Here is a 264,769-nt window from a genome sequence, read left to right as displayed (position 1 = left end):
AAGTTTCATAAAGTGTGCTTACCAATCTCATTTTGGCATTAAAGTTGGTGACCAAGATAAAGTTTGGGCGCAGAATTTTGAGAAGATCAGATTTTTCAAAATCAGATTAGCAAAAAAAACCCTGACCTGATTGAGAAAAACACATGTCATTTTTGGATTTAGCGGTGCAAAATGGTCCTAATTCAGTTGAAAAAACCTAGACAACTTGGAAAAAAAAAATTTTTTGTAACCCAGTGTAATTCTATAAAAAGAGGATAATCCAACATACAGTACTGTGCAAGAGTTGAAGCCAATATTATGTAAAGTTATGTCTCTGTATTAAGATCCAGTCTGGATATATGTGAAGTATGTACAGCAGTAAAAACCCAAAAAGTATTAGGGGGAAAAAAAAAGAAAGAAAGTTAAACAATTAGCATATTTTTAACTTTTCTGGTCAAGAGATTCATTCATTCATTCATTCATTCATTCATTTATTTTCTGATGTTTTATAAAACAAATCTCAGATGTTCCTAATAGTTTGCGCTGCTTCTTGTGATGGGTCAGGGCTCACACTGAAGTGACCAACTTTTACAACACATTTAGTTCAGTTTGTGTATTTTAACCCATAAAGATCCAGTTTTACATTTCCAGCAGTCCCCAAATTAATTTTTCTCTCCATTGAAGCTCTCTCAAGTAATTTATCACCATTTATTAAAATATTATCCTCTGTATTTTGTGTTTCTTCAATAAAAATCAGGTATTTTCCCCATGTTTAATTCATTGATCATGTAGATGTTCATAAAAGCTCAGATTAAAGTTAATTGTCAAAATATCAGAAACAGAGAAAAAATGAAGAAACTGTGACTTTCAATAAAAATTCTTCATTAACTGAACATAAACCCAGTGTGTCCGTCCACTGTCACTGATCCAATTCCATGGATTTTACTAGTGAATCAATGTTGTAGAAGATGACAGTGTTTCCATGGTAACTACGGAGCCTCTGAACGTCCAAATGGGTCATGTCTGATGACCATGAAAAGATGACAAACTGTATTTTACACCAGTTATTTACATGGATTGATAGGATTAGTGGATCAGAAGTTATTTACATTTTATATTGGTAGATTACTCTGATCGCCACTGATTGTTTGGGTCTTTATGGGTTAAAGCTGGGCACATATTTCTTGTGTTTTGTTTTGTATGAAAGAATGAGAATGCTTATTTCAATCCTACACACAAAAAAAAGTAGCCTGAGACTTTTGCACAGCATTGTACATTCAAAACTTTTGTCTAGGTAATAGTAATTCTCGTCATGCGGTCATCTAAAGCAGTGTTTCCCAACCATTGTGCCATGGCACATTTGCGTGCCGTGAGAAATCATCAGGTGTGCCGTGGAAAATTATACTGGTCTACAATTTTTTAGAAATGATTTGCTTCAGGCATTAAATGTGCTAAATGTTACATATTTTAATAAGATCAATTGGAAAATAAATGACAAAAGTGCCTTTTTGCTGATGTTTTCAAGGTATATGATTAAGTGTTATTACACATATATATTGGTTTGTGTACATTTATATAATAGTTTTATAAATCTTCCACTAAATAGAACCTGTAAAGTGAATGTATTCTAATGTGCAGACAGTGTTTTGAAGTAGATCTTGTAGCTCTGAGACAAATATTCCTTTTGAGTCAAACCCATTCTCTCGTTAATTCTTGAGTTTCACATTTTGACCCAAGGCTGTATCTTGGAAAGTTCAGCCAACCAACATTTTTGACTTGATTTGTCTTTATCAGTGACTCTCATGTGGTAAAATTTCATTACTTTTATTCTGGAAGCATTTTCCTTGTAGACCAGTGTTATCCAATTCCACCTGATTGGTACTGTAAGCGAGCAGCGTCATATAGACACATACGACTGCACGCACCAATGATCCACTCTACAACAACAGTCTCCTGTTTCCCTTTGCAAAATAAAAGTGAAAATGAACCGGCCCCAATGCGGTGTGGTCTGTTGATAAAGCCCCCCCCCCTCACTCGTGATGTGCAAATCAGTGAGTTACCTGTGAACCCCGGGTATCGGGTTGGGGCTGGGGGATATGCCTCCTATACTACTATACAACGGACCTCAATCCGGGGGTCCATCAAAGGAGTCACTGATGCACCCCTCTCAGCTTTCTTGTTCCAATGTTGTGTACAATGTTTCCCATGCTCCCCCCCCCCCCCCCCCCCCCCCCCCCCCCCCCCCCCCCCCCCCCCCCCTTTTCTGTCTTTCTTCAATTCCTGCAAGAATATCAGCTTTGTGTTCAACTAAACAGACCCAGGTTTCACACTGAGTAAGTAAACTGAGACTAGATTTACATTATATTCAATAAATATACTTTTTGTGACCATTTGTTTGGTGTGCCTTGTGATTTTTCTAATGTAAAATATGTGCCGTGGCTCAAAAAGGTTGGGAAACACTGATCTAAAGGCCAATCACAGCTTTGGTCTCACACCAGACAGTTACCATTTTAGTTACAAAGCAGGCTTCATTCAACCTCAGAGTTTTTAGTTACAAAGCGTAGAACATGAATTTGTAATGGAAAATGCCAACCATTAGGTTTCATTAGGTTTCCCATACACAAAGTGAAGGTTTGGGGTAGAACTACGTGAAACAAAAACACTATATAACAAGTGGTGCCAGGGACAACAAACCCCACCCCTCAAAATTATTGTAGCTTATTACCTCCGCCAAGGAGGTTATGTTTTTGCCAGGGTTTGTTTGTTTGTCTGTCTGTTTGTTTGTTTGTCTGTCCGTTAGTGTGCAACATAACTCGAAAAGTTATGGACAGATTTGGATGAAATTTTCAGGGTTTGTTGGAAATGGGATAAGGAAGAAATGATTAAATTTTGGTGGTGATCGGGGGTGGGGGGGCCCACGGGGGGGGCGCAGACCAGAAAATTTCATCAAAATCTGTCCATAACTTTTTGAGTTATGTTGCACACTAACGGACAGACAAACAGACAGACAGACAGACAAACAAACCCTGGCAAAAACATAACCTCCTTGGCGTGGGGGGGCCCACGGGGGGGGCCACTGATCAGCCTTGGCGGAGGTCTGCGCTCTCCGAGTGCTTCTAGTTTTGGTATCAATCCAGCTGATGTCATGTCTACGCATGTGCTGATGTCGGCATAGATTTTTCAGCCATTATAAGTGAATGGGGGGGGGGGAATTAAAACTCATAAAATTTGCACTTTGACCTACTTTTCCCAAAATGTACTTACACTGGCATATAAACCCAATTTGGTATGAATTCAACCAATAGTTTTGCTACTACCGTGTTAAACCAAACCAAAAACAATACCCCTTGCCTCACCTTTGGGGGGGCAGGGTAAAAATGGGCCAAAGGGGGTTCTAAAAGGTGGTTTGGTAGAAACTCTCACCACCCACTAAGTCCTTAAGATCCATATAACCAAAGACTAAGTGGAACTCAAATGCACTGCTGGTCTTTTCTTTTAATAAGTACAGGAGGATCAAACTGGGGCTGTTGACTCCTCAGAGGTCACAGCCAACTTGAGCAGTGAGTGTCAGCCTCTTTATGTCCACACCAAGCCTGGATTAACCATATGGGCAACTGGGCAATTGCCCAGGGGCCCGCGACCTCTGAAGGGCCCTGGGTAGCTCGGGCATAACGAAAATATCTGGTTATCTTTTGCTTATAAATGAAACTGTCCGCTGCCCGGAGCCATTGCACTGCACAGAAACCCTGCTGCTGCTGTCTGTGACCATGAGCTGAGACCCTCTCCTCATTGGTCAGTCCAAAAAGCGAATCAGTGGTGACGCAAATCAATGTGCGTGCACCGAGCAGGACGTGAGACGTCAAGAACTACGTGACATACGCGAATCAAAACATTGCAAACATGGAGAAGCAGCTAAAGTGGGAGCAGAAGAAAGCAGATTTCAAGATGTTTACGTTGCACTTACTTTAACTCTCTTGTTGAATTCTGAGGCGACAAGGGGATTTCTGTTTAAAATTCATATCTGATTCTATCAGATTATGTTTGTGTTTTGTCTGTGGGCTTTTTCTGACGATTCAATACATTTGTGTTGGCAAAAAGTGTTCTTAAATAAATACTGGATACTTTGGAAATGGTTTCTAATTTATTTTTTGTGAAAATGGAGGACACTTCCCTCTCTTTCTAATGTAGTGGATCAATTTTAGATTATACTGATGGTAATGTGACAGAGTTAAGGTATATAGTGTAGGATTCCACTTGCCATTGCTGACTTTTGTTGTGCTAATTCCAATTTTATTTTGGGGACATGAACCCCACACCCCTTCAGACTGGGGTTGTGCACCCCAGGAGATAGCAGCAGTTTTGTCGTTCTTTCCTGGTGAGTGCACGCATGTTGGTCCTGTCTTTATTTTACATTTTTTTGTTTTCTTTATGTCATATTTGGGTGGGTGTTGTCTGCCGTTGTGTTGGTGTCATGATTGGCTTTCGGTTGAGTATGTTTTTTTTTTTAATTGCAGTGTTCTTTGTGTGTGTTCGTGGAGTTAGCTAACTGTGATTTTTATTTTTATTTTTTTTTATTTTTAGCCCAAGACGGACTGCGGGTTTTTCATTTGACGTATGGTTTTTTTTCTATGTGTGCCAGGTATGTATTTTGTTTGCTTTGTATTTACAATGTTGGTTAAAAAAAATAGCAGCAGTTTGGTCGTTCTTTCCTGCCCTAGACGGACTGCGGGTTTTTCATTTGACATATGTTTTTTTTTTTGTATGTGTGCCAGAATAAACTGGTGAACAAGGGAAAAAAAAGGATTGTGTGGAAAGAACTCTTTGGCAACGCATGTGTACAGCTGCTACACTAATGTGTTTTGTTTTCATATCATCATATGCAAGTGAGTGGCCTTGACAAGAGGCTATAGTGGTGCACTTGTAGTTCTACGAGCATTTACACATTTGTACATCAAAATGCATTTGATGATAGTTAGATATTGAAGTATGGGGTATATTTACATATATTCCTGGAACTTATTCTGTATGTTGCCAGATTATAGGGATCCTGGGGTTGTGATGATGGGGCCCTTGAATATTGTTGCACAGGGTACAATGAAGTGTTAATCTGGCCCTGGTCCACACCCACTCAGGACAATCACCCTCAGCTGTGGTGGAACCACAGGTGCATCCACTCACCTCATAATCAGCAGAACGTGAAGGAAGAATCTGCTTGGAACGCAACAAAAAGCAGTTACAAAAAAAAAAAAGAGTTTTTAAACATAGCCTCAGAGAGAGTTACTGCATTCTGTTAACTTTATGAACAAAGTGTTTAATGTACAATGAACATGAGAAATAAATATGTATCCTCATTTCAACCCTGCAAAAACAACAAAGATAAAGGTGGACTAAGACTTTTGTACATTATGCTGCGTTCCAGGAAACCCATAACTTGTGTTTTTCCAACCATCTACTGGTGAAAATGCACTGGAATGGTAGTCAAACCCGTGTCTTCCCACCAATGAACTCGTACAAGATCCAAGTTCTCCCAGCTCTGAGCTCATGCCCATGGATGCGCTGTTTGCAGATTGGTTTTTAAAACAAGGTATTGCTGTAACGTTATTTATCTGCAAATGTTCTGCATAATCAGCAGCTGCTCTAGTGTTAGCTAGTTTTCAGTCCACTGAGTGCAAGAATAAATTAATACCAAATACGTATCCAAACACAGAAATAATATAATATGAAAGTTAAAACAACTTCTCTTGCCTTATGCACCATTTTTCCTCCTCTGTTTCCCTCAAATAAGCAAAGAGCAAACACCTCTGGGATAGAAATGACTGTAAATGAGCATAAGCTCTGTACGGTCCGCCATGCTGGTTTGTTTAAATCTAGCTACCACAATTCCTTGCGCTCAGGCAGTTTGGCGTGGCTTGCATGGAACATTACAAAGTCGTAGGTCGTGGTTTGAAGTTGTGACTTAAAGGCTCAAAAACCGGCCTGGAATGCAGCATTACTGTAGGTTTTTTCACTGTAAGTACTTTCTGATGCAAAACATGCCTTGAATCCACGCATTAATACTCTCCAGCAGTCATCAATTGTTGCATTCAGTGACTTTATGTTGGCTCGTAAAAACAACCAAGCTAAAAATGGACTAAGATTATTGCATAACTAGCACATTCTAGATCCTCTGATCCAGTTCATTCCTTTACTTTCTTAACTTTCTTGGTAAATTCCATCGGTATTTTCAGTTGAATAACCTCTCAGCTGATGTCTGTTTCTGCACATGAAGTTTGATATCACGGCAACGTGGCCCTATTGTTTATCTATTGCTTACATAACCCACTTCAATGATGATTCTTTTCTATATAGCAACGTGATTGTAAGGGTGTTGTTTTCCAGAATTACTAATATCTCCCAAAATATTGGTCCTATCAACTTGCCGTTTTCGCTAGTCTGTTCCACAACTAAAAATATATAAGTTTGTCAAACTGCAGCAGTCAGCTCTATATGAATTTTGTGTGATGCCCAAGACACACAAAATCAAAAAACTAAATCTGGAGTTCGTAGACATTTGCTGAGGGAGCATGTCTGCGAACTCCAGGTTTTGTACGGACTGGAAGATTCTTACAAACTCATCATCCATAAGAATCTCTGTGACCTAGCCATTAGTGCTCTTTCCTTGAAAATGACAACATCCAGTCTCAGGAAATGAAAAAAACTGCTTTTTTTTGGTCCGTTTTTCCATTTCTGTCAGGTAGTAACTTTGTTTTGTTATTAGAAAGAGAAAACAAAAATCAAACTGTTTTTTTTTTTTTTAAATTAGGTTTATCTGTTTTGACACCAGTCGCTTTTCCATCGGACATCTCCACAAAACTTTACAGATATTTACTAAATGTCGAAAAAACAGAAGTGTGTAATGTCGTTTTTTTCCATTAAATCACAAATGCAATGATTTGTTTATTTATTATCGTGAGATGACACAAGAAGTCATTCCATGAACATGGCGACGAATGTAAATATGGTGTTGATTTACAGATATATTCATTATTATTATATATTACCCCTCTATCTTGTACTAAATTAAAAAATGATCCGGTCTCCTGGTGTGTCCACACATACTGCGACATGTTTCTTCTTCTTCTTTGCTTGTTGTAACGTCTGTCAACATCCGTTTTTTTAATTCACCTGACTCTAGTTGCGAAAAAAGGTCTTTTCATTGCAGTTTTGCGTGATATACCATTTGCGCTATGCCCAAAAAAACACACCTCTTGCCAGCGCAAAAACTTTTAACGAGACTTTTGGTGAAATTGTCGTTTTTCCATTAGATAAATTTGTAGGCGCAAGTTATATTTGCACAATTTGAGGGTCAATGGAAAAGCAACTAGCGAAAAAGAAAAACGCCTTGAAATTCAATTTTAATTCGTCTATTTTAAAACGGAAATCAATTAACCACTAGTTTTTCTTTTGTTTCCGAAAAGAAAATCCAATTATCCAAAGATACACTGACCTATATTATTTTTATTATTATTATTTTTTTTTATCATTTTACTGGTCTGATCCACTTCAGATCATATTGGGCTGAATGTGGCCTCTGAGCTAAAATGAGTTTGACACCTTTGCCCAGGAGCATCATCATTCTCTAAAACTATAAACCTGAAAATAAAACTTTCCTACAGTCCAACAAACATCATGTATTTTCGACTGTCAAACAGGCTCTGACTACAACACTACGTCCAGACGAAGTAGATAAGGAACATAAGGAATAAAAACAAACACAAATTGGTTGAAAATCCAGTTACAGGTTGACAAATGTGACTTTCTGCAGCAGGTCGTATTTGTTTTATATGTGATGAAATGGATTTTAGATAAACCAGTGAGGATTGAATAGAGGAAAATAGTGATGCATGGTCATCTGTGGATATTTTTTATGCAGTGACAGTCCTCATGTAGGACCTTAACACTGACCTGAGAAATTAATTTCAGCTTCTGCTTTGTATGCAAAACTATATTTCCCAGCTAAATGTATCACAATTCTGGTGGGAATTATTTTTTCCGCTCCTTGATGTCACGCAGACAGAGTGATTTTTCACATTAATGCAGGTAGGGTTGCAGGGTTTTCTTGAAAAGCAGTAGAATTACATTTTTGCGATCTCCAAGTCTAGGTGAACAGACAAAGAAATATTGTAAGGAAATAGTTTCCAGATTATTGCTCTTATTCTGTCTTCTTACAGAATTTCTAAAAACAAATTGATCACGTGTATAATGAGACTCTTGTTTATAGAAGCACAAGAGCGCAAAGGCCAATCTAAGTTTACTCATTTTTTGTTTTACTTTATTTCTTCGCCCTGTTTTGCTGTTGTTAATTTAGTTTTATTTAACCCTTTCATGCATGAATAATGAGAACCTTAATCAAGATTTTTTTTCCTGAGTGTTTTTATTCCTCTTTAGGCATGAAAAAAAAAACCAATGTGATTGAATTTTTTTATTTTAATCAACCTGTTTTTCATGGAGTTACAAAAATGTCCACTCAGCTACACCATGGATTTTATTCTTGAAGCAAAGAAACATGTATTTAAAACCCAATATCATAAAGTGATATAAAAACAGTGAAATGAAACCATGTTTAATGCTGCTAATCTGATGTTTTCTCACATTTTAACATATTCTAATACTAGTTATTACTCACTTCATGGATATAATATGCAAAAAATAAATATTAACAATTGATTTCCACTCAAGAACCAATCAAGAACAGCAAAGTTACAATAATGGTATGAATTGCAGTTTATGAGATGATGTATAAGTGTCCACTGTGTTGGTTGATATGGAACTAAAACAACAAAACCCATGAATATATAAGAGAACAGCTGTAGAGTAACTGTCCACTGTAGTGACCACTATGCATGAAAGGGTTAAGCACATAGAATCATCAGATAATAAAGAAACATACAACATGGTCAAACAACATTTTTTGGAGCTCGAAAAGTAGTGGGAAGAAGTATAACTTAGAGACTCCCATCCCCTTTCTACAAACTAATAATTAAATTATTTGGAATAAAAAAAATCTGCATTAGTGACTATTTATAGAGGTAGAAAATAGACTAAAGCTACACTACTCTACTGTTTGATCTTCAAGTTCTGTGATAAAACCATGTCTCTTGTCTATTTTTTGACACATGTGATGATTTACATAAGTTTTGATCCAGATAATGTTCTCCTGCTCTTAACTCTTATCTCGGTCATATGGGACTACACCACCTGTCTGCTTCTGACATCAGTTGTGTAACCGTTTATCATATATGTTCCTATAATAGTGCAGTTAAACTGAGATGCAGGGTGAGATGCTGTGGGTGTTGTTTAAATGTTTTTGTGTAGCACAAGACAAAATGGAAATACTAAGATTGCGTCATCCTCAAAAACATTTTCAAGACACAAATTGTTCTGTTGGTACGAGTTTTATCTTTGTTTTATGGGACAAATATTATAAAGATTGTAGGCATGTCTTCAGTCACAGTTTATTAACCCATAAAGACCCAGAGCTACTTTTGTGACAGTTCCTAAATGAATTTTTCCTCTCTATTTAAAAGATTTATCACCATTTATTGTAATATCATCCTTTTTATTTTGTGTTTTTTTTTCAGTTAAAATAAGGTATTTTTCAATGTTTAATTCACTGATCATGTAGATGTTCATAAAAGCTCAGGTTAAAGTTGAGGGTTATTATATCAAAAACAGAGAAAGTTGAAGAAAAAGTGACTTTTTCTGTAAAATCTATCATTAACTGAACATAAAAACAACAAAAAAAACGTGACGTCGCCCGGTACGGCGCAGCCGGGGCCCCACCCTGGAGCCAGGCCTGGGGTTGGGGCTCGTATGCGAGCGCCTGGTGGTCGGGCCTATGCCCACGGGGTCCGGCCGGGCCCAGCCCGAAAGAGCGACGTGGGCCCACCCTCCGAAGGACTCACCACCCATCGAGGGAATCATAGGGGCCGGGTGCAGTGTGGATTGGGTGACAGTCGAAGGCAGGGAGCCCGACAACCCGATCCCCGGACACGGAGTCTAGCTCTTGGGACATGGAATGTCACTTCGCTGGGGGGGAAGGAGCCAGAGCTTGTGAGGGAGGTTGAGAGATACCGTCTAGATATAGTCGGGCTCACCTCCACACATAGCTTGGGCTCTGGAACCCAACCCCTCGAAAGGGGCTGGACTCTCCACTTCTCTGGCGTTGCCCGTGGTGAGAGGCGGCGGGCTGGTGTGGGCTTACTCATAGCCCCTCAGCTCAGCCGCCATGTGTTGGAGTTCACCCCGGTGAACGAGAGGGTCGCGTCCCTACGCCTTCGGGTTGGGGACAGGTGCCTCACTGTTGTTTCGGCCTACGGGCCGAACAGCAGTGCAGAGTACCCGGCCTTCTTGGAGTCTCTGGGAGGGGTGCTGGATGGTGCTCCGACTGGGGACTCCATTGTTCTCCTGGGCGACTTCAATGCCCACGTGGGCAACGACAGTGAGACCTGGAGGGGGGTGATGGGGAGGAACGGCCTCCCTGATCTGAACCCGAGTGGTGTTCTGTTACTGGACTTCTGTGCTAGTCACAGTTTGTCCATAACAAACACCATGTTCCAACACAGGGATGTCCATAAGTGCACTTGGCACCAGGACACCCTAGGCCGGAGGTCGATGATCGACTTCATTGTCGTATCATCAGACCTCCGGCCGCGTGTTTTGGACACTCGGGTGAAGAGAGGGGCAGAGCTGTCAACCGATCACCACCTGGTGGTGAGTTGGATCCGCTGGCGAAGGAGGAAACCGGACCGACTCGGCAGGCCCAAACGTGTTGTGAGGGTCTGTTGGGAACGTCTGGCGGAACCCGATGTCAGTGTGGTCTTCAACTCCCACCTCCGGGAGAGCTTCTCCCAGATCCCGGGGGAGGCTGGGGACATTGAGTCCGAGTGGACCATGTTCTCCACCTCCATTGTCGAAGCGGCTGCTCGGAGCTGTGGTCGCAAGGTCTCCGGTGCCTGTCGTGGCGGCAATCCCCGAACCCGGTGGTGGACCCCGGAAGTAAGGGATGCCGTCAAGCTGAAGAAGGAGTCTTATCGGGCCTTGTTGGCCCGTGGGACTCCCGAGGCAGCTGATGGGTACCGGAAGGCCAAGCGTGCTGCAGCCCAGGCGGTTGTGGAGGCAAAAACTCGGGTCTGGGTGGAGTTTGGGGAGGCCATGGAGGAGGACTATCGGTCGGCCTCGAGGAAATTCTGGCAAACCATCCGGCGCCTCAGGAGGGGAAAGCAGTGCGCCACCAACACTGTTTACAGTGGAAGTGGGGAGCTGCTGACCTCGACTGGGGATGTTGTCGGGCGGTGGAAGGAATACTTCGAGGATCTCCTCAATCCCACTGCCACGTCTTCCATAGAAGAAGCAGAGGCTGAGGTCTCAGAGGTGGACTCGTCCATCACCCAAGCTGAAGTCACCGAGGTGGTTGGCAAGCTCCTCGGTGGCAGGGCACCGGGGGTGGATGAGATTCGCCCTGAGTACCTTAAGTCTCTGGATGTGCAGGGACTGTCTTGGTTGACACGTCTCTGTAACATCGCATGGCGGTCGGGGACAGTACCTCTGGATTGGCAGACCGGGGTGGTGGTTCCCCTTTTTAAGAAAGGGGACCGGAGGATGTGCTCCAACTATAGGGGGATCACACTCCTCAGCCTCCCGGGGAAAGTCTATTCCAGGGTACTGGAGAGGAGGATCCGACCGATAGTCGAACCTCGGATCCAGGAGGAACAATGCGGTTTTTCGTCCTGGTCGTGGAACGCTGGACCAGCTCTATACTCTCCATCGGGTGCTCGAGGGTTCATGGGAGTTCGCCCAACCAGTCCACATGTGTTTTGTGGATCTGGAGAAGGCGTTCGACCGTGTCCCTCGTGGTATCTTGTGGGGGGTGCTTCGGGAGTATGGGGTCCGGGGCCCTTTGCTAAGGGCAGTCCGGTCCTTGTATGACCGAAGCAGGAGCCTGGTTCGCATTGCCGGCAGTAAGTCAGACCTGTTCCAGGTGCATGTTGGACTCCGGCAGGGCTGCCCTTTGTCACCGGTTCTGTTCATAATTTTTATGGACAGAATTTCTAGGCGCAGCCAAGGGCCGGAGGGGGTCCGGTTTGGGGACCACAGGATTTCATCTCTGCTTTTTGCAGATGATGTTGTCCTGTTGGCCTCATCGAACCTGGACCTTCAGCGTGCACTGGGGCGGTTTGCAGCCGAGTGTGAAGCGAGCGGGATGAGGATCAGCACCTCCAAATCCGAGGCCATGGTTCTCGACCGGAAAAAGGTGGTTTGCCCTCTCCGGGTCGGTGGGGAGTCTTTGCCCCAAGTGGAGGAGTTTAAGTATCTCGGGGTCTTGTTCACGAGTGAGGGAAGGATGGAGCGTGAGATTGACAGACGGATTGGTGCAGCGTCTGCAGTGATGCGGTCGCTGTACCGGTCGGTTGTGGTAAAGAAGGAGCTGAGCCGAGAGGCAAAGCTCTCGATTTACCGGTCAATCTACGTTCCTACCCTCACCTATGGTCATGAGCTTTGGGTCATGACCGAAAGGACAAGATCCCGGATACAAGCGGTCGAAATGAGTTTCCTCCGTCGGGTGGCTGGGCGCACCCTTAGGGATAGGGTGAGGAGCTCAGTCACCAGGGAGGAGCTCGGAGTAGAGCCGCTGCTCCTCCGCGTCGAGAGGGGCCAGCTGAGGTGGCTCGGGCATCTGTTTCGGATGCCTCCTGGACGCCTCCCTGGGGAGGTGTTCCGGGCATGTCCCACCGGGAGGAGACCTCGGGGAAGACCCAGGACACGTTGGAGAGACTATGTCTCTCGGCTGGCCTGGGAACGCCTCGGGATCCCCCCGGAAGAGCTGGAGGAGGTGTCTGGGGAGAGGGAAGTCTGGGCATCCCTGCTTAGACTGTTACCCCCGCGACCCGGCCCCGGATAAGCGGAAGAGAATGGATGGATGGATGGATGGATAAAAACAAGGGTCTCCATCTACTTTCATGTATGAAACTCCATGAGTTTTACTGGTGAATCAATGTTGTAGAAGATGACGGTGTTTCCATGGTAACTGCGGAGCCTCTGAATGTCCAAATGGGTCATATCTGATGACCATGAAAAGATGACAAACTGCATTTTACACCAATTATTTACAAGCATTGATAGGATTAATGGATCAACAGTTATTAAACATCTTATATCAGATGGTTTCGGTTGCCAGTGGCTGCTTGGGTCTTCATGGGTTAATGGCATCACGTGGTACATTCTCTATTTGGAACTTTATTTTCATCTCATGAATACAAAATAAAACTTCAAGTCTCCATGAAATGACATGTTTTGAATGTCTGGGTTTGCCACAAATTTGTGATGTTAAAATGGGGTCACAAGCCAAAAAAGGGTAGAAACCACTGCTTTTTTATTGATTGATTGATTGATTGACTGAAATCTTTATTTCAAACATGTAGACAGTGAAATCAAAACAAAACCAACCAATAAAGTATCAGTAATGATACATAAAAGGTTGATAAGTAAACAAAAGGAAAAAAAAAATAAATAAATAAAATAAAATAAATGAAATTAAACATGCTCGAAAAGGAGTAGGAAGAAGTAAAAACTTATATACTCCTACCCCCAATCTCTATTCCTTATGATCTCTATATAGCAATTATTATTGTATATGAATATCAATATAACAACAACAACAACAACAACAACATAACACATCCTTATTCCTATATACACTAATATCCAATCCAAGTTTATTTGTAAAGCACTTTAAAACAACCACAGTGGACCAAAGTGCTGTAAAAAAGAATAATTAAAACCAAAATAGAAGAATGAAATACAGAATAGATTAAAAACCACAGAGCTGTACAAAAAAGAAAGCAGTGCTGTACAGAAGAATAAATAAACCCAAATAAAAGAATGAAATACAAGAATAGATTAAAAAAAAAACATTAAAAAGCCATACAATTAAAATTAAAAAAAGAACAATAAACCACTAAACAAAAACAATAGAATAAAAATAATACCTTCAAACATCTCACATGGTTACAAAAGCCAAGGAGAAAAGATGGGTTTTAAGATAATAATAATAATAATAATAATAATAATAATAATAATAATAATAATAATAACACTGGGTTACAAAAAAATGTTTTTTGCAAGTTGTCTAGGTTTTTTCAACTGAATTAGGACCATTTTGCACCGCTAAATCCAAAAACGACATCTGTTTTTCTCAATCAGGTCAGGTTTTTTTGCTAATTTGATTTTGAAAACTTTGATCTTCTCACAAAATTGATGACATTTTTGTGACTTTATCAGTTGATTTTTTATATAGTTCTCACCCAAAATAGGTTTTAAGAGAAAAAAAAATCATTTTCTAACAGGATTCCTGTTAGGTACAATGGTGTATTCACCGCAGATGTAGCAGAATACGTCAGCCTTATTTTTGCAAGATCTTCTAGTCAAAGCCATTTCATTCACCTGTAATATTTAAAAAAATAATAATCATAAATTGGCAAAAGTAAAATCTTCAGAACTTGTTTATTGCAAGAAATATGAAAGAATTTTGTATCATATGATGTGAAAATGCCCATAAATGTAAGTAAAAATGTTAAAAAGCCAATATGTAGCATAGTTCAGAAAGTTGACCTGATTGAGCAAAATTAATGTGATTTTTGGATTCAGCACACCAAAATTATCCTAAATCAGCTCAAAAAACTTAAACAATAAATTTGTTGTTGACCAGTGTAGTAATAATAATAATAATAATAATAATAATAATAATAATAATAATAATAATAATAATAATAAAATTGTCATACCACTATCAGCACTCTCAGATATGAATAAAAACACAACAAAACATAACAAAAAAAAACAAAAAAACAAAAACACATATACATATGTAATACAGGGTGACACAAAAAAAACGGGAACTTTTTAACAATCCAATAAAACCAAGAGTGATGGAAGAAAAATATTTTATTCATAGTAATTGAAACCTTAAAACATGCCATTTAAGAAACAATGATGGAATTTTCATTTTTTAAAAATTACTTCCTGTAGATGGCGTCCTCCTGTACGAATGCATTCTTGAAATCTGCTGTTGACATTCCTCATTGACCGCTGCAACATCTCAGCTGGGACACTGGGAATTTCATCCTGAATTCTCTGTTTTAACTGGACAAATGGACAAATCTGGCGATCTAGGGGGCCAGGGAACGTTACCGAATCTTGAGATCACACGGTTACTGAACAATTCTCGCACAGCCGCCAGTGGTTACTAAAATGGGAGTGTGTTTACTTGCTCAAGGTCACTGTCTCGCAGTGCTGCCACTTGCTCATGTCTGCCAATATGCACTTCAAAAATTCCCGTTTTTTTGGGCCATAGTAACCATTGGCGGCTGTGCGAGAATTGTTCGGTAACTGTGTGATCTCCAGATTCGGTAACGTTCCCTGGCCCCCTAGATCGCCAGATTTGTCCGTTTGTGATTTTTTCTTGTGGGGCTATCTCAAGAGTAAAGTGTAGACGACTCGACCAAGAACTCTGGATGAGTTAAAACAGAGAATTCAGGATGAAATTCGCAGTATCCCAGCTGAGATGTTGCAGCGGTCAATGAGGAATGTCAACAGCAGATTTCAAGAATGCATTCGTACAGGAGGACGCCATCTACAGGAAGTCATTTTGAAAAGTGAAAATTCCATCATTGTTTCTTAAATGGCATGTTTTAAGGTTTCAGTTACTATGAATAAAATATTTTTCTTCCATCACTCTTGGTTTTATTGGATTGTTAAAAAATTCCCGTTTTTTTTGTCACCCTGTATAAATACATACAATATTCTATATTATCAAATTATCAACTGTTATAATGGCTGATGATAAATCACTTAAGAAAGGTTAAATAAAAAGAAAAAAATAATTTGGGAACTTTATGGGGTTAAATATGAATCTCATTGCACCTTTTTATTTTTGCACTTGTGACTCCTGTCACCTCCCCCCTGTCACCCCCCAGTCTCTGACCATCACCGCGCCTGGCTGTATGCGTGTCTCCACCTCCTCCTCCTCCTTCTCCTCCTCCTCCTCCTCCTCCTGCTCCTCCTCCTCTGTTTTCCCAACAGCCCTCCAACCAGACCTGATCGGTGCAAAAACAAGGTAAAGCCTGCATCTGCATGCCAAAAAAAAAAACCAAAACAAACAAACCCTCCAGAGCGCTATTCTCATCTGCCATCCGTCTTCCATTCACTGTTCTCTAATATGCGGACGCCCTGCTCTTTCCATCTATCACCGGTGGTATAACCATAGCCCAGGCTACCACACCTGTCTGGAGGATCGCATTGACTTGACTGGGTTGTTAGAGAATTCAACTTAACATGATACCAGTACAAACCCTCCCGAATCTGCGCGTCTGATGCAACCAAATCCGATGCTTATAAAAAAAAAAAAAAAAAAAAAAACAGATCCCAAAGATAAAACCATGAGGGTCTCTGTGAGGAATCGGTGCAGTATGATCTGTAACAAAAGAATGTGCAATCCAGGCATTCATTCATCCCTCCGCTGAACACGTGTGGCTGTAGAGGAGACGCTGAAATGCAGGCTTTTGTAATGGGATGTGATGTGATGATCCAGACAACCTGAACACTGCGGGTACGAACCGCACTGTCAGTTATCCATTTAATGTCCCCTATCATGTGCAAATGCCTTTTACAGGTTGTTTAAGGGGAAATCAATGTGCAATAAAATCAATATCTTCAAGATTTTAATAAATAATACAAAAAATGTGTACATTATGGAAGTATGTAGATGGATAAATTAATGCGTAATTGGTTTGGTTTTGGATAACTTAACGCCATAAGACGCAACAACCCTAACATTCTTTAGTACCAAGTGTTCTATTATGTGCAAATGCCATGTAAAGGTTGTTTAAGGGGGAATTACATACATGTTTAATATGCAATAAATGTTTAATATGCAGTGAAATCAGTATCTTCAAGAGTTAAAAAAAAACAATCTACATTATGGAAGTATGTAGATGGATAAATTAATGCGTAATTGGTTTGGTTTTGAGTGACGTAACGCCATAAGACACAACAACCCCAACATTCTTCAGTACCAAGTGTTCTATCATATGCAAATGCAATTTAAAAGTTGTTTAAGGGGAAATTACATACATGTTTAATATGCAATAAATGTTTAATATGCAGTGAAATCAGTATCTTTAAGAGTAAAAAAAAAATCTACATTATGTAGATGGATAAATTAATGCATAATTGGTTTGGTTTTGGGTGACGTAACGCCATAAGACGCAACAACCCCAACATTCTTCAGTACCAAGAGTTCTATTATGTGCAAATGCCATTTAAAGGTTGTTTAAGTGGAAATTGCATACATGTTTGATATGCAATAAATGTTTAATATGCAATTAAATCAATATCTTCAAGAGTTAAAAAAATCTACATTATGGAAGTATGTAGATGGATAAATTAATGCGTAATTGGTTTGGTTTTGGGTGACGTAACGCCATAAGACGCAACAACCCCAACATTTTTCAGTACCAAGTGTTCTATTATGTGCAAATGCCATTTAAAGGTTGTTTAAGTGGAAATTACGTACATATTTAATATGTAATTAAATCAATATCTTTAGGATTTTAATAAATAATTTAAAAAATCTACAGTATAGAAGTATGTAGATGGATAGATTAATGCGTAATTGGTTTGGTTTTGGGTAACTTAACGCCATAAGACGCAACAACCCTAACATTCTTCAGTACCAAGTGTTCTATCATATGCAAATGCAATTTAAAAGTTGTTTAAGGGGAAATTACATACATGTTTAATATGCAATAAATGTTTAATATGCAATAAAATCAATAACTTAAAGAGTTAAAAAAAAAAAAATCTACAGTATAGAAGTATGTAGATGGATAGATTAATGCGTAATTGGTTTGGTTTTGGGTAACGTAACGTTACAAGACGCAACAACCCTAACATTCTTCAGTACCAAGAGTTCTATCATATGCAAATTATGCAATTTAAAAGTTGTTTAAGGGGAAATTACATACATGTTTAATATGCAATAAATGTTTAATATGCAATAAAATCAATAACTTCAAGAGTTTTCTTTTTTAAAATCTACATTATGGAAGTATGTAGATGACAATAATAATAATAATAATAATAATAATAATAATAATAATAATAATAATAATAGATTAATGCGTAATTGGTTTGGTTTGGGGTAACTTAACGCCATAAGACGCAGCAACCCCAACATTCTTCAGCACCACATGTTCTATCATGTGCAAATGCCATTTAAAGGTTGTTTAAGTGGGAATTACATACAGGTTTAATATGCAGTTACATAAATATATTTAAGATTTTAATGAATAATTAAAAAAAAAAAAAAATCTATAGTATGAAGTATGTAGATGGACAGATTAATGCGTAATTGGTTTAGTTTTGGGTAACTTAAGACGCAACAGCCCCATCATCCTTCAGCACCAAATGTTCCTGACAGGTTTTGTCTGTCCATAGAATCCACCCCCCCCCCCCCCCCCCCCCCCTCCTCACCCCCTCCTCACACACATACACACACTGCAAACCCCCTCCTCCGCCTGTTTTGGAGTTGAAAAAAAGGAGGGGTTTAAGGAGGAGCTGCTGGCCCCGGCTGTGACCGAGGAGGGAAGAAAGACCTAGGTGATGCAACTTCCCATAAACCTATAGATTTGGCGGAGAAAAATATTAATGTAAAGCAGATCCATGCCATCAGGACTAAAACTCAGCTCCGGGGTAAGAGAATAACTCTTCAGGTAGAAGCTGTAGTTGTGATTCAAGTCATTATTTTGCTTTTTTTTTTTGTTTTTTTTTTTGCGCATAAATAAGCTCATAAGCGACGGACCATCTGATCATGAGCTGCTGTCATTGCATGTTCTTGAAGGAAGTTTGAGGGTTTGGAACGTGTCTGAAGATTAAATAGATAATTGGACGAAGAATAAGGGAAAAAAAAACCCAAAAAAACATTCAACAAGTGTTAAGCATTTTGCATGTGGCGGGTGTTTTACGCACAGTTGGGATGGTTTCAGAGGAATGAGCGCACATTGTGATAGGAGGGATTTGAAAGCAGGTTGTAAAGCTGTTATTTAATCTGAGCCGGGGGAAACACGTGGCACTGGTCATGCCCCCTCCCCTACGCCCCCCCCCCCCCCCCCCCCTGTTGTGAATGAGAGAGGAAACGCAGCGGGGAGGGGGTTGAAATGACAGGGGGTAATGTATTTTCTACAACTCCCTGTCATAGAAAGTGACGTATATGCTAAGTGGTTGGAGTTTGGGCAAAAGTAAAGTTCTTATTTATTAACAATAGATTCATATGATTTAAACGCTACTTTTCTGTCAGTGCCTTAATTGATTTTTCTTTCTATTTAACCTTTCTTAAGTGATTTATCACACTTTATTGTTATACAGGGTGGGGAAGCAAAATTTACAATGAACATTTAGTCGTTTTTTCTCAGCAGGCACTTCGTCAATTGTTTTGAAACCAAACATATATTGATGTCATAATCATACCTAACACTATTATCCATACCTTTTCAGAAACTTTTGCCCATATGAGTAATCAGGAAAACAAACGTCAAAGAGTGTGTGATTTGCTGAATGCACTCGTCACACCAAAGGAGATTTCAAAAATAGTTGGAGTGTCCATAAAGACTGTTTATAATGGAAAGAAGAGAATGACTATGAGCAAAACTATTACCAGAAAGTCTGGAAGCGGAGGAAGCAACAAAAAACGTACCAAAGCTTTTATTAAAGCTCTCAAATCCAAAATCCTAAAGGATCCAACCAAATCCATGAAAAAAAATGGCAATTAAACTTGAGGTAGACAACACTCAAAAAAATGATTCTTGGCTCTAATAAACATGAAGTAATATTTTAAAGTATAATGTAACTGAAATATATGAAATTTAAAGTTTATTTATCCGAAAAAGTCAAACATAATGTGAATATGCTTAGTATAAAGTGAATCTAAACAAGTAAAGTAAACTTTATTTACTAGATAACGTAAAAAGGCTGAGCGTCACAGTCAAACACAGTTTATGTAAAAGTTTGCATTAACTAAAGCAAATCTGACTGAAGGTATTTAATTTATTCATATTGACTCAATATGATAGAAAAAACATTGTATTAAATGCAACTCTTTACATTAAACTTATGTAATAAAATTACATGGAAAATTTACATGTAATTAGAATACATAAAGTCAACATTTTTGGCTTAATTATTTTTTTGAGTGAACAAGACCGTTAGAAATGCAGTAAAATATGATTTGAAGTTAAAATCTTACACAAGAACACCAAAACACTTGTTGACAACAGCAACAAATCCAACTTTAGCAATTTTTGGGAATCATGTTTATGGCCGCCTTCTAGCCCAGATCTAAACCCTCTGGATTCTGCTATTTGGGGCGTTTTAGAACATGCTACCAATAGAACATCACACAGCAATTTCGACTTTCTTAAATATACTATTAAAGAAGAATGGGAGAAGTCGTCACCCGAATATTTGAGGAACACTTGCACAAGTTTCAGGAAGTGTGTGAAGGCAGTTATTGAGAAAGAAGGAGGACACATAGAATAAAAACTTTTTCTATTATGTAAATTTTCTTGTGGCAAATAAATTCTCATGACGTTCAATAAACCAATTGGTCATACACTGTCTTTCAATCCCTGCCTCAAAATATTGTAAATTTTGCTTCCCCACCCTGTATTATCCTGTGTATTTTGCATTTTGTCAGTGAAAATAATGTATTTTCCTATATTTAATTTGTTGATCGTGTAGATGGTTCATAAAAGCTCACAGTAAAATTGAGGGTTATTGTATCCAAAACAGAGAAAACTGGAAAAAAAAATGACTTTTTCCAGTGAAATCTATCATAAACTGAACATAAAAGTGTGTCCATCCACTGTCATTGATCTAACTCCATGGGTTTTACTGGTGAATCAATGTTGTAGAGCAGGGGTGTCAAATTCATTTTCTTCTGGGGGCCACATTCAGCCCAATTTAATCTGAAGTGGGCCGGACCAGTAAAATAATAACACGATAGCCAATAAATAATGACAACTCCAAATTGTTTTACTGCAAAAAATAACTTTCAGTTATGCCAATATTTACATTTAAAAACTATCCAAACAAAAAGGATGTGAATAACCTGAAAAAATGGAATTTGTTAAGAAATGTAAGTATAATTTTATCAATATTAGGCCTCGACTTATCATTTATACATGCGCATTATAGGTCAGATCTACAAAGGCACAAAACATTTAGTAACAGGCAGATAATAGTTAAAATTGTGCTTAATTTTCTTCAGACATTTCAGGTTGTTCATATTTGTTCAGGATATTCACATTTTATTGTTAAAGGATAGTTTCTCAATGTAAATATTTTCATAATTTAATGCTTTTGCACTAAATCAAGAGAAAAAAATGGTGTTGTCATTATTTATAGGTTATTATATTTTTGAGTTTGATGCCCGAACTTGCACTTTGCAAATTCATCCTGCGGGCCGGATTGGAACCCTTTGCGGGCCGGTTTTGGTCCCCGGGCCGCATGTTTGACACCTGTGTTGTAGAGGATGACGGTGTTTCCATGGTAACTGCGGAGCCTCTGAACGTCATATCTGATGACCATGAAAAGATGACAAACTTTTTTTTCCCATAAATTTTTCAATATATTAATAGGTTTAATGGCTCAGTAGTTATTAAACATTTTAGATCAGTAGATGGTTTTGGTTGCCCGTCGCCGTTTGGGTCTTTTTGGGTTAACTGGGCTACATGTGTATGCTAGGATTTTGTGTGTAGAACTTGCAAACTCAATGACAACATTTTTTTCTTTTTATTTATTTATTTAAACAGGGACAATGCACAATATACATTCACCTTAAAAAGGAGCGATGTAGTGTTCCAGGTTGTAGCACTAGTGCTAATTACCTCCGCCAAGGAGGTTATGTTTTTGCCAGGGTTTGTTTGTTTGTTTGTCTGTTTGTCTGTCCGGTAGTGTGCAACATAACTCAAAAAGTTATGGACAGATTTTGATGAAATTTTCAGGGTTTGTTGGAAATGGGATAAGGAAGAAATGATTAAATTTTGGTGGTGATCGGGGGTGGGGGGGCCCACGGGGGGGGGGCGCAGACCAGAAAATTTCATCAAAATCTGTCCATAACTTTTTGAGTTGTGTTGCACACTAACGGACAGACAAACAGACAGACAAACAAACAAACAAACAAACCCTGGCAAAAACATAACCTCCTTGGCGTGGGGGGGGGGCCCACGGAGGGGGCCACTGATCAGCCTTGGCGGAGGTCTGCGCTCTCCGAGTGCTTCTAGTTTCCACCTGTAGTCCCTGGGCAGGCTGATGTTTTCATAAAAAAAACAGACATTAACTAGAAGCACTCGGAGAGCGCAGACCTCCGCCAAGGCTGATCAGTGGTTCCCCCGGTGGGCCCCCCCACCCCCGATCACCACCAAAATTTAATCATTTCTTCCTTATCCCATTTCTAACAAACCCAGAAAATTTCATCCAAATCTGTCCATAACTTTTTGAGTTATGTTGCACACTAACGGACAGACAAACAAACAAATAAACAAACCCTGGCAAAAACATAACCTCCTTGGCGGAGGTAATAAAAACATACAAAACATACAAAAAACAGTAAAAAAAAAAAAAAAAATGCATTTTTTATAACTATATAAACTAGAAGCACTCGGAGAGCGCAGACCTCCGCTAAGGCTGATCAGTGGGCCCCCCCATGGGCCCCCCCACCCCGATCACCCCCAAAAGTTAATCATTTCTTCCTTATCCCATTTCCAACAAACCCTGAAAATTTCATCAAAATCTGTCCATAACTCTTTGAGTTATGTTGCACACTAACGGACAGACAAACAGACAGACAAACAAACCCTGGCAAAAACATAACCTCCTTGGCGGAGGTAAATATTCATTCACATCCAACCGTTCACTCTTATGTTCCACTGCAGTCCATCACACACTCTAAGCATGTTTACATTACATTACATTATGGATACAGGTTTGGTTAGAGAGTAGCTGTTTTTTCACCATGTGGGAGAATGTGTGATAGTTTGTAATTGTTAGTAGTTCTGTTGTTAATGAAGTAACAATATGGATATTTATGCTAATGAACACCAACAAACTAACAAACAAAACATATCTTTACCATCATTGACATTTTAGATAGACAGATAGATAGATAGATAGATAGATAGATAGATAGATAGATAGATAGATAGATAGATAGATAGATAGATAGATAGATAGATAGATAGATAGATAGATAGATAGAAGTTTCTGTACATAAATATTCATGAATTGTAGATAGAATGTGCAGAAAAAAATACAAACAGCGGTCAATAGCGAGAGACAAATAAGCCTTTGATCTGGTTTGTATTATGTCACATATATGGTGTTTGTCAATTTAAAAGAGTCAATTTAAAAGTCAATTTAAAAATTTGTCAATTTTTTATATATTAAGAAAGTCACAGTTTATGGTAAAGATAGTAAAGTGGCATGCAGTGTGATGTGCAACAGCTCAGTAGACTACATCTGTCACTGAACATGAAACAGATCACCTGACTGGGCTACATATATATGATATGATTTTGTGTTTAGACTCCAATAGGCATAAATGGCAAATTCACTGACTGAACAACATACTAATAATATGGATAATTATGTTAATGAACACCAAACTAAAGTCTGATACAGTGGCATTGGTTGGCATCTTTTACTACAACAATGATAGTATCAAAATGCTGTTTTGCATTGACATTTTACAAGTGAAAATCAAACTGTAACATGGTTTTAAACATACTAACAAACTGAAACATATATCACTGATATTTGAGATAGATAGATAGATAGATAGATAGATAGATAGATAGATAGATAGATAGATAGATAGATAGATAGATAGATAGATAGATAGATAGATAGATAGATAGATAGATAGATAGATACTAATATAATATGATAATAATATAAAACTAGAAGCACTCGGAGAGCGCAGACCTCCGCCAAGGCTGATCAGTGGCCCCCTCCCGTGGGCCCCCCCACCCCCGATCACCACCAAAATTTAATCATTTCTTCCTTATCCCATTTCCAACAAACCCGAAAATTTCATCCAAATCTGTCCATAACTTTTTGAGTTATGTTGCACACTAACGGACAGACAAACAAACAGACAAACAAACAAACAAACAAACAAACAAACAAACAAACCCTGGCAAAAACATAACCTCCTTGGCGGAAGTAAATATAAACTGCGGTCATTGGTGAGAGACAAATAACACTGGTCAACAACAAATTTCTTGTTTAAGTTTTTGAGCTGATTTAGGATAATTTTGCTGTGCTGAATCCAAAAATCACATTAATTTTGCTCAATCAGGTCAACTTTCTGAACTATGCTACATACTGGCTTTTTAACAGTTTTGCTTACATTTATGGGCATTTTCACATCATATGATACAAAATTCTTTCATATTTCTTGCAATAAACAAGTTCTGAAGATTTTACTTTTGCCAATTTATGATTAATGGTTTTTTTAATATTACAGGTGAATGAAATGGCTTCGACTAGAAGATCTTGCAAAAATAAGTCTGACGTATTCTGCTACATCTACCTAACAGGAATCAAGTGATCAAATGATTTTTTTTTCTCTTAAAACCTATTTTGGGTGAGAACTATATAAAAAAAATCAACTGATAAAGTCACAAAAATGTAATCAATTTTGTGAGAAGATCAAGTTTTTCCAAATCAAATTAGCCAAAAAACCTGACCTGATTGAGAAAAACAGATGTCATTTTTTGATTTAGCGGTGCAAAATGGTCCTAATTCAGTTGAAAAAACCTAGACAACTTGCTAAAAAAATTTTTTTGTAACCCAGTGTAATCATTTGATCTGGTTTTTATCAGCACAGAACATTGTACAGCAATGCCTAGTTTTGAGGAGTTGCCAGGAGTTCTATGCACTCAAAAAAAATAATCTGTTGGTTGAACACAATTTAATAATGGCACACATTTCCACATAGTTTAATGAAGTACAATAACCCTTTGCTGATCATGTCAAATGAACAAATTTGGCATTTGTTGGGTGAATTTAGTGGATAGCACTGGTGCCTCACAGTAAGAAGGTCCTGGGTTCGATTCCAACACCGGTCGATGGGGGTGGGACCTTTCTGTGTGGAGTTTGCATGTTCTCCCCGTGTCTGCGTGGGTTCTCTCCGGGTACTCCGGCTTCCTCCCACCATCCAAACACATGCACTGATAGGTTAATTGGTTCATCTAAATTACTCATAGGTGTGAATGTGAGAGTGATTTTTTGTCTCTATACGTCAGCCCTGTGATGAACTGGTCGGACGTTGAAAGTATGTTAAGTTACAGTTTAGTTTCACGCTAGCGTAAGTGACGTCATGTATGGATTGTACCCCCACCTACACCCTCCCGGTCCAACAAATTGAGAAGATACCAAATTTATAAAAGGCCCACAATGTTTATGCCTTCATGGGACCCACAGTTGGTAGCGGTGCCTCTGGGACACTACATTATCCATGTCAGCAGAGGAGCTGGAGGAAGAGTTTGATGGGCTCCAGACTGCCTGTCTTTGAAGTCTTCTTGTGTCTTCTTCCTCTACATGGCTTTGCAAGAAGACCACCTTAAGGGTGGCTTTGTCCTTTACTTCTGAGATCTCTGACAGATTTATGAACTCGTTTCCAAAATCCTCATCTCGATACTGAAGCCCAATATCTTGCTGCAAACCAAAACTTGTCTTTACTGTCCTGTCTGGTACAATTCCTCTACTGAGACCAGTGTCTCAACCAGTATCATCTTCACCCAGGATTATCCTCAGTCTTAGAGGTGACATCATTTTGTAGATCTGAAAACATTAGAGACACTTTTTTAGGAACACATGAATATATTTGGCATATCAACCAGCAACAATTAGACATTCAAGCACACCTCTGTGCACCTTTAAAACACTTTGTTTTTTGTGAGAAAAAAAGTGGAAATGTATGTAATCGTTGGTGTCTAAATGTCTTTCTGCATATGCCTGTGTCTTGCCGCAGTGACAAATATCTATAACATCACATCCTGATTTTCTCCAAAGTTTACCAGTTATATGCATTTCTCAGCAGGAGGTTTTCACTTGGTACAACTGGAATACTCCAAAGTGTCATGTGAGTAAACACAGGAGGCAGAACATGATGTTTGTAGTTTACCAAAGTAATGGCAGTGTTTTTGTTTGCAACACATAAATAATGACTCTTGATTTTGAGTTGATTAGAAGTTACATCTTAGCAGTTGGTAGTTTAAAAAAATGAAGAAAATAAATATCGCTGTGTATCTTGAAAGCAAATATTTGGACACATAATATTACCAGTCTCCATGTCCGGGGCACCTTGCCATCGACTGCTGCCCAATCCACACTGCACCCACCCCCTATGGTTCCCTCAGCAAAGGTGAGTCCACTGGAGGTCGGGCCCATGTCATCCCTTTGGGCAGAGCCCGACTGGGCCCTGTGGGCAGAGGCCTGGCCACCAGGCGCTCACATACGAGCCCCAACATCGGGCCTGGGTCCAGGGTGTGGCCCTGGCTGCACCATACCCGGTGGTCCTTGGTTTTATATTCATCACAGGGGTTTTTGAACTGCTCTTGGTCTGGCCCGTCACCCAATGTGGTTTTCGTTCCGGTCACGGAACACTGGACCACCTCTACACTCTCCATCAGGTGCTCGAGAGTGCATGGGAGTTCGCCCAACCAGTCTACATGTGCTTTGTGGATTTGGAGAAGGCGTTCAATCTTGTCCCTCCTGGTATCTTGTGGGGGGTGTTTCGGGAGTATGGGGTCTAAGGGCACTCTGGCCCCTGTATGACCAAAGCAGGAGCTTGGTTTGCATTGCTGGCAGTAAGTCAGACCTGTTCTTGGTGCATGTTGGACTCTGGCAGGGCTGCCCTTTGTCACCGGTTCTCTTCAGAATTTTTATGGACAGAATTTCTAGGTGCAGGCAGGGGCCAGAGGGGGTCCGGTTTGGGGACCACAGGATTTCATCTCTGCTTTTTACAAATGATGTTGACCTGTTGGCCTCATCAAACCTGGACCTTCAGCGTGCACTGGGGTGGTTTGCAGCTGAGTGTGAAGTGGGTGGGATGAGGATTAGCACCTCCAAATCTGAGACCATGGTTCTCAACCGGAAAAAGGTGGTCTGCCCTCTCTGGGTCGGTGGGGAGTCCTTGCCCCAAGTGGAGGAGTTCAAGTATCTCAGAGTCTTGTTCAGGAGTGAGGGAAGGATGGAGCATGAGATTGACATCTGGATCGGTGCAGCAGCTGCAGCGATACATTCGTTGTATCGGTCTGTTTTAGTAAAGGAGCTGAGCTGAAAGGCGAAGCTCTCAATTTACCGGTGAATCTATGTTCCTACTCTCACCTATGGTCATGAGCTTTGGGTCAATCCCTGCATCCCTGCTTAGACTGTTGCCTCCATGACCCAGCCCTGGATAAGTGGAGTAAGATGGATGGATGGATGGATAATATTATCAACCCAAAGGAAAGCACAAAATAGAGAAAAAGATGCACGCCATGTGTACAAATTATGCACTTTCATAATACAGCTAATATGATTAATCAACTTATTGGCCAAGAATGAACGAGTCATTATCTCAAATCTGTGGCACCATGATGCTCTTTGTATGCCAAAGTAATGGCAGTGTTTTTGTTTGCAACACATAAATAATGGCTGATAAGGCACTCCTGCTCAAGTTGATTTAAAAACAGTTACTGGGTACATCTCAGCAATTAGTACTTTTAAAAAATAAATAAAATAAAAACCACTGTGTATTTTGGAAGCAAATATTTGGACACATAATATTATCAACCCACAGGAAAGCACAAAATAGAGATGTGTGATTCCTATTTTCTGCTCCTGATGATTATGTAACAACACACTGTTACACAGACAGAGATACTGCAAGAAGGTTCAATCAATCAATCAATCTAATTTTATTTATATAGCACCAAATCATAACAAAAGTTATCTCATGACACTTTACATATAGAGCTGGTCGAAACCAGACTCTAAAGCGCTATTGAACATGTACCGAGTAAAATGTTACTGAAAATTGATTAGTAATGCCTTACACTACTGTGTTACAACAAAAAGTAATCTGTTACTGTAATACATTACTTTTGTAATGCTTTACTCCTAACACTGATTAAATCTGATCATGTTGAAGCTGCACAGACGTCTTCATACAGGGTAGGGAAGCAAAATTTACAATATTTTGAGGCAGGGATTGAAAGACAGTGTATGACCAATTAGTTTATTGAAAGTCATGAGAATTTATTTGCCACAAGAAAACTGACATAATAGAAAATGTTTTTATTCTATGTGTCCTCCTTCTTTCTCAATAACTGCCTTCACACGCTTCCTGAAACTTGCGCAAGTGTTCCTCAAATATTCGGGTGACAACTTCTCCCATTCTTCTTTAATAGTATCTTGCAGACTTTCTCGTAATAGTTTTGCTCATAGTCATTCTCTTCTTTCCATTATAAACAGTCTTTATGGACACTCCAACTATTTTTGAAATCTCCTTTGGTGTGACGAGTGCATTCAGCAAATCACACACTCTTTGACGTTTGCTTTCCTGATTACTCATATGGGCAAAAGTTTCTGAAAAGGTATGGATAATAGTGTTAGGTATGATTATGACATCAATATATGTTTGGTTTCAAAACAATTGACGTAGTGCCTGCTGAGAAAAAACAACTAAATGTTCATTGTAAATTTTGCTTCCCCACCCTGTACTCTGAACAGATTATGGACAGAGACAGTTATGATGTTATTTGTATATTTTCAATCTGATATTTCAACAATTTTACAACAAACTCCAACTTTCTTGACTTGTAAAATTCTCTTTTGAGCTGACAATCATATGTGTAAATGATGCATTATTCAAACAGGGTCAAAAGTTATATATATCCATATATTATATCTGAACATCGACAGCAGTAACCGTGCTTTTTATTTTATTTTATTTTATTTTTTAATGGGGTTCAACTGGAAGAGGCAGGAATTAATTTCTATGTAAAAAGACTAAAAAAACTCTGTATGTTTAACCCTTTCATGCATAGTGGTCACTACAGTGGACAGCTGTTCAAAGGTGTTCTCTTATGGATTTTGTTGTTTTAGTTCCATATCAGCCAACACATTGGATACTTATGCATCATCCCATACTCTGTAATTCATACCATTACTGTAAATTTGCTGTTCTAGATAAACCTGATCTGCAGGTACAAGTTTGAGTGTAAAAAACTGGTAATTTTTATTAGATTATAAAGGTTTTTTTTTTTTTTTTTTAACATACTATCTCCATGCAGGTATGTTAAAATGTGAGAAAACATCAGATTAGCAGCGTTAAACATGTTTTTATTTCCTAGTTTAACACAGTACATCAGTAAATACATGTTTCTTTGCTTCTGAAATTAAACGCATTGTGTCCAGCTGAGAGAACATTTTTGGAACTCCATGAAAATTCGGTTCATAATTTTTTTTTTTTTTTTACATTTTTTTCATGACTAAAGAGGAATAGGAACATGCAGGAAAAAAAACAAAACAAAAACTCTTGATTAAGGTTCTCATAATTCATGCATGAAACGGTTAAAATACAGTATAAAAGATATATACTAACAACTCAGATATTGCACTAGTAAAATAAAAAAAAAATTTAAAAAAATGAAAAAAGATAAATAAATAAGTGGGCTGTTGACTGAAGCTCTAAGTGCAATATTCGATATTTTTGAGGCTATTTTTATATGATTATTAATTTATTTTTATTCATTATGGCTATTTTAAGTCAGTCATTAATTTTAGGATGTGTTTTTAAGACTTCTTAATATAATATTAGGATGCTTCTACATCTTAATTCATGGCTGAACTAAGATAACTAATGCTTTATTATTTATCAGTGCAGTGACAGTAAAAAAATCTATTTAATCCGCTATATACTTTGAGTGATTTTAGAAGAATAAAGCTTATAGTTTATTCCTTTAAACTCTATTAGAGAAGATTGTCTCTGTTGTTTAAGTTTAGATATTTAATAGCCTCACTTTTAAACTGACAGTATAGAGAAGGATCACATAGAAAAATGATTCATTCATTAATAACGAAAACAGACATGTTCTTCAGATTGTCTTCCAGAGGTCATAAATTTCACCTGTATTCCTGTGACACAACCAAAATGGCTGGATGGTAGAAATAGGGTATGCAAACAGAAGTTGTGCATGCATGGATAGCACTAACTCCAACCCCCAACATATGCACACACACCCCCTCCTCCCAACATATACTTACCCACACACAAGAGCGCTTTTCTTTCATTCAGCCCGAGAGTTTGCCTTTTGCTTACATTACAGAGTCCTCAGTAGCTAACACACATCCACATATAGGAACATACAGTATATAGGGACTCCCACATTTATAACAGCTTCTCCTACTTATGATCATCTCTAAACATTTACATGCAGATCGGAAAATTAAATGTTGGTATTTTGTGCTAACGACTAGTGAGTGAGTCGGTTTAAAATGTACTCAAATCTAAAGTTATCTAAAGATTGACACATTTTGCAGTCATATCTTCTCTGTTATTATTTATTAGCTCCTATAATATTGATATGTTTTTGGGTGGTCATTATATTTTAGCGTTGTTCCGTGGTTGGAATGAATACCTGCGTTTGGAAAATAATGGTTAACTGACATGAGGCAGCTATGGCTCAGGAGGTAGAGTGGGTTGTCCAATAACTGAAGGGTTGGCGGTTCTAATCCCACTCTTTCCTGGTCATGTTGTGTCCTTGGGCAAGACACTTCACCCACCTTGCCTTGTATGAATGTTCGGTGGTGGTCGGAGGGGCCATTTGGCGCCTAGCAGTTTACTAGCCTACAAGTTTACTAGTTGTAAACAAATTATTGCACCAGTGAGTGTATTATTTGTAAGCATGTAATATGAGCCAGAAGTTTGGAAAGTCCGACCATTCCTAAGAGAAAAAAAATAGGAGCAATTGCCCTGTAGTTCAACAGCATGTTCTATCAAGAACCAACAACAAGTTGAATTTGTGAAGTTGTCAGATTCTGTCTGTGTTAGAGTCCTGTGGTGTTGATGCAAGAGATCAGTCTCCCAAAAGAAGTGGGTGGAGCTTTCACTGGAGGAGAACTCAACTAATTCAGTCAAAGTCCATTTATGACTTCCTGTCAGTGAGCAATAAGAACTACATTGATATCTGTAAACATGTCCTTGTTATAAGCCAGGGGTGTCAAACTCATGTTAGTTCAGGGGCCACATTCAGCCTAATATGATCTAAACTGGGTCGCACCAATAAAATAATACAAATAATAGGATAAGAACTGATAAATAATGTCAACTCCAAGGTTTTCTGTATGTTTTTGAGGGAAAAAAGTACAATTCTGGAATGAAAATGTTTACATCTACGAACTGTACTTGAACATAACACGAACAAATATGAACCTGAAAATTCTTACGAAAAATAAGTGCAGTGTTAAAAATATTACGCCTTAATTTACCATGTATATGTGTGCGTCACAAGTTACAGATCACAGTGGATCTACAGCAGTGGCGATTTCTCATAGACTGCAAGGAAAGCCCGGCTTCCCCTAAAATTATGAAAATTAAATGGTTAAATATGTACGGCTGTGTTGACATTTTATTGACTACAAATGTGTTAGAACACATTCATCTCCAAGATGAGTTCGTTCAGAATCAGCTTTATCACAAATCAACAAACGCGATGTTGTTCACTTCTCATCCATTCCTGTTGCGCTGTTTTCTCCTCCATCTCTGCTCAGTGCATTTGTCCGTAGACTGCAGGCGTCTCTGGGCTTCAATGGGACTGAGTGGAACAGTTTTTTTCATTGCGTCAAAACTGGACGGTAATTGGATAAATGCCACGATGTTGTCCCGCCCCCGGACGCCAGGCGTCTCTGGGGGTGAATGGAGCTGTGGGCGGAGCTTGGCCTGGCTGGACGCCAGAATCTCACGTGCTGATTGGAGGATCAGTGAAAAGGCTGAATCCCGTTTGATTGACAGCTGTTTTCAGATCTGCTCCTTCACTGACACAGTTCAGTTTAATACCGTCGCACATTCTGCTGTGGAAGAGAGAGAGAAACCACTATGAAATTACTCGTTCATTTCTTGCACTGTAAATAAAACACACTAATTGGACTTCCTTATTTCAATTTAACATAATTTCAGCGTTTTCTTGTTTCGGTTACATAATTTAATCATTTCTTGTTCGAGTTTAATATCGTTTTGTAGATAGTTAAATCAATCAAACTGTCGGCTAGGTCGGAGTGAAAGGAGCATCTCTAGTTTAAAAAGGTTGAAGTCTTACACCCACAACACAATGGGCCAAGGCAATCTGAGCAGCCCAGCTCTGCTGGACATTCAGAGGACACTGGTCCAGTTCCTGGAAAAGACGCCTATTTGGTACGATAAGGTCACTGACCATTTTCTTAAAAAGGAACGGAGGGCCGAATTTATGTTTAAATAACTTGACAATTTTATTTATTTATTTATTTTTATGTAAGCCGACAATGAGCTTCCCCTGTCTGAAAGATGAGCAGCCGCCACTGATCTACAGATACACAAAACATTTAGTAACAGGCAGAATATTGTTAAAATTCCACATTTCAGACATTTTTGTAAAAGGCCAATCTGTAAATGTAACCATTTTTGTGTAATTTTACTTTTTTTTTTCTTTTTTACACTAAAATAAAGAGGAATATTTGCAGTTTTCATTAATTATAGGTTATTATGATGGCATTTTACTGGTCTGATCCACTTTAGATTGAACTGACCTAAAATGATTTTAACACCATTGATTACCTCCGCCAAGGAGGTTATGTTTTTGCCAGGGTTTGTTTGTTTGTTTGTCTGTCTGTTTGGTTGTTTGTTTGTTTGTTTGTCTGTCCGTTAGTGTGCAACATAACTCAAAAAGTTATGGACAGATTTGGATGAAATTTTCAGGGTTTGTTGGAAATGGGATAAGGAAGAAATGATTAAATTTTGGTGGTGATCGGGGGTGGGGGGGCCCACGGGGGGGGCCACTGATCAGCCTTGGCGGAGGTCTGCGCTCTCCGAGTGCTTCTAGTTGTTAATATTGTCAGTATATTTTTTGCATTTTACAAATTCATCCCATCCCATCCCAAATTCATCGGGCGACACGGTGGTGCAGTGGTTAGCACTCGTGCCTCACAGCAAGAAGGTCCTGGGTTTGATTCCAACACCAGTCGACGGGGGGTGGGACCTTTCTGTGTGGAGTTTGCATGTTCTCTCCGTGTCTGCGTGGGTTCTCTCCGGGTACTCCGGCTTCCTCCCACCATCCAAAGACATGCACTGATAGGTTAACTGGTTAATCTAAATTGCCCATAGGAGTGAATGTGAGAGTGATTGTTTGTCTCTATATGTTCAGGCCTGAGATGAACTGGCGACTTGTCCAGGGTGTACCCCGCCTTCGCCCCTATGTAGCTGGGATAGGCTCCAAGTGACCCCCGTGACCCTAGTGAGGATAAAGCGGGTTCAGAAAAAATGAAAAAAAAAACAAACAAATTCATCCCACAGGCCGGACTGGACCCTTTGGCGGGCCGGATTTAGCCCCCGGGCCTCAATGTTTGACACCAGTGTTATAAGCCGTGAAAATATGGCCCATTATAAGTAAAGGCAAATTTTAATAATTCAAACATTTGTGATAAATTCAAAAATCAAAATTTCTGAAAACTGTGAACAAGGTTTGTAGAGACTGTCCCAAGAAAGCTGCATAAAAAAATTGGAGATGAATCTGACTTGATTGTTTAAATCTAGACGTTGGTGACCTGGGTTTGACCCTTCAAGGTCACTTAAGGTCATGAACCCAAATGAAAGTCCATATATGACTTCCCATCAGTGCTCAGTAGTAACCATATGATACCTCTAACCATATACATGCTATAAGTCATCAAATTATGTCAAATTTGTTTACATGTCAAAAATTTGTAAAAAAAAAAAAAAAAAAAAAAAAAAAAGCCAAATCTAAATTTCTCAAAATTTGAAATGAATCTGACCTGTTGTTTTGTCAGAGAAGACAACACTGGATGCCAGATTCGTTATATACCATATACTGCTGGGTAAGGTTTTAGCAGACTAGCATCACTTATATTTTTATTTTATTTTTAATATATATTTTTATCTGCTATATGAGTTCTGTTGGTCATTTCTGTTTCTAAAAAAGCAAGATGGTGGCAAAACCTTCTGGCCAAAAATGCTAAACTCAAACCTTTGAAACATCAGATCAAAACACCAACAGGTTCCTTGAATCTTAGTTCAGTATTTATGTCCTGTCTATGGTGAAAAAAACAGCGTTGACAGGAAACGTGCTCAGCAACACTTATGTCATTACCTCTTCCTGTTGTGTTCCGTGCAACCTCATTTCAGAAAACAAATGCATTGTGGTTAAACACACAAAACAAACAAGTGATTTTCGGATCCTGTTTGCACTATGTGATTATTTACATGTATCGTCGCTGTCAGGTCGAAACCTCTTATGTCCAAAATGGTAATGTTTCAGGAACCTGGAAAAACTATGTATATTATAAATAAATGAATGGAGTTAAGAGATGTAGTCACAAGCTTTTTTATTATTTCTAAAACTGTCAGGACAATGTGAAGACTGACTAATAGAATCATTTTATGACAAAAAAAGAGGCCAAAAACAGACTTACGAGGTTTCTGCCCGACAGCAACAATATGATGTTTCTCACTTTAAAAGATAATTCAAGTTTGTTCTCGAAGTGTTTAAGGATCAGACTGTAAAGATGCATAAATAGAAACACTACGCACCTGAAAATCATGGAGGTGACGCCATGGTAACTGTCAGCCAGGGGTGTCAAATATATGGCCCGTGGCCCAAACCCGGTCCCCCAAAGGGTCCGATCTGGCCTGTGGGAGTAATTTGTGAAATACAAAAATTAGTTCAGGATATACAGACAAATATGATGTAAAGTGGGTCAGACTAGTAAATACTATCATAATAACCTATAAATAATGACAACTCCAATGTTTTCTTTGTTGTGTAAAAAAAAGGAAAGTGACATGATAATGTTTACATCTACGACCTGTCCTTTCATTAAAAATATGAATAACCTGAACAAATATGAAGAAGTTAAAATGTCTTCGGAGAATTAAGTGCAATTTTAACATCATTGTAAATGTTTCTCAGGTTTTTGTGCATGTTTTGTGCTTGTTATTGGTTAATTTGATCTTATTGGTTGGCTTTTTAAAATGCATTTGCTTATTTCGGTTCATGTTTCTCAGATGTTTGTTAATTTTTGTGCAACTTTTGTTCTTGTTATTCTTTATTTTGTTCATATTTGTTGTGTTTTTTTGTTGTTTTTTTCCCCTGTTAAATGTATTCATATTTTCAAATTTCTCAAAATAACAGTAACTTGTGTAAATGCTGACCTGAGACATAATATTGTTCTAAGATTTAAACATTTTCACAATGTAATTTTACTATTTTTCACCCTAAAACACAGAGAAAAGTTTAGAGTTGAGATCGATACAGTTGTTTGTCTGTTAGCAAGATAACTCAAAAAGTTATGGATGGATTTGGATGAAATTTTCAGGAAATGTTGATACTGGCACAAGAAACAAATTATTAAATTTTTTTGGGGGGGGCTGATCTGCTTTGGCGGAGGTCTACGCTCTCTGAGTGCTTTTCTAGTAATTATTACCTCTGCCAGGAGGTATTGTGATCACTTTGCTTTGTGTGTTTGTTTGTTTGCGTGTTTGATTGTAAGCCACTTCACGGGAAAACTATTCCAAACATCTTTCCCAAATCTTACCGACAGATAGGCCTAGGCCCTGGGACCAACCCATTAAATTTTGGGCCAAGTAGGCCAAAGTTCAAGGTCACAGCAAGGTCACAAAATCTCCAATTTTCCTGTCTCTTATCACTGAGCAATTTTTGAAAAATTCATAAAAAATTCCAAATGTCTCTGATTAGCCTCCAATTTGATCCACCCATAGCTTATAACAATATCTTGTATCTGGCACAAAATTGTCCACATCCACTGTGGAATGTGGACTCTGTGGACATTTCAATTTAAAATTGAAAATCCCATTTATGACACATTTTTCATTATAACTCAACAAATATTGATTGGAATTTAATATAATTTGACATACACATGACTGATACCAAGCGTCAACTTTTTCTGCTGTATGGAACAACCTTGAAACTGTTTAATTTAAAAAGAAATAGTCGATCCACACATGTACACCGTTCGGGGTGCTTGGCGGAGGTTTGCGTTCACTGAACACATTATCATCATCATTATTATTATTATTATTATTATTATTATTATTATTATTAATAATAATAATAATAATAATAATAATAATTATGAAATTGACTCTTAATGACATCAGTGTAATTTTTGCATTGAAGGGCCGGATTGGAACCCTTGACGGGGCGGTTCTGGACCACGGGCCGCGTGTTTGACACCCATACTTTATACTCATACATAGCCTCATTTTTTCCCGTTGTTTTATTTGTTGTAAAGCATCTGTAATGAAGACTGTCTCATATATTTACTTCTGTGTACGTAAGCTTCTGTCCACCGCTGCAGCATCTGTATCTTTAATTGTCTAATCTTCAAATGCCTGACAGTGCATCAGACGGCTTTTGCAGTAGGCTGTGAAATATTTCATTGTTATTTTGGTGGAGCCTTAGCGCAGACATGTCTGGACTTCTGGAATGCACAGATAATGTGAAAATAGAATGGAAGAAATAGAAGAAATTTGGAGGGAAAGACAATGAAAGGGTTGAGAATAGAAGAATAGCAGCTACAGATCCATGCAGTAGTAGTAGGTGTTTGATCAAATATGTGCAATGTGAAGCCTATTGTAGCTAATGGGGTCATTTTTATGTCTAAAGTATTTACTGCAGCCACTATAGAGCCCTATAGGTAAGTCGGTCATAGCCTTTTTGCTTTTGTTTCGTGCAGGAGATCTGTATCTGCATGTCAAGGATGTTTCTCTTAGTGGTAACCCTCATGTAAAACTTCCATTGCATCATATAGGATCATTTCACAGTCGCAGTCACAACCAGGTAAATGTTTTCTGTCTCTTGCTCTAAGTATGACTGAAAAAAATACATTATTAATCATCTTGAATATCGCAGTGTTGTTTATCATGAATGCTGAACATCCTTTAGTATGTTTAATTGACTTTTCAGTAATTAAACAGACAGGACTGGTTATTCCATGTACTGGAACAAAAGCGTCAAGTTGTTTCTCATCGGTGTCGCATGCGTTGTGATTTTTTAAAACTGTATGGGAGGGCTTTGTGTCACCACTTAAAACTTTTAAAAATAAATTATTTATTTAAGACAAAGGTAATGTATTCTTATCTAATGGCGCAGTTTGCTGCCAGACTTGGGTCCCAGTCGGATTCTCTTTGTGGTTCGGCTGAAATACCTCTGTTGTGACTAATTTATTTGAGTTTAGAGAAAACCAGGCAATTCATGTTGACTTAGACTTAGGCTACATTCAGACTGCAGCCAAATGTGGCCCAAATCTGATTTTTTGCCGCTATTTGACCTGTATCTGACCTGTTAAAGACATTTTGAATGGCACAAATCCCATTTTTTCAAATCCGACCCAGGCTTCTTTGATATGTGGCCCAAAATCTGATACATATCGGATATTTTGCAATGCGACGTCAGTCTGAATGGCCAGATCGCATTTATCCGACCTTTACGTCATTGAACTGCCAGTACAGCCCGACTGCAACACGCTTGCGAACAGATATAGATCCCGGAGATGAATGTTTTGTCGTGAGAGTGTTACGGAGAGGTGGCCACAGATATATTTAAATGTTCTTCTTGTCATTCGAAAATTATGAATGAAGTCTGTGTCAGTGAAGCCGCTAACATCACCATCCCACCACTCCTGACCCCGACTCCACATCCAAATACTCCGTTGTACAGACGTAGCACCCATTGCACCACAAAAGGCCATCACAAAAAACCTGGCTCTCCTCTTTTTTAATCTTCTACTTAAAATTATTTGACTGTAATGGTGCTGACTTAGGTTGTAGAGAAACTTTATCAGTGCCACACACGCCGATACGAGATGCCTCCATATTTACTTTCGTAAACAGTGCGTGCCTGCGTGGTCACGTATTACGTCAGGACCTCTTTTGCACGTGCGGGTCACTTCAGGGTCGCATTCAGTTCATACAGAGAAGTGATAGAAGTCGCATTTAATTTGTAAAATGAATGAGCACTAGGGCTGGGTAAAAAAATCGATTTAATTGATCTTAGATCGATTTCATTTTAATTTTTCGTAATCGATTTATAGTGGATGAGATCGATTTTTCAGAGCAGGACCGGGAGTACGCGGTACCGTGGGCAGCTCCGTCTTGCGAACCCCTGGGGAAGACTTGGTCTCGCTCACGAAAAAGATGCGGTGGGAAAACCCCCTCCACTGGAGGTCCTCCGGCCTCAAACTTGAACCCGCAGCGTGAAGGAAGTGCCCGTGTGGCGAGTCACAGAAGCCGGTTGTTCTTGGAATATTAACTTGGATCCATACCATCACCCATGGCTGAGTATGGAGTTAGAGGAAGAGGAAAGCGACAATGTCCGACCGCTATGCTACCCCCCGACCAACATTCACGGAGTGCGTGCACCCCCCAGACCCGCTCCGGCCAACAATAACGGAGCGCACCCCTCCCCCAGTGAGTAGTTGCCTCCAGCCATAAAACAGAATAAAGGTGACGAAGTCCGTTCTTAGCCACTGTACAAACATGGCAGTGTTTCTGTGCCGTTCATTATTTAAGAGCAGATTCAGCAATTTACTGCTGAAATGTCATATTTATTTCCTTTCTAATATCAATATTGATACCAGTATTGATGTGTTGCATGACTGCGGTGCTTAAATAATCAGGTTACAACTCAAAATTGTACTTTGGTATCACTAAATTACTCTGAATCAATCAATTAATAGTGACTTGAATCGATATCAAATTGAATCGTGATTAATCGATTTAGAACCTTACGATTCGAAATCGAATAGATTATGGAAATTGGCCATGATACCCAGCCCTAATGAGCACACAAAAAATCGGATTTCACAAAAAAATCTGAATTGTACATTAAGACTTGCTGTCTGAACGTTCATGTTTTTTCATGTTATTTACATTCACGTTCATGCCACGTCAAATTCCACGCACTGAGGGTTAGGGTTATGTGAACTGGAGATCTTGGTGTGAAATGACATGCGCTCAAATGGTGTTGAATAACACATGAAAGGTCAAAAATGCATATGTATACCAGGCCAAATAAGAACTGGTGTGACATACAACACGATTTTATGAGCTCAGTCTCTTGTAGATGTAAATGTACTTTTTTCACTGTTATTATTTTATTGGTCGGGCCCTTGAGATTACATCAGGCTGTATTTGGCCCCTGAACTAAACTGAGTTTGACATTATTGTATTTGTTTTAGGGCTGCATGACATTGGAAAAAACTGACATTGCAATTTTTTTAACCCTGCGATATGAAAAAATACTCAGGAGGATATAATAACTGTGTGGCGCCGATGTAAATGGTCAAACTAATAAGTTGCATTACCTCTCATTGTTACAACAGGTGCGAGACGCTATCGACACAGAATACGTGTTTCAGTTTCATCCTTCTTGTAGCCAAAATAATTCCAGATAACTGACATTGCTCTTCTTTTTGGCACCAAGTCTTTGTTCGCGGTGATTTTCGCTTGCTCGTTGCTCATTTTTCAATGTTGTTACCAGCAACTCACTCCAAACTGATTAAGAAAGATTGTAATTGGTGGATCGCTGCGTGCAGTGTGTGTCAGGTACCCTTGAAATTAGTTGAGAACACGTTGAGTTCATTTGCCTCCTACATTGCAGGACCTGTGATGTGACTCTTGCGCACACGTACATCGCAATGATGATGCTCAAATGATATATTGTGCGGCTCTAATCTGTTTGTTTGGAAACTAGACTGTTGACAGGTGCTCTTAGACCAAGGTTATAATAGTTTTGGATTTTTCATCATAGTTTAGTTTTATTTAGTTTTGACTGTTTTTTTCTCTAATTCAGTTTGTTTTAATTCGTTTTTAGAGCAGGTTTGCCAGTTTTTATTAGTTTTCTTTTTTTTTTCTAAATGCTTAGTTTTAGTTTAGTTTTAGTATTAATTTTAGTTTTGTCATATATTTTATCTTCTTCACCATCGTATTTAAATAAATCCCAGACAGGACTCTGCTGCTTTCTCCCAACTTTAGTCTCCATGTTTCCAGGTAGAGTGGAGACCAGAAGACGACTTTAAATGATAAGTGACGAGAAGTGACGGACCGTATGGTGCCGCTAGCTAAAACTGCTAGAGGGAAATAAATCACTTTTGTATCAATTCGACATTGACAAAGACGAAAACGAAGGGAATTTGATCCATAATTTTTATACGTTTTAGTTAGTTTTGTAAGCACACAATACAGCTTCAGTTAGTTATAATTTTTTTTCTTTTAATTATCGTTTTTATTTAGTTGAGTTAACAAAAATGTTTTTTCAATTCTAGTTTTGGTCATTTCATTAGTTTTCGTCAACGATAATAACCTTGGCCTAGACTAATGAAAAAGTGTCATAGTGAAGAACACAAATAATGGAATTTTTTTAGCCTTTGTCGTCTGGAAGGAGGAACGAGGAAACTAAACCAACTTAACACTTCGGTAACATCACTAATCACAACAACATGTCATTTCTTTCATAACTGCAAAAAAGTTTTATGACCACAGATAAGGTCATTGTTAAAGTCAGTTGTTTTTTTCTCACAGTCCTCATTATGGGTCAAGGTCTCGGTTTGCAGAGGTTGACCCCTGCATGTGTGTTTTTTTGTCAACAAAAATGCAGTGTTGTTATAATATTGTGGTGTTTTAGCTTTGTGATCTCATACGTTTATGTCTTGGAAGAGTAATTAGGAAATGCACTTGTAGATTTTGTGCTTTTGATTATGTTTTATACTGCATTTAACTGCTGTTGCATGGCAGTTACATCATGAAAATGACACTGTTACAACATAATTCATATAATTCATGCACTAATTCCCATATCTTCCCTGTCCTTGTGTCGTTGTCTCTTTGAAAGGATTTGTATTTTTTATTTTTTATTTTTTTTAGCTGTGCTAAATGATGCATAGTTTGTTTGCTATATTTACTGTGTGCTTAAGAAAAGCCAAAATAGTTGCTTGTGTTTTGGGTGCCTTCACAAGTTGTTTTTTTTTTGTTTTCTCTCCATATTTACCTATCTGTGCTGAGTGTAAAGGCTCTCTATCATGACAGAGCAGAGCCTGGAGAATCCCAATCATACTGTGGCGTATTGTCATTACTGAATAGACCCAGCTGCTTTTCAGGACTAGTAATGTAGTGCTTCCAAATAAGACAAATGACAAAACAACAGATGCTATTTTGTCTTGAATCTATTGCCCCAAATAGAAAGGAAGAGGAATCACTTAATGCTTTTTGCACATCTGTTAGCTAGACAGGGTCATTACCCTTTATCAGGCAAGTGACTATTTTTGGTTATTTCTGCATATATTACAAAACAGTGACAGCGACAGTGAGGGGTTAAATGTAGTCTACAGAGTCTGTAAGGTCCACCTCTGTAACTGCTTTGGTTACTGGCTCGACTCGACTCGGCTCGGCCTTTTTGCGTTTCCATTACGAAAAAGGACCTGGAATCTGGTGCCTGGTACTAGTTTTTTGGTATCACCTCCGCCGAGGTTCCAAGCGATACTAAACCGTGACGTATAACACTGCAGACCACTGATTGGTCAGACAGTTTTCTCTGTGACCTGCTGTTTTACAAAAAACAGATACGGAAGTTGACTGTAAATATAGTGGTAGGTTAATCCACATGATAACAGCCCAAAACTAGAAAAGCACTCTGAGAGCGCAGACCTCCGCCAAGGCAGATCAGTGCGCCCCCCCCGATCACCACCAAAATTTAATCATTTGTTCCTTGTGCCAGTATCAATATTTCCTGAAATTTTCATCCAAATCTGTCCATAACTTTTTGAAAGATCCGGATCAGTCTTTGCCATTTGATAGAACACCCCATTGTAAATCCCTGAGTCAAATTGCATGAGATTTGCACAATTCCCCCATATTGTGATTTCCACCATAAATATTAGTCCCATATTTATTTGACCTATATTTTAAGATTCCTTGACCATGAAAACATACCATTAGCAACTGGATTCATAATTATATCCTTATTAGTTCAGTAGTTATTCACGAAAATCACATTTCTCGTAATGGCGGTTTTCTTCTGGATCTAGCTCCTTAAGTATTAAAGCTACATGAAATCCGGTGGCATACTCCCGATGCGGAACTGACTGAGCTACATGATGGCGCTTGTCAGAAATTTCTACCTTTAATATTAAAGGCACAGTAGGCCAAAAAGTAAGGGCACCCCCATTTTTTATATAAATTGAGATAAAATCCGCCTTCTGGATCAGATCCGGATCAGCCTTTGAAATGTGATAGAGGACCCCATTGTCAATTCCTGAGTTAAATTTCATGAGTTTTGGTCAATAATTAAGCGAGATATTGGGAAATGAAAATTTTGGCCCCATTTACCACAATGTTAACGAAAATTTCAAAGTGATCCAGAATCCAGGATTTCTTCCGGATCACCCCCAAAAGTTAATCATTTCTTCCTTATCTCATTTCCAACAAACCCTGAAAATTTCATCCAAATCTGTCCATAACTTTTTGAGTTATGTTGCACACAACGGACAGACAAACAGACAAACAAACAAACCCTGGCAAAAACATAACCTCCTTGGCGGAGGTAACTACACCATGGTCGGTCGAGGAGATTCAGTCTTTGGTGGCCGACGTAAAAATTCAGATGAGACAACACGCAACGAGTGAGTTTTCAGCAACTCTCTGAGCAGACGACACGGAAATAATGTGCCGCATCGCTATGACGTTCAGGTACTAGAAAGTCAGTAGTATCCTGTCATGGAAATGGTCTCCAGGAATACCGAGTCAAGCCCAGCCGAGTCGAGCTGGTTCCACATAGTGGAAACACGGTGTTAGGTACCATGAAGTAATGGTACTAATCTAAGGAATGATGTTCAAAGGGATAATGTGGATGTTGACAGGTGTCTGGGTTAGCATTTATGTTGTCTTAATGTTCTAAAAGGGATGTTCTAATGTTTTAAAATACATGTCCCTTTCACCTTTAATGTGTTTCTCTTGTATTTTTTATATTTACTTGTTGTATTTATTACCCCCACCCCCTGAAGGGAAGGCAAGGGGTATTGTTTTTGGTTCGATTTGTTTGTTAACACTTCAGCAGCAAAACTATTGGTTGAATTCATACCAAATTGCGTTTATAGACTGCCAGTGACCCAGAATAGATGAGATTACATTTTGGGAAAAGTAGGTCAAAGTTCAAATTTTTCATGAATTTTTAAAATCTTTTGTATGCAGTTATTTATGAGTTATTCATCAAACAAGAAATAAGTTACTAGAATAATCTTTAAATTCAAAAACCATACAAGGAAAATTTCATATCACAGTTATTGTGACCAAAATTATCATGGTTATTGTTACGCCCCGGCCTAGGGGTTCACCAGGGCGAACATAATAGGCTCACTTTTGTCCCCTCCCAGCTCCCAAGCACACACGTCAGTCAAAAACTACAATTCACAATATTTATTTTCAATATTTTGCTCAACAATTAAGGAAGGGTTAGGGGAGGGAGCGGCTAAAACAACAAACAAAATATCTTCTGTGAAGTTTAAACTAAATTACCTACTCAAAATAAATGCACGAAATAAAATACAGCAAACTTGCCTAAACTTCCTAACCAAAAAAACAGGAGAAAACGAGAAAACAAAAGAGCCGACCTCCCCTACCAGAAAAAGGTTCAATTTAACAAAAACTATTTACAAATACAAACAATCGAATTTCTCAGGAGCACACGAAGACTGACGGTCACGCACATGAACACAGGGTTGAGAGCTGGCAGGAGGCAAGAGAGAGAGAGGACGGAAGCTCCAGGGCCATTTTTAAAGGGCCGGGCAATCATGCTCCACCAATCAGCAACCTGCAACAAACAGACACAAAAGGGCACAGCACACCTACAGGACGGGGGAGAATACACACACACACACACTAAACAGAAAACATATATACATATACAGATAAATAGACAAATTATGACCCAGGGTCATAACATTATCATTGTTATTGTGGTATTGTTGTAATGTGTTCAAAATGTTCAAAAACTACTTATACACACACTGAAATAATGTAATCAAGTTGTATTTTGAAAAAACAAAAACAAATAAATAACACACACAATGTACTTTCTGTGGCAGAAACATTAAAATATTAACATGTCAACATCAAACATACAAATGTGCAGTAAAGATAGCACCTTATGACCATAAGAGATATCTGCACCAGGGGCGGAAATTAATAGGATTTTATCAATATTAATGTTATTGTGGAGTCTGTTTACCAATCCAATTCCTTATCAAGTCTCCTATTGATTCCTGAATGTTTTTTTGAGTAGGAAAAAAAGGAGATGGACAGGTCTCTGCTGGATGAGGATCTGAAGCAGCGGGGGCCGGGAAGGGTTTTACAGTAGCGTGGAACCGGTCTGTGCATGCGCTCGAACGAACCAGGTCCGCGCACTCGCTCGCTTGGACAGACCCAGGTCCATGCACACGTAATCGGACGGACCAGGTCCGTGCGGGAGCCCATTATCCCCAAACTCTGGAGCTCTGTCCATGCAGGTGCCTTCCACCATGTTTTCAGAGGCCAAACATTACAAACTGCATACGCACGCCTGGAGTGCCGCTGTTTGACCAGGAAACAAAGAGCATCACTGTGATTTTCAAAGTGCGCTAATCGAACACGGTTATCATAATACAGTCTACTCTCGTTAAACCGCCCGCTGTTATACCGCCATTTTCGCTCACCGCCGACCAAAACCATTGCACAAAAATCCCCAATGCATTATTCCATTAGCTACCGCCATTTCCGCCTATCGCCATCCGCCAGCCCAGTTCCATGCACAAACAACACTTATACCATTGATTTCCCGACCGTTATACCGCCAGCGTGATTGCCATCGAGTACACATAAATTTTAACAATGCACTGAAACAAACGCGCCAGACGCTGATCGCGACAAGCTACGAGTAGGTCTACGGAACGGCCACCGTTCATTTATCGCAGAACACTCAGTAGGTCAGGATGTCGGGAAGAGGACGTGGGATTAAGCCAAAGCCTCAAGATGATGGGGTGTCATTTCCCGACACGGTATAATAATGCTTAAAATGTTTCCCCACTTTAAATGATCCCTTACAACATAACAGAATCAAGATTTATTTAGAAACGCAATTAGAACGGGTTAACGGAGGCAGCATAGACATCATATAGTAAAGACATGCACATTATGGACGCAACCCGTTGTAACGCCATTTTCGCTATACCGCCAATTTGGCCGTGAACAGAAGTTGGCGGTATAACGAGAGTAGACTGTAATTAGAATTTAAACGGTAATGCTAACCGTCGGAAATTTTACCGCGGTTTATCATTATACCGGTAATTGTTACATCCCTACTTTTGTGTTCGACCCTCTCTCTCAAGGCTTTCTCTCAGACAGAAACTGGTCCATGGTGATCTGTAAAGTTAAAAAAAACAAGTCAATGTAATCATAGGGTGGTTGTTAGCAGCTGCCAAAAAGTTCACCTTTTGACTGCTGACCCTTCATTAACTGTAAATACAAAACAGTTCTTATAGTTCCAGTTTATTTAATAGCCACATCTGCTTTTGAGTTGACGATTGTAACGCACTGTACTGTACCACTAAGCATAACGTAAATACAGCACATAGGACACAAAACACTATTAGGGAATAAATAAACATTTGATTAAACGTCACATAACACATCCTGCTAAATTAACATTAGCCTACAAAGGTCAGTGTAGAAAAGCCCGACTGGTGTCTGTCAGTTCGATAACGTCAACATAAAGTTAGGTTGCGATTCTGACAGTAAAATGTCCATGAGCGTTAATTTAGCAAGTTAGCAAGTAGCTAACAGCAACTGGATAGATGTTCGTTTGTTAACTTGGCCAAACTCTCATCTGTTCAGATTAACATACATCCCCTCGAACCTTAACCCATAAAGACCCAAACAGCCTCAGACGACCAAAAGCATCTACTGATCTAAAATGTTTAATACCTAATGATCCACTAATCCTATCAATCCATGTAAGTAACTGATGTAAAATGCAGTTTGTCATCTTTTCATGGTCATCAGATATGACCCATTTGGACGTTCAGAGGCATTTGGACGACATCTTCTACAACATTGATTCACCAGTAAAACACATGGAGTTGGATCAATGACAGTGGATGGAAACACTTGTTTTTGTGTTCAGTTATTGATATTTTTGTTTAAAAAGTCAATTTTTCTTCCGTTTTCTCTGTTTTTGATTTAATAACCCTCAACTTTAATATGAGCTTTTATGAACATCTACATGATCAGAGAATTAAACATAGGGAAATACCTGATTTTCACCTAAAAACACAAACAGACAGAGGATAATATTATAATAAATAGAGATAAATCACTTAAGAAAAATTAAATCTAGAGAAAAATTCATTTGGGACCTGCCACAAAAGTAGCACTGGGTCTTTATGGGTTAAACACGCAGTACAGAACTTGTAGTTACTGTAACTTACCGGTAACTTGTCGTGGAGTGTGTGTTCTGTTCTGTACAGCACATGACAGCGACAGCTCTTGAAGGCAGCGATGTGGAGGAAGTGGTATCTGCTCGCATCTGAGTTCTTTGTGGTTCTCTATTAGAAAATAATGAATTAATTCTGTATCTCAAGAAAACGATCTTTGTTATCTTGAGGTAACAAATTCATTCATTCATTATCTCGAGATAATGAATTAAAATAACACAGAAATCCACGGCTGTTCTCGGCTTCCATACTTCTTGGATTTTTTTTTTTTTTTTGCCACTTACGGGTAAGGAACCAAATATGGTAACTTCACTGACCTTGATTTTCTACATAACAGTAACAAATTTTGAAAAATTTCACAAACATAATAAAATCTTATGTCCTCCAATAACACACTAAGGTTGAATTTTTTTTTTAAATTTCAGAGCATTTCTATGAGTGCCCTATAAAGGTTTAATAGACCACTGAAAACATTTTGTTCTGTCAATGGATAAGGAAAACGGTTAAATAAACATTCTTTCAGTTCTTTGACATGAGACGTCATCCTGTCCTCAGAAAAATGGGGACAGAGATATACTCATGTTGATTCATGGTTAACTTTTCACAATCATGACCCTAATGAACTATTGAGGTATAGAGAGGACTTCCCTTAACCCAGAAAGACCCAAACATCCACCGATGACCAAAACCATTCATAGATATAAAATGTTTCATACCTGCTGATCCACTTATTCTATCAATCCATGTAAATAATTTGTGTAAAATGCAGTTTGTCATCTTTTCATGGTCATCACATATGACCTGTTTGGATGTTCAGAGGCTCCGTAGTTACCGTGGAAACACTGTCATCTTCTACAACATTGATTCACCAGTAAAACCCATGGAGTTGGATCAATGACAGTGGATGAAGACACTTATTTTACATTTAGCTGATGATATATTTTGCAGAAAAAAAGAATCTTTTTCTTTAGTTTTCTCTGTTTCGGATATAATAACCCTCAACTTTAAAGCTGCGTATGACTTTCATCAAATCTGTAAAACTCATGTCATAGCTTAAATATCACGAATGCATAAGTCTTTTCGTGATTTTGCACCTGAATCTCTTCCTTCAAGGTGAACAATTTCGAAGTCTACTCCACCATAAACAAACCATTTTTTTTTTACAAACAGAGGTGGTAGCAGCTCAGGCATTTTCGGAAATTTGGCGCGATATGCATTGTGGGAAGCAGACCTCCACGCAGCTGCAGTAGTGAAAGTCGACGAAAGTCATCTGCAGCTTTAAAGCAGCGTTTGACTTTCATCACTTATTTTTCTTCAGATTTGTAAAACCCCAGTAATAGCCTGGGGGTAAACATGATAAATTCATGGGGCACAGCATTTCCAGGGGGCCCAGTGGATATACAAGTTAGAAGTTGTGAAAATTTTGTGTAAGCTCCGCAGTAAAAGAGAGGCATAGAAGCCAGGAGTCAGATGTTCAAAGTTAAGTTTTACTTTGGTTTTCAGGCCTGTTACGGTTGTTATGGCACTTATGAAACGCACCCCTGTACCTCCAGTTGTTACAGTACATTCATACCCCCGACGACAGATTTACAGATAATGTCTTTTCTGAAGGGCCTACAACATTTACCTTCCATGGGGTCCACAATTGGTAGTGGCACCCCAGGGCTTATCATACACGTTCTGTACTGCGAGTAGGGATGTAACGATAGGAAAATTTCATATCACGGTTATTGTGACCAAAATGATCACGGTTATCATTATTATAGTGTAGTTATTCAGTCAGAAAGTACGTCTGAATATTGTAACACGTGTAGTTTATCAGACTGCTGTAGCTAATTCTGTCTTTCCGATACTACTGATGGTTTTATTAGGCACTAAATGGTTTATTACCCCTCAGCCAAGGGGTATTGTAATCGTTTTGTCATCTGTCCATTCGTCTGTCTGTCCATTCAATGACATAATCGCATTATCTGAAGAACACACTGACATATCTGCACCAAATTTATACTGTGGATGCATCTTGGCATGGAGCTGGGGCACCGATAAGGGGGGGTAAACATGACAAATTCATGGGGCCCAGCATTTTTGGGGGGCCCATAGAGCAGTGGAGGGGGTCCAGGGGATACAGGTTAGAAGTTGTGAAAATTTCATGCAAGATCCACTGTATAAGAGAGACACAGAAGTCAGGAGTTGGACATGGACATGTTAAGTTGCAGTTTCGTTTTCATGCTAGCTTAAGTGACGTTATGTATAGTGATGTCCCGATCTGGATTTTTTTTGCTTCTGATCCAATTTTTTTTTGGGATTAGTTTTGCCGATACTGATTTGTTTTTGATCCAATACAGACTTTTTACAATAAGATTTTGATTTAAATTTAGACTCATTATTTATAGGTTACACTATTATTTTACTTGAGACCACAATTGGGCTGAATGTGGAACCTGAACTAAAACAAGTATGACACCTTTGACCAGGGGTCTCAAACTCATTTACTTTCAGGGGCCATATTCAGCCCGATTTGACCTCAAGTGGGCCGAACCAGTAAAATAATAGTATCATAACCTATAAATAATGACAACTCCAAATTTGTATCTTTGTTTTCGTGCAAAAAAACCCAAAACAAAACATTAAATTATGAAAATATTTACTTTTATAAACTATCCAAACAAAAATAGATGTGAATAACCTGAAAAAACTGAAATTTCTTAAGAAAAATAAGTGCAATTTTAACAATACTATGCCTCAACTTTTCATTTATACATGTGCATTTTGGATCTGATTGACAAAGACACTAAACACTTAGTAACAGGCAGAAAATTGTTAAAATTACTGCTTAATTAGTGCTTTTCTTTATACATTTCAGGTTGTTCATATTTGCTCAGGTTATTCACATTTTATTGTTACAGGATATTTTGTAAATGTAAATATTTTCATAATTTGATGTTATTTTTTGCACTAAAACAAAGACAAAAATTTGAAGTTGTCATTATTTATAGGCATAGTTTAATATTTTTTTTCACATCAAACCGAGAAGAAAATATGTAGGTTATTATGCTATTATTTTAGTGTAGATCATATGAGTCTGTATGTGGAACCTGAACTAAAATGAGTTCCACAGCCTTCACTGTGGAATTTTTGGACTTTGCAATTTCATCCCACGGCCCAGATTGGAACCCGGGCCGCATGTTTGAGACCCCTGCCTTTGACTCTTAATAACTTTAGTGTAATTTTTACTCTTTCCAAATTCATACTCTGGGACAAACCTTCAAGCCTATTGAAAACCAGTGACCTTGACCTACTTTTTCAAGGTCAAATATCCTTGTGCAATTATAGTATCTGAGTACTTTCAAATATAAATATGTATGTAATACATTTTACACAAAGACACTCTAATTTAAATTATAGGGCAGTCACTTTCAACAGAATATTACACTATATTTGGCCGAGGGGGATTAAAAGTTCGCTGCACGTAATGTTTATCTCTTGTAATATTAACTGACTTGTCCCACTTATATCAACCTTAATTCTAATCCAAAAGCAATTTTTGAGAATAATTGGCATTAATAAGAGAAATGATTCATCCGTTCCTTGTTTCGCAAAATGTAATAATAAAAATAATAAAACAGATTGGATTTCTTTAGCTCTTTTCTAGGTACCCGAAGCACTTTACATTATTGACCCATTATTAATTCGGTCTCACATTCTCCCTCTGGTGATGTAAAACTTGTATGATTTATTTATTTATTTATTTTTTTTTATGTGAATGTTGACCAGACCTGTGTCTTCATGTATGAATAGTTTAATTTAATTCATGACCTTTCCAGAACTTCTTAAATGTCCTTCAGACATTCTCAATTATTCCACAAGACGATCTAAGGACTTTCGTCTTCTGTACCGCCAGATTTCTGTTGCTCAATATTTACTGAAATATCAAGGAGCTGTTTGGAACAATCTGTCCCCACTTTAGTCAACATCTTCATCATTCTTATCTAAAAAACATCTGAGAGTCAAGGTCAAGGTCAAGGTGTACTTTATTATCCCTGAAGGGTAATTCATTTTACAGCCAGCAGTAAGTCAAACATAAAAAACAACAACAATCCACACAAACACTAATAAAAAAATGAAAAATACACCGAGGGTGTTATGTAATACTATTAAAAACAGGTATGAATGAGTTCTTCAGTCTGTTTGTCCTGCACCTGGGCAGATTGTATCTGCGTCCTGATGGCAACATTTTGTATTCAGCAGACGGAGGGTGACTACGGTCTGCAGTGATCGATCGGGCTTTTTTTCACCACTTTCACTCTGTAGAGGGAGGAAAGCTCCTGGAGGTTTATGCCTGCGATCTTGCTGCACGCCCGTACAATGTATTCCGGGCATTTTTTTATTTTTAAAAGTAAGTGATTCAAGCCAGCAGATAAAGGAAAACGTTAAAACAGACTCAATAAAACATTTTCATAAAAACAGAGTCAACATTAAAACTTTGGCGCTTCTGATAAAAGTGCATCTGCTGGTGGGGCTTTGCACAAACAGCACCAATGTGGGCATCAAATGTTAGCTTGGTGTCAAGAATTGTACCAAAGTATTTGTAATTTTCCACAACTTCCACAGGCTGTCCATGGGTAAGGGCAGGGGGGAGAGGAGAAGGCTTACTAGTAAAATCAGTAACCATGTCTTCATTTCTTTTGTTTTTGAGACTGGGGTACCGATGGAGGGGAGGGTAAACATGACAAATTCTTGGGGCCCAGTATTTCTGGGGGGCCCATAGAGGAGTGGAGGGGGTCCAGTGGATCCAGTGAAAATTTCATGTAAGATCGGCTGGATAATAGATAGAGAAGAGGCATAGAAGTCGGGAGTCAGACGAAGTTTCAGTTTTGTTTTCATGCTAGCGTAAGTGACGTTATATATGACTACACTATATATGATCTACAGAATTGATTTTAAGATACTACTCCTCACGTATAAAGCTCTAAATGGAACCGGACCAAGTTACATTGCAAACTCACTGATCAATTATGTACAAACTAGAACACTGAGGTCATCAAACGCAGGGTTACTAGCGACTCCCAGAAATATTACAAAGAAAATGGGGGACGCAGCCTTTACTAACTATGCACCAAAGTTATGGAATACAATTCCAAAAGACATTAGAGAAGCCAGTTCACTGAATATATTTAAAACCAAATTAAAAACATTTTTATTCTCATCAGCCTTTGAAAGGAGATAAAAATGGGGTCACAATTCAGGAACCAGCAATGTGCGGTTTTTATTTTTATTTTATTTTATTGTATTTCTGTTTTTATTTTTTATTTTATTGTATTTCAAATTTCATCTTATTTCTTGCACTTCAAAAATTCGATGCATAATCAAATATTTTAATGTGCGCTGCTTTTATTTTTATTTTTATTTTATTGTATTTCTCTCAAATTTCATCTTATTTCTTGCACTTCAAAAATTCTATGCTTAATCAAATATTTTAATGTGCGCTGTTTTTATATTTATTTTTATTTCATTGTATTTCTCTCAAATTTCGTTTTATTTCTTGATGTATAATCAAATCTTAATGTATTTTAATATTGTATTTTTTCAATCAATGTGAAGCACTTTGGGCTACAATTTCTGTATGAAAGGTGCTATACAAATAAAGTTTATTATTATTATTATTATTATTATTATTATTATTATTATATGGACCACACCCCCACATACATAACCCCCCCCCCCCCCCCCCCCCCGGCTTCAACAGATTGACAAGGTACTGAATTTTATAAGAGGGTCCACAACGTTTACCTTTCATTCATGGGGTCCACAATTGGTAGCGGCACCCCTGTTTTGAGACATGGATGTCTAAGGAAGAACTAGAAAAGCGCAGACCTCCGTGAAGGTAGATCAGTTTCCCCCTCCCCCGATCACCACCAAAATTCCTTGTGCCAGTATCAACATTTCCTGAAAATTTCATCAAAATCCTTCCAGAACTTTTTGAGTTATCTTGCTAACCGACAGGCAAACAAACAAACACCCTGTCTCCAGGTCTTGCAATTGGGTTCAGTTTCCGTACTCAGATCATTACATTACATAGGCGTTTTCTCCGGAGAAGTGCAGTAATCAAACACGGTTATCATGAGAATTAGAATTTAAACGGTAATACTAACTTTTGGCAATTTTACCACGGTTTATCTTTATACCGGTAATCGTTACATCCCTACCTATGGGTTATTTAGATTAACCCATTAACCTATCAGTGCATGTCTTTGGATGATGGGAAAAGCCGGAGTCCCCGGAGAGAACCCACACAGACATGAGGAGAATATGCAAACTCCACACAGTCGCCTGTCTTACAATATTGTTTATTAATAAATAAACAAAGTCCGCCCCCCCAGTGATTTATTAGTCTCTGATGGGTCTCTGTCAAGTCACAGTGGTTCACCAAAGCCATCAATGTCCAGATCTGATTGTGGATCCCACTGTTTGAAACACGTCTCCGTCACGGCAATGAGACAGGCATTCTTATATTCCGAGAGGAAGTTGACATTTGTCTGTAGCTGATCGATCTTGTTCCGGATGGACTGTGCATTGGTAAGGATGATAGTTGGAAGGGGAATCCTCTGACGGCCTTGCCTTTTAATCCTCTGCCGCATGCCGCCACGTCCGACTCCAGTTGACTCCAATTAGTGAAAAAGTAAAATGCCTCGTATATGTACTTAAACAGTTAAGCATTTTCCTTTTCATTTTATACTGATGTTAGCATTTTGACAACTTCTAGGTCTTTTAAATTTTCTGTAGAGGAAAATGTTGCATAAGCCATGCTTGGCTTGTATTATTGTGTTGTGTATACAGGGTGGGGAAGCAAAATTTACAATATTTTGAGGCAGGGATTGAAAGACAGTGTATGACCAATTATTTTATTGAAAGTCATGAGAATTTATTTGCCACAAGAAAATTGACATAATAGAAAATGTTTTTATTCTATGTGTTCTCCTTCTTTCTCAATAACTGCCTTCACACGCTTCCTGAAAAATAGAAATAAGCATAGTCTGACTAAATCTGGTCAAATATTGTATGGTGACCCAGAGGGGCAATAGCCCAAAAAATTATCCACTGTAGGAAAAAAAAGGAGATTGTGATTTATTTAAAAAGAGGTATCTGAAAAATAAATTTCCCCCTTAAAAAGAGACCTTGAGGGTAAACAGTACCCCCCCCCCCCCCCCCGTTTGAAAAGGTGTATGATGTATTTTTTTTTCTTTTCTTTTTTTTTTTTTGATGAACCTTATTTAAAAAGTGAAGGATTTTCTTTTTTAGGCATATGAAGTTTTATATTTTCAATCTTTTTTTTTGATAAATGTAAAATTTTTGATGTTGCTCAATTTCGTTTTGAGACACTTTTTCTACAAGTCTATTTTATTTGAGGAAATTATTTTATTAAAACAATCATACAAGTTTATCTTATTTCTTTGTACAAATTAAAATAAGTTGTGCAAGCGGTTTCAGTCTTTATTGTTTCTTTTTTTCTCCTCTAAAAAAGTAAAACAAAAAAATATAATAATAATAATAATAATAATAAAGGAAAAAAAGGGGAAAAAAGTGGTTTCAGTCTTAAAATATGGAAAACAATCTGGATCCTTTGCTGGGATAATTTGCAAAATATTGCCATATTACTCATAAATGTACATGTTACTTGTAAAATCCATCTTGATATTAGCTGGAAAATCTTATTAAGAAAAAGTTAGATATATTTTGTAAAAATAAGAATATTTTTCTTACGTAAAAATGTCTTGGCAAGCTTTTTTTTTTTTTTTTTTTTTTTAATTTGGATTAAAAAAATAAGAAAATGTTCTAGATATAAGGCTTTTTTCACTTTCTTAGAAATCATTTTTTGCAGTGCAATATTTGCACTCAGAAATCTACTTCTGCTTATACTGACAGTGCTTCCATATCCTTATCAGTATATGTATATACAGGGTTGGGAAGCAAAATTTACAATATTTTGAGGCAGGGACTGAAAGACAGTGTATGACCAATTAGTTTATTGAAAGTCATGAGAATTTATTTGCCACAAGAAAATGTACATAATAGAAAATGTTTTTATTCTATGTGTCCTCCTTCTTTCTCAATAACTGCCTTCACATGCTTCCTGAAACTTGCGCAAGTGTTCCTCAAATATTCGGGTGACAACTTCTCCCATTCTTCTTTAATAGTATCTTCCAGACTGTCTCATAATAGTTTTGCTCATAGTCATTCTCTTCTTTCCATTATAAACAGTCTTTATGGACACTCCAACTATTTTTGAAATCTCCTTTGGTGTGACGAGTGCATTCAGCAAATCACACACTCTTTGATGTTTGCTTTCCTGATTACTCATATGGGCAAAAGTTTCTGAGAAGGTATGGATAATAGTGTTAGGTATGATTATGACATCAATATATGTTTGGTTTCAAAACAATTGACGTAGTGCCTGCTGAGAAAAAACAACTAAATGTTCATTGTAAATTTTGCTTCCCCACCCTGTGTAATGTGCAAATAACTAAAACTAAAGCTAAAAACTGGAGCCAAAAGACACTTCTGCGACGATCTACAGCTGCTCAGATCAAGATTATTATCATTAACAAAAATGAATGAAATGATGAAAACTAGAATTGTAAAAACATTTTCGTTAACTGAAATAAATAAGAACTATAATTAAAAATAAAAAATGACAACCAACTGAAACTGTTTTGTGGGTTTACAAAACTAACTAAAACAGATAAAAATTCTGGATAAAATTCCCTTCATTTTCGTCTTTGTCAATGTCGGATTGATATAAAATCAATTTATTTCCCTCAAGCAATTTTAGCTGCTGGCACCATATGATATTTACCGGTCTGTCACTTCTCGTCACTTGTCGTTTAGTCGTCTTCTGGTCCTCACTCTACCTGGAAACATGGAGACTAAAGTTGGGAGAAAGCAGCAGAGTCCTGTACGGGATTTATTTGAATACGACAGCGAAGAAGATAAAAGATATAAAGAAACTAAAATTAAACTAAAACTAAGCATTTAGAAAATAACAAAAACTAATAAAAACTAGCAAGCCTGCTCTAAAAACTCATTAAAACTAACTGAATTACAGAAAAAAAGTCAAAACTAGAAAAGCACTCAGACAGCACAGAACTCCGCCAAGGCAGATCACCCCCACCCTGATTACCACCCAAACTTGATCATTTATTCCTTGTGCAACATTTCCTGAAATTTTCATCCAAATCCATCCATAACATGTTGAGTTATCTTGCACAGGGACAGACAGACAAACCAACGCCGGCAAAAACATAACCTCCTTGGCAGATGTGATAAATAAAACTAAACTATAATGAACTAGAAAAGCACTCTGAGAGCGCAGACCTCCGCCAAGGCAGATCAGCCCCCCCCCCGATCACCACCAAAATTTAATCATTTGTTCCTTGTGCCAGTATCAATATTTCCTGAAATTTTCATCCAAATCTGTCCATAACTTTTTGAAAGATCCGGATCAGTCTTTGCCATTTGATAGAACACCCCATTGTAAATCCCTGAGTCAAATTGCATGAGATTTGCACAATTCCCCCATATTGTGATTTCCACCATAAATATTAGTCCCATATTTATTTGACCTATATTTTAAGATTCCTTGACCATGAAAACATACCATTAGCAACTGGATTCATAATTATATCCTTATTAGTTCAGTAGTTATTCACGAAAATCACATTTCTCGTAATGGCGGTTTTCTTCTGGATCTAGCTCCTTAAGTATTAAAGCTACATGAAATCCGGTGGCATACTCCCGATGCGGAACTGACTGAGCTACACGATGGCGCTTGTCAGAAATTTCTACCTTTAATATTAAAGGCACAGTAGGCCAAAAAGTAAGGGCACCCCCATTTTTTATATAAATTGAGATAAAATCCGCCTTCTGGATCAGATCCGGATCAGCCTTTGAAATGTGATAGAGGACCCCATTGTCAATTCCTGAGTTAAATTTCATGAGTTTTGGTCAATAATTAAGCGAGATATTGGGAAACGAAAATTTTGGCCCTATTTACCACAATGTTAACGAAAATTTCAAAGTGATCCAGAATCCAGGATTTCTTCCGGATCACCCCCAAAAGTTAATCATTTCTTCCTTATCCCATTTCCAACAAACCCTGAAAATTTCATCAAAATCTGTCCATAACTTTTTGAGTTATGTTGCACACTAACGGACAGACAAACAGACAAACAAACCCTGGCAAAAACACTAGAAGCACTCGGAGAGCGCAGACCTCCGCCAAGGCTGATCAGTGGCCCCCCCTGTGGGCCCCCCCCACGTCAAGGAGGTTATGTTTTTGCCAGGGTTTGTTTGTTTGTCTGTCTGTTTGTCTGTCCGTTAGTGTGCAACATAACTCAAAAAATTATGGACAGATTTGGATGAAATTTTCAGGGTTTGTTGGAAATGGGATAAGGAAGAAATGATTAAATTTTGGTGGTGATCGGGGGTGGGGGGGCCCACGGGAGAGAGGGGGGGGCGCAGACCAGAAAATTTCATCCAAATCTGTCCATAACTTTTTGAGTTATGTTGCACACTAACGGACAGACAAACAGACAGACAGACAGACAAACAAACATAACCTCCTTGGCGTGGGGGGGCCCACGGGGGGGGGCACTGATCAGCCTTGGTGGAGGTCTGCGCTCTCCGAGTGCTTCTAGTTTGTTTGTTTGTTTGTCTGTCTGTCTGTTTGTTTGTCTGTCTGTTAGTGTGCAACATAACTCAAAAAGTTATGGACAGATTTGGATGAAATTTTCAGGGTTTGTTGGAAATGGGATAAGGAAGAAATGATTAAATTTTGGTGGTGATCGGGGGTGGGGGGGCCCACGGGGGGGCCCATTTCCAACAAACCCTGAAAATTTCATCCAAATCTGTCCATAACTTTTTGAGTTATGTTGCACACTAACGGACAGACAAACAGACAGACAAACAAACAAACAAACAAACAAACCTTGGCAAAAACATAACCTCCTTGGCGGAGGTAATAACCTCCTTGGCGGAGGTAAAAATCCAAAACTATTAGAACCTTGCAAGTGACCCTTAGTCGGCGTCGAGGATAATCTACGGGACCAAACGCGTTGTTGTTGTTTCCTTCTTGATGAGATAGACAGATAACTGTTCATTTAGACATCACTAGTAAAACCTACCAGACCCGTCTGTTCTCAGGGTTAGTTTAACCTCTGCTACGCCTCCTGGGATTGCCCAATAGGCTTGGCTCCGCTCAAGCTTGTGTACATACATTAGTAGAGTGGACTAGTGGGATGAAACCAGAGCACACACTCGATCGTTGACTTCCCTCTACACACCGGTTAGTTTGTCAATGCTGAGCTGATCATTGGCTGACGCAGAGGTCGGGGGTCTTTCCCTTTTTTTGCTTTGTCCTTCAGACACTATAACACGGATGGTAAGGTTCAGTTTTTAACCTACATTTGTTTTTGTTTTTTTTGTCATAGTTTTTATCACTGTGCAGCGTGCTGTGTATGATGGATGCCCTGGGGTTTTTTTTACTTAGTCCCAGAAGACCCCTTGTGTGAGCGTGTATGTGTGCATGATGCTGAATGGTGGCTATATTTGGCCACCCCACCCCCCCGCCACCCGTTTGCCGGAGTGCTTTTAGAACACTATTTAGGGTTTTTATTCAACTGACTCAGGGATGGAATCAGATGATGGAAGCGCACACACTGCAGTCTCCACATGACAGCTCGCAGGATTCAGATTAGAGCTTAAAGTCTGATGAAAACCTTGTGAATATTTTTAATTAACCCTAGAACTACAAGCTTTATCAGCATTAAAAGAAGTTCTGTTATCCAAGAGCGGAGAAAGTTTATATGTTTGCACTACATGACGATGAGTCTAAAGGATAAAGATAAGGATAATGATGTGCAAAAATACTCGATTAGTCAATTAATCAAAAAGGTAAGGATAGTTGACTGTTTTTTTATTAGGGTTGGGGATTGGGAGGAGGTTTTGGTCTTACTACATAGGGACGCAGAACTAACATTTACGGCACTGTTTCTGCCTGAGGGCTGCATATGTTATGTCTGAAAAAGTGCTTTATGTCTAAAGTGCCACTCCTTGGTTGGCCTTTTAATTATTATCAGTATTTTTGTTTGGGTGGCGGCTATATGTTAATGATAACATTAAAATTTAACTGAGAAATGGACTTAAATTGGCTTGATTTTTGGACTTAAAAGTTATTTAAGTGTTAGTATTGAAATAAAATGCAATAGTGGAAGAAGAAGATTATTCAGATTAGTTGAAATTACTATACACATATACACAATTAAATAATAATAATAATAATAATAGTAATAATAGATTTTATTTGGTGGCACCTTTTAAGACAAAAACAGGTAGTGATAATTAAAATGTACTTGAAATGTCAAAAATAAAAAGTTGTTTATTTTTCGTACGCTAACATATGTGAAATGTTTCAGTGATATAATAACGCATCTATTTGCAAACTTTTCTGACTTTATTCGTAAAATATTAATCTAAAAAGTAGCGCTATATTGTAACTGTCACTCATGACTGAATAGAAAGTAAAAGTTAGATAAAACAATCATATTTACACGTCTTTTATTTGTCTACTTTGTTAGAAAGTTTAGCTCATTAGTTAAAATTGGCACATATTTCAGTTTGATTCATTGGATATATCGTTAAAAATAAGGAAAACAATTTGACATTATTCCGCTTCAAACTGACATATTTATGACTTTTGAATTTACACGCACACATACGCATTTCGGATGCATTTTCGGCCAAATGCTACTAAATTCAGCCTGTTTCTTAGTGTTCTTTTCCAGTTTTGCATGGTTTTCTTACTTTATTCATAAAATATTCATCGAAAAAGTAGCAGTATACTATTGTAACTGGCACTTATTACTGAATAGAAAATACATTTTAGATAAAACAATCTAAAATATTTCTTTTCTTTGTCTACTTTGTTAGAAAGTTTAGCTCATTAGTTAAAATCGGCACATATTTCAGTTTGATTCATTGGATATATCGTTAAAAATAAGGAAAACAATTTGACATTATTCCGCTTCAAATTGACATATTTATGACTTTTGAATTTACACGCACACATGAGCATTTCGGATGCATTTTCGGCCAACTGCTACTAAATTCAGCCTGTTTCTTAGTGTTCTTTTCCAGTTTTGCATGCTTTTCTTACTTTATTCATCAAATATTAATCGAAAAAGTAGCAGTATACTATTGTAACTGGCACTTATTATTGAATAGAAAATACATTTTAGATCAAACAATCTAAAATATTTCTTTTCTTTGTCTACTTTGTTAGAAAGTTTAGCTCATTAGTTAAAATCGGCACATATTTCAGTTTGGTTCATTGGGTATATCGTTAAAAATAAGGAAAGCCAATTTGACATTATTCCGCTTCAAATTGACATATTTATGACTTTTGAATTTACACGCACACATACGCATTTCGGATGCATTTTCGGCCAACTGCTACTAAATTCAGCCTGTTTTTGAGTGTTCTTTTCCAGTTTGGCTTTCACACAACTATAGTCAATGGGAAGTCTAAACGTTCCCCTAACAGTTAATCTCTTTACACAAAAGGCTACTTTGTTATTGCAGCTGCTTTGCTACAAAATGCAAATCTGTTACTAAATGTTTTCTAAATTCTTCCATTCAGCGCTTTCTTAGAGGTGGAACTTATTTAAACCTGTTGATAAGCGAAGTCGTTATTATTATTTCTTACCAGGAACTTGGTCATGTGCAAAAGACGGAATTGTTTTGAATGTGGCCAAAGGGGGACAAATAACTGAAAAGTGTTGCCTAACCCCTCAATCCCACTCCCCCCCACCCCCCCCCACCCCCCACCTCCCACCTCCACCCCCACCGCCCACCCTTGCCTCACCCCCCGACCCTTCTCCTCCCTCCACCCCTTTTTCTGCCTGTCACATGTTCTTTTCACAGCATAGAAAAGTTTCTGGATTAGGGCAGAATTAACACAAAGCAGCGACGCCACTCCAGCTACACTCCCAAACAACAGAGAAGAGGCAGAGGAGGACGGAGACAGAGAGAGCGACGCGACGGGGTGAAGACACTCGAACGAACGCCACCTCCAGAAAACTTCCACAGCCCTGATAACCAAGAGGCGGACGAGTCCATCCCAGAGAGAGAGAGGCAGAGGCAGGAACGGCAGCAGAGTGGCACAGGATCTTTGCTGACGAGGTCCTGAAGGATGGAAGAGAAGCAGTTTGCTGGTATCCTGGTGAGTTTTTTGTTTTTTTTTTTTTTTACTCTTACAGTGAACACATGCTCACACACACGATCTGCCGTTATCGCAGGTGGAAGTGTACAGTTTACACGCAGAGTTCACGGGTGGGATGCAGCTGCTGGACCACCAGTTGAGTTTAAGACTGTCCGCTGTCTCATCTTTGTCCTTTAAACTCCAGTTGGTTGAGTTTGACTGGATCGTTTCACTTCACACTTTTATTAGTTTATTCATTTTAACCCATAAAGACCCAGTGCTACTCCTGTGGCAGTCCCCAAATTAATTTTTCTGTCTTTTTAGCCTTTCCTAAGTGATTTATCATCATTTATCATAATATTATCTTCTGTATTTGGCATTTTTTCCAATGAAAATCAATATTTAATTTACTATCATGTACTTTCATCAGCAACACATCAGAAACAGAAAACTAAAAAACACAAAGTGACTTTTTTAGCGAAGAACATAAACCAAATGTCCAATCCAATCCAACTTTATTTGTAAAGCACTTTACAACAACCGCAGCGGACCAAAGTGCCATAGAGAATAATATATAAAAACCAAAATAAAAGAATAAAATACAAGAATAGATTCAAAAACATGACACGCTTTTCAATTTAAAAACAAACAAAAATAAGAACAATCTAGAATATAACAACAGTCCCCAAATCAACCTTTCTTAAGCGATTTATCACCATTTATCATAATATTTTCCACTGTATTTTGCATTTTTCATTAACAATCAGGTCTTTTCCTACATTTAATTTACTATCATGTACTTTACTCATCATGCTGAGGTTAAATTTGAGGGTTATTTGATCAAAAACAGAGAAAAAAAACTGAAGAAAAAGTGACTTTTTCAGCAAAATATATCATTAACTTAACATAAAACAAGTGTGTCCATCCGCTGTCATTTATCAAACTCCATGGGTTTTACCGGTGAATCAATATTGTAGAAGATGACGGTGTTTCCATGCTCACTATGGAGCTTCTGTACGTCCAAATTGATCATATCTGATCACTATGAAAAGATCAATTTCCAATTATTTACATGGATTGATAAGATTGACGAGATAAAATAGGTCTAAAGTTACTCAATGTTTTAGATCCGTAGATGATTTTGGTCACCGGGGGATGTTTGGGCCTTTATGGGTTAACTGTATCATCTTTTATTGCCTTAACACATCTCAATTTTATTTATTTTTTTTTTTTTTTACGTTGCCCCTTTGAATATTTTCTCTAATAACCCAAGATTATCCATCACTAAGCTGTCGTTGCTAGCACTGAAATACCCAAATAAACCACAAATCCTTTGCTTCGGCCTGTTGGTATTAGCAGAGCTGTATCACCCTTCGTTCACCGTGACAAGGCTAAACAAATGCCAAACAATGCCTCTAAAAAGTCCAAAAAGTTCGCCTTCACTCGCCATCGCGGCAACAACAAACTTCTCTCTCAACTTCTGCCTCACAGTGGATTTTGAGTCCTTTGTCGCTGAAGCGTGAGCAAACAAAAATCATGTTTTCAGTGCTTTCCGGCTGCTGATAAAAGATCAGGCCAAGAGGTAAATGTGTCAGTGCTCGGCCTGTGCTGTTGGTGAAGCTTTAAATAGAGGTTTGGCGTCATTGGCAGTCAGGTCACTTCTCACTCTCTCTCGCCCCTCGGTCCAAGTCCTCCAGTCAGTCTTGAGACGGCGATAAACACAAACTCAGAACTTCAACTCTCTCCGACAACTCTCTGACATTCTCGCTCGTTTGAAGCCTTGCTTTCCTCGTGGATGACATTTTTTTTTCCCCTTTGCCGTGTCCTTTCCAGATGCATATCCGTGTTAAAAAGCAGTGTCTGATCCTAAGGGGGGGGGTGTTATCACTCTCGCCCGCTCTCCTCTCTCAAAAAAAAAAAAAAAAAAAAGCAACATCTGAAGGTGGATGGAGATTTGATTTTTGGTCTTTTTTGTTTGTGTTTCCAGTTCTGTGCCAGTTTGCCAATCACTTTTAAACTTGTTCGTAACTGCAAATAGAGTTCAGTGCATTGAGATTTATCTATGAGAAAAATCAAAGATGAAATTTGTCTCCTGAAGGAAATGTTGCTTTTGTAATCCACTCATTTCAACTGATGAGTGCGATCTTTTCCCAACAGACAGGTAGAGAAAATATGGATCTTCACTTTGTACAGAATGTAATGACCACTCATGGCCACTAGGGGCATGCAGGCCAACAGTAAGTTACTGAATGCATCAGCGCTCTACTGCTGGAAGGTATTATTGAATGAACCCATGGCTTTTGTTTTTTGCACTTTTAGTGGAAAAACTTTCAGTTTACATCAGGGGTCTCAAACTCATTTTCTTTCAGGGGCCACATTCAGCCCGATTTGATCTCAAGGGGGCCGGACCAGTAAAATAATAGCATAATAACCAATAAATAATGACAACTCCAAATTTTTGTCTTTGTTTTAGTGTGGAAAAAACAAACAAACAAATATTAAATTATGAAAATACTTACTTTTAGAAACTATCCAAACAAAAAAAGATGTGAATAACCTGAAAAAAAACCACAATTTTTTAAGAAAAATAAGTGCAATTTTAACAATAAAATGCCTCAACTTATCATTTCTACATGTGCATTATGGATCAGATCTACAAAGACCGTAAACACTTAGTAACAGGCAGAAAATTGTTAAAATTGTGCTTAATTTTCTTTAGACATTTCAGGTTGTTCATATTTGTTCAGGTTATTCACATTTTAGTTTGTAAATGTAAATATTTTCACAATTTAATGTTATTTTTTGCATTAAAACACAAAAATTGAAGTTGTCATTATTTATAGGCATAATGTAATATTATTTTTTCACATCAAACTGAGAAGAAAATATGGAGTCATTATTTTTTGTAGGTTATTATGCTATTATTTTACTTATTGGTCTGTATGTGGAACCTGAACTAAAAGGAGTTCCACAGCCTTGACTGTGGAATTTTAGCACTTTGCATATTCATCCCACGGGCCGGATTGGAACCTTTGGCAGGCCGCATTTGGCCCCCGGGCCACATGTTTGAGGCCCCTGGTTTACATGTACAGAACTGTACAAAAGTCTTAGGTCATTTCTAGGTTTGTTGTTTTTTGCAGGGTTAAAATGAGCACACATACATTACAAACAAAAAGTTAAGAATATTTCATTTTTTTTTTGTCTTTTTTTTTTGTCATTTTTGCCATTTGTAAATAAAACTATGTCTGGTCATAAAAAAAAGTGTTTCAATTCAGTTCACACACAAAAAAGTTAAAAGTGCTGTGCAAGAATCCCAACTGAAAAAAATAGCCCAAAAATTTAAATGTCCTTAACTTTTTGTTTGTCGTGTATATCCACCTGAGACCCAGTAATGCATTTTTGTCCTCTGTTGTGGACAAGTGTTTTATAGCTTTACTTAAAAAAAAAAAGAAAAAAAAAAGTCCTCTGAAAAGGACATTATATTTTTTTTTAAAAAATTAAAAAATGTATCTGACAGAACTGTTGCATCATGCTGTTTCCAATTAAGGCAATTATTTAATGTAAAATTGTGAAAATGTTTACTTATTGGGTCTCAGGAGGATATAGTCTGTGTTTAATTCATTTCTTCAAATACAGGAAAAACACAGGAATGATGTGCACAGCTATAAAAACACATAAAAAAGGTTAAAGTCAGTATTTAGTGTGACCTCTGACCCCATGACAAGAAGCAGCACAAACAATTCAAAACATCCGGCATGTATTAAATGAAACCTGGTGTAAAATATCCCAATAAATTCGCAATTAATGCAATAAATCTCATATTGTCTGAACAAAAAGGTTAAAGACATGTTAAATGCACGCTAAATATGACCGCTTTGGTTTATAGAAGCTGTCTTTTCCTTTAAACTTTAGTTTTTCCTGCTGTACATACTTGACATTTATGCAGATTGGGTCTTAATACACAGACAAATGCATATGTGCGGTCATTAGAACTGTCATAAACCAACAAACTGAGGATGTTTGCACCGTACTGTATATATGATTCATTATTCTAAAAGCAGTCTGATACTTTCACACTTAAAATGTTATCGACTCAAATTGAAAGCTACATAAAAATCTACATTACACACCCTGTTACACTTCATAACGAGCTTTCCCTTTGGCATCAGGCGCCAATTTAGCTGCATTATTATTACTCTGAGTGGCTAATAACCACATATGAGCCCACATTGTGTTGGCCACAGTCTTTCCTTATCACTAATATAAATGATTGCTTATTTAATTTGGCCTCAAGCGGCACAGCAGTTAGTTAATAATCTGTTTTCTCCCTAAATCATAAAGTTTAGTTCCTGGCCAGCACTCACTGATTACAAGTTTATGGCAAAATTAACTTTAAATAATAAGGGAATGGGAAAAAAAGAGCCTACTAAATGTGTTTTTCTTTCAAAAGTAGGACATTGGTCAAAGAGTAACGCACACACATTTTATCTATAAAAGTAAACAGAGCTGATAGAGTATACTAACTGTATAGATCCCAGGTGTCAAACATGTGGCCCGGGGGCCAAATCCAGCCCGCCAAAGGGTCCAATCTGGCCTGTAGGATGAATTTGTGAAAGGCAAAAATTACACTGAAGATATTAACAATCAATAGTGTAAAAATAATGTTACATACACATATAAACCAATTAGATCTCAACTGGGTCAGACCAGAAAAATACTGTCATAAAAACCATAAATAATGACAACTGCAGATTTTCTCTTTGTTTTAGTGTAAAAAAAAAAAAAGTTAAATTACATGAAAATGTTTACATGAACAAACTATCCTTTTACAAAAAATGTGAATAACATGAAGAAATATGAACAACGTGAAATGTCTTGAGAAAAGTAAAAGCAATTTCATCAATATTCTACGTGTTACTAAATGTTTTGTGTATTTGTAATTGTAATGTAAGTTGTAACGCACATGTGTAAATGATAAACTGATAAACTGATGCAGAATATTGTTAAAACTGCACTTGTTTTTCTTAAGACATTTCAAGTTGTTAATGTTATTCAGATTTTTAAGGAAATGATGTAGATCACAGGTGTCAAACATGCGGCCCAGGGGCCAAATCCAGCCCGCCAAAGAGTCCAATCTGGTCCGTAGGATGAATTTGTGAAATGCAAAAATTACACTGAAGATATTAACAATCAGTAGTGTAAAAATAATGTTACATACACATATAAACCAATTAGATCTCAATTGGGTCAGACCAGAAAAATACTGTCATAAAAACCTATAAATAATGTCAACTGCAGATTTTCTCTTTGTTTTAGTGTTTAAAAAAAAGTAAAATTACATGAAAATGTTTACATGTGAATAACCTGAAGAAATATGAACAACGTGAAATGTCTTGAGAAAAGTAAAAGCAATTTCATCAATATTCTACGTGTTACTAAATGTTTTGTGTATTTGTAATTGTAATGTAAGTTGTAATGCACATGGGTAAATGATAAACTGATGCAGAATATCGTTAAAACTGCACTTGTTTTTCTTAACACATTTCAAGTTGTTCACATTATTCAGATTTTTAAAGAAATGATGTAGATCACAGGTGTCAAACATGCGGCCCGGGGGCCAAATCTGGCCCGCCAAAGAGTCCAGTCTAGCCCGTAGGATGAATTTGTGAAAGGCAAAAATTACACTGAAGATATTAACAATCAATAGTGTAAAAATAATGTTACATACACGTATAAACCAATTAGATCTTAATTGGGTCAGACCAGAAAAATACTGTCATAATAACCTATAAATAACACTGGTCTACAATTTTTTAGAAATGATTCGCTTCAGAGATTAAATGTGCTAAATGTTATGTATTTTAATAAGATTAATTGGAAAATAAATGACAAAAGTGCCGGTTTGCTGATATTTTCAAGGTATATGATTAAGTGTTATTACACATATATATTGGTTTATGTACATTTATATAATAGTTTTATAAATCTTCCACTAAATAGAACCTGTAAAGTGAATGTATTCTAATGTGCAGACAGTGTTTGGAAGTAGATCTTGTCGCTCTGAGACAAATATTCCTTTTGAGTCAAACCCATTCTCTCGTTAATTCTTGAATTTCACATTTTGACCCAAAGGCTGTATCTTGGAAAGTTCAGCCAACCAGCATTTTTTATTTGATTTTTCTTTATCAATGACTCTCATGTGGTAAAATTTCATTACTTTTATTCTGGAAGCATTTTCCTTGTAGACCAGAGTAATGACAACTGCAGATTTTATCTTTGTTTTAGTGTAAAAAAGTAAAATTACATGAAAATGTTTACATGAACAAACTATCCTTTTACAAAAAATGTGAATAACCTGAAGAAATATGAACAACGTGAAATGTCTTGAGAAAAGTAAATGCAGTTTAGTCAATATTATGTGTATTTGTAATTGTAATGTAAGTTGTAATGCATATGTGTAAATGATAAACTGATGCAGAATATCGTTAAAACTGCACTTGTTTTTCTTAAGACATTTTAAGTGGTTCACGTTATTCAGATTTTTAAGGAAACGATGTAGATATAAACATTATCATAATATAATTTTACTTTTTTCACTGGTATTATTTTACTTGTCCCACCCACTTGGGGTGAATGTGGCCTATGAACTAAAATGAGTTTGACACCCCCGGTATAGATTATACCAACTGCTGCAGTGACATGCACACTTAGACACAACTTGGCTCTTGAGATCATCCTCTTCTTATTGTTCTCATGGCTGGAGGCTTTGTCTGCAGCGGAGGCAGACACTGATGTCACTTGTGGCATCGCAAAGTCAACAACAATGAAAGAAAGTGTACGAGTGAGCGCGGAAGAAAGTTATAGCGAGGCCGAAAAGCAAAGCAGAAACAGATTTTCCTCGTAAATGCCTTGAACAAGCAGTTGAACCCATCAAGACTCAAACATCAACCACTGAACAAACAGTCAGTGACAGTTAAATTCACATTACACTTAACCCATAAAGACCCAGTGCTACTTTTGTAGTAGTTCCCAAATGATTTTTTTCTCCATTTTCAACCTTTCTTAACTGATTTATCACCATTTCTTTTAATAATATGCTCTGTACTTGGCATTCTTAATTATAAATCATGTATTTTCCTATATTTAATTCACTGATCATGTAGATGTTCATTAAAGCTCAGAGTAAAGTTGAGGGTTATTATATCAAACACAGAGAAACCTGAAGAAAATGTGACTTTTTTAGGAAAATATATCATTAACTGAACATAAACCCAGCGTCTTCATCCACTGTCATTGATCCAACTCCATGGGTTTTACTGGTGAATCAATGTTGTAGAAGATGACGGTGTTTCCATGGTAACTATGGAGCCTCTGAACGTCCAAATGGGTCATATCTGATGACCATGAAAAAATGACAAACTGTATTTTACACAAATTATTTACATGTATTGATAGGATTAGTGGATCAACATATATTAAAGGGGTCATATTTTGCTAAACCCACTTTTATTACTTTTTGCGTCATTTATTTGTATATTTTGTGACCATAATAGTTCAAAAAGTTTGAATTTGAACCCTCCAGGGGCTGCAAAGCTAACTTTATATTCATTTTTGGCAAAAATCGAGTGGATTTCTACAACCTGTTTTAATTCCTGCTTAATTTGTTACGTCTGTAACTAGTTACGTCACAACGTTTGCACATATAAGGTCAAGACTTCCAACGAACATTTCTCCGAGTACGACAGAATTGTTTATCGGCAGCAGCGGTTGTAGTAAAAGCTGAAAATATGTCCAAACTTTGATACAATTACCTAAAATGTTCAGTTGTTGGTTGAACGAGACAGAGCAGCACAGCCAACAACCTAGAGGGGGCGGAGCCTGAAGCGGCTCATTTGCAATTAAAGGGCCAATGCTCAAAATGACCTTTCTGGTGTCATTACTCAGAAATAGGGTTGAAGATGGACCTGTGGAGTTGAATTAATGAAGAATTCAGACCCAAGCAGAGCATTTACAGTTTATGTAGACCACAGGGAAATGTTTGAAAATGCGTAATTTCATTAAAAAAAGTAAAGTATCATTCCTTTAAGTGATTTATCACTATTTAAATACTAGTGTTTTGACCTGTGGGGATCCAGGGGATCCAGATCCCCTGATTCAGTTCAGTCCTTTACTTTCTTGGTTTTTGAACCCTTCCGGTGCTGCAAAGTTATCTTTATATTCATTTTGGCAAAAATCGAGTGGATTTCTACAACCTGTTTTAATTTCTTCTTAATTTGTTACATTTTATAACTAGTTATGTCACCACATTTGCACATATAAGGTCAAGACTTCCAACGAGCATTTCTTTGAGTACGACATAATTGTTGTTGTAGTCCATACTGAAAATATGTCCAAACTTCGAACCCATTACCTAAAATGTACAGTTGTTGGTTGAACGGGACAGAGCATCACAGTCAACAACCTGGAGGGGGCGGAGTCATGTGCATTTAAAGGGCCAGCGCTCAGAATGACCTTTCTGGTGTCATTACTCAGAAATAGGGTTAAAGATGGACCTGTGGAGTTGAATTAATGAAGAATTCAGACCCAAGCAGAGCATTTACAGTTTATGTAGACCACAGGGAAATGTTTGAAAATGCATAATTCCATTTAGAAACAGCAAAATATCACTCCTTTAATATGATACAGAAGCACTGGATAAAAAAATAATAAACAGTCTAATGCAAAATGAATCGTCCTTATCCTATCTTGATGTACTTAAATAAAGACAACTCACGCCTCATCATTTATTTACTTTGTCTTTTGATTTCCAGTTGAAGAACTTTAAAGTAAGTCCCAGCACTTCCTGACATATGGGGCAGGATGTACGGCCTTTATTGGGGCGGACATAATCCTAATTTACAATTCTCATCTACTGTATATCACACAGGCTGCATCCACCCATTTATTTTTATATTAATTCTCACTTTGTATATAGTGTATAAAATTGACCCTCTAAATCACAGGTGTCAAACATGTGGCCCGGGGGCCAAATCCGGCCTACCAAAGGGTCCAGTCTGGCCCTTTGGATGAATGTGTGAAATGCAAAAATAGATATTAAGAAATTAACAATTCTTTTAGTTCTGGTTCCACATTCAGACCAGTTCAATCTCCAGTGGGTCAGACCAGTAAAATACTATCCTAATAATCTATAAATATTCAAAACTCCACATTTTTCTCTTTGTAAATGTAAATATTTTCATGTATTTACACTAAAACAAAGTATAATTTCACAAAAAAATGTGAATAATCTGAACAAATGTGAAGAACCTGAAATGTCTTAAGAAAAATAAGTGCAATTTTAACAATATTCTGCCTGTTACTAAATGTTGTGTGTGTTTGTAGATCCACTGTGATCTGTACGTTATAACGAACATGTGGAAATGATAAACTGAGACAGAATATTGTTAAAATTACACTTATTCTTTCAGTATGTTCTAGTTATTCAAATTGTTTGAAAGGACAGTTTGTAGTTGTAAACATTTTCATTGTTTAATTTGACTTTTTTCGCTCTAAAACATAGAGAATATTATAAATGTTTCACCAGACATTAACAGTCCATTAAGAAAAATTCTAGAAGGGCAATATGGATATAAGCAATGAAACTTCCTGTATTCATCCTATTATGTATATATATGTATATATATATATATATATATATATATATATATATATATATATATATATATATATATACATATATATATATATATATATACACACACAGATATATATGTGTATATATATATTTTTTATTTTTTATTAATGATTAAGGCTGTAATTAATGTATGTAAAGGACATTTGCCTTTCCAATAAAAAGATAATTTAAAAAAAAAAAATAAATAAAACATAGAGAAAAGTTTGGAGTTGAAATTATTTATATATTATTATGTTATTATTTTACTGGTTCGGCCCACTGCAGATCAAATGAAGCTGAATGTGGCCCCTGAACTAAAATGAGTTTGACACCCCTGCTCTAAATGATGTTTAATGGAATATTTTGTTACTACTACCAAAACACCTCTATAGGGACCCAATCGCCAGTACATTTCGGCTACTTGTAGTCATCAGGGTGTAATACAAATGTGCTCGATTTTAAACCTCAATGCATCATGGGACATTAAGCATGTTGATCATGTGACAACAGCTGCCTTATGTACGGCTGAACAAGTGGAAAAGTAAATGGAAGAAACATATATAAATATAAAGAAAAGAACAAAGAAAATAAAAGGTTTCTACACTACAAAAATGAACTAAAATGATTAATATCTTCATTGTAATTTTTGTATTTCACAAATTCATCCCAGAGGCCAGACTGGACCCTTTTGGCAGGCCAGATTTGTGCCCTGGGCCTCATGTTTGAGACCTCTTCTTTAAATGATGTTTGATGGAACATTTCCCTTTGTGGTTACTGCTGACCAAACACCTCTATGTAATTAAAAAAAGGTCCACGTCCCTCACCCCCAAACATCCGCCACGTTTTGGACGGAGTAACAGGCTAAGGTTAAAAGGCTCTGATCAGGATCCAGACTTCGATGAGCTCTTCCTCCTTCTGGCCTTAATGGTGATGGAGGGGCAGCGGGACATGTGAATACAGCACTGAGTAGACAAATAAGCAAAAACCGACTCCTCCTCTTACCCCGCCTCCTCCGCCTCTTACTCACATCCTTATACATACATCCTAACTGCAGACGTTTTAAAGACGAGTGGGAAGAAGTAACTAACTAAAAAACAAAAAGACAGCCATCGGTCCAGTGAGGGCTTGTGCCAGGGCACCATCTGCTCATCTGTTCACTTCGAAGCCATTCATGACATCGCAGAAAGATTGAGGAGATGGGGGTCCCTTTGAAAACTGTAAAAACGAGCCGGGGAATTAAGTTTGGACAGAAAGAGTCCTGGCAGAAGGCTACCAGCCGAGCCAAGCGGAGGCAGGAAGCGAGCGCCTTGTATATCACCAGATTTAGGGTGACGGGTCCATCCACCTGGCCATCTGGGCCGGCATAAATAAATTTAAGCAGACCGTAAAAAAAACACTCAGGGCTAAAAAACAAAACAAAAAAAAAAAAGTGGAGCTTTGTTGAGAATATACAACTAGAACGTACAGGGTTTTCCTCTGACATGACCCTTCGGAAATCACACTCCATTGATAAAGACACGTTGACACTGTTGGAACCTTCAGTACCATTAACTCAGTGGTTTCCAACCTTTTTTGGCTCATGACCCTATTGTAACCCTTTCATGCATGAATTATTAGAACCTTAATCAAGATTTTTTTTTTTCCTGAGTGTTTTTATTCCTCTATAGGCATGAAAAAAAAAACAATGTGATTGAATTTTTTTTTTTTTTTTTTTTTTAATCAACCTGTTTTTCATGGAGTTACAAAAATGTCCACTCAGCTACACCATGAATTTTATTCTTGAAGCAAAGAAACATGTATTTAAAACCCAATATCATAAAGTGATCTGAAAACAGTGATATGAAACCATGTTTAATGCAGCTAATCTGATGTTTTCTCACATTTTAACATATTCTAATACTAGTTATTACTCACTTCATGGAGATAATATGCAAAAAATAAATATTAACAATTGATTTCCACTCAAGAACCAACCAAGAACGACAAAGTTACAATAATGGTATGAATTGCAGTTTATGAAATGATGCATAAGTGTCCACTGTGTTGGTTGATACGGAACTAAAACAACAAAACCCATGAATATACATGATTAAAGCTGTAGAATAACTGTCCACTGTAGTGACCACTATGCATGAAAGGGTTAATATCACAAATTTAATCTTTTTTGGTAACACTTTATAATAAGTAAACACTATGAAGTATTAGTTATGCATTAACAAATACTGAATTCATCATTTATAAAGCATATTTCTGACATGAATACTCATTAATATATGGTTTATCAGCACAGTTAGAATGGTTTCACTCATCATTAATAAGTTCATCTACAATGTGCTTAATGATTGTATTTTTATACTTTATAAATTATGGATTCAGCGTTTAAAAATTTAGTATTGCATCATTTCCAAACCAGTTATGATGTGCATTTATGCTCACACATACAGTATTCAGACATATACTAATGGTTAGTGAATATGTTAGTGTGTATTTGATACTAACTCACACATCTGTTTTCCAATAGATGTCCTGTAAACAGTTATTAATACAGGAATTCATTATTTCCAGGTAGTTATAAAGCTCTTACTACTCATTAATTAAGTATATGGTGTGAGCTCATCTAAAGTGTGCACTATCTATGCCATATAAAGCATTTACAAATGAGATTTAAAGGTTGGCAAGGCCTAAAGACTCACAAAAGTCTGAGTTATTCTAACAAAGGAAAGACATAGCACATGGGATTATCAAACAAACTGCATGATTGAATGATGAATGATTACGAACGATTAGTAAAACATTTATAACTGTGCTGATAAACCATATACTAATGAGTATTCATGTCAGAAATATGCTTCATAAGTAATGAATTCCATATTTGTTAATGCATAACTAATGCTTCATAGTGTGTACTTATTATTAAGCGTTCCCTTTTTTTTTTTTTTTTTTTTTTGCTAAAATTTATTTGTTTTTGATCATGTAGTAGTTTGCTATACTATGTTGCAAATAAACATTAATTTTAGACAACATTAAGGCTATATAATGTATATTATTATGGACGAAGGCAGAAAAGCCATGTTACAGTACCACGGTGCTTCAGTTTCAGCTTCAGAGTTTGTCATGTCGTTTATGTACTGGGATTGTCTCTCTGAATGCACCATATATTTTAATTTTTTATTTTTTTTTCAATCAATTACTAGAAATTTCAGGTGACACCACCGTTGAAAAACACTGAAGTAGGCACAGCCCCCCCCCCCCTTTTTTTTTTTTTTTTTTTTTTTTTAATTTTGCAATGTGTGTGTGTACATGTGAGTGCAGGTGTAGTGTTCTTGTTCTGACATCACATATATTGGATACTTTGTATGACTTTTATATATTGTCATCATTGTTCGAATTTCAATAAAAAGAGTTAAAAAAAAAAGTAGTTTTAATTACAGAGTAACTTTTTAACCATACCCTTTTAGTATAGTATCCTGACTAGGGATGCACCGATACCACTTTTTTCCAGACCGAGTGCAAGTACAAGTACTTACATTTGAGTACTTGCTGATACAGAGTACCAATATGAGTACTTAACCCTCCGGTATCAGGGTGCGCCTTTTAGGCACACTTTGCACTTTGTTTTAAAAAATTTCATATTATTTTTCACAATTTAAATAAGGTTAGAATTCAAAAGTTGTTCATTTTTGTATGATCTTTAAAATTCTGGCCACCAACTAAAATGTGCACATTGTAAACAAAAGAAAATTACCAGACTTGCATCTGTCTCCCAAGTGTGCCTAAAACGCACTGTTTCTTCCATTTGATATGTATGATTAGGGCTGACCTTGATTTACAAAAATAAAATCAAATTAGAGCAGAAAAATAAATCAATATATAATATTTAATAGTTTGATTTATAGGTGAGCATTTTATGGGCATTGGTGACAGTGGTAGCTAGTATTTTTGAACATTTGATCTAGCACCAAAAATAATAATGCAAATTAACCAGTGTTGGAGTTAATCATTGACATATGCCAGGATGAAAAAATCAAATATGTAATCCAATTTTTATGTAGTATTTTGGAAAAAAAAAATTTTTTGTTTTTGTTTTTTGCATCCCCCCAAAAAAAGGTTTGTTTACATTACAAACACAGCATTTAAAGGGTTAAAAAATGTGACAATTATTGAGTATTTGGTATTTTTATTTACGGCTCAAGTTGATGAAATAGAAAAAAGTGTAAAAGAATTAAAAACAAACTGTATGAAAAATTTTTTGACATTATTCCACAAGTGTGCCAAAAAGGCACACTTGGTGCTTAGTAAGGGCCTTGCTGGATGGGATACCAGAGGGTTAATAATACCATTCCAGTTCTTAGTTCCTTTTGTAAATGTGCTTTATTGTCAATTTTCAATAGTCTAACTGGAACAAAGTGCTGCTACTGACATTTAATTCGTTGGAATGAGTATTTCTCAATTAATCCACCAGGGGGTGCCGCTCTTAATTAACCATACTGGACAAATACCATGAAGAAGAGTAAAGAAGAAGAAGAAAGTCAGTAATAATAAACATGGAGAAGACAGAGGTATCACTATTGTGGATACTAATGTTGATATTGATATTGATGAGGGTAGTTGTCATAAATGTGTCCGTAGTTTTTCTCTAACTCACACAGTCGCTCTTTGAACAGATCCTCTACCTCCACAGTTCCCGGTGGTATTCTCCATCTGGGTACGCATCTGCGAGCACCTGGAAAACAGATAAAATGTACACAGAGGACAGACAGAATGCTCCGTCTGTGTTTTTAATGTTACTTTTGTCACCGTCATTTATTTTGAAAAATCTCTCCGGAATTTGTATTTACTAAAATGCTTTAATTACAATGCACTTAAATGATTTAAGTTTTATGATGTTACTATAAAATGTTCAGTATATTCTACTAATTTGTAGACATAGTTGAAAGTACGAAAAAGTTTAAGTTGAATGGAATTAAATCACTAAGTTTTAGTCATGACCACACCTTTTTATCTTCGCATTGCATTGTGGGTATTGGGCATGTTGTTGAAAATGTGTTATTTTTATGTGCAGGGGTTCAGCGGGGTTTTGGTGTTACTGTTAATTTGGATTTAATGTGTGTATGGCAGTGTTTATTGGCCTTTTTGTGTTTGTTTTTTGTTTTTGTATTTTTGTAGAGCTGCACCATGAGTCAGAGCCATGGGAAGAACAATGGCTTTCCTGTTCATCTAAAACTATAACAGTACAATGGAAATTTTAATGTCTTGTCAAATTAAAAGCACTTCCTGTACTTGCAAATGGTATTGAATTAATCTCCACTTATGCTGTAATACATTTAGTTGAACAATTTCAGAACTTTTTTTGATCAGGAATGGGATTTCAAGTTTGATTAACTAAATAAAAGTTGTTTAATCAATGATAAATTAATCTGGCTGCAATTGAGAAAATTAGTAAGTGTAAGCTAAAATGCTGAGTTGAATGGTTGAATAGTGGGGTTGATTTTATACCAGATTTAAAGTACAAATAACTTGTCTTTTAGTGTTTTCTGCTTAATAGTTTAAGTTCAATACTTTTAGCATTAAAGTTGAACCTACTTAAACCAACTGATTAGTTGATCATTACTCAAATCATTTCAAGCTATACCTACCGATGTGGCATTTCTCACAGCACTTAGTAAAAGTTTGAACATGAACAATCCGCCTCCCTCCAAAGCCCCGCCCCCTTCCGTCTGCCTGAGCACTGAGGCTCCTCCTCCTCTCTCCTCCTCTCACGTGATGCGCGATGGAAACAGAGGAGGAAGCAGAGGTGGAGGTCCGGTCCGTTTTGGCGTGTCCGCGGACCCCTCCCTCAGTAATCAGATGCATCACCCACCTGCCGCGGGCCCGCGGCTCCTGTTCCATCAGTAGACCTGGTCTGTGCAGTACTGGGTCAGTGTCTTCACTGCAGTGCCCAGGGGATGGGCGCGCGCACCGTGAACACGCGGCCTCCGCGAATTTTCCGTGGACATTTGAAGTTTCATAGTCCATACAATTATCATCCTACATCATCTTACATGTGTGACACCATGTACATGTACCTGTATGAGTCCCACCGTCATAAAAGCTGAGCTTTATGCAGACCTGTTCAGTCCAGTACAGCTGACTTCCGGACTTTTATCTCCATCCTTCATTCATCAGACTCCCGTTTGTGCCCCTCAGTTGTCGTTTCTGTTCATAAATCCATTTATTCCCTTCCACATGTGCATGTCAGTTCTATCCATACACATCCTAGACAGTAGACTGTGGTCAGTGACAAGAGGGGCAGCGCCAGTGAAGCGTCACATTCAGAGGAACACATATGGGATGTAAGACGGTGATAATGGATCGGATGCTGGACAGCCGTAATGGATGATTGACAGGAGGCTCAGCCAGGTTCGGCCAATTATTTCATTCGGACCGACTAAAATGATTGGTCAGACTTTTATTAGAAATATATGAGAATCAAACATTTTTGAGTTTCAATACCTGGTGGATTTCTTTTACATTTTAGTTTGACACACACTTATTAGGAGCATTTTAAGATGACAAAAGAAAAGTGTAGAAATGCCACATCATACGGTATAGCTTTAAGTGCAATCACCTGCCTCAAATTTTTTTGAGTAAACTCTACTTATCCAGGCTTACAGTGCATAAGTGGTATCGGTGCGGTTGTATCAGAGTACTTTTACAAGATACCTTCCCAAATTAAAAGCACTTCCTGTACTGGCAAATTACACTGAGCTAACTTCCCACCTACCTTCCATCCATGCTACAATATATTAAGTTGAAAAATGTTATAAAGCACTTTATATTTAAATCAACTTGGAATTGAGTCCAGTGAACTGATGATATTAAGTCTAATGATTATACAAAATAATTGACATTGCAAAAAATTTTAAGTTAAATTAACTTGGCATTTAGTGTGTTGTACTTCACCCTTTCATGCACGAATTATGAGAACCTTAATCAAAATTTTTTCCTGAGTGTTTTTATTCCTCTTTAAGCATGAAAAAAACAATACGCTTGAAAATTTTCTTCTGAAAAATAAAAAAATAAATAAAATTAAATTTAAAAAAATAATAAAAAAAAAATAAAAATAATAATAATAAAAAAAAATACTTCAAAAAAAATAATAATGAAAAAAAAAAAAAAAAAATCTTATGAACCTATTTTTCATGAAGCTGCAAAAATGTCCACTCAGCTGGACACCACACGCTTAATTTTTGACGCACAGAAACATGTATTTACTGATAAATTGTGTGAAAACTATGGGGAGGGCTTGTGATTCTGGGGGTTTATGCTCAGGAGAGCTCAACATAATGTTACCAATTCATGTCAGAAAAAATATGTAGTGTCTTAAAACTTTAATAAAGATATGTGTTTAAAAAAAAAAAAAAAAAAAAAAAAAGAACTAGAAAATCCATGAATATACAAGAGAACAGCTGTAGAATAGCTGTCCACTGTAGTGACCAGTATGCATGAAAGGGTTAAAATAGCAATTCCTTTCAAATCAAGCATTTGTGTTTAATTCACTCGAGTTTTCATTACTCATTACTTAAATTTTTTAAGGCAACTGGTTTACTCAAATTTTTTTTTTTTTTTTTTGAACTTTTTATTTAGATTTTTGCACAACACAAAACAAAACAAAACATCTGGGATAAGAAACACATAAAAAGAAAAAAAAAATTACACCACATAGTAGTATTATTGTTGCAGACAGTACACTACATCTATAGATACATTGCCAAATATCAAAACATTCATATATTTGTATTCATTTGCACACATCTATACAAATACAAAACACCTCATGTCAGGGCTTATAAGAGCAATTTTCGTTAACAACCCAAAAAGTTTAATTATACAAACAGTCTTCAATCATGTGCCATCTCCGCTTAAAAATACTCAAATTTTTTAAGTAAACTCAACTTATCTGGTCTTACAGTGCAGGCATCATAAAAATACTTAATGAATGCAACAAATCTACAACCAGGTCTTTCTACCGACATGAAACCTTTTACATACCCACTGAGACCAGCCCCTTATGTCTCAGATCATTTTGTGTATGATCATAAATGTAGGGAACAGTATATAAACGCCTTATTTCCCAGTTCACTCTTTACCTTTGGAGGAAATAAAGGTTTTCATAACTGACATCTTTTACGTACTTGATAAATAAGTCCAGTATTTGTAGTATCTGTTGGCGTGCGCTGTTTAATTTTTCACTATCTCGCACAGTACATGAAGGAAATAAAACAGATTTTGTGCGATTAAATGTGAGCGTTTCTTATAGGGATTAGTCAGGCTGTTCAGTCGTCGACTGATTACGCTTTGTAGCAAAAACTTGTTGATGTTCGTGAGACTTAGACGGGAACTCAGCAGGTCCCGTTCTGTCTGTCAGGAGCTGATAAGTGGATTTGAAAACCTTGGTCCTTGTCTGTTCAGTTGATGCGAATACATTTAACTCAGTGTCAAAAACATTTTTATCACTGCTACCTAACTACAGGTGATGTTATAGACGTGTGCGCTAATTTTGCAGATTGCTGTTCTGTAAATTACAGGTTTTTTGAAAGGTCCAACAAAGCAGCGGCAGTTTTAATGCATTATATCAAAAGAATGTGATTTCGTAACGCTGTTATTATCGCATAGTTCCGCGTACCCCCTAAGTGGTCAGCTTTTGTGTGTATGTGTGTGGGTGGGTCGAGGGAGGGGAAAAAAAAGTGTGCGTTTCTATGTGTGTGTGTGTGTCATTTCCCAGGGGTTGTGTTGCTAATGTGTGCTGTAGGCTGTGAAGTGGAAACTAAATGGAAAGGAATAGTGGAACCCACCGCCACAACCTCCCTGAGGTCAGGACACGCACAAACACACATGTGCGTAAGTACACACACATAGAGACACCGACGGCGTACTCACACACATTGTGTTTACACATTCCAGAGGATGCAGACGCTGAAATATAATTGATTTAGTCACAGATACAGATCCGTTAGAGCTCGCTCAGCCAAAAGTATGAATACAACCTGAGAACACATGCCTTTATTAGTGCAGTCTTGACCTGTATCTCTTTGACCTCTAACCTCTGTCCCTTATTATTATTTATCAGTTATTCATCCTCAAGCCATTTAGTGTTTTGACATCCACGCATGAACCACACATGTTTAACCCACACAGACCCAAACAGACCAATAACGTCTACTGATCTAAAATCGATAGATAGATAGATAGATAGATAGATAGATAGATAGATAGATAGATAGATAGATAGATAGATAGATAGATAGATAGATAGATAGATAGATAGATAGATAGATAGATAGATAGATAGATAGATAGATAGATACGAGGGCTGTTCAATAAGTTCATGGCCTCACCCAGAAATACTGGTTGTTATAATACAGGATGTTACATTCTTTTGTGATGGGATAGTGATGCTTGAACATCGATGGACCAAGTGCATTGCTGTAAATGGAGATTATGTTGAAAAATAAAATATAAATTATCAGTCTGTGTTGTTCTGTTCTGGGTGAGTAGATAGATAGATAGATAGATAGATAGATAGATAGATAGATAGATAGATAGATAGATAGATAGATAGATAGATAGATAGATAGATAGATAGATAGATAGATAGATAGATAGATAGATAGATAGACCAACGTCTATCGTAACGTAACCCAACGTCTGTAAACAATTCAGAAGACATGTAGACATAAACATGTGATATTAGCAAATGCATGTACACATACATGCGCGCACACACACACACACACACACACACACACACACACACACAATTAGAATTAGGTTTATATATTTAATGTAAGTACTTAGTTTTTGTTTGTTTGTTTATTTGTTTGAGTTGGTTTTAATTTGGTTTTGTAGTATTGTTATTATTGTTTATGTTGTTTTGTTTGACATATTGAGTTTTCTTAAGAAGGAAATATAAGGGTGAATCATATTGTTTTTGTGCTTGGAAATGAATACTGTATGTTTGTTTGGAATGGGAGGACCCCAGGAAGAGTAGTTGACGTATTGCATCAGCTAATGGGGATACTAATAGATAGATAGATAGATAGATAGCCATTCCAACATTTATTTCAATATAAAGCAGCTCCTTGTTTTGGATAATCCCTTATGGTCCAACTAAAGCAAAAATGAATTTAAAATTAAAAATGCGGGTCATTTAGCAACTCTAATCTCTCAAATTGTCTGTAAAATGTCCCGTCAGAGAGGTTTGTATCGGGATGTATATCCACCCGCAGCACCAAAGTTTGCATTATAATAATGTCGATCCTTTTACAGTGAAACCTCGCCATTTTAGTAATTTTTGTTTTTGTCTTTTTTTGGTCTTTTTTTTATAAATTACTAGAAATTTCAGGCGACCCCCTTTTGAATTCCAGGCGACCCCACGTAGGGTCCCGACCCCAAGGTTGAAAAACACTGCACTAGTGTGTTTTTACGTCTGCACCCTCTGGAACTGTATTGTCAACAAAGTGTAACACCCCCCCCACCCCACTGCGCTCCACATAATCATCGCTCTCATTACAGGTGAAACTACCCATTTTCTGTCTCTCTCTGTCCTTATGTAAGGAACATATTGAGTTGCCAGTCAGCCAGTTTAGTTAACAGCAGTGCTCAGCAACCGTGTTGACTGCCTCTGGGGCGAGAGGCCAACAAACAGATGTGAACGAAGAGATAGATAGAGAGAGAGAGAGAGAGAGAGAGAGAGAGAGAAAGAGCTTCAAGGGCAGGTGGGTGGGGGAGAAGAGTCAGACATTATTTCTGTTTCTGATTTCACCCCCTGATTGACCAGCTGAGTGAATACAAAGACAATAAATAAATAAATAAATAAACAAGCGGCCGTACGGGGCCCAGCGTCAGCTTAACGGCAGCCACTGTGGCGAATGTACAATTGAAGGACAAGGGCCACAAATGCCAAACACGTCCACTGCTGGGCACTCTTTAAAAGGTAACCCACCACCAACCAACCCCCTGTGTACATCCACACACACACACACACACACACACACACACACACACAGACACAGTAAAGAGGAAAAAAAAAGGGGGTTCCATTGTGTTTCGGACCTTTTAGATTTCATTTGGAAAAACCACTCAGGCTGAAAATTTCGTTTTTCTGAATTTCTTCCTCTCCCCTTCTTCTTCCCCTGGTTTAATGGCTCTCCCTCCCTCTGACTCCACAAAAAAGACATGCAACTTACAAAAAAAAAGGGAACTTCACACTTTTCCCTGCGTCGTCTTCTGAAGTGGGTGAAATTATGGACAGGGCCCTGACACTGTGTCGACACAACGCCGCACTTAAATCTCCTCCCGGTTTCTTTTGGTATTATCATCATTTTCAAACGGTTTCCAGTTGAACTCTTTTCAAAGGCCTTTTCAGAACTATATTTAGGTAATTTGTTGCGCTTGAACCCAACCTGATCCCTGGCTCTGTGTGTGTATGTGAGTGTTGAATGGCAGTTATAAGCCTGGGATGAAGGGGGGTCTGCTTTTCTCAGGGCCGGACAAGCCCCTCTCCTGCTTGGACACACACCTCCCCTGTGTTATTTATCACTTTTCCCTCTTTCTCGCTCATTTGTCCGGTCTCTTCCAACAAGAAATGTACAACACTGTGAGATTTGTCTGTCTGTTCAGCTTTTAAAAGTAAATTATGGGAAAAAAATTCAGTGTTTACCTTTGTCGAACATGGACGGACAGTACTTATCCAGGTGCAGCACTGCAGGAAAACAGCTGTTAGTTGGAAAATATTATCATCTAGGGCCAATCAAAAAGACTGGATGTAATATTAACCTTTTAGATTTTTTTTTTTTTTGTTTGTCCACACAGCATGAGGTCCAACCATCTGCTTGTGTCAGTTCACCCTTATTCCACTATCACTGTTTTTTTAGTTTTTCTGTTTTTCTTAAGGTCCTTGTACATTTCCTGCTGTTGTTGAATCATTTACCAGAAGTACTTGTAGTTAAGAATTTCCCCCCCCCCCAAACTTTATTTACATAATGCCATATACAAAATAGATTAACAGCAGTCAACAGTAATAAACATAACATGAAATGCATAACGCTCGAGGTAAGGCAGGAAGAAATTAAATAATATGAATACATAAATAAGTAAGTAACTTAAGTAAATAAATAAAAAAGTTAAAGAACTAGAAAAGCACTCAGAGAGCGCAGAAATAAAAATAAAAATAAATTTGGCTCTGTTTTTCCCAATTAACAAGATAATTATCTCGTAATTACGAGAAAAAATAAGTTTAAAAAAATTTGGCTCTGTTTTTCTGAATTAACAAGATACTATTTTCTGAAAAAAATATCTCATTAATTCAGAAAAATGGAGCCAAATTTAAATTTTTTCAGAAAACAGTATCTCATTAATTCAGAAAAACAGACATGAATTTTGTTTTTTGTGTGAATGCAATATGCTTCCGTAAGTATCAGCATTTCCTGAAAATTTCATCCAAATCCGTCCATAATTTTTTGAGTTATCTTGCTAACAGACAAACAGATAAACCCCGATGAAAACATAACCTCCGCCATTTCACTTGGCAGAGGTAATAAACAAAAAAAAAGAGGTAATCTAAGTAAAAAAAAAAAAAAAAAAAAAAAAAAATTGCAATTTAAAATTGTTACAAAAGACTTTAGTTTTCTCAGCTTTAGAATTAGTGCAAAACTTAAGAGTGTTCAAGTAGGATTTTAAGTAGGATTAAAAGTCCACAAAGTTAGGTTTCTGATGGGCAAGTTTGCTAGCATGTATCTGAAATTTTGCTAATAACAAAATGAGATTAACAATAAACAATTTCTTAACAGGCAGATTATTAATTAAGAAACCAAATAAAATTTAATCAGTTTTGAAGTCTAGAGTAGCATCCAGTTTTCTATTTAAAAGAAGACTGATATCCCACTAGAAAATTTGACTGAAAGCACATTCCCAAAACAGATGAGCTAATGTTTCATCTGTAGTTAAGGAGTTACACAGAAAAAAACCACCTGAGCTTTCTGTCATGACGTTTACTGGCATTTAACCCATTTAACCCTTGGGTCTGAGCCTACTTTGGCCATTTTGGACTACTTTAGATTTTGCCTTTATATGCTATATAAAGAAATGTTTATTATACCCATTTTTGGTGTCTTTTTTTTTCAGCACAACTTCATCTATCTGAACTGCCTTCTGTTTTTTCACTTGTCACGTACTATATCAACACAAAAGGACAAAAAACACACAAAATATAAAATCCGATTGGAAAAATGGATATAATTTATTGCATAAATAACATAAAGATGCTTAATGAACCTTTTCAAAGACTTTAACAGAGAACATTGGTTCCAAATATTATCCGATCCAATCCAACTTTATTTGTAAAGCACTTTAAAACAACAACAGTGGACCAATGTGCTGTACAGAAAAATAAATAAAAACCAAAATAACAGTGTAAAATACAAGAATTGATTAAAAATAAATAAATAAATAAATAAATAAAAATACAGAAGAATCGATAAAATCTGAATAAAAGAATAAAATACAAGAAAAGGTTAAAAACATAAAAAGCTGTACAATTTTAAAACAATGACAAATAAGAACAATAAACCAATACCAAATAAAACAATTTTTAGGTATATAAAATGAAAATTGTGATAAATTAAAACTATACTCAGATATTTAACATAAAAGCATATCTTTACATAGGAATTTTCTATGCCCGCCCCCAGGTCCTCCGGGTTCCACATCCAGTTCAGGTAGGGGTCATCCTCACCCTTACCTGTAATGCTAATGCAGTCTGTGGATTAGAAACTGCAGATTCTGCCAGTTTTTTCTGTTCTGAAAAAGGACAAAAAATGACGTAGATATGGTCAGAAATCTAATTTTTTTTTTTTTTTTAACTCTTTTCTGTCTGTTTTAGTCACATGATACACACAGGAGTTAGTACTTGATTGCATAACCATTGTTTTTGATGATTTTTGATGGTCTGTATGTTATAGATCGATGAGGATTTGAATGAATTTAGACTTTTTTGTTGGTAAATATCTGCTTGGAGGGACACAGGTAGACGGGGATGCTCATGTTTTTATGCTGCTCTATGTCTGGGGTAGGGATGCACTGATACCGATACCAGTATTGGGTATCGGGTCCGATACTCAGCGTGTGTATTTGTACTCTTACTCGTAAAAGTACTCCAATACAACTTTATGACAACTACCATCAACAATATCAATATCAACATTAGTATCCACATTAGTGTTACCTCTGTCGTCTCCATGTTTGTTATTACTGACTTTCTTCTTCTTCTTCTTCTCAAAAAACTTTACTTTTCTTCGTGGTATTTGTCCAGTATGGTTAATTAAGAGTGGCGCCCCCTGGTGGATTAATTGAGAAACACTCATTCCAACACATTAAATATCAGTAGCAGCACTTTGTTCCAGACTATTGACAATGACAATAAAGCACATTGTAAGGGTATTATTAAGTACTCATATCGGTACTCGGTATCGGCAAGTACTCAAATGTAAGTACTTGTACTTGTACTTGGTCTGGAAAAAAGTGGTAACGGTGCATCCCTAGTCAGGATACTGTAGTAAAAAGGTTATGGTTAAAAAATTACTTCATGGTTAGAACCACTTTTTTTTTAAACACTCTTTATTGAAATCGAATAATAATAACAATATTAAAAAAATCATAAAAAGTATCCAATATATGTGATGTCAGAACAAGAACACTACACCTGCGCTCACATGTACACACACATAAAAAAAAAACCCTCAAATGTAAGTACTTGTACTTGTACTCGGTCTGGAAAAAAAGTGCTATCGGTGCATCCCTAGTCAGGATACTCTAGTAAAAAGGTTATGGTTTAAAAAATTACTTTATGGTTAAAACCACTTTTTTTTTTTTTTTTAACACTCTTTATTGAAATTCGAATAATAATAACAATATTTAAAAAATCATAAAAAGTATCCAATATATGTGATGTCAGAATAAGAACACTACACCTGCACTCACATGTACACACACATAAAAAAAAAAAAAAAAAAACAACTCAAATGTACTCAAATGTAAGTACTTGTACTTGTACTCGGTCTGGAAAAAAGTGCTATCGGTGCATCCCTAGTCAGGATACTCTAGTAAAAAGGTTATGGTTAAAAAATTACTTCATGGTTAAAACCACTTTTTTTTTAAAACACTCTTTATTGAAATTGGAATAATAACAACATTATTAAAAAAATCATAAAAAGTATCCAATATATGTGATGTCAGAACAAGAACACTACACCTGCGCTCACATGTACACACACATAAAAAAAAAACCCTCAAATGTAAGTACTTGTACTTGTACTCGGTCTGGAAAAAAGTGCTATCGGTGCATCCCTAGTCAGGATACTCTAGTAAAAAGGTTATGGTTTAAAAAATTACTTTATGGTTAAAACCACTTTTTTTTTTTTTTAACACTCTTTATTGAAATTCGAATAATAATAACAATATTTAAAAAATCATAAAAAGTATCCAATATATGTGATGTCAGAATAAGAACACTACACCTGCGCTCACATGTACACACACATAAAAAAAAAAAAAAAAACTCAAATGTACTCAAATGTAAGTACTTGTACTTGTACTCGGTCTGGAAAAAAGTGCTATCGGTGCATCCCTAGTCAGGATACTCTGGTAAAAAGGTTATGGTTAAAAAATTACTTCATGGTTAAAACCACTTTTTTTTAAAAACACTCTTTATTGAAATTCGAATGATAATAACAATATTAAAAAAATCATAAAAAGTATCCAATATATGTGATGTCAGAACAAGAACACTACACCTGCGCTCACATGTACACACACATAAAAAAAAAACAAAAAAACAACTCAAATGTACTCAAATGTAAGTACTTGTACTTGTACTCGGTCTGGAAAAAAGTGCTATCGGTGCCTCCCTAGTCAGGATACTCTAGTAAAAAGGTTATGGTTAAAAAATTACTTTATGGTTAAAACCACTTTTTTTTTTTTTTTAACACTCTTTATTGAAATTCGAATAATAATAACAATATTAAAAAAATCATAAAAAGTATCCAATATATGTGATGTCAGAATAAGAACACTACACCTGCGCTCACATGTACACACACATAAAAAAAAAAACCCTCAAATGTAAGTACTTGTACTTGTACTCGGTCTGGAAAAAAGTGCTATCGGTGCATCCCTAGTCAGGATACTCTGGTAAAAAGGTTATGGTTAAAAAATTACTTCATGGTTAAAACCACTTTTTTTTAAAAACACTCTTTATTGAAATTCGAATAATAATAACAATATTAAAAAAATCATAAAAAGTATCCAATATATGTGATGTCAGAATAAGAACACTACACCTGCACTCACATGTACACACATAAAAAAAAAACAAAACTCAAATGTACTCAAATGTAAGTACTTGTACTTGTACTCGGTCTGGAAAAAAAGCACTATCGTGCATCCCTAGTCTGGGTATTTGACGTCGACAGAAAAAACACTTGTACAAGAAGCATCTGCATCTTTTCAACTCGAACGAATGACGAAAAGACATATTTCGTATATTTTTCCGGCTGCCTTTTTTCCACTTACTCCTACTCTTATCACATTTCCAGCTCGACAGTGACTTCTGCCACGTGAGGCTAACTTCAGTCACATGTTCCTCACTTTCATCCCCAGCAAAGGTCCCATATGTTTGTCAAAATGTGTATGTTGTGTGCTTTTTCCGGCCCGATTTGTTCCCATGCCTTCTCTCCAATGAGCCCCGCTCTCCCCGGGGGTCCGAGCCGAAGCCTCACGCTATTTATACAGACCGAACAGCTGGGGCCCTCCCAGCCAAAGCAGCCAGGGATGAGGGGGGTCGGGGGATGGGTAGGGGAAATTATCATGGAAACTTCAGGTTAAACCAAGCGTTGGAAATGCCTCTCTGTTCCCTGTTTTTTTTTTTTTTAGCCTCTTGTCTTCCTCTCTCCGTCATTTTTTTGGTCTTCCTCCCTTGGGTGTGCGCAGTGGCCAGGTCAGGTTGTGTTCAGCTCAGGTCAGCCGAAGCGCCGGACAAACATCAGTCGCCGATTTTTAATCTCGTTCATCGTCCCGTTCCCCGTCTCCGTCCAATCCTTTCCTCTATCTATCATCTTGTTTTTTTTTATCCATTTTTTTGCAACTGATGCCCCCCCACACCCCCCAACACTGCCACCTCTCTCTCTCTTAAACACACTTTCTCTCCTCGCCTACAATTAAAGAGCTTGGCTGTTCACGACTGAAAAAGAAAGGTTGATTTTCCCTCCAACTGCGCTTCAGCACATTTTGTCCTTTTGTTGCTCCGGACAAAGCCAACCTGCTGTTGCAAAACTGAGCTTTTTGTGCTTCTTTCCTTTTATTCTGCTCTATTGCTCTTGTGGTGACTGTCCTATTATGAACCTCAATCCTGTGAAGTTCCCTCCATCACTTCTCGTCCCTTCGGTTACTTTATTCTGCCTTTCCTTTCCCTTCACTTCTCAAACTACAGTGTCCCCAAAAAAAAAAGTATACACACTTATATCATTTTATTGTTTTGTCTTGTTCCTCCTGTTCTCAAACTGATCTGGTCCAGACACTGCTGACGACGCCAAGCAATGGAATCACACACATCATGAAACAATTCCCTTAGTATATGGGTGCATTCACGTTCAGGGGCTGCTCTCAATTCAGCCACTGTTGCAGGTAGGGATGGGAATCGATAAGAATTTAACGATTCCGATTCCATTATTGATTTTGCTTATCGATCCGATCCTCTTATCAGTTCTCATTGGGTGAGGGAATAAAAACTGTCTTTTATATTTCCATCTCTGCACAGAAAATATAACATATACAGTATGTACAAATAATAATAACAGATGACGCTGGGCCCGGAAACTACAGACTCTTTACTAATTCCTCTATTACCGTATTCCCACTACGTGGAACCGGTTCGACTCTGCTCGTCTTCCGTTGTTGTGCACCTCATTTCCTTTCCCCTACCTTTGGAAACTTGTATTTGAGGGGGTACAATGTTTGTTGCCCACACCGGAACTGGAACTGGGCCTGGATGACGGCCTGGTGTTCACTCTGCCGATAGACTCACAAGCGCCGCTAAGTTTCATATCAAATGACTCACATGCTGTGGACAAATGTTTGAGCAGATTGGAGGGATTCCACCCTTTTGAAGAAATGGAAGCTTTGACAGTGTTACAAGTGGACCTGGTGTCGCCTTTTTAGACCGTTTCTGGCTACGTTCTGACCAAAACAATGCAGCATACACATGACGTCATCACGAATGCACAACGAAGGCAGAATTGATGAGCAGAATTGTTAAGCAGGCAGGCAAATGATTTCAAGGAATTGAGCTACTGGGATCTGGTTCTCAAAAAGAACCGGTTCTACTACCACTGTGTTTGGGAGTGTCCCATGATAGCTAGATGTTGGAAAAACATCGCTAGGGAGCTCAGCTCAATCTTCCAAAAAACAGTTAAGCGGGAGCCAGTCTTGTTTCTCCTGGGAGTACTTGGGGGGCAGCCCTCGCTATCTGCTGCACAGCTTGTATTGATGGGCAAACTTTTACTTCTGGCAAGGAGATGTGTTTTGTTTCAATGGATTAAAGATAAACCTCCATCTGTAACACAGTGGTACAGGGAAATATTTAAGGTCTTTCCTATGGAGCACCTCAGTGCTACACTAAAGGGCAGTGACAACTTGTTTTATGTCTGGCGTCCCTTCCTGAATTACCTTCCCAACGATGCCACTGAGTTGTTGAAGAAAGGGCGGCCGTATTTTGTCTTCACTAATAAGCCATAGAATATTTTTACTGTCTTTATCTCCTCCTTTGTATAGCCCCAATGTAAATTTATATAAGCTATATGTGCAGTTTATGTATGTGAATCATTGTTTTCTTTTGTGGTTTGGCTGTATCTGTGCTGTGTTGTTCATTGTTTGTTGTTTGTGAAATCAATAAAATATATTGCACAAAAAAAAAAAAAAAGAACCGGTTTTCGATTCCCATCCCTAGCGGGGGGTATTCAACGAAACCCCTCTGTCCAATCCACCTGTTTGGCAAGTTCTATGCTATGAGACCTGCAACAGTCACAGCCATTGAACGTGAATGAACACAAATACCAAGGGAATAGTTTGCTGATATGTGCGATTCCATTGATTGGTGTCGTCAGCAGAGTGTGGACCAGAACAGACGTCAGTTTGAGAACAGGCAGTGACAAAACAATTAAAACTAGAAGCACTCGGGAGAGCGCAGACCTCCGCCAAGGCTGATCAGTGGCCCCCCCCGTGGGCCCCCCCATGCCAAGGAGGTTATTTTTTTTGCCAGGGTTTGTTTGTCTGTCTGTCTGTCTGTTTGTCTGTCCGTTAGTGTGCAACATAACACAAAAAGTTATGGACAGATTTTGATGAAATTTTCTGGTCTGCGCCCCCCCGTGGGCCCCCCCACCCCCGATCACCACCAAAATTTAATCATTTCTTCCTTATCCCATTTCCAACAAACCCTGAAAATTTCATCCAAATCTGTCCATAACTTTTTGAGTTATGTTGCACACTAACGGACAGACAAACAAACAAACAAACAAACCCTGGCAAAAACATAACCTCCTTGGCGGAGGTAATGATGTTTGTAAATTCTATTTCATTTTGAAAATTGGATGAATTTTAATAAACGCCTGCTTTACAATTATTTAAAGTGTGTATACATTATTTTTGGGACACCCTGTAGTTTGAGAAGTGAAGTGAAAGGAAAGAATATATACAAAACATACATACAACAGAATCTTCAGGTTGTTCGTATTTGTTCATGTTATGTTCAAGTACAGTTCGTAGATGTAAACATTTTCATTACGGAATTTGACTTTTTTTTTTTTTTAATTTTACTCAAAAACAGAGAAAACTTTGGAGTTGACATTATTTATCAGGTCTTATCCTATTATTTATATTCTTTTACTGGTCCAGGCCCACTTTAGATCATATTAGGGTGTATGTGGCCCCTGAACTAAAATGAGTTTGACACCCCTGCCTTATATGAACCGCTCAGGATAGAAGTGAAGCTCTCAGGCTTATCAATGCCTCCGTCAGTTCAGCGCCTTGTTCACAGTCAGACGCCCCATCACAGGCATGCTGAGCTAACCAGAGGTGAAGAGATATTAACCTAATTGCTCAAAGGGACAGATATATAGATCGAGGGGGATGTAATAAGCTCAGACATGATTGCTGGCTCCCTGTGAAATTAGCTTTTCAGTGTAAAAGCAGGTTGATTCATGGACATTAAAGGACAAGAAGTCGTGCTGTTAGGCAGGCGGCCGTATGTACTTTCTACATTTTATGTCTCTTAAGATGGTTGAAGCTCTTAATTACCTGAAGTTCAAAGACTCCTCATAGGAACTGAATGTGTTGGGGATGGAATGACTCATTAATAAAACATGACTGAATTGTTTTTGTGCGTGCGTGTGAAAAATTACTTTAACCCATAAAGACCCAGTGTTTTTTTTCTCTATATTTAACTTTTCGTATGTGATTGATCACCATTTATTACAATAGTAGCTTCTGCATTTTGCGCTTTTTCAGTGAAAATCATGTATTTTCCTATATTTAAAGGTGCAGTATGTCAGAATTATGTTCTAAGTAATTATAAAATGGCCTTTACTGTCACCAGACATTAAGGAATCATGTTCATTTCAAATACTCATGTCACTGACAGTAGTAGTCCAGCTAGAATATTTGCATTTGAAAAGCTAAGTGTCAGCCCCAGAATGGTGTTTATGTTGTCATTGTGTGTTTTGGTTTGATGCTCCGCCCCCTTCACCTGTCTGCCAATCACAGAGTCAGTAGCCTTTGTTCATCCAGGTTGCCAGTTCCCACTGAGCTGCAGCTGGAACATTTCTGATCATAAATGTCTGACTGTAATGAACCTAAAAGGCCTCTTATTATTCCCAAATACGTCATGACAAAGTGAGAAACAAAACAAGGAGATGTAAAGGAGATGATTTTGAAACATGGAGAAGGATGAAAGAGCAGACGGATGCCGGCTCTGCCTTAATCTGACCACCACTAAGAACCACTGAGAGCCGGGGCTGTGGTCTCTCTTCACCGGTCCAGGACTGGTGAAGAGACCGGGTACCGGTGTAGGACTTGTCTCTTGCCATGGTAGCTCCTTGCAGTATAGTGTTTTCTGTGGAAGTGACCTCTTCATGTAGTGGTATGTAATCCGAAAGTGTGTGTGTGTGTGTGTGTGTGTGTGTGTGTGTGTGTGTGTGTGTGTGTGTGTGTGTGTGTGTGTGGGGTTCGGTTGTCCGGCATCCGTGGTTCGGCCAGGGCCAGCGAGCCGTGCCGCTTGTACAGAAGTAAAAGTGAAACTTAAGGCTCATTTCCCTTTTCCCTATCTCCTGAATCTTCTCAAACTTTCATTTGAGTGAGCAGGTCGTTTGTCCTGGCCTAGTATGTACAGGGTGTCCCATAAGTCTCCATACATAGTAAAAATAAACGTTTCTTGACATAAACCATTTTTATTTATATAATATGCTCTATATGACTGCCATTTTGTCGGGAACACATTTCAATGCGTGTCCTCCACTGCTGAAGAACTATAAAGAAGAAATATAAAGAAATACATGTTAGAACTATATACAGGGTGAGGAAGCAATATTTACAATATTTTGAGGCAGGGATTGAAAGACAGTGTATGACCAATTAGTTTATTGAAAGTCATGAGAATATATTTGCCACAAGAAAATTTCCATAACAGAAAATGTTTTTATTCTATGTGTCCTCCTTCTTTCTCAATAACTGCCTTCACACTCTTCCTGAAACTTGCGCAAGTGTTCCTCAAATATTCGGGTGGCAACTTCTCCCATTCTTCTTTAATAGTATCTTCCAGACTTTCTCCTAATAGTTTTGCTCATAGTCATTCTCTTCTTTCCATTATAAACAGTCTTTATGGACACTCCAACTATTTTTGAAATCTCCTTTGGTGTGACGAGTGCATTCAGCAAATCACACACTCTTTGACGTTTGCTTTCCTGATTACTCATATGGGCAAAAGTTTCTGAAAAGGTATGGATAATAGTGTTAGGTATGATTATGACATCAATATATGTTTGGTTTCAAAACAATTGACGTAGTGCCTGCTGAGAAAAAACAACTAAATGTTCATTGTAAATTTTGCTTCCCCACCCTGTATGTATGGAATGTATTATGTCTCCTATGTATGGAGACTTATGGGACACTCTGTATTAGACTTATGTAGAATAAGTCTGGTGTTGATTTTTTTTGTATGAAATTTATGGTGTGGTGGTAAGGATTAGTGGAAACACTAGTAGCAGACGCTCATGCTGGATCTGGCAACCCCTAGTCTGGGGGGAGCCAGAGAGGATACCACACTCTACAGTATTTTGAATGTGATTGCAGTACCAGTTTTGGCCACAATCCTAGATACGGCACCTTTAATTCACTGATCATGTAAATAGTCATACAAACTCAGATTAAAGTTGATGGTTATTATATAAGAAACAGAGAAAACTCAACAAAAAGTGACTTTTTCAGCCAAGATATCATTCATTGAACATAAACCAAGTGTCTCCATCCACTGTCATTTATCAAACTCCATGGGTTTTACTTTTAGAAGATGATAGTGTTTCCACATTCACTACAAAGCTTCTGAACATTTATCATTGTCATTTATTACCGTTTATTATCAAACAACTGTGTTTGCTCTTTTTAGATCATACAGACAACAGAAACTATCCAAATGACCCTGATCTAAAGTTTACATACCCATATAAATTTACATATACAGGGGTTGGACAAAATAATGGAAACACCTTCACCTCAAGATGATAATGCCCCAATCCATACAGCTAGAATTGTTAAAGAATGGCATGAGGAACATTCTAATGAAGTTGAGCATCTCGTATGGCCAGCACAGTCCCCAGACCTCAACATTATTGAGCATTTATGGTCAGTTTTAGAGATTCAAGTAAGACGTCGATTTCCACCACCATCGTCTCTAAAAGAGTTGGAGGGTATTCTAACTGAAGAATGGCTTAAAATTCCTTTGGAAACAATTCACAAGTTGTATGAATCAATACCTCGGAGAATTGAGGCTGTAATTGCCGCAAAAGGCGGACCTACACCATATTAAATTATATTTTGTTTATTTTTTTTAAGGTGTTTTCATTATTTTGTCCAACCCCTGTAGTATTGTGGTCTGAATGATGTTGCGCAGAAGAAGTAAATATTGATTGCACAGTAGGTGGTTGAGAGGTAGTCGGGGGGGGCAGCAACTTTTAAAATCCCATTAGCAACTTTTCTTCAAAAGGTGGCAACACCTTCCTCTCCTCCAAATGCATGTCCTTTCACTGCGTGTTATTCGCCGTCCTCACTGTGTTCTGTGATTGGAGGAGAGCATTGCGGTCCAGATCGATCCAGCTCTATATATTCTATATAACGCCTGTTTTGAGTTGACATTTGTGTTTGCTTGACCTCAGCGATGGAGTTTGTTCGTCTTTTTCTTCACTGCACATGCACATGTATGCACTCACTTCAAAGCAGACTACAAGTTGCGTAAAATTCTTATTTGTTCAACTATTGTAGCTTTGTTTGAACTGGACTTGAGTAAACATCAGGAAACGTCTATTTTGTGAAAGCAGAGAGTATTTGCCGTGTTGTAGCGTTCAACTGGTTCATGTGACAAAAAACTATTCCAAAAGTTAACAGCGTCTTTGCCGTAGATTCAGAAAAAGTTTCATCAGATATAATGAAAAAGTAGAGATGATTTGCACTGCACGAATGGAAGGTTAAACTCATCCTCACTTCTTTTTTCGTACTTATGTTGTGGTTTGGACAGATGGATTGACAGTTTTCCATTCGAAACAACTTTGTGCACAAACGTCCAGTTTTTGCAAGTCTTAATGATTGCATTTCATTGGCCTTTCACATCAGAAAGCAGTTTCAACTCCTGAGAGAGTGGTGACAGAGAGATGACGCTTTCATGGACGTGATATTTAAGAGTCAAGTCGGTGCAGATAAGAGTGTTCTGAAAAGAGAAAAGCATGAGACAGAAGATGAAGTGGAAAGAACTGAAACTCAAGGAGATTCATTCTTCTGTCTTTGTTTCAGAGAGACGCAAAGTCCTCTTCCAACAGACACCAAAACACCTTTCCTCCTCTTACACAAGGAATATATTCATCTTTAAACTTCATGCTCTTAAATATACACAGTCTGAATTATAAGAAAAAGAAGCTACAGTGAGTAAAATGTTTCAGTTAGTAGTTTTATACTTGCCTTTAAACTGTTTGTTCCATTAACTGTCTTTGTGACTTTAGATTGAAAGCCAAGGCAGCTATACAGTCACCAAAAAAATGATTAGACCACCCCTTGTTTTCTTCAGTTTCTTGTTCATTTTAATGCCTGGTACAACTAAAGGTACATTTGTTTGGACAAATATAATGATAACTAGAAAAGCACTCTGAGAGCGCAGACCTCCGCCAAGGCAGATCAGTGCCCCCCCCCCCCCCCGATCACCACCAAAATTTAATAATTTGTTCCTTGTGCCAGTATCAATATTTTCTGAAATTTTCATCCATATCTGTCCATAACTTTTTGAAAGATCCGGATCAGTCTTTGCCATTTGATAGAACACCCCATTGTAAATCCCTGAGTCAAACTGCATGAGATTTGCACAATTCCCCCATATTGTGATTTCCACCATAAATATTAGTCCCATATTTATTTGACCTATATTTTAAGATTCCTTAACCATGAAAACATACCATTAGCAACTGGATTCATAATTATATCCTTATTAGTTCAGTAGTTATTCACGAAAATCACATTTCTCGTAATGGCGGTTTTCTTCTGGATCTAGTTCCTTAAGTATTAAAGCTACATGAAATCCAGTGGCATACTCCCGATGCGGAGCTGACTGAGCTACACGATGGCGCTTGTCAGAAATTTCTACCTTTAATATTAAAGGCACAGTAGGCCAAAAAGTAAGGGCACCCCCATTTTTTATATAAATTGAGATAAAATCCGCCTTCTGGATCAGATCCGGATCAGCCTTTGAAATGTGATAGAGGACCCCATTGTCAATTCCTGAGTTAAATTTCATGAGTTTTGGTCAATAATTAAGCGAGATATTGGGAAACGAAAATTTTGGCCCCATTTACCACAATGTTAACGAAAATTTCAAAGTGATCCAGAATCCAGGATTTCTTCCGGATCACCCCCAAAAGTTAATCATTTCTTCCTTATCCCATTTCCAACAAACCCTGAAAATTTCATCAAAATCTGTCCATAACTTTTTGAGTTTTGAGTTATGTTGGGAGTATGCCACCGGATTTCATGTAGCTTTAATACTTAAGGAGCTAGATCCAGAAGAAAACCGCCATTACGAGAAATGTGATTTTCGTGAATAACTACTGAACTAATAAGGATATAATTATGAATCCAGTTGCTAATGGTATGTTTTCATGGTCAAGGAATCTTAAAATATAGGTCAAATAAATATGGGACTAATATTTATGGTGGAAATCACAATATGGGGGAATTGTGCAAATCTCATGCAATTTGACTCAGGGATTTACAATGGGGTGTTCTATCAAATGGCAAAGACTGATCCGGATCTTTCAAAAAGTTATGGACAGATTTGGATGAAAATTTCAGGAAATATTGATACTGGCACAAGGAACAAATGATTAAATTTTGGTGGTGATCGGGGGGGGGGGGGGGGCACTGATCTGCCTTGGTGGAGGTCTGCGCTCTCAGAGTGCTTTTCTAGTTTTAATAATTTTCTACTGTGCATTTTCTGTAATGGAAATAATACACCAGTGTCTGTATTCCTGAGGTTAATTCTAAGGCTTACAGAGGTGTTAACAGATTTAACCTGTATAGATTCCCTACAGCGCTCTTCAATAGTGCTTACATTTTCTGATATTTTACTGTCATGTGCCTCAGTGTCTGGTTTTATGGCTAAAACTCCGAGCTGTCTCCCAATTGCAGCTTAAAACCACGCTTCGGTTGCATGTTATTACCTGATTTAAATGCCCGGTTAATACGCCTAGTGAGCATATGTGAAAGCCCAACTACACTAATCTTCACATTACTGCGTATTTGTTCTGGTCATCACTGAGGATATTGGTTTGGCAGAAGTGGAGCTTAAAATGGAAAGAGGAAAGGAGGCTTCTTTAGTCTTTACTCTAATGTTTTTTTCTCTTATTTCTCGCTCTCTTGTATGTTCAGTGATTTGGTTTAAGATCCTTAATTCCTGTGTTTGCCCTGAGGCTTACCTGTAATGGATGTTGGCATCTCTGTAAAGGAGAGAGAAGATCCATTCTGACCTTATCAGCGTCTGACTTTGTCCCAGACGTCTTTGTTGATTGTCTCTATCCGCGGTATTCTTGGTAATAAGAGATTTGTCTGCTGCACACATTAAAGCTTAGACATGTGTGGTACAGTCAGATGAGTGTTTTCCATGAAGTATGCACGGAAATTTAGTATTCAGATACTTTTATGTAATGTTAACAGACAAAAACATGGATTTAGTCACGGTATTGATTAAGCATTAATGAATTAAAGTTTTACTCCCAACAATTACATCATACATTGAGTTTATCATTGATACTTCCATTTTAACCCATAAATACCCAGTGCTACTTCTGTGTTAGTTTCCAAATGTTTTTTTTCTCTCTGTTTATCTTTTTTGAAGTGATTTCTCACCATTTACTTGTAATACAGTCTGAGAAAAAACAGATTTGATCATTAATTGTGATACAATATTATTATTGATTAACTTTATCCTCCTGAGACCCAGGAAAGGGAAATTTTTAGTTTGTTTACATTAAACAATTGTCTTGATTAGAAACTGCATAATGCAACATTTTTTTCAGATACATTTTTAAAAATGTATGTATTTATTTAATAGAATGTCCTTTGCAATGGACAGCATTTTTTAAGTAAGACTGTCAAACTTTTGTCCCCTACAGAGGACAAAAATGTATTGCTGGGTCTCAGGAGGTTAAGCAACCACTAGTATAAGTCAGGTAATAGTTTCCATTTACAGTCACGAAAAAAAATATTAGACCATCAAAAGTCAACAAAAACAATAGTTATGCAATGAAGTACTAACTCCTGTGTGTATCATGTGACTAAAACAGACAGAAAAGAAAACACGGAATGTCTAAAAGCACTGTTTTTGTCAGTACAATGCCATAGATATTGATGTAAGAACTGAAGAGATTTTAGTTATTATCAAGAAAACCATGGAAAATGGATAAATATCAGCTCTGAAATTAAACTACTATGAGCTATTTTTGTTGTTCTCATTATATTTGTCCAAACAAATGTACCTTTAGTTGTACCGAGCATTAAAATGAACAAGAAATTGAGGAAAACAAGGGTGGTGTAATAATTTTTTCCACGACTGTAAATCACTTAAAAAAGGTTAAATCGAGAGAAAAATTTATTTTGAAACTGCCACAACAGTAGCACTGGGTCTTCATGGGTTAAGGTGTATATGTATATGGAAACTATTACCTGAGACACTTGGTTTGTGTTCAGTTAATGATAGATTTTACTGAAAAAGTTACTTTTTCTTAAGTTTTCTCTGTTTTTGGTATAATAACCCCCAAATGTAATGCCAGCATGATGATTAAAGTACATGATTAGGAAATGAAATATTGGAAAATACCTGATTTTCGCAGAAAATATGCTAAATGGAGAGGATAATATTACGATTAATGGAGATACAGTCGTGGAAGAAATTATTAGAACATCAAAAGTCATCAAAAACAATGGTTACGAAAAAAATGAAGAAAAAGTGACTTTTTCTGCAAAATATCATTCACTGAGCATAAACTAAATGTCTCCATTCACTGTCATTGATCCAACTCCATGGGTTTTACTGGTGAATCAATGTTGTAGAAGATGACAGTGTTTCCACGGTAACTACAGAGCCTCTGAAAGTCCAAATGGGTCATATCTGATGGCCATGAAAGATGACAAACTGTATTATTTACGTGTATAGAATTAGTGGCTCAACAGGTATTAAACATTATAGATGAGTAGATGATTTTTGGGTTTTTATGGGTTAAGAAAAGGTACCACAACTTAAACCCATAGAACAGTTAAATACCCTATCGGAGCTAACTTTGGAACAGTTACGGCGAGACAAATAATTCTGTGATCCCATTTGACTTGTGCCATCATCTACATATTACACATTGTCACATTTGTCTACTTAAAAACAAGTCAAGATATTTGCAATGTGTGGCAAAGAAAGTAAAATATCTAGTTTTTGTGAAATAGCTCAGTGGACTGTATTTCTCATCTCACATCACACCTGTTACCAACAGCAAAATGGCACTTATCTTGACATATTTTACCTGTTTTTTCATGAGGTAGGTAAAGAAAGTATTAAAAGAGGCAAAAACCACCTTAAGTATAGTGATCTAGTCTTTCTATTTATGAAATTCACTGATACTTAAACAGAAAATACAGCTTTATGGACTTGTAAAATGACCTTTTAAACTGACAAACGTGTAAATGATGACGTAATTCACAGAAAAAAAAAAAAAAAATTACTTATCTCTTGACATGAACTGTTATATAATGTTTTCCGAAATGATGTCTCCTTGGAGAGGCAGGAATTTTCTTTACACTTCAACAAATTCCTCATGCTGGAAGTTTTTTTTTTTTTTTTTTTTGTAAGATACAAAGGTGTAAGAGGTTCATATCTGTTGTGATTTAGTGATTTAGAGTCTACATTCTTTTTTTTAGCTCATGCAAAATGAATGCACCTACTATATTGTCAGTACGATGGGATTTACAGGTTTCTTTTTATATTTTATTGGCCGTTACATTCATGTTTTTCTTCATTTATAGGGCTGAGAGGTAAAATGTGGATTATCCTGAGGATCCTATTCTAACTTAAAGGCTAATGAGGATCCTGTTTCTTTAGTCTTATTCATATTTGTCATAAAACACTTTTTTTTGTAGATGGTTTCCTTTATTTCTATCACATCACCTCGCTTGTCTGTTAACACGCCACTGACTACTGTAACATAATAGTAATTTTTTTTTATCATTTCAGGTTTCACTGTGAAATTCTTTCATTCTTTGGTAGAAGAACATATACGAGGAAGGATTCATAGCCTTATTTGTTATTACCGGGGTGTTATTATACTAATTTGCAATTCCCCCGAACACACGCTCCATTTCACGCATGCGGCATTCATTATTAAGTGGGTCATTTACACAGTTACCTTAAGGTAGGAGCATTCGCTGAATCTGACATGGCACATTTGTTCAAGCCCGCTATGAAAAAATAGTAAGAGAGGATTAACCTATAAACACCCAAACATCCACTGGTAACCAAAAGCATCTACTGATCTAAAATGTTTAATACCTGTCGATCCATTAATCCTATCAATACATGTAAATAACTGGTGTAAAACACAGTTTGTTGTTATTTCATGGTCATCAGATATGTCCCATTTGGACGTTCAGAGGCTCCGTAGTTACCATGGAAACACCACCATCATCTATAACATTGATTCACCAGTAAAACCCATGGAGTTTGATAAATGACAGTGGATGGAGACACTTGTTTTAAGTTCAATTATTAATATTGTCGCTGAAAAAGTCACTTTTTATTGAATTCTCTCTGTTTTTGATACAATAACCCTGTAGTGTTGGATTATGTAATAACGGTACAATATGTAATAATGTAATAATTGTTCACCTCATTATGTAATAACGCTGCATTTTGTAATAAAATTCTTGAACGCATTTTGTAGTAACTTATTACATATTGCAACAGTTATTACAAGATGCAGGTGTAGCACTTTATTTTTTTTTAAAGGAAATGTAATAATTTGGTGCATTATGTAACAAACCATCAAAATTGATGCCTTGATTGGAAAACCCATCATACCAGCAAAACAACATTTAGCATTTCCAGAATTCATTAAAAAAAAAACAAAAAAAAAACAAAAAAAACTAGTAGGATATTTCATTGGTCAAACCTAAATCAAATGTAACTCTATTCATTATAACTGAGAATGTGTTTGCAAGCTAGGGACAAAAGCTACACTATTTAAGTATTACTGGTACACTGAAATGTGGAAGACACAATATGTAATACGTTTTTACAAAAGTTTACGAATTTTATTACAAAATGTGTTCAAGAATTTCATTACAAAATGTGCGTTATTACAGAATGAGGTGAAAAATTGTTACATTATTACATATTGCACCATTGTTACATAACGTGGCACTACAAATCCTCAACTTTAATCTGAGCTTTTATTAACATCTACATGATAAGCACATTAAATCTAGGAAAAAAACATGATTTTCACTGAAAAAATGCAAAATACAAAGGATAATATTATCTATATTATAAAAGGGAAGTGGACTCTATGTGTGTGTCTCGGGCATCGCACAAAATCCGGAAAGAGCTGACTGCTGCAGTTTGGTATACTTATATATTTTTGGTCAAGGAACAGATTAGCAAAAATGGCAAGTTGATAGGACCAATATTTTAGGAGATATTAGTAATTTTGGAATACAGTGGCCTCCCAATGGCCAATCACGTTGCTATGCCCAGAATCATAGACTCATAGAATCAAGTGGCTTACCTGGCGACAGATAAACAATATGGCCACGTTGCCATGGTGTCAAAGTTCATGTACAGAAACAAATATGCCAGCTGAGAGGTTAATACAACCAACAACTGAACATTTTAGGTAATCGACTCAAAGTTTGGACATATTTTCAGATTTTACTATAACCGTTGCTGCTGATAAACAATTATGTCGTACTCGGAGAAATGTTCGTTGGAAGTCTTGATCTTATATGTGCAAATGTCGTGATGTAACTAGTTATAAAACGTAAAAAATTAAGCAGGAATTGAAACTGGTTGAAGAAATTCATTCGATTTTTGCCGGAATGAATATAAAGCTAGCTTTGCAGCACCTGGAGGGTTCAAATTCAAACTTTATGAACTATTAGGGTCCAAATACACAAATAAATGAATCAAAGACTAATAAAAGTGAGTTTAGCAAAATATGACCCCTTTGACCTTTTTATTATTATTTTTTTATTGGTCATCAAGTCATTTTCATTTATTATGAATACAGGATTCATCTTAATCCGTGTATCATTCGTTCATTCGTTTTTCAATTTAAAACCAAAAATAAAAAAACAAAAAAACAACTTGTTTTTTTGTTTTTCATTTTCAAAACCAGAATGAAAAACTGATGACAGGTCATTTTTCCATTTCCCGATTTTGTGTTCAAATGAAAAATGGAAAAAATGGATAATGCCCGTTTCATCCCGTTTTGCTATTTTTAATATAGTTCAGTTCGTCTGACCCGGAAGTAGTCATTACTAGGGAAAAAATAAACAAACGGAATCATGGCCGGACTGGAGGAATATTCTGCTATAATTAAGCAGCTATTTGATACGTACGGAAGCGTATTGCATTCACACAAAAAATTAAAAATTAGAATGATTTTTTTTCAGAAAACAGTATCTCATTAATTCGGAAAATTCCATTTGTTTATTTTTTCCCCTAGTCATGACTATTTCCGGGTCAGACAACTTAACTATATTGAAAATAGCAAAATGGGATGAAACGGGCGTTATCTGTTTTTTCCATTTTTTCATTTGAGCACAAAATCGGGAAATGGAAAAACGAACCATTATCTGTTTTTCATTGTGGTTTTGAAAATGAGAAACAAAAAAAACAAGTGTTTTTTGATTTTTGGTTTTAAATTGAAAAACGAATGAACGAATGATACACAGATTCATCTTGATCGCACACGTGGCAAAATGTACTCATCAGAAGCTCATGTATCCAGGTATTAAAATTACAGTAATGAACCAAAGACTAATAAAAGTGGGTTTAGCAAAATATGACCCCTTTAACCTTTTTTACTATTATTTTTTTATTGGTCAAGTCATTTTCATTTATTATGAATACAGGATTCATCTTAATCCGTGTATCATTCGTTCATTTGTTTTTCAATTTAAAACCAAAAATAAAAAAACAACTAGTTTTTTTGTTTTTCATTTTCAAAACCAGAATGAAAAACTGATGACAGGTCATTTTTCCATTTCCCGATTTTGTGCTCAAATGAAAAATGGAAAAAATGGATAATGCCCGTTTCATCCCGTTTTGCTATTTTTAATATAGTTCAGTTCGTCTGACCCGGAAGTAGTCATTACTAGGGAAAAAATAAACAAACGGAATCATGGCCGGACTGGAGGAATATTCTGCTATAATTAAGCAGCTATTTGATACGTACGGAAGCATATTGCATTCACACAAAAAATTAAAAATTAGAATGATTTTTTTTCAGAAAACAGTATCTCATTAATTCGGAAAATTCCATTTGTTTATTTTTTCCCCTAGTCATGACTATTTCCGGGTCAGACAACTTAACTATATTGAAAATAGCAAAATGGGATGAAACGGGCGTTATCTGTTTTTTCCATTTTTTCATTTGAGCACAAAATCGGGAAATGGAAAAACGAACCATTATCTGTTTTTCATTGTGGTTTTGAAAATGAGAAACAAAAAAAACAAGTGTTTTTTGATTTTTGGTTTTAAATTGAAAAACGAATGAACGAATGATACACAGATTCATCTTGATCGCACACGTGGCAAAATGTACTCATCAGAAGCTCATGTATCCAGGTATTAAAATTACAGTAATGAACCAAAGACTAATAAAAGTGGGTTTAGCAAAATATGACCCCTTTAAGAAAAGTTAAATATAGAGAAAAAAATATTTTAGAACTGCCACAAAAGTAACACTGGGTCTTTGTGGGTTAAGATGAGAACGTCTTACTGGTCCAGATCATCAGTGGTTGATGATTATTAAGGAAAGTCAGGGATAGACGACTTAAGGTGATCAAATCCAGCTCAAAAGAACTCATAAGAAAATGCTTTAAGTTTAATTTTAGCAGCTCAATCTGTAATAAACATGCCAGCAGAGCGACAGCACATGCCTGTCTGCAGTAGGAGGACAGGGAGGTGCATTTCAGGCTCTTCGGTGTCAGTAACATCAATTGGTTTCAGTGTCTTTGAAGCAGTAAACCTACGTGGTGTGATATATATATTTTTTTGTGTTTATCTCACAGGCCATTTGTATTTAAATTTAAATCACTCATAAAAAAAAAAAAAAAAAAAAGTGAGAATTTTAACAAGTCGCTGTTATTAGCAACAACAGCATCATCATCTGTGCTCCTTTAATTAGAGTGAAATGACCGAACATAATAGAGCAATTACTTAACGAAACATGCCCCCCCACACACACACTTTCTCCACAAACAGCCAGCTGCAGCCACAACAACAATTTATTTTAGGAATTGTTTGTCCCGGCCAAATTCATACCGAGTTTTCACTGATAGGCCTCTGCACTTAATGCCTGCATGATTCGATTGGACTTGTGTGTCTGTGTGGGTGTGTTAAGGCTTTCGTAAAGGTTTGACCTAAAATGAGGTCAGCAGACACTTTTAGGGCATAGAAGTGTTGTCTAGGAAGTAATAACTCCAACCTGCACCATGTAATGAATCTTATCTTAGACAGAAAAAACCCCAACACATCCCTCGGTCGTCTATGTGTAAAACCCGACAGCGTCACACAAAGGAAACCATGTGTGTAATTCACTGCTAACACACACATGCAGAGACTAGCAAATAGAAATACACTACAGGATTTTACCTAAAAAGAACATTTAACCAAATGATACATTTTTTTTTATTCCTGTTGGTTTTTGTGTTGCCGTTGAATGGAAAAGAACTGTCATACCAGGTCTGCTTCACCAGCATTTGCTATACGCTGCTCAAGGCTTCCTGGGAAATGACAGTAAAGCACTTTCGAAGAAAAAATGATGACTCTCAAGAAGCATTGTGCCCTACTTGGCTTGAGTCAAAATAATACTAAACTTCATATGCAGAGTGGGTTCACAGCAACAGCAGCAGCAGACGGAGACACACTGCACTCACACAATTTTATTTGTGACAGTTTCCAAATGAATTTTTCTCTACATTTAACGTTTTATAAGTGATTAATCGCTGTTTATTATAATATTACTTGGTGCATTTTTTTTTTATTTTTTTTATACTCTTTATTTTCATGTTTTGAATCACTTTTACAGTGCATTAACAATGCTAAATAACAAAGAAAAAAAAAAAAAAAAAAAAATTGGGGGTGGAAATCCGCACAATAAAACAAGGGGGATGTTGTTCCTTATACATTCGACAGTTTTTCCATACTCAATCTGGTATCATGAATTTCTGTCCTTGAATATGATCCATTTCTCCCATCTTCGCTTAAAAGTTCCCATCTTAATCCTCAGTTGAAATGTTACTTTTTCCATGGAGTATATTTCTTCTATAATGTCCAGCCATTGTTGTAGTCGTAGAGGGTCACTTTTTAACCAGTTCCTTGTGACTACCTTTTTACAGGCAAGAATTAAAATTTTAAGTAAATGTCTTCTCTTTTAATTATGTCATCAGGTATTAGACCAAGGTAGATAGTCTGGGGGTCCATTGGAATTTTATAATTTAAAATATTCTCCATTGTTACTTGGTGCCCCCACTCTGAGAGCGCAGACCTCCGCCAAGGCAGATCAGTGCCCCCCCCCCCCCCCGATCACCACCAAAATTTAATCATTTGTTCCTTGTGCCAGTATCAATATTTCCTGAAATTTTCATCCAAATCTGTCCATAACTTTTTGAAAGATCCGGATCAGTCTTTGCCATTTGATAGAACACCCCATTGTAAATCCCTGAGTCAAATTGCATGAGATTTGCACAATTCCCCCATATTGTGATTTCCACCATAAATATTAGTCCCATATTTATTTGACCTATATTTTAAGATTCCTTGACCATGAAAACATACCATTAGCAACTGGATTCATAATTATATCCTTATTAGTTCAGTAGTTATTCACGAAAATCACATTTCTCGCAATGGCGGTTTTCTTCTGGATCTAGCTCCTTAAGTATTAAAGCTACATGAAATCTGGTGGCATACTCCCGATGCAGAACTGACTGAGCTACATGATGGCGCTTGTCAGAAATTTCTACCTTTAATATTAAAGGCACAGTAGGCCAAAAAGTAAGGGCACCCCCATTTTTTATATAAATTGAGATAAAATCCGCCTTCTGGATCAGATCCGGATCAGCCTTTGAAATGTGATAGAGGACCCCATTGTCAATTCCTGAGTTAAATTTCATGAGTTTTGGTCAATAATTAAGTGAGATATTGGGAAACGAAAATTTTGGCCCCATTTACCACAATGTTAATGAAAATTTCAAAGTGATCCAGAATCCAGGATTTCTTCCGGATCACCCCCAAAAGTTAATCATTTCTTCCTTATCCCATTTCCAACAAACCCTGAAAATTTCATCCAAATCTGTCCATAACTTTTTGAGTTATGTTGCACACTAACGGACAGACAAACAAACAAACCCTGGCAAAAACACAACCTCCTTGGTGGAGGTAACAATTAAAACTATTAAAAAAGATGTACAAATTAGCTCTTATTCAAAAATATAGAGCTCAGGATTGGCTTAAAAAATACTTGTTTAAAAGACTAGGATCAATATTGGTAGTTGAGATAAGGACATGATTTACCTGAAGTAAATTAAATATGTATTCTCTTCTGTTGTATATTTAGCAATGATTACACTGAATTTTTTTTGTTTGTTTGTTTGTTTTCATATGGAAACATTGTGTCAATTGTAAGTAGGGTTAGGCAAAATAAGTCTGAACTTCAGCCTAAACCCTTTCAGTCGCATTGTATATGGAGCAATGGATTCCGAAATGCTCCCAAATCGGAAACCTTAGGGAAGGCGGAGGTTCTTCCAACTCTGGCTTTGTACCTGTGACGCTTCTCCGAGCTGCCATACTGTTTCACGTTCAGCATGTGTATGATGCGTAGAAATATACAAATATTGCACTTCGTCCACCCTGCTCCACTTTAAGGTTCGTGAGGAAACTTAAAGCAAGTATTTGCATTCTTCACATAGGCTACATTACCTGTTCTGCCTAATGTTCATAAAAGGTCATATTATTAGTTTATTTATTTGAGAAAATTGAAGAAAAAATTACTTTTCCAACACAATTTATTATTTACTGAACATAAAGACAAGTGTCTACAATCACTACATTGGTTTCTATGTTGAGTTAATGTTGCAGAATATGACAGTTCACTACAGATGTTCACTACAGAGCCTCTGTATGTCCAACGGAGTCATATGTGATGACGATGAAAAGCTGAGAAACTGCATTTTTGCTTAATTATTTCATTATGTTGATAACATTAGTGGTTCAAAAGTTCTAAAGTATTCCAGACCAGTAGATACTCTCGGTCTTTGGTGATCGTTTAGGTCTTTGAGGGTTAATCAGACCTATATTAACATGGGATATTACTGTTTTTCTATCCTGTAATAATGTGTAATGATTGTATTTGGTGGTTTGACAGCATTTGCTTTGCCATTCAAAAGGTTGGCAGCGTTAGATGGAACATTTCCAGGATAATGTCCAGCAGAGAAGTTACCAACATTTCGCTTTGTGATGGGATTAAAAACTGAATCATAAAAATGCCTGGATTTTTGGAGATTACAGAGTCTTTTAACAAGAGCGTTCGTTTCATGTTGTTTTAACTTGAACGCTCAAAAGCATCCGAAACTTGCCGTAAAAACTAAAAGTTTACCATCAAGCGAAGATTACCAGGTGGAATCTTTTAGACAACAAACAACTGACATTTTTTGTTCATCAGAGGGCGAACCCTAAACATGCAAATCTAGTTTTGATGTTTATCATTGCCTTCGTCAAACCATCACAACCTAAAACAACTTGCTAAACAAGCTTACGCTCCGATCACATCTCGAAAAATGCGAGCGGTCTGAGGGCTTTTAAACGCTAGACAGAAATAAGGCAAGAGTACCGCTAAGTAGTAACTCCTAAACAATACTGTGTCTGTTATAAATGAGTCAACATGTGTGACTATTTGTTAGGAGCACTTGTTTTCAGTGCCCTTAGTACTTCCTCTCAGCACACTGAATAGGGCGGGTATATGGTAATGATCCTTTTATGAGATCCCCTGTGAGATTCTAATCCTCTGAATTGATAGACAAATGAATAGCATCCTGTCTTGCGTTGCTCGTCTCGTGTTAAACATAACTGGAGGGCCTCCACTCAAGCGGCAGGGGGCATTGTACCCGGCTATCAAACACCCATTAGGCCGAGCGCCAGTTGCCTGTCAACTTTTGACATTAACTCGCCCCAACGTAAAGTCATAGACCTGGCGCTGAGTGACACATTGAAAGCCGTCGTCTCGTTCTGCTGCATGAGTGATGTTTTTGTTGATCTCTCAATCGCGCCCTTATTGTGATGCCCTTTTTTTTTATACCTTTCTTCTCTTGTACGCCGACTTCCTCGCTTTCTCCTCGCTCTTTTTGTTTGCGGGTAGCCATTAGCCATATGGTGGCAAACAGGCACAACAATGCGCGCAAAACAAAACAGAGGCTCAGGAGGGAAGCGCTTGAATTTGAAAAGGGTGTAACTCTGTGAACACGTTGCGGACGAGGCGAAGAAGAAGGAGGAGGAGGAGGAGGAGGAGGACCTTGGCTTTGCCCCGGCCTCTCTCTTCTCTCGGGTCCGACGTGGCGTGGGGTTGGGTGGGTTTGGGGTGGGGGGCATTATTGGCAGTGTCAGGGTGTAGAGACGGACGAGGATTTGGAAGAGTCAAGTGCTGCTGAAAGGGAAGTTGTTGGTGGTCTGCGGAGTTGCAGCAGCTGCCTCTGAAAACAAACGGAAGAAATAAGAGAGACAGACAGGGGAGTCCGGTGGAAGGCGTGCGGGCTCCTCACTTGTGGGCTCCTCACTTTTTTTGTGTCCCCCCGCTTTAATCTGTTAGTGGAAAAAGTGAGGGAGAGAGAAAGCTTGGCGGTAGCCCATGGGTGCCTCCCCCCACTTTACTCCGGCCAGCTAAACTAGGAGTTTAACACCCCCCTCGTACCCTCCATCACCACCACCACCACCACCACCACCTCTCCCGCTTACTTGTTCTGTATTCAGCCTAGGTGCTGAAGTGACAACGAGCTATTCATTGTGGAGGTAGAGAAAAAGAGAGGAAAAAGACTGTGGATCTCTCCTGTGTCTATTTTTTTTTTTTTTTTTTTTTTTTTTTCAGGAGGTGGGGGAATTCAGAAAAAGGGGGGGTGGGGTGGCGAGAAGGAGGCATATTACTGAAATGGTGATATACGATAGAAAAAGGGGGCTGAAAGAGAAAGTAAAAGAGTGAGGGGAGAAAAGAGAGGGAGGGGCGAGTAAAAAGTTAGCACCGAGGGGAGAGGGAGGGAGTGATGGAGGGAAGTCAGGGAGAGAGAGCTGGAATCACAGAAGGAAGGGAGGGGGGAGAGAGAGAGAGAGAGAGAGAGAGAGAGAGAGAGAGAGAGAGAGAGTGGGCTACCATGCCGAATGAGCAAGAGGCGGAGAGGAAGCAGAGCTCCATCAGATGAAATGAGGTGAAAGTAATTCAGGCATTAATCAAGCCAGGGCAAAAGGGAGGTATACTGTGTTTTCTCCCCCCTCTTTCGCTGCGGAACTGAAAGGCAAGGTGTGAATGAAGGAGCCTACAGTGGCCAGCAGAGAAGCACCACTGGGTCACAGCATCAAATCATGTCCGAGTCGAACACCACTGCTGCTTCCACTGCAGACCAGGTCAGTTCACGCAGTTCTGTTGTTTTTATGTTGTTGTTTTGTTTTTGTTTTTGTTTTGTTTTCCCACTCCTATCAGAGGCTTAAGGATGCTGATGTTTCCTCCTTCTTAGCGGCTCCTTACACATGCTTCACCGGGGGGTGGGGTGGGGGATGCTGTTAAGACTTAGAAAGAAGTCTTCTAAGGATAACAAATCTGAATATATCCCAAGTTCCGGTCTGATGTATATCATCTTTAGCTCCTAAATCGGAAGTAGTTTAGAGGGGAGTTTCTAAGAGCAACTGAGTGAGTGTGTGTTTCTTGGACTATCAAAGCAACGATTGTTTTGCCCGGAGCTGCCTGGACAACGGTACAGGGTCCTGAAAGAATTGAATTCATCAAGACGAGCTATTGTCTATGCCGCCTTATTTTTCGGTGATCATTCAGGGGGTCTGTGACGACTCAATACCCCCCGCACCACGTGAGGAGGGGGATGCAGCTCTTTAAAAACCCGACCACGTGTGGCGGCCCTGAAAAGTTTTTATAAGTAATTGCAGTGGGAAGCCCGGGCAGCGCTGTGAGAGATGGGGTTGGTAAGGAAGTGGGCTGGTCCGCCGTGTGTGTGAAAGAGAGTGACAGAGTAGAAAAGCTGAAGTGTCCAGAAAAGGCTGATATTTATGCCCCCCCCTACCCCCTACCCCTTACCCCTTTCTCCAACCCCACCAACTCGCTTTAATCGCACACTTTGGCACATACATCCTTGGTTTTAACTCCGGAATGACTTGGAAACACAATTAAATCCTCTGATCTGTTTAAGATAAGATATACAGTTACTTCCCATTATGGCAGGTAAAGACAAAAAAGTGTGCGTGCGCGTCTTTGTGAGTGTGTGCACATCCGACCTTGCTGCCGGATTATGTTGTTAGCCAAGTCCTTGTCTCTTGTTTCCGATTGCTACTGTCAAGGCTGAGTCAGCTCGCTCTACCTCTGTAGGCAAGTACATGCACAGAGACACATTTTCTCTGCCCTGACGTTCTCAACGCTTCTGTTAACACCTTTTGTCACCTTAGTCTGACCTAGAGGTTACCGACGTAGACTATTTACACCATGCAATTATCCTCTAGCTCACAGGTGTCAAACATGCGGCCCGGGGACCAAATCAGGCCCGCCAAAGGGTCCAATCTGGCCCATTGGATGAATTTGTGAAATGCAAAAATGACCCTAAATATATTAACAATCGATAGTCTAAAAATCATTTTACATACACATATAAACCAATTAGATCTCAATTGGGTCAGACCAGAAAAATACTGTCATAATAACTTATGAATAATAACAACTGCAGGTTTTATCTTTGTTTTAGTGTAAAAAAGTAAAATTACTGTAATTTTACAAAAAATGGGAATAACCTGAAGAAATATGAACAACGTGAAATGGCTTGAGACACTTTTGTCAGTATTATACCTGTTATTAAATGTTTTGTGTATTTGTAATTGTAATGTAAGTTGTAATGCACATGTGTAAATGATAAACTGATAAACTGATGCAGAATATTGTTAAAACTGCACTTATTTTTCCTAACACATTTCAAGCCCAAATGTAAAAATTACACTGAAGATAATAACAATCAATAATGTAAAAATCATTTTACATACACATATAAACCAATTAGATCTCATTTGGGTCAGACCAGAAAAATACTGTCGTAATAACCTATAAATAAAGACAACTGCAGATTTTATCTTTGTTTTAGTGTAAAAATAGTAAAATTACATGAAAATGTTTACATGAACAAACTATCCTTTTTACAAAAAATGTGAATAACCTGAAGAAATATGAACAACGTGAAATGTTTTGAGAAAAGTAAAAGCAATTTCATCAATATTCTACCTGTTACTAAATGTTTTGTGTATTTGTAATTGTAATGTAAATTGTAATGCACATGTATAAATGATAAACTGATAAACTGATGCAGAATATCGTTAAAACTGCACTTGTTTTTCTTAACATATTTCAAGCCAGTTGGATGAATTTATGAAATGCTACAATTACACTGAAGAAATTAACAATCAATAGTGTAAAAATCTTTTAATTTCAGGTTCCATACTTACACATATAAACCAATTTGATCTCAATAGGGTCAGACCAGAGAAATACTGTCATAATAACCTATAAATAATAACAACTGCAGATTTTATCTTTGTTTTAGTGTAAAAATAGTAAAATTACACGAAAATGTTTACATGAACAAACTATCCTTTTACAAAAAATGTGAATAACCTGAAGAAATATGAACAACGTGAAATGTCTTGAGAAAAGTAAATGCAATTTTGTCAATATTATGTGTATTTGTAATTGTAATGTAAGTTGTAATGCACATGTGTAAATGATAAACTGATAAACTGATGCAGAATATTGTTAAAACTGCATTTGTTTTTCTTAAGACGTTTCATGTTCACGTTATTCAGATTTTTAAGGAAACCATGTAGATCTAAACATTATCATAATGTAATTTAACTTTTTTCACTGGTCCCGCCCACTTGAGATCATATTGGGGTGAATGTGACCCCTGAACTAAAGTTTGACACCCCTGGTATAGCTATTAAAAAAAGCTAATGGAGACACATCCGCCGGCCGCTTTATTCAATACACAAAAATAACTGTGCCACCTTTTTTTTTTTTTTTTTTTTTTTTTTTTAATAAGGTGGTAGACACACAAATATGCACAAATGTTTTGAGCACACAAACTACACACTATCATAACAGCTGCTTAAACTGCTCACAACACAAAATCAGGAATGGAATAGAGTTGTGGGTGGAAGGTTGAGGATATTTTAGAGCTGCATATGGTGTTTGTGTACAGCATATGCAGGTAGTGTTTGTGTATTTGTGTACATGGAGATAGAAAGAAAACAATTATCCAAAGCAGCGTGCAGAACTGACAACTCTATACCAGTCCACGTGCTAATCCGCTGATTCTGGACAGTTTAGATTTGTTAACACATTGTATTTCTGCCAAAGCTTTGCAGACTGACTGATATGTGGTGTTGGGGAAAAAAAATCCTTACAGTGATTTGGATGGAGAGTTGACATACATGATTCTATTTCTACAGATACAATATCTTTATTTGTGCAAAAAATCTGCTTCATGGTGCATCGTGTTTACAGTACATTTACATACAGGACAATGTTATCTTTTAAAAAAATGTGGAACTGGAATAAAGAAAAGCGGACTTAATTATCCCCAAATGGAAATTCTATCTCTGCATTTCACCCATTCTTCATATTCTACACACACAGCACCTAGCCTGACCTGGTTTTTGTAACTGGGTCCCATATTTTGGTGTATTTAAGTCATGTCATATCTGTCATGTTCAATTATTATCATTAAAAAAAACTCAAATGCAAATGTAACTGATTTTATAGCTTCAAAATGATCATGCTTCTTCTTCTTCTTCTTCTTCTTCTTCTTCTTCTTATTATTATTATTATTATTATTATTATTATTATTACTATTATTATTCAGTTGACTTTTATGTGTTTAATCCTGACATTTTGACATAATCTGTGTGTAAATGTTAGCACAATTGAATATATAAGAACACAACAGGTTATTTGACTTATATTCATTCATTTTCCAAACTATTTAATCCTCATGAAAGTCCCTGGTGACTTATATGTAATTTTGCTAAAATGGAGATGAAATGATGTTACATAAGCAATCCACTGATGTGTTCTATACAGAGCATTTCAGCATAAATATAAATGTAATGATGTAAACAATTTTATCGGTTAACTTCTTCTTCTTCTTCAAGGCATCTGCTGATGTAAACTGTTTAATACCTGTTGATCCATTAATCCTATCAATACATGTAAATAATTGGTGTAAAATGCAGTTTGTCATCTTTTCATTGTGACATTCAGAGGCTCCACAGTGAACATGGAAACACCGTCATCTTGGATCGATGACATCTTGTTTTTACATTCAGTTAATTATATATTTGCAGAAAAAAGTCATTTTTTTCTTCATTTTTCTCTGGTTTTCATATGATAACCTTCAACTTTAATCTGAGCTTTTATGGATATTTACATGATCAGTAAATTAAATATAGGAAAATACCTCATTTTCACTGAAAAATGCAAAATACAGAGGATAATGTTATAATAAATTGTGATGAAAAGTTAAATAGAGAGAAAAACATCATTTGGGAACTGCCACAAGAGTAGCATTGGATCTTTATGGGTTAAGGTGTATGTACAGTCACAGAAAAAATTATTAGACCACCCCTTGTTTTCTTCAATTTCTTGTTCATTTTAATGCCTGGTACAACTAAAGGTACATTTGTTTTGACAATATAATGAGAACAACCAAAATAGCTCATAAGAGTTTAATTTCAGAGCTGGTATCTATCCATTTTCCATGGTTTTCTTGATAATAACCAAAATCACTTCAGTTCTTACATCAATATCTATGGCATTGTACTGACAAAAACAGTGCTTTTAGACATCCCATGTTTTCTTTTCTGTTTTAGTCACATGATACACACAGGAGTTAGTACTTGATTGTATAACTATTGTTTTTGATGACTTTTGATGGTCTAATAATTTTTTCCGAGACTGTACCTCCATTTATCATATTATCTTCTCCATTTAGCATTTTTTTCTGTAAAAATCAGGTATTTTCTAATATTCTATTTAAATTTTCAGCAACTGTATATGGAAACTATTACCTGACTTATACTAGTGGTTACTTAACCTCCTGAGGCCCAGCAATACATTTTTGTCCTCTGTAGGGGACAAAAGTTTGACAGTTTTACTTAAAAAAAAAAAAAAAAAAATGCTGTCCATTGTAAAGGATGTTCCATTAACAAATAAATAAATAAATAAAAATAATTTTAAAAATGTATCTGAAAAAAATGTTGCATTATGCAGTTTCCGGTCAAGACAATGGTTTAATGTAAAAAAGCTAAAATTTTCCCTTTCCTGCATCTCAGGAGGATAAAGTTAATAAATAATAATATTGTATCACAATTAATGATGAAATCTAATGTCAGTAACGTGACAGCCCTTTTTGTATTCTAAATTTTTACAGAGATAAACATACTCACATGCATCACAACAACTGTTTTTTTGTCTGGTTCCCTCAGACATGAATCCGCCAAACACAACCCACATGAACACTGAGTGACGAGGTGGTCTGCACTCCCACAACTGAAGCCCACTCATTGTCTTCATCAAAATGAGGTTGTGTTATGTATATAGTACCTCAGCTGGCCGAGCAGGAGCGCTTTTTTTTTTTTTTTCCATTTTTTCCTAAAGCATAAATTGCCTTAACAAGCTATCACTGCAGTAGTAATGGCAGTAATAGGAGCTCTACATGCAGCAATGCCACTGGGTTAACTATATTCCCCTTTTGTGGTTGAGTAGCTCATTTTCTAAGTGTCTAGTAGTGGTACCGAAAGAGCGTTCACAAAGTACAGACTGAATAAAACTTGGAGAAAAATCAGAATAGTTCCCTTAAGAGTCGTTGGTAGCTTCATGAGCTTCTATTTCAAGTATTTCACAACAGAATATTTGACAAATTAAGTCGAAAAATCTTGCAATACTGACCTGAAACGTTGTCAGAAAGGGAAATATTGTTGTGGTGTTTATTGTAAGGTGACACTGAAGTCAAAAATACATAAGCAGTGCAATTCTTTTTGACATTGTATTCTGGCAGGTTTTTCTCACAGAAGATTTTGATTGCTGAAAGATTGCCTCCGTGTTTTGTTATCTTCAGAATAAGATACGTCTATCTATTTTTTAGGCCATTGTCGACAGCAGCAAATATGTAGTTTAGGTACGGCGAAATAACTAAGAGTCTAGACCGCGTGTTGTCCAAATTGCTGTGTAATTTGGGTCTTTTTTCTTGTTGTTTTGGTGTGATTTTTCTGTTCTCTATCACTATTGTTTGCCACCCGGATCACCCAATATCCTGTCTCTCAAAAGTGGTTTGTCTGTCTGCAAATAAGTCAGATCAAAGCTCCTGTTCTTTCATTTCCTGTTTCATTACTTGGGTCACAGCCTTGGACTCAGCGGTAGTCTAACCTCACACTGTTGGGACAACAGACTGAGGTCATGTGTGAATTCAAGGCATGCTTCACTAATAATTGGAGTAATAAGGAGTTTAGTTAGATCTGGTAATTGCTAAGTGAGCGCTTGTGATTGGCCTTGACGTTCTTTTACAGAGGGATAGATCGGATCCGATAACGGTTGCATGTTCGGACATCAGCTGTGATGCTCTGTCACTGCTATGATTTCATGTAGATTTATTGGTAATGTCAGTGTTTTGAGCTAATATATTACTACTAGCATGTTTGAGCTTATTTAAGATTATTTTGTTATCTTTATTGCACTTTAAAGGAGTTATATTTTGCTTTTTTGAACAGAATTATGCATTTTTAAAACGTTTCCCTGTGGTCTACATGAACTGTAAATGATATCCTTGGGTCTGAATTCTTTATTAATTAAACTTTTCAGGTCTATCTTCAACCCTACACTGCAAAAATCCAAATCTTACCAAGTGTATTTTTCTCATTTCTAGTCAAAATATCTCATCATACTTAAAATAAGACATAATCACCTAAAGAGTAACTTTTCAGTGAGATATAAGAACTTATTTTTAGACAACAGATCTGGAAAATCTTACTTCAAAAACTCTTATCAAGATAATTTTCACTTGTTCCACTGGCAGATTTTTTTGCTTGAATTAAGAAAAAAAAAAAAAAAAAAAAAAAAAAAAATTGAATTAAGCAAAAAAATATTGAATTAAGCAAAACATATCTTGAATTAAGCAACACATATCTTGAATTATGTAAAAAAAAAAAAAAAAAAAAAATCGTGTATTAAGCAAAAATACCTTGAATTAAGCCAATAAAATCTTGAATTAAGCCAAAAGTCCTGAATTAAGACAAAAAAAAATCTTGAATTAAGCAAAAATATCTTGAATTAAGCAAAAAAAAAAAAAAAAAGTTGAATTAAGCAAAAAAAAAAATCTTTAATTGAGCAAAAAGAAATCTTGAATTAAGCAAAAAAATCTGCCAATGGAACAAGTGAAAATTATCTTGGGAAGATTTCTTGAAATAAGATTTTCAGGATCTATTGTCTAAAAAGAAGTTCTTATATCACACTGAAAAGTTACTCTTTAGGTGATTATGTCTTATTTTAAGTATGATGAGATATTTCGACTAGAAATGAGAAAAATACACTTGGTAAGATTTGGATTTTTTCCAGTGCTGTGGTCTACATAAACTGTAAATGCTCTGCTTGGGTCTGAATTCTTCATTAATTCAACTCCACAGGTCCATCTTCAACAATATTTCTGAGTAATGACACCAGAAAGGTCGTTTTGAGCGCTGGCCCTTTAAATGCACATGACCCCGCCCCCTCCAGGTTGTTGACTGTGTGCTCTGTCTCGTTCAGCCACTTGTATTCGTTAATATAACCAACAACTGAACATTTTAGGTAATCGGCTCAAAGTTTGGAAATATTTTCAGTTTTTACAACAACCACTATTGCCGACAAACAATTATGTCGTATACTCTGAGAAATATTCATCGGAAGTCTTGACCTTACATGCGCAAATGTTGTCATGTAACTAGTATAAAACGTAACAAATTACGAAGGAATTAAAACATGCTGTAGAAATCCACTCAATTTTTGCCGGAATGAATATAAAGATAGCTTTGCAGCACCTGGAGGGTTCAAATTCAAACTTTTGGAACTATTAGTGTCCCCAAATACACAAATAAATGAACCAAAGACTTCTAAAAGTTAGTTTAGCTAAATATGACCCTTGTGATGCACTTTCATTTGTCTTGTCTTGTCTTGTATGTGGACATTGAAATTTGCGACCACTTTTTGCTTATTTTTTTGAAGCTTAGCATTTACTTCCAAGTCCTAGCTTGGAGGAAAATAATAGCGTTAAAATACTGACCCAAATTATGTCTTTCTATATAAGCAGATTTTCTGGATCAGTGCATACCTTGCCAAGAAGCTAATGAGGCCTGTTGTGTCGAAAAGTACAAATTCTTCAGCTGTAGAGGCATTCAGCCAGAGCGCCATTGCAGATCACCACCTACCTTTGTGTTTATGTCTCTTAATATGATTGTACACAGACATATTTAGCCTGTCTGCCCTGCAGGCGGTCATGCTTTTAGCGGCTGTTTAGCAGGCTGATGAGAAAGGTCTCCAAAAATAATCCTTGTTAGTTTAGTTTAAGCAAAAAATTATCATATGCTTCACTTCTTTTTTTTTTTTTTTTTTTTGCAGGCACACTGAGTCATACATTTTATCAAGATATACTGAAAGTTACTGAAACAGAAACACGTGTGAAACATCCATGGATGTCAAATATAATGTTATGGTAGCTGCTAACATACAGTTCACTACATTACATCTAGTGTAGGAAGCCAGCAGGGCCCCCCCCCACACACATGCACACACGCACGCACACACACACACATTATTTTTAGACAATAGATCTTGAAAATCTTATTTCAAGAAATCTTACCAAGATAATTTTAACTTGTTCCATTGGTAGATTTTTTTTTTTGCTTGAATTAAGCAAAAAATATCTTGAATTAAGCAAAAACAAATAAATCTTGAATTAAGCAAAAATATCTTGAATTAAGCAAAAATATCGAGAATTAAGCAAAAATATCTTGAATTAAGCAAAAAATATCTTGAATTAAGCAAAAAATATCCTGAATTAAGCAAAAATAATCTTGAATTCAGAAAACATAAATACATCTTGAATTAAGCAAAAATATCTTGGATTAAGCACAAACATCTTGAATTAAACAAAAAATCTTGAATTAAGCAAAAAAAAAAAAAAAAAAAAAAAAAAAAAAAAAAAAAAAAAAAACTTGAATTAAGCAAAAGAAAAAACATCTTGAATTAAGCCCAAAAAAAAAAAAAAACCAAACAAACAAAAAAAAATCATGAATTAAGCAAAAAAAAAATCTTGAATTAAGCAAAAAAAAAAATCTTGAATTAAGCAAAAATATCTTGAATTAAGCAAAAAATATCTTGAATTAAGCAAAAATATCCTGAATTAAGCAAAAATAATCTTGAATTCAGAAAACAAATACATCTTGAATTAAGCAAAAATATCTTGGATTAAGCACAAACATCTTGAATTAAACAAAAAATCTTGAATTAAGCAAAAGAAAAAACATCTTGAATTACGCCCAAAAAACAAACAAACAAACAAACAAAAAATCATGAATTAAGCAAAAAAAAAAAATCTTGAATTAAGCAAAAAAATCTGCCACATATTGAAAGTTACTGAAACAGAAACATGTGTGAAACATCCACGGATGTTAAATATAATGTTATGGTAGCTGCTAACATACAGTTCACTACATTACATCTAGTGTAGGAAACCAGCAGGGCCCCCCCCACACACATGCACACACGCACGCACACACACACACATTATTTTTAGAAGATAGATCTTGAAAATCTTATTTCAAGAAATCTTACCAAGATAATTTTAACTTGTTCCATTGGTAGATTTTTTTGTTGTTGCTTGAATTAAGCAAAAAATATCTTGAATTAAGCAAAAACAAATAAATCTTGAATTAAGCAAAAATATCTTGAATTAAGCAAAAATATCGAGAATTAAGCAAAAATATCTTGAATTAAGCAAAAAATATCTGGAATTAAGCAAAAAATATCTTGAATTAAGTAAAAATATCTGGAATTAAGCAAAAAATATCTTGAATTAAGCAAAAATATCTTGAATTAAGCAGCAAAAAAAAAATCTTGAATTAAGCAAAAACATCTTGAATTAAGCAAAAAGTATCTTGAATTAAGCAAAAATATCCTGAATTAAGCAAAAATAATCTTGAAATCAGCAAAAATAAATAAATCTTGAATTAAGCAAAAAATATCTTGAATTAAGCAAAAAAAAAAAAAATCTTGAATTAAGCAAAAAAAAAATCTTGAATTAAGCAAAAATATCTTGAATTAAGCAAAAAATATCCTGAATTAAGCAAAAATAATCTTGAATTCAGAAAACATAAATACATCTTGAATTAAGCAAAAATATCTTGGATTAAGCACAAACATCTTGAATTAAACAAAAAATCTTGAATTAAGCAAAAAAAAAAAACAAAAAAAAAAAACCTTGAATTAAGCAAAAGAAAAAACATCTTGAATTAAGCCCAAAAAACAAAAAAAAACAAACAAAAAAAAAAATCATGAATTAAGCAAAAAAAAAATCTTGAATTAAGCAAAAAAAAAAATCTTGAATTAAGCAAAAATATCTTGAATTAAGCAAAAAATATCTTGAATTAAGCAAAAATATCCTGAATTAAGCAAAAATAATCTTGAATTCAGAAAACAAATACATCTTGAATTAAGCAAAAATATCTTGGATTAAGCACAAACATCTTGAATTAAACAAAAAATCTTGAATTAAGCAAAAAAAAAAAAAAAAAAAAAAACTTGAATTAAGCAAAAGAAAAAACATCTTGAATTAAGACCAAAAAACAAACAAACAAAAAATCATGAATTAAGCAAAAAAAAAAAATCTTGAATTAAGCAAAAAAATCTGCCACATATTGAAAGTTACTGAAACAGAAACACGTGTGAAACATCCACGGATGTTAAATATAATGTTATGGTAGCTGCTAACATACAGTTCACTACATTACATCTAGTGTAGGAAGCCAGCAGGGGCCCACACACACACACACACACACACACACACACACACACACACACACACAAACTTTACCCATCTGGGGGCAGGTGTTGCAGTTTATGGAGCGGAAGTGCAAAGTAGCTGTGTTTACTGACTGCACCAAGGCTTAGCAAGCAAGGGAACAGACACATGTGGAAAAGAGAAAAGAGAGACAGAAATAGATATAGATAGTTTGTGTGTGAGTGTGTGTGTGAGTGTGTATGCTGTTGTGTGTAGGTGTACGTGTGTGTTTGTGTGCTCCATCTCCCTGTGGTGGCTCTAACCTTCAGTCTCCCTCTGACTTCACTAAGTTCAGCTTGCGGGCTCACAGCTGCCTTACAGAAGCACACAGTCATACTGAAAACACACAGCAAGCTGACTGCACATGGTTGGATGGACAGATAGATGCAAGATGGACGGATAAGTTGGAATAGATCATGGGTGGTAATACGTAATGGGTGAATGCGTAGAAGCCGACCAGTTGACTGGCCTGCCCCGAAAGAGCTGATGGGAAAGATAATGGACTGCTACTATTTTATCAGAGCTCCAAGATTATGTAACTTTACCTACTGTAGTCGCTTTTTCATTGGACATTTGCGCAAAACTTTACCGATATTTACTAAATGTCGAAAAAACAGAAGTGTGTCATGTCGGTTTTTCCATTAAATTACAAATGCGATGATTTGTTTATTTCTTATTGATGACACGAGAAGTCATTCTATAAACATGGCAACAAATCCATATTTTTAATCCAATTCTTTATCTCACAGTCTTACGAAAACATTAAAAAAAAGCAAAAATCCCTTCACTTTTTAACCCATAAAGACCCAAACAGCCACCGGTGACACAAACCTTCTACAAATATAAAATGTTTATTCCCTGTAGATCCATTAATTCTATCAATACATGTAAATAATTGGTGTAAAATGCAGTTTGTAGTCTTTTCATGCTCATCAGATATGACCCAGCTCCGCAGTTACCGTGGAAACACCGTCATCTTCTACAGCATTAGTCGCTTTTCCATTGGACATCTGCGCAAAACTTTACCGATATTTACTAAATGTCGAAAAAACAGAAGTGCGTCATGTCGGTTTTTCCATTAAATCACAAATGCGATGATTTGTTTATTTCTTATCGATGACACGAGAAGTCATTCCATTAACATGGCGACAAACATGGCAACAAATCCATATTTTTAATCCAATTCTTTATCTCACAGTCTTACGAAAACATTAAAAAAAAGCAAAAATCCCTTCACTTTTTAACCCATAAAGACCCAAACAGCCACCGGTGACACAAACCTTCTACAAATATAAAATGTTTATTCCCTGTAGAGCCATTAATTCTATCAATACATGTAAATAATTGGTGTAAAATGCAGTTTGTAGTCTTTTCATGCTCATCAGATATGACCCAGCTCCGCAGTTACCGTGGAAACACCGTCATCTTCTACAGCATTAGTCGCTTTTCCATTGGACATCTGCGCAAAACTTTACCGATATTTACTAAATGTCGAAAAAACAGAAGTGCGTATTGTCAGTTTTTCCATTAAGGCACAAATGCGATGATTTGTTTATTTCTTATTGATGACACGAGAAGTCATTCCATTAACATGGCGACAAACATGGCAACAAATCCATATTTTTAATCCAATTCTTTATCTCACAGTCTTACAAAAACATAAAAAAAAAGCAAAAATCCCTTCACTTTTTAACCCATAAAGACCCAAACAGCCACCGGTGACACAAACCTTCTACAAATATAAAATGTTTATTCCCTGTAGATCCATTAATTCTATCAATACATGTAAATAATTGGTGTAAAATGCAGTTTGTAGTCTTTTCATGCTCATCAGATATGACCCAGCTCCACAGTTACCGTGCAAACACCGTCATCTTCTACAGCATTAGTCGCTTTTCCATTGGACATCTGCGCAAAACTTTACCGATATTTACTAAATGTCGAAAAAACAGAAGTGCGTCATGTCGGTTTTTCCATTAAATCACAAATGCGGTGATTTGTTTATTTCTTATCGATGACACGAGAAGTCATTCCATTAACATGGCGACAAACATGGCAACAAATCCATATTTTTAATCCAATTCTTTATCTCACTGTCTTACGAAAACCAAAAAAAAAAAAAAAAAAAAGCAAAAATCCCTTCACTTTTTAACCCATAAAGACCCAAACAGCCACCGGTGACACAAACCTTCTACAAATATAAAATGTTTATTCCCTGTAGATCCATTAATTCTATCAATACATGTAAATAATTGGTGTAAAATGCAGTTTGTAGTTTTTTCATGCTCATCAGATATGACCCAGCTCCGCAGTTACCGTGGAAACACCATCATCTTCTACAGCATTAGTCGCTTTTCCATTGGACATCTGCGCAAAACTTTACCGATATTTACTAAATGTCGAAAAAAACAGAAGTGCGTCATGTCGGTTTTTCCATTAAATCACAAATGCGATGATTTGTTTATTTCTTATTGATGACACGAGAAGTCATTCCATTAACATGGCGACAAACATGGCAACAAATCCATATTTTTAATCCAATTCTTTATCTCACAGTCTTACGAAAACATAAAAAAAAAGCAAAAATCCCTTCACTTTTTAACCCATAAAGACCCAAACAGCCACCGGTGACACAAACCTTCTACAAATATAAAATGTTTATTCCCTGTAGATCCATTAATTCTATCAATACATGTAAATAATTGGTGTAAAATGCAGTTTGTAGTCTTTTCATGCTCATCAGATATGACCCAGCTCCGCAGTTACCGTGGAAACACCATCATCTTCTACAGCATTAGTCGCTTTTCCATTGGACATCTGCGCAAAACTTTACCAATATTTACTAAATGTCGAAAAAACAGAAGTGCGTAATGTCGGTTTTTCCATTAAAGCACAAATGCGATGATTTGTTTATTTCTTATTGAGAGATGACATGAGAAGTCATTCCATAAACATGGCGACGAACGTAAATATGGTGTTGATTTACATATATATTCGTTATTATTATATATTACCCCTCTATCTCGTACTAAATTTAAAAAATGATTGGGGTTCCTGGTGTGTCCACACATACATTTTTCTTCTTCTTCGTTTGTTGTAACATACGTCAACATACGTTTTTTAAATTCACCTGACTCTAGTTGCGAAAAAAGGTCTTTCCATTGCAGTTTTGCATGATATACCATTTGCGCTATGCCCCAAAAAAACCACCTCTTGCCAGTGCAGAAAATTTTAATCAAAAAATGAGACTTTTGGCGAAATTTTTTTTTTTTTTTTGCACGTTATATTTGTGCAATTTGAGGGTCAATGGAAAAGTGATTTGTAGTAGAAGTAGAAGTATTTTTGTATTTTTGTATTTGTATTTTATAGTATTTTTTTTTAAACTCGAGTTCTTTGAAACTAGAGCCTTAATTGGTCCTTCTGAACAACCCAAAAAAAAAAAAGTTTTCAAATATCAATTTCCATGTATGAGTTTCAATTTTGTATCATATTTGATACTTTGGGTCTCAGTGCTCAAATATTGTTATTTTTGAACAAACAAAAATACAGAATAACACAAACATGTCTAACAAATTGGTGATGCCTTTTCAAAATTGGCAAAGTTCTTCCTCATTCCTCATTAATGACAGTCTTGTAGTGTCACTGGAAAGGCCTCTGGTGAATGAATTCCTCCCCCTGGTGGATTATCTGTGTATTGCATGTATCTAATTGTATACATCAGGATTTCAAGAAAAAAATATCACATTGATCATGTAGAGGGTTTCAAAACTCATGTATCAAATATGATACATTTGGCGTTATAGGGTTAATCAGAAAATGTTCACAAACAGGATGTAATGTGAGAATTTTTAAGTTAATAATTGACAAATTATTGATTACTGGATTAATTGTTGTAGCTTTGTTATGGCTTTTATTAGTAAGAATATTCATGATCCTCAGCTTTTAATAGAAGGTCATTTAAAATACGCAAATAAAAATGAAATAATGATGGCGTTTTGATTGTTTATAATGAAATTCTCATTGGGAATCGCAGGTAATTTCTCTTTTTAAAGAAATTGATGAAGAAATGTAGATTAAGCATGTCATTTAAGTCTGTCGTTTAAGCTATTTTCATTATCATTTACTGTGTTGACTATGGTTTTTGAGTAATCAGTTCATTCATTCGCATAAAAATTGGCAGAAAATGGTGTAACAATGGTCCTCAAATCATGAGGTTCTCAAAAACATTCAGTGTACTGTCAAAAATGATGAGAAAAATCACAAAATAGTTAGATATAAGATGTAAATTGAGAATTGTCACCCTTTTTTCCTCAAAAATGTAATTATTGAAGTAGCTATTTATTCATTTTGTGCTAATCTAGCTATAACTACTGATATTAACATTACCCATGATCCTCAGCTTTGAAGAGAAGGTCATTTAAATAAGCCAATAAAAAAAAAAAAAATGATGGATTTGTGAATATTTTTCATGAAATTCTTCTTGGGAATCATAGGTGACCTGATGAAGATATGTAGTTGAAGGATGTCATGTAAAGCTGCAATTAACAAGTTATCTGTTTATTATAGTTTTTGGTCAATAGATAAATTGTTTGGTCATAAAAATACCAGAAAAGGGTGGAAAAGTATTTCACAATGCCCAAGATTACATCCTCAAATGTCTTTGCTTAATGCACAAATCAAAGAGACTCCATGTTCTGTCACAGAGGAGAAAAATATTCACATTTATTTATCCTGGAATCAGTAACTTTACTTATAACTTAAAAAAAAAAAAAAACTCAAATTACCAATCAGTCTACATAGTGGTTGATTAATTTAGTAGATGACGAGTAATGATAAATTTAATAAGTAATTTTAATAATGCCATGAAATTTTACCTCATGATTGATTCTTCTACAGATAATTGTGCTAACAAATTAATTCTACTCTTTTCTGATAATTTTATACCACGTCATACAGTACACCAATTTAACAAGCATTACTTTTTAAATTAAAGATGTGAAATCTAAAATGAGGGAGGAAATGGCTGATTGTGACTGATAATAATAATAATAATAATAATAATAATGATAATAATAATAATAATAATAATAATAATAATAATAAACTTTATTTGTATAGCACCTTTCATACAGAAATTGTAGCCCAAAGTGCTTCACATTGATTGAAAAAATTACAATATTAAAATACATTAAGATTTGATTAGAAATACAATAAAATAAAAATAAATATAAAAACAGCGCACATTAAAATATTTGATTATGCATAGAATTTTTGAAGTGCAAGAAATAAGATGAAATTTGAGAGAAATACAATAAAATAAAAATAAAAGCAGCGCACATTAAAATATTTGATTATGCATAGCATTTTTGAAGTGCAAGAAATAAGATGAAATTTGAAATACAATAAAATAAAAAATAAAAACAGAAATACAATAAAATAAAATAAAAATAAACTGATACCAGTGGACGTTAAATGAAGGATACACAACAACATTAAAATCAGTCAAATCCCACATGATGGAATGTGGATGGAATTATAGGCTGCATAAAGACTGAAGAAATTCTGATCTTTTTGTTCATTTTAATCCAGCTATTTATACACTGTAGAATGGAAAGAATTATCATAAAATATGCAAAATAATTGCATTTAGATCGAATAATACATTCGGCTCACTGGTAGCTTTTTTATCTGAGCCTAGCTTAGCCTAGCTTATCTTACCTTAGCTTGGACAGGGAAAAGGAAAATAAATGAACCAAATCAGATGTAATACTTTGAATAGTAAGCTTAATGTATGTAGATGGATTTGTTTTGTCCACTGTCAGAAACATGCCAGCTTTTTATCCCTGTTTCTATTTTCTTCTGAGCTAAGCTAACTAGCAGCTAGCTGTAGCTGTATCATCACTACCATTGAAGTTTTTGTCTAATTAAGAAAACAAAAAGTGCATATTTCCAAACTATTTCATTACTTATATGTTTTTACATTTATTTGAACATAGTAAATGTTTCTACATTTTGTTTTTCGGACTGTTAATCCAGGAGAATGCATTGCGTGATTGAAATTGTCGCTGCCAAGCCTCTGTGATTTTCTCTACAGTAAATGAACAACAAACTAGAATATTAGAAAACCAAACTAAATCCCCCGCTTTACTGTATTTGGACATTGCATAGACGTATATTTGAAGAATTAGCGTCAACAAATAGGATTGAATTAGACTTTTTGGAAGTCTGTGGATGTTTTTAGTGAATCAAAACCATATCCTTCTATCTTTTGTGTTTTATGATCTCTAATGTTTTTCAGGACAGTTTGTCTGTTCTAGTTCTTAGTGTTTACATGTATTTTTGATTATCTTAACCCTTTCATGCACAGTGGTCACTCCAGTGGACAGTTATTCTACAGCTGTTCTCTTGTATATTCATGGGTTTTGTTGTTTTAGTTCCATATCAGCCAAAACAGTGGACACTTATGCATCATCTCATAAACTGCAATTCATCCCATTACTGTAACTTTGCTGTTCTTGGTTGGTTCTTGAGTGGAAATCAATTGTTCATTGTTATTTTTTGCAAATTATCTCCATTAAGTGAGTAATAACTAGTATTAGAATATGTTAAAATGTGAGAAAATATCAGATTAGCAGCATTAAGCGTGTTTTTATTTCATTGTTTTCATATCATTTTCTGATATTGGGTTTTAAATACTTGTTTCTTTGCTTCAAAAATATAATGCATGATGTAGCTGAGTGGACATTTTTGTAAATCCATGGAAAAAAAAACAACAAAACTCAATTGTATTGTTTTTTTCATGCCTAAGGAGGAATAAAAACACTAAAAAAAAAAAGAAAAAAAAAACTTGACCCAGGTTCTCATAATTCATGCATGAAAGGGTTAATGTGTGTGTAAAAGTGTGTGTAAAGTCACTTAAAAATAAGGCAAGTGGCCATAAACATGCAAAAATATTAGGTATTTAAGCAATGAACATGTTGTATTTGGTCTTATCTTAATGAAAGGCATTCTCAGTGTACCTTCGGGAAATTATTTCTTCTGTTTTTGGCTCTTTTTGTTCTTCCACGATCAGTTCCAGGATATTCAAATGATGATAAAATAGGGATTGATAAGATATTAAATGAAAGTGATTATTTGAGGTTTTGCTTTATGAAAATTGTGAAAAAAGCCTAAATCACAAAATTGAGATTATTTCTCTGGTGATGTTTCTTCTTTGCTTCTAGTAAAATATTAACTGTGAATATATTTGTCTATTTTAGTTAAAAAAAAAAAAAAAAAAAACATCTTTGAGCCAGGTTTTGCTTTTGGTGCATGTAGCCAGAAAATGACCAAATAAAATCTAAAATTTAATCATGATTTATTTTCTGGATTATATTGCCTATAACTCTGGGACATGAGTCGTCAACCTTTACTGTTGAAAGAGCCATTTTAGAACTGAAATAGAAAACAAAAAGATATCCTTACATGTTTTACCTCAAAGGGGTGACTGTTTAGGATTAGTTTATATGGAATATGTCAAAGATAAATCAAAGTTTCTGTGCATTTCCAAAACTACACAAAAGAAAACTGACATTTGTTGTTCTTGTGTTTGTGCAGCAAAAATTGACTGGTATATGAAACAAATGGATGAATAACTTCATCATAATAAAATAAAACAGTCTACTTTTACTACGACTAGTACTATTTTTTAAAATTCAGAATGACTTTATGGTTGCAGCACTAACAAAACGTGTAAAAAAAAAAAAAAAAAAAAAGCATCTTTGAGCCAAGTTCTGCTTTCAGTGCATGTCGCCAGAAAATAACCAAATAAAATCTAAAATTTAGTCATGATTTATTTTCTGGATTATATTGCCTATAACTCTAGGACATGGGTCGTCAAACTTTAGTGTCTAAAGAGCCATTTTAGAACTGAAATAGAAAAAAAAAAAAACTGTCTGGAGCCAAAAGATGTCCTTATATATTTTACCTCAAAGGGGTGAATGTTTAGGATTAGTTTGTACAGAATATGTCAAAGATAAATCAAAGTTTCTGTGCATTTATTGAACTACACAAAAGAAAACTGACATTTGTTATTATTGTGTTTGTGCAGCAAAAATTGACTGGTATATGAAACAAATGGATGAATAACTTCATCATAATAAAATAAAACAGTCTACTTTTACTACTACTAGTAGAATTCAGAATGACTTTATGGTTGCGGCACTAACAAAACGTGTAAAAAAAAAAAAAAAAGCATTGTTGAGACAAGTTTTGCTTTCAGTGCATGTCGCCAGAAAATGACCAAATAAAATCTAAAATTTAATCATGATTTATTTTCTGGATAATATTGCCTATAACTCTAGGACATGGGTCGTCAAACTTTAGTGTCTAAAGAGCCATTTTAGAACTGAAATAGAAAAAAAAAAAAAACTGTCTGGAGCCAAAAGATGTCCTTATATATTTTACCACAAAGGGGTGAATGTTTAGGATTAGTTTGTACAGAATATGTCAAAGATAAATCAAAGTTTCTGTGCATTTCCAAAACTACACTAAAGAAAACTTACGTTTGTCGTTATTGTTTTTGTGCAGCAAAAATGGAAGCAAATGGAGTAAACAGATGAATAACTTCATCATAATAAAATAAAACAGTCTACTTTTAATACTACTAGTACTGTTTTTAAATTCAGAATGACTTTATGGTTGCGGCACTAACAAAACGTGTAAAAAAAAAAAAAAAAGCATTGTTGAGACAAGTTTTGCTTTCAGTGCATGTCGCCAGAAAATGACCAAATAAAATCTAAAATTTAGTCATGATATATTTTCTGGATAATATTGCCTATAACTCTAGGACATGGGTCGTCAAACTTTAGTGTCTAAAGAGCCATTTTAGAACTGAAATAGAAAAAAAAAAAAAAACTGTCTGGAGCCAAAAGATGTTCTTATATATTTTACCTCAAAGGGGTGAATGTTTAGGATTAGTTTGTACAGAATATGTCAAAGATAAATCAAAGTTTCTGTGCATTTCCAAAACTACACTAAAGAAAACTTACATTTGTCGTTATTGTTTTTGTGCAGCAAAAATGGAAGCAAATGGAGTAAACAGATGAATAACTTCATCATAATAAAATAAAACAGTCTACTTTTAATACTACTAGTACTGTTTTTAAATTCAGAATGACTTTATGGTTGCAGCACTAACAAAACGTGTAAAAAAAAAAAAAAAAAAAAAAAGCATTGTTGAGACAAGTTTTGCTTTCAGTGCATGTCGCCAGAAAATGACCAAATAGAAATCTAAAATTTAGTCATGATATATTTTCTGGATAATATTGCCTATAACTCTAGGACATGGGTCGTCAAACTTTAGTGTCTAAAGAGCCATTTTAGAACTGAAATAGAAAAAAAAAAAAACTGGAGTCAAAAGATGTCCTTATATATTTTACCTCAAAGGGGTGACTGTTTAGGATTAGTTTATACAGAATACGTCAAAGATAAATCAAAGTTTCTGTGCATTTATTGAACTACACAAAAGAAAACTGACATTTGTTGTTATTGTGTTTGTGCAGCAAAAATTGACTGGTATATGAAACAAATGGATGAATAACTTCATCATAATAAAATAAAACAGTCTACTTTTACTACTACTAGTAGAATTCAGAATGACTTTATGGTTGTGGCACTAACAAAACATGTAAAAAAAAAAAAAAAAAAAAAAAGTGCTATACATTTCTATACATTTTTTGACAAAGCCACATGGAGCCACTTGAAAAGGGCTCAAGAGCCAAATGTGGCCCACCCCTGCTCTAGGATAAAGGGTCATATTTATTCTTGTATAGTTTCAATGAACTACATTGGAAAAAAAATATACCAAAAGATAAAGAACAAAATGTATTTGCTCCATAAAAACATGATAGGTTGTTATGGGAGACTTAAAGTTGGTTGTAAATATAGGTTTAGGGCCGTTTAAAGGAGCCCAGATTCAGTTACCCTCCTCAGGCTAAAACACCCGCAGAAGAATGTAAAGGTCATGACAAGGGTGCTGTTAAAGTCCTCAGTGGCAGAGGCCAACATCCGAGCATTCAAGAGAGGTCTGAGCGGTGATAAATAGAACTGAGGCCACACAGCGATCAGTACGAATTGAGTTGTTAAACAGTTTTAACCCCTAAAGACCCAACACTACTTTTATGTCAGTTCCCAAATGACATTTTCTCTATATTTAACGTTTTTTTAAGTGATTTATCACCATTTATTTATAATATTATCCTCTGTATTTTGTATTTTATCAGGATAAATCAGGTATTTTCTGGTATGAAATTGACTAATCATGTGGATCAGCGGTGTCAAACTCATTTTAGTTCAGGTGCCATTTTCAGCTAAATTTGATCTGAAGTGGGCCGAACCAGAAAATAATAACATAATAACCTATAAATAATGACAACTCCAAATTTTTGTCTTTGTTTTAGCATTAAAAAAAACATTAAATTATGAAAATACTTAGTTTTATAAACTATCCAAAAAAAAAAAAAAACTGAAAAAACTGAAATTTAAATTTAAAAATGTAAGAAAATGTAGTGGAATTTTAACAATATTATTCCTCAACTTCTCATTTCTCCATGTGCATTATAGATCAGATCTACAAAGACACTAAACACTGAGGAACAGGCAGAAAATATATTAAAATTGTGCTGAATTTTCTTTAGACATTTCAGGTTGTTCATATTTGTTCAGGTTATTTACATTTTAGTGTTACAGGATAGTTTGGAAATGTAAATATTTTCATAATTTAATGTTATTTTTACACTAAAACAAAAAACAAAAAAAATTAAGTTGTTAATTTTAGATTTTTTTTGGCTTGATTAAAGATTTTTCTTTTAACTTAACTGAAATTTTTTTTTTTTTGCTTAATTGAAGATTTTTTTTTTACTTAATTGAAGATTTTTTTTTTTTTAATAGCTAAATTCAAGATTTTTTTTTACTTAATTGAAGATTTTTTTGGCTTAATTCAAGGTTGTTGTTTTTTTTTTTTACTTAATTAAAGATTTTTTTCCGCTTAATTCAAGATTTTTTGCTAAACTTGAGATTTTTTTTTAGCTTAATTCAAGATTTTTTGCTAAATTTGAGATTTTTTTTTGGGCTTAATTCCAGATTTTTTTTTACTTAATTGAAGATTTTTTTTTTTTTTTTTTGGCCAAATTCAAGATATTTTTCCTTAATTCAAGATAAAAAATTTTTAGCTTAATTTCATTCAAGACTATGGAATTTTTGCACTTGGCAAAAACATCTGAACTGGACCCTTTGGCGGGCCGCATGTTTGACACCCCTGATGTAGATGTTCGTAAAAACTTAGATTAAAATAAATCGTTGAGGGTTAAAACAGTCTAAAACTGCATAAAAAGTGACTTTTTCATTAAAATATATCATTAACTGAATATAAAACAAGTGTCTCCATCCACTGTCATTGATCCAACTCCATGGGTTTTACTGGTGAATCAGTGTTGTAGAAGATGATGGTGTTTCCACGGTAACAAATGGGTCATATCTGATGAGAATGAAAAGACGATAAACTGCATTTTATACCAATTATTTACATGTATTGATAGGATGAGTGGATCAGCAGGTATTAAACAGTTTAGATCAGTAGATGCTTTTGGTCTTTATGGGTTAAAGTGACTTTTCAAACTAAGGATTTCCAAAAAGTTTGAAGGAATACAGTTGTATTGTTTAGAAGTATTTGGATGGATTTATTACATGTGTTTCCTCATTTAATGTAAATTTTCATTAGGAATGCACTTTACATACCTTATGTTTAAAGAGTTAGCTGAATTAAGGATATTGTCGATCGTGTTTAGAGCGAGAAACAGACTTATACAGAGATGATTTGTTTTAGTATCACAGGTTTAATTTTAAACACCAAAGGGTTCGGACTAATGTAAAGTAAGTGTGTATTTTTGTTGTGGGTGTCAGAATGTGGAATTCTTTGGCAACGGAAAAGAAGAGCTGTACAAATATATTTCAGTTTAAGAGGTTGTATAAGGAGAGAATGGAGAAGCTTTATAAAAACTTATAGATTTTGGGTTTGTTTATTTTCACTGACTATCATATAAAGTGTTTACTGTAATAGTTGTAAGGGCAACTTATCTGATATAAGCAGATGTTTTAAGAAAGGGGCAGATATTATAACAAGTTTTCTTCATTTTGCTCCTTTTTAGTCATTTAGATCAGAATGAATAAATAAATGAATGAAAAATGACATGATATTGAAAAATGTATGTGTTTTTCAATAAATAATGCCTGGGTTACAAAAAAAATGTTTTTTGCAAGTTGTCTAGGTTTTTTTCAACTGTATTAGGAGCATTTTGCACCGCTAAATCCAAAAATGGCATCTGTTTTTCTCAATCAGGTCAGGTTTTTTTTGCTAATTTGATTTTGAAAAATTTGATCTTCTCACAAAATTGATGCCATTTTGTGACTTTATCAGTTGATTTTTTTTATATACAGGGTGGGGAAGCAAAATTTGCAATGAACATTTAGTTGTTTTTTCTCAGCAGGCACTACGTCAATTGTTTTGAAACCAAACATACACTCAACAAAAATATAAACTCACCACTTTTGTTTTTGCTCCCATTTGTCATGAGCTGAACTCAAAGATCTAAAACTTTTTCTGTGTACACACAAGGTTTATTTCTCTCAAATATTGTTCACAAATCTGTCTAAATTTGTGTTAGTGAACACTTCTTCTTTGCTGAGATAATCCATCCACCTCACAGGTGTGGCATATCAAGATGCTGATTAGACAGCAGGATTTTTGCACAGGTGTGCCTTAGGCTGGCCACAATAAAAGGCCACTCCAAAATGTGCAGTTTTATGACACAGCACAATACCACAGATGTCACAAGTTTTGAGGGAATATACAATTGGCATGCTGACTTCAGGAATCTCCACCAGAGCTTTTGCCTGTGAACTGAATGTTCATTTCTCTACCATAAGCCATCTCCAAAGCTGTTTCAGAGAATTCATGAAGAAGACTGTGCGAGGAAAATTGTGGTCACACCAAATATTGACTGGTTTTCTGACCCCCCTGGACCACCCAATACAGTAAAAGTGCACATTTTAGAGTGGCTTTTTATTGTGGCCAGCCTAAATCACACCTGTGCAATAATCCTGCTGTCTAATCAGCATCTTGATATGCCACACCTGTGAGGTGGATGGATTATCTCAGCAAAGGACAAAGGAGAAGTGCTCACTAACACAGATTTAGACAAATTTATGAACAATATTTGAGAGAAATAGGCCTTTTGTGTACATAGAAAAAGTTTTAGATCTTTGAGTTCAGCTCATGAAAAATGGGAGCAAAAACAAAAGTGGTGCATTTATATTTTTGTTGAGTGTATACTGATGTCATAATCATACCTAACACTATTATCCATACCTTTTCAGAAACTTTTGCCCATATGAATAATCAGGAAAGCAAACGTCAAAGAGTGTGTGATTTGCTGAATGCACTCGTCACACCAAAGGAGATTTCAAAAATAGCTGGAGTGTCCATAAAGACTGTTTATAATGGAAAGAAGAGAATGACTATGAGCAAAACTATTAGGAGAAAGTCTGGAAGATACTATTAAAGAAGAATGGGAGAAGTTGTCACCCGAATATTTGAGGAACACTTGCGCAAGTTTCAGGAAGCGTGTGAAGGCAGTTATTGAGAAAGAAGGAGGACACATAGAATAAAAACATTTTCTATTATGTCAATTTTCTTGTGGCAAATAAATTCTCATGACTTTCAATAAACTAATTGGTCATACACTGTCTTTCAATCCCTGCCTCAAAATATTGTAAATTTTGCTTCCCCACCGTGTAGTTCTCACCCAAAATAGGTTTTAAGCGAAAAAAAAAATCATTTTCTAACAGGATTCCTGTTAGGTACAATGGTGTATTCACCGCAGATGTAGCAGAATACATCAGGTTTATTTTTGCAAGATCTTCTAGTCGAAGCCATTTCATTCACCTGTAATATTAAAAAAAACCCATTAATCATAAATTGGCAAAAGTAAAATCTTCAGAACTCGTTTATTGCAAGAAATATGACAGAATTTTGTATCATATGATGTGAAAATGCCCATAAATGTAAGCAAAAATGTTAAAAAGCCAATATGTAGCATAGTTAAGAAAGCTGACCTGATTGAGCAAAATTAATGTGATTTTCGGATTCAGCACACCAAAATTATCCTAAATCAGCTCAAAAAACTTAATAAATTTGTTGTTGACCAGTGTAATGATAATAATTCGGAACATTTAAATAGAATAGTTTCTAATTTTCCCCAAACCTAGTAATACATGTCGTCATCATCACCATCGGTAAATCATTTTAACTCTGGCCCTGTTCAGACTTGGAGTTAACATACATCTAGATCCAATCGTATGCGGACAAGTCGAAGCACGTCTGTTCACAGCTGGTAGTAGAATGTGTCCATGTGTGTCTAGAGTGATTACTTCTACCCTCTATATGTAAATAAATAACCTCAACTATAGCCAAATATAATGCATGCTTTCATTTCAAGTCACACACAATGGCTTTGTTAGGATTCTTTGTGAATTTAATTTACCCTGTGGATCTCATAACCATGCGTTTATACATAAATATGACAACTCAGAACATTTTGTATGTTTTATTGGCACTTTTGCATCACATATATCATATCACTATGTTTAACCCATAAAGACCCAGTGCTACTTTTGTGGCAGTTGTCAATTTAATTTTTCTCTTGTTTTTATTTATTTTTTAATTTTTTTACTTTATTTATAGAACTTTTCAGCATTTAACAAATACAACATTTATAATTTCAAGTAATGTGTTCATAATACAAAGATTGACACCGGACATGATAAACAAACAGAACCCATAGAGAGAGAGGAAAAAAAAAAAAAGGCAATACAAACAAAACATGCATAACAATGCAGTTAAGACAGTGTATTCTGGTACATTTAAGGAAAGAAAGAAAATAAATAAATAAATAAATCAGGTGAATAACAATATAAACAACTAAAATACATTTACAGTTTCAGGCCAGGTATTATATTCACATAGTGTAAAACAGGTTCCCATATTTTGTAAAATTTGAGTTATTTAGGGTGCACCTAATTTTTTTTTTCTCTATATTTAAGCATTTTTAAGTGATTTATCACCATTTATGATAATATTATTGTCTGTATTTTGCATTTTTCAGTGTAAATCATGTATTTTCCTATATTTAATTCATTGATCATGTTACAACATAGGCTAATGCTCTCTTGGTCAAAACACATATTTCAAGACCAACTGGAAAGATTAGTAGCATTAACTAACGTACCTCAACAAGCCAGATTTCATTTCATTTCATTTCATTTTTTAAGATCCCCATTAGCAACTGGTGATTCAGTTGCTATTCTTCCTGGGGTCTCCTCTACGTTACATTAGAATTTTTAATTTTTACATTAATCTTACACCATTCACGCCCACACACACACACACACACACAAACAGGGCATATACAACAGCCCAATGCAATTAAAATAAATAAACAAACAAAATAAGTACTATACATTCGTACTGCTTCACCGAATAATAGCTGTCTGATACAAATGGGACAAACAAAATAAATGCTATACATTTGTACTCCTGCACCAAACAATAGCTTTCTGATGCAAATCATGAAACATCTTTCAATATTAGCAATACTCATTCCAGATGATGTAAAGAAAAACTAAATTCTAGTGTAGCACTCTACAGGGTGAGTCAGAAAAAAACGCTCTTTCCATTTAAAGAAATTGTACTGCTAAAACGGAAACACTGATTTTTCTTTTGACCATACAGTCATATTGATGTGGTTATTGAGCATGTCTGGTGATGTAGTCATAGATTTATTGCATTGCATAAGAGAGAGAAGGTCCATTGTTTATTGGGCACTGAAATACCTGCCAACACAATGTATGCCACAGTGAACAAACTTGAAATTGACAACAATTACAGGAGTCGGGGCTTTGCTTTCACACTCAGGACATAGGCCTACATGACAGTGCCCAGGGAGTTTTCATCATGGCAAGACCACAGTTTACGGATGTGCAGAGAGCTTTCCTGGTGACAAAATTCTGCGAAACTGGTAGCGTCCAAGAAACCATCCGGCAGTTTCAAGACCACTTCCCTTTTTCTTGTGGGGGTATCTTAAAAACCGTGTGTATCAGACTGTTCCACAAACTCTTCAGGAACTCCGAAATCGCATCACAGCTGAAATCCAAGCCCTACGACAAACACGAATGGCGAGAAGAGCTGTGTTAGAGATGCGACAACAAGCACAGATTTGCATCAGTCTGAATGGTAGCCAGGTTGAAGGTCGTGCCGGACGACTTCGTTGAGACAAAACATTTTGATGGCGAGTAAACATGCTGTAATGGTTGACAATTTCAATTTCATTCACGGTGGCATAAACTGTGTTGGCAGATATTTTGGTGCACAATAAACAATGGACATTCCCTCTGTTATGCTATGCCATAAATCAATGATTCAATCGCCAGACATGCTCAATAACCACATCAATATGACTGTATGATCAAAAGAAAAGTAAGCATTTCCATTTCAGTGGTACAATTTCTTTAAATGAAAAGAGCGTTTTTTCTGACTCACCCTGTATAAGTACTGTGGAACACTCCACTCTTATTCTTGTCATGTCCTGTCAACATGTGCAGATCCAAAGTACAGTGCAAAATCCACCCCACTTCCAATATATATATTTTTTTTAGTTTGGCCCTGAAATATGGGTCAGATCATAGTGTAAAAGGTCATTGTCAACCTGCCCTCAGTACTAACATGAACTCTGTAATGGAGCAAAACAAGGCACAGTGAGTTGTAAACAGCTGCTGCACCGCTGTGTCTTTGCAGCGGTGGTGCAGCTGTTGACATCTGTTTTGTTTTTGTTTTGTTTTTTTCAGTATTACAGTTATGGGTGTTATGAAATATCCATTCATTCATTCATTTATTTATTTGTTTTGAGCAGAAGAAAAAAAAACAAAACATTTTTATATGTACAAGGAACTAATATCAGAGCAAATACATTAATAAACTAGAAGCACTCGGAGAGCACAGACCTCTGCCAAGGCTGATCAGTGCCCCCCCCCCCCCCCCCCCGCCAAGGAGGTTATGTTTTTGCCAGGGTTTGTTTGTTTGTTTGTCTGTCTGTTTGTCTGTCCGTTAGTGTGCAACATAACTCAAAAAGTTATGGACAGATTTTGATGAAATTCTGTGGTCTGCGCCCCCCCCCCCCCGTGGGCCCCCCCACCCCCGATCACCACCAAAATTTAATAATTTCTTCCTTATCCCATTTCCAACAAACCCTGAAAATTTCATCAAAATCTGTCCATAACTTTTTGAGTTATGTTGCACACTGACGGACAGACAAACAGACAGACAAACAAACCCTGGCAAAAACATAACCTCCTTGGCGGAGGTATTAAAAAGACGATATATAGCAATTTAGCAACTGCCGTGCATACTAGTAATAACAAACTAAATTCAATATTGCTCAAAAAGGAGTGGGAAGAAGAAAACTTATTAAATCTCACCCCCATCTCACATTTATACAACATAACACATTATTTTTTGCTTCCTTAATAATGTAGTAACAAGAGCTGCGACCGATTAATCGATTAGGTGCTTGAAGCAAATGCAAAATTCACTATTCGATTAATCGACTCAAATTGATTGAAGGGAAATATTCTATTGCAGTTTTCCTGAATCGAAGCTTCTTTGCCTGTCACAATAAGTGTCCGTGTGAAACACAACAGTGGAACCAATGTTTAACAGCAGAGAAAAGAAGGAACCAAAGCTCTGATTCAGGAGAATTGTGGTTGAATATATATATTTTTTTTTAATCACTTTGAGTCGATTAATCGGTTGCAGCTCTAGTAACATCTGTTTAGTGTCCTAATAATGTAAATAACCAATAGTAAACTGATGTATATCACACATAGTAACTATCTAATTGATACGAAAGATGAGCATGCATATAATACAGAAGTGGACTGTACATAACCATAAACTGATGGAAGAAATTCATCTATACTGTGTTCATCAACCTGCAGCTGATAAAAAAAATGTAGATTATTCTCAGTAAATCATCAATCTGGGTCAAATGGTTCCTATTAATATCAGAACTAGTCCTTGTTTAATAAGTTTTCAGATTTCACAGCTTATTTTTGGCTATTGAACTTGTCAAACTAATTTTATATATGTTCATTCTGCTGATTTGTTAAATTATCTAGAAAAAAGTATGAAAAGAATAGTCCATCTTTTTGTCCAAATTGGTTTATAAGACACTCATGAGCTTTGCACTAGATATACCCCAACACTCCATATTTTTAATCAAACTCTTTATCTCACAGTCTACAAAAAAAAACAAAAAAAAATCCCTTCACTTTTTGACCCATAAAGACCCAAACAGCCACTGGTGACACAAACTATCTACAAATTTAAAATGTTTAATACCTGTTGATCCATTAATTCTATCAATACATGTAAATAATTGGTGTAAAATGCAGTTTGTAGTCTTTTCATGGTCATCAGATATGACCCAGCTCCATAGTTACAGTGGAAACATTGTCATCTTCTACAACATTAGTAGCTTGTCCATTGGACATCTGCGCAAAACTTTACCGATATTTACTAAGCGTCGAAAAAACAGAAGTGCGTAATGTCAGTTTTTCCATGAAGTCACAAATGCGATGATTTGTTTATTTATTATCGCAAGATGACACGAGAAGTCATTCCATAAACATGGCGACAAACGTAAATATGGTGTTGATTTACAGATATATTCATTATTATTATATATTTCCCCTCTATCTTGAACGAAATTAAAAAATGACTTTTTCCTGGTGTGTCCACACATACCGTGACATGTTTCTTCTTCTTTTTCACTTGTTGTAACGTATGTCAACATTTTTTTTTAAATTCACCTGACTCTAGCTGCGAAAAAAGCTCTTTCCATTGCAGTTTTGTGTGATATGCCATTTGCGCTACGTCACAAAAACCACCTCTTGCCAGCGCAAAAACTTTTAATCGAAAAATGAGACTTTTGGCAAAATTGTTGTTTTTCCATCAGGTACATTTTTATGCACAAGTTATATTTGCGCAATTTGAGGGTCAATGGAAAAGCGACTAATGATTCACCAGTAAAACCATGGAGTTGGATCAATGACAGTGGATGGACACACTTGTTTTTACATTTAGTTAGCAATATCTTTGCTGACAAAGTAACTTTTTCTTAATTTTTCTCTGTTTTGATATAATTAGCTTTGAATTTACTCTGAGTTGTCATGAACATCTACATGATCTGTGAATTAAATATAGGAAAATACATGATTTACACCAAAAAATGCAAAATTTAGAGGATAATATTATAAACTAGAAAAGCACTCTGAGAGCGCAGACCTCCGCCAAGGCAGATCAGTGCCCCCCCCCCCCACGATCACCACCAAAATTTAATCATTTGTTCCTTGTGCCAGTATCAATATTTCCTGAAATTTTCATCCAAATCTGTCCATAACTTTTTGAAAGATCCGGATCAGTCTTTGCCATTTGATAGAACACCCCATTGTAAATCCCTGAGTCAAATTGCATGAGATTTGCACAATTCCCCCATATTGTGATTTCCACCATAAATATTAGTCCCATATTTATTTGACCTATATTTTAAGATTCCTTAACCATGAAAACATACCATTAGCAACTGGATTCATAATTATATCCTTATTAGTTCAGTAGTTATTCACGAAAATCACATTTCTCGTAATGGCGGTTTTCTTCTGGATCTAGCTCCTTAAGTATTAAAGCTACATGAAATCCGGTGGCATACTCCCGATGCGGAACTGACTGAGCTACACGATGGCGCTTGTCAGAAATTTCTACCTTTAATATTAAAGGCACAGTAGGCCAAAAAGTAAGGGCACCCCCATTTTTTATATAAATTGAGATAAAATCCGCCTTCTGGATCAGATCCGGATCAGCCTTTGAAATGTGATAGAGGACCCCATTGTCAATTCCTGAGTTAAATTTCATGAGTTTTGGTCAATAATTAAGCGAGATATTGGGAAATGAAAATTTTGGCCCCATTTACCACAATGTTAACGAAAATTTCAAAGTGATCCAGAATCCAGGATTTCTTCCGGATCACCCCCAAAAGTTAATCATTTCTTCCTTATCCCATTTCCAACAAACCCTGAAAATTTCACCAAAATCTGTCCATAACTTTTTGAGTTATGTTGCACACTAACGGACAGACAAACAGACAAACAAACAAACCCTGGCAAAAACATAACCTCCTTGGCGGAGGTAAAAAAAAAAAAGTGATAAATCAGATAAGAAAGGTAGAAACACAGAACTGCCATAAAAGGAACTCTGGATCTTTATGGGTGAAACATCATTGCTTCTTCCATCTGTTATACCATCTGTGTTTGTCACCCTAAATTCATCCTTAGCCTGTTACTTTCATGAAAAACCTTTTTTTTAAGCGTAATTGTGTAATTCCTTTGAAAGATTATCTCAAGGTGGTTGAAATAAAAAGGAATAATTTCTAGATTTTGCTCATGTTGGGAGTATTAATTACATGGGACACTGTTCATTTTTCTCTCTATTATTGCGTTGTCATCCAAATATGAGATTATTTGCGCTACTATTTGAACTGCCATTATCATACTCAAGTATTAGCATATATCGGCTTAATAGGTTTTCGGGCGACTCCGACTTTGGCGGGTTGTCACTAGGTGTGGACATGAGAGTGAATGATGATCCCTGTGAACATGTCAGCCCTGTGATGAACTGTGAACCCAGTGTCAGCTCAAGGTTAAGGTCAACTTTATTTATATAGCACATTTACAACGAGGTAAAGTGTCCAAACTGCTGCACAAAGATACAAGATACGATAAAACTAGTAAAAATATATGGATATACAAGATAAGGTATGATAAAACTGATAAGAACAGATTCACAATAATAGGATAAATAATAAAAACACAACCAGAAGGTAAGATAAATAAAAGTCGCACACTTGTATTAAAAGCCAGTGCAAATATATGTGTCCTTAAAAGAAATTTAAAGTGTTCAATGGACTGTGCACATGTGATATATATCAGCTGGGATACTCTCCACCTACCACAACCCCTAAAAAAGATAAAGACGTCTTTAACTTTAACCTTTTTAGTATTATTTTATTTGTCATCAAGTCACTTTCATTTATTAACCCATAAAGACCCAGTGCTACTTTTTTCCTCTATATTATTTATCCTTACTTAAGTGATTTATCACCATTTATTATAATATTATCCTTTTTATTTTGAGTTTTTTCAGTGTAAATCATGTATTTTCCTATATTTAATTTACTGATCATGAAAATATTCATTAAAGCTCAGAGTACATTTAAAGGTTTTAATATCAGAAACAGACAAAACAGAAGAAAAAGTTACTTTTTCAATAAAATATATCATTAACTGAATACCAAGTGTGTCCATCCACTGTCATTGATTCAACTTTATGGGTTTTTCGGGTGAATCAATGTTGTAGAATGTGACGGTGTTTCCATGGTAACTACGGAGCCTCTGAACATCCAGATGGGTCATATCATAACTGTATTTTACATCAATTTTTTACATGTGTTGATAGGATTAGTGGATTAACAGCTATTAAACAGTTTGGATCAGTAAATGCTATTGTTTGCCAGTGGTTGCTTGGGTCCAAGGTTATTATCGTTAACAAAAACTGATGAAATGACGAAAGCGAGAGTTGAAAAAACATTTTCGTTGACTGAAATAAATAGAAACGATAATTAAAAGAAAAAATGATAACTGAAACTGTATTGTGTGTTTACAAAACTAACTAAAATGTATAAAAATTATTGATAAAATTCCCTTCATTTTCATCTTTGTCAATGTCAGATTGATATGAAATCGAACTTATTTTTAGACAATAGATCTTTAAAATTTTATTTCAAGAAATCTTACCAAGATAATTTTCACTTGCTCCATTGGCAGATTTTTTTGCTTAAATCAAGATTTTTTTTTGCTTAATTCAAGCAAAAAAATCTGCCAATGGAACAAGTGAAAATTATCTTGGTAAGATTTCTTGAAATAAGATTTTCCACATCTATTGTCTAAAAATAATTTCTTATTTCTCACTGAAAAGTTTCTCTTTAGGTGATTATGTCTTATTTTAAGTGTGATGAGATATTTTGACAAGAAATGAGAAAAATACACTTGGTAAGATTTAGATTTTTTTTTCCAGTTTAAGGATTAATTGAAAATCTTATTTCAAGAAATCTTACCAAGATAATTTTCACTTGTTCCACTGGCAGACTTTTTGCTTGAATTGACCAAAAAAATCTTGAATTGAGCAAAAAAAAAAAAAAAAAAATCTTGAATTAAGCAAAAATATCTTGAATTAAGCAAAAAAAAAAAATCTTGAAATAAGCAAAAAAAATCTTGAATTAAGCAAAAATATCTTGAATTAAGCAAAAAAAAAAATCTTGAATTAAGCAAAAAAAAAATTCTTGAATTAAGCAAAAATATCTTGAATTAAGCAAAAAAAAAAAAAATCTTGAATTATGCAAAAAAGTCTTGAGTTAAACAAAAAAAAAAAAAAGAATTAAGCAAAAAATCTGCCAATGGAACAAGTGAAAATTATCTCGGTAAGATTTCTTGAAATAAGATTTTCCAGATCTATTGTCTAAAAATTATTTCTAATATCTCACTTAAAAGTTATTCTTTAGGTGATTATGTCTCATTTTAAGTGTGATGAGATATTTGGACTAGAAATGATAAAAATACACTTGGTTAGATTTAGATTTATTCACTAATTATGCCCTGATGCTCCTTTTCCTTTTTGCCAAATTTTCATGCAAACATTATTTCTCTATGAAATCATTCGCTAATCACATCAATAGATTAGTTTCAAACGTTCCAAAATGCAATTAGACTTGAGCGTGCACAAACAAGGTTAATTAAAATCTGAACGCACCATCTTTGACATCTGCACAAGCCATTTATCTCCTCAGAGGACGCATTAGAATAAAAACTCGTCATGTGGAACGTACAGAGCCGGAGCTGAAATGATGGTCAGAAACACTGTTTTTTTTTTTGTTTTTTTTTTTTCTTGTCATTTTAACAACCCACATTCTTCAGTTGCTCTGTAATACGCAGCTCTGCTCCTGCATTCTCCACATCGCCGTTGCAGTTGTGCAAGCTTATTCATCAGGATTGTCGAGGATTTGCAGGAGGCAAAAAAAAAAAAAAAAAAACAAGGAGAAAAGAGCTGATGATGAGGCTTGTTGAGGCAGAATGCACACTGTGTAAGCAGGGAAAGACGAGAGGGAAAACAGCTGATAATGCTTGGTTTTGCTCCACGTGTGGTGAATATGTGTGTGTGTGTGTGTGTGTGTTCTTTATTCTTCTATTCTAGTGAGGACTTTGACCTGAATGCACACTGACCCATGGGGACTCATGTCTGCATTGCTGGAGTCTAGTTTTAAGACTTTATTATAAGGTTGAAGTTATAATTTGGTTCCGATTAGTGTTTAGTGAGAGTCTAGAGAAGGCATTATTCGCAGGGATAGTGGAATGGGTTTATGTGTGAGTGCGTTATGTTTGCACACTCTTACTGAAGCAGCATATTTGTACAGGGATTGAGGGCAACTCCACGGAGATGATTCCTGTTAATGCTGCCTCAAGTGATGAAGGGGCTAAACAATGAGGAGAAAGCGGCAAATAAGAAAGAAGGCCAAAGTTTGATGATGGAGTTTGATGTGTGTTTGCATTGGAGATAAATAGAGTAAGAGAGCACTGCAGCCAGATGACATTAGAGTAAATGTCAATACCTTATCTGATACAGGAGCTTCGTCTATTTACCTGCCGCAGTTTGCCAAAAATGGAAGCCAAATCAAACTCTTTAACCCATAAAGACCCAAATATACACCAGTGACCGAAATCATCTACTGATCTAAAAGGTTTAATTACTGTGGATCCACTCATCCTATCGACACATGTAAATAATAGGTGTAAAATACAGTTTTTCATCTTCTCATTGTCATCAGATATGACCCATTCGGACGTTCAGAGGCTCTGTAGTTACCGTGGAAACACCGTTATCTTCTACAACATTGATTCACCAGTAAAACCTATAGAGTTGGATCAATGATAGGGGATGGAGAGGCTTATTTCTATGTTCAGTTAATGATATATTTGCAGAAAAGGTCATTTTTTTCTTCAGTTTTTTCTGGTTTTGATATAATAACCCTCAACTTTGATGTGAGCTTTTATGAACATCTACATGATCAGTAAATTAAATGTAGAAAAATGTCTGACTTTAACTGAAAAATGTAAAATACTGAGGATAACATTAGAATAGAATAGAATAGAATAGAATAGGTTTTATTGTCATTACACCAGTTGTGTAATGAAATTGCAGGTGGTCTCTGCCAACGACAGCACACTTACACCTAAGTAACAACACAATAAAATACCGACATATCTTCAAAAAAGTTTAAAATATAAAAGTGTGAATTCAAAAAATGTGTACTAAATGGAGATATACTGTATGAAAGGCTAAGATTTAAAAAAAATAATTAAAGTAGTATAAAATGTGCAAATGTAGTGGTAGTAGTGTAATATATATTAACTAGAAGCACTCGGAGAGCGCAGACCTCCGCCAAGGCTGATCAGTGGCCCCCCCTGTGGGCCCCCCCACGCCAAGGAGGTTATGTTTTTGCCAGGGTTTGTTTGTTTGTTTGTCTGCCTGTCTGTTTGTCTGTCCGTTAGTGTGCAACATAACTCAAAAAGTTATGGACAGATTTTGATGAAATTTTCAGGGTTTGTTGGAAATGGGCTCCCCCGTGGGCCCCCCCACCCCTGATCACCACCAAAATTTAATCATTTCTTCCTTATCCCATTTCCAACAAACCCTGAAAATTTCATCAAAATCTATCCATAACTTTTTGAGTTATGTTGCACACTAATGGACAGACAAACAGACAGACAAACAAACAAACAAACAAACAAACAAACCCTGGCAAAAACATAACCTCCTTGGCGGAGGTAATTAATATTATAATCAATGGTGATATAGCACTTAAAGGTGCCGTATGTAGGACTGTGGCCAAAACTGGTACTGCAATCACATTCAAAATACTGGAGAGCGTGGTATCCCCTCTGCCTGCCCCCAGACAACGGGCTGCCAGATCCAGCATGAGCATCTACTACAAGGAGCTACCATGGCTAGTGACGAGTCTTACACCGGTGTATATAGGCCCGGTATTTATACCCGCTGGGCCCGCTGGCTCTCACCCGGCAGTGAGACCACCGCGGTCCGGGACTGAAAAAGTCACTTTTTCTTCAGTTTTCCCATTTTTAAAAAAAATTATAACCCTCAAATGTAATGTCAGCATGATGATCAAAGTACATGATCAGGAAATTAGATGTTGGAAAAGACCTGATTTTCCCTGAAAAAATTTTAAATGGAGAGGATAATGATATGATAAATAGAGATAAGTCACTTAAAAAAGGTTAAATCTAGAGAAAAAGTCATTTGGGAACTGACATAAAAGTAGCACTGGGTCTTTATAGGTTAAGGTGTATATGTATATGGAATAATGTTAATAGATAATAATTTTGTATCACAATTAATGATCAACTTTTGAAAATTTATTTTATTTATTGACTTTTTTTATATTCAGTAACATGACAGCCCTATTTATAGACTGAATCTTTACAGAGTTAAACATACTCACATACATTTCAACAACTGTATTTTAGTCTGGTTCCCTCAGATATCAATCCATCAACAATTTTTTAAATAAATATTGGAAAATACCTAATTTTTCCAGAAAAAAAATTCTAAATGGAGAGGATAATATTATGATAAATGGAGATAAATCACTTACAAAAGGTAAATCTAGACAAAAATTCACAAAAGTAGCACTGAGTCTTTATGGGTTAAGGTGTATATGGAAACTATTACCTTAAACACTTGGTTTATGTTCACTTAATGATATATTTTACTGAAAAAGTCACTTTTTCTTCAGTTTTCCCATTTTTTTTAATTATAACCCTCAAATGTAATGTCAGCATGATGATCAAAGTACATGATCAGGAAATTAGATGTTGGAAAAGACCTGATTTTCCCTGAAAAAATTTTAAATGGAGAGGATAATGATATGATAAATAGAGATAAGTCACTTAAAAAAGGTTAAATCTAGAGAAAAAGTCATTTGGGAACTGACATAAAAGTAGCACTGGGTCTTTATAGGTTAAGGTGTATATGTATATGGAATAATGTTAATAGATAATAATTTTGTATCACAATTAATGATCAACTTTTGAAAATTTATTTTATTTATTGACTTTTTTTTATATTCAGTAACATGACAGCCCTATTTATAGACTGAATCTTTACAGAGTTAAACATACTCACATACATTTCAACAACTGTATTTTAGTCTGGTTCCCTCAGATATCAATCCATCAACAATTTTTTAAATAAATATTGGAAAATACCTGATTTTTCCAGAAAAAAATTCTAAATGGAGAGGATAATATTATGATAAATGGAGATAAATCACTTACAAAAGGTAAATCTAGACAAAAATTCACAAAAGTAGCACTGAGTCTTTATGGGTTAAGGTGTATATGGAAACTATTACCTTAAACACTTGGTTTATGTTCACTTAATGATATATATTTTACTGAAAAAGTCACTTTTTCTTCAGTTTTCCCATTTTTTTTTAAAATTATAACCCTCAAATGTAATGTCAGCATGATGATCAAAGTACATGATCAGGAAATTAGATGTTGGAAAAGACCTGATTTTCCCTGAAAAAATTTTAAATGGAGAGGATAATGATATGATAAATAGAGATAAGTCACTTAAAAAAGGTTAAATCTAGAGAAAAAGTCATTTGGGAACTGACATAAAAGTAGCACTGGGTCTTTATAGGTTAAGGTGTATATGTATATGGAATAATGTTAATAGATAATAATTTTGTATCACAATTAATGATCAACTTTTGAAAATTTATTTTATTTATTGACTTTTTTTTATATTCAGTAACATGACAGCCCTATTTATAGACTGAATCTTTACCGAGTTAAACATACTCACTTACATTTCAACAACTGTATTTTAGTCTGGTTCCCTCTGACATCAATCCACCAATACCTGATTTTCACAGAAAAAAAAAAGCTAAATGGAGAGGATAATATTAGGATAAATGGAGATAAATCACTTAAAAATGTTAAATCTAGAGGAAAACTTCACAAAAGTTGCACTGGATCTTTATGGGTTAAAACGACTTTTCAGTGAAAATCATACAAAACAAACAAAACAATATCGTGGAAATGTGGAAGCTGGAACCCAGTATTCACACACTATTTGTTCACTCTAGTGGCTTTATTAGATACTGATGCTATTCCTCTGCTCGTGTGTGTCTGTGCGTCTACATGTGTGTGGGGGGTGAGTGGATGCAGGTGAACAGCTTGCGAGGGCCAACAGTTCCGCAGGCCAGTCTCGCGCATCACTTGACAGCCATACCCAATGAAGGCCTACGCACAAATGAACTTGTTAAGCAAATGAGTGAACAATCAGGAGAGGTTGGAGGGGTGGAGAGGGGAGGACGGCCGACTGCAGCGGCTTCTGCTAAAGCCTGTCTGCTCACATCAGCCATTACTGCCTCGCTCGTCCCTCTGTCACTATGCATTTCCATTCTCTCTCTCTCTCTCTCTCTCTCTCTCTTTCTGTCGCCCTGTCTTTCTCTCGGTCTCCATTTCAGCCTGCCTCATTGCATCACGCTACTTCTCCTATGCTCATGTAATCCTATTGTTTTATTAGAGAACAGCCTATTTCTGAATGAGATTATCTCCAACATGTTGACGGGGTACTAGCATTCAACACACACGGACAATGGACAGTTACAGATACTGTCAAAACAGATTGATCCACTGTGTAAAAGTGAAGTGGCAGACAAAAATATAATCACACATTCATGGTATTTACATGGATGCAAACGTACACAGACAAGACGGAAAATCCAGTGTCAGTATTGATAAATCTGTTACTATCTCAGGCAGTCTCGGTCGCATTAAAACTCTGATTATCAATTGTGCGTAAATAATGCACCAACATATTTACAAGACGGATAATTTTATTTATTTATTTATTTATCTTTTTAATTGGTTTATTTCGAGCTTGTGCACTCTATGTACAGTGTTATTTCAATTTCACAATAAGACAGAGATAATATAACATCCACATATTATATACACATTATTATGTGTACACAAATATATATATATATATATATATATATATATATATATATATATATATATACCAGTGGCGACTGCTCATCTTTCAGAGAGGAGAAGCTCATTATCAGCTTAAATAAAAAAAAAAGTCTAGTTATTTAAACATAAATTCGTCCCTCCATTCCTTTTTAAGAAAATGGTCAGTGAACTTATCGTACCAACTAAACAAGAAAACATTGAAATTCTGTTAAATTGAAACAAGGAAGTCCAATGAGTGTGTTTTATTTACAGTGCAAGAAATGAACAAGTCATTTGGTAGTGGTTTCTCTCTCCATTTCACAGCAGAATGTGCGACGGTATTAAACTGAACTGTGTCAGTGAAGGAGTAGATCTCAAAATAGCTGTCAATCAAACGGGATTCAACCTTTCGACTGATCCTCCAATCAGCACGTGGAAGCCCAGCGTCCAGCCCGACCAAGCTCCGCCCACAGCTCCATTCACCCCCAGAGACGTCGAGCGTCCAGGGGCGGGACAACATCGTGGCATTTATCCAATTACCGTCCAGTTTTGAGGTGATGAAAAAAACTGTTCCACTCAGTCCCATTGAAGTGCATGGACGCTGAGCGTCTACGGACAAATGCACTGAGCAGAGATCGAATGAGAAAACAGCGCAACAGGAATGTATGAGAAGTGAACAACATCAGGTCCGTTGATTTGTGATAAAGCTGATTCTGAACGAACTCGTCTATGAGATGAACGTGTTCTAACACATTTGTAGTCAATGAAATGTCAACACAACCGAACATATTTAACCATTTAATTTTAGCAATTTTAGGGGAAGGTGAGCTTCCCTGGCAGTCTATGAGAAATCGTCTCTGATATATACAATAATCCACTATTAACCTTTAGGGGTTCACGGTCACGGCCGGTGACTCAATCATATGACATTTTCAACACGTCATAGCGTCAGCAGTCGGTCACGTAGCCCATTGGAGACAATTGCATTCGAAAGTGCGGACTTGAAACACTCTTCCTCTTTTTATTTGATGTTCATAGAGTTAATACAACCAGAGATATCATGTTTTGAACCCGGAGCAAACAAACGTGAGTAAAAGTATGAAAATGAGGTGGGGGGGTGTTATATTTCTTACCATATCCTCGTTATTTTTTGTTCTTTTTCAAAACGTAAAAAACTGGCCGAATCTGCAGATTCTAATCCATAGACTGCATTAGCATTACAGGTAAGGGTGAGGATGACCCCCACCCACCTGAACCGGACGTGGAAACCAGGAGGAATGGGGGGGGGGACCGGAGAAAACGCCTCTGTAAAGATATGCTTTTATGTCAAATATAACACAGTTCAACACACAGTTGCATGTATTTGCAGCTGCAGCAAACTCTCACCATGTGCAGACATCAAATGACCACTCTGTGCCCTTTGGCCCAAACACACCAACCCATCCTTGGCCTTCTTCACCCTCCTTTGGCCTTACGCCCCCACCTTTTTCTTTCTTACAAAGACGTCCACACAACTCCCCTTGACATACAACTCCTCCCCACAGGAAGGAATTTGAATTTTCCAGCCTGGTAAGTTTAGTTCTTGAAGTCTTGCTAAGAAAGAGAAGGTGGTCAGTCATCTTTAGGCTGTGGGGAGTATTTCAGGGGTCCGATGCTGCTATTTGCATCAAGATCTTCACCATGGATAAACATGTCAAGGTAAGGATTCTAGGGAATTCATGCGGTTGTAGCTGAGAACAAGTAAATGCATTTAAAAAGCAGATGGATGCGTGCACAGATTGGTTGGCAGACACATTTACTTTTCATAAAGTTGCAAGCTTTTCATTCACTGATCAACAGAATGATATTAAAAACAAACCGAATTGCTTACTTATTTTCAAGACCGCATTATCAGACTCAATATTCAAATCATTTTATTGTTATTTATTATCATTACTTTGCCATCCACACTGAATGCCAAGAGAATTTAAACTTGAAATAGAATCATTTAACTAGGAAATAAATAAAAAACAAACAAATTAAAGTGGCATTTAAGAATGGCATGCAAAAGAAATTAGCTGGAAAAATATATATAAAAAAACAACTACTATTACTAAGAGAAAAATATATATTTACATATTTACATAAATGTGCAATATCTGGGATATATACCAGTGGTGTGCTTGGTCTTGTTTCATATAAAATGTGATGAAAGTAAGTCAAAAACTAATCACCATCTCAGTTTCATCTGTTTGGAACTACAAGTCTTGTTCCAGTGCAGTCTTACACGCTTAACAGCTGTAAAATGACAAATAAAGGAGCAATCCACAGGAGCGAAACTCTCTGAAACTTAATGTAAAACACAAGTAGTTAATGAACAACAATGAGAAGACACATGAAATCAACTTTATTTAGGAACTCACAGCCCAAAGTCAAATAACTGATCTATCTTGACGGAGGTCTGCGCTCTCCGAGTGCTTTTCTAGTTTTCTTATGGGGCCACGTGAGAAGCTTTGGCTGTTGTTAAGGGCAGGATCAATACACCTGCAGCTCTGCTCAGTATCTATAAATACAGTAAATGAAACAATATAATGAAAATGTGGAGCACAGAATACAACAATTTAATTTATATTCATTGATTGAAAATGTGCAAAACCAGCTCCACATGAACTTTACATGAAAAACAATAAATCCTTTGTTTGTATATCTCAGTTCCTTTTCTTTGTCTTTACTTCGACTTAAGTTAAGATATACTTACAGTCCATGTCTTGTTAAAAACTCTGCATTCTGAATCAATCTTTCTTTTTTTGGCATTAGCTGACCACCAAACCAATCAGTGCATAAGCCTTAAGCCAAGTAAGTGTGAAAGTAAGTGTGAATAAATGTTAATTTAGCAGATCCTTCAAAATAAAAGCAGTGCCATTGTATTGGTTGCATCTATTATGATGATATATATATTTGCATTGACTTTTAATTTGCCAATGACCTCACGCAGGCCAGTCAAGGTCAGCTATCAGGCCACATGTGGTGTAGTGTAGTGGTCTCTGGAGAAGTGGGTATACTCTCAATTTTTGCCTTTTTTTTTTTTTTTTTTTAAGTAATCCAGAAAAAAACGCCCTGTTTTAGAAACAGTGACATTAGACTACTCTATTTAGTTTACCCAAAAATCCATCGGTAATATTTGTTCACTGTTATAAAATTAACATTACTTGGACATGAGCAGTTTGTAGGTTTTACTGGTCACACAAGCAGCTGCAGGAATGGAAATGTATTCAACATGAGGCAAACATGGGATAACGTTAGCCTTTCATAATGTTAGCCCTTCATAATGTTAGCCTTTCATAACATTAGCCTACTCACACAGCTTAACTATTGGCGACAACATCTCTCCTCTAAATGTGCAGTCATATGACCAGTAGTTTAAAACAGTGACTGATTCTGAAACCATCTTAAAACTTACCTCAGAATTATGTATTCCATGAAAATAAGTTCTGTCAGTATGTGCCACTCACTTGAAATACATTTATTCTGCCTTTCTCGTATGCATTTCCAATAATCGTGCATCTTTCAACGAGACATGCTGTGACCTGTCAATCAGCTGGAGTGGAACTGGCACCTGAGGTGTCCAATCAGGTACCAGAGGTGGCTAGCACCAGTTAGCAATATTTTCCTCTGATTAGCTCATCAGTCCTCATGCCTAAAGTTAATCAATCTAATCAATGAAAGCAGCGAGTACTAGCCAATTAGAGGCAGAGTAGGGCGGGTCAGGGCTTCAATAGGGAAACAATAGGCAATTTGGCTGCAGATTCTACTGAATGGTGCACATCAGGGGGATTTAGAAGTGGGCATGGGCAATACTGACTGAAAAATAAGTAGGTATATGCCGTATACGACGGCATATACCACGAAGCACTTTGGGCTACAATTTCTGTATGAAAGGTGCTATACAAATAAAGTTTATTATTATTATTATTATTATTATTATTATTATTATTATTATTATTATTATATACCCTGGACTACACCACTGCCCAGGTCTGCTTTAGCTCTTAGGGGTCTGAGCTTATTTTGGCCGTTTTTGAGTACTTTTGATTTTGCCTTTATATACTATATAAAGAAATGTTTACTATATCCACATTTGGTATCTTGTATTTTTTTTTCCAGCACAACTTCATCTATCTAATCTGCCTATTATTTTGTCACTTTAACCGACTATATCAACACAAAAGGCCAAAAAAACACACAAAAAATATAAAATCTGATTTGAAAAATTTATATAATTTATTGCTTAATAACACACAGTTGCTTAACGACCCTTTTCAAAGACTTCAAAAGTGAATATTGGTTCCAAATATTAGGTATATAAAATCTAAATTGTAATAAATTAAAACTATACAGGGTGGGGAAGCAAAATTTACAATGAACATTTAGTTGTTTTTTCTCAGCAGGCACTACATCAATTGTTTTGAAACCAAACATATATTGATGTCATAATCATACCTAACACTATTACCCATACCTTTTCAGAAACTTTTGCCCATATGAGTAATCAGGAAAGCAAACGTCAAAGAGTGTGTGATTTGCTGAATGCACTCGTCACACCAAAGGAGATTTCAAAAATAGTTGGAGTGTCCATAAAGACTGTTTATAATGGAAAGAAGAGAATGACTATGAGCAAAACTATTACCAGAAAGTCTGGAAGATACTATTAAAGAAGAATGGGAGAAGTTGTCACCCGAATATTTGAGGAACACTTGTGCAAGTTTCAGGAAGCGTGTGAAGGCAGTTATTGAGAAAGAAGGAGGACACATAGAATAAAAACATTTTCTATTATGTCAATTTTCTTGTGGCAAATAAATTCTCATGACTTTCAATAAACTAATTGGTCATACATTGTCTTTCAGTCCCTGCCTCAAAATAATGTAAATTTTGCTTCCCCACCCTGTACTCAAACATTTGAGGTAAAAGCATATCTTTACATAGGCGTTTTCTCTGGTTATCCCCCACCCACCCATCCACCCAGGTTTCTGCATTGGGTTCAGGTAGGGGTCATTCTCTCCCTTAATGTAACGCTGCTGTCTGTGGATTAGAATCTGCAGTTTTTCTCGTTTTGAAAAAGGACAAAAAATGACAAAGATATGGTCAGAAATATAACCCCACCACCACCACCACCACCACCACCACCATTACCTCATTTTCATACTTTTACTCACGTTTGTTTGCTTCGAGTTCAAACCGTCATATCTCCACTTGTATTTGCACTTTTAACAATAAATAAAAAGTGGAAGAGTGTTTCAAGTCCACACTTTCGAATGCAATTATCCCCAGTGGTCTACATCACCAACTTCTGACGCTACGACGTGTTGAATATCTCATGTGATTCAGTCATGGGGCTGTGACTGTGGACCCCTAAGGGTTAGTGTTAGACCTAGGGCTGCTCGATTATAGAAAAAAAAATAATCACGATTATTTTAGCAATAATTGAAATCACGATTATTAAAAACGATTATTTGTTAACCTTAAAGTTGTTTATTTTTTTCTTGCAAAACAATGTAAAATATACTCTTTAAACATAAATAAAGCTTTTAACCACTAAAACAAAGTATGTTCACTTTTGTACGAAACAAAAAAATCTTTGAATGCAAATAAGTGTACTGTAAATTCAAGTACGTTTCCTTTTGTAAACAAATAGTGCACTGGAATTAAACTGCTATAGACTTGCCATAGAACTGTAGCAGTAAAAAAAAAAAAAATCTCACGTAAAGTGCAAATTATAAATTCAAGTATGTTCAATGTAGTATGAAACATAGTACATTCAGTGGCGTGCCGTGAGGTTTCAGTTCAGGCCTTCTGTATACATCAGCCATCTAGAATACGTACGTTAGGGTTATACGGGTTAGGGTTAGGTTAATATTGGAGTTGCAGCGTAAAGAGATTCGGAGACTGAAGATTGCATTGCGGACGAAGTTGTTTTTATGTGTTTTAGTTTTTCATAAGATTACGATAAAGGTGGCGGTGGTTCAACTTCAGATGGTTAAAAAGGTTTGTTGTGTTAGCGGTCGGTGCGGACACAACTACGAAACACTTTTTGCACGTGATGTGTTTTTGCTCTTCGTCTTCTTCATCAAACCCAAAGTGATTCCATACAATTGAATTTAACTTGCCTTTTTTGTTTACCAAGCACTTCTGCTGTGATTCTCCTGCCATTTTTCCAGACCGCTAGGTAAAACTTTCCTCTTAGGGTGGACCTGCCGGCTAGCAGGAGGGGGGCGGGGCAGAGCAGCTCATGGTAGCTTGCGTGTGAATTAAAACAACTCAAAATGAATAATCGTTTTTTCTCGATTACATAATTTTTGTAATCGTTTCGTGTAATAATCGAAATCGTAATTGAATTTCGATTAATTGCACAGCCCTAGTTAGACCCATCATTTTTTAGTATTTTTGTGGCCATGTCACTCACACACACAAAAGTAAGTGTAAAATTTAGTAAGTCAGTGCTCTTAAGATGCATTTGGGTGTTGCGTTAAGTGTCTGGCCGTCCGAACATTTCCTTCTGTGTACGTACTGATATAACCTGTAAGTGACCCTGAGATTCTTGGCATCCATCTATCGTACCCTTCATCTGACAGGATCCAACTTTCTCTCTCTCCTCCACCCCCCAACCCCCAACATGCATTGGTTTCAATTAATCAGCCGTGGAGGGGGATTTATTCAGACCCTGCCCAATGGGATCCTTTGGTATGTGGCCCCAGTGGTAGCAGGTTGAGAAGCCACGGTCTACACTGTCTTTAGGCCTATTACTCTCACCTCACAGCCCACTCATAAAGAAAGCTTTGAGCAGCCTGTTTTTGAGGGGATCCGGTGGGCTTTTTGTCCCATAATAGCCGAGTAGATTCAGTCTCTGCAGACAGACATGTTTACTAAACTCTGCATGGGTGGAGCGACGGAGATTACGTGTGCCACTTTGAAAAATAGAGCGCTGATTATTGGCGAGGAAAGTCCGGCGAAATGACAACATGTTTTTTTGTCTGTCTTGTATGATGGATCCCACAGAAGAGGCTTTACATTAATCGTATGTGGTTAGTGGACATAGCGGCAATAAAGGTCAACTGTGTAGCGTGCTAATAGGATAAGACACTTGCTTTGCCAAAGCGTTTATGACCGTTGCAAATACTCCACAGCTGTAATCTATGTTTGTGGCTTTTAACCCACAAAAACCTAAACAGTCACTGGCAACCATAAGCATCGACTGATATAAGATGTTTTATAACCTTAAAACCACTAATTCTATCAATACATGCAAATAATTGTTATTTTTTCACCGGCGTCAAAAACACTGTCATCATCTGCAACATTGATTAACCTGTAAAACCCACGCAATTTCATGATTGAAAGTGGTTTTGATGGTCACTTTAGTGGTATGTTTTGTTGAAAATGTCACTTTTCCATCAGTTTTCTTTGTTTTAATATAATATCCTTTGAATTGACTCTGAACTTTCATGATCAGTAAATTATATTTAAGAAAATATTTGATTTTTACCGAAAAATACAAAGGATGAAATATTAAATTGTGTTTCTGCTCAGAGGTGTTTTCAGGCAGGTTGAAAGTTAAATCAAGTTGTAGACGCTTGTTTTGCTGTTCATTTAATGATATATTTTGTTGAAAATGTCACTTTTCTGTCAGTTTTACTTGTTTTTATATAATACCCTTCAAATTTACGCTGAACCTTAATGGACATCTACATGATCAGTAAATTAAATATAAGAAAATACTTGATTTTTACTGAAAAATGCAAAGGATGGAATATTAAATAGTGAATTACTCAGGAAGTTGCTGTAGAAGTTGTACTACCTAGACTTTCTGACTGTTCAGAGGTGTTTTCAGGCGGGCTGAGGGTTAAATCAAGTTGTAGACGCTTGTTTAGATGTTGGTTTAATGGTATATTGTGTTGAAAATGTCACTTTTCCATCAGTTTTACTTGTTTTTATATAATACCCTTCGAATTTACTCTGAACTTTCATGAACATCTACATCACAGGTGTCAAACACGCGGCCCGGGGGCCAAATCCGGCCCGCCAAAGGGTCCAGTCCTGGCCCGTAGGATGAATTAGTGAAATGCAGAAATTACACTGAAGATATTAACAATCAATCCTTTTACTTTAGGGGCCAAGTAAAGCCCTACTTTAGTCTCAAGTGGGTCTGATCAGTAAAATACTATCATAAAAACCTACAAATAATGACAATGTCAAATTTTTCCTCTGTTTTAGTGTAAAAAAAAAAAAAAAAAAGTTAAATTATATGAAAATGTGTACATTTACAAAACTAGCCTTTCACAAAAACATGAAAAACTAGAAATGTGTGAAGAGAAGTAAGTGCAATTTTACTAATATTCTGCCAGTTACTAAAATATTTTGATCTGTAAGTTGTAATGCACATTTACAAATGATAACCAGAGGCAAAATACAGTTAAAATTGCTCTTATTTTTCTTAATAATTTTCAGTTTTTTTCTTGGTTGTTCGTGTTATTCGCATTTTTAAAAGGACAGTTTATAGATGTAAATGTTTCCATACTGTAATTTTACTGTTTTCACTATAAAACACATTGAAATGTTTGGAGTTGACATTATTTATATATTATTGTGTTATTATTTTACTGGTCCGGCCCACTGCAGATCAGACTGGGGGGATGTGGCCCCTGAACTAAAATGAGTTTGACACCCCTGATCTACATGATCAATAAATTAGATATAAGAAAATACTTGAAATTTACTGAAAAATGCAGTTCAATTGATTGATTGATTGATTGATTGAAAGGAGGAAATATTAAATAGTGAAGAATCACTCGGGAAAGTGTCGAAGTTACCACAAAAAATAGTTCCAGGTATAAAAGGGGTTAAAGCATCAATATGAGGGTTAAATCAAGTTTTAGACACTTGTTTTGATGTCCGTTTAATGGTATCGTTTGTTGAAAATGTCACTTTTCCATCAGTTTTACTTCTTTTGATATAATATCCCTTGAATTTACTCTGAATTTTCATGGACATCTACATAATCAGTAAATTAAATATAAGAAAATGCTTGATTTTTACTGAAAAATGCAAAGGATTAAATGTTTAATAAGGATGAATCACTCAGGAAACTGCGGAAGTTACCACAAAAATAGTTCTAGGTCTAAAAGCGGGGGGGGGGGGGGTATTGAAAGGAAACAAGACCCCTGAATTTACTCTTGTCTGTGTCGCTGAATTTCTGTAGAAGTTGTACTAACCTGAGTTTCTAATTGCTCAGAGGTGTTTTCAGGCAGGTTGAGGGTTAAATCAAGTTGTAGACGTTTGTTTTGATGTTTATTTAATGGTATATTTTGTTGAAAATGTCACTTTTCCATCAATTTTCCTTGTGTTGATATAATATCCTTTGAATTTACTCTGAACTTTCATGGACATCTACATGATCAGTAAATTAGATATAAGAAAATATTAGATTTTTAATGAAAAATGCAAAGGATGAAATATTAAAAAGTGAAAGTTACCACAAAAATAGTTCTAGGTCTAAAAAGGGTTAAAGCATCAGGCTGAGGGTTAAATCGAGTTGTAGACGCTTGTTTTGCTGTTCATTTAATGATATATTTTGTTGAAAATGTCATCTTTTTATCAGTTTTCCTTGTTTTGATATAATGTCCCTTGAATTTACTCTGAATTTTCATGGACATCTACATAATCACTAAATTAAATACAAGAAAATATTTGATGTTTACTAAAAAATGCAAAGGATGATTTTATTATTATTATTTTTTTTTTTTTTTGGACTTTTGATTTAGATATTTCCATTTTTCCACAAAACAAAACATTCGCTGACGTAGGACCCTATGAATTAAAACGCAAGTAAATAGAATGCAATAGAAATTCCATAAAGTAGAAATAAATCTTTTTTTTTTTTTTTTTTTTTTTTTTGCAATCAGTAAAAGTATCCGTAACATGTATCTTTGAGCAAAGGATAACATTTAATCGTGAATTACTGAGGAAGTTGCTGTAGAAGTTGTACCACCCAGACTTTCTGAGTGTTCAGAGGTGTTTTCAGGCAGGCCGAGGGTTAAATTAAGTTGTAGACGCTTGTTTTGCTGTTTATTTAGTGGTATATGTTGTTGAAAATGTCACTTTTCCATCAGTTTTCCTTGTGTTGATATAATATCCTTTGAATTTACTCTGAACTTTAACCCTTTCATGCACGAATAATGCGAACCTTAATCAAGATATTTTTTTCCTGAGTGTTTTTATTCCTCTTAAGGCATGAAAAAAAAAAAAAAGAAAAATTATAAACCTATTTTTCATGGAATTACAAAAATGTCCACTCAGCTAAAGAAGCAAAGAAACATGTATTTACTGATATACTACGTGAAAACTATGAAATAAAAACATGTTTAATTCTGCTAATCTGATGTTTTCTCACATTTCAATATACCTGCGTGGAGATAATGTGCAAAAAAACAAAAACAAAAAACAAACAGTTAATTGCAGTCCAATAACAAATAGCATTTTGTTTTACATTTAAACATGTTAGTGCAGATCAGGTTTATCTAGAACAGCAAATTTACAGTAATGCTATGAATTACAGTGTATGGGATGATGCATAAGCGTATCCACTGTATTGGCTGATATGGAACTAAACCAACAAAATCCACAAATATACAAGAGAACAACACTTTTGAACAGCTGTCCACTGTAGTGACCACTATGCATGAAAGGGTTAATGGACATCTACATAATCAGTAAATTAAATATAAGAAAACACTTGATTTTTACTGAAAAATGCAAAGGAAGATATATTTAATAGTCAATTACTGTGGAAGTTGCTTTAGAAGTTGTACCACCCAGACTTTCTGACTGCTCAGAGGTGTTTTCAGGCAGGCTGAGGGTTAAATATGTGCTTGAAAGCTTTAATTACAGACCGCTGTTCAGATCCGTCACAGAGGCTTGCAAAAGTGGCTTCAATTTTCCCACACAGGTGTGAAACAATGTCGGGTAACATCATTATATTTAGTGTTTTGGCAGAAATAAGAGCTGCAAAGAGAAGGCATGTATTTAAGTGTATGGTTCTCCTGTATGGCATGAACATCCCATCTGTATCTCAAATTGGACACTGAGTCTAAATAAGACCTAGGGGACATATATACACCCTCTGATTTGACCCCTCTAGTCTCTGTGTTTGGACAGATGTCTCCAGTCTGTCGCGGCGAGACGTTACTTCCTGCATCATTTCTTTTTCTTTTCCTTCTGAACATGTCATTGCATAACATTTAGATTTAGAGTTAAGTGCAAAAATCTATAGTAACTGTCACATTTCTGACTTGCGACCACAGCTTGTTAATGAGTTTTTCCCGTAACGAAGCCCTGTCACATGGTGAAGTGTTATATAATACCGTTTGTTTGAGGGTACACATGCTCCACGTGCTATTTTGGTTCAGGTGTGATTTTTCTTTCTCCTTTCACTCTATGATGTGGACCCATGCAACACACTCTTTACTGTCATCACTTTATATTGTGGCTGTTTTTTAATATGATCAAGAAAAAACATGCATACATATGTCGAGGCCCAAAACGGAATCTGGCCCGATTCAGAATCGGGCCGGCCCAGAATGGAATTCTATTCTAGGCCGGCCTAGAATGGAATCCTGCTGCTATAATGTTATTTTTATACCATGTTTAATGCAAATGATCCATAATTCCATAATTTGTCATAATTTTACATTTTCAGTCTCACATACCTTGAGTAACTATTGTCAATTTCAGTCGATTTCACTGTACCATATACTGGTGGGGAGTACCACTAGGTTCTATTTGTAAATAAAGTGTATTATAGTTTACAATTAAAATGTTGTTTGTTTCATTTTTTTTTCACATATTTGCAAATTCCATGTATTGATTTTTGTAATAATTTAGATCATTTGCATTAAACATGGTATAAAAATAACATTATAGCAGCAGGATTCCATTCTAGGCCGGCCTAGAATAGAATTCCATTGTGGGCTGGCCCGATTCTGAATCGGGCCAGATTCCGTTTTGGGCCTCGACACACACACACACACACACACACACACACACACACACACACACACACATATATATATATATATATATATATATATATGTATATATATACACACACACACACACACACACACACACACACACACATACAGGGTGGGGAAGCAAAATTTACAATATTTTGAGGCAGGGAATGAAAGACAGTGTATGACCAATTAGTTTATTGAAAGTCGTGAGAATTTATTTGCCACAAGAAAACTGACATAATAGAAAATGTTTTTATTCTATGTGTCCTCCTTCTTTCTCAATAACTGCCTTCACACGCTTCCTGAAACTTGCGCAAGTGTTCCTCAAATATTCGGGTGACAACTTCTCCCATTCTTCTTTAATAGTATCTTCTAGACTTTCTCGTAATAGTTTTGCTCATAGTCATTCTCTTCTTTCCATTATAAACAGTCTTTATGGACACTCCAACTATTTTTGAAATCTCCTTTGGTGTGACGAGTGCATTCAGCAAATCACACACTCTTTGACGTTTGCTTTCCTGATTACTCATATGGGCAAAAGTTTCTGAAAAGGTATGGATAATAGTGTTAGGTATGATTATGACATCAATATATGTTTGGTTTCAAAACAATTGATGTAGTGCCTGCTGAGAAAAAACAACTAAATGTTCATTGTAAATTTTGCTTCCCCACCCTGTATATATATATATATATATATATATATATATATATATATATATATATATATATATGTGTGTGTGTGTGTGTGTGTGTGTGTGTGTGTGTGTGTGTGTATATATATATATATATATACGAGCTTGCACATTAATCGGGTAAAAACAGCTTCTCTAAACTAAAGGGGTCGTATTTAGTGTTATCTCTCTTTGCACTTAATATGTCTTTAACCCTTTTGTTCAGACAATATGAGATTTTTGCAATCAATTAGGAGGTTTTATAGCTGAAACAAACTGAGCAAAACTAATCAGCATGAAGCAAAAATGAACTAAATAACAGAAAAATAACAAAAAAATTAGCAAAATAATCAACCATGTCTCAGTATAATTGTGAGTATACTTAATCCACGCTTTTCAGCCCTGCAGTTCTCATTTTGATTTTTTTTTTTTTTTTTCTTACATTTATCTAGTGTCAACCTTAGCGCATAAACTGATCTAAAATGTTTAATAACTTTAAAATCACTAATCCTATCAATAAGTTGAAATAATTGGTGTAAAGTTACAGTTTTGACATCTTTTCGTGGTCATCAGATATGACCCCTTTGGATGCTGAGAGGCTTCGTGGTTACCGTGGAAACACTGTCATCTTCTACAACATTGATTCATCAGTAAAACCCATGGAGTTGGATCAATGACAGTGGATGGAGACACTGGGTTTATGTTCAGTTACTGATATCTTTGCAGAAAAAGTCACTTTTTCTTCAGTTTTCTCTGTTTTGATATGATAGCCTTTAAATTTACTCTGAGTTTTCATGAACATTTAAATTAAATATAGGAAATTAAATATAGGAAAATATATGATTTACAGTGAAAAATACAAAATACAGTAGATAATATGATAATAAATGGTAATAAATTGCTTAAGAATTAAAGCTTAAATAGACACAATGATTCATTTGGAAACTTACACAAAAGTAGCTCTGGGTCTTTTTGGGTTAATGATAGATTTTATTGAAAAAGTCACTTTTTTTCTTATGTTTCTCTGTTTTTCATATAATAACCTTTAAATATGAGTTCATCATGATGATTAAAGTACATGATCAGTAGTATGGGCATACCTTCTGTTGGTTTGTGGATGAAATAACTGGCTGCTAGTCTTGCCTTGGAAAGGCTAATATATATTGTTAAAAAGAAGGACAAGAAATTGGCCTGTTTATGGGGTCCATATGTGGCTTTGTTGAAAAACCACAGCACCGTATGACTTGATATCCTGTTCTGCACTACAGTTGTACAATACTGTGGTCTGATTTGATAATTTTATAATTGTACAGGGTGGGGAAGCAAAATTTACAATGAACATGTAGTTGTTTTTTCTCAGCAGGCACTTTGTCAATTGTTTTGAAACCAAACATATATTGATGTCATAATCATACCTAACACTATTATCCATACCTTTTCAGAAACTTTTGCCCATATGAGTAATCAGGAAAGCAAACGTCAAAGAGTGTGTGATTTGCTGAATGCACTCGTCACACCAAAGGAGATTTCAAAAATAGTTGGAGTGTCCATAAAGACTGTTTATAATGGAAAGAAGAGAATGACTATGAGCAAAACTATTACGAGAAAGTCTGGAAGATACTATTAAAGAAGAATGGGAGAAGTTGTCACCTGAATATTTGAGGAACACTTGCGCAAGTTTCAGGAAGCGTGTGAAGGCAGTTATTGAGAAAGAAGGAGGACACATAGAATAAAAACATTTTCTATTATGTACATTTTCTTGTGGCAAATAAATTCTCATGACTTTCAATAAACTAATTGGTCATACACTGTCCTTCAATCCCTGCCTCAAAATATTGTAAATTTTGCTTCCCCACCCTGTAGTGTCATTTTATTTTATTTTATTTTATTTTATTTATTTAGTTTTATTTATTTATTTTATTTACTATTTCTGTTTATCTAGAAAATCTTCAATTTTATGGTAATTATTTGTAAATATGTATTTTCTGTATATGTGGATTTATATTTTTCTGCCATGATTGGGGTAATGTTATTTGTTTGTTCATCTGTGAAAGAAAAATATAAAGGAGAAAAACATAGTACATGATCAGTAAAGTAAGAAAAGAAAATACCTGATTTTGACTGAAAAAACGCAAACTATAGAGGATAATGTTATGATATATGATGATAAATCACTTAAGAAACGTTAAATAGGCTACATTCAGACTGCAGGCAAATGTGGCCCAAATCCGACTTTTTTGCCCATATCTGATCTTTATCCGATCTCTTAAAGACAGTTTGAACCGATTTTTTCCAATCCGACCCAGGCCACTTTCGTATGTGGTCCTAAATCCGATCTGTATCTGATATTTTGCAATGCGATTGCGTGGTCATGTATTATGTCAGGACTTCTTTGGCACATTTGGGTCATTTCAGGGTCGCATTCAATTCATATTCAAAACTGCTAGAAGTCGCATTTAACCCATAAAGACCCAGTGCTACTTTTGTTGCAGTTCCAGCATATTTTTTTCTCTATATTTAACTTTTCTTAAGTGATTTATCACCATTTATTCTGACATTATCCTCTGTATTTTGTGTTTATTCAGTGAAAACCGGGTGTTTTCCTATATTTAATTCAGTGGTCATGTAGATGTTCATAAAAACTCAGATTAAAGTTGAGAGTTATTTCAGGGTCACATTTAGTTCATACTCAAAACTGATTTGAAGTCGCATTTAATGTGTAATATGAACGAGCGCATAAAAAAATCAGATTTCACCAAAAAAAATCTCATTTGTGCATTAAGACCTGCTGTCTGAATGAAGCCACAGAGAGCAAAATTCATTTGGGAAGTGCCACAAAAGTAGCACTGGGTCTTTATGAGTTAAATACATTTACGATAATGTGATTTAATTGTCACATTGAGAGGCAGATTCCCCTTGAGAGAGGAGCAGTGAGCTGTCAGTAAAATGCCGCCGCTCTATAGGAGACGACGCTACATAAAATTCTGTCAGACAGGAAACGTTCCGCGCAGTCAGCAGTTGTATGATATTAGCACCACATTCTGTATTTAAGATTATCAAGGCTTTGCAGAATGAGCCCTGCACTCCGCCGACTGCTTTCTCTCAGTAATTGTAGGGAAAGTTGTGACGCATCTTTTTTTTTTTTTTTTTTTTTTTTTTTTTCTATAGCTCAGAAGATGACTTAATGGAGTGTGTGAGAGAGATGTAAATTACAGACGGGAAACTCAAAAGTGAAAGAAGCAGGATCGAGTTATTGAGCAAATGTGTCTCTTTTTTAAATTTTTTTGATGTTTGCGTAAAAGTGAAATTAAACATTCTATAGGAGAAGAAAAGAACTGAAATTACAGAAGGTGTGTGTGCGTGTGTGTGTGTGTGTGTGTGTGTGTGTTAGCCCAAGCTGAAAGCTAATGTGCAGTCTGTGTTACACTCCAGTGGACAGTATCCCTTACTGCCACGGCTGCAGCTGTCAGGAGACGTCCCGTTGAAAGGTTCATGCCGCTGTCTGTCAAAATGATCCTGCGTCTATGTAAATGCATGTGCAGAATAGTGTGTGTAACCGTGAGCTGTGTGTTTTGGAAAAGTCTTTTCAACCTGTCGGTGAAATTGAAGTGCTCCATTTGGAGAGAGAAGAGAGGCTGAGAGTGCCACACATCAACGGGGAACATAGCAGAGGCATATAAAGTGTGCAGACTGGACAAGGGATGAAGGAGAAGCCAAAAAATATGTCGCCGCTATTTTGATGTTGCCACAATTGTGCGATGTGTCACAGATTTAAGTTTCGAATGCACTGAAAAAATGTAAAAAATAATCATTAAGGATTAGGGATGGGACTCGAGAACCAGATCCCAGTAGCTCGATTCCTTGGAATCATTTGCCTGCCTGCTTAACGATTCTGTTTATCGATTCCACCTTTGTTGCGCATGCGCGATGTGTACGCTGAATTGTTTTGGTCAGAACGTAGCCAACATGGTGTTGAGGCAGAAACGGTCTAAAAAGATGACACCAGGTCCACTGGAATACTGACAAAGCTTCCATTTCTTCTAAAGCAGGGGTGTCAAACTCATTTTAGTTCAGGGGCCACATTCAGCTAAATTGGATCTGAAGTGGGCCGAACCAGTAAAATAATAACATAATAATTTATAAATAATGTCAACTCCAAACTTTTCTCTGTTTTAGAGGGAAAAAAGTAAATTTACAGTAAAACGTTTACATCTACAAACGTTTACATCTACAAACTATCCTTTCAAAAGATGTGAATAACATGAACAAACTGAAAAAATAAGTATAATTTTGACAATATTCTGCCTCAGTTTATCATTTACACACGTACATTAGAACTTACAGATCACAGTAGATCTACAAATACACAAAATGTTTACTAACAGACAGAATCTTGATAAAATTGTACTTACTTCTCTTAAGACATTTCAGGTTGTTCATATTTGTTCAGGTTATTTACATTTTTTGCGAAATTATACTTTTTTTTTAGTGTAAATACATGAAAATATTTACATTTACAAAAAGAAAAATTTGGAGTTGTTATTATTTATATGTTATGATGATCGTATTTTACCAAACTGACCCACTTGAGATTAAATTGGTCTGAATGTGGAACCTGAACTAAAAGGATTGTTAATATCTTAGTGTAATTTTTGCATTTCACAAATTCATCCCCAGGGCCGGACTGGACCCTTTGGCGGGCCGGATTTGGCCCCTGGGCCGCATGTTTGACACCTGTGTTCTAAAGGGTGAAATCCCTCCAATCTGCTCAAACATTTGCCCACAGCATGTGATTCATATTAGAGGTAAAATCTTAAGCCCAAGCCCGAGTCCGAGCCCGACCCGACCTGAATTTCGGGCCGGGCCGGGCCTAAAATGTCAATCATTACGTTCGGGTCGGGTCGGGCCGGGCTTCTCTCTCGCTGACTTTTTTAAAAATAAATATATGATATTAATATATATATATATTAATAAATTTATGTTTATCCACCTGTCATTGTTCTTCTTTGTCTCTCTGCCTCTCTCTCTCTCTTAAAGTGCCGCGCTAGATTCTTAAGGACGTACTGCTGCTGTGGTTTATGGCCCAATTTTCAACCCGTCAAAATGACGGACGGCCTTAAATTTTTCCCGTCAACTCTTAAAAAAATCCGTCAATGATGGAAAAGTGTCGGTTAATGTAACCTCTGCAGACACAGAAATATAAAAGATGTAAATGTTTATACAGTCTTGTTTAACTTAGATTTCGTTACAAAAGACAGGCTTTAATTTGTTATCATAAATCACCCCTCCTCCTCCCGAGTCCTCACAAATAAAATATGAAATTTCGGGTTTGCTTCGGGCTCGGGCCTGCAAATCAAGTTAATTGGTCGGGCTCGGGCTGGGTCGGGCTTTAATACCCGCGGGCCTGGGTCGGGTCGGGCTGGATTTTTTAGGCCCGATCTTACCTCTAATTCATATACAGCAAGGGTGTCAAACTCATTTTAGTTCAGGGGCCACATGCAGTATAATATGATCTAAAGTGGGCTGGACCAGTAAAATAATATAAATAATAGGATACGAACTGATAAATAATGTCAACTCCAATGTTTTCGCTATGTTTTTGAGTAAAAAAAAAAGCACAATTCCTTAATGAAAATGTTTACATGTACGAACTGCACTTGAACATAACATGAACAAATATGAACAACTGGAAAGTTCTTAAGAAAAATAATTGCATTTTTAACAATATTACACCTTAGTTTATCATTTACACATATGCATCACAACTTACAGATCACAGTGGATCTACAAATACACAAAACATTTAATAACAGGCAGAAGATTATTAAAATTCCACATACTTCAGACATTTTTGTTCAGGTTATTCATATTTTTTGTAAAAGGCTAGTCTGTAAATGTCAACACTTGTGTAATTTTACTGTTGTTACATTAAAACAAAGGGGGAAAAAATGCTTTTCATTATTTATAGGTTATTATGGTAGTATTTTACTGGTCTGACACACTTTAGATTGAATTGACCTAAAATAAATGTAACATCCTTGATTGTTAATATCTTCAGCGTAATTTTTGCATTTCACAAATTCATCCTACGGGCCGGACCGGAGCCTTTGGTGGGCCGGTTTTGGCCCCCGGGCCGCATGTTTGACACCTGTGATTTACAGGAATGTCACATATTTGATACACTACTTAGCAGCAGGACGTCATCCGGGCCCAGTTCCGGTTCTGGTACAGGCAACAAATGTCGTATCCCCTCGAATACAAGTTTCCGAAGGTAGGGAAAAGGAAATGAGGTGCACAACAACAGGAGCAGGGCCGAGTCGAACCGGTTCAACGTAGTGGAAATGCAGCAAAAGAGGAATTAGTTTCACTTTCACTGAAGCCCCCCACCCCCCCCAAACCAGGCCCGGCGTCATCTGTTCTTATTATTTGTACATACTGTATATGTTATATCTTCTGTTTAGAGATGGAAATATAAAAGACAGTTAATGCAAATACACCTGTTTGTACTTTAATTCCCTCGCCCAGTGAGAATCGATAAGAGAATCAATAAGAGAATCGAATCGATAAGCTAAATCGATAATGGAATCAGAATTGTTAAATTCTAATTGATTCCCATCCCTATCAGGGATGCACTGATACCGATACCAGTATTTATTTATTTTTATTTACTGGTTTATTTATCCTGGAGGAGGTGTCTGGGGAGAGGGAAGTCTGGGCGTCCCTGCTTAGACTGTTACCCCTGTGATCCGGCCCCGGATAAAGCGGAATATAATGGATGGATGGATGGATGGATAGTTTATTTAATAGGGACCATGCACATTTATGAACATTGCTGTATAAAAAAAAATACACCTATGTAAATATGCCAGAATTAGCAAAAAGAACTATTTTTCATCTGCCAACATTAGTACATTACTCGTTCGCTATAAATTAAAAATAAATAAATAAATAAATAAAAAATACAAATAATGATGACATAGGCATCATCAAAACACACAAACAAATAAATAAACAAAAAACAAATAGACATAGTATGATCACAGGGGCATTAACGTGTTTATTTACCTCTATACTTATATATAACTAAACAGAGAAAGTGTATGGGTGATGAAATGTTTGTTCATTAAAAATGAGTGCACCTCTGGTTTTCTAGGAGAAACTGTTTTAAGTGAGTTTTAAAAGTGTTGTGTGTTGTATCGGGTATCGGTCTGATATTGAGCGCACGTACTTCTAGTCCTACCCAAATACGATTTTTTTGCCCACATCTGACCTGCATCCAGTCAGTTAAAGACAGTTTGAACAGCTCAAATCTGATTTTTTTTTTTTTTCAAATCCAACCCAGGCCACTTTCATATGTGGTCCTAAATCTGACCCGGACCACTTTCATATGTGGTCCTAAATCTGACCCAGACCACTTTCATATGTGGTCCTAAATCTGATATGTATCTGATATTTTGCAACGTGATTTCAGTCTGAACGGCCAGGTCGCATTTATCCGAACTTTACGTCATTGAAATGCGACAAACGTCAGCCACCAAAGACTGAATCTCCTTGACTGACCATGGTGTAGTTTTGCAGGCTGTCATTGTGTGTATTAACCTACCACTATATTTACTGTCAACTTCTGCTTCTGTTTTTTGTAAAATGGATGGGTCACAGAGACAACTCTCTGACCAATCAGTGGTCTGCAGTGTTTACACGTCACATTGTTCCCCAGTCTTGGAACCTCAGCAGAGGTGTCTGAATGTAGCTTTTGTTTTTATTGCCACAAAATGGGCCACAAATAACAAGATTTATATTTCGGCTAAAATTTGCTTAGAGCTCTTATTTCTGTCTTTGTGCATAAGAAATCAATAGAAGTGAATCCCCAAAGGAACTTTGTGTTTGTAAATGCAAGTTATGCAAATTTACAGGATTTCAGTTCTGTTGCAACATGTTGATGGTCATATGAACTATGTTTTCAGGTCAAAAATGTCCAATTTCATCACAATTAATGCTGTATTTTTATGTCACAAATGGCCAAGCTATATTTTAAGTGAATTTACCTGAAAAACAAATATTTTATTCTTTTACATTCCCCAGTTTTTCTTACAAGATTCTATCCTACATATCACGTTTTATTTTTATAGGTTGCAATATGGAGAATTGTGCTGATCCATCCTGCTTATGTTACACCAATACATACATGAATAATAATAATAATAATAATAATAATAATAATAATAATAATAATAATAATAATAATAAACTTTATTTGTATAGCACCTTTCATACAGAAATTGTAGCCCAAAGTGCTTCGCATTGATTGAAAAAAATACAATATTAAAATACATTAAGATTTGATTAGAAATACAATACAATAAAAATAAATATAAAAACAGCGCACATTAAAATATTTGATTTTGCATAGAATTTTTGAAGTGCAAGAAATAAGATGAAATTTGAGAGAAATACAATAAAATAAAAATAAAAATAAAAGCAGCGCACATTAAAATATTTGATTATGCATAGAATTTTTGAAGTGCAAGAATGTCACACGTCACTTTTTAAATCAACAGTTTTCTAATAATAAGCATTTTTATTAAGAAATAACAATTCTATATTGTTATTTACTCTTTAGTATGATGATAAACTATACAATAAATAATTTTGATCCTAGTTTTTGCACAGGGATCATTTGTGGAAACGGTGACATGGCTGCAGAGCATCAGTATGATGGGATCTGTAACAACCATGTCACATCCGTCCACTGCCACATTTTGTGTTTTTGTGTCAGCTGTTATTGTTTTAGATCCACAATACTAACATTTATGAATAAGAGGAGAATTAGCAATAGTAAGTATATAAGTTTATTACTAATAAAGTACTGGTACTGACCAGAGCATCATGGGTAATGTCACGTCCATCCACCAGCAAAAGTTTTCACATACACATGCTATTCCAAATCCAATATTTCTGAAAATATAGCTTCTACTGTCAAATAATATCAGTAGTCTGTGCACAAATGTATTAGCATTTTTTCAACACAGTTCTATGCATTTCTTACAACTTTTTTTTTTTTTTTTTTTTTTTTTTACAAAAATGGCCATTCGTTTGACCCCCTAAGTAAATTTTAGCCGATTTGTATATTTGTATTAGACCAACATAAGTGCTGATCCAGACCCCTGTCCACATCCTTTGAACATCATTCCTTACTTTAGTACCATTACTTCATGGTACCAAACAAAGCAGGTACACTCATGTTCATGCAGAGGTGGACCTTACAGACCCTGGAGACCACACTGGACCTAAGATTGTTGACTCACTGACCTCACTGGAACTGTTGCTGTCACTGTCTTGTAATGTATTCGGAAATTACCAAAAATAATAAGGGTTAAAGTGACACATATCATACAGTATGTGCAAATAGTGTAAATCAGGGGTGTCAAACTCATTTTAATTCAGGGGCCACATACAGTCTAATATGATCTAAAGTGGGCCGGACCAGTAAAATAATAAAATAACAGGATAAAAAAATATAAATAATGTAAACTCCAAAGTATTCTCTGTTTTTGAGTGAAAAAAGTCCAATTCCGTAATGAAAATGTTTACATCTACGAACTGTACTCAAACATAACATGAACAAATATGAACAACCTGAAAATTCTAAAGAGAAATAAGTGCAATTTTAACAATATTCTGCCTCAATTTATCATTTATACATGTGCATGATAACTTACAGATCACAGTGGATCTACAAACGCACAAAACATTTAATAACAGGTAGAATATTATTAAAATTCTACATACTTCTCTTAAGACATTTCAGGTTGTTCATATTTGTTCTGGTTGTTCATATTTTTTGTAAAAAAAATATAGTCTAAATGTAAACATTTTTGTGTATTTGACTTTTTTTTTTTTTTTTTAACACTAAAACAAAGAGGAAAAAATGTGTTTTTCATTATTTATAGGTTATTATAATAGTATTTTACTGGTCTGACCCACTTTAGGTTAAATTGACCTAAAATGATTTTTACATCATTGATTGTTAATATATTCAGTATAATTTTTGCATTTCACAAATTCATCCCGGGCTGGATTGGACCCTTCGGTGGGCCAGTTTTGGCCCCCGGGCTGCATGTTTGACACCTGTGGTGTAAATAATTCTGACTTTCATTATTAAATACCATTCATACGTTCCATGAGGCTCACTAGAAGGCAAGACTTTACTTTCTTTGTTTTGATAATATTTCGATGAATTGTTGTGCCCTCGACCGAACTCATAACTTCATATTACGTTTATGGCTGTTTTACAAAATAATGCCACTCTGACATTTTCCACTGGGTGATTCAGGTTTGATTTAACTTTGCTGAGCTGTGAGGTTATTAGATTTCACAGTGTAGTGCTACTTGATATACTGTGTGCGGTCAGAGTGTTTGATAAACAGTGTGTTGAAATATAAGAACCTAAATTCTATTCTTACCTACGCTTTTGAGGGATGATACAACCCTGACTTTCTTTCAGTAATCCCCGGTTTGACATTCCTACATTGTCTCACATTTACCTGGGAGGTATACGACAACAGCTCTGCAGTCGTCGAGATCACGCAGCCCAGTTGAACGACAATAACAGGCTCTTCACCTACATGGGGTGAAGCGTTTATTCTCCTCAGCTGCTTGTGTGGAGAGTGATTTATTTTTGGATAAATCAGACTGATCCCACCTTATGCCACCTCCAGTCTGAGCCGGTACAACGTAGATCAGCATTTCTCTCTGCATTCACATCTTGGAGACACTGAGCTGGCAGTATTTCTGAGATGTGCTTAGCAGAGAGAGCTGTTCGGAAAACTGCAGGAATCAGACCTGAGGATAGAGCTGCAGAATTTTCAACTAGGATCACCGTGTACCTTGTTTGTTTTGTGATTGATTTATAGCGACGGTAGATCCAGGAAATGTTTGATTTTAACCCTTTCATGCATTAGTTATGAGAAGCTTAATCAAGATTTTTTTTCCTTGCATGAAAAAACAAACAAACAATGTGATTGCATTTTTTATGAACCTGTTTTTCAGGGCGTTACAAAAATATCCACTCAGCTGGACACCATGCATTTAATTTTAGAAGCACAGAAACATGTATTTACTGATATACTGCATAAAAACTATGAAATAAAAACATTAATACTGCTAATCTGATGTTTTCTCACATTTTAACATACCTGCATGGAGATCATTTGCCAAAAAAAACAAACAACCTTTTTGTTAAAAAACAAAACAAAACAAACCAACAGTTAATTACAGTCTAATAACAATTAGAATTTTTTTTTACACTCAAACATGTTTCTGCAGATCAGGTTTATCTAGAACAGCAAATTTACAGTAATGGTGTGAATTACAGTGTATGGGATGATGCATAAGTGTTCACTGTGTTGGCTGAAATGGAAATAAACCAACAAAAATCCATAAATATACAAGAGAACACCTTTGAACAGCTGTCCACTGTAGTTAACCACTATGCATGAAAGGGTTAAGAAACAAAGGATGAACTTTAATGTAATGAAGATTGGATTTTAGAGATAAAGTGTGTTTAACCCACAAAGACCCAAACAGCTACTGATCCACTAATCTGATCAATACATGTAAATAATTGGTGTAAAATGCAGTTTGTTGTCTTTTCATGGTCATCAGATATGATCTATTTGGACGTTCAGAGGCTCCGTAGTTACCATGGAAACCAGTGATGTCCCGATCTGGATTTTTTTTGCTTCCGAGCCGATCCAGTTTTTTGGGGGGGATTAGTTTTGCTAATACCAATCCAATACCGATCCGATATGAACTTTTTACAATGAAATTTTGATTTAAATTTGGAGTCATTATTTATAGGTTGTTATACTATTATTTTACTGTAGATCACAACTGGGCTGAATGTGGAACCTGAACTAAAACAACTATGACACCTTTGACTCGTACTAACTTTAGTATAATTTTTGCACTTTCCAAATTCATACTGTGGGACAAATTAGAACCTTATATTTGACACTGCTGTAGCATGTCTATGGTCAGGTCTGTCCATGTATTTTATGGGGATGCGTTCAGTACCGTGGGTTAGTGATGTGAAGCGAGAAACTCACAGGTCGGGTTGGGGTGGGTCGAAAGATTGTCAGTTTATTTGCGGAGCGGGTTGGGTCAGGTCAAATAATTCCACAAAAGCCCCGCGGATTGAAAAAAAACCAGAATTGTGCATCACACCGGACCTCAGAATGAGTACAACTGCAGAGTGAAAGTGAAACTTATAGACGCTTTAGTAAATCGTCTAAGCCTCCCACTGTTGTGCAGCTTTTCCCTATGTCCGAAAACTTTAATTTGAGGGGCCTGGACTTTTGCCCCTCCCCCTTCTCGGATTGGCCTGATCTCGTGACTAAATCCGATCTGATCTTCTAAAAAATGCCAGATCGGCAGCCGATACCAATCTGTAGATCAGATCGGGACATCCCTAGTGGAAACACCGTCATCTTCTATAACATTGATTCACCAGTAAAACCCATGGAGTTGGATCAATGACAGTGGATGGAAACACTGGGTTTTATGTTCAGTTAATGATATATTTTACTGTAAAAGTCACTTTTTTAATCTTTAAATTTAGATGTTCGGGAAAACTCACAGTAAATTTAAAGGTCATCATATCAAAACAGAGAAAAGTGAAGAAAAAGTGTTTTTTTTTTTCTGCAAAGATATCATTAACTGAACATAAACCCAGTGTGTCCATCCACTTAGTTTTACTGGTGGATCAATGCTGTAGAAGATGATGGTGTTTCCATGGTAACTACGGAGCCTCTGAACATCCAAATGGGTCATATCTGATGACCATGAAAAGATGATAAACTGTATTTTACACTAATTATTTACATGTATTAGTAAGATTAGTGGATTAACAGGTATTAGACATTTTAGATCATTACATGCTTTTAGTTATTGGTGGATGTTTGGGGCACTTGTTTTTATGATCAGTTATTGATATCTATGCTCTAAAAGTCACTTTTTCTTCAGTTTTGTCTGTTTTTGATTTAATAACCTTCAACTTTAATCTGAGCTTTTATGAACATCTACATGATCAGTGAATTAAATATAAGAAAAACTGAAAAAACACAAAATACAGAGGATAACATTATATTAAATGGTGATAAATTACTTATAAAAAGGTTAAACGTAGAGAAAAATCCATTTGGCAAGTGCCACCAAAGTAGCACTGGGTCTTTATGGGTTAAGATCCAAGACATAAATGTTACATATTTTTTTTGTTTTCTTTTGTTCAGTCTTCTAATCACTGGATCTGTCATTGTATTTCGCTTTTCATTTCAAAACCGTCAAATGCAAAATGCCAAATGATGCAAAATGTCAGGTGTGGAGACTAGACAAATACCAATTTAAACATCAGCGTTTGTGTGAAACATCACTACTTGACACTGAATGACAGCTTTGATAACATACATTATGTACAGCTGCTGAAAAAAAAAACAAAAAAAAAAACTGTCTGACCAGATCTACTCTGCGACTCAACACAGACCGTGGAAAAAGGGGAAAAGTTGCTAAAGTAAATAGAAGCAGAGGCAGGGAGGGGAGGGGGCATGTGTGGTCTTATGTAAAGCCCAGATGGTCCCTGAGACGCACGTGATGGAAGGATATGGAGAGTAGGGTGTCTGTCAGTCTGTCTGTCTGACTGACCGACCGGGGGGGGCTCCCAGGAGCCAACACCACAGGCTACAACACCTGGGCAGAGACGGGCAGACATCGGGGTCAGTCAAGGGAGCGAGCGATGTCATGAAAAACATAAAGTTCAGTTTTTGCCGGGGGGTGGTGGTGGTGGTGGGGGGGTTCATCCGATACGAAGATGCAGACAGATCCGGTCTGCGTTGACCTTCAGTGGTTTCCAAGTGAAACTACTACATCTGATATACATATTTCACTGCAAAAATCAAAATCTTACTTGAGCTATTAGTCATTTCTAGGACAACATGAGTGCATCTTTTTATCCTCTACATCAGGGGTGTCAAACTCATTTTAGTTCAGGGGCCACTTTCAGCTAAATTTGATCTGCAGTGGGCCGAACCAGTAAAATAATAACATAATAATATATAATAAATAATGTCAACTCCAAACTTTTCCCTGTGTTTTAGAGCGGAAAAAATAAATTTACATTATGAAAAGGTTTACATCTACAAACTATCCTTTCAAAAGATGTGAATAACATAAACAAACTGAAAAAAATAAGTATAATTTTAACAATATGCAGCTTCAGTTTATCATTTACACATGTACATTAGAACTTACAGATCACAGTGGATCTACAAATACACAAACATTTAATAACAGACAGAATATTGTTAAAATTGTACTTACTTCTCTTAAGACATTTCAGGTTGTTCATATTTGTTCAGGTTATTCACATTTTTTGTGAAGTTATACTTTGTTTTAGTGTAAATACATGAAAATATTTACATTTACAAAGAGAAAAATTTGGAGTTGTCATTATTTCTATGTTATTATGATAGTATTTTATTAATCCTGCCCAGTTTAGATTGAATTGGTCTGAATGTGGAACCTGAACTATAAGGATTGTTAATATCTTAGTGTAATTTTTGCATTTCACAAATTCATCCCAAGGGCCGGACTGGACCCTTTGACGGGCTGAATTTGGCCCCTGGGCCGCATGTTTGACACCTGTGCTCTACATTTTGCAGTGGATATTCTACCTCAGATGCTCTATTTCATGAAGTGAAAAGCTCTTCTTGTGTTGTTACTGTTGATCTGTCTCCAAATGGGCAGCTACAAGTTCACACTAGCAGCATTGTACCCGTGGTGCCATTGTACAATAGCGCCCTCCCGTGCTGCAACATCGGGACAAACATCCGAACACGCGTCGGACGCAGAATGTCCGTTATAGTAGGATAACCATCAACTTTAATTTGAGCTTTTATGAACATCTGTCTGGGGTCGCCAGAAATTTGTGATGTTAAAATAGGGTCACGAGACCAAAAAAGGTTGGAAACCAAATACAGTTTGTCGTCTTTTCTTCTACAACATTGATTCAACAGTAAAACCCATGGTGTTGGATCACTGACAGTGGATGGACACACTTGTTTTATGTTCAGTTAATGATAGATTTTGCTGAAAAAGTCACTTTTTCTTCAGTTTTCTCTGTTTTTGACATAATAACTCTCAACTTTAATTTGAGCTTTTATGAACATCTACATGACTACATGACAAACTATTACATGATCAAAAACAAATACATTTTAGCAAAAGAAAAAAAAAAAAAGTCTCAGTTTTGAATGTCTGGGGTCGCCAGAAATTTGTGATGTTAAAATGGGGCCACGAGCCAAAAAAGGTTGGAAACCACAGCACTAATCCATGTAAATAATTGGTGTAAAATACAGTTTGTCGTCTTTTCTTCTACAACATCAATTCACCAGTAAAACCTATGGTGTTGGATCACTGACAGTGGATGGACACACTTGTTTTATGTTCAGTTAATGATAGATTTTGCTGAAAAAGTCACTTTTTCTTCAGTTTTCTCTGTTTTTGACATAACTCTCAACTTTAATTTGAGCTTGTATGAACATCTACATGACTACATGACAAACTATTACATGATCAAAAACAAATACATTTTAGCAAAAGAAAAAAAAAAAAAGTCTCAGTTTTGAATGTCTGGGGTCGCCAGAAATTTGTGATGTTAAAATGGGGCCACGAGCCAAAAAAGGTTGGAAACCACAGCACTAATCCATGTAAATAATTGGTGTAAAATACAGTTTGTCGTCTTTTCTTCTACAGCATTGATTCACCAGTAAAAGCTATGGTGTTGGAAAACTGACAGTGGATGGACACACTTGTTTTATGTTCAGTTAATGATAGATTTTGCTAAAAAAGTCACTTTTTCTTCAGTTTTCTCTGTTTTTGATTTAACCCTTTCATGCACAGTGGTCACTCCAGTGGACAGCTCTTCTACAGCTGTTCTCTTGTATATTCATTGGTTTTGTTTTTTTTTTTGTTTTTTTTTTTGTTTTTACACATATCTTTATTAAAGTTTTAAGACACTACATATCTTTTCTGACATGAATTGGCAACATTATGTAGATCTCTCCTGAGCATAAACCCCCAGAATCACAAGCCCTCTCCATAGTTTTCACGCAGTTTATCAGTAAATACATGTATCTGTGCGTCAAAAATGAAATGTGTGGTGTCCAGCTGAGTGGACATTTTTGCAACTTCATGAAAAATAGGTTCTTAAGATTTTTTTTTCATGATTATTTTTTGTATGTATTTTTTAAAAAAAATTTAAATTATTTTTTTTTTATTTGTTTATTTATTTGTTATTTGTTTCGCATTGTTTTTTTCATACCTGAAGAGGAATAAAAACACTCAGGAAAAAATTTTGATTAAGGTTCTCATAATTCGTGCATGAAAGGGTTAATAACTCTCAACTTTAATTTGAGCTTTTATGAACATCTACATGACTGCATGACAAACTATTACATGATCAAAAACAAATATATTTTGGTAAAAAAAAAAAAAAAAAAAAAACGAGCTAAAAAAGGTTGGGAACCACTGGCGTAATGTTTAGTTTCATGCACCAGGTTCTCACACCTGAGCCAACCTTTGTTTATTCCTTTTATGCGTGCGTCGTCTCAAAGCACACACCTGGTCTCTGACGGGGAAGACGAATGCACGGCGACGGGATGCAACAAGAACACACACAGCTGCACCCTTTGTTTCTGTCCACGACGCTTCCTTCTGCGTCCAAAGTCAACTCCAGACCGAGACGTCGTACCGCGCGACCCGCTGGGCGCTGGACTCTCCCGCTGGGGGTTTCGCCACGCGCACCGCTGTGACCGTGGGTTCGGTTTGAGTGTTTCCTCATCAACAACACTCGTGTTTGCTGATCTTCCTGTCTATCCCACCTGCAGCCGCCTCCACTCCTGCACAAAAGAAGGTCAAGGATGCTCTTTATTTTGCCCTCGGAACATGCAAGCACAGCCAGACTCAAAGACAAACTACGGAGCTGTAGGGAAAATATGGCGGCTGTTTGTTTTCTGTGCTTGTTGCTATTTTGCTGTCCAATTTTTTTTTTTTTTTTTTCCCGTCTCTCATTAGTCACGCTTGGCGCAGCCTCAAAGTTGAACCACAGCACCAAGGGGGCAAAATGTGGAGGTTGTTTATAGTTCTTTTACTTTTGACATTGTTTTGCTGATGAACACGATGTCTCACTCTGCTGCGGAAGTAGTGGGTTCATCTGGGAGACGAAATGCTGTGTTTTGTGTTTGAGTGTGTGTGTTTTGTGTGAACAAGTTATTCCCAGGACTTTGTGGCCTGCAGCTTCTTTGTGCAATTACAACACAATATATATCTTTTTTTTTTTTTTTTTTTAACAGTGTGCCTACAATAGTATGAGTTTTGTGGGTCTCGCTTTTTTTTCACGTCTCCAGGTCAAAAAGGACAGATGCCTCATTTATGAGGGACTTGAGGACACTGATATTTATTTATTTCAACAATAATAGTAGCACACTTTAATGCTGAGAGCAAATATTTGTTCTGGATTTTTCCAACAGTGAGACCATAAATTAAATCTTTGCAAGAATTGCTTCTAAAACACGTGTTTTATGTTTTATTTATTATAGTTAGAATCCTGCGTGAGTCATACATCCATAACAACTTAATTATATTCATGATCTGTGATGTTGATGATATAGAAAAGTAGAAATATGTAGGAAAATTTGCCTTTTTCTTTTATATAAAATGTGCACAATCTAAAATTATCCTTTTAACAAATCTTATATGAACAGTTGTGTTGACAGTTGAGAGTTCTGTGTTTATAATTAGAGGTAGACCGATATATCGGCCGGCTGATACATTGATTTTTTCCAATATTGGCCATTGGCCTTAATTTTTTTTTTGAAAGCCGATATTTGATCAGTAGTAAACCTGTTATAAGATATTTGATCAGACACCTGTGTGGGCAGCACTTGAAGTTCAGTAATTCTTAAAAGACAACGATGTGTACATGTATTAATAATTTCATTTATATTGCTGCATAAAAATCTTAATTTTCTGAGTGTTTCAAATGTATTATACGGTTAATGTGCTATAAAATATCAGCTTCAAAAATTGGTTGTAGATCTCGACCATCAGATGACCAAATTTAAAAAAAAAAATCAGCATCGGCCTTAGATATATCAGTCGACTGTTATTTATAGTAAAATCGTACAGGCAAATTTGTACATCAGTATTTTTTTTTTTTATCAGTGTGCCTACGATACCATGACTTTTGTGGGTCTCACTTTTTTTCACGTCTCCAGGTCCAAAAGGACAGATGCATCATTTATGAGGGACTTGAGGTCACTGATATTTATTTATTTATTTCAATAATAATAGTAGCACACTTTAATGCTGACAGCAAATATTTGTTTTGGATTTTTCCAACAGTGAGACGATAAATGAAATCATTTGCAAGAATTGCTTCACTTATAAAGCATCTAATTTATGTTTTATTTATTACAATTAGAATCATGTATTAGTCATACTTCAATAACAGCTTAATTATGTGGACGATCTGTGATACAGAAAACTACTAATATATAGGAAAACTGGCATTTTTCGTTTGTTTCTGCTTTACTTCTTTTATAAAATGTGCACAGTACAAAATAATGCTTTTAATAAAAAATTATTATAAACAGTTGACAGTTCTGTGCTTATAATTAGAGGTAGACTGATATATCGTCCGGCTGATTTCTCAGGCCATTATATTGATTTTTTCGGCCATCTGCCTTAATATTTTTTTGAAAGCCGATATTTGATCAGTAGTAAAAATGTTATAAGATTTTTGATCAGACACCTGTGTGGGCAGCACTTAAAGTTCAGTAATTCTTAAAAGAGTACAATGTGTACATGTATTAATAATTTCATTTATATTGCTGCATAAAAATCTTAATTATCTGAGTGTTTCAATTGTATTTTACGGTTAATGTGCTTGAAAATATCAGCTTCAGAAATTGGCTGTAGATACTGGCTATCGGCTGACCAAATTTAAAAAAAAAAAAAAATCAGCATCGGCCTTAGAAAATCCCATATCAGTCGAACTTTTTTCATAATGAAACTGTATTGGTGAATTTGTACATCAATATTTTTTTCATCAGTGTGTCTACGATACCATGACTTTTGCGGGTCTCACTTTTTTCACGTCTCCAGGTCAAAAAGGACAGATGAGGTCACTGATATTTATTTATTTATTTATTTATTTATTTCAGTAATAATAGTAGCACACTTTAATGCTGAGCACAAATATGTGTTTTTGATATTTCCAACAGTGAGACAGTAAATGAAATCCTTTGCAAGAATTGCTTCAAGGGAAAACATTTTACCAACATATACACTTATAAAGTATCTGTTTTATGTTTTATTTATTATCGTTAGAATCATGCATGAATCATACATCCATAACAGCTTAATCTGTGATGTTGATGATACAGAAAAATAGAAATATGTGGGAAAATTAGCCTTTTTGTTTGTTTTTACTTTACTTCTTTCAATGCAAATAATGCTTTTAACTCTTTCAAACCTGACGTGTCCTCGCTGACACACCCTGTGCATATGCAGTTTGGATGGCTGTAACTCATTCACCATTTATGCAATTGGGAAAATTCCAGCAGTTTCTGAAACCTGAGACATTGCGCTTTATAGGCTTTATTGGTTCATTACGGTAATTTCACTCCCACCTGTAGTAGAAGCTGGAGAAGAAGCTGTTTTAGCAGAATTATAACATGCAGTAAATTGTAAATTTGTATTTGTATTTATTTGTTTAGTTACAGGACAGTGTGTATTGGCATTAGCTGGAAAGAACAAGATGCATGCAACCAGATTTAGCAGAAAACCTAATTTCCATTTGTTGTCCTGGACAAACGACCAACATAATAAAACATCACATAGATTACAAAGTACTGATACACTGGAAGAAAACCGTTAGACATGACAGATATAGGAAAGTTTACTCTGACTGAACGGTTACAGCCAAGTACATAAAGAAGGTGCTAACACTCTAAAAGTACAGTAACATTTCCTAGAATAAGAATAAGATGTACAGTCTACTCTCGTTAAACCGCCCGCCGTTATACCGCCATTTTCGCTCACCGCCGACCAAAACCATTGCACAAAAATCCCCAATGCATTATTCCATTAGCTACCGCCATTTCCGCCTATCGCCATCCGCCAACCCAGTTCCATGCACAAACAACACTTATACCATTGATTTCCCGACCGTTATACCGCCAGCGTGATTGCCATCGAGTACACATAAATTTTAACAATGCACTGAAACAAACGCGCCAGACGCTGATCGCGACAAGCTACGAGTAGGTCTACGGAACGGCCACCGTTCATTTATCGCAGAACGCTCAGTAGGTCAGGATGTCGGGAAGAGGACGTGGGATTAAGCCAAAGCCTCAAGATGATGGGGTGTCATTTCCCGACACGGTATAATAATGCTTAAAATGTTTCCCCACTTTAAATGATCCCTTACAACATAACAGAATCAAGATTTATTTAGAAACGCAATTAGAACGGGTTAACGGAGGCAGCATAGACATCATATAGTAAAGACATGCACATTATGGACGCAACCCGTTGTAACGCCATTTTTACTATACCGCCAATTTGGCCGTGAACGGAAGTTGGCGGTATAACGAGAGTAGACTGTAAAAGAAAGAAAAAGAGAATTTAAAAAAATGAGAGTGGCTGCTAGATTTTGAAAATTCTAAGTTTTCTGGAAAAATGAGCAAAAGGACTCACTCGCAGCATGTTTTTTTTTTTACCTTTTTATCGTCAAAATAAGAAAAAAAAAACAGTCCCGATGGACCATTTTAGGCTTAGGATTTAAAAGGTTAACAAACTTCATTATGGACAGTTGTATCAACAGATGAGAGTTCTGTGTTGATGATGAAATTCTACAGGCGAATTTGTACATCAAAATTAACATTTCCTTGCAGCAAAAAACAGTTTTTATCACCAGTTTTCACATTTAGCCAGATTCTTGTTATAAATATGAGGCCATTCATTCGGTGAGTTTCTAAAAAAAAAAAAAGCAGGCTCTGGTACATGTAGATAACATAGGCGGAGAGTCAAATCATCTATCTGCATATGCTCTACAAGTGCAAACAGTTCACAAATGATCAAAATGTGGGTGTTTTTTTTTTTTTTTTCTTTCTGCAACAGCATGAATATCTTCTTATGTGGCTTCAAACATGCAGACAGACACACACAGCTGAGGTGAAGGAGGAGGTCAGGAGAGAGAGACCATCTGATGCCAGCAGATGGAGTGATGGAGGGAGGGAGGAGAGGAGAGGAGAAGCTCAAAATCAGGACGACAACACCAAATGCTTATCGGCTGCTCTTAAGGCGCTGATTTCACTTCCTATCCCGTCTGCTCCAGCGCCTCCACCTTATGTAGGACTTTGGGGCTAGCAGAGATAGGACAGTATTTACCAGGGGTATATTTAGAATTCTGTTGATTTGGTGCAAGTGAGCGAGTATTATCGCAGGAAACCTAATCTGGAACCACGGTGATCCACTGTGATATCAGGTGTCAGGTACAACACAAGCAAATGATGGATTCGGAAGTTTTTCAAAGTTGCTCCGAGCACGAGAAGCAAAAGCCGCAGATGTAAATGTCGTCTATGACATTTAAGGGATGGGAATCGATAAGAATTTAAAATATCAGCTTCAAAAATCGGCTGTAGATATTGGCCATTGGCTGATCAAATTTTTAAAAATTTACAAAACCCATATGTGTTGGCCTCTATTATCGATGAAATCGTATAGGTGAATTTGTACATCAATATATATACAGGGTGGGGAAGTAAAATTTACAATATTTTGAGGCAGGGATTGAAAGACAGTGTATGACCAATTAGTTTCTTGAAAGTCATGAGAATTTATTTGCCACAAGAAAATTGACATAATAGAAAATGTTTTTATTCTATGTGTCCTCCTTCTTTCTCAATAACTGCCTTCACACGCTTCCTGAAACTTGCGCAAGTGTTCCTCAAATATTCAGGTGACAACTTCTCCCATTCTTCTTTAATAGTATCTTCCAGACTTTCTCGTAATAGTTTTGCTCATAGTCATTCTCTTCTTTCCATTATAAACAGTCTTTATGGTGTTATGGAAATGTTCAACTGATAACCCACACACAAAGAGGAGGAGAGAAAGTTAGAGTTAAAATAAATAAATGCATTTATTGAGAAGTCAATCACAGAGAAACTGTAAGTGAAGTCTGATTAAATAAGAGAAAACTAAAGATTATATAGAACCAAATCCAACCCCCTCAAACTATGATGTCATTCCTTACGTACATCATACCACTCCCTACTACTCCTTCTCTGCTCCATGAAGAAGTCAGGATGACCTCTTCACTATAACCTTGCTTGGATCCTATCTGGAGTGCATGCGCCATCCTCTATCTACACATTCAGACATTTAGGTGTTTGGGTTTTAACTCAAGGCAAGAAAGAACTCCATTCCTGGGTCGGGGGTGTTACAGAGTGGTAAACATCACACATAATGAATAATGACTCAGCATTAAAAGAAGATGTACTAACAGTATTAAAGATTATATTAAAAGTATAAAATATAAAGAGTATAAAATATAAAAAGTAAATTTTTCCACCACAATGGACACTCCAACTATTTTTGAAATCTCCTTTGGTGTGACGAGTGCATTCAGCAAATCACACACTCTTTGACGTTTGCTTTCCTGATTACTCATATGGGCAAAAGTTTCTGAAAAGGTATGGATAATAGTGTTAGGTATGATTATGACATCAGTATATGCTTGGTTTCAAAACAATTGACGTAGTGCCTGCTGAGAAAAAACAACTAAATGCTCATTGTAAATTTTGCTTCCCCACCCTGTGTGTGTATATATATATATATATATATATATATATATATATATATATATATATATATATATGTATATATATATATATGTATATGTATATATATATTTTTTTTTTTTATCAGCGTGCCTACAATAGTATGACTTTTGCGAGTCTCACTTTTTTTCACTTTTCTAGGTTCAAAAGGACAGATGCATCATTTATGAGGGACATGTTGATGATTTAAAAAAGTAGAAATATGTAGGAAAATTTGCCTTTTTAGTTTGTTTTACTTTAATTCTTTTATAGAAAATGTGCACAATACAAAATTATGCTTTTAACAAACCTTATATGAACAGTTGTATTGAAAGTTGAGAGTTCCATGTTTATGATGAAATCGTATAGGCAAATTTCTACATCAATATATATATAAATACACACACACACACACACACACACACACACAGATAGATAGACAGACAGATAGATAGATAGATAGATAGATAGATAGATAGATGTAAAAAAATATATATATTTTATCAGTGTGCCTGCGATACCATGAGTTTTGTGGGGCTCACTTTTTTTCACTTTTCCAGGTCCAAAAGGACAGATGCATCATTTATGAGGGACTTGAGGTCACTGATATTTATTTATTTATTTATTTCATTAATAATAGTAGCACACGTTAATGCTGAGAGCAAATATTTGTTTTGGATTTTTCCAACAGTGAGACCATAAATTAAATCCTTTGGAAGAATTGCTTCTAAAACATCTGTTTTATGTTTTATTTATTATAGTTAGAATCCTGCATGAGTCATACATCCATAACAACTTAATTATATGCACAATCTGTGATGTTGATGATACAGAAAAGTAGAAATATGTAGGAAAATTTGCCTTTCTAGTTTGTTTTTATTTTACTTCTTTTATATTCGTATAGTCATCTATGACATTTAGGAATGGGAATCGATAAGAATTGAATTAATCTGATTCCATTATCGATTTTGCTTATCGATCCGATTCCTTATCGATTCTCTTATCGATTCTCATTGGGTGAGGGAATGAAAGAGTACAAATGGGTGTGTTTGCATCAGCTGTCTTTTATATTTCCATGTCTGCACAGAAAATACACGTTATCCTCCTGAGGCCCAGCAGTGCGTTTTTGTCCTCTGTAGGACAAGAGTTTCACAGCTTTATTGAAAAAAAAAAAAAAAAAAAAACCCGTCCACTGCAAAGGACATTCCATAAAAACTTTAAAAATGCATCTGGAAAAACTCGTTGCATCGTGCCACTTCCAATACAGGCAATTATTTAATGTAAAAAAAGCCAAACTTGTACTTTTCTGGGTCTCAGGAGGATATACAGTATGCAAATCACTACGACAGATTTGTTCTGTATAGAAGCACTGGGTGAAATGGTGGGTTCTTGCATTTTAGGAAGAGCCAAGAAAGACCATTCTGCAATTTTTCCAGTCTGAAGAAAACTGATCCCAACTTTATACTTAGTAGGGATGGGAATCAATAAGAATTTAACGATTCCATTATCAATTTTGCTTATCAATCCGATTCTCTTATCGATTCTCATTGGGTGAGGGAATAAAAGAGTACAAACGGGTGTGTTTGCATTAACTGTCTTTTATATTTCCATCTCTGCACAGAAAATATAACGTATACAGGGTGAGTCAGAAAAAACGCTCTTTCCATTTAAAGAAATTGTACTGCTAAAATGGAAACACTGATTTTTCTTTTGACCATACAGTCATATTGATGTGGTTATTGAGCATGTCTGGTGATGTAGTCATAGATTTATTGCATTGCATAAGAGAGAGAAGGTCCATTGTTTATTGGGCACTGAAATACCTGCCAACACAATGTATGCCACAGTGAACAAACTTGAAATTGACAACAATTACAGGAGTCGGGGCTTTGCTTTCACACTCAGGACATAGGCCTACATGACAGTGCCCAGGGTGTATCAGACAAACTTCCACAAACTCTTCAGGAACTCCGAAATCGCATCATGGCTGAAATCCAAGCCCTACGACGAACACGAATGGCGAGAAGAGCTGTGTTAGAGATGCGACAACAAGCACAGATTTGCATCAATCTGAATGGTAGCCAGGTTGAAGGTCGTGCCGGACGACTTCGTTGAGACAAAACATTTTGATGGCGAGTAAACATGCTGTAATGGTTGACAATTTCAGTTTCATTCACGGTGGCATAAACTGTGTTGGCAGATATTTCGGTGCACAATAAACAATGGACAGTCCCTGTGTTATGCTATGCCATAAATCAATGATTCAATCGCCAGACATGCTCAATAACCACATCAATATGACTGTATGATCAAAAGAAAAATAAGCATTTCCATTTCAGTGGTACAATTTCTTTAAATGAAAAGAGCGTTTTTTTCTGACTCACCCTGTACAGTATGTACAAATAATAATAACAGATGATGCCGGGCCATAGTCAAACTGAAACTTAAGACGCTTTACTAATTCTTCCATGTCTCCTATTGTTGTGCGCCTCATTTCCTTTTCCCTACATTTGGAAACTTTTATTTGAGGGGGCAGGACGTTTGTTACCTCCACCGGAACCAGGCTCAGAGGACACCCTGGTGTTTGCTCTGCCACTAAGATTCACAAGCGTTGCTAAGTAGTGCATCAAATACGTGACATTCCTGTAAATGAATCACATGCTGTGTGGACAAATGTTTGAGCAGATTGGAGGGATTTCACCCTTTTGAAGAAATGGAAGCTTTGACAGCGTTACAAGTGGACCTGTTGTCGTCTTTTTGGAGCGTTTCTAGCTCAACGCCATGTTGGCTACGTTCTGACCAAAACAATGCAATGTACATGTGACGTCATCACGCATGCACAACAAAGGTGGAATTGATAAGTAGAATCGTGAAGCAGGGAGACAAACGATTCCAAGGAATCAAGCTACTGGGAACCGGTTCTCAAAAAGAACTTGAATGATGAATTGAAACTGTGTAGCTCGTTGTTGAGTTTTAACCCTGTAAAGCCTGAACCACTGACAGAAAATTCCAGTTCTTTGAAACTGGCCTGTAGCCTATCCTTCTTTAAATCTCACCTTTCTTGTCTTTTCTTGCAGAATGGAGCAGTTCCAGGCGAGCCAGTGAAGAAGGATGAAAACTCCCGAAGAGGGAACTGGGGCAACCAGATCGAGTTTGTCCTGACCAGCGTGGGCTACGCTGTGGGTCTGGGTAACGTCTGGAGGTTCCCCTACCTCTGCTACAGAAATGGAGGAGGTACTGGACGTGTTTTATTACTTATGTGCTGTGATTGCTGTATTCAAGATGAGACGTGTTCGGAAAAAGTTAAAAAAGGGGATTATATTTATATATCTGATACCAGTGTCTATCCTTTCTTTCTTTAAGTAAGGACTGGCTTGTTAATTAATTAATTAATTATTTGTTACATCTGAGGCTTTGTTTTTGTGTTCTGAGAAAATGTAAGAGAGTGGATTATAACTGTATACCAGTGACTGTCCTCTGCCCCTCTTTCTTTAAGTAACGACTGGCTAATTAATTAATTAATTAGTTGCTAAATTTGAGCGTTTGTTTCTGTTTTTTAACATAACTGAAAATGGCAAAATAAAATATAAAAAAAAGAAAAAGAAAAACTTAAGAAAACTTAAGAAAGTGGATTATATCTGTATACCAGTGTATGTCCTTTCTTTCTTTATGAACCGGCTAGATAATTAATTAATTAGTTGTTACATCTGAGCCTTTGTTTTTGTGTTTTAACACAACTGAAAACGGCAAAATAAAATATTTAAAAAAAAGAAAAGAAAAACTTAACAAAACTTAAGAAAGTGGATTATAACTGTATACCAGTGTCTGTCCTCTGCCCCTCTTTCTTTAAGTAAGGACTGGCTAATTAATTAATTAATTAGTTGCTAAATTTGAGCGTTTGTTTCTGTTTTTTAACATGACTGAAAACGGCAAAATAAAATAGAAAAAAAAAAGAAAAGAAAAACCTAAGAAAACTTAAGAAAGTGGATTATAACTGTATACCAGTGTCTGTCCTCTGCCCCTGCCCTATAAGGACTGGCTAGTTAATTAATTAATTAATTAATTAGTTGTTGCATCTGAGCCTTTGTTTTTGTGTTTTAACGTAACTGAAAACAACAAAATAAAATGTAAAAAAAAAGAATGAAAGAAAGAAAGAAAAATATAAGAAAACTTAAGATCCTCAAGTATTTTGGTGGGGGTTTTTTTTTTGTTTTTTTTGGTTTGTTTGTTTTTTCCACTTTTGGTGTTTAGCAATGTCGAATGAAGCGTGGGTGTTCTTTTGTTTTTATAGAGAACCTACCCCTGAGTTCATCTTGGATTTGTTTTCTCTTATAACAAAGAAAACAGTGTTTTACCTTAACAAGTTTTAGGCAAAATAGTCACTTGTTGTCTTTCCCATAACTGAGAAAGACCCAGTTTGGAAGCATTTTACTTTCCGAAGCAATAGAACGGTTAGTATGCATCAGGATGAGATTGACACATGATCAGACTGACGGAATGTATCAGCACACAGGATATAATCAGCGTTTTCATGAATATATTTGCATAGCGGGAAGTTATTTATCTGCTGTTGCTCTTTATTTTGGAGTCATTTTGTCATTTTGTAGCTAAATAAATCCTTAACCCTTTAGAATAGAATAGAATAGAATAGAATAGAATAGAATAGAATAGAATAGAACAGTTTATTGTCATTGCATTGTACAATACAGCTTTATCGGGCACTTATAGAAATACTCTGAAATACAAAGTTTCAACCTTAGTGTGTTATTGGAGGACATAACAAGACTTTATAACTTTTGTGAAATTATTCTAAAAATGTCTTTTGTTATGTAGAAAATCAAGGTCAGTGAAGTTACCATATTTGGTTCCTTACCTGAAAGTGGCAAAAACAAACAAACCAAGAAGCAGATATACCCAGCAATGCATTTTTGTCCTCTATAGTGGACAAGTTTCACAGTTTTACATAAAAAACACACACACACACAAAAAAATGCTGTCCACTGCAAAAGACATTCCATTTAAAAAAAAAAAAAAAAAAAAAAAAAATCAGAAAAAGTATATGAAAAAACTGTTACATCATGCTGTTTCCAATCAAGGCAATTATTTAATGTAAAAAAAAAAAAAAAAAAAAAAAAAAAAAAAGCCAAAACTTTTACTGTCCTGGGTCTCAGGAGGTTATGACAAAATGGTAAATGCAACAAGTTCTCCTACACTGAAAAAAAAATATATATATATATATATATTTTTTTTTTTTTTTTTTGGTGTAGTAATATTTATTAGGTTAACTGTCACAATTTGTATTTTGTAATTGTAAGTATCAGTGAGAGCTGGAATTATTCAAGTAAAAGTAAATATGTCATTTGTATAATAAATAAACTGTGTGGGAAGAATAAGTTGTGTTATGTATTTTCATAGAATATTCAAAGGTTATAGTCATTATACATGAACCTAGAAATACCAAGTAAGTTTTAATAGGCAATTTAAACTGCAGAAAAAAATATGTAAAATATTGTGTAAATGTTACTTATATATTGTGCATTAATAAAAGTTAGAAAAAGTATCGTAATCGGGGCAATTTGTGCCGAGTCATGTGACTGACGTAGTTTACAGTGTCACTGAGTCATGTGATGGTGCGTTACCTTGCAAGTTGTAAATATTCGTTAAAAGCAGGTTGCTGTTCTGTGTTCTGTAGTTCTATGACTCATGTTCTGCCTATAGGGGAGAGTATCTGATTGAACAGTGGAAGGAATATTTCAGTTTGACACCATGACTGAACGGTCTGTGCTGCTGTCATACAGTCTATGCTGTTTTTGACACACGTAGTTTAATGAAAGTAAATACCACTGCCTTTTCAGAATCAGAATCAGAATCAGCTTTATTGGCCAAGTGTGTGAATACATACAAGGAATGTGGCTTCGGTTTTTACATTGCTCACGACATACAGTTCCGACATGAACCCAGAACAACATGTGGACCTAGACACAGTATAGACAAACAGTCCACTAGAGACAGAGACAACAATGGGTGGAGATTTACAGTGGATTTATAATGTGATATGTACAGAGTGCAAACTGGAGTTTTTATACAGTGAGTGGGTGTGTGGGTCCGGTCTATTAAAAATATATGTATATATTATTTACAGTGGGTTTTTACATTGTAGTATGTACAGAAAGTGCAAATTGAAGTATTTATACAGTGAGTGAATATGTACAGGAACACAGTCTGTAAAAATATATGTTTATGTATATCAGTGGTGGCTGCTCGTCTTTCAGAGAGGGGAAGCTCATTGTCGGCTTACATAAAAAAAAAGTCAAGTTATTTAAACATAAATTCGTCCCTCCGTTCCTTTTTAAGAAAATGGTCAGTGACCTTATTGTACCAACTAAACAAGAAAACGTTGAAATTATGTTAAATTGAAACAAGGAAGTCCAATGAGTGTGTTTTATTTACAGTGCAAGAAATGAACAAGTAATTACCTCCGCCAAGGAGGTTATGTTTTTGCCAGGGTTTGTTTGTTTGTTTGTTTGTCTGTCCGTTAGTGTGCAACATAACTCAAAAAGTTATGGACAGATTTGGATGAAATTTTCAGGGTTTGTTGGAAATCGGATAAGGAAGAAATTATTAAATTTTGGTGGTGATCGGGGGTGGGGGGGCCCACGGGGGGCCACTGATCAGCCTTGGCGGAGGTCTGCGCTCTCCGAGTGCTTCTAGTTTCGTAGTGGTTTCTCTCTCGATTTCACAGCAGAATGTGCGACGGTATTAAACTGAACTGTGTCAGTGAAGGAGTAGATCTCAAAATAGCTGTCAATCAAACAGGATTCAGCCTTTTGACTGATCCTCCAATCAGCACCTGGAAGCCCAGCGTCCAGCCCGGCCAAGCTCCGCCCACATCTCCATTCACCCCCAGAGACGCCGAGCGTCCGGGGGCGGGACAACATCGTGGCATTTATCCAATTACCGTCCAGTTTTGAGGCAATGAAAAAAACTGTTCCACTCAGTCCCATTGAAGTGCATGGACGCTGAGCGTCTACGGACAAATGCACTGAGCAGAGATCGAATGAGAAAACAGCGCAACAGGAATGTATGAGAAGTGAACAACATCAGGTCCGTTGATTTGAGATAAAGCTGATTCTGAACGAACTCATCTGGGAGATGAACGTGTTCTAACACATTTGTAGTCAATGAAATGTCAACACAACCGAACATATTTAACCATTTAATTTTAGCAATTTTAGGGGAAGCTGGGCTTCCCTTGCAGTCTATGAGAAATCGCCTCTGATGTATATATATAATAATTTGTATATAATAATTTTCATTGTAGTGCAAATAGAGTTTTTTACATACTTCAGTGCAAATTAGACAGTTTTATAAAGAGTGCAAAATGTAAGTTTGTGAGTTGGTGAATTGGAGTCAGGGGGATACTGACACTGAATGGGTCATGAAGTGTTCATCAGAGTGACGGTCTGGGGGAAAAAACTGTTCTTGTGTCTGGCTGTTTTGGCGTACAGTGTGTGGTGTATTGGAATCTGAGAAGTGTGACCAGTGTTCACTCTCCTGTAACTTTGTTCTACCAAAATGTCACAGTATTTAAAAATTACAGTGAAAAACCATTAGCTTTAGGTGCATTAGCACTTTTCATTTTGAGGCTGTCAGAGTCTAAGTAAAACTTACAAAGAAGGAGAAAGTCAAATTCAATGACCATATTAATAATCATCAGTAAATTACCTGAGGTTTACTACTAAAATAAACGTATATCCGCAAGTAAAGTTTACTTGATGATCGCCCTTGTAGAATTTACTTACAATTCTAACTGCAAATACTTCCCTAAGTTTTCCTAAGTAAATCACATTCCAGATTTTTGTCAGTGTAAATGTTAAATATAGAGGATAAATGTATTAGTGATCTGTGGTTCTTACATAAAGGTCAGCAAAGTGCACTGACCAAAGTTTGAAAGATTATATGTTTGGTCCCATATCACATGTTTGTGCTGTAAATATTTGGCTTTACTGTTCTGAATGTTACAGACCTATATTCCCGTATAAGGACTTGGATATGTAGGCCATGCCTTACTGCATAAACAACGGCAAAAAGTTTATGAGTTAGCGTACAGAAGACATGACCTTTACCAGCCGCTCACGTAAAACGATAAGGCTTTGGTATTGTACAGTATCAGCTGGTTGTTCTGACCTAGTTCACATACGAGCCATCGCACACACACACACACACACACACACACACACACACACACACACACAGACGTTCCCTATAGACGGCCGTCTGGTTTCTGGTCCAGTCTGAACCGCCGGAGATTCGTTGCACCATGAAACAGACTCAGCTGCACATTCACTGACCTCTCTGCTCACTCAGGGGAGGTTACTGTGACAGATGAGGTTCATGTGCACTTTTTGTACTTTTTCTTATTACAACCTACGATTAATATTTCTTTGGCTTGTGCTTTAATAATTACAGATTAGTTTTCCGTTCACCTTTTAACCCACAGGTGTCAAACATGTGGCCCGGGGGCCAAATCCGGCCCACCAAAGGGTCCAGTCCGGCCCTTGGGATGAATTTATGAAATACAGAAATTACACTGAAGATATTAACAATCCTTTTAGTTCAGGTTCCACATTCAGACCAATTCAATCTCAAGTGTCAATCTCAAAAAAAAAAAGTGAATAACCTGAAATGTCTTAAGAGAAATAAGTACAATTTTAACAATATCCTGCCTGTTACTCAATGTTTTGTGTATTTGTAGGTCCACTGTGATCTGTAAGTTATAATGTACATGTGTAAATGATAAACCGAGGCAAAATATTGTTAAAATTACACTTATTGTTTCAGTTTGTTCATGTTATTCACATTGCTTTAAAGGATAGTTTGTAGATGTAAACATTTTCATAATGTAAATTTGCTTTTTTCGCTCTAAAACATAGAGAAAAGTTTGGAGTCGACATTATTTATATATTATATTATATTGTTATAAATGTTGTATTATTTCACTGGTCCGGCCCACTTCAGATCAAATTTAGCTGAATGTAGCCCCTGGCCTATAATGAGTTTGACACCCCTGTTTTAACCCATAAAGACCCAAACATCCACCGGCGACCAAACTCATTCACTGATATAAACTGTTTAATACCTGTTGATTAATTAATTCCATCGGTACGTGTAAATAATTGGTGTAAAATGCAGTTTGTCGTCTTTTCATGGTCATCAGATATGACCCATTTGGACGTTCAGAGGCTCCGTAGTTACCATGGAAACACCATCATCTTCTACATCTTCAACACTGATTCACCAGTAAAATTTAAACTGGTATATAAACAAACGGTCTGGTCCCAGTACAAAAATAGAGGGTCCTAATACTTTTGTTGCATTAATATCCTGTCTTGTCTTATTTTGTTTGTCCTTTGTTTTTTTGTGTTTGTTGATTGTTATGTTTTGTGTGATTGCTGTTGTTGTTTACGTTGTCTTATTTGTGTTGCCTTCAAGGATGTATGTATGTATGTATGTGCTTATTTCTTTATTTACTTTTCTGGTATGTCAGTATAGGTGTGTATGTATGTGTATGTGAGGATGATAAGTGAGGTTAATTACTTACAAAAGATCTCAGGGACTTGACTTTTCATATATTCCGCTGACAGGAAGCTGTTGTGTGGAGAAAGACTGGGATTAAATAAATTATACTTTCTCCCACTCCTTTTTGAATATGCAAATGAAGTCATGTATATGTTTTTTTTTTTTCTATGACTTCTTACTACCTGTTTTATTTCTAAGGACTAAGTAAGATTACTTTGTCTTGTTGCATATTTGAAATAAACTAAACTAAAAAAAAAAAAAAAAAAAAAAACATATGACAGTGGATGGAGACATTTATTTTATGTTCAGTTAATCATAGATTTTGCAGAAACAAACTATCTTTTTCATCAGTTTTTTCTGTTTTGGGTATAATAACCCACAACTTTAATCTGAGCTTTTATGAACATCTACATGATCAGTGAATTAAATATAGGAAAATACCTGATTTTCACTTAAATATACAAAATGCAGAGCATAATATTAGAGTAAATGGTAATAAATCGCTTTAGAAAGGTTAAAAATAGAGGAAAAATTCATTTGGGAACTGCCACAAAAGCAACACAGGGTCTTTATGGGTTAAATAAACATATTGAAACCTTTACTTCTAATGTAGACATAAGACAAAAGTCACTTTTTAAAAATTTTTCTCTGTTTTTGATCCAATAATTGTCAACTTTAATTTGAGCTTTTATAAACATCTACATTTGTGGACAAGTTTCACAACTTTATACAAAAAAAAAAAAAAAAGAAAAAAAGAAAACTGCCCACCACAAAGAACATTCCATAAAAATAAAAAAAAAAACTGCATCTGAAAAAACTGTTGCATCATGATGTTTCCAATATAGGCACTTATTTAATAAAAAAAAAAAAAAAAGCTTGTACTTTGCTGACATGTCCTGGGTCTTAGGAGGTTAAGTATAGGAAAATACCTTATTTTTACTTAAGAATACAATATACAAAGTATAATGTAAGAATACATGTAGATAAATCACTTAAGAAAGGTTGAAAATAGAGAAAAAATAATTTAGGAACTGGCACAAAAGTACCACTGGGTCTTTATGAGTTAAAGATAATAGTGAAGAAGTACTGAAGAATTTCATACCATTATTCTGCTGATAGGAAGCTAAAGGATACACTGTTGTGATGAGAAGGGATGGGATTAAATAAATTATACATCCTCCACTCCTTTTCGAATATGCAAATGAAGTCATACTTGGTTTTCATGTATATGTTTTTGTTTTTTTGTTTGTTTTTTTTTCATATTATCTGTTTCATTTACAAGGACTAAGTAGGATTGTTTTGTTTTGTTGCATATTGGAAATAAACTCAACTAAACTAAAACTAAACTTAACATAAAGAAAGAAAGAAAGAAAAAGAAAGAAAGAAAGAAAGAAAGAAAGAAAAGTCCTTTAGCTTTGATTACAGGATGTATTCACTGTGGTGTTAATACCACACAACACATATGCAATGTCATAATAAATGTCACATTTATTTCCAGCCATAGTCGCAGTAATTTTTCACCAAGATTTCGTGTTAACCCTTTCATGCATGAATTATTAGAACCTTAGTTGACTTTTTGGGGTTTTTTTGAGTGTTTTTATTCCTCCTTAGGCATGAAAAAAACAATACAATTGATTTGTGTTTTGTTTTTTTGTTTTTTTTCAAGGGTTTACAAAAATGTCCACTGAGCTACACCATGCATTATGTTCTTGAAGCAAAGAAACAAGTATTTAAAACCCAATATCAGAAAATGATATGAAAACAATGAAATAGACATGTTTAATCCTGCAAATCTGATCTTTTCTCACATTTTAACATATTTTAATACTAGTTATTACTCACTTCATGGAGATAATATGCAAAAAGAACTTTAAAAAAACAAACAAAAAAACAAACAAACTGTTAATTACAGTCTAACAATTAATTGATTGACACTCGAACATGTTAGTGCAGATTAGGTTTATCAAGAACAGCAAAGTTACAGTAATGGTATGAATGTCAGTGTTTGGGATGATGCATAAGCGTCCACAGTGTTGGCTGATATGAAACTAAAACAACAAAATCAAAAAATTAGTGGTGGGCAGCGATTAAAATTTTTAATCGCGATTAATCGCATGGCTTTCTACGATTAATCGCATAGTTATTGGGGGGGGGGGATGCATCAACAGCATGTATTGCCTTTCAGTGATATTCCAGACTGGAAGTACTCCGGTGATAAAAATAATTGCACGTCAGTGCTTCCAAACACCTGTGTCCTTCTCAGCCCCACCATCTGAAGACATTTAAAATGAAAATGTCCATGTAAAAAACCACTACTTTTACACATGTTTATGTCCCCACCAGTGTATTTACAGTTGTGAGTGATTGACAGGAGTCTTAAGCCCACTAATCAGTACTAATACTAATAAGCCCATTAATATGTGATGTTCAGTTGTTCAAAGCAAGCAAAAGGGGCCCTGAAGTGGTCAGAATAAGTGGCACTAACGTATGTTTTGTCCTTTCCGTGTTACTGTAGTTAGTTCGGACATAGAACTAACAGACATGTTTCTTTCACTCTGTTTGTACGGCCCCAAAAACGTTTGCCTGTGAGTATTTTATGTTCAGTTGTTGTAATAATGAATAGTATCAAATATCTCTGATATGAGCCTTTGTTGCTGAATAAAAAGACGTTGTAAATCTTTGATTAACCTGTAAATGCTAATCGTTAGCATGTCTATGGATTTTCCCATTCAAGTTAGCATCGAGATAAAATGACTGCTAATACAACATTCACATCGTAAATGAGTAAAGGTTAGTTCAAAGGCTGACATATTAGACCTAAACACAACCAATGAATTTACATAAACTTAGCATGAGTCTGCATAAAGAATTAGCAACCCATCTGCGACTGCTAGCATAAACGAATTAGCTTAAACATCAGCATTACTTGTAAAGTTCGCCGGTTTTCTCCTCTCAGCTGCACATACACACAGCACCGGTGTGTGGACCGGCAAAATAAAAGCATGAGTTTCAAAATAAGAGTCTGTATGTATAAATCAACTAAGACTTGCTTGAAAGGCAGAACAATAATAAAACGGCGTTAACGTGAGATAAAAAAAAAAATTGTCGGCGTTATTTAATGAATGTGTTAACGCGGTAATAACGCGTCAACTTGCCCACCCCTACTAAAAATATAATATACATATAAAATATACATAAAATAAAGTATACAAGAGAACAGCTGTAGAATAACTGCCCACTGGAGTAACCATTATGCATGAAAGGGTTAAACAACATATAACTGACATATATTAATCACTGCAGTAATTATCCATAGGAAGGATCTGACTGACTTCGTGTACTCTACGTTTTATTTTACATTAGACATAAAACAGGTGTATTTTTCATGGTTTATCTACACCATTATCCATGACTCTAATCATGACATGTCATCTGTTTGACTTGCGTTGATTCCTTGGACTGTATTTTCATATTTTATCTTTGCGCAGTGCTTTGTCCAACCCAACCTACTTTAAACAAAAACATGTCAGAAAAAAAAAAAAAAAATGTCAGATGTTGGTGGACAAATTAATTTGTTTTATCAACAATAGAATCCTTTTTTTCTCTACTGTCAACAAGAGTGTCCTGCTGTCTCCTATGTCCTCGTGATGGAGAAACGTGTTATTCCTATACATTATACAGGGGTTGGACAAAATAATGGAAACACCTTCACCTCAAGATGATAATGCCCCCATCCATACAGCTAGAATTGTTAAAGAATGGCATGAGGAACATTCTAATGAAGTTGAGCATCTCGTATGGCCGGCACAGTCCCCAGACCTCAACATTATTGAGCATTTATGGTCAGTTTTAGAGATTCAAGTAAGACGTCGATTTCCACCGCCATTGTCTCTAAAAGAGTTGGAGGGTATTCTAACTGAAGAATGGCTTAAAATTCCTTTGGAAACAATTCACAAGTTGTATGAATAAATATCTCGGAGAATTGAGGCTGTAATTGCCGCAAAAGGCGGACCTACACCATATTAAATTATATTTACCTCCGCCAAGGAGGTTATGTTTTTGCCAGGGTTTGTTTGTTTGTTTGTCTGTCCGTTAGTGTGCAACATAACTCAAAAAGTTATGGACAGATTTTGATTAAATTTTCAGGGTTTGTTGTAAATGGGATAAGGAAGAAATGATTAAATTTGGGGGGGCCCATTTCCAACAAACCCTGAAAATTTCATCAAAATCTGTCCATAACTTTTTGAGTTATGTTGCACACTAATGGACATACAAACAGACAGACAGACAAACAAACAAACAAACCCTGGCAAAAACATAACCTCCTTGGCGTGGGGGGGCCCACGGGGGGGGCCACTGATCAGCCTTGGCGGAGGTCTGCGCTCTCCGAGTGCTTCTAGTTTGTTGATGTTTTAAGGTGTTTCCATTATTTTGTCCAACCCCTGTATTAACTCTGAATCAGCCCTGAGCATTGTAAAGAGGAGCTGATAATATTATTTATCTTGTTGTTTTTTTGTTGTTGTGGGTTCTGTTTTTCTCTTTTTTGGGGTTTAATAGGTTTGTTGTATAATTACCTCCACCAAGGAGGTTATGTTTTTGCCAGGGTTTGTTTGTCTGTCTGTTTGTTTGTCTGTCCGTTAGTGTGCAACATAACTCAAAAAGTTATGGACAGATTTGGATGAAATTTTCAGGGTTTGTTGGAAATGGGATAAGGAAGAAATGATTAACTTTTGGGGGTGATCTGGAAGAAATCCTGGATTCTGGATCACTTTGAAATTTTCGTTAACATTGTGGTAAATGGGGCCAAAATTTTCGTTTCCCAATATCTCGCTTAATTATTGACCAAAACTCATGAAATTTAACTCAGGAATTGACAATGGGGTCCTCTATCACATTTCAAAGGCTGATCCGGATCTGATCCAGAAGGCGGATTTTATTTTAAAAAATAAATGTAGGATTTGTATCACCGATTATGTGGGGAATTTTTGCACTTGGCGGAGGTCTGCGCTCTCTGAGTGCTTTTCTAGTTTGTTTATTTGTTTGGTTTTTTTATAATGTGTTTGTCTGGTTCCTTATGTATAAGTACATGTTTATATAAATGTATAATTTAAATAATTAAAAAAAAAGATTTTGTACTAAAGGGTTAAACAACATGTAACTGAAATATATTAATCACTGCAGTAATTATCCATAGGAAGGATCTGACTGACTTAGTGTACTTTACGTTTTATTTTACATTAGACATAAAACAGGTGTATTTTTCATGGTTTATCTGCACCATTATCCATGACTCTAATCATGACATGTCATCTGTTTGACTTGCGTTGATTCCTTGGACTGTGTTTTCATATTTTATCTTTACTCAGTGCTTTGTCCTAATCAACCTACTTTAAACCAAAACACGTCAGATGTTCATTTCCTTTGTCTGTTGGTATCTGCGGACCTGTTTTCTCTACATTCCATGTCTGAATCGTTTTGTTTGTTTTTTCTACACACACCTTGACCAGTTCTTAAGTCTGCAGAAACATTCCACTCTACAGTCTTAAAGAAATTAAACTTTATGTCAAGGTTCAAGGTTACTTTATTTATACCCGTGGGTAGATTTGTTTTGCAGACATAGCGATTGCATTTGGCTTTACAACAAAACATACATTGAACCTGTTCGGCAGGTACTTGATTGAGTGTCAAGACAAGAAGTGCTCAGTGTTCCACCATTCAACAGTATAGCAGCATGGATAAGTAAAAGGATAAAATCAATAAATAAGATCAAATAAATTGAAAAAAAAAAGATGCGATAAAACACAATAAAAAACCTCAAGAAGATAAAAACAGTCTCTGGGATAAAAACCAGGATAAGAACATTAAAAAAAAAAAATTGAGCAAAGAAATAGGATAAATAACTAAAATAAGTAAATAAAGTGCAATATCTCTATTTCTTATTTCTTTCTCAGTGACGGCAACAGGAACAAAGCTGTCATTCAAATTTAATATACACACTAAAAAAAAAATCTGTAATTTAACAGAAATTTCACTGTTTATTTTACAGATTTTTCCTGTATTTTTAAGATACAGGAAAATATCAATGAAATTACAAAAATAGGCTGTAATTTTGCATGTCAAATGTAAAATAACATGAAAAAACTGTAACTGTGAATAACCATAAAATTTCCATTTTTTTTTAAAGAATTTTTTTTTCTTTTTTCACAGAAAAATACAGTTAACATACATTTGCAAATGTATCGTAATTTCACAAATATTTCTTTTCTATTTATGAGATTAAACTGTTAATTTAAAGTTTAATACTGTGAAAAAGAAATAATAAAACGAGACAAAATTACTGACAATTAAACGTTAAAGAAGTATTTGTTCTGTAGGGTTTCAAAACAAAAATGTTGAAAAAATGTTTTTTTGTGAATGTATAACATGTATAAACACTGATAAACTGTCCAAATACAGTTTTTATCAGCGGATTGTACAACTTAGTCTCATTGAAAATTATTTATATATTTATTTATGAGTAATTTGATTGTTTTAATACATGAAAATATTCTTTATTAAACATTAAAAAGTTAATAAAAAAAAAAAAAAAAAAAAGCAAAATCTCATGTAAAGTTAGGGCAAAAAACTGTATTTTAATTATGGAAAATTACCGTATTTTTATGAGATGGTTATTTTCCGTTATTTTACAGTATTTTTTCGGCACCCCTGCTGCCGGAATATTACTGTTTTTTTACTGTTTTTTTTTTTTTTTACAGTGTAAAGTAGTATATAAACATCCAAGGTAGCGGCTAAGTGTATTTCCTGTTGCCTCCCCCCTCCAGGTGCCTTCATGCTCCCATACTTCATCATGTTGGTGTTCTGTGGCATCCCCCTCTTCTTCCTCGAGCTGTCCTTTGGTCAGTTCGCCAGTCTGGGATGTCTGGGCGTCTGGAAGATCAGCCCCATGTTCAAAGGTAAGTGTGGCTCTCTGGGGGTGGACTCTATATTCAGTAATTATTCTCCGTGGCAGTTTTATATTGTATTTATTTTATTAATAATGTATTATGTGATGTACATTTTTACATAGTAATGTGTTTTATACATTGCACTGTCTTGTTTGTATGTGTAGTTTGTTTTTAAATGTTGAGGACTACTGATGGATAATAGCTCTAAGCTAAATCCGGCATATTTACACAAAGTAATGTTTTTATTTGTACCGAGTGTTCATTAATGTGCACTGTCGCGGGCATTCGTCTGGGCAAAAAAATAAGGTTAACAAGTGGTGCCAGGCTCAACAAACCCCGCCCCTTGTACATATTTACATTTTTCACCCATTATTAAAAATGGGAAGATTTTAAAAATTCATAAAAAATGTCAACTTTGACCTGCTGTTCCCAAAATGCACTGAAATACATTCTGGGTCACTGGCAATCTATAAAGTCAGTTTGGTATGAATTCAACCAATAGTATTTCTGTTATAGACATGTGAAATTTTACTCATTATAAGTAAATTGGGGAAAAAAAGATTTTAAAAATTCATAAAAAAATTTAACTTTGATCTGCTGTTCCCAAAATGTAATTACCTCTATTCATCATCACTGGCAATCTGTAAACCAACTTTTTGATGAATTGACCCTAGAGTTTTACTGCTACAGATATTTGAAATTTTGCCCATTATAAGTAAATGGGGAAAAAAATATTTTAAAAATTCATAAAAAATTTAAACTTTGATCTGCTGTTCCAAAAATTTACTTACTTCTATTCTTTATCACTGGCAATATATAAACCAACTTTTTGATGAATTGACCCTAGAGTTTTGCTGCTACAGATATTTGAAATTTTGCCCATTATAAGTAAATGGGGGAAAAAAGATTTTAAAAAATCATAAAAAATTTAAACTTGGACCTACTTTTCCAAAAATGTAATGAGATATATTCTGGATCACTGGCAATCTATAAAGTCAGTTTGCTATGAATTCAACCAATAGTATTTCTGCTATAGACATGTGAAATATCGGCCATAATAAGTAAATGGGGGAAAAAAAGATTTTAAAAATTCATAAAAAATTTTAACTTTGATCTGCTGTTCCCAAAATGCACTTACCTCTATTCTTCATGACTGGGAATCTATAAACCAACTTTTTGATGAATTGACTCTAGAGTTTTGCTGCTACAGATATTTGAAATTTTGCCCATTATAAGTAAATGGGGGAAAAAAGATTTAAAAAATTCATAAAAAATGTAAACTTGGACCTACTTTTCCAAAAATGTAATGAGATATATTCTGGATCACTGGCAATCTATAAAGTCAGTTTGCTATGAATTCAACCAATAGTATTTCTGCTATAGACATGTGAAATATCGGCCATAATAAGTAAATGGGGGAAAAAAAGATTTTAAAAATTCATAAAAAATTTTAACTTTGATCTGCTGTTCCCAAAATGCACTTACCTCTATTCTTCATCACTGGGAATCTATAAACCAACTTTTTGATGAATTGACCATAGAGTTTTGCTGCTACAGATATTTGAAATTTTGCCTATTATAAGTAAATGGGGGAAAAAAAGATTTAAAAAATTCATAAAAAATTTAAACTTGGACCTACTTTTCCAAAAATGTAATGAGATATATTCTGGATCACTGGCAATCTATAAAGTCAGTTTGCTATGAATTCAACCAATAGTATTTCTGCTGTAGACATCTGAAATTTCGCCCATAATAAGTAAATGAGGGAAAAAAAGATTTAAAAAATTCATAAAAAATTTTAACTTTGATCTGCTGTTCCCAAAATGCACTTACCTCTATTCTTCATCACTGGCAATCTATAAACCAACTTCTATATGAATTGACCCTAGAGTTTTGCTGCTACAGATATTTGAAATTTTGCCCATTATAAGTAAATGGGGAAAAAAATTATTTTAAAAATTCATAAAAATTCTAAACTTGGACCTACTTTTCCCAAAATGTAATGAGATATATTCTGGATCACTCTCAATCTATAAATTCAGTTTGGTATAAATTCAAGCAATAGTATTTCTGCTATAGACATGTGAAATTTCGCCCATAATAAGTAAATGGGGGAAAAAAAGAATTTAAAAATTCATAAAAAATTTTAACTTTGATCTACTGTTCCCAAAATGTATTTAGCTCTATTCTGGGTGACTGACAATCTATAAACCAACTTTTGTATGAACTGATCCTAGAGTTTTGCTGCTACAGATATCTGACATTTTGCCCATTATAAGTAAATGGGAAAAAAAAGATTTTAAAAATTCATGAAAATTCTAAACTTGGACCTACTTTTCCCAAAATGTAGCGCGATCTATTCTGGGTCACTGGCAACCTATAAAGTCAATTTGGTATGAATTTACCCAATAGTTTTGCTGCTACAGGCATGTGAAATTTCACCAATTATGAGTAAATGGAAAAAAAAAAAAAAAGCTTGTAAACTTTGACCTACTTTTCCCAAAATGTAATCACATCTATTCTGGGTGACTGACAATCTATAAACCAAATTTGGTATAAATTCACCCAAAAGAAAATTTCACCCATTATAAGTAAATGGTATTATGGTATGGTGTTATTATGGTATGATATGCCCAAATCGGTTCTTCCTATTACACTGAATCAAGAATAATATAAAAGGGAATTAAACTTAGACTGTATAAGCTACATTAAGAATTGGCTCTTTTTTTTTTTTTTTTTTCTTTCTTTCTTTTTTTTTTTACACTTAATAATGTCAATGAACAAATCAGACAATGCACTGGAAGTTTAGTTTGTCTGATCTTGAAATTAAATCTACAGTCGTCTTTGTCCGAGCTTGAGATAAAACAAAGTAAAAATGTGATCAAGACCACTGAAATGTAGAAACAAGTAGGAATAAAAACAGTGTTATGGGTTGAAGGTTAAACAGGCATATTAACATTAACATTATCATCATCATCATCATCAACTCATCTATACTTAACTCATTCTGTTTAACTTATCTGTGTTTTTGGTGTCGTTTTTCTGCACTTAACTCTTGTAATTCACACATTTTTCTACATTTTGTTTTGGATTTTAATTACATTTAATTACTATGTTTGCACAATTAATTAAGAAGGCTGCACTTTAAATGGGAAGCTTTTGAGTGCTATAATTATACACAGACTCAGCTGAATGGTGATTGGACGCTTCTAAATGTAACATATTTTAAATCTTAATTTCGATCTTTTCCCGTAAAAAATAAATGCAAACGATACATGGAGGCAGACTGTGCTTCACGTTCCATTTCCAGTGCTCTTACGTTCTGTTGTTTTTTTCTTCCTCTCTGCTGCAGGTGTGGGCTACGGCATGATGGTGGTGTCCACCTACATTGGGATCTATTACAACGTGGTCATATGCATTGCCTTCTACTACTTTTTCATGTCTATGACAAACCTGCTGCCGTGGACTTACTGCAACAACCCCTGGAACACACCGGACTGTAGCGGAGTGGTGGGCAGCGGCCCCCAGGTCAACGCCAGCTTCGCTAATGCTACTGCCAGTCTGGTAAACGGGGTCTCTGAGGTGGTGAACCGAACCAAGAGAACCAGCCCCAGTGAGGAGTACTGGAAGTAAGTCACCACAACATAGGCGGAAAAAATTATTAGACCACCCCTTTGTTTTCGTCAATTTCTTGTTCATTTTAATGCCTGGTACAACTAAGGGTACATTTGTTTGGACAAATCAATCAATCAATCAAATTTTATTTATACAGGGTGGGGAAGCAAAATTTACAATGAACATTTAGTTGTTTTTTCTCAGCAGGCACTACGTCAATTGTTTTGAAACCAAACATATATTGATGTCATAATCATACCTAACACTATTATCCATACCTTTTCAGAAACTTTTGCCCATATGAATAATCAGGAAAGCAAACGTCAAAGAGTGTGTGATTTGCTGAATGCACTCGTCACACCAAAGGAGACTTGAAAAATAGTTGGAGTGTCCATAAAGACTGTTTATAATGGAAAGAAGAGAATGACTACGAGCAAAACTATTACGAGAAAGTCTGGAAGATACTATTAAAGAAGAATGGGAGAAGTTGTCACCCGAATATTTGAGGAACACTTGCGCAAGTTTCAGGAAGCGTGTGAAGGCAGTTATTGAGAAAGAAGGAGGACACATTGAATAAAAACATTTTCTATTATGTCAATTTTCTTGTGGCAAATAAATTCTCATGACTTTCAATAAACTAATTGGTCATACACTGTCTTTCAATCCCTTTCAGTCAAAATATTGTAAATTTTGCTTCCCCACCCTTTATCGCGCCAAATCATAACAAAAGTTTTCTCATGACACTTTAATAATAGCTTTTATAATAATAATAATAGCTTTATTTATATAGCACCTTTTAAAACAAAGTTTACAAAGTGCTTTGACAAACAAGTAAAGGGCACAACAGCAGGATACAAGATGTAAGTAAAAACACTAAAACAGAAGCAACATAATAGGAGAGATGTGTACAACAATGCAGAAACATGACACCTCGAATAAATTAAATGAATCGGAATAAAGAGGGCAGGGGTAACGTAACATGATGCTGTTAAATCAATGCAAAAATAAAGGCGTGAGATAAAACAACATCATGTATGAGAATATAAACCAATAATCAAACAGGATAAGAATCAAATTTAAAAAAAAAAAAAGTAAAAATTAAAAGGGACAAACATCACATAAAAGCAAGTCTATAAAAGTGTGTTTTAAGAAGTGACTTAGAAGATGCCACTGATTCCACAAGCCTTATCTCCTCGGGCAGGCCATTCCAAAGTCGAGAGGCCCTGATGGAAAAGGCCTTAGATTTAAGCCTCGACTTTGGAACAGCCAGGAGCCCTCTGCCCGAGGATCTAAGGCTGCGTGCTGGCTCGTAGGTAACTAACATGTCATCTATGTCTTTACATACAGAGTTGGTCAAAACCAGACTCTAAGCCAATTTACAGAAACCCAACAGAATCCTCCAGGAGCAAACACTAGTGACTGGTGACAGTGGCGAGGAAAAACTTCCTTTTAACAGCAGAAACCTGGAGCAGACCCAGACTCCTGGAGGATGGCCATCTGCCTGGACCAGTTGGGGTTAAAGAGAGAGAGTAAAGGAGGAGAAATTTTGTAGTTTTTAAATTTTTTTTATTTAACCTTTATTTAACCAGGAAAAGGATCCCATTGAGATTAAGAACGTCTTTTTCAAGGGAGTCCTGGCCAAGAGACAGCATGAAACACAACACATACAGGGTGGGGAAGCAAAATGTACAATATTTTGAGGCAGGGATTGAAAGACAGTGTATGACCAATTAGTTTATTGAAAGTCATGAGAATTTATTTGCCACAAGAAAATTGACATAATAGAAAATGTTTTTATTCTATGTGTCCTCCTTCTTTCTCAATCACTGCCTTCACACGTTTCCTGAAACTTGCGCAAGTGTTCCTCAAATATTGGGGTGACAACTTCTCCCATTCTTCTTTAATAGTATCTTCCAGACTTTCTCGTAATAGTTTTGCTCATAGTCATTCTCTTCTTTCCATTATAAACAGTCTTTATGGACACTCCAACTATTTTTGAAATCTCCTTTGGTGTGACGAGTGCATTCAGCAAATCACACACTCTTTGACGTTTGCTTTCCTGATTATTCATATTCTGAAAAGGTATGGATAATAGTGTTAGGTATGATTATGACATCAATATATGTTTGGTTTTAAAACAACTGACATAGTGCCTGCTGAGAAAAAAACAACTAAATGTTCATTGTAAATTTTGCTTCCCCACCCTGTACTTACAACATACAATTACCCCATACAGTTACAACAAACAATAATTTGCAGGACAATTCAACCTATGAAAAACACATGCAGGTTATTGAGTTCTTCTCCAGCACTTTGAGTTTGGATTTAAAAGCATTCAGGGAGATCAATTCAGAGAGTTTCCAGTCTTTTAGCAACATACGAGGGCCGTTCAATAAGTTCATGGCCTCACCCAGAAATACTGGTTGTTATAATACAGGATGTTACATTCTTTCGTGATGGGATAGTGATGCTTGAACATCGATGGACCAAGTGCATTGCTGTAAATGGAGATTATGTTGAAAAATAAAATATAAATTATCAGTCTGTGTTGTTCTGTTCTGGGTGAGGCCATGAACTTATTGAACGGCCCTCGTGTTCCATGTGGATGTAGCAGAGTACACAAATGCCCTTTTTCCCAGCTCTGTACGGGCAAATGGCACAGAGAGGAATAAATGCTCGTTCGATCGCAGACAGTAAGAATCAACACTTCTTCTCATAATCAAACCACAGATATAGGAAGGCAGTAGTCCAAGTATGGCCTTATAAATGAAGGTGTACCAGTGTCCCAGCCTCCTAGTGGACAGGACAGGCCACCCCACTCTGGAATACAAGTCACAATGATGTGTCATGGTTTTAGAATTTGTAATAAACCTCAGAGAAAAGAGAGAGCGATAGAGATAGAGAGAGATTGAGGGAGAGGGGGAGAAGGGGGGAAGTAGGGGAGACACATGAATGCAGTTGATGCACAGATAACTGAACTAGAACATCTATGGAACGATATAATAAACACTATCATAACTATATGGATAAGTGAGTGATGACGATGATATAATGATAACAACAAAAATAGCTCATAAGAGTTTAATTTCAGAGCTGATATTTATCCATTTTCCATGTTTTTCTTGATAATAACCAAAATCCCTTTCAGTTCTTACATCAATATCTATGGCGTTGTACTGACAAAAACAGTGCTTTTAGACATTCCATGTTTTCTTTTCTGTTTTAGTCACATGATACACACAGGAGTTAGTACTTGATTGCATAACTATTGTTTTTGACAACTTTTGATGGTCTAATACAGTGTTTTTCAACCTTGGTGTCGGTACCCCACATGAGGTTGCCTGGAATTCAAATCGGGTCACCTGAAATTTCTAGTTACTGATAAAATTTTTTTTTAAAAAACTTACTAATAAAAAATATATGGTGAGTTGAGAGAGACAATCCCAATCCATAACAGACATGACAAACTGTGAGTCTGAAACTGCAGCACTGTGGTTCTGTTTATCTGTCAAATGTTCATTGTGGTCGGTTTCAGATGCTGCAGCTCTTTCATAATTCATAGTTTGATTTATTGTTTGTTCAGTATTAATTGTCAGCCTTATAAATACAAGCTGGACTGACTGTACATATCCTGACCGAGGAAAATAAAAGTCTCCCTTTGTGCAGTAATCTACACCTGGCTTTTCTGCCTCCGTCCATAATAATATACATTATATAGGCTAAATGTGGTCTAAAATTAACGTTTATTTGCAACATACTATAGCAAACTATTATATGATCAAAATAGAATAATTTTAGCAAAAAAAGTCTTTGTTTTAAATGTCAGGGGTCGCCAGAAATTTGTGATAAAATGGAGTCACGAGCCAAAAAAGGTTGGGAACCAGCAGCCTAATAATTTTTTCCGCGACTGTATATCCGGAAAAATTGTTTTTTGTTTTCTCCACATTATACAAGTAACCTTTCTGGACTCAGATGTACAGGCTTATCGTAATTGACCCAGAGGTCAAAATTGACTTGCACCTGTTAGATAAACCAGCCTCAACATGCCTCATGTTTGCAGAAGTGTTCATTCAATATTTGGACTAGATGCGCCTGAACATGCAGCAGCTACGGGCTTATGTTAACAGAGGCATCAGCAGTGAGAGTTCCCATATAACTGTGGAAAAAGAAATATAAATAAGAAGGATTTATGATTTATAACAATGCATCCATGAAGGGAAAACAAACACAGTCAGCACTTTAACCCTTTCATGCACGAATTATGAGAACCTTGATCAGCATTTTTTTCCTGAGTGTTTTTATTCCTCTTTAGGCATGAAAAAAAAATGTGACTGACAATTTTCTTATGAACCTATTTTTCATGGAGTTAAAAAATGTCAGCTTGACACCATGCGTTTCATTTTGGAAGCAAAGAAACATGGATTTACTGATATATCATGTGAAAACTATGAAATAAAAACCTTTTTAATGCTGCTAATCTGCTGTTTTCTCACATTTTAACATACTCTAATACTAGTCATTACTCACTTCATGGAGATAATATGAAAAAAAACAACTTTTTTGTTAAAAAAAAAACAAACAAACAAACAAAAAAAACAGTTAATTGCAGTTTAGTAACAATAACAAGCAATTGATTTTTTTTTTTAGTTTAGTTTATTTTGAATATGCAACAAGACAAAGTATTCTTACTTAGTCCTTAGGAAAAAAACAGGTAGTAAGAGGTCATGGAAGAAAACAAAAAAAAACAAAAACAAAAGTTATACATATGCATGACTTCATTTGCACATTCTCAAAGGAGTGGAGGAAGTATAATTTATTTAATCCCACCCCTTCAACACTCAAGCATGTCACTGCAAATCAGATTTATCAAGAACAGCAAAGTTACACTAATGGTATGAATTACAGTGTATGGGATGATGCATACGTGTCCACTGTGCTGACTGATATGGAACTAAAACAATAAAATCCATGAATATACAAGAGAACAGCTGCAGAAGAACTGTCTACTGTAGTGACCACTGTGCATGAAAGGGTTAAATCGCTGTACTCTGAAATGTGTTAATACTGTACATTGACAATACCTTTAGTTTTCTACATATTTTTAAATTAGAAGTGTGTTGTTGAAGGTTTTTTTTTGAGTAAAATTTTTAGCAATACTTTTTTCATCACCAGGGTCATTAGGAAATATGTAACCAGCTGCTCTTAACCCATAAAGACCCAAACAGCCACTGACAACAAAGAGCATCTACTGATCTAAACTGTTTAATACCTGTTGATCCGTTAATTCTATCAATACATGTAAATAAGCGGTATAAAATACAGATTGTCATCTTTTCATGGTCATTAGATATGACCCATTTGGATGTTCAGAGGCTCCGTAGAGACATTAATTCACCAGTAAAACCCGTGGAGTTTAATAAATGACACTTGTTTTATGTTCAGTTATTTATATTTTTGCTGAAAAACTCAGTTTTTCTTCAGTTTTATTTGATATGATGTAATAACCTTGGAATTAACTGAGTTTTCATGACCATTTAGATTAAAAATAGGAAATAAAATATGGAAAATACATGATTTACTATGAAAAAGGCAAAATATAGAGGATAATGTTATAATAAATTGTGATAAATCACTTAAGAAAGGCTAAACTATGAGGAAAAAATCATTTTGGAACTGACACAAAAGTAGCACAGGGTCTTTATATGAAATAGGGGGGAAAAAATGAAGAAAAAAATGTCCATCTTCTTAATGTTTCCCCACCTAGAACAGAGGATTTGGTTGGAGCTCATGCGTTTCTGTGGTCATGCTACAGCAGCCTAGTGTTGGTTCTACATGACTCAATCAGTGCACACACAGTGAATTATTTTGTGTAATGGCTCTGCTGATTAATTTCTCTTCTGATTAGAAATTGTAAGCATAACATGTTTATCTATCCTGCTGTGTTCACCTTTTTGGAGAAATTCAACGATACTTACTGTGTAAAAGCTACAGCCTCGGGTCATAATTCCCCATTTGGGTGCTTCTATGAAACTGGGTTTACTTTGGTACCTGGTACTTTTCCAGTTTTTTAGACCCGATAATAAATGAGAAATTTAGACATATTTCCATCCAGGATGTACCTAATGATGACCTCAAATAAATGCAAAAAAAATTATATTCTTGCTCTGAGCCATCCCAAAATTAATGAATTTTTAATCAAATATTGGGGCCAAAAATAGGACCAAAACTGGGACATGAAAAACTACCTAGGTGTCAGTGCATTCGATCTGGAAACATGACTGTAAATGATCTTATATACCGCTATAAATAAAGACACTGTGTTAAATTTGATGATCCTAGTGGTTTTTCTAATCCAGACATGTGGGTTTTTCATGAATCTCAGTATCATTCCAGGTTTTGTGTGTAACCCATCGTGTCCACTCGTGTTACATGCAGAACCTGCTCAGTTAAACACAAATAAATCGCGAGTGATTTTGCAACAGCGGTCATTTTCTTGCATAATTAGTTCTATTCCCTAAATGTACCTGTGAGAGAATAAAAAGATATTCAAAAAAATAGTAGCGCGTAATTTTTGTGTCCATTTTACCCTGTTACATGCGGATTTTTGTATAAAAATAATATAAAAATGTGTTTTATTTGAAAAATTGTTTCTCTTTTATCTCAATAATTATTTATTTGTAAAATAGACCCAAAGTGCTTCCAAATTTGCTTCATAACATTAGTCTACATCTGGTTTGAATTTTTAGCCCTTCTGTCCAATTTCATAGAAGCACCCATTTATTATTGTTTTGTTTTGTTTTTTTTCTTACATTTTAACATCTGTGTACTTAAAAAAAACAGTGTTGGAAGTTCTAATACTCTCACCAGTTTTCACCACAGCACAGATTTTGTCATTATCTTTTACATATTAATAGCCTTTCTGTCTCGTTGCACCTGACCTCCCACCTTTATGCAAATTCACAAGCGGCACCGTGAGCTCGTACTGTATAATTTTGCTATCAAGCACAAACAAATCCTCATGTTTTTATTAAAGAACACGCAACAGTTCATCTTCTAAATGGATTGTTTTTCACTGGCAGAATGCACAGATTAAACACAAAGCATCAGGGGGCATGTTCATCCAGCTAATCCCGCCTAAAAGCTTATCCGCTGGTCTCAGGTGCTTATGGCTCCTGCTCTTTACATTGATGGATAGTATAACTGCTATAATTGGTTAACTCCATTGGGTCGTCATTGTGTGCGATGAATCAAATTTCAGGTAGTAGCTTCTAATCCCCTGAACAGCTATAAGGACGAGTTAATAAATGAGCTTTTAGCCAGAATGCTTAGCCGTACGTTCATCTTATTTTCCTTGTCTGTTCATATTTATTGCAAGTACAAACAGGGTAATATTCATGCCAGATGAGGTGCATTATTGAGGTCATTCAATCCCTTATGTTCTAGGGTTGTACAAAATTCAGAATTGAATTGAGAATGACCCCTAAATTCCAGTTCATTTCTTGAATTTGAATTTGAATTGAGATTGCAAGGATGTGGAATTGCAATTATAATTCAAATTTCAGGAAGTATAATTGGAATTCCATGAAATTCAAAGAAATTCATGATACATAATTAAGGTGTATTTAACAATGAAGCTTTACAGTATTACATATGATTACAGTATGAATTTAATACAGATATTATTGTATGGGCTTTAAGTACACAATACTTTATAATAGTAAATAGGCCTTTTTTTAAAACACAAATTAACATTCAAAACATACTCTATGAATCAGATCATTAAAATTGTAATAACTTTTAAATTATGGAAAATGATAGGACAGCACTTCATTTCCCAGAATACCCTGTAAGGTACTTTAATAAATGATAATTGCATTTACCAAAACATTGTTTCATTTGATTACTTTAAAATGAAGATATTGATAATTTTTCAACATTAAGCAAGTAAAGTTTATTTACATAGCACCTTTCACAGACAAGACAAGTCACAAAGTGTTCCACAAAAGACAATCAAATACATAGAAAACACAGAAAATAAAACAAGATTACAATCATAAAAAGGTATAAATTAAAATAATGAAGTTGCTATTCACACAGTACTGTGGCACAAAATATGGGTTGGTCTATTACCACAGACCATCATGTCTAGAATGATAACGTGCGTATCAAAAAAGCACCAAGACAATCAGATAGTGAATAGGTGGGGGGGTAGGTAAATCCGACATTGATATAAATCAGTCACTGGGACAACGTTCAGAGTGCAGAATTCCACAGGACCACAGCACTAAACTTACACAGAACTGAGAAGTCACATGGCACACTGCCACATCTGACATGTAGCTGCGCCCAGCTTCTCCAGCCTCCAGAGTAAAGAACACCATAAAACAACATATAGAGTATTTAGAACAATAATTCCTATTCTATACTATATATACTATCACCAATTTGTTGTTTCTTCCATCAGTTGCCACAGTACTGTGGTAGCAAAATGCACAAAAGAATGCACTGAGGTATATGCCATATATGACCACAGCACTGTGGCAACAAGAGGATAATGACTTCATGTAACTGTATCCATGATTGGCTCTAGTGCAAATGCTAACATTTGACTGGCTCTGTGGCAATCGACAAAGCCATATTTTGTGCCACAGTCCTGTGGCAGTAGCCATAGCCTTAAAATAAACATGGCGGTCATGAAAGAACCCTTAATCTACTGTTGTAAAAATGCCTGGAGAAACAGGTGAGTTTTGAGTTTACGCTTAAAAACATCAACAGACTCCAAAGAACGTAAAGAGAGTGGAAGATCATTCTACAGCCTCAGCACAACGGCCTGGAAGGAGCGGTCTCCTCGGGTCCTGAAACAAGTATGAAGGACCATAAGTAGGATCTGATTCAGCAACCTCAGCCTCCAAGAGGGGGTAGAGGGACATAACAAGTCTCTGATGTAGGAGGGAGCCTGACCATGCAGGGCTCTGAAGGTCAGCACCAGGATTTTAAAATGAATGCAGAAGGTGACTGAGAGCCACTGAAGGGCTTTTAGAATCAGGGTGATATGAGCCCTTCTGTTGGTGCAAGTCAGCAACCTCGCAGCACAATTTTGGACCTGCTGCAGTCGAGAACATATGCTCATGTTAGTGTCTGTACTTCCATTTGGATGAAAGATCTATGTTAATAGTATCACATTGTCACTGATATGTAATGGGATATGTAAATTGCAGTGAATTCATTTCCAATTCCTCTAATTCCAATTCCAATTCATTCACTGAATTGAATTGTATATACTCACAATATTAGTGCAGGATAATTTCCTATTAAAAAACATGAAATCCATTGTGTGGATCATTCTTTGCCCTTCTACGGAGTATCTTTGCAAAGATGATCCACCTCTTCTTCTTTGTCAGTAATAGAGCTGCCTTTGTCTTCTTTTCTCACGCAGACACTATGTATTAAACATCTCTGATGACATCGGGAACTTCGGAGAAGTGCGTCTTCCTATCCTGGGCTGCCTGGCTGTGTCTTGGTTTGTCGTCTTTCTCTGTCTCATCAGGGGCGTTAAATCTTCTGGAAAGGTCAGACACATGCATTTGCATAGAAACACAGTGTTTAACCCATAAAGACCCAAACAGCTGATGGAAACTGTTTAATACCTGCTGAGCCACCAAGCCTATTAACACATGTAAATAATTGATGAAAAATACAGTTTGTCATATTTTCATGGTCATCAGATATGAGCCATTTGGACGTTCAGAGGCTCCGTAGTTACCATGGAAACACTGTCATCTTCTACACTAGCAAAACCCATGGAGTTTCATAAATGACAGTAGATGGAGATACTTGTTGTATGTTCAGTTATTGATATCTTTGCTGAAAAAGTCCCTTTTTACTCCAGTTTTCCCTGTGTCTGATATAAAAACCCTCAACTTTAATCTGAGCTTTAACCCATAAAGACCCAGTGCTACTTTTGTGTCAGTTCTCAAATGAATTTTTCTCTCTATGTAACCTTTCTAAAGTGATTTATCACCATTTATTATAATATTATCCTTTGTATTTTGTGTTTTTTCAGTGTAAATCAGGTATTTTCTTATATGTAATTTGCTGACAATGTAGATGTTCATAAAAGATCAGGTTAAAGTTCAGGGTTATTACATCAGAAACGGAGAAAACTGAAAGAAATATGTCTTTTTCAGTCAAATCTCTCATTAATTGAACATAAACCAAGTGTGTCTATCCACTGTCATTGAGCCAACTCCATGGGTTTTACTGGGGAATCAATGTTGTAGAAGATGACAGTGTTTCCATGGTAACTACAGAGCCTCTGAACATCCAAATGGTTCATATCTGATGACCATGAAAAGATGACAAACTGTATTTTACCTGCGTTATTTCAACGTATTGATAGAATTAATGGTTCAAGTTAGATCAACATGTTAGATTAGGAGATGGTTTTGGTTGCTAGTAGCTGTTTGGGTCTTTATGGGTTAATGAACATCTGCATGATCAGTGAATTAAATATGGGAAAATACCTGATATTCACTGAAAAAAACAAAATGTAGAGGATAATATTATAAGAAATGGTGATAAATGTTTTAAGAAAATTTAAATATAGAGAAAAAACTATTTTGACAATGGGTTAAAACAAGTTAAACATGGCATAAAACTGTACCAAGTAGAATAATTGTCCTGTATATCCAAGTAAGTATCCATTTTACTGAGGCTGTTTCCATCTGTATCTGTGTGTATGTGCTTGTTCAGGTGGTGTACTTCACTGCCACTTTTCCCTATGTTGTTCTGACCATCCTCTTCATTCGTGGCATTACTCTGGATGGAGCCCTCAACGGCATCAAGTACTATCTCACTCCACAGTGGCAGAAGGTTCTCGATGCTAAGGTTTGCACCAGAACAAACACAAAATCTACATGAAAGGTGTGAAAAAAACAGTTGTGATGTCCCGATCTGGATTCTTTTTTGCTTCCGATCTGATCTGAGTTTTGCCGATACCGATCCGATACCAACTTTTTACGATGAAATTTTGATTTAAATTTGGAGTCATTATTTATTTATAGGTTATTATGCTATTATTTTACTTGAGATCGGAATTGGACTGAATGTGAACCTGAACTAAAACAACTATGACACCTTTGACTCTTCAGTAACTTTAGTATAATTTTTGCACTTTCCAAATTCATAAAGTGGGACAAATTAGAACCTTTGGCAGGCCGGTTTTTGCCTGCGGCACATATGTTTGCCACTGCTGTAACTGTGTCCATAGACAGGTCGGTCCAGGGATTACATGGGGGTGTGTTCCATGCTATATGTTAGTGATCAGCAGGTTACTCGTGGGTCAGGATGGAACTTTTTTAATTTTATCAGACCTTTATTTAACCCTTTCATGCATGAATTATGAGAACCTTAATCAAGATTATTTTCCTGAGTGTTTTTATTCCTATTTAGGCATGAAAAAAACAATGCGATTGAATTTTTTTTATGAATCTATTTTTCATGGAGTTACAAAAATGTCCACTCAGCTGGACAGCATGCGTTAAATTTTTGAAGCAAAGACACATATATTTAAAACCCATCATCATAAAGTGATATACTGTGTGAAAACTATGAAATAAAAACATTTTTAATGCAGCTAATCTGATGTTTCCTCACTTTTTATCGTACTCTAACACTAGTTTTTACTCATTTCATGGAGATAATACATTAAAAAAATAAATAAAAACTTTTTGCTTGAGAAAATTAGCTGTTGATTTACACTCAAGCATGTTCGTGCAAATCAGATTTATCAAGAACAGCAAAGTTACAGGGGTTGGACAAAATAATGGAAACACCTTCACCTCAAGATGATAATGCCCCAATCCATACAGCTAGAATTGTTAAAGAATGGCATGAGGAACATTCTAATGAAGTTGAGCATCTCGTATGGCCGGCACAGTCCCCAGACCTCAACATTATTGAGCATTTACGGTCAGTTTTAGAGATTCAAGTAAGACGTCGATTTCCACCGCCATCGTCTCTAAAAGAGTTGGAGGGTATTCTAACTGAAGAATGGCTTAAAATTCCTTTGGAAACAATTCACAAGTTGTATGAATCAATACCTCGGAGAATTGAGGCTGTAATTGCCGTAAAAGGCGGACCTACACCATATTAAAATTATATACTGAACAAAAATATAAATGCACGACTTTTGTTTTTGTTCCCATTTTTCATGAGCTGAACTGAAAGATCTAAAACTTTTTCTGTGTACACACAAGGTTTATTTCTCTCAAATATTGTTCACAAATCTGTCTAAATTTGTGTTAGTGAACACTTCTTCTTTGCTGAGATAATCCATCCACCTCACAGGTGTGGCATATCAAGATGCTGATTAGACAGCACGATTTTTGCACAGGTGTGCCTTAGGCTGGCCACAATAAAAGGCCACTCTAAAATGTCCAGTTTTATCACACAGCACAATACCACAGATGTCACAAGTTTTGAGGGAATATGCAATTGGCATGCTGACTTCAGGAATCTCCACCAGAGCTTTTGCCTGTGAATTGAATGTTCATTTCTCTACCATAAGCCATCTCCAAAGCTGTTTCAGAGAATTCATGAAGAAGACTGTGCGAGGAAAATGGTGGTCACACCAAATACTGACTGGTTTTCTGAACCCCCTGGACCACCCAATACAGTAAAAGTGCACATTTTAGAGTGGCCTTTTATTGTGGCCAGCCTAAGTCACACCTGTGCAATAATCCTGCTGTCAAATCAGCATCTTGATATGCCACACCTGTGAGGTGGATGGATTATCTCAGCAAAGGACAAAGGAGAAGTGCTCACTAACACAGATTTAGACAAATTTATGAACAATATTTGAGAGAAATAGGCCTTTTGTGTACATAGAAAAAGTTTTAGATCTTTCAGTTCAGCTCATGAAAAATGGGAGCAAAAACAAAAGTTGTGCATTTATATTTTTGTTCAGTGTATTTTGTTGATTTTTTAAGGTGTTTCCATTATTTTGTCCAACCCCTGTACATTAATGGTCTGAATATCAGTGTAGATGATGCATGAGCGTCCACTGTGTTGGTTGATATCCTTGTGAGACCCAGTAAAGTGAAAATCTTTAGCTTTTTTACATTGAAGAGTCATCTTGATTGGAAACTGCAAAATGCAAGTTTTTTCAGGTACATTTTTAAAATTATTTTCATTTATTTATTTTTTAATGGAATGTCCTTTGCAATGAACAGCATTTTTTTTTTTTTAATTAAAACTGTCAAACTTTAGTCCCCTACAGAGGACAAAAATGCATTGCTGGGTCTTAGGAGGACATGGAATTAAAACAACTAAACCCATGAATACACAAGAGAACAGCTGGAGAATAACTGTCCACTATAGTGACCACTATGCATGAAAGGGTTAACCAGATAAAATCACATTGAGATCGAGATCTCTTTTACAAGGGTGACCTGGCAAAGAGGTCAGCAGCACACGCCAAGAAAGAAAACAAGTGTTACAGACAGGTAGTAACAACAAATTAAAACAAACAGTAATAGTATTGTCATAACAGAAAAGTGTGACAGTTTTTTTTAAAAGTGCAGTTAATAAAGTGCAAAAATTTAGTTGAGGTCACAGCAATTTAAAAACACAGGCACTGTCCGATTGACTCTCGCTGTCTTGTCCGTAAGATGGAGCGACAAGCTTGAAATGACATGAGTTCTGGCATTTTCAGCTCTACTTGAAGTGTGTCAGTTTATTTGTGGAGTGGATTGGGCCGGGTCAAATAATTCCACAAAAGCGCCGCAGGTTGAAAAAAACCTGACTTGTGCACCACTACTGTACGTACCTCATAATGACTATGCGTAGACCTTAAAGGCTTCTAAGTCTCCCGCTGTTTTGCAGCTTTTCCCTACACTCAAAAAAATAATTAAGCCAAAAATGTTGACTTTATGTATTTTAATTACATGTAAATTTTCCATGTAATTTTATTACATAAGTTTAATGTAAAGAGTTGCAGTTAATACAATGTTTTTTCTATCATATTGAGTCAATATGAATAAATTAAATACCTTCAGTCAGATTTGATTTAGTTAATGCAAACTTTTACATAAACTGTGTTTGACTGTGACGCTCAGCCTTTTTATGTGATCTAGTAAATAAAGTTTACTTTATTTTTTCAGATTCACATTATACTAAGCATATTCACATTATGTTTGACTTTTTCGGATAAATAAACTTTAAATTTCATATATTTCAGTTACATTTTACTTTAAAATATTACTTCATGTTTATTAAAGCCAAGAATCATTTTTTTGAGTGTATCTTCGGAAACTTTAACCCTTTCATGCACAGTGGTCACTGCAGAGGACAGTTATTCTACAGCTGTTCTCTTGTATATTCATGGATTTTGTTGTTTTACTTGCATATCAACCAACACAGTGGATGGAACCCATGGAACCCATTCACAGACTATCTAAAGTCCACCCAGAACTCGTACCAAAGCAGTAACCAAAACCACAGCCATGTACAGGATCACATATCAGACCACATCCAACCCATAACAAACATTTTTTAATTTACATCATCCACATTAACTTCATTCTTTCTCTCTACCTCCACATACAGACAAACCAGGATCCCTGCTCCCCTTCATTCCCACCTACACTTCTTTCTTCCCCTTTCTCTCCCCTCCCCTCTTTCTCTCTTCAACCAAGCCCCCCCCCCCTTGCTTTTTTTTTTTTTTTTTCCTTTTCTTTTTTTTGGATTAGAAAATAATATTTTTATTGTTATCATTATCATCATGTTATCATTATTATTATCATATTGCTATTTACATTTCTGATCTTTTTCATTGTAATATGACGTTGTTGTTTGTCAATACTCTGTCATTGTTGTTGTTTTTTGTTTGTTTATTTGTTTGAGTTTCCTTTTGTTTTTGCGTTGTTGTTTTTCTGTCCACATTGTCTTGTTAACTATCACTAATAAAAAAAAAAATAAAAAATAAAAAAGCTGAAAAAAAAACCAAACAAAAAAAACCAACACAATGGATACTTATGCACCATCCCATAATACACTGCAATTCATACCGTTACTGTAGCATTCCTGTTCTTGATAAACCTGATCCACAGAAACATATTTGAGTGTAAATCAATTGTTAGTTGTTATTAGACTGTAATTAGCAGTTTGGGTTTTTTTTTTAAGTTGTTGTGTTTTGTTGTTTTTTGCATATTATTTGAGTGAGTAGTAACTACTATTATAGTATGTTAAAATGTGAGAAAACATCAGATTAGCAACATTAAAAAAACATTTATTTCATAGTTTTCACACAGTATGACAGTAAATTCATGTTTCTTTGCTTCAAAAATTAAACATATGGTGTCCAGCTGAGTGGACATTTTTGTAACTCCATGAAAAATAGGTTCATAAAAATAAAAAAAAAATTCAATCACATTGTTTTTTTCATGCCTAAAGAGGAATAAAACACTCAGGAAAAAAAAAATCTTGATTAATGTTCTCATAATTCGTGCATGAAAGGGTTAATTTGAGGCGGCAGGACATTTGTTTACCCCCCCACTCCCAGAACCCAGCTCAATCTCGTGACTAAATCCAATCCAATCTTCTAAAAAATGCCAGATCGGCAGCCGATACCAATCTTTAGATCGGATCGGGACATCCTTAGTTCTCACCGACTCTGAATATTTCTGATTGTGTGTATTTGCTGTTCCAGGTTTGGGGAGATGCTGCCTCCCAGATCTTCTACTCCCTGGGCTGTGCCTGGGGTGGTCTCATTACTATGGCTTCCTATAACAAGTTCCACAACAACTGTTTCAGGTTGGTAAGCCTGCTGGAGAAAAAAAAAAAAAGAAAGTAAGACAAAAACAACAGATTTACTAAAACACTCAAGAGAAGCAAGAAAGCATTTTATATAGCTGCAAAAGAAAATGATGTTTTTCTTCTCTCCTGCTTTTAGTGGGTCTGCACTCGAGAAAGAGCTTTTGCCAAAGAAAGCCTGATGATTTTGCATGTTTCATTTTATGTGGCTGGATGTTGGAAGGGGATTTATTAACACAAATCTCCAGTTACTTTACAAGGAATTTCTAGACAGTAACAAAAAGCCTCATTTCTGGGAAACAGTTTTCTTCCTGGCACTGAAACAAGGTTAGTTTCTTTATTTTAGGATGCGACCATGTGTATAATCTCTCAAGTTAAGTTGCATTTTTAAGATTTTCCACTTTGGTCCATTATGATCATTCAGTGTCTGGACATTTATTGTAGATTTAAAAGGCGGATTTGTTGCTTAAAAGGGTCATATTTTGCTAAACCCATTTTTATTAGTCTTTGGTACATTTATTTATGCATCGATCTGTTTTTTTAAGACGCTTGCTAACGTAGCTAAAATGTTTGTGTGAGCACATACAGTCGGCTACGAGTCCCAGAAAACATTTGTGCAGATTGACAAGTTGAATGCCCCGCCTTCTGCTCTTATCCTCCTCCAAATCATTTTAAGGCCCGCCCAGGTGTCGTCAAGTTTCACTGCTGCTTTGACGGACAGGTGATGTCCACACACTGTTCATGAGCGAGCTATTAAAAAAACAGATCGATACATTTCTATTTTTAGATATTCATAATTTTATGTTTTAGAAAATAGAACAGTGGGAACAGTCTTGGAATCATGAATATTTTTCCATACATTTGATTCCATTTTCCATACTTTTCCAGACCTGGAAATTGTATAAAATCAAATTCCATACTTTTCCATACTTGCGTAGGAACCCTGAAGTCAGTTTGTGTCAATTAGTTGTGGTGACACAGTTAACATGTGCCTTCCACTCAAAACATAAAACTGACCAAACCAAATATTAGGTTTAACCATAAGTCTACCATTTACACCAGTTCTGACATATGCAGCCATAAACACTAGCTCCGCATCTCTATGAAGTAAGACGTAAATCTCCCAAAATACCCCAAATAAAAATTAGTCGACCCTATGCTCACCGTTTTGGCTAATCAACTAATCAGTTATTCATGCACATCCTTAGTATTCAACATGCCTTGTATGATCGTTGACAGAACTCATAATGGGTACTATACTTTCCGGACTATTGGCCTCACCTGACTATAAGCCACACCCACACTTCACGCTGCCATCTCTAAAGTCTCGCCATCGATTCATTGATGCCAAGCTTACACGCAGCAGCTCTATTACCTTTTTCGACAGCCAGATCGATTGTTAGCCCGTAAAACATAAAGTATAAAGTATAAAGCATCATTAGTCGCTTTTCCATTGACCCTCACATTGCACAAATACAACTTGCGCATAAAAACGTACTTAATGGAAAAACGACAATTTCGCCACAAGTCTCATTTTTCAATTTTAAGTTCTTGCGCTGGCAAGAGGTGGTTTTTTGGGTGTAGCGCAAATGGTATATCACACAAAACTGCAATGGAAAGAGCTTTTTTCGTAATAAGAGTGAGGTGAATTAAAAAAACAGACATTGACGGGCATTACAACAAGTGAAGAAGAAGAAGAAACGTTGCGGTATGTGTGGATACACCAGGAAACACAGTCATTTTTTAATTTAGTACGAAATAGAGGGGTAATATATAATAATAATAATGAATATATCTGTAAATCAACACCATATTTACGTTCATCGCCATGTTTATGGAATGATTTCTCGTGTCATCTTGCAATAATAAATAAACAAATCATTGCATTTGTGATTTAATGGAAAAACCGACATTACGCACTTCTGTTTTTTTGACATTTGGTAAATATCGGTCAAGTTTCGCGCAGATGTCCAATGGAAAAGTTACTAATGTTTGAGCCGCAGGTTCACAGCATTTGAAAAAAATAGTGGCTTATACAGGGGCTGGACAAAATAATGGAAACACCTTCACCTCAAGATGATAATGCCCCAATCCATACAGCTAGAATTGTTAAAGAATGGCATGAGGAACATTCTAATGAAGTTGAGCATCTCGTATGGCCGGCACAGTCCCCAGACCTCAACATTATTGAGCATTTATGGTCAGTTTTAGAGATTCAAGTAAGACGTCGATTTCCACCGCCATCGTCTCTAAAAGAGTTGGAGGGTATTCTAACTGAAGAATGGCTTAAAATTCCTTTGGAAACAATTCACAAGTTGTATGAATCAATACCTCGGAGAATTGAGGCTGTAATTGCCGCAAAAGGCGGACCTACACCATATTAAATTATATTTTGTTGATTTTTTAAGGTGTTTCCATTATTTTGTCCAACCCCTGTAGACCAGAAGTTAGCGTAGATGTAAATTCTCTGACGACTGGCTCATGAATCCCAAATATAAAGCAAGGTTATTATCGTTATCGAAAACTAATGAAATGACGAAAACTAGAATTGAAAAAACATTTTCGTTAACTGAAATAAATAAAAACTAGAAGCACTCGGAGAGCGCAGACCTCCGCCAAGGCTGATCAGTGGGCCCCCCCGTGAGCCCCCCCAGCCCCGATCACCACCAAAATTTAATCATTTGTTCCTTGTGCCAGTATCAACATTTCCTGAAATTTTTATCCAAATTAAAGGCACAGTAGGCCAAAAAGTCAGGGCACCCCCATTTTTTATATAAATTGAGATAAAATCCGCCTTCTGGATCAGATCCGGATCAGCCTTTTAAATGTGATAGAGGACCCCATTGTCAATTCCTGAGTTAAATTTCATGAGTTTTGGTCAATAATTAAGCGAGATATTGGGAAACGAAAATTTTGGCCCCATTTACCACAATGTTAACGAAAATTTCAAAGTGATCCAGAATCCAGGATTTCTTCCGGATCACCCCCAAAAGTTAATCATTTCTTCCTTATCCCATTTCCAACAAACCCTGAAAATTTAATCAAAATCTGTCCATAACTTTTTGAGTTATGTTGCACACTAACGGACAGACAAACAAACAGACAGACAAACAAACCCTGGCAAAAACATAACCTCCTTGGCGGAGGTAAAAGAAAACTAACTGAAACTGTATTATGTGTTTACAAAACTAACTAAAACGTATGAAAATTATGGATAAAATTCCCTTCGTTTTCGTCTTTGTCAATGTCGGATTGATACGAAATCGATTTATTTTGCTCTAGCAATTTTAGCTAGCGGCACCATATGGCATTTCATGGTCCATCACTTCTTGTCACTTGTGGTCCCCACTCTACCTGGAAACATGGAGACTAAAGTTGGGAGAAAGCAGCAGAGTCCTGTCTGGGATTTATTTGAATACGACAGAGAAGAAGAGAAAAGATACGACAAAACTAAAATTAATACTAAAACTAAACTAAAACGAAGCATTTAGAAAAAAAAAAAAAACTAAAAAAACTAATAAAAACTAGCAAACCTGCTCTAAAAACTAATTAAAACTAACTGAATTAGAGGAAAAAAAAAGTCAGAACTTAATAAAACTATAACTATAAAGAAAAATCCAAAACTATTAGAACCTTGATATAAAGACTGGTTGGCTAGTTGGAATTTTTTTTTTTTTTTTTTTCTACCAAGACATGTGGAAATTATGGTCTGGAAAAAGTATGGAATTTTGAAATTTCAAATGTGTAGTAACCCTGTGACTTGATTATTCAACTTCAAATAGTACAAGTGAAGTACCCATCCCTGGCATTAAGAGTACCACTTTTGAGGTGGTGTAATATGTGCACATTGCAGCAGCAGTGATGAAAGCCTGCGTGAATATGACCCTTCTCATTTTGCATCAGCAACACAGACCGGCAGCTTATTATTTGTGCAAATCACAGATGCCAGGCAACAAGGGCGAAAAGATGAGGAGGCGTAGGAAAGCTTGAAGTAGAGAGAGAGGCAGAGGAGGCCTGACAAATGGACTAAATTGCCTTCTACTGGAGGCATCAAGTCTACGCTAACGGAAAAGACAACCAGAGAGGATAAACGGGGGAAGACAAGTAGTTTTACGTTTTATTAGGTGTTTGGCTAATGAGTCAGGGGCTGGAGAGTAATGAGAATGTCAAGAGGCGACGGTGAAATAGTCAGGAGATAACTTCGAAGCTGTAGGTCTAAAAAAAGAGAGGGCTGAGGGAGTGAAGGGGAGAAGGTGAGATAAGGTAGGACAGGAGGAGAGAGACAGATAATGTTTTTGGACGGTTAAGAAGCTCGTCGCGCGGTGCTCGAACACCAAGGGAGCGAGCAGGAAGTGGTGGAGAAGGTTAAGACGGAGGAGAGAGGACAGTAGAGGAGATAAGAAGAGCAAAAGATGTCATTTACTCTCCTGAACTTGTCCTCGCATGCTGACGGAGTGAGGGCATCAGGGTGTTGGAGGAGGGAGGGGGAAGGGGGGGGGGGGGGGGTGAGATATAATTTGTTCCCGTGCCAGGAGCTTGAGGTCGGGCTATCTGCACATACAGCTGTACCGCAACCTAATCAGCTTGTGTTTTGCTGTTCTGTCCCTATGGAGTCGCTCTCTGCGCTCCTGCAACACCACCGTTTGGTGCATATGCAAACGTACACATAGTGAAGGGCAAGAGCACAGGCCGGATTGGTGAGTTGTAGGTGTTCAGAAAAGGGAACTGCATCAAAGTCATCCTCCGAGATAACCCCGAACAGGAAATATGAGGAAACAAAGCCGTGCAACCATATAATTCCCTTGTGAATCATAACCAAGTCTGAGTTCACTCCTGCTTCTGCTTTTCCCCAGCTGAACACCTACACTTCTGTATGTTTTATTCATGTACATGAGCGTTTTATTGGTTTGGAACAGGGGTGTTAACCTCATTTTAGTTAAGGGGCCATATACTGTCGTGGAAAAATTACACTGGGTTACGAAAAAATGTTTTTGGCAAGTTGTCTAGGTTTTTTCAACTGAATTAGGACCATTTTGCACCGCTAAATCCAAAAATTACAGCTGTTTTTCTCAATCAGGTCAGGTTTTTTTTGCTAATTTGATTTTGAAAAATTTGATCTTCTCACAAAATTGATGACATTTTTGTGACTTTATCAGTTGATTTTTTTTATATAGTTCTCTCCCAAAATACGTTTTAAGAGAAAAAAAAATCATTTTCTACCAGGATGTATTTATTAAACTTCAGAGAACTCTTCTTGCCTTTGGTCCACTGACGCAGATACTCGGTGCATGACTTGCATACCATGTGTGGCGCCCAAACTTTATCTTGGTCACCAAGTTTAATACCAAAATAAGATTGGTAAGCACAATTTATGAAACTTGTGACTTGATTCCTGTTAGGTACAATGGTGTATTCACTGCAGATGTAGCAGAATACGTCAGGCTTATTTTTGCAAGATCTTCTAGTTGAAGCCATTTCATTCACCTGTAATATTAAAAAAAAAACTTTAATCATAAATTGGCAAAAGTCAAATCTTCAGAACTCGTTCACTGCAAGATATATGAAAGAATTTTGTATCATATGATGTTAAAATGCCCATAAATGTAAGCAAAAATGTTAAAAAGCCAATATGTAGCATAGTTCAGAAAGTTGACCTGATTGAGCAAAATTAATGATTTTAGGATTCAGCACACCAAAATGATCCTAAATCAACTCAAAAAACTTAAACAATAAATTTGTAAATAATTTGACATTGTACTGACAAAAACAGTGCTTTTAGGCATTCCATGTTTTCTTTTCTGCCTGTTTTACTCACATGACACACACAGGCGTTAGTACTGGATTGCGTAACTATTGTTTTTGATGACTTTTGTTGGTCTAATAATTTTTTCTGCGACTGTACAGGTCAACGTAATCTTAAGTGGGCCAGACCAGTAAAACGATAGCATAATAATCTATAAAAAAAAAAAGTGCACAATAAACCCCGTCTTTGGCACGTATTGAAGCTTTTTTGGCATCGATCCAGCTGATGTCATCATATCTATGCGTGTGCTGAAGTCAGCACACACGTCATGCGTGTCCTGATATAATCATGCCTATATCCATGTACGTATGGTGATGTCAGCATTTGAACCAAAAAAGTGTCAACATTGAGATTACTTTAAGAAAGACTTGGTGTTGTTTCAGTTACAATATACAGACCTGATCAAAATCTTAAGACCAGTTGAAAAATAGCTAGAATTTACCTTTTGCACATTTGGATCTTAATGAGGTTTTAAGTAGAGCTACAATGTACAAAAGCAAGAAGGGGGAGTGAGACAAAAAGCACTTTGATCAAGCATGCCCAAACGAATTTTTGAAGTGATTAACAAGAACGGTGGAGCTACTCATTACTGAGTCCTCCTGAGAAAATTTTTTGTTCTGGTTTGGAGAGTTTTTTGTAATTTTTTGAGCGATGGTCTTAAACTTTTGATCAGCTGATGAACAGCCTATTTCAGTTTACTTGTTGTTTTCAATAAATTACTTTTTCAAAGTAGTACTTTTTCACTCCCCCTTCTTGCTTTTGTATATTGTGGCTCTACTTAAAACCTCATTAAGATCCAAATGTGCAAAAGGTAAATTCTAGCTATTTTTCAACTGGTCTTAAGATTTTGATCAGGTCTGTATGCCGTAGCTTTATGTTAGAGTGGTGTATAAAAATTGCCAAATTTGAAGTCATTTGAAACAATGTTGGTGTTTTTATAGACATTTGAAATTTTGGCCATTATAAGTAAATGGGGAAAAAAAGATTTAAAACATTCATAAAAAATTTGAACTTTGATGTACTTTTCCCAAAATGTAACCACATCTATTCTGGGTCACTGGCAATCTATAAACCCAATTTGTTATGAATTCAACCAATAGTTTTGCTGCTGAAGTGTTGCCTCCTCTTTGTGGGGCAGGGTAATAATGACAACTCCAAATTTGTCTGTTTTAGTGCTTAAAAGTAAAATTACATTATGACAATGTTTATGTTTACAAACTATCCTTTAACAAAACAGTGAATAACCTGAACAACCATGAACAACCTAAAATTTCTAAAGAAAACTAAGACTACGTTCAGACTGCAGACAAATGTGGCCCAAATCCAATTTTTTTCCCCATATGTGACCTGTATCCGATCTGTTAAAGACAGTTTGATTAGCACAAATCTGATTTTTTTTCCAAATCCAACCCAGGCCACTTTCATACGTGGTCCTAAATCTGATACGTATCTGATATTTTCCAATGCCACTTCAGTCTGAACGGTCAGGTCGCATTTATCCAACCTTTATGTCATTGAAATGCGACAAATGTCACAATTCTGCATCCCAGAAGTGTTATTTCTGTAAACACAGTACATGTCTGCGTGGTCACGTATTACATCAGGACCTCTTTTGTGCATGTGGGTCACTTCAGGGTCGCATTCAGTTCATACTGAGAACTGATAGAAGTCGCATTTAATGTGTAATAGGAACGAGCACACAAAAAAATCTGATTTGACCAAAAAATCTGAATTGTGCATTAAGACCTGCTGTCTGAACGTAGCTTAAGTGCAATTTTAACAATATTACGCCTCAGCTTATCATTTACACATGTGCATTTTAATTTACAGATGGATCTACAAAGATATAAAACATTTAATAACAGGCATCTTGAACTGAAAAATATAGTATTTAACAATTTATCAAGACTCAGTGACACCCTTGAGCGTTAATATCTTCTGTGTAATTTTTGTATTTCACAAATTCACCCCCTTGGGCCAGATTGGACCCTTTTTTGTGGACCAGTTTTGGACCATGGGCCTTATCTTTGACACCCATGGTTTAAAATATACTGCTTGATAAAGATGTTTGGTCATTCTTTATTTCTCTGTAATAGTGTCATTATTTTTCTTTCACAGACATTTGACTTCATCACTCATATAAACAGATTTATTCTCAAGTACCCAGTCGCTTGAATTTATGGCGTTCAATAATTTTCTCATGAATTTCATTATTAGGTATCGACTGAATGTATTAGTATTACAGACCTGTCTTCTGAGGATTTACAGTCAACTTCCGCAAGATGAAAAACATGAATTAAGTGTTAGTCAGACTGATGTCGCAGGTTAATGCCGTGCACAAATAATCAAAAACGACGTTAATGTTCTGTTCTGTTGTTGTCAGAAAAGCTCGGAAAAAGAATCAAGTGAATATAACGTAGAAATATTTCAATTCTGCAAATATGTAATGAATATTTTTTGCTATATTATCATCATGACATTTTGATAGAATGCAATAGTAGCATATACACTGTGGAACATCCTCAGAGAAATAAAAGGATCATCCAATAAACTACTGTTAATATCACACACTGTCATATATAGACTAGTATTTATGACTATAAATGTTGGTTCATATTCACCATAAGGCACAGAGTTTAAGGAAGGTTTTTGCTTTATCATGTTATACCTTTCAGTCTTTATTTCCGTCACATCAAACTCTTGTTAAAGCATTTTCTGATCATTCATATACCACCAACAGATGGTGCTTTTACAACTGTTTTCAAATAGAACCCTTCCTGGGTCAGTGTATCTTTTGGTAATTGGATTTTCTTTTCAGGAAACGAAAGAAAAACTAGTGGTTAATTGATTTTTGTTGTAAAATAGAGGAATTAAAATTGAATTTCAGGGCGTTTTTCTTTTTCAGTGTCAAAACACATAAACCAAATTTAAAAAACGGATTGATTTTTGTTTTCTCTTTCTAATATCAAAAAATAAAGTTACTACCTGACACAAATAGAAAAACCAACCAAAAACACTTTTTTTTTCGTTTTCTGAGTAATTTTTTGTTGTTATTTTCAAGGAAAGAGCGTCAATAATCCGTGTATCATTCGTTCATTCGTTTTTCAATTTAAAACCAAAAATGAAAAAAACAAAAAAACAACTTGTTTTTTTGTTTTTCATTTTCAAAACCAGAATGAAAAACGGATGACAGTTCGTTTTTCCATTTCCAGATTTTGTGCTCAAATGAAAAATGGAAAAAACGGATAACGACCATTTCATCCGATTTTGCTATTTTCGGTGTAGTTAAGTTGCCTGACCCGGAAGTAGTCGGTACAAGGGAAAAATAAACAAACGGAATCATGGCCGAACTGGAGGAATATGTGCTATAATTAAGCAGCTGTTTGATACGTATGGAAGCATATTGCATTCACACAAAAAAATAAATTCGGCTCTGTTTTTCTCAATTAACAAGATAATTTTCTCGATAATTCAGAAAAACAGAGCCGAATTAAATTTTTTTCAGAAAACAGTATCTCATTCATTCAGAAAAAGAGCCAAATTAATTTTTTTGTATGAATGATATATGCTTCTGTATCAAACAGCTGCTTAATTATAGCAAAATATTCCTCCAGTCCGGCCATGATTCCGTTTGTTTATTTTTTCCCTAGTAACGACTACTTCCGGGTCAGACAACTGAACTATATTGAAAATAGCAAAATCGGATGAAACGGTCGTTATCCGTTTCTTCCATGTTTCATTTGAGCACAAAATCGGGAAATGGAAAAACAAACCGTTATCCATTTTTCATTCTTGTTTTGAAAATGAAAAAAAAAAACGAGTTGTTTTTTTTTTTTCATTTTTGGTTTTAAATCGAAAAACGAATGAACGAATGATACACGGATTGTCAATGCCTAGATTCTTATGAACGATGGGTTCGTACAAAACCTGGACATCGTAGACATGCTCCCTCCACGAATGTCTACGAACTCCAGATTTTGTACAAACTGGAAGATTCGTACAAACCCATCATTTGTAAAAAATCTTTGTGGCCCAGGCATTAGATTAGTTAGAAAGAAAAAATTAAAATCAATCCGTTTTTAAAATTTGGTTAATCTGTTTTGACACTGAAAAAGAAAAATGCCTTGAAATTCAATTTTAATTCTTATATTTTAAAATGAAAATCAATTAACCACTAGTTTTTCTTTTGTTTCTGAAAAGAAAATCCAATTACCAAAAGATACACTGACCCTAATGCCTAGGTCACGAAGATTTTAACAACAAATGGGTTTGTACGAATCTTCCAGTTCGTATGAAATCTGGAGTTCGTAGACATTCATGGAGCAAGCATTAGTTTCTTACGGCCATATTACACAGTTGGTAAGGCTGCCGTTGAATTCGCAAGAGTTTAACTTGAGGCCTCTGTGAAAAAATGATGTGATTTTGTGCCGTACAAAGACCGTACAGTTGTCATGTTCTTCATAAAGGTACCTTGGGACCTTCCTACATGATACCTACGGCCACTTCATGAATTTTTTTATCGTAAGGTAGCTGTACGGTATTAGCACTCTTTCCTTGAAAATGACAACACCCGGTCTCAGAAAATTTAAAAAAAAAAAAAAAAGGGCATTTTTGGTCGGTTTTTCCATTTCTGTCACGTAGTGACTCTATTTTTTGTTATGAGAAAGAGAAAATGAAAATCAATGTTTTTTAAATTTGGTTGATCTTTTTTGACACTGAAAAAGAAAAACAGCTTGAAATTCAAGTTTAATTTGTTATATTTTAACCCTTTCATGCATGAATGATGAGAACCTTAGTCAATATTTTTTTCTTGAGTGTTTTTATTCCTCTTTAGGCATGAAAAAAACAATGCAAATGAATTTTTTTTTTTTTTATGAACCTATTTTTCGTGGAGTTACAAAAATGTCCCATCAGCTGGACACCGTGCATTTAATTTCTGAAGCAAAGAAACATGTATTTAAAAATCATCATCAGAAAGTGATAAACTGTGTGAAAACTATGAAATAAAAACATTTTTAATGCCGCTAATTGCTAAATTGCTAATGTTTTCTCACATTTGATCACACTCTAATATTAGTTATTACTCATTTCATGGAGTTAAAATCCTCCTCAGACCCAGGAATTTGACAGTTTTAGCTTTTTTATATTAAAAAATTGTCTTGATTGTAAACTGCATAATGCAACAGTTTCTTCAGATACATTTTTAAAATAATTTTTATTTATTGATCGATTTTAATGGAATGTCCTTTGTAATGCACAGCATTTTTTAAGTAAAACTGTCAAACTTTTGTCCCCTACAGAGGACAAAATGCATTGCTGGGTCTCAGGAGGATATGCAAAAAAAAAAAAAAAATTACAGTCTAACAACAATTAGCGACTGATGTACACTAAAACATGTTAGTGCAGATCAGGTTTGTCATGAACAGCAAAGTTACGATAATTGTATAAATGTCATTGTATGGGATGGTGCACAAGTGTCCACTGTGTTGGCTGATCTGGAACTAAAACAACCAAACCCATGAATATACAAGAGAACAGCTGGAGAAGAACTGTCCACTGAAGGGACCACTATGCATGAAAGGGTTAAAATCAATTAATCATAATTTTTTCTTTTGTTTCTGAAATGAAAATCCAAAAGACAAAACCAAAAGATACACTGACCCTCCTGACATATGGGATGGTCCATAAAACATTATATGCTATTTACCAGGGATGTAATTATGCTAATTTACAAGCCTCATGAATGTCATCAATTAAGTAGAGATGTTATTTATCGAGTTTATGTGGTTATTTATAGAGTTATCTGAAGATAGAAGTATATTCTGAATCTAACATGATACACTTGTTCAAACCAAGTATTAAAAAAAAGTGAAAAAAAATATAGAAATGTTCTGGTGTGAGACCCATTATAAAGGCAGAACAGGAAAAGTAAGAAGCAGGAAGTGAGAACGTTAGGAGCACTAATGGGTAGAGAGACAATATTAACCCTTTCATGCATGAATTATGAGAACCTTAATCAAGATTTTTTTTCCTGAGGGTTTTTTTTCCTCTTTAGGCATGAAAAAAATAATGTGATTGATTTTTATTTATTTATTTATTTATTTTATGAACCTATTTTTCATGGAGTTACAAAAATGTCCACTCAGCTGGACACCATGTGTTTAATTTTTAAAGCTCAGAAACATGCATTTACTGACATACTGTGTGAAAACTATGAAATAAAAACATTTTTACCCTCCTGAGACCCAGCAATGCATTTTTGTCCTCTGTAGGGGACAAAAGTTTAACAGTTTTACTTGCTGTCCATTGCTAAGAACATTCCATTAAAAAAATAAATAAATAAAAAGAAGAAAAAAAAAAAAAAAAAATGATGTGGAAAAAAAAACAAACAAACAAAAATAACAACCTGTTGCATTATGCGGTTTCCAATCAAGACAACTGTTTAATGGAAAAAAGCTAAAATTTTCATTTTCCTGGGTCTCAGGAGGTTAATGCTGCTAATCTAAGGTTTTCTCCCATTTTAACATACTATAATACTACTGTAGTTATTACTCACTCAGATAATATGCAAAAAAAAAATACAAAAATTTTTGTTTGTTAAAAAAAAACAACTGTTAATTACAGTCTAATAACAATTAGTAAATGATTTAGATAAAATAACAGGAAAGTTACAGTAATGTCAGCGTATGGGATGATGCATTAGTGTCCACTGTGTTCGTTGATATGGAATAAAAACAACAAAACCCATGAATATACAAGCGAAAATCTATAGAATAACTGTCCACTGTAGTGACCACCATGCATGAAAGGGTTAAGATTTCAGTTATTCATACCTGATGAATGCTTCCTTTTTCTGTGTTTCATTCCAGGCTTTTTCATTAATGCGTGCTGTTTCTTCTCTATCTTCTTCAGAGACAGCATCATCATCAGTATCACCAACTGTGCGACCAGCGTCTATGCCGGTTTTGTCATCTTCTCCATCCTGGGCTTCATGGCACACCACCTGAACGTCCCGGTGTCAGAGGTGGCTGACCACGGCCCGGGGCTGGCCTTCGTGGCCTACCCAGAAGCCCTCACTCTTCTGCCCATCTCGCCTCTGTGGTCGCTGCTGTTCTTCTTCATGCTCATCCTCCTGGGACTCGGGACTCAGGTGAGACTGGGATAAACATAATCAACATCAAGTCAAGTCAGAGGCCGAAGTAGTTTCATGAGAAGCCGTGCGGTAGTTTTTGCAGAATCCCCAACAATCGCATTTAGTATCTGATCCTAAAGTTCCACAAAAAAGGATAACAGTTCCATAAAATAGAGATCTTTAGCTAAAAAATGAGCCCACTTGATAAATGATGTGTGCAAATTTACTTTTTCATGTTGATGTTCACTTTCGCTTGATCGGACCCAACAGTGCTTCTAGCTTTTTTCATTTTCACTGACTCTTAACATTGTTTCTTAACAGTTCTCATCCCATCTGGTCAGTTTCTGATGTTTTGGGCAATGGCCCTGTGGTGTTTGTTTTTCTCACCAGGGGAGACTAGCAAAGTGACTCATTATTCCCTTTAGCGGTCACATAAATTCCAGGAAATAAACTCAGTTCAGATCTCTACAATCCAATACATCGGTGTCTTTGGCAGAACTTCAGAACTCTTTATTCTAAACAAATGTTTTTTTAATATTTGAAAGCAGAAATACTACATAGGAGCCTCTTAAAGACACCACCAACCTCAAGTAAAGAGTCTTGGTTTTGTTTGTGGAGATCATCTTAATTATATTTTAAGTTTTCATTAATAACTTATAAGCCCCTTTTACACAGTACTTCTGTTCTGGGAATATTTCTTTTTCTTTTTTTTTTTTTTAATTCTCTTTATTGAAAGAAAAATTTTCTTTTCATACATTGAAAAAACAAACAAAAACACAAACTATGTACATCCAGAGAGTGGTTGTAAAAAACAAAACAAAAACATTTACAGCAGCTCATTATGGTCCTGTCATACAAGATCTCAAAGTAAAGAATAAATGCAAAAATAAAGATAAACAAAAACATATTTCCTTCAGATGATTTTGGGTTCATATTCATGCATTCATCTCAGCAAAATCAGATCTCAAAGGCTTCACATATCTCACCCATCCCTCCCAATGTCGCACAAAAACATCCATCTTCAAATTTACAGTAAAGGTTATTCTTTCCATCCTATAAATTCCCATGATTATGTCTATCCAATTATTTATTGTTGGTTCTTCTTGTGTCATCCATCATTTAGTTATTGCTTTTTTTCCTGCAGCTAGTAATATACCGAAAAGGTATCTGTTTATGTTCTTGACCTCTGGAGAAATGCATCCCAAATACATTGTTTTGAAATCAAAAGGTAATAAATAGATATTAAGAATGATTTCTATGGTTTTATGTATTTCTTTCCAATAATGGTTAATTTTTGGGCATTCCCAGAATATGTGGAAATGATGTACAGTGTGGCAGCTACAATTCCTCCAGCATTGAGAATTCCCATTTGTGTAGTGTGACTTATGACTAGGGGTAATAAAAAAAACGAGTTATGTTTTTCCAACAGAATTCTTTCCATAAATGAGACTTTGTACTTTTCCATTGAAATTGGCAGATGTTTTGCCATTCTTCGTCCGTTATTGTTAGACCTCCCTCTTTCTTGTTCTGGGAATATTTCGTCTTTATTCCAGAAGGACATCTGTGTAAATGAAATGTTGGATCATTTGGTTCCACCTCTGTAACGCCTCTGAAGGTAGTAACAGAGCCCAGATAAAGGTGGAATCGTGATTCCGGAATGTTATGAAAAAGGAACACTTCTCGTTCCGTGACCAAGGTGTGATGTTTTGATGACGTATTGCGTGTGCGACCTCTGCACCGGGGGGATTTAAAAATGAGCGTTGGCCGTGTACAGTGGGGCAAGGCAAGGCAAGTTTATTTATATAGCACATTTCAGCAACAAGGCAATTCAAGGTGCTTCACACAGGACATTGAAATACAACGACAAGGGAAAAAGAAACACATTTAAAACATTATAAAAGAAACATGTAAAAGGTGATTAAAAACTGCAAGTAAGAAAACAACACATAGAACCCAAAAATATAAAAACACGGACATAGTAAAGTAAGAGTTGCAGTGCAGAGTTTTGAAAGAGAATGTAAAATTTAAAAAGTCAAAAGCCTTTCACTCAAAGGCAGCAGTGAACAGGTGAGTCTTTAACCTTGACTTAAGGCAGCCATACACTGTGCGATTTTAGAGACGATTTCTCACTTGTGCGACTCTTTCTGGGATGGGGCCAGATGTGCCTCTAATCGTGTGTGGTGCTTCGTGCAGTGTAGATGGGGTAAGGAGAAGAGATTAACACCTCACGACCACCTCACGACCAGCAATCGTGTGTTCGCAAGGAAAACGGAGCTGTTTGAAATCCTGCTCGCTCCTCGTGAGCGTATTGCACTGTCAAAGCAGTGCCACGAGCCGATGTGCCTCAAATTCTCACACTGTGCATGCGCGAACACAGAAGCGTATAGTAGCGTACAAGCTAACAGTAGCTGGCTATTGGCCTAGTGCAGTTTAGCTTTTGCAGCTTACCTCTACTTCCCTTAGCTGTAGGACTGACAGCCCATACTGTCCACGTCTGGACAACCAATTCCTGCACCAAACACGTTGTTGTCTTTTCTTCTTTTTTGATTCCCCGCGGGTAATTTGCACATATTGCCAAAGCAGCTAGTTGGTTTTTGTTTAGCACTACCATTTTGTGACTCACGCCAATACACAATCGTCTATGCACTTGCGGATTCCTTTGTATTTTAACGTTGCACTTCCTGATCCAACACTCAAACGTGTTGTGCGTCCTCTGGTGTATGGTTCTACAGTGTGAGCAGTCAGGTTGCATATGAGCAGCGGTCCGTACGGTGTGAGAACATGAATCATGAGCCTGACTTCACGATCGATTCGCACAGTTTGAGATGGAGCTGCATGCAACGTTCGAAATAATCGCACAGTGTATGGCCGCCTTAAAAAGAACTCAGACTCTCAGGAGACCTGATATTTTCTGGTAGTTTGTTCCAGATATACGGAGCATAGAAACTGAACACTGATTCTCCATGGTTAGTTCTGACTTTTGGACCACAGAGCAGACCTGCACCAGACCACCTGAGTGGTCTGGATGGTTCATACTGGACTAGAAGGTCTCTGAAGGTCTCTCTAGCAAGAGAATTTTAAAGTCTATTCTCTGAGAGACAGTGAGCCAGTGTAGAGACCTCAGAACTGGACTGATGTGGTCCACTCTCTTGGTCTTAGTGAGGACTCGAGCAGCAGCATTCTGGATCAGCTGCAGATCTCTGATTGACTTTTTAGGCAGACCAGAGAAGATACTGTTACAGTAGTCAACTCCACTAAAGATAAATGCATGGACAAGTTTAAACAAACATATCAACGATACCAGAAAGGTGTTGAACTGGGGAGATGCGGAGATCCGTGAGCTGTAGTTACTTAGGGCGGAGGACTCTATCAATGCTAACATTTGTGGAACGGTGAAAGACGGGCCAACTCTGGAGAGGTTAGCACGACACACAAGTTATACATCATACTATACACTGCGTCACCACCCCTTCATTCCGGAATGCAGGTTCGTTTTGTAGAAGTCCAGCCTGTCTCACCTCTGTTACCTCTTCGTCTTGGCTGTGGAAATTAGTCAATGGTGGCAAAAAGGTGGGATCACCATCTCACCTTTTTTCCATTTTTATTTTACCTTTATTTAACCAGGAAGTCCCATTGAGATAAAGAATCTCTTTTGTAAGGGAGACCTGGCCAAAGTTGCAGCCATACGAAGTCCAAACAACATAAAACACATACATGATACCAGTGGTGGTTGCTCGTCTTTCAGACAGAGGAAGCTCATTGTCAGCTTACATCAAAAAACAAAAAAAAAAAAAAAAAGAAGTCAAGTTATTTAAACATACATTCGGCCCTCCGTTCCTTTTTAAGAAAATGCTCAGTGACCTTATCGTACCAAGTAGGCGTCTTTTCCAGGGACTGGACCAGTGTCCTCTCTGCTTAGATTGCCTTGGCCCATTGTGTTGTGGGTGTCAGACTTCAGCCTTTTTAAACTAGAGATGCTCCTTTCACTCCGACCTAGCCGACAGTTTGATTGATTTAACTATCTACAAAACGATATTAAACTCGAACAAGAAATTATTAAATTACGTAACTAAAACAAGAAAACGCTGAAATTATGTTAAATTGAAACAAGGAAGTCCAATGAGTGTGTTTTATTTACAGTGCAAGAAATGAACGAGTAATTTCGTAGTGGTTTCTCTCTTGATTTCACAGCAGAATGTGCGACGGTATTAAACTGAACTGTGTCAGCGAAGGAGTAGATCTGAAAATAGCTGTCAATCAAACAGGATTCAGCCTTTGACTGATCCTCCAATCAGCACGTGGGATTCTGGCGTCCAGCCCGGCCGAGCTCCGCCCACAGCTCCATTCACCCCCAGAGATGCCCGGTGTCCGGGGGCGGGACAACATTGTGGCATTTATCCAATTACCGTCCAGTTTTGAGGCAATGAAAAAAACTGTTCCACTCAGTCCCATTGAAGTGCATTGACGCCCGCAGTCTACGGACAAATGCACTGAGCAGAGATGTATGAGAAAACAGCGCAACGGGAATGTATGAGAAGTGAACAACATCGCGTCCGTTGATTTGTGATAAACTTGATTCTGAACAAACTCATCTGTGAGATGAACGTGTTCTAACACATTTGGAGTCAATAAAATGTCAACACAACCGAACATATTTAACCATTTAATTTTCGTAATTTTAGGGGAAGCCGGGCTTCTCTTGCAGTCTATGAGAAATCGCCACTGCATGATACACAATGAAGAAAAACACAATAAAACACAATAACTTTCTTTCCAGGATCTCTGTGTAAAAGTGGCTAAAGTAAAGTAAGTTTTATGCTTTTTAAAATAACCTCATGTGTTTTCTGTTCTTGCAGTTCTGTCTGCTGGAAACACTGGTGACAGCCATCGTTGACGAGATTGGAACAGACTGGATCATCAGACACAAGACCATAGTCACTCTGGCAGTGGCCATAGTTGGATTCCTACTAGGAGTGCCTCTAACAACACAGGTAAGGCCCCCAGAAATAAACACGAATACACAATTAGTTTTATTCCATGGAAGTAGAGTTTCAATGCATTTGCTGCTTCCGTGTGCAGGCAGGAATCTACTGGTTGCTACTGATGGACAACTACGCTGCTAGTTTCTCCCTGGTCATCATCTCCTGCATCATGTGCATCTGCATCATGTATATTTATGGTAAGGTCAACAACACATCCGATAAATACTGATGTAGACGTACGAAAAGAAGAACATTGGAATCAAAATCCTTTTTTTTTTTTTTTTTCATCGCAGGCCACAGGAACTACTTTAAAGACGTTGAGATGATGTTGGGCTTCCCTCCTCCCCTTTTCTTCAAAGTGTGCTGGAGATTCATCTCCCCCGTCATCATTTCTGTAAGAAAAAACACTTATATTCCACAATGCATGCAGGCGTTCATAATCCCTTCTTCTTAGACGGAAGATTTCATTTTAGATTTTAGCACAGTACGTGTACGTCATTACATATTTAGATTGTTTGGCTAAAGGTTCAGTATGTAACTGTGCAAAAGTCAAGGCAGAGTTGGAAGTCATGTATGTGCAAAAAACAAGCATATCTCAAATCTTAACCTTTAACCCTTTATAGGGCGCTCATTGAAATACTCTGAAATTCAAATTTTCAACCGTAGTGTGCTATTGGACATCGTCATCTACAACTGTCTCCCTCCTTTTGTCATAAAACATCTGAGCAGCACTTGCTAAAAAGTAAACATGCAATAAAACAACTGTTATATAAGGTCATAAACTGACAAAAATCACTCACATTCACTATTTACAGCTGGATGCTTCTACGAAACTGGGTTCATTTTGGTATCTGGTACTTTTCCAGCTTTTTACACCCGATAATAAGAGAGAAATTTAAACGTATTTCCCCCAGGATGTACCTAATAATGACCTTAGATAAATGCAAAAAAATTATACTCTTGCTCTGAGCCATCCTAAAATTAATGAATTTTTAATAAAAAACTGGGACAATGAAAACTACCTAGGTGTCAGTGCATTTGATCTCGAAAACATGGCTGTAAATGGTCTTATATGCCGCTATAAATAAAGACACTGTGTTAAATTTGTCGATCCTAGTGTTTTTTCTAATCCAGACATGCGGGTTTTTCATGAATCTCAGTCTCATTCCAGGTTTTGTGTAACCCATCGTGTCCACTTGTGTTACATGCAGAACCTGCCCAGTTAAACGCAAATAAATCGCAAGTGATTTTTCAACAGCGGTAATTTTCTTGCATAATTAGTTCTATTCCCAAAATGTACCTGTGAGAGAGCAAAGAGGTATTCAAAAAAAATAGTGGCGCGTAATTTTCATGTCCTTTTGACCGTGTTACATGCAGATTTTTGTATTAAATATAATGTAAAATAATATAAAAATGGGTTTCATCTGAAAAATAGTTTCTCTTTTATCTCAGCAAGTATTTATTTTTAAAATAGACCCAAAGTGCTTCCAAACTTGCTTCATAATATTAGTCTACATCTGGTTTGAATTTTGAGCCCCCATTTCCTGTTTTTAGGAACCAGTTTCATAGAAGCACGCAGCCTCAAAATCCGTATATAAAATGTCTTTGAATCACTTAAAATCCAACATGCTTCTTGAATTCACTTAATGTATCCAGAAATTATCAAAAATAGTCACTTACCCGATAAAGGGTTAAGCGTCTAGTTATGAAAATCTAGAAAGTTGAGTCCCTGATAAAAGCCAAGCATGATAAATCAGGTCAAACACATACGAAGTGAAGTCCAACAAACATCTGATGATTTATCCTACATGAGCTGTTGAGAAATCAATTACAAGCCTCATAAATGAACAGTAATGATGAGTGGTGCTGCAATAATTTATGTTCCCTTTGACTTTTATTTCAGTCGGAGGCTGCTTTAAAATAATCGACCGACATTGCATTTCAAATCATTTTCAAATTTAGTGACTTCTTAATGTGTTTCTGAGCAGGATGTCTTGTCGGGTCGTCTCCAACTAGTCAAAGTCATGTCAAAACAGTAAAGTTAAGTCACGTAAGGTCTTTTGGCGATGAAGTCAAGTAAGTCTTAGGTCTTACATCTGACCTCAGTGAAGTTATGTGTGTTAACTGCCCTCCATTTTTGAGAAATAAATGAATATGCTCATTCCAACCTGCCTCTTTTCTTCAGATACTACGATAAAATATAGCAAATACTGCATGTGCGCTGACCAAATAATCAGAACGAAATGGCTCCTACAGACTAAAGACTATTTTTTTTTTTTTTTTAGGGTTAGGGTTTTTTTGTTTTTTTTTTTCATTTACAAAACATTGTATACACATAGACCAGAACATGGCATGGAGAAAAAAACACAACATAACATAATGCTCGAGGTGAGGCAGGAAGAATCAAATACAACTACACAAATAGGCAAGCAAATTAACCATTTCATGAGTGAATTATTAGAACCTTAATCAAGATTTTTTTTCCTGAGTGTTTTTATTCCTCTTTAGGCATGAAAAAAAAAAACAATGTGATTGAATTTTTTTTTTTTTTTTTTTAAATCAACCTGTTTTTCATGGAGTTACAAAAATGTCCACTCAGCTACACCATGAATTTTATTCTTGAAGCAAAGAAATGTATTTAAAATCCAATATCATAAAGTGATATGAAAACAGTGAAATGAAATTATGTTTAATGCAGCTAATCTGATGTTTTCTCACATTTTAACATATTCTAATATTAGTTATTACTCACTTCATGGAGATAATATGCAAAAAATAAATATTAACAATTGATTTCCACTCAAGAACCAATCAAGAACAGCAAAGTTACAATAATGGTATGAATTGCAGTTTATGAGATGATGCATAAGTGTCCACTGTGTTGCTTGATATGGAACTAAAACAACAAAACCCATGAATATACAAGATTAAAGCTGTAGAGTAACTGTCCACTGTAGTGACCACTATGCATGAAAGGGTTAAAAGAAAAATAAATAAATAAATAAATAAATAAATAAAAGTAAAGGAATAAACAAGAAGAGAGATAAATAAATAAATAAATAAATAAAATAAAAACAAATAAATTACAACTTAAATTTGTTACATAAGGCTTTAGTCTTCACAGCTTTAGGGTTAGTGCAAAAGTTGAGTGTGTCTTGATAAGATTTCAAATAAGACTTAAAGACTACAAAGCTGGGTTTTTGATTAGCAAATTTGCTTGTATGATTATGAAATTTAGCTAATACGGAAATGAGATTAAGAATAAACAATTTCCAACCAGGCAAATCAGTAATAAAGAAACCAAATAAAATATCTTCAATTTTGAAGTTAAAAGAAATATGCAGCTTTCTATTAAAAAAAAAAAAAAAAAAAAGATTGATATCACACCAAAATATTTGACAAAAGGCACATTCCCAAAACAAATGAGTTAATATTTCATCCAAATTATAACAAAATGAACAAAAAGGGTTGACATTAATCTTAGCTGAATTACTTGGATAACACCTATGTAACAGTTTTAAAGACACCTCTCTCACTTTATTTGAAATAAAAAACTTCCTTGGTAATAACCATACCTTTTCCCATTCCACATCAGAATATAAATTACTCCAAAAAAAGATGGAAGCTGGCTTACAAATTGAATCACTTCTCTAATGCATTTATTATTAGTTTTTTTTACTCAAGAATGGATCTAAATTTCTTATGTATAACTCTGATTGCGCAATTTGAGGGGTAATGGTTGTTGAAGGACTAATAGCAGAAGATATCAAAGTTTTTAAACCTGAAGGGATAGCATCAAACACAATTGCATGACTAAAGACTATATTTAGGATGTATATTTGCTCCCATGACAAAAAATAGCCCAAACAATATGAAACGTCTCATATGTCTTGAATAAAACCTAGTTATTAATGCCGTAAATCTAATTTTTGCAAGAACAAGAGATAAACACATTAAGTACAAATACAAATGGAAGTCACCTTGGTCTCTAGAAACTGTTTTTATTTTTCTTGAAACGTTTTTTTTTTTTTTTAATACTGTACCTATTTCCTAAATATGCTGGTTGTATCTAAATACAGAAATTTAGAATCATAGACTGTATGTGTAGTCAATATAACATTAAAGGGATTATATTTTGCTAAACCCACTTTTATTAGTCTTGGGTTCATTTATTTTTGTATTTGGACCCTAATAGTTCATGAAGTTTGACTTTGAACCCTGTTGAGCTGCATTATGTAATAAATTCCCATTATGTAATAAAAGTTCAAAATGTAATAAGAATGTCATGTCATCTTGTAATAAAGCTGCATTATGTAATAAACTGACGCATTTTGTAATAAACTACCTCAATGCATTATATAGTAAATTTTTTCACATTATGTAGTAAGTTATTACAATTTGAGAAATTTATCACAAAATGCACTTGACACATTTTTATTTTCATCTTTAAACTGTGTGGTTAAAGTTCTGATTACATTACCTGTAGCTCCTGTGACTAATTTCTTCTAAATTGCTCTGAAATTATATTAATTTGGATTGTTATTACATAATGAACCATGTTATTACATTTAAAAAAAAAATAAAAATGTGTCAAGTGCATTTTGTAATAAATTTCCCAAATTGTAATAACTTACTGCATAATGTGAAAAAATTTACTATATAATGCGTTGACGTAGTTTATTACAAAATACGTCAGTTTATTACATAATGCGGCTTTATTACAAGATGACGTGACATTCTTCTTACATTTTGAACTTTTATTACATAATGGGAATTTATTACATAATGCGGCTCAACAAACCCTCCAGGTGCTGCAAAGAAATCTTTATATTCCTTTTGGCAAAAATCGAGTGGATTTCTACAACCTGTTTTAATTCTTGATAAATTTGTTGCGTCTATAACTAGTTACATCATGACATTTGCACATATAAGGTCAAGACTTCCGACGAACATTTCTCCAAGTACGACATAATTGTTTGTCAGCAGCAGCGGTTGTAGAAAATATGTCCAAACTTGGAGCCGATTACCTAAAATGTTCATATGTTGGTTGAAGGGGACAGAGCAGCACAGCCAACAACCTGGAGGGGGCGGGGCCTGAAGAGGCTCATGTGCATTTAAAGGGCCAGTGCAAAAAAAAAACACCTTTCTGGTGTCATTAGTCAGAAATAGGGTTGAAGATGGACCTGTGGAGTTGAATTAATGAAGAATTCAGACCCAAGCAGAGCATTTACAGTTTATGTAGACCACAGGGAAATGTTTAAAAATGCATAATTCCATTAAAAAAAGCAAAATATCACTCCTTTAAAGGTAAAACAGTAAAGCTAATGGTGCCATTAGACTTTTGCACAGTTCTATATATATGACGAAATGTATATGTATTGAGCTGTTACATCTGTAGTTACAGCTTATAGACTAAGGCTACGTTCAGACTGCAGGCAAATGTGGCCCAAATCCGATTTTTTTGCCCATATATGACCTGTATCCGATCTGTTAAAGGCAGTTTTTTCAAGTCTTTTCAAATCCAACCCAGGCCTAAATCCGACACGTATCTGCCATTTTGCAATGCGACTTCAGTATGAATAGCTAGATCGCATTTATCCAACCTTTACGTCATTGAAATGCAACAAACATCAGAATTGTGCGTCTCAGGAGTATTACTTCCGTAAACACAGTGCGTGCCTGCATGGTCATGTATTATGTCAGGACCTCTTTTGGTCACTTAAGGGTCGCATTTCATTCATAATCAAAACTGATAGAAGTTGCATTTAATGTGTAACATGAACGAGCACACAAAAAGTCGGATTTCACCAAAAAATCCGAACTGTGCATTAAGACCTGCTATCTGAATGTAGCCTAATTCAGAGTTAGCTAGCATTTTAAGAGTGCATACAATCAATGTTAATACAAACATCTCATGCATATTGTTAGCCTGATAGCATAATTGCCTAAGTCTTATTTTTGGCCAAATGGTGATATTTGCGTAGCTTAACTCTTTTTAACACTGCTGGTTCATTTTATACAGATATCATAATTTGATAAGACTTAGGCGATTATGCTATGAGGCTAACAATACGAACATGTGCAAATGCAACATATTGAACATTTGAAGAACATTTTTGCACACTTAAAGCCTTTCTGGAGATGTAATTGTTGCAAGCCAAAAAAATGCACAGTATTCGGAGGAATCTGAACAACATTCAATGTAAACTTTTCTGCGTTGCTGTTACATTGTCAGGGACCTGACCTACATTTGAGCCGCTGTCAGTTCTAACTGTTGGCTTTAATTCGCTAATATAAACCTCTAAAAGTAAATCTCTCTGACTGGGAAATGGACACATGCGGCTGCTGTCAATGGTATTTCCCATGCAGGCGTATTAGTCCACTAAGCTGCTGGGCCAACCAAGACATCCATTGTTGTGGATTACCGGTCAGATTTCAGCCACTTTTGTTCTCTCTTTCATTTCACTACACAGATTAACAGCCTTCTTTCCACTCTGCTAGAACTGTGACTACGGGGTGCATTCGTGATTTATAATCCCAATTGTCTGCAGCACTTAAAATGGAAACAAATGACCGTTGTGCTGCTGTTTGTGCGTTCACCTGCACCGCACTAATTACATACAGGAAATGATGATTCTTACTGTCACAGAAGCAACAGCGGCGATTTCTCTGGACTAAGTATAAGTAGGATGGGGACACTTATTGATTTATCATTATAACCGTGTCTTGAGTTGTAATTATTTTAGGGGTTTATCACAGTCGTACTTTACAAGAGACACATATTGAACCTGAAACTGCTAGCCGATTATCCAAGTCATAAATCAGAAATTTTCACGCTTCAGTTAAATCTTATGTCTTTTTCGTAACTAAACTGTTTAATACCTGTTGATCCACTAATCCTATCAATACATGTAAATAATTGGTGTAAAATACAGTTTGTCATCTTTTCATGGTCATCACATATGACCCATTTGGCTGTTCAGAGGCTCCATAGTTACCATAGAAACACCGTCATCTTCTACAACATTGATTCACCACTAAAATCATGGAATTTGATCAATGACAGTGGATGGACACACTTGTTTTACATTCAGTTAAAAGTATATTTTACAGAGAAGGTCTTTTTTTCTTGAGTTTTGTTGGTTTCTGATATAATCACCCTTAATTTTAATCTGACCTTTAACCCTGTAAAACCTCAACCATTAAATCATTGACAGAAAATTCCAGTTCTTTGAAACTGGAGCCTTTATTGGTCCTGATGAAAAACCCAAACATTTTTTTTTGTTTTTCAAATATCAATTTCCATGTATGAGTTTCAATTTTGTATCATATTTGATACATCAGGTCTCAATGCTCAAATATTATTATTTTTGAACAAACGAAAACTTAGTATAACACAAACATGTCTAACAAATTGGTAATTCCTTTTCAAAATTGTCCAAGTTCTTCCTCCTTCCTCATTAATGACAGTCTTGTAGTGTCACTGGAAAGGCCTCTGGTGAATGAATTCCTCCCCCCTGGTGGATTATCTGTGTATTGCATGTATCTAATTGTATACATCAGGTTTTTCATGAAAAAAATATCACACTGACCATGTAGAGGGCTTCAAAATTATAGTATCAAATATGATACGTTTGGCGTTATAGGGTTAATGAACATTTACATGATCAGTAAATTAAATATAGGGGAAAAAAAGGATTTTTACTGAAAAAAAACCCAAAATACAGAGGACAATATTACAATAAATGGTGATAAATCACTTAAGAAAGGTTTAATACAGAGAAAAATTCATTTGGGAATGGCCACAAAAGCAGCACTGGGTCTTTATGGGTTAAATGACCAAGCCCTGTGTTTTTTTCCCTGCAGTTCATCTTGATCTTCACTGTGATCCAGTACAAACCCATCACCTACAATGATTACGTGTACCCCGGTTGGTCTCTGGCCATCGGCTTCGCTATGGCTCTGTCCTCGGTGATCTGCATACCCGTCTACGCCCTCTACAAGATCTCCAGGTCCCCAGGAGTCACCTTCAGAGAGGTACAGGCCAACACAAAACCCCTTTTCCTGTCAGAGGGTTGAATGTAGGCCTTCTTGATGACATCCTCTGGGAAGTTTCACTCAAGGAAAAATGTGACTAGTGCTATGAATAACATATTTATGGTCTGTTCTGAAGCTACCAGGATAAGGCTACATTTACACTAGAAAAAAATCTAAATCTTACACAGTGTATTTTTCTCATTTCTAGTCCAAGTATCTCATCACACTTAAAATAAGACATAATCACCTAAAGAGTAACTTTTCAGTGAGATCTTCTTCATGCTTCTTTCAAGAAATCTTACCAAGATAATTTTCACTTGTTCCATTGGCAGATTTTTTTGCTTGAATTAAAAAAAAATAAATCTTGAATTAAGCAAAAATGTCTTGACATGAGGAAAAATTTAAAAAAAATCTTGAATTAAGCAAAAATTTCTTGAGGTGAGAAAAAAAAATCTTGAACTAAGCAAAAAAAAAAATAAATCTTGAATTCAGCAAAAAAAAGAATCTGCCAATGGAGCAAGTGAAAATTATCTTGGTAAGATTTCTTGAAATAAGATTTTCAAGATCTATTGTCTAAAAATAAGTTCTTATATCTCACTGAAAAGTTACTCTTCAGGTGATTATGTCTTATTTTAAGTGTGATGAGATATTTGGACTAGAAATGAGAAAAATACACTTGGTAAGATTTGGATTTTTGCAGTGTTTTTTGTGTAACTTCCTGATATTTGTGCTATTATGTATGTTTTGCTTGTTCGCATATATGTTAAATTTCATTGCATGTTCGGAATAAATCACTAAATCAAAAAAAATAAAAAAATAAAAAAAAATAAAAAAAACTTCTGCTGCTGTCTTGGCCAGGACACTTGAAATAGAGATTTTTAGTCCCAGTGAGCTTTTTTCCTGGTTAAATAAAGGTTCTAATAATAATACAGTCTACTCTCGTTATACCGCCAACTTCCGTTCACGGCCAAATTGGCGGTATAGCGAAAATGGCGTTACAACGGGTTGCGTCCATAATGTGCATGTCTTTACTATATGATGTCTATGCTGCCTCCGTTAACCCGTTCTAATTGCGTTTCTAAATAAATCTTGATTCTGTTATGTTGTAAGGGATCATTTAAAGTGGGGAAACATTTTAAGCATTATTATACCGTGTCGGGAAATGACACCCCATCATCTTGAGGCTTTGGCTTAATCCCACGTCCTCTTCCCGACATCCTGACCTACTGAGTGTTCTGCGATAAATGAACGGCGGCCGTTCCGTAGACCTACTCGTAGCTTGTCGCGATCAGCGTCTGGCGCGTTTGTTTCAGTGCATTGTTAAAATTTATGTGTACTCGATGGCAATCACGCTGGCGGTATAACGGTCGGGAAATCAATGGTATAAGTGTTGTTTGTGCATGGAACTGGGCTGGCGGATGGCGATAGGCGGAAATGGCGGTAGCTAATGGAATAATGCATTGGGGATTTTTGTGCAATGGTTTTGGTCGGCGGTGAGCGAAAATGGCGGTATAACGGCGGGCGGTTTAACGAGAGTAGACTGTAATAATAATAATAATAATAATAATAATAATAATAATAATAATAATAATAATAATGGTAATATTCCCTGCACTCTGAATGATGTGTCTTTCTCTTTGTGTATCAGCGGTTGAAGTACGCCTGCCGATCACATCCAAAGTGGGGCCCTGCTCTGCAGGAGCACCGGACAGGCCGCTACGCACCCATGGCTTCCTCCGAAGACACAGTGGAGGCTCGTCCCCTCAAGGAGAAGGAGGAGCTAAAAGAGGAGCTAAAGGAGGAGGTGAAGGAGAAGGAAAAGGAGAAGGAAAGAAAGGATGAGATCAGCCTCACTATCCAGGGAAGCAACGGCTCCACCAACACACACAACAACCCCAACCCCAGCGCATAGACGGCCCCCGCTCTCTGTCAACACTACCGGGCTCGACCCCCCCGTGCCCAAACCCATCTCCTCCTTCTCTTCGTCCCCTTCTCCTCCATCCTCGCCCCACTTTCCCACAGTCCTCTGTGGGGGAGATCCCATTTGCTGGAGACCTTTACATATTGTAAGGGCTTATTATATCTATCCTAACCTCTTCTATCTATCTGTGTGTCGTCTCTAGTTACAAGAAGAAAAAAAAAATACGAAAGGAAGAAAAAATTGGGTCATCATCCAAAAGATTTGTGTGTATGTTAGTGTGCATGTGCGTACGGGTGGGTTGTTAATTTGTTTCACATAATTTAATAATGCAGTTTTGTTTTTTTTCCTTTCATTATTTTTTTGTAAAACTTGTATATGTCATCTTCATATGCAGTTAGAGTCAGAGGTACGGTAGATTGTGGAGCTGCATGAGTTTGTTTTGTGCATGCAGCAACATAGAGACACACACTGTTCTCCTTTATTCTGTTAGCTGGGTCTGTTTGGCTTTGGCGACTTTTAGTGGCATTACCAGTGGTTTGACAGCTGGGAAATGGATGTGCTGATGTGAGACACAGTGGTGCGCTAATATAGCAGAGGAGGGTTGGCTGTGCCTGTACTGGTCGTTTACTGTACAGTTGGATGACCCGAAAAGATAAAAAAATAGGCTTGATTTTTATTGCCGGAAAAAGGCGGATACACTTGTTCACACTCATACACTCAAACTATTGTACATTTTACAGCACACAGTGACCTCAACTGTAGTTTATCTCAGCTAAAATCTAAGCCTGTTGTTTTTTATGCTGCTTCTTCTTCAGAAAAAAATTATACAGAGCACATGTATTTAACTAACACCCGAGATGGCGACTGACAGGTCGGATTTTCCGTGGAAATTCTCTCCATTTAGAACTTCTTCGCTAAAGCTGCTTAGATTTTGAAAACTCAGCAGTAAAATATATCAGTGAACTTTAACTGTACTGTATCGTACACTGCAAAAAATCCAAATCTTACCAAGTGTATTTTTCTCATTTCTAGTCAAAATATCTCATCACACTTAAAATAAGACAATCACGTAAAGAGTAACTTTTCAGTGAGATATAAGAGCTTATTTTTAGACAATAGATCTGGAAAATCTTATTTCAAGAAATCTTACCAAGATAATTTTCACTTGTTCCATTGGCAGATTTTTTTGCTTGAACGGGGCAAAAAAATCTTGAATTAAGCAAAAAAAATCTTGAATTTAGAAAAAAAATCTTGAATTACGCAAAAAATATTTTGAATTAACCAAAAAAATTCTTGAATTATGTAAAAATATATTGAATTAAGCAAAAAAAAAATATCTTGAATTAAGCAAAAAGTATCTTGAATTTAGAAAAAAAATTCTTGAATTATGCAAAAATATTTTGAATTAAGCAAAAAAAATCTTGAATTAAGCAAAAATATCTTCAGTTAATCACAAAAAATCTCAAATTAAGCAAAAATATTTTTGAATTAAGCTAAAAACATCTTGAATTAAGACAAAAAATCTTGAATTAAGCAAAAAAAAAAAAAATCTTGAATTAAGCAAAAAAAAAAAAGCTAAATTCACTGGATCGACTTCAGCTTTGGTTACAGGATGCGTTCACTGTCGTATGGTTTATATCATAGAATGTTTATGCAGTGTCACAATATTGTCACAGCATTATTATTCATTTAATAAGATCTCACTGCAAAAATTAATCACTGCAGATTTTTTTTTGCCTAATTCGAGATTTTTTTTTTTTTTTTTTTTTTTTGCTTAATTCAAGAAAAAAAATCTGCCAGTAGAACAAGTGAAAATTATCTTGGTGAGATTTCATGAAATAAGATTTTCAAGATCTATTGTCTAAAAATAAGTTCTTATTTCTCACTGAAAAATCAAATTAAATTTTATTTTTAGAGCGCCGAATCACAACAAAAGTTCTCTCATGACACTTTACATATAGAGCTGGTTGCTCTATATAAATATTCATTAATTCATTCATTTGTTTTGAATTAAGCAAAAAAAAAAATCTTTAATTAAGTAAAAACAAATCTGCCTGTGGAGCAAGTGAAAATGATCTTGGTAAGATTTCTTGAAATAAAATTTTCCAGATCTTTTGTCTAAAAATAAGTTCTTATATCTCAGTGAAAAGTTACTCTTTAGGTGATTATGTCTTATTTTAATGAGAAATGAGAAAAATACACTTGATAAGATTTAGATTTTTTTGCAGTGTACTTTTTTGCTTTTGCATTCATACTGACACACGCAAAGAAAAAAATTTGTTTCCAGTCTTTTTGGCAGAAGCTGAAAACATCCCAGTGCCCATTTCTCAGGGTCCAACGTGAAGTTACACTTTGTGGTTGTTCGCCTGTGGAAACCTTGTCTTGACTAAGGTAGCCTGTTACAATTATAGGGACTGAAACCACCTAATGGTAACTTTGCCTCTCTGTTGAAGAAAAAAACAAAAAAAAAAAAACAAAAAAAAAACATCTATACTTACAGTACGAGCATGCACACACACAAAATAAGTGGATGCAAATCTGTTTATAGAAGTGCCATGTCTTCTTAAGTCTTCCGGCCATTCCTTTTCAGTGAAATGCATCGTGGGATGTGGTACATGACGAGAGACCCGGACTTGAGGGAGTGAAATGGTCATAGGTGTATCTTGTTGTAGTCTGTGTCTCCCATGTTTTGTAGCAATTTGCCCCATTAAGTCATGTTCCCAAAAACATGAAGGTATACATGTTTTTGGGAACATATATCTGTATATGTATATCTATACAGTATATCTCAGAGAGACTATTACTGTATGGTGCAGTCTCTTACAGTCAGTGGAACCTTTAATGTTTTTACAGACATTTATGTTGAGGATCTGAGCCAAGCTGTGACTAATGATGGCACGGGAAGCGTCGAGGCCGTCGGCCGGGGAGATGCAGCTTGATTTCAGAAAGAAAACAGAATGAATCTTTAATGAACTATGTAGTTTAATGTAGCTGTATAGTATCGTTGTCTGAATAGATTCTCCTTTTTACCTCTCATTATTGTAAAGTAACTTAGTAAATAATGAAATAAGACAGCATATGTTTATTTTGTAAGAAAAAAAAGAAAGAAAAAATGACAGATTCATGATTAACCCTGTTCACCATTCCTCATCTTGTGACTTAATTTGTTGTTTTGTAGGAGGGTGTAATAGCGTAGAGTGGGTGGGGCGTCCTTAGCATTGCAGGGTTGGGGTTTCCAGAAGCGCCAGCATTGAAGATAAGCGCTGCAAAAATCCAAATCTTACCAAGTGTATTTTTATGCATTTCTAGTCAAAATATCTCATCACGCTTAAAATAAGACATAAAGCAGTAGTTCCCAACCTTTTTTTTACTCGTGACCCCATTTTAACATCACAAATTTCTGGCGACCCCAGACATTTTTTTTTTTTTTTTGCTAAAATTAATTTCTTTTTGATCATGTAATAGTTTGTTATACTATGTTGCAAATAAACGTTAATTTCAGATGACATTTAGTCTATATAATGTGTATTATTTTGAACGGAGGCAGAAAAGTCAGGTGTAGATTACTGCACAAAGTGAGAGTTTTATTTTCCTTGGTCAGGATATGTACAGTCAGTCCAGCTTGGATTTACAAGGCTGACAATTAATACTGAAAAAAACAAGAACTCAAACTTTGAATTATGAAAGAGCTGCAGCTTCTGAAACCGACCGCAATGAACATTTGAAAGATAAATAGAACCACAGTGCTGCAGTTTCAGCTTCACAGTTTGTCTTTTATGGATTGGATTATCTCTGTTAACTCTTCATAGATTTTTTATTAGTAAGTTTTTATTTTTAATCAATTACTAGAAATTCCAGGTGACCCCATGTAGAGTCCTGACCCCAAAGTTGAACAACACTGACCTAAAGAGTAACTTTTCAGTGAGATATAAGAACTTAGTTTTAGACAATAGATCTTGAAAATCGTATTTCAAGAAATCTTAGCAAGATAATTTTCACTTGTTCCATTGGTAGATTTTTTTTTTTTTTTTGCTAAATTAAATTTTTGTTTTTCAAAAAAAAAAAAAAAGAAGAAGTCTTGAATTAAGCAAAAAAGATATTCAGATCAAGATATTTTTGCTTAATTCAAGATTTTTTTCTACATAATTAAAGATATTTTTTGCTTAATTCAAGATTTATTTATTTTTTGGCCCATTTCAAGATTTTTTTTTTTTACTTAATTCAACATATTTTTTTTGCTTAATTCAAGATATTTTTTTACTTAATTAATTTTTTTTTTTTTGCTTAATTCAATTAATTAATTAAATTAAGCAAAAAATAAAATTATCTTGAATTAAGTTAAAAAAAATTCAAATCAAGATATTTTTGCTTAATTCAAGATTTTTTTCTGCTTAATTCAAGATATTTTTTTTTGCTTAATTCATTTTTTTTTTTTTTGGCCCATTTCAAGATATTTTTTTTAGTTAATTCAACATATTTCTTTGCTTAATTCAAGATATTTCTTTACTTAGTTAATTTTTTTTTTTTTTTTGCTTAATTTAATTAACTAATTGAATTAAGCAAAAAAGGAAATTATCTTGAATTAAGCAAAAAAAAATTCAGATCAAGATATTTTTACTTAATTCAAGATTTTTTTCTGCTTAATTAAAGATATTTTTTTGCTTAATTCAAGATTTTTTTTTTTTTTTTGGCCCATCTCAAGATATATATATTTTTTTACTTAATTCAACATATTTTTTTTTGCTTAATTCAAGATGTTTTTGTGCTTAATTCAAGATTTTTTTATTTTTTATTTTTTTGCTTAATTAAAGATATTTTTGCTTAGTTCAAGATTTTTTTTTTATTTATTTAATTTTTTTTGAGTAATTCAAGCAAAAAAAAAAAAAAAAAAATCTGCCAATGGAACAAGTTAAAATTATCTCGGCAAGATTTCTTGAAATAAGATTTTCAAGATCTATTATCTAAAAATAAATTCTTATATCTCACTGAAAAGTTACTCTTTAGATGATTATGTCTTATTTTAAGTGTGATGACATATTTTGATTAGAAATAAGAAAAATACACTTGGTAAGATTTGGATTTTTTTCCAGTTAGACCACAGGACGGATGGATGTTCATACAGCAGGCAGGTTCAGACTCATGGAGGGTTGAAGACACAACAAACATATGAGAACAGTGTGGTTTGTTTCTCATCTAGAGGTTTTTTTTTTTTTTGGTCTGTTTTTGTATCTATGATGCTTTTTCGGGCGCCTGCTCAGGTGGTAGCCAGATGCTTTTAGCTTCACAGAGTGGGAGGATTTTTGGCTGCAGTGTCTCTTTTAACCGTAGTTCAAACATCATATTATCCTTTCAATCAAAACGGTTTGGCTGTGTCAGTAGGAGCGTGGAGCGTACAATGTTATATATTTTCTACAGCGTATTTATCAGTGGACCGAATGGCAACGATATATATACGTGATTACATGTCAGGCTTTTTGGAAAGTTTTCAAAGTGTCGAAGCACAACTGCAAAGTAAATCTGTGCATTTCTCTTCTCTGATTTCTTTGCTTTTTCAGTGTTTTCTGTGTTTCTAAAGGACAGCGTTTGACTTGACAGTGCAGTTACTCCACTAAACCACAAGATGGAGGAATGAGGACACTCAGGGCAGTTAAGGCACAATAGAGGTTTGATTATGAGCTAAAAGCAACAAACGCTGAGGGCTGAAACGGAAACGTACAAACAGACAAAAAAGGCTCATCTGGAAAGTAACGATGATGATGTTAAGCACAAAATCTCCAGTATAATGAAAATAGTCATGACAAGCACAAGCATTCTGAAACAAGCACACGTTTTTGTATTGGAGGCATGAGGACACTTTATTTTACGGGTCTCTAAATTTATCCTAATTCCCTGGACACAAAAATAAAACAGGTAAATCTATAAGTGTTTTTTTTTTTTTTTTTTTTTATATTATATCCAACTCCAGCCAGTCCTCAAGATATGAAATAATAGTTGAAATCCAATTAGCACTTATACGGCTGCTTTTAGCACAAATTAATTACAGCACTGTTGTCCTTCTAATTACTAATAATTCCTTCTAACTCCATTGTTCTTTCTAGGAAACTTTAAAAAACAAAATTGAGGAAATGCACATTAGGACATGTAAAATAAAGCATTGTTTAAGTTTGCATGTGAAGTACTGTATCTGGGATCCGTCATGTATAAACTTAGAAATCATAAATGTGTGCATGTACTAAATATTTACATGGATGGAAATTTGCTGAAGTCACACAGTAACTGTTAGTTTGGTCTGATCTGACGTCGTTGTCGTTGTTCTGGTTCAACTATTCAACTATTCAGACCGCACGTGATGTATTTTTAATACACTGGAAAAAATCCAAATTTTACCAAGTGTATTTTTCGCATTTCTAGTCAAAATATCTCATCATACTTTAAAATAAGACATAATAAAGAGTAACTTTTCAGCGAGATATAAGAACTTATTTTTAGACAACAGATCTTGAAAATCTTATTTCAAGAAATCCAAGATTATTTTCACTTGTTCCATTGGCGCATATGTTTGTTTGAGTTAAGCTACAAAAAACTTGAATTAAGCAAAAAAAATATCTGCCAACGGAACAAGTAAAACTTATAATAATAATAATAATAATAATAATAATAATAATAATAATAATAATAATAATAAATTTTATTTGTAATGCACTTTACATTTTTATCTAAAATCCTCAAAGTGCTACAGGCACGATTAAAAAGGAAGTCAGAAAATAAAAATAGAAAGCAAATAACAGCAAAAAAAACAAAAAACATTTCAAACAGGTGAAGCGTGCACAGACGTGGGGAGAATATGGATATGCTTTCCTGAATAAAAAGCTCTTCAGACCTTTTTTTAAATGTGTCCTCAGTCTGAGGAAAATTATTTTGTTAAGATTTCTTGCAATAACATTTTCAAGATCTAGTTTGTAAAACTAAGTTCTTATATCTCACTGAAAAGTTACTGTTTAGGTGATTATGTCTTATTTTAAGTGTGATAAGATATTTTGACTAGAAATGAGAAAAATACACTCGGTAAGATTTAGATTTTTGCAGTGATCCAGTTAGCACTTACACAGCTGCTTTTAGCACAAATTAATTACAGCACTGTTGTCCTTCTAATTACCAATAATTTATTCTAACTCCATTGCTCTCTCTAGGAAACTTTGAAAAGAAAAAAATGAGGAAAATATGAGAAAATGCACATTAGGACCTGTAAAATAAAGCATTGTTTAAATTTGCACGTGAAGTATTTGGGATTCTTCGTGTACAAACTTTTAAATCATAAATCAAATTTTATTTATGTAGCGCCAAATCATAGCAAAAGTGATCTCATGACACTTTACATATAGAGCTGGTTGCTCTGTATAAATATTCATTAATTCGTTCATTTATGTTTTGAGCAGAAGAAAAAAATTTAACTTTTTTTGTGTACAAGGAACTAATAACAGAGCGAATACATGAATAAATAAAGGTGATCGAGACAAAGTAGCCTTTGCCATGTACACTAGTAATAATAAAATAAATTCAATACTGCTCAAAAAGGAGTGGGAAAAAGAAAACGTATTAAATCCCACCCCCACATTATTTAATAATTTGTGCATGTATTAAATATTTCCATGGATGGAAATTTGCTGAAGTCGCACAGTAACTGTTAGTTTTGTCTGATCGGACATTCAACTATTCATACCACATACCATGTATTTTTAATAGTGTATAGTTTTACCTGAATTTCTGCAAAAACCAGGTGCTCTATGGGACAACACGTTACCGCCATTTCATCAAATGTAACGGTATGTTATTATTATGTCTGACTATAGCATTAGACCAGGGCTGTCGAACTCATTTTAGTTCATAGGCCACATTCAGCCCAATATGATCTGAAGTGGGCCGGACCAGTAAAATAATAACAGTGAAAAAACTAAAATTAAATTATGATAATGTTTACAAAATAAAAAAAAATCTGAATAACATGAACAACTGGAAACATCTTAAGAAAAACAAGTGCAATTTTAACAATATTATGCCTCAGATTATTAGTTTATCCTTTATACATGTGCATTACAATTTACAAATGCACAAAATATTTAATGAGAATATTGGTAAATTTTCATTTACTTATCTTAAGACATTCCGGGTTATTCATATTTTTTGTAAAAGAATAGTTTGTTAATATAAACATTTTCATGTAATTTTACTTTTTTATGCTAAAACAAAGAGAAAATTGGCTGTTTTCATTATTTATAGGTTTTAACCCTTAGGGGTCTGAGCCTATTTTGGCTGTTTTTGAGTACTTTTGATTTAGCCTTTAAATACTATATAAAGTAATGATTATTATACCCATGTTTCGTTTTTGTTTTTGTTTTGTTTTTTCCAGCACAAATTCATCTATCTCATCTACCTATTATTTTTTCACTTTAACCAACTATCAACATAAAACAAAAAATATAAAATTTGATTTGAAAAATGCATATGATTTATTGCATAAATAACACAAAGATGCTTAATGAACCTTTTCAAAGACTTTAAAAGTGAATATTGGTTTCAAGTATTAGGTATATAAAATCAAATTTGTAATAAATTAAAACTATACTCAAATATTTGACATAAAATCATATCTTTACATAGGCGTTTTCTCCGGTTTTCTCCCCCTACCCCACCCCCCCAGTCCTCCTAGCTTCTGCATCTGGTTCAGGTGGGGGTCATTCTCACCCTTACCTGTAATTCTAATGCAGTCTGTGGATTAGAATTCACAGATTTGGCCAGTTTTTTACGTTTTGAAAAACGACAAAAAATGACTAAGGTATGGTCAGAAATATAACGCTTGCTTTATATCGCTATAATAACACTATATCGCTTGTTTGCTCTGGTTTTAAAATGTCATATCTCCGGTTGTTTTTGCTCTGTCAACATCAAATAAAAAGTGGGAGAGTGTTTCACGTCCGCACTTTTGAATACAATTATCCCCAATGGTCTACGTGACCGACTTCTGATGCTATGACATGTTGAATATGTCGTGATTCAGTCACAGAACCGTGACCGTGGACCCCTAAGGGTTAAGACATTTTGAGTTATTCACATCACATTACATTATTAGTGTACCCTTTACACATGCATTACAATTACAAATGCACAAAACATTTAATAACTGGCAGAATATTAGTAAAATTGCATTTACTTATCTTAAGAAATTTCGGGTTATTCACATTTTTTGTAAAAGAATAGCTTGTTGATATTAACATTTTCATGTAATTTGACTTTTTTACGCCAAAACAAAAAGGAAAATTTGCAGTTTTCACTACTTATAGGTTTAATATGATAGTATTTTACTGGTCTGACCCACTTGAGCTCTAACTGGTCTGGATGTGGAATCTGAATTCAAATCATGTTGATATCCTTGATTGTTAATATCTTCAGTGTAATTTTTGCATTTCACAAATTCATCCTACGGGCCGGATTGGACCCTTTGGTGGGCCGGATATGGCCCCCCGGGCTGCATGTTTGACACCTGTGCATTAGACGGTTTGAACTTAAGGAGTGTAACACTGTTTTTTTGCTGATACCAGTGAATATAAAGTCATTCTGTTCAGTGTATATACGGACCGTTTCCTGTTTGCCTGTCTCGTGTGTTCATGCTGTAATAAGTGAAGCTTAGCATCATGCTGTCTGTATATGTATCCCAACCCTCACCATCTCTGCTGGCCCCATTGTACAGTAATGTAAAAAAATATATATATAATCGGACTGTGTGTATGTATGTGTTTATCTTTGCTTTTGTTTTTTTGTTTTTTTTGTTTTTTTGGGGGGAGGTGTAGGAGGGGTGGGTATGTGTGATCTCTGCCGGTGGGAGGGGGTTTGAGTACGGTTTCATTTGGGTTTTTGTTTTTGATTTGTCATTTTCTTGTAGTGTAGTGTAGACAACGTCAGGTGTATTACGTACTCAGTGTGTAGTGGATTAGCGCTTACAGCTGAGCCTGCATGTAGGGCGGGCATAGTGTCAGTATTGATGTCAATGTATCTCTAATCTATCAGAAATAGCCAAGTCCTATTCTGCTAATAATATACAGTCTATCTTTAAAAAAAAAAAAAAAACAGATTTTGTACTAAAAGAGGAGAAAGATAACTACATATTTTATCTTCCAGTTTTAATCATTGTTTATCCATGTTCAATGACACTTCTTTTTTTTTTTCTTTTCTTGTTTTTTGTTTTGTTTTTTAAGTTGTATTGATAGTAAAATAAAAAAAAATATATATATGATAAAGCCAGCTGATATTAAAAGCATTGCCAAACAAAAAGCTTTGGATCGAAACTTGAACTACAGAAGAATGATTAGTTTTTACTGTGAACATTGATGTAGACAGAGGCTGCAGCTACATGACGATGCTTTTTTTTGTAAAAGCAGTATTTTAAAAAACTATTTTAGGCAGTGAAGTACCAACAACAGTACACCACTGTTTACCCTTTAAGAGTCTGTGGGCCCTAACTCTGTTTGGCTTATTCTGTCTGGTTGACATGTTAAAAACTGTGGGGAAAAAAAATATATCATAACACCAAAATTACTGCAACTACGTTTATGAGAGCACATTTCAGGACTGGTTAACACATCCAAAATGCGGTACATTTCCATCATTCTTGTGCAGTTCTGTACGGAAGAGGATTAGGGCCACTGGAAAAAAAAAATAAAATTAAGGTACCATATTTTTTTATCATTATTATTATGAGAAAAAAGTCAGAATTCTGAGATTACAGGGAGAATTTTGAGATTAAAGTCAGAATTTGGAGAAAAAAACTCAGAATTCAGACTTTTTTTTCTCAGAATTCTAACTTTAAGCATCTTTGAGTGTCCAAAAAAGCACTGCATAAGTGTGATGCATCATTATTATTATTAGTATTAGTATTATTTAATCTCAGAACAATAATTTTAAAAAATATTTAAAACAGCCAGAATTCTGAGAAAAAAAGTCAGAATTCAGACTTTTTTTTCTCAGAATTCTAACTTTAAGCATCTTTGAGTGTCCAAAAAAGCACTGCATAAGTGTGATGCATCATTATTATTATTAGTATTAGTATTATTTAATCTCAGAACAATAATTTTAAAAAATATTTAAAACAGCCAGAATTCTGAGAAAAAAAGTCAGAATTCAAAGATTAAAGTCAGAATTTTGAGGAAAAAAGTCAGAATTCTGAGGAAAAAAAAAACAGTATTCTGAGATTAAAGTCAGAATTCTGAGAAAAAAGTCGGAATTCCGAGATTAAAGTCAGAATTCTGAGAAAAAAAAAAAAACAGTATTCTGAGATTAAAGTCAGAATTCTGAGAAAAAAGTCAGAATTCTTGAGAAAAAAGTCAGTAGTCTTGAGAAAAAAGTCAGTAGTCTGAGATGAAAGTCAGAATTCTCAGGAAAAAAGTCAGTACTCTGAGAAAAAAAGTCAGAATTCAGACTTTTTTTTCTCAGAATTCTGACTTTTTTCTCAGAACAATAATTTTAAAAATATATGGGACCTTTTTTTTTTTTTTTTCCAGTGATCCTAAGCCTCTTCCATAGTTCTGTAACAGAAAATGAAATTGTTTTGTGTGTACATTTTGAGGCAGTTACATAACATGCTGTACATATCAAGCAAGGGTCCAATGATTATTTGAATTTTGTTTGTTAGGTGAATCTTTGCTTATTCGGCTACTGAAATCTTTTTTGGCCCTCCAGAAAAGCTAAAAAAAAAAAACACACACGCGACTACTTTTAACGTCCTTGAATACATACTAATACACAATTGCTTGCTATCACTGCACAATGAGGTAGCGCCGCACAACAGCGCTGATGCTGAAGAACCAATTTTTTCATACAAATTCACGACACAACTGCTACACTGTACTAAAAAAAACAAAAACAAAACAAAACTGTGACTTCACCTTAATCTCTGTTCTCTGTAAAACTGCCAAACATTACCTCTTGAATTTCTTACTACTGCTCATGTAAGCGTAATTTTCCGTGTCATATTTCAGCACTTTAAAGAAATCATTAGTTTTTTATAAGCAACAGGAAAAATATGATATAATAATGATATAATAATAATAATAATAATAATAATAATGATAATAACAATAATCCACTTCTCCATTTAAAGGATCCGTACGGTGAATAATGTCTCTTCAGTGGTCTGGCTGAAAGAACCTACTGTATCACAGTGTCAGTGGACAAATGCTGTGTTGTTGCTAATACCAATGTAAACTGTTTCAAGAGAGGTGTGTCTGGAAAAAGCACAAGTGGAAAGAAAACACAGTTCTTCTGCTACCTTCTATCATATCTATCTGTATCTATCTAACCATGTCTGTTCTTCTTGTTCTTCAACCTTTAGGGCCAAAATCCATTGAAATGTCTTAGTCCTGTCAGCTGTATATCGTAAACTGTTGAATTACAAAATGGTAAATAAAGTATATTTTAAAGATCACTGTTCTTGTGTGATGCATTTTATGTGATTGTGTTCTTTTGTGTTATCACTTTAACCCTTTAAAACCTGACGTGTCATGGCTGATACACCCTGCGCATGTGGAGTTTGGATGGATGTAAGTCTTTCACTGTTTGCATACAGGGTGGGGAAGCAAAATTTACAATATTTTGAGGCAGGGATTGAAAGACAGTGTATGACCAATTAGTTTATTGAAAGTCATGAGAATTTATTTGCCACAAGAAAATTGACATAATAGAAAATGTTTTTATTCTATGTGTCCTCCTTCTTTCTCAATCACTGCCTTCACACGTTTCCTGAAACTTGCGCAAGTGTTCCTCAAATATTGGGGTGACAACTTCTCCCATTCTTCTTTAATAGTATCTTCCAGACTTTCTCGTAATAGTTTTGCTCATAGTCATTCTCTTCTTTCCATTATAAACAGTCTTTATGGACACTCCAACTATTTTTGAAATCTCCTTTGGTGTGACGAGTGCATTCAGCAAATCACACACTCTTTGACGTTTGCTTTCCTGATTACTCATATGGGCAAAAGTTTCTGAAAAGGTATGGATAATAGTGTTAGGTATGATTATGACATCAATATATGTTTGGTTTCAAAACAACTGACATAGTGCCTGCTGAGAAAAAACAACTAAATGTTCATTGTAAATTTTGCTTCCCCACCCTGTATATCTCTATAAAAACAGTAAATGAAACAGTACAATGATACAATGAAAATGTGGAACACAGAATACAACTATCTAATGAATATTCGCAAAAACATTTTCAAAAATGTGCAAAACCAGCTCCGTGTTAACTTTACATAAGAAACCATAAATGCAGCTTTGTTTGTTTGCATATCTCAGTTCCTTTTCTGACTTCAGTGAAGAAATACTTAGAAGTCCATGTCTTGTTAAAATCTCTGCATTCTTAATCAATCTTTCTTTCTTTTTTTGGCATTAGCTGACATCGTAATGGGCTGAAACTGACCAACAAACCAATAAGCTAATAGTGTTAGGTATGATTATGACATCAATATATGTTTGGTTTCAAAACAATTGACGTAGTGCCTGCGGAGAAAAAACAACTAAATGTTCATTGTAAATTTTGCTTCCCCACCCTGTAATTGGAAAAATTCTAGGGATGCACCGATACCGATACCAGTATCAGGTATCAGGTCCGATACTCAGCATATGTGCATATGTATGTATATGTATGTACATCCATAAACAAACAGCCCTCATTGTCATTATTAACCCTTTCACGCATTAATTGTGAGAACCTTAGTTAAGATTTTTTTCTTGAGAGTTTTTATTCCTTCATAGGCATGAATAAAACAATGTGATCAAGCTTTTTTTTTTTTTTTTTTTTTTTTTTTGTCATGGAGTTACAAAAACGTCCATGGATTTAATTTTTGAAGTAAAGAAATGTGTTTAAAACCCAATATCAGAGAGTGATATGAAAACAATGAAATAAAATAAAATCTGATGTTTTCTCACATTTTAACATATTCTAATGCTAGTTATTACTCTTTTCATGGAGATGATATGCAAAAAAAAACAAGTTTTTTTTCTAACAGATAACAATTGATTTCCACTCAGACATGTTAGTGCAGATCAGGTTTATCTAGAATAGTACAGTTACAGTAATGGTCTGAATGTCAGTGTATTATTATGGGATGGTGCATAAGTGTCCACTGTGTTGGCTGATATGGAACTAAAACAACAAAACCCATGAATATACAAGAGAACAGCTGGAGAAGAACTGTCCACTGGAGTGACCACTGTGCATGAAAGGGTTAAATACTGTACTTCACAAGAAACAATTCTTTGTATCTTTTTTTAAACTGAATTATGTTTGATATTTGTTTTACTCCACAGATGGTGCAGAAACTTTTTAACATTGTGCAGACTTTGTGAATCTTTAAATTTAACTTAAATCATAGCCTGCCTCTCTTTCACAAAACATTTCTTGAATATTGGCAGTAAGTTACTCTTTGCTTCACACATTATTTGAATAGTTTTAACTCCACAAGGTCAATGAGTTTTAAAGTTTCAGATCAGTTTTTTTTTTCAACCTTGGGTCGGGACCCCACGTGGGGTCGCCTGGAATTCCAATGGGGTCGCCTGAAATTTCTAGGTTTTGATAAAAATAAAATTACAAATAAAAAAAATATATGGTGAGCTGAGAGAGACAATCACGATACAAGAAGATGACAAACTGTGAAGCTGAAACTACAGCACTGTGGTTCTGTTTATCTGTCAAATGTTCATTGTGGTCGGTTTCAGATGCTGCAGCTCTTTCATAATTCATAGTTTGAGTTCTTGTTTGTTCAGTATTAATTGTCAGCCTTGTAAATCCAAGCTGGACTAACTGTACATATCCTGACCAAGGAAAATAAAATTCTCACTTTGTGCAGTAATCTACACCTGGATTTACTGCCTCCGTCCATAATAATACACATTATATAGACTAAATGTGGTCTAAAATTAATGTTTATTTGCAACATAGTATAGCAAACTATTACATGATCAAAAACAAATTAATTTTAGCAAAAAAAAAAAGGCTCAGTTTTGAACATCTGGGGTTGCCAGTAATGTGTGATGTTCAAATGGGGTCACGAGACAAGAAAGGTTGGAAACCACTGTTTTAGATAGTAAAAATAGTGGATTTGTGTGTTCTAGAAAACCAGCGTTGTTAACAGGATTAACAGCTTTTACTGACAAGAAAACATACTGTACGGAAAAAACAGCAAAATACAACTATTTATTCCCTCAATTATTCATGTAGCAGCACCACAAATAGGAGTGTTTCAAATTGAAGGTTATGACTTCCCCACTAGGTGGCAGTAGAGGGTGAGGTTTATTGTCTTAACCCATAAAAAAAACATCCACTGATGACCAAGATTATTCACAGTTATAAAATGTTTAATACCTGTTGATCCACTTATTCAAATAATTGGTGTAAAATACAGTTTGTCATCTTTTCATGGTCATCAGATATGACCCATTTGGATGTTCAGGGGCTCTGTAGTTACCATGGAAACACCGTCATCGTCTACAGCATTGATTCACCAGTAAAACCCATAGAGTTGGATCAATGACAGTTGACAGAAACACTTATTTTATGTTCAGTTAATGATAGTTTTGCAGAAGAAAAATCATCTTTTTCTTCAGTTTTCTCTGTTTTGGATATAATCCCCCTCAACTTTAATCAGAGTTTTTGTGAACATCTACATAATCAGTACATTAATTATAAAAAAAATACCTGATTTTCGCTTAGAAATGGAAAATACAAAGCATAATATTAGAATAAATTATAATAAATCACTTAAGAAAAATCCTTTTGGGAACTGCCACAAAAGTCACACATGGTCTTTATGGGTTAAAGGTTTCGATAAATACAAATAGATGTAATGTTTTAATGAACTGATGTCTATAATAGTCCATATACTGCAATTATCAGTATATTTTCTGTGGATTTACATTGTAAGTCAAGGTGACGAGAGCCAGAGAAGTGATGCAATACACGGACTCAAGCGATCCGAAGTTGGCCAACACTGGAATACGCGTGAGGACTGGCAGGAAGTGGAGGGCAGAGAATGCTGTCTTAGAGGCAGAGGCAAGGTTGCATCACAGGGGCCTTGTGGGAGTGGTCACACGGGGACGTGCAGGGCTGGGATCCTTTCCAACTCCTGAGTTAAACACCAGAGGAAAGGCGAGGAGGCACCTCATACAGGAGGAGGTCAGAGCCACAGTGGAGGAGTCGAGAACATGCAGGGCAGTGGGGATGAAACAGCAGGGTGCATGGACAAGATGGGAGAATGTGGTTGAGAGGAAAGTGACCTGGGCTGAAATCTGGAAAGCCGAGCCTCACCGCATTAAATTCCTAATCCAGGCAGTTTATGATGTGCTTCCAAGTCCATCTAACTTGCACTCATGGGGCCTGGCAGAGTCACCAGATTGTCCTACAGGGGTTGGACAAAATAATGGAAACACCTTCACCTCAAGATGATAATGCTCCAATCCATACAGCTAGAATTGTTAAAGAATGGCATGAGGAATATTCTAATGAAGTTGAGCATCTCGTATGGCCGGCACAGTCCCCAGACCTCAACATTATTGAGCATTTATGGTCAGTTTTAGAGATTCAAGTAAGACGTCGATTTCCACCGCCATCGTCTCTAAAAGAGTTGGAGGGTATTCTAACTGAAGA

The 264,769-nt window shown here is 35.8% G+C and overlaps 1 protein-coding gene and 2 long non-coding RNA genes across 5 annotated transcripts; 2 read left to right on the top strand and 1 right to left on the bottom strand.

Annotated features, from left to right (window-relative positions):
• The first annotated feature begins 58,599 nt into the window (after window positions 1-58,599).
• Window positions 58,600-250,716, top strand: slc6a9 (solute carrier family 6 member 9). Of its 3 annotated transcripts, XM_030159836.1 has the most exons (15): window positions 58,600-58,821; window positions 60,850-61,147; window positions 187,331-187,487; window positions 200,654-200,785; window positions 204,129-204,405; window positions 213,828-213,960; window positions 215,144-215,278; window positions 220,101-220,204; window positions 232,920-233,157; window positions 237,996-238,130; window positions 238,219-238,318; window positions 238,415-238,515; window positions 245,988-246,158; window positions 247,807-249,060; window positions 250,308-250,716. In XM_030159836.1, the coding sequence occupies exons 2-14, from the start codon at window positions 61,118-61,120 to the stop codon at window positions 248,068-248,070; spliced, it is 1,977 nt and encodes a 658-aa protein (XP_030015696.1). In that variant the 5' UTR covers window positions 58,600-58,821; window positions 60,850-61,117; the 3' UTR covers window positions 248,071-249,060; window positions 250,308-250,716. The 3 variants fall into 3 exon arrangements, with proteins under 3 accessions (XP_030015696.1, XP_030015695.1, XP_030015697.1); XM_030159835.1 differs by lacking the exons at window positions 58,600-58,821; window positions 60,850-61,147 and adding an exon at window positions 109,342-109,569; XM_030159837.1 differs by lacking the exons at window positions 58,600-58,821; window positions 60,850-61,147 and adding an exon at window positions 172,641-172,646.
• Window positions 250,717-251,171: 455 nt separating this feature from the next.
• On the bottom strand, window positions 251,172-254,500 carry LOC115436869 (uncharacterized). Its single transcript, XR_003937879.1, has 2 exons — window positions 253,176-254,500; window positions 251,172-251,342 (listed from the first exon to the last, which is right to left on the bottom strand). It is a non-coding gene; the product is annotated as an uncharacterized LOC115436869 (long non-coding RNA).
• Window positions 254,501-257,621: 3,121 nt separating this feature from the next.
• LOC115436868 (uncharacterized) lies at window positions 257,622-258,639 on the top strand. The gene is made up of 2 exons (XR_003937878.1): window positions 257,622-257,893; window positions 257,928-258,639. It is a non-coding gene; the product is annotated as an uncharacterized LOC115436868 (long non-coding RNA).
• The last annotated feature ends 6,130 nt before the right edge of the window (window positions 258,640-264,769 follow it).

Source organism: Sphaeramia orbicularis, chromosome 17 (assembly GCF_902148855.1).
Source record: "Sphaeramia orbicularis chromosome 17, fSphaOr1.1, whole genome shotgun sequence".
In the NCBI taxonomy this organism is placed as follows: domain Eukaryota; kingdom Metazoa; phylum Chordata; class Actinopteri; order Kurtiformes; family Apogonidae; genus Sphaeramia; species Sphaeramia orbicularis.
This window is presented reverse-complemented; position numbering and strand designations above follow the sequence as displayed.

Bases quoted from the DNA above. Each gene is read 5' to 3' on its own strand.
- slc6a9 (XM_030159835.1), top strand. From the start codon at position 109,528: ATGTCCGAGTCGAACACCACTGCTGCTTCCACTGCAGACCAG. The intron at 204,406-213,827 runs GTAAGTCACCAC...TTTCTCACGCAG, and splicing joins CCCAGTGAGGAGTACTGGAA to ACACTATGTATTAAACATCT. The intron at 220,205-232,919 runs GTTGGTAAGCCT...TATCTTCTTCAG, and splicing joins TTCCACAACAACTGTTTCAG to AGACAGCATCATCATCAGTA.